The sequence below is a fragment of the Melanostigma gelatinosum genome (genome assembly GCF_949748355.1).
Source record: "Melanostigma gelatinosum genome assembly, chromosome: 9".
In the NCBI taxonomy this organism is placed as follows: domain Eukaryota; kingdom Metazoa; phylum Chordata; class Actinopteri; order Perciformes; family Zoarcidae; genus Melanostigma; species Melanostigma gelatinosum.
Genome location: NC_136642.1, coordinates 16,545,654 through 16,804,234, shown reverse-complemented (window position 1 = coordinate 16,804,234; position 258,581 = coordinate 16,545,654). Strand labels below are relative to the sequence as shown.

The following is a 258,581-nucleotide window of genomic DNA, read 5'->3' as shown; positions in this document are numbered from 1 at the left end:
TTGTTCGCACAGTAATAACAGCGGAGAAAAGAATTGAACATATTCATGTCGTTAGGATTTTTGATCTGATTGCTTGATTTCCACCTTGCATGCACTGCTAATAAAACAAACCCTATTGTACATGTTTACTGTGTAAGAATGATAACAAAACGTAGTATGTTCTAAAAGTGATGCATTGGATCCAAATCACGAGCGGTGATTCAAAAAAGAACAAGTAACTTGATTAACTTGCAAATTAAAAATGTATTGACTGATGTGCTCAACATATGTATTTTATGGCTCTCTAAACAGTTACAAAGCTATAGTGAAAACCAGGTTTGTTTTTGTGTATCCGTGCAGAGGAGTTTGGATCATTAAATTGCCTGTCTCTGTGCTTTAAGTCCGTCTTTTCAATTTCAGTCATGGTAAGAAAATATAATCTAAGTGTCAAAATTTGGGGGTGATTATCTTCACTTTGCACTGCATCACTGAACTTATTTGTGTTACTGGGAGGAAAACAAAAAAGATTTACAGTTTATGAAAACTCAGTCGATACATTATCTTGAACTGATTTCATTTAATTGTTTGAAAAAAAGGGGGGGATGTTCAATCACAGAAGACTGAAGAAGCACATTAAATGATTCTTCATGGGTTGCCTCTGTGGTGAAATACAGTAGCCAATGTCGTAGGTCTTGAGTTAAGCACCTTATTTATCCGCTGACATTTTTGTCCATTGTAAGCTGGCTGCCTATATCAATTTGATTGACACAAATGCAAGTGACACAATTTGAAGTTCTTTTGAAATCATGTCTGCTTTCCGTGTTTGCCTGGAGCTTTGGTTTCAGAAGATTTGGAAGCTTCACTAATTGGAGATTTGGCAAGCAGGAGTCATTAGCTGGAGGCAGTTCAGTCTACGTCATGGAGATGTTACTGCCCTACAGCTTATGCTCTAACATGCTGAAGTATTTGAATACAATATTGTTCATCTGACACAGTGTGTGACTGGTATACATGCTTGTATGATCAGTCGATCCACTTTGGTCCAGACTTAAATATCTCAATAACTATTTCATACTTTATCCATTTTACTTTTCTTCAGCCGGGATAGTCCCATTGAGAATTTGAATCTCTTTTACAAGGGGGTCCTGGCCAATTATAAGATAGATTGCCTTGCAATTCTGCACAGTCATTCATGGTCTCCAGAGGATGAAGCCCACAGACTATGGTGATCGCCACCTTTCCTGTGGTGTGAGCTGCATCTGTGGGCAAAATGACCTTTGCTGCATTGATATAGTAATGAACAGCTGCTGTTGCATCAACACCTCTCAAGCTTAAACGTTGCAGGAACTAAGAATAAAACAAATGTTTTCGATGAACACTCTGAAGATCTCAAGTGAAACACACTAACATTGCGGTGATTTAAGTACATTTGTTGTTGCTTGTCATCTTAGTCCCATTTCCTTCTTCACCCTGGTCATTAGCTGTCTGTGAGCTCAGTTTGGATCAACACACAGCATGCACACACACACCTGTGTCAGACGGGAACGGACAGGTGACACAAGGGACAGAGAGGCAGCCGCTTTAAGAGTGTTGAACAGCATGGGACAGCCGTCGCATAGAGAAGGTTTGATATGTGATATGATTTGAGGCTGTAGCTGAGAGGGAGAGTAGTTAGAAACAGACTCATTGGAGTTATTAAATAAAGGTTTTACTTGTCCCCAAAATTACACGTTTGTCTTCATAATGGATTTGACTTTCATTGTCATTATTGTATACCAACTTATTCAATTCAAACTGACAAGTAAACAATGTGTTTCATTGAAGCTTTATTTGTTACTCAAATTATTTTATACCACGCACTCTTTCCTCCATACAAATAATACTAAAATGGAGCAACACACACTCACAGTCGGTATATTTCATCATGAATACATCTGCAAAACAAACGTACAACAAATATCTCTATAATCAGTATTAAGTCATTGAAATAGCTGCTCATTTTGACAACACAGCCACACATATGTGCCACTCGTCGCTCATTTCCCTGCACTAAAAACATGACAAACATGCAAACTATACAGTGGAGTGAACATTTTAACAACAAAACAAACACGTAAAGGTTACAGCTAGTTGCATATTGGTTAAAAAAGGCTTTTATTTCACAAATAAACCATTGTATGTTATAGCAAAGCCATACTTTGGAAGAGTTTTTAGACCACTCAGCGCACACACCTGTTGAGGCGTTGAGGTGCAGTCAGCCTTTGACAGTGGCCGTCGTGGGGACAAACTTTATGACCGTCAGCATTTAGTTGCTGTTTTTCCAGATCTAAATGATTATAACTGGCTTCTTGTAAAGTACGGTCCCCATAGCAGTCATTACTGACACTTAATTAACTCCGAGAGGTACTAATGCGCAGTTAAACATTCAAATAATCAATATATATATATATATTGCCATCTTTACTACAAAATGACAAAGATATGAATGGTTTGATTGGAAAGAGATTTGTTCTAATTAGCCAGTTAACAATAGTTGAATTTGGAAGTTCTTGTTTCCTTTAACATCTTGAACAATCTGGTATTTATTTCATAATCATGTTAATTCAGTGCATGCGACCCCTCCCCTCATGTCAACACTTGTGTGTGAACTGGGTCCTTCTTGTCAGAGCAAAGCTAAGAATAGAAATCAGAGGGTTGAGTCAAGATGTAAATTGAGCCAAAACAGGCAAATCCAATCCATTTTTCCAGTGGTCGAAAGGTTAAGACTAAATTTCAAAGCCACTAATAAAGATTGTGTGTCCAACTTGATTCACTGTGCTGTTAACATGCTGTACTCAAAGAAATAAATAGCATTTTCTTTAGGCTAATCTTATAATGCAATGAAACGGACAGCCTGGCATTTCAAGGGAAATGTCATTTTTTTTGTCTTCCAAAATAATATTCTTGCATTGCACATTGTTAGCATCGTCAGCACAACTTATTATAACCAACCAATACATGTAGCTAAAAGCTGACATGCTAGCCTACAGCAGGTAGCAACATCAATAACAAGCCACTGTGACACTTTCCCAATGCTCCTAAATCTCTCATAACTTCTTGATAACGGAAAATAACAGAATTTAAAGTGAATGTACCTTCTTTTTTTTTACCATGCTGAGCTCATCTCTAATCATAAGCATCACCTTCATGACTCATCAACTGTGATTGTGCTAAAGTAAAAGCTAGTGAAGGGAAGAAATTGTGAATTGTGTTGAGAACTTGTAATATCAGTGGGGGAAGAAAAAAAGTGCGTTCAGAGTTTCATGAAGTTGCACTGGGAGATGCTGCAGCATGGCAGTCAGTCCACATTGGCTTACCTTCATTGCTTAATTCAGCAGAGTTCAGACAGAGCAAGCCACCAGCAGATGTCTCTGTTCAATCAACTTGCAGCTGCTGATAGGCTCTGGTAAATCTAGAGTCTTCAAACGTGGTCTTTCTCACAAAGAACCACAGAACGGAAACAGCACCGTGCTCCTACTGAGAAGAAACACATTTGATTTTTAAATTTCTATTTGTCGTCATATTTTCCATTCTTTGAGTGTGCAATTTTTGACTCCCCAAAAAAATGTGTTTCCTCTCAGTTTCACCACAGCTTTTTGTTCAGATACTCTACATCATGATACCAGGTAACCAGCGCCGTTCACATGGTAAAGTACGAACACATTAAAAACGATGTCACTGTGAAATTCCCTACTGCTTCAGCACAAAATAGCTCTCTGAGGGAAAGTGAGGACGCTCATTAAATCCGAGGCTTTTGCTTTCAACGGTTCAGCCTTTCCTTTTATATTAAAAATGGTATCCCTTAAAGCCCGGGATTATCCATAGAAACTCTAACGTGTTGACTTGTTCCACAGAATGGTCTGGTCTCCTCACCTGGAGGAGCTGACAGCCTGCCTTAAAACACTTCACGATTCCACTAACAGTGGGAGAAGCACCAACACAGTCCACAGCTTTTCATGACACGGTCCACACTCACACGGGGTCAGTGCCAGAGGTTAGTGGGCCGACACACAAAGTAACACACACACACACACACATACATACGAACCAGGGCTCTCTCTCCTCTTGGTATGCTCTTTTGTTGTGGCCACACAAGAGCAGCCTTTGTAGAGCGTGTCTAAGAGAGAGTATGAGCATATTTGTGTCCCAGTGTCTGTCTGTGTGTGTGTCCTGGTATTCGTGCCCTGTTTATGAGCTGCTCTCCCACTGTGCTGGCTTCGAGCCTACCAATCGGCAGCACGGCGCAGATAGAGGACGAGACACAGAGCGAGCCTCCTTTCTCTCTTCACACTGTCGCATTGTTGTTGGAGCAGGCGGGCTGGTGTTGCGATGGGCCTGGAGGGAGAGAAAGTGGACGAGTGGGGGCAGGTGGAGGCAGGTGGAGGCCGGCGTCCTGGCGGTGGTACCGCAGATGTTCCCTCAGATAATGTTTGTCTTGCCAGTTTGCATGCTGTGCTCATGTTTGTGCTTGTGTAGTCTGAGAATTAGAATCAGGTTCTGATCTTGTTAAACTTCACACGATGGCAGAAAAGCTCTCCCCATGTACGTCCAGTGCCATTATGTATCTGTACTGTCCCAAAAAATAAATAACGTGTTCCCGGTTTTAATTGGCTGAATGCCCTTCAGGGATATTCACTTGTCTTTGAGAGAACCCTCTCGACTGAGAGCCTGGTAAAAGAGCGTGAAGTGTGGATTTTACTCAATCTACTTTGTCATTGTTGTTGGAGTGAACAGGCTGGCACTGTGCTGAGCACGGAGGCGAGGAGGAGGAGGAGGAAAACGTTTTGGTGGTGGCAGAGGGTTCACTGGGTTTGTGTTTCCAATGCAGGGCGATCGCAGCCAGAATGCTGATGATGTGAACGTGGAAGTACATCGACCTAGAACAGAAAAAACGAGAATCAGTTTTGTCATTAATGTACTGTCAGGGGAAATGTTAATCAGTAGGAAATAGTGACATGACAAAATAAAGCAGGCTACAAAAAAGTCATGTTGGAAACTAAAATAAGAACTTCTTTTTTTTTTTTAACATAAAAAAACAAAGGAGTTCTGGCTTTTGGTGAGTTTTGATGGTAATTCTTCCCAATTTTCTGACTTTCAGATTTATCTATCAACAAAAAAATGTACTATTTTACAAAGAAATTATTTTAGTTGCAGCCCAAATGAACATACCCTTCCTCTTTAATCATTTAGACTTGAACTGTGTGTGGAAGAAATTGTAAGCATGACATTTTCGTAGTTTGGTGGATCCTTTGGTGGTGAAACTCGACAGACACATTTGTGGCAATACACCTGTACACTCACATGTTTAAAGCTGTTGGACAAGGACAGAATACAAGTAGTAAGACAAGTGGGTTCAGAGATTACCCAAACACAGGTGCACTGGTACTCATGTCATTTCTCATAACCACATCTCACTATTTCAATCTGCTCACCTGAAGGTGTGTTCAAACTTCACTAAAAAGTAGTGTAACCCACGCAGTTGTACAAATGCGAAAAGCATGAATCGGCCTTAAGAGGAGAAGTAGTATTAGAAAGTACAACATACCTGTAATAAACCAAAGCGGGCTCTACAGCAAGAAGAAGGAAAGGCATAACAGTGTAGCAGATGGCCAGCTGAGTGGCTGCCCAAGTGAAGATGTCGTAACTCAGCTTCAAGCCCCCGAAGCCCAGAAAGTAGTGGCGAACAGACTTCCGTACCTGGTGGAGAGAGACAGATGAACAGAGAGGGGCGTAGAGCTATTGTCACACCAGTGATAGGATCGGTGTATTTAAGCTATGCAGTTAATGTAAGTCAACTAACCCAATTAAGTTACATGACAAGAATGTATTACTACCCAGAGCTTCACGAGCTTCTCTCTTACGTATTGCTCCACCGTCTTAGGACGTCGCAATATCCGATTGAACGGTCAGCCGAAACATTTTCTTTGAGTTGTACACACTGCAGTGCTCATTTGAATTCCCAGCGGAGGTGGAGTACTCACAGCTCGTGCTGCCATAGTGATGGGGATGGCGGTGATGAAGGTGAAATAGTACCCCGGATAAACACCGTGCCACATGGCAGACAGGATAAAGGTCAACGCCAACCTGTGCTGAGGGGCTCGGTCATAACACACCCTAAGGAGATGAGCGGAATCAAACAAATCCAGAAGAGTTCGTGAAATGGAAAGCTGGGTAAATGTTTTCTGACTGCATGCGTGAGTGTTGAAGTTGACATTTGCAGCACTTACGTTTTCAGCCAAATTCCTGTTTGAATATTCCAGTTGTCTATGAATGTCTTGAAGCTGGTCGCGGTCTGAAAAAGATCAATAAATAACAACAACCTCTTAATTTGTAAGTCTATGCCGACTTTGACCAACATGTACGTGCATGGAACTTCACACAGTCGAGAGTTGTTCTGTGTTTTAAAAAAACGATGAAACATTGAGGATACCTCAATCCCTAAGATGTTGAGGTTGCAGGTGAGGTCCCAAGATGGCTTTCCATTTTTATCCAACCCTGAGAAACCATAACCTGCAGCGTTGTTGACTGCATCAGCTGACAACACAGAAGAAATGAAATCACATGACTTCCATGGCATTAACGATGTAGTTCATGTGCTCATCATAAAACACACACACACTGCTCACCTAGTGTCCAGGCGAAGTAGAATTTGGGCCTTACTGCTTGTATAGAGAAGAAGGCGTAGGCGAGCCTTGTGAGGAAGGGGGATTGGCTGACAAAATGGGGGTCCACGTTGTACGTTATCGGCAAAGACCGAGTCACAGTGAAGAAGAACAGCAAACATCCGCTGCACACCAGCAATTTTCGACAGACAGCGTTCTGCCGAGAAAATAGAGAACTGCTGAGCAGCGATGGAAACAGATTACGAATGGACGGGATGACCACTGATTAATTAAGTCACACCAACATCAGAAACAATGAGACAGACGCCCGATGCGACTGGAAAACTCTCAGTGAATACAGGAATGAGAGTAGGAGAAGACTGCGATCGAGATGAGACAGATTTTACTGCAGTCCCAGGTTATGCTGTGTCGTTGAGTAAAATCATAAGAGGAAGCAACCAGCTACGTATTCATGACTTTACCAGAGGTGATGGGTCCGGTGTCTTATCATAGCCGTTCTGACCATTACACGTCCCAAAGTGCTGCCTCAGCCTCTTGCCGATGTGTCGGCCCTCTATGAAGTCGATGTATTCTTTGTAGTTACTGCATGGTCCCACGAAGACACTCAGGAAGTTCAGATTGTAACTCAGGTACTCGATGAGAGAAGGCCTCACACTGCAGAAAGAAGAGCAGGGGGAATAATAGGAAACAAAACAGAGAACCCCTTTATTTTCAGTATGACGGAACAATGATCACTTCCTGTGAAATGCATCCACGTTGGGTGGAGACATGAGAACAGCATGCCATTTATTTGAAGCTCTGTAAACCTGAATTGTTCGTTGGTCGGTGAAATGTAACATAAAAGTAAGCAATGACAAAAAGTGACTTTTTAAAACACAATCCAAATGTTACTGATCCGTTTGTGATATGGTTCCTTTAGTTCACAGATTACAGCAGTTCCGCAGCATTTTAAGGGGCTAGGGTTGAGTACCAATGACTGAAGGACCAGGAAATCATAAATAAGCCTCATTGTTGCCTGAATGAAACGTGTTGACCTCCTGAGCTATTGTCTACATCACTGGTAATGCATGCATCTAACTTTGTATCTAATGATAACAGCACAAGCAGAATTGAAAAGTAAAATCAGAATCAATAAATGTGATGTCTAAACCTACAGGGAGCACAGTGAAGTAAGCAAACACGAGACAACAACTGAATGTAGAGCTGCATAGTTATCCCAGAAGAGCAACACTATGTTTTATAAAATACATTTTAAAATTGTGTTTCATTTTTTTTTACAGATTCCTTCTAAGAGGCCATGCGTAGTACACTGATGACTGTGGTTTTAATCGATTCACATGCATAACATTTTCACATGTTTCATGCAAAACGATGCCTCTTTTCTAAGTTCCCAGCATGCTTTTTACGTGAACAAGCTCTTCACCATGATTGCATCTCCTTGTCATTGTCCTTCGTGGCTAAAGGAAAAGAAACAGTTATTTATTCTTTAAATACGGTGTAAATCCAGACACAACCTATTGTGCATACATACTTTAACAGGGACATCAACCCAACATTGTAAACTATGCGCACCTCAAAGGTCAGATGTAAAAGAAAATCAGCAAAATTCAGTTGGGGGAAAAAAGAAGATTCGCATTATTCACAGGAAACAGCGCTCCGAGTTGAGTCCAAAAAAGTCTATCCCCTGATGTTTCACACTGCAACATAGAATTACCACTGTATAAAACAGATTAAAGACGTGAGTAATTAGCACAGTGAAAACTTACTTAACAGCCAGAGGCTTCTGCTCAGAGGTCAGTTGTTCGGATTTCTTACACATACCTGAAAAACAACGAACGATGTCATCAACAACCTGTCTGGAAACGTTCGTTTTGCCACTTTTGTTTTTACCAAATAATAAAATGAATGATGGATGAATTCCATTTAGCTGCTTCAGTTTCAGGGTCCTGTTACTGTTGTGCATGCAGGTTCACTGTCACACTGTCATCATGGTTCACATTGCAAGTGAATAGAAGTGTTATTGTTGATGCAACACCTGTGCTTGTCCTACATCTCCTCCTCTGCCTTACCGTCATGCAGCTGGAAAGCCAGTGTGGTTATCTTCTGGGTTACTATCATCAGAGGCCTGTGCAGAAAGAGAATGAATGGTAAATATATCCACTAAAGGATAGAGCCAACCTGTTTTAAAACGCTTTAAAAGTCAGAAGCAGCATGTTTGGTCATTTTTTTTAAATGACTGACTTGAAACAAAGCAAATGCCTTCCGAGCGTCTGGCTGAGGCCACAGAATGTATTCGGGTTCGTGAATCGCTGCATTGTTTCCACCAGTGTCAAGTCAGGTCACGTACCAATTCACTCAAATCTCTCAACTTTCACAAGCCAGTAGGCCGACAGCCTGACAGCCATGGTGTCAAGTTCACAGTGATCCAAAGATCTGACGTTGCTTACACAACTAAAATAATGCTGGAAAGAAGATTTCATTAATCTGTAGGTTTTTACACATATGTGCAATGCGATAAACATTCAATAATCAGGAATAATTTGCTTGCACTTTTAAGATTGATTCTTCGGACACTCTCAAGGACTCAAGGACGAATAAGATGTGAACAATAACTCGTGGTCGGGCTACGTTTCCTTTACGTCGCTGAAGTTTTGGTTTCAGGAAGTTAGCCACTTCGGGATACCAAATAGTGCTGGAAGCGATGCGACGGTGGAGGGCATTACGGTTAGTTCCACACTACTCCTGGTTTCATTCACAGATAGAGACCTCTCTGTCCCAAGAATGTGAGTGTGTGTGCGCAAAGGCACACATAAACTACCTCTCTCTCTCACACACACACACACACACACTGGTTGCTGTGTGTAAGTCGGCTGCATTGTGTGGACAGCATGTAAAACCGAGGCAGAGAGGGACCGAGCGGCTGGCAGTGCCAGCTAGTTGGCTGCAGAGAAACATTTTCAGGGTGCCAGCCAGTATGTGCAGCTCTCCACCACTGCAGCCAACTCTGTTTTTCCACATAGACTCTAAAGTTGGTAACATGCAGAAGATTTTTCCTGTTCAATTTCAGTTCTGCTGCCTTGTACAAATTCAGAAAGAAACAGCTTATGGAAATACTCGAAGGCAAATGGGAGAATAGCAACCAGACCTTAGAGACACTGGCATCTTCCAACAGAGGAAGCAGCACAAACACATCATATAATGAAGACAACAGTGGAAAACAGCAAGTTCAATAAATGATGTTGTGCTAACAAATACAGTGAACCCACTGAGTCACAGAACATTTTGAAGTATTAGCTTTGGCACTGGATTATCACACCCAGTCCTGTGTAAGTAGCTACACATATGGACACCATCTGTGATTCACAACCATTCATCTGTCCAATATGAAAGCTTAAAGAAGCTGGAGCTCTTATTCAACATATGAACCCAACCAAGGCTGACTCACAGGCCTGGCTGATCATTGCCAGAGTCAGGCAGAGTTCAAGTGAGGCTGCCGGCAAATTCATCCACACCAGAACCGGGCAGAAAAGTTGCTGAATACAGGAGCCAGCAAATTCAACCGCACACATACAACTATATTACTTCATCTGAACTGTTTCAGTCAAAGGAAAGGGGCCATCTCAGTATCAGTATCAGGACAAAACACATGTATTTGCAGCTCAATGTTGAATTCAATTATTTGTCTGTTTTTTTGTGAAACCTAGGGAGGCCTCTTCATCAAAGCAAGCACATGCCATCATTGTGCAATGGTTGCAGTTAATACACGTGGGCAGAGTTTCAATTTCAAAGGTCATTTTGATGACGCAATCTTTCATTTCTGAAATAATGAGGAATGACAGAGGAGTCCCCGCCCATCTTGTGTCACAGGAAACCTCCTCTCCTGCTCTGCTAAGTTCTCCTTTTAGCACTTCTTTATGATTGTTATAGAGTCCAAATGTAATGTTGAAATGAAAAGAAACCCTTCACATGACGAGAAACACACTAAAGAGTTACCTGCCCACCGCTTTAGAAGCAGCCTTGTTTCTAAAACAACAAAGTCACAGTTGCCAGGAGGCACCTTAACTCCACCTGGCCCAACAATGTCAACTGTGACCGGTCCACACTGCTGCTTTTTAATCAGTGGCGTTTCATTTACACAAGGCTGTGGCACTGGCGAATGCCCCAAGCAGCTACAGCACCGTTCGGAAAACGTTAACTGATAACAGCAGAACTGAAGTGAAGAAAAGAGGCGGGACAACCGAGGGATTAGGTTTTTCCTCACCCAGAGAAGTCCGTGGACAGAACTCCATAGTTGTAGATGAAGGCTCTGCTCACTTGGCACGCTGTCAAGTAGCCCATAGCCGTCACCATGGAATACCTGTGTGTGGAGGAATGAGCAAAACGAAATCAGACAGTTGGGACGTTCTGGGGACATATGCAACACGTGTAAATATTACAAAGCAGGGCTGCCACCTCTTGGTCAACAATCAGTTCATGTGTTGGTTGATCAAGACTTTTCTTTTACTGCTCAGCTATTAGAAGAGATTACGCAATCTGTCGCACATTGGCAGGATTTTGCCAAATACACCCAACTTTCTTTTCATCTAGTTTACAAATCGTTATGCTGATGAAACATTGAGAGTAATTGAAGGGATAGCAATGTTTTCTCTGCATACTCGGATAGAGACAACCATGTGTGGTTGAATTCAGTGAGCTTGGCTTGACTCAACTCATGGATGTTAACTGTATGATTACAGCTTTTCTTCAAAAGTAAGATGACAGGAATTCAATATGTATCGCCAAGTTGTTACTTGTTATTCATTTTCCTTCAATATTTCTTCATCAGAACATTATTTTACTGATCATTTGCTGTGGCTGCAAATCTTGTTAGAAATGGGTCAGAGTGAATCAATTATTTGTTAAAAGTGAAATTGGTGACTTTAAAAAACATTTTTTATATATCACATCTGTATCTGTACTGGTAAATGTTTAACACCAGGACAACACACGCACAACCGAACATCAATAAACATATACGTACACTCACAGAGCTACACAAATGTAATATAAACATGGCTGCAAAGAGAGAAATATGCATTTAAATACACACACACACACACAGTCCGGATGTCTCCAAACAGACTTGTCCAACTGGCATGTCTGGGTGCCTTTCATCTGACGTGTTGTACATTCGTTTCTCTCGACAACAGTGTTTTTATTCAGGTCACATTGTATCAAGAAGATAATAGGGCGGGATGCAATGCCGTGTTGGAATGTGTGGGAGGGAGTAAACTACAGAAGTAAATGTAATGTCAAAAACAATGTCACTACAACATATCAACTAGCACAGTAACCATAGACAAAGCAATCTGCCTACTCCACCAAACACTCCTATGCCGTACATAGTCTCCAGGCTGATCTTGTCTGACAAGTTTTCCTTGAAGACAACAGCAGGTAAATGCAATGGTATCTTAGAAATGAGGTGTAGCCGTTCTGTCATCCGCCTGTCAGCACGAGGACAGTTGGAGGAAGAACATTTCCTTACCAGATTCATGTTTGTCCATAAACCAACTGGCAACCTAACGGTTTGACTTTATTCCACCTATTTGATATGTTTACGTGTCACAAATTCCACCACATTTCATGATGCATTTTATAATCCAACATTTTGTCATGACTTAACTTTATGCAGGATTTTTGTGTGGATTTCCCTTATAAAGTATAAAAACCAACACTAACCTGTGTACATTGTTGATGTCAGCTTTGATGATGATCAAGTAGCTTGCAAGCACCACTGTCAGGATGTGTGCTGAGTACCTGCAGACAAGGACAAACACTATCTGAAAAATGTGCATCATTGCTATTATTTGAATAATACAGCTGTGGTTTTCGAGATACGTTTGCCCTGAAACCTCTTACTCATGATCAAACACAAACATTTCTAACATATTGATAATCAAGGCGTGTTACTGACTCAGTGAAGACAAAATGACAACGTGCAGCATTGTATGAGAGAAATTGAATGAAGTGCTGTGTGAGCTGATCTCTGACAGTACAGTACAGTACAGTACCATCCAAAGCAGAAGATGAGAAAGACGATGCCAAGGAGAGCAGCCACAGCGTGCCGGACCAGGGGATTGGCATGGCTAGGACTGAGGTAGAGACGGAACCAGAAGGCAGCAGCCAGGGCAAACAGCTGGCATGCCAAGAAATTCACCTGTGTGGGAGAGATGGATATGAGGAGTGTTTACACATGCGAAACAAATATTCAACACAATATCTGCTTCTTATCACCTGACAATGGACAGTACTCCTACCTGATCAAGAGGAAAGCCCAAGTATTCACTGACAGGCAGCAGCCACTTGGATCCAGTGGTTTTAACGTCAAACGCAGTTTCCTCCCGTTCGCCCATCCTACGTAGTTTCCTCTCCCGCGACGAGTGTTGACTTTTTTCCTTGTTTTATTGTTAAACTGACTACTTACTTATTTCTGTGACAGCGATACATTGTTTGCCCGAAATACTCGCGACAGCTCCAGGCAGTATACGGAATGACAGAACAGGCATGGCGCTCCCGGCTCGCTCTCCCACTCTGCGCTCCTCAGACTCATGACCAGTCAAGTCAGGCAACGACAGAAAGAAAACACATTGCATTTCCGGTTACTGCTTTCAAAATAAAGGACGAAGGCGCTAAATTAGGTCTTATAGTATTGTACTAACAAGGTAGCCAGTTATGGTGTTGTGTACAGTATGTAAGGAGAAACCTGTTTTGCGGACTTTGTTTTTGCCCACAATATACTCCTTCCACTCCTTCCACCTTCCACCGTGTTTTAGTTTGGCCTGCAATCATTCTCACACAAATTTAGATTTTGGGTACATATACCTCGCTTTCAAAAGTGACGGTGTATCTTGTGCTTGTATGTGAAAAACAAATAAACTGCATTTTGAGTCAAGATAATTGTTAAGGAGAAACTTGCGAGAGTATAGAACGTTTAACTGGGACAGATACAAAAAAACAACAACATAAGAAAGCCATTTCATGTTACTTCCGGTGTTATTTGGGCTGTCTTTCAAACTTTGCGGAAAATCCGATGACAAAGTGGGACCACTGGCTTTCACCCCGGTCCTGATGAGTTTGTTTTTTTTATCAGGGCCCATGGTGACAACAAATGACTCATTAAACAGATCAAAATGCCTCCTGCTTAGTAAATGTGTTGCAGAGTGTGTGAAGAAACGCCATCTGGGAAAGGACTCAATGCTCTTTCCTGAGAGGCCGTGGCATGACTTGCAGGGCTGAGAGACATATGGGAATCGATATTTGTTAATTATTGTGCGGTTCTTTCTCCTTGTCATAATTAAGGCCCAAATGTCAGATTTTGTCTGGAAAGATGAGCATTTTTTTGACACAGTGTGAGTCCAAGGATGGTATTCAAAGTGAGTCACTGGCTAAGAATTCAGCTTAGAATGTTAGACTTTCCTAACATTAAACAATTAATGTGATATTTAATAGATTCCTGTGAGTGTCCACTCTTGTACCACCACTCAGTGGTGAGAACGTGGGGGGTGAGGTCAGGATCAGCTACACAACAACAGCCTGAGAGAGATGAAGTACCTTTTAAAGTCTTTCAGGTTGAAGGTCCATGTTGGAGCTAAAGCATCCTCAAACTGAAGGGATGTCTCTTCAATAATCATAATATCAACAGAAATAATCTTAATCTACAGTATTTACAGGGTATACAGTACATATTGATCATGTGGGTTTCTATGATATGCAATCTGTCAAGTAGCAAATTTACTTAAGTATCAAAGGTAAAATAACTTGTTACGCAGAATTTCTCCTGCCCTTCCAGTTTGTATCACCTATGTTTCATGATTATTATTATTATTTTGAACCTATTATATTGGCCTAATATATGCATTTATGTACACCGCATTGTCATGTTGTGGTTATTATTTTAAGCAATACTGTTGCGAAGTTAAAAACATATTTTTTAAGCTTATCACATATTTTGTATGTACAATATTAACTACAAAACTGTCAAATAAATGTGATGACATAAAAGGTATATTTCCTTCTGAAATTCGGTGGAGGGGAAGTATAAAGTATAATAGAAACACTCAACTACAAATACATCAGAATTGTACTTGAAGAAATTAATTAAATCACTATGTATCGCAGAGGGAGGTAACGATGGGGATTGAACCTCTGGCCCACTGATAAAAGTATTGCAATTTTTAATATATGTTTAGCTTTACGAACTAGTCGTCTGTAATGGCAATGTTGGAGAAAAATACTGTGTTGCTGTTTTTTACATTGAATTCACGTACACAAATTGAACTATACGCGCAATTCTGAACAATAGCATGTTAGTATGGAATTCAGAAGACTCCCAAGACTCCAGACCGCTGAGCTCTGAGCACAAACTTTTTGTTTTCACTCAAATAGAAATTCTTAATCAACCAGGACTGACATATTAAGGATTTCCACTTTACAGTACTTGACTAAATGCACTTAGTTAGGCCTATACATTCCACCATTGAATGTAAACCTTTGTTTGTAAGGAGGATACATTAACATTTAGACCATGGGCCTAAATAGACCAACTGCATGCAACTGATGGGTTTTATATCGTGACATATTATGTCACTTGTAGGATAACTTTAGGAAGCTTTCACATATGTGGAGGTGTGCAAAGACATAATGATCTCAGCAAACTTATTATGATTTTTGTCAAATATTCAGCTTTTGGTGGATGAAGATGCAGATGCTTATGTATTTTCCTTCTGTGGGTCTGCTCTACAGTTTGACCAGGTCACTGCAGGCCTACTCCTGCAATGTAAAACATATATTTGATTTAAACACAATGGCTAAGCTGCCCTTCTGTTGAGTTAATTTCTAGCATTACGCTCACGCACAGCACAGGTAAGCTTTGCGTTGATTCATCAATGCACTTAACAGATATTCAAAATTGGAAGCACTGACCAGACACAAGAACATAAAAAAAGTTCAAATGTTTTCAAAAAACATGCTCTGCCAGAAATGACAGGAAAGTAAGTACACAGGCCATACAGGGTTCAAAAGGAGCTGTGCAAAAAACATGACGCATAAATATTAATAATTCAAATATTTTGCATTTTTTAAGTTGTTCCATTGTCACTCCATTTTCCACTCAACTGGTTTTACCAACTGATCTGCAATCAGAGCAACCTTTTATATAGAAGGAGGTCAGCATTCAATGCCCAAAGATCATTTTGTCACTCTAATAAACAAGAGCTCAGAAAAATCAACCTTATAAAGGGGGCCGAACGTAAATGCAAGGGGTGCAACGTTTCTCTCCAGTAATCAGTCACTCGCGCCGCTTAGCGTCCTGTCAGGGAACGCGCAAGGCGCGTTAGATGACGCGGCCTGTTTACAACTGCCAATGAGCACGTGGCGCACCGAATCGCGACCTGTCATTGGCAAATATGGCTGGAAATAAGGGCGGGGACTCGTCTCCGGAAGACCAATAGCGCCAATTATGTAGATTCTGTTTGAAAATTTCCCGGGAAATCTGAGTTTCGCGGGAGGGCTCTTGAGCGCGTAAACCGTATCCCTTCATTCATCAGGCCGTTTCCTGAAGCCATTTCTAGACGGGGGAAACGAGAGTTGCGCTACTTTTTAATCCGTTGCATCTGCCTAAATGCACTTTCTTCAGGACAAATACTTTACAAAAGTCGATGCATCAGACTGTCATCTTTAGTTCGGTCTGATTATTTTTGTGACTATTGCGGCGGATTAGCAGACATACGGGCTTGAAAGTACAGAGACAAGAAAGGGGTTACCCCGAATACGCAAGATGAGAAGAGGGATCTCCTCGGCTCCGGAGAAAGTGATTTTAGCGGGGGTTGTGGGCTCTCCTCTGGACAATAATATCATTTTAACAACTCTCACGGATCGTTTAAATCCCGGTCAAGCCAACGCTACGTATATCCAAATAATAACCACCCCACCGCCTTGCAACCTTACACAGACATCAAATGTGTGTTTGTCTGAACCTCAGATAAACAACATTTACACAACTCCACAACAAGCTGCAGCAAACGGAGCCGGACACCGACCCACTCTGGGGAGACCGCCGGTAATAATCTACACAGCTCGTTTCAATATGTTTGGCTTGCTACAACTAGCCACAGACCCGACTAAATGTTAGCTTGCTAGGCTAGCCGAGCTTGTTGTTCGGGCAGCTAACGTTAGCTGCTTAGCCAGGGCATTCCCTCAACCTAGCGAGGTGGCTAACTAACTACCGCTAGCTAAGTTACTCAAGTGGGTTGGTTGGGTGGTATGCTGACTGTGAGGAGGCACACGTCGAGTTTAAGTTAGTTTTGCTTTTACAGAAACCTAGACATGTCATCCAATAGCGTGCTATGCTAACTTCATGGTGGTTTTGAGTTCGCTTCACCCTTGCATCCAGATGGAAATATTGGTAAGAGATGAGTAACGTTAGCGGTGGCCTAGTGGCTGCTGCTGGTGCCCTAATTTGGGGGTGGGCTAGGGGGGGGGATCGTGGAGCTGCTTGGCTCTTAGTTACCTAATTTGTTTTAGCTTTCTAACAGACGCGAGTGGCTAAACACGGGACTACGTGGGGGTTATACGTAGCTAAAGCTTCACTTCACTTGTGAAACTACTCGACAGACATTTCCCACAGTCGTTTCTGAAGATGCGAGCCAACTTGGATGAAGCTTGAAAATGTGTTAGCTTTCAAGGCTAGTAACGTTAGCAGTGTTGACTGAGGACAACGTTACTCGTTGGCGGCCTTTATCCTAATTTTGTGTTTTTAATGTCCTCTCTCTGTTAATAAAGTGTAACGTTATGGTGCCTTTTCATGCCAAGTAAAGTGAAACTGGGGTTTGTTGCTGTAGAACTGACTGCACGTTTCCTGTGTTCTCAACATGCACAGACCACACTGAATAGTTTTCAGCAGCACTCAGGGTGTTGGTTTGTTCATGGCTGTTCATCTGTCATGAACTAAACCATTCTGTGTTTCTCAGGCTGTAGCCATGACCAGGCAGGGGGTGAGGGGAGCTGCTTGCTGATATAAAATGGCTGACATTTTGACTGTCAACAGAGGGCATATTATTCTTTCTCAGAATTGGGGCTTGATTAAGCAAGAAAGTATTATCTGTGGGGTTCACTATGCTTGAAATATGTAATTTAGTGAGTGTTTAATTGACTTAACCCGTCTACATGGGACTTAGAGGGAAATGCACCGCACCAGCACCCTGGTACTGGTGTGGTGCTCGGACACTAAAACAGGATGGATTCTCGCCAACACAGACGTTACAACGGTCCCGTGGTTGAGGAGACTATTCACTAACCCCCAATCCCGGTTTAACAGTTATGCCTAAAATGGCAGTTTAGGCTACTGAAAGGAGAAGTGTTCAGTTTTTCACTGAAGAAACAGCAAATGTATTTCAGAGTTGGTTATTAGTCTTAGGCAAATCAACTCTTACTGTTTTCAATGACCTGGGGTGTTGAACACGGAGCCTAAATGCTCTTAAACATGGTGTCCAGCACGGCGGTGTTGATGAGGCTGACATTTAAGGTGCCCACTACTGCTGAAGTTACACCAGCACTACAATATAGTGAACCTACCTCACCTTTGTCAAGCTACACCAGCACGACAATATAATACATTCATTGACAGGTTGGATGTTGGCAACCTGTAACTTTGGAGTGAAGATGAATGTGAACGTGAACATAGGGGGTGGAAACGCTGGATCATATCCAAATAGACCATGTGCTCCAAAAACTGTGCGGGAAGGCCATTCAAATTTGTATTTGAATATTCTGTGAAAGGTCTACAGGAAACCGATTTGATTTATTTGGAACAGTGGGTTGGGATCTCCTATTTGAAGTCCCTGGGTAAATTTATGGGGCTATCTGGTCTGTAGGTATACTAGCATTGTCTTTCTCTGGCATTGCTGTGCAGCAATGTGATCAGACCCAGAGGCGTGGCTCACTCTTCAGCTATGTGGGTTTGTCTTGGCCAATGCTTTCAGAAAAGAAGAAATCACAAACACTGGATTTGCGCAACATCATGAGACCAGCCGTTGAAACACGTAACGCTGGAATTTTGACAATAAAACATCTTGTATTTTGAACTGTTTCATGACTATTTCATGACAGGTTTGACTGCTCCACCTCCGAAATAATAAAATAAAGCAGACTCTGTCAACTAAAATGGAAAAGACAGAAGATGAGTGATGACCTCTTAGATTCAATGACCAAAAGGAATGTTAACACTGTCATTTCTGTATCATTTGCACTGTCTTTATCAATGTCTAAACTTTTTCGTTAAACATTTTAAATGGTTGAGAACTCTGATGCTGGAGACAAAAGATAAAAGTAATGATGCATTTGGCATCACACTTAATCTCTGGTGGCTTCAAAGATGAGATGCCTGCCAAATAACCATCGTATTTTTGTGTGTCCCCCCCCCCCCCCCCCCCCCAGGCAAAAAGGCGGTTGGCGCTCGATGACTCGGACCACCAGTACCAGTCAGAACCAACCAGGACTCCAAGAGGCAGAGGAGCGACCGCGGTGGCCAATGGGGCACGGCTAAAGACCCCCAGAAGTAAGGAGCCCTCTGCCAGCTTCCGCATGTTACCTAGAATTTGACAGCACAATGATACAGCGTCCTTCTGTGTGAGAGGCGGTCCACACCAAGTTTAATACAGGAACAGCCTCTATTCAGCTGCTTCATACGGTTGTGTTCGATACATTGGACACTTGATGCTCATTCTGATGACAGTCTCATCAACGGTTAAACAAAATCACTCAAAAATACAGTCGGATGCCGTCTCATTATTTTCAGTTCAGTCCCTGCATGTGTACTTGCTGGACTTGAATATAATTGAAACTTGAAAAGAAACAAACCGTGTACCTCAGCAGTTGTTTTCACGATATACGGCCACTGCAGCAGTGTGCTATCTTGTTGGTTCCAGCCACAGGATGTGTTGGAGGGTGAGAGAGATGACGCGCTGTCGCCCTCTGATGAGTGGAACCGATGCTATCAACACAGAGCCATTGAAATTGACATACAAGTCCAGCTGGCAAACATCTAACTCTGAGCCTTACATCGACGTTTCCAGCTGGTGATTGATTCAAGTTCAGGTTAACTTCAACTTCGGTAGTTGCATGGCCTGTAGAGCAGCTTGTGATTCCCGCTTCATGAAAATCTCATTGTTTCTGACTGATTGAGTCATTTCCCTCCAGCATTTCCTGACTGACTCAGTTTCCCCATCATTGCATTGCGCTTAAATTAAAGCAATGATGTTGTCCAGTACAAAACCCACCAGTTTCCCAAAATGACAGCACTTCTCTACTGCTGCCTTTTGAAGTCTCGTGAGCGACTCGACTTTTTCAAATCATAACACACAATTTGCTTGGGCTTTGTCCTACTGTTACTAGGATGTTTAATGTTTTACTTTCCCTGCAAATATTCAACGTCAAGTCAAACAATAAAAACACATTTTCATTTCTCGTTTCCTACTACTTTTCCTCTACCGCAGCACCCAAGTCTCCCCCAGAGAAGACTCGGTACGACACCTCCCTCGGCTTGTTGACAAAGAAGTTTGTGGACCTTCTTGCTCAGTCTTCCGATGGTGTCTTGGACCTGAACCTCGCCGCTGAAACCTTACAGGTAATTTCAGACCCAAACAGAAAAAGGCTCATCAGACACTAAGAAAGAGAACGTCGTATGTAAATCTTTTTAGCGATGCTGCTGAAACGATTCTAAGCGCGGATCCTAAAAATGAAAAGGGAGGGATAAGAAAAGGCATTGAAAAAGTTGTGGATGTTTGTGTTCGGGATTGTTTTTTTGCTATGATTGGTAATTTACACAGTTGATGAGACCTGTGTCCTCTACATTCAGGTACAGAAGAGGCGGCTGTACGATATCACCAATGTACTAGAAGGCATTCACCTCATCAAGAAGAAATCAAAGAACAACATTCAGTGGATGTAAGTGCTCACTCTGTCACTTTGTCACTCAAATACTTGGTTTCCATATTTTTAGGGAGTCGTGAACAACAAATCGGCGTTAGAAATCGTAAGGAAGGAGCTGGTATTGTTGGCAGCGAGGGAGCGCTTTGACCTCTCGGTAGTTGGCAGCACCGACTCATGAAAGCAAAAACACTCTGAGTGTTTCATGGCGAGTCCACGAGTCTTATTTTTTACGCCTATGTAGTGCGGCCGGCAGAGGTTTCCGCTCAGCCCTTTTGGGCCGAGCCCCGCAAGGGTTGTGCTCCGACACTCTGGCTCTGGCTCGTCTCAATGCCGTGACTCGGGAAGGACTCAGCCGGACACTTCTCTGTTCTCAGCTTGGATGGACGGCACAGCGCTGCGACATGTGCCTTTCAGTTCAATTTAAGGCATTCATTTTTAAGGTTATTCTACTCTGTTGTTGTTTGTGTTTGTATTTAATGAATAAGAATCATTTTCCTAAAGGTTTGGTGACAGAATTGACGAAAAACACGATCAGGGCTTCTCCTGTTTTTCCCTGTTGATTCGATCTGTGTCTCAAAACAGTGATAGGATGTAAACGATACGTTTTGTGATCCATTGCACCGCTCTGATGTACTGTAACTCTGCTCTTTTAGTTGAGGCCCGGTGTGGACCCTCTTGAATATGATGTGGTTGGCCTAAGTTTAGCTGAAATGAATTCAATCCATATCAGTCACCTAACTTGTAAATAACCACAGACAAACTGCTGCGTTAATCTTGTATCGAATGATGGGAGAAAGCATTGAACTGTCTATTTTAGTTTTGTTCTTTCTTTTTTTTAACAAACATTTTCAGTGCTCTTCATTGCTGTGATACTCAGATTAGACGCTTTTATCGCCGATCAAGCTCTTCTACCAAATATTTAAAACCATGAATAAGATTCATTAATATAGAGGCTTGTGAAGCGCTTGAGCCCGAACTAAATCTGTTTTGATTCTCTCTCTCTCTCTCTCACAGGGGCTGTAGTCTGTTGGAGGTAGAGGGGGCCCTGAACCAGAGACAGAGACTAACAGCAGAAGTTTCTGCACTGGGGGAAGAAGAGCAGAGGCTTGAACAACTCATCCAGAGGTGCAGCTTGGACATGAGACACATGAGCGAGTTGCAAAGCAATCAGAAATATCCTTTTGTTGTTAGCTGACGCGTCATGTGTTAAAACGTCCTGTAACTATGTTCTCATATCTCTTTGCGAGAATTGATGGCGGTGTAAATTGTTTGTGCACATTGTTTATTCCTGTCTCACAGTGGGACATGTGATACCGTTGGGATTTTGGTATTTTAGGAAAAGCTGAATCAGTTAAAAATATAACCGATCTTAAGCCGATGTGCAAGGCTTCATCTTCCAACTCTGTCTTTGGAAAACAACCATTCTGACCGTCTTATCTGTAAGGCATATGTCGCATAAGCAGATGTTTTTTACATTATGGTGCATCAAATGTGAAGTGAAGTTCATCGAGATGAAAACACCAGCATATGTAATGCATCGTACATGACTCACTTACGCAGTTTGGAGGTTTGTGATCATCTAGTGAGCATTTTCCGGCTTGCATGTACATGCGTGTTTAGTATTGGCATGTACTGACAATGTTGTGTTACTTCCTTAACCCTGTCGTCTCCACATATGCCTATGTAACGTACCAAGACATCAAACAGTTCGGAAACCTGAGAGACCAGACTGTTATTGTCGTCAAAGCGCCCACAGACACCAAACTAGAAGTACCAGACCCCGATGAGGTATGTGCACACGTGCAAAACACACAAGCTGGAGCTGCCATGGCTGTCGAGAGGAGACTTCTGCTTCTTGCTCACTTGTCAGCTGACCTATTACTTGCTTTTCACTTAAGGGAACAGTTGGACTTTTGGGGAAATTGACTTCTGACCTTGCAAGAAAAAATATTCGTACGAATGATACTGTTACATTTTTACGGAGTTACTCAGTTTATTTGGTATACATAACATCTGTCCAGTCTAGTACCGTAGGCTTATATATATTGGTAGAGCATCTCCAGGTTGAGGGCATATGGAAAGCAGATTTGTTTGTTTTTAATCTTTCAATTAAGTCTCACCGTCTTTCTAATAAAGTGCAGTCCTGTCTGTGTTTTTATTCTTTTTTTAATTTCTTTTCCCTCTCCAGAGTTTGTCCATCCATCTGACCAGCACTAAGGGTCCTATAGAAGTCCTGCTGTGTCCAGATGAGGAGAATGACCCCAGGAGTCCTGTAAAAGACGGCAGCATGGACATCAATGGGAACTCACCTTTCCTCAAAGTCCTTCAAGGTTTGTCTCGATAGAAGGAGGTGTGCAAAATGAATTGATTGACATTAAGGATAAAGAAACAAGGCTGACCTTTATATGTAACTTGTGGAGTTCTGCTACTTCCACTTTGCTTTCTATGTTCAACACAGGGTGCTTTCAGACATGCAGTGTTGACTCTATATAGACAGGCATATTAACATTTAGCTAAAGTACTGAGACTGAGGCCAATTTGGTACTTAGTTTATGTTGTACTGCATCTTGTCATGGACATCACTTTGGACATGAGAAAAAATGTAACTGCTCCTGGTGCGAGATTAAAAGTCTGGGGATTGTACCACATTGAATTACTGATTGGCTTTGGCAATGCTGTGGCTGTAAAGGTACGAACAAAAATGTCGACAACGTCAGAACACTTCTCCAGGCTGGCAAAGGCTAGCGTAACAAAGCTGGAGTGATTTGAAACCACAATCTTGGCTTAATTACACAGTTTTACCATCATAGTGTGAAATACTATTTTACTGACGACCGTGATCGGGCAATATTCAGTAAAAATATGCCATCAGGAGATCGGCATTCATGCTTTCTATTCGCCGATCCCGGATAATGTTACATTGCGAAGAACAAATCTGTGTTATGGTTGACAGGAGGAGAGCGAATAACGGAAGCAGTACCACAAACGGCTGACTTACCGAGGTTCAATTCAGTTACATAATAATGCTTTCAGCCTCTCTTCAGTGAAAATGAGTATTAGACAAAGATAAATGATGAAGTTCTCGTGATATGTTCACATTTCCACGCTAAATCAACCCAGTTATGTGACGTTTTCACAGCAATATAAAATAGATATTAGAGAATTATGACCTGTTAACACAAGCTCTAAGCAGCTTATAACACATAATTTAAACTACTTATTTCAATCAATAAAATAAAGAATAGTCCGTAGCCTTGTGGACCAGCTGCTGGAACAAAACAAAGCAAAAAAGCGATCCATATTTGCTGTTGTGGATCATCAATGACGATGATTAATTCGTATCTGCGGCTGAAAACAACCGTGATCGGGGCATCTCTAAAAGTTATATTTGCTGCTGATCCGTGACTCCGATCCGTGATACGGTCCGAACCGTGAGTTTTATGATCCGCTGCTAGCCCTCAATCGCTGGTACTCCCCAGTGCAACAAGCACCATACAACTGGTCAACTTGGCTACACTTTTGGCCTACAAGGTCCTGTTACGGTTCCTTGGCTATGCAGAGATAATAAGTTGATTCCCTTTTATTTCACAGGTCCCACTTGCTCGTCCACTTCTGCCATCCCCGCCCTGGCTCCACCTTCTTCTTCCTCGGCCGTCTCCGTCACCACTCTCTCCCCGATCTCGTCCCCTTACACTAGTCTTCTCCAGCAGACGGAAGACCAGATCCCTTCAGCCCTGGGGCCTTTCTTAAACCTTGGGCCTCCTCTTCTGGACCAAGATGACTACCTTTTAGGTTTGGCAGACGACCAGGGAATCAGCGACTTGTTTGACGCCTGTGACTTTGATAAAATGCCCTCTCTTGGCCTGGATGACCTCCTGTGCAGCTAGCATTCGGTAATAGAAATTCACATTAAGTGCACGGGAGAGAGAGAGAGAGAGAGAGAGAGAATGGAGACTCAGTGAGGGTTTTGATGCCTGTGACTGACTGTAGTTAGTGGAAACCAATTCTAAATAGATGGAAAGGAATCGCTGAGGGCTAAATGCCATGTTCTTCAACGGTGTGAGAGATAAATGGCCTTGCAAGATTTCACTCAAAAGACACGACAGGTCAGTGTAGAGACCTATCCATTATACTTTGTCTCAGGCGGTGTAAGGCCTCCAGTGTGGCCGGGCGTTGGGGGGACATCCTAAAGCTTGTTTTGATAAGTATGAATTTGGAGGGGAGGATATCCACTTCTGCGTATGAGGCGAGGTTCACGTCACTGTACGGAGAGAATAACAAAGATAGAACAGCTCGGTGGAAAACGCCCCCCCCCCCCTACACCACCTGGCATCAATACACATTGTGGGTGAGCATAAAAGCCAAGTGTGATTGCACCTGAGATGCACAGATGTGATCACCAGAAACCAGCAGAATGCTCAAGAGTAGGGAAGAGGAAAACTGTTCATTAATCTGGAAGGATCCTGCAAATATTCAACACACAAGAACAGCTACATTCTTAATGTAAACATTAAAGGCAGCGTTGATAATCTTTTTAAAAGCGCTTTTGATATTTTTGTTCAAGTTTTCATTACGTCCTGACTGCAGTCAATGAATCAAAATGCTTTGACAGAAAAGAACAAGATCCGGCATCAGTCGCTGTCACAGGACTGTAACAAGCGCGTCCGATCGTTTAATTCGGCCCTGAATGTAGTGACTGGTGGCCTATAGTCACCACGTTTACACAACAAGCTGCGAGCTTGAAACCTCAGCAACTTGTAGCTAGCTGCTCTGCTTTAGTTGAAAGAGAGTTGGCACACTGGGCTGGGTTTTTCGGTTAGATCGTTTTTTTAAATCTTGCATATTCTTGCTAGTTTCTGAAGATTGCCAACCCTGCCTTTTGATATTTTTAATGATACATTTGATCTTTTGGAATCTCTTTCACATCAAAGCAATATTGGTATTGTAACTGAAACAATCCCGAACCGAATCCATCTCAAATTTTGACCGTGGGAATCGGAATCCAATCAATTTGGGAAACGAGTGGCGATACCCAGCCCTCATAAATATGTTACACAGATCCACATGGTCTTTTTGTTGCTATGTGATGCATTTACTCATCCAGATGTGTTAATGCCAAGTGCTGTGGGGGCTAATGAATGCATTGTTGAACACCAATTATCTGTGATATGAGGCTCATACTGCTGACCGGTTGGTAGGCATTTTGTGTGTTCTTATGTAGGACATTTTAGGAATTTAAATTGAATATAAAATAATAAATGCAGTTTTGATACACAGCAGCAGTTCTTATCCTATGATTCGGTTGTCTCTGTTCCTGCTCAGACACTTGTCAGGTTACCCACTGTGGCGTCGGGGTCTATAATCATAAAGTTACTAAAAGTATTTTGTACATTTAAGCACTATTCAGATGTATTGAGGGCCGCAAGGAAGTTCATATATGTTTTTTGAGTGCACATGACATCATTCCCCAATTTAAAAGGAAACCGTAATGGCAATGCAGATAAAAGGAGACGGGTGTACACCAGTTTTAAATGTATAAAACACTTACAATATGCCTCATGGCTAATAATTAGTTTGATCCCCTTGCACACGACGTATCTCTCTTGTGCTATATCCTCCATATTGAACAGGATTTAGTAAGTAATCAGGGATCTTTATCTGTCCACCTGATCAACCTGTTCTCTACTGGTCGTGTGGGCAACCTCATATTTTGTAATTAAATTTACAGTTTGATGAATACAAAAATGTTCAAAATGCGAACAGATATTGTGATGTGTAACTTTACACGACCCCGTGTGCTAACGGCATAAAAACAAACAAAAGCCATCATACCTGGGCAGTGCGGGGTTAAGCAGCTGATGTACTTGTATAAGCCCGGCACGTTGGCACACATGATATGCAAACTCGGATATCATCTCCAACGCGTACTCTTATTGATACTTTGTGAAATCGGGACCCAAACTTCCACTTTCTTGCTGCTTTTCACCTAACCCTTCATCTTCATCAGCAGAAGCTGCCATAACCAAACTTACCCTAATGCCTCCTCACGTGGACTATGTGCTGTGAAATTATGCTGTGGTTTGAGTGGTAAAATTGGACCTTGAACCACTTATCACTGCACGCTGTCTACTGTGTGTCTACTGAAAGCAGTGTAGGAGAGAGGATCGGCGTGTTTGTCTTTTTAGGTTTAATAAGTGTTGACTTTTTTAATAGATTTTAATACTGTAGAAATAACTGATATCCAGGTCATCTAAGGTACAAGCTGATTTAGGCTTCAGCATGTAATGAAGGGCCCATAACCACGATATTTACAAAAAGAAAATGAGGAAAAGGAAAAAAAAAAGACGAATAGACCCTGTTTTGTAAACTGAGCGAATACAGTGCAACGAGCCACGTTTCATGGTCAGCTTGGTAATACTGTACATACATGCTGTAGGATGTGTTTTTGTTGTGGTATTTGGAACACCATTGCAGTTCACTTCTGATAGCTTCTGTTTGATGACATCCCTGATAATAACGTAATGCAAACATCTTATCGGACACCCTGGCTTTCAATCTCGAGAAACCTGCGGCCGCGGGTAATATTGCTGCTGTTAGTGTAAACCTCCCTTGCCCTGATTGACGTGTGCTTGAGTAATTGTATGTGCAGCATGTGTGAGTAATGTGAAAGATTAGCCTGCCATGTGTAAATTGATGTACAGTTTTCTAAATTTTTCAGTGCACAAGGTACTGTAGGCTACCTCTCACTTAATGTCTATAGTAATTGGGCATAGAGGTGACTGCCATAGTGTGTATGAGTCTGTGAATCCCCCTTTTTCATCGAAATTCCCCTTGTATTATTTAGATGTGATGTTGGCTATTACATCATGCGAGATGTCACTCACACCCTGATTTAAGAGTACGCCTTCGCTCTTAAACCGTTCTCATGCTGTTGCATCCTAACTTTGAATATTCGGGTGCACATTTAATCGGTAGAAAAGCAGAAAACTTGCGATATGTTTTTTTTTTTTTTTTTTTGGTTTTGTTTTCAATCTTTTTTCCCCCCATAAGTTATTTACGTCTTGTTTTCATCTCTTTGACACAAAAATTAGTACACATTCAATGATGAATATATGCACTCAATCTTTCGCAGTTGGCCTCTCTGCGGTCTACTGGCCATTAGGAGACATTGCCATGTCTATATACACCACTGAACCATTATCAGTGACTTGTGTCCTCTGCTGGTGTGTGTGCTGGGGGGGGGGGGGGGTGTTGCTTCTGTGACACCGTGTGTCCGTTTTATTTTTGGAATGATGTGAGGGAGTCTGTGACACTTTTTTTGCTTTTCTGACTATTTTTTTCATGGAGAGTATTTCCTGTTGAAACAACTGCCTAAAATCAAAACCCAATCATGAACACGAACTTCACAGTTTCTAAATCAGCATGTAGCTTAATTAGTGCTGTTGTAAGTGAATGTCAAATTTGACTTAAATGCACAGAAATGCTCTAATTGATAACACAATCTCCCTTTAGGCATATTTATATCCATGTATTTAACATGTATTTTTGGAGAAAATCAAGCTAAACATTTTCCCCATTTGGTCCGCTAACCTCAGTTGTGCTATTTTCTAACACCATTTACAAAGGTAATTATGTTTTCCTCCATCGATTTCAAGCGGCCAGAATCTGGTCCTAATATTTGATCCACCTTTACATGATGGAAACATGATTTTTGGGAAGAATGTACCTTTCCATGGGTATCTAATGGAATGTTAAAGATTGTAATGCACCGCTTAAGCTTGTGTCATTGCCGGTGAGTCTGAAATACATACTATGGGTGACATGATGACAGCTCCTTCATTTCTAATGTGTGATTCATGTGATTAGATCTCACAGAATCGCATCATTAGGCTAAATGTGGTGTAAACTGTAGTGAAGATTGAAACAGCACTGTTGTAGCTGCTATTTTCCTACGGTTATTCTTAAGCTGTTACCAAATACAATATACTGATCGGTAAATATTCTGTAACGGTTATGTGAAACGTTAACTATGTCATAGGAAAGAATTGACTGTAAAAGTATGATATTGCTGCCTGTTTCCACTAATTACAGAAGAAAAACCTGTCATATCACAATGAAATTTGAATGCATGGGTGAAAGTATCGGTGTGCTGTTGAATGTTGAAGGTAAACTTATCTGATGTATGTTATTCAGTTATACGAGTTTCTTTAACATCTGTCAAATGAAGTTGAGTTGCATTTGTTTTTTTTGGGGGGGTAAATGGATTTGCTTTTGTACTCTGGGTGTTTGTAATTGAACATTTGAATAAAGGCAACATGAACATAGAAATGTGTTGATTTTGTCTTCAGGGATGACTGTCTATCTATCTATCGATCGATCGATCGATCTATAGATATATACACATACATACATATACACACACACACACACATATACACACACACACACACACAAACAATCGAGGCATGCGATTAAACTGAGTGACAAATGGTTTATAAATATATAAACCATTTATCACTCAGTTTAATCGCATGCCTCGATTGCATGGGCACAAGTGATGCATTAACTCCAGTCGCGGACAATACGCACGTGACTAGTTTGTCCCTCTTTACACACCGTAGCTACGTACAAGTATGGCGGTCTGAGAGTTCTGGAAACTGTTTTGATGCTGTAAATAATACAATTCTTCAATTTCTAAAACTCTTTCATCGCAATTCGTTCTTCTCTGAACCAATTACCGCATCGCGTCTCAGGTAAGGCCTCTTAAGGTCTCTTAAGAGGCGCTGATGTCCAAAATAAGGGCACGTGGGTAGTGCCTAGATAATGAGGCTAGCCAAGCTAATAGCTAGCCTGCTCATGTAACCCAACAGAATTAAACTATAGCTTGCTAGGCATCTGTCAAATTATACATGTTCACAGTTTCTAATTGATATTGTTCAACATTCATGCGTGCTGTTAGGTTAGAGGTGAAAGTCGTGCGTAATTTAATAAAATACGAACTGCATATGTTGGGTAGGTTACTTTAAAGTTACTAACGTTAGTTATCCAGTTTATATTTGTATGATTCACGGTGTTACCTATAATTTTGTAGCTAGTTAGCTTTCTAGGTAATGCGAACAGCAGTGGGGAAGACGAGGGGAATATTAAGTTAGTAGCTATAAATATAAAGATAACAAAGTTTTCCAGTTAACTTAGTTAGAAAGCAACATTAAGTTCTACGACAAACCTGGTAAGGGAGAAGCTACAGTATCATGTGGTTTTCGGTTATTTTATTTCTAGTATGTCAACGCAAAATACAAGAAAGCACTTAGCTAAACGTTACAGGTTTAACGTCTCAGCAATTTGCAGGCTTGACCTGCTTACTTGTTTTTCCTGTCACTCATGTAGCTTCTGGCATATTTTCAATGAAAGAGGAATTAAATTGAAATATAAAACACATTTTGCACTGTTGAGAATGATAAACCGTAACAATATCAACATCTGTCGAAAATGTATTCGTATATGGAATAGCCTAATCAACTCAGGTGTGTCAGAAGAAACCGGTGCTCTAGTCATCATGAGGATGTCCTATTCAATTATCAACGCAATGAATTATCTACAGTTTAGGTATGTTTTCAAAAATGGAACGCCAAATGAATTCAACCTGTCTTGTATTCTTGTATTCAACCAACATGACATCTCCACTGTAGACAACATTTACTAAAGATGTACAGGAAAGAAGCAGCACACTAACTTTCATGTTTTAATCACCAGTGTGACGTACTCCAGGTGTGTCTGGAGTGATTTCTTCTTTTTTTTTTAATTAAGGACATTGAATATTCCACATAACCTTTTGGATTCGGCAATAGTTTATTAATATCTTTGCATTTCAATTATTTATTATAAAGCTGCAACAATTCATAGAAATGAGTTGTTTTGATAATGAATTTATCATTTTAAAGTAATTTTTTAAGTGATTTAATTTGATCAAATTAGAAAATGTGTTGCTTTTGTTTGTCTTATAGGTAACTAAATATCTTAAACTGTTGGACTGTTGGTCAGACGAAACAAAGCATTTTATGACATTCCCTTGGTATTCAGAAATAGCCCGTCGCAGTTTCCTGATGAATTATTGACCAAACATACAATTGATTAACTGAGAAAATAATCAACAGATTCATCAAAAACAAAATACAGTTGTTTTTTTTACAGTGGCTACTCTGCTGGGATACTACTTATTTTTGGTTTTGTTTTATTACATTTTATTTGATTAGACACTGTATAGACAATGTATAGAATAAAGCTGTGCTGACGATTGCGCTGTCTCATTTTCAGACCATCATGCCGTCCGCCTGTGACTCTCTGATTGACGACATTGAGGACATGGTGTCCTCTAGCGACCCGACTCCTCACGAGAGACAGTCTGCTAGAAAGAGCATCATGCCAAGGTCCAGGAAGAAGAAAGAGCCTCTGAGCCACGAGGAGCTCCACACTGACAGGTATGTCAAATGTTTGCTATAGTAGAGCAGTAATTCAGGATGAGAGTTTATTGTGATATCGCCAGTATTCAGTCTGTTTTAGGCTGATCAATAGATCAACCCCCCGGAGTTCAAATAACTGCAAGTATTAAACCCAACCATTAATGATTCTAACAGTTAAATTTTAGTCCGTGAAGTCAAAGAAGTATAAAAGTAAAATGCAGAATCGGAATTTTTTTTTATAATTGTGCTGTTTGCAGCTTTTTGTAATATCTTTTGATTTCGAGAAGAAGAGCTTTGGTCCCTGTGTTGATGCAGATTATCGTTCCGCATCATCGGGGCTACATGGGTCTGTCGGGGAAAACAAAAATCTGGTGACAGCCAGAAAGTCTTACAGTATTTTATTGCTCCTTGTTTATATTTAACTTTTCTGGTGGCTCACAGACCTCATAAAGAAATACTTGATTGAATTGTGAGCTTTGTTAGTTTAGGTTGCCACTGGTCCTCATACGTCAAGAATAATGATGGACAAGTAAAAACGGGAGAGCCATCTTATGGTAATATTACAAAGGTTGTACGTTTCACTCACTTTTTTATCTGTGAAATACTAAATTATGCTTACGTTCTTTTAAAAAAAAATGTTGTCATGTATTTTTCATGTGTCATGGAAACCCCCCCCCCCCATATCATTTGATATCATAACAATTGTCGCTAAATCGTGTGACACCCAATCGTAATTAGTCTCGCTCTGGCTGTTTGGTCTGCACCAGAGCTGTGTTTCATGCTTTCTCACCTGCCTGAATCAAACAGGTTAGGTGTGAAAGCACCTAAACAGTCTGACCCACGACGCACAACTTAGTCTCCATTAGTTTTACGAAATAACATTAGTTCTAGCTATTCCTTTTAAAAAAACAATTCCACACATCATGTCACAATAACACATTTCATTGTTGTTCATTTTTAGTTTGATCCCTGGCACCCAGAAAATCTGGATGAAAACATGGGGCTGCAGTCACAACAACTCAGACGGAGAGTACATGGCCGGACAGCTAGCTGCCAGCGGATACAAGATGACCGGTGAGAGATGATTCATTTGTGGTTTGTATCGAGTCTATTGACTGATTGTCAGTGAATAACAATACAAATAACAACCGTACTAGAATGCTCCTACTTACATATATTAATAGAATAATATTAAGATAGATTTATTTTAGACCAGTGGAATGAAAGTAAATGAACAGCTGAAATGGTAAAAAATATATTTTTTAATTCCATTCTGTAGAACTGATGTCATGAATATCTTTAAACACAAGGGGGCAGTCTTGCTTTGTAAGTAAGCTGTAGCTTGTGTTATTCGAGTGGGATGCTTTCTGTTGCTCTGAATTGAGTTTCTAAGGCAGTGTGCTGTTCAACAAACTTAACCAAGCAAATATATTTCGGTAAACATAATTAAAGGTATAATATACACCATTTTGCTTAAAAGCAATGTATAGAATCATACAAAAAATCCATCCAGCTCACTAGTGAGGATGGGACTTTTTCAAAAACTTAGCAACCAGGTTACATCGCCATCTTCGTCTCTCTCCTCTCTGTCTGTGTCATGGATGTATAAAGATCTGCAACGCACATGCACACGCGCGCACACACAGGCACGATTTGGAACATGTTTTGAGTCTGCCAATCATATGAACCAGTTCAACTTGTCCCCAACTTAAGAGGAAAGTATGCAAGCGAGGCTCAACTTAGACCCAAGAAGTCCACTGAGAGCCAGCCTTACCTGGTATCATTCCCAGAGCTTAAGGGAGAAGTAGATTGGTGAACTTTGACGGCATATTACGCTTTGAATGGAATATGACTTGTATAGGTGCTTGGAATTTCTTTGTCACTGGTTGGTAAAGTTGGAAAATCTGTGTTATCACTAGGGTTGGGTACCGAAACTCGGTGCCAATATGGAACCGGTTCCTATACGTCCGGTACCTACCGGACCGAAACGTAACGCAGATTTCGGTGCCTCCTTTCGGTGCTTGAGCCGATTGAAATACTTTTCGTCCACAACTCTGATGACTCCGTCCTGGCAGCAGGACTCGGTCCTCCACTCCTCACTCATAGTATTATTACAACGGATACTTAGCGCTGCCGCTCATCAGCACAACAACACAGGCACGCGAAAGCTTCTTCTTCTCCTCCTTTGAGGTGTACTGACGGTTGGCAAACGACAAATTGGCGCATTACCGCCACCAACTGGTAAAATAAAATAAGTCATGAGACGTGTCGTATTTTGCCAGAGAAGGAAAATATGCTCATATTTCTGCAAAATAAATGCTGAAGTTTGAAGCTGTAGTGTGTGTGTGTACAGTGTGTGTGTGTGTGTGTGTGTTTTGTATTTATTTATATTCATTTAAGTATTCTGTAAACTGTTAACAGTTAATATATTGTTCATAGTTAAAAAGTTTGAAGCTGTAGTTTGAAGCCAAGTGTTTTGTATTTATTTATATTTATAGTATACTTTAAACAGTTAATATATTGTTCAATTTGAAGAAAAAAAGTATCTGTTCAGGCACCGTTTCGGCACCGGTATCGTTTTAAAAGTATCGTTTTAGCACCGGTATCGGAAAAAACCCAAACGATATCCAACCCTAGTTATCACTGGTCAAATGTGTCTGCATCACTTTCAAGTGTCATTTATATTTTCTTGTCTTTGGTGCTTTGTGATTTAGGATGCAGAGTCCAAATATATTTGCTAATACCTGCTAACTGGGAATTTACATTCAATCCGACACTGACATTGCTGTGGTTAAGATTTGGTTAGGTTAAGGCAAAAACACGACTTGGTTAAGGATGGTTTGGATTATAATTTCTAATTTATTAAGGTGAGGAGATGCTCTTCATCCTGGTTAGGTCCAGGTGTCGACTGACCAACCAGATAGTGCTGTGGGCATCAGGTGAGACGAGAGTTGTGACCACAGACCGAGACGATTCAATTAATTAATTTAAATTAATTCATAGAAAAAGGAAATTTACTGCGCCAGGTTGTGTTCTTAATTGTACAGTATCCACACAATTGTGTGTGTGTGCGCTAAAAGAGAGTTAATATCAACCCCTCAGGCATTTCTCTCACCATGGGGTCTCCCCAGCTATAGAGGGACATTAATCACACACTTCAAAAATGCAGATCAGTCACTAACACACACACACACACACACACACACACACACATGAGAGACACAATTTACTCATGAACACAGGCCAACAGCCCCCCCCCATCCCCTCATCTGGTAGACCCTTGATCTCTATCTTTTCCACCTTTCTTGTTTTCTCTGGAGAGCATTGGTGGTTACAGTGCATAGCTCATTACCGCAATGTCCCGGGTTTGATTCCAGCTTTGGGACCATCGTTGCATGTCAAACCTCTCCCTCTCCCCCATTGCCAGTTTCTGTCTGTCAAATAAAGGCAAAACAGAGTTTCTATCAGTCGTCTTCTCAGATGTCTTGTAATGTAACTAATAGCATGTTCTACAGATGTCATTAGTGGGGAAAAAGTGAATTGAAATACAAATGCATAAGACGACTTCATTTCCTTACATTTCATCCTTTTCCAACACAGCGGTCAGCCACGCATGTCCATCAAAGCCAGCTGGCAATATACAACTATATTAAAACATCGGGATAGCAGATTAATGATGACCTCATCAGCTTTCCTTTGTCCATATGATTGATCGCGAGATGTTTTGTTTTATTGAGTGATATTTTTTTTTTCTTTTCGTGTGGTGGCAAAACCGTTACCAGCAGAAACACTGTGCCACATCATCATTTTGAAAGTGCAATAACTGGTGTTATTTGATCACTCACTCAGTCCGTCAAAGCCACTTTGCTGCTCTTTTCTTCCTCTTTGGCAATTTTGGCAACGTTTTTCCCCGTGCACTGTGTGGTTCACTATGCTGATAATGGCAGCGTATCGCCACTGTCGCTACAGATGACATAAATCCACCAAGTGCAACGCTTGTTATGAAATAGTGTTTTCAATGAAGACACCTGTAAGAGCTTTGGAGAGAGCTGGGGCTGCTGCCTCGTAATTCTCTGTGCAGAAAAGCATAAATATACTTAGTGGCAGTTGTCTTTCAGGAAGTGATTTTGGTGAAGACTTGTTTGTAGTTAGTTGTTTTGTATTCCCACTTTGATTTCTGTATGAGAAATATCTGTCTCAGAATCTGATTACAGTACAAAGCTGCTCTGGTGGTCTGAAGGTCCTCAGCAGATAAAGACGCATTTCAAGACGAAGACGGTGTAATGTAATACGCTCTAAGGTAATAAGGTTAAAGCATGCTTTTATGGATATTGCATTTTTCTAATCTCTAGATTAGATTTTGTTCTGTGTCCTTCTCTGCTCCTTAAAGTAGGACCATGCAGTGACCACACAGATCCTGATTCCAGAAAGTGTTTAATTACATATCAGTTCTGTGGAAGTACTCTCAAATAGCAGGATTAATATTGTTGCTCATAAAAAATATTGTTTCCTCTCTAGTTTATTCTGTCTGGGCATGTTTGACAGCCGCCATTCTTACTTCTTCAAGATAAGATGCATCACCTGATGTGTGCGCCCATGAGAAAGAAACAAAAGGAAACTGCAGATTTTCAACCCCAAAATAGAAGAACAGGAGACGGGTGCTACAGTCCGTCTATCTTTCTTCACACCGGGTTCTGTTCAGGTCGTGAATGGATCAGTTATAACAACATGACAGCCACTGACAAACCGGTAACGGCTTAGCAAATAGAGCAGTCCTCCGTTATTTACCACTTCAGTTAATATGAATTTATCCCACTATGTAGCTCAGAGATGCCAAAATCCTTTCCAGATGAAGCTTGAGAATACTCTCCCCCTCCTTCAGTCCTGTTCTCGCTCTCTCTCTCTCTCTCTCTCTCTCTCTCTCTCTCTCTCTCTCTCTCTCTCTCTCTCACACTCCCCTCTCAACAAAGTACTTTAAAGGTCAGTGTCTCACTGCTTAAGCTGAAGGATTAGTTTGCTTTCTGTCTCCCTCTTTTTGCTTTTTATCTGTCTCCTCCCCTCACATGCTTTCTTGTCTCTTCCGTCTCTTTCCTCCTGCATCACTTTTTTCCCTTTACATCTCCCCCTTATCTTTCTTTGGGTGTGTGTATCTTCAGTCATTGTTTTTCACTGAAAGGTTGTTGGAAGGAGAAATTGCCTGTCATGGCCAGAATCAGGGGAGATTACACTCAGGAGAGGTGGTGATTGTTTTGAATGGTATAGTCTGGAATGGCATGAAATTGTTGGGAGGGAATTGTGGAGAGTGGACTAGTGTGGAATGACGAGGACTGAATTGGGCTTCTGAAGGATGTCGTGTCTCTAGGATGTGGACAGACTGAAAATTAGGACGTCGAGTTGGTTGAACATGATCCTTTGTCCGTCTGAATTGTATGTCCTTCATGTGAAGATATCCGATGAATATCACACGGATAACTCCGTAGAGTGTTCATATCCGCAGTGCCGATCTGCAGAGTCTAATCAAAGAGTTTGGACAAAGACTGCTTCCACAGCTCTGAAAACATGACATCACCTTCTCACCCTCCCTCTCATCTTTCCTGCCTGTTTTCTCACTTTCACACCCCCTGCCCTCCCCAGTCTCTCTTTCATTTCCCTCTCTAACACTTTATCTCTCTCTCGCTCTCTTAAACTATGACATCACCTGGTAGAAGACATAGTAGCAGTTCTTCTGGTGGCCTTTAGGTGGCAGCCATGGCTCATCGGAAGAGCCTTTTGTTGAACGAATGCACCGCCGCAATATCAGGATGAGGTCATCCTTCTGTGTTCTCGTTCATAGTTTTAAAAGTTGTAACTTTCAGTCCTTGAAGGCTACACATCTTATGTGATCATGAATGTTGGTAATATGTAGCCAGCTCTTTGGTACCACTGTTATTGACCTGAAATCAGTGTAATGCTGTTGGACATCATGGAGACTTTTACATAACAAGCCTTATTGATTGAGGTTGAATGTTAAGTGGCAAGAGGTTAAGAAGATTGGTACCTCTCCTCATTCTTCAGGTGGAGAGCATCTTAGCGCCGACATACAATATATACATATATATACATATATATACATATGTGTGTGTGTATATATGTATGTATATATGTATGTATATATGTATGTATATATATATATATGTATATATATATTTAATATGATATGAGTATTTCTTCTCCTCAATTGTCTTGGTGCTTACCAGTTGAGGTGATTACTACCAGCAGTTAATTTATTCAGTCATAAATTATCTGAAATATTTAATGTTTCGTAATCCTGAACAGTCTGGAGATAATATACTCTCCTTAATATTTTGTCTTGCGTTTCGACTTTTATAACAACCTGTGTCACCTTCCCCTCTCTGCTTCTATTGTCTCCATACGTGTCCGGCTGCCTGTATTTGTTCAGCGTGGCTCGTGGCTGCTGTTCCTCTGTGCAGCTAAAGAGGGCACTGTTTACTCATGACAGCACACTCGTACAAATGGACCACATTTGAGCAGCAGAGCAATGTGCCAAATAGTGACTTCATAGAAAGGCGTGTACACTCTCATATGGGCGCACACACATGCACGTGCACACACACAAACGCTTGCACACCCTTCATGGAAAGTCACACCAGGATATTTTGATTGTTTTTGGCTGCTCCCCTCCCCTCCCAATGTCCTCTCTGCCAGCCAGCCGCACACACAGCACTTCAGTTATGATTTTACATACCGGTTAGGCAAAATTACTCCCCAGCACACAATGTCAGCCAAATGAGGCGTTCTCAGTTCCTGGTTTGGACACAGACGGTTTGAGGATCTGGCTCTCACAGAGAGGATGTGAGCTGTTTTGATGAGCGTTGTTGATGAGCACGTATTTGAGGTGTCGCTGTGGATAGAAAATGCCGGGCGCGTTGCATACGATGTTACTTTACGGTGCCATTTAGACAATGAACTGCTTTGAAATCATGATTGACATGAAATGCATCATTGTCTTTGGATTAGCAGGTGTTATATATGCTTTATCACGAAATACATTTTCAAGGAAGGAAGAAAAACATTCAGCATATTATTTAGATGTACCAGCATTTCACTGGTATGAAGGGCGTGTGACATTTGCAGACAATCAATTTCCTTTTGTTTTTCCAATTTTATATACATTTTTCAGGATAATTATTGACAGTATTCAAAAATGTAGCAGAAACATTGCTGAACTGTTCTGATTCAGCTCGTACTGCATTAGAGTTACGAGCGTGTCTACTGCTCTGTGTGATTGTATTACATCACCGTAGAGTATTCTCACTCGGAGTGTGTGTGTGTACTTCGCATACATGCCGTCTCATTCATAAAACGGAGTGTGTGTGGACCTTCTGATTGGCTGACTGCGTGCTACGCAACATTACACGCCGCAATGTTTCAGCCAATGAAAACTTACAATGTTCTCTCTGACTCCACCTCTCACATACACACACACACGTTAGCACAGACATCCAGCACACACACACACACACACACACAATTGCTCTTCTCACACACAGTAGCAGACGTGGGAATTGATATCGTATGAAGAAAGCGTATGAGAGACGGTTCAGTTTTTGACAGCCGTCATTCTGCAAGAGTATACACATCGCCTGATGCGTTTGAGAGAAACCGTACGCTGGCTCCGTCTTTCCACGATCTTACAACTGTGTGATGCGTGTCAGATAGCCCCACTTTGCTGAGTGAGAGAAGGGAAGGGTGAAAAAGATAAAAGGGCAAAGGGCTGCAATGAAAGACTGGAGGAAGAGTCAGCGGGGAGGTGGATGCTGGGATGAAGGGTAATGATGAGAGATGCAGATGCACTTGAAGCCAAAAGCGATGGTCGAAAGAAGGGAGGCAAACAGGGAGCGCAAACCAGACTCTGCTAAATCTGCAGAAATGAATAGATGGAGGATTAATGTAATGGAGAAAGGTAAAGGGATAGGAGGGGAGTGGTTTGAGGATTGAGACATCAACAGAGGAAAGAAAATGAAAAGAAATTTTCTATAAACTTGAGTTGAATAAATTACATATAATACCCTGAAGTTGAGCGCAGACATTTGACAGGGAGACGGGCTGTTAATATGTAAATATGGATATGTAAATAGTAATGTGCTGACATAAGGGTAAAACTGTTTTGAATATTAAAGTTGTCATTTGGCAAAACAGGTGTCCTTTTGTTTGGGGTTTTGCAATCACAAAACGGAACATCTTGTGTTTTACTATCTCACTTACGATTTTGTCAGAATTGATGCTGCAAATGATTGCAATTGCAGTCCCAAGTACACACACAAGTGTACAGGACTGTGCATTGTTGTATTACGTATGTGTGGTTTTAACAGAGCACTACTGTGATAAAGGACGGCCGTCTCTCATCTCTTTCTGTCACACAGTTGCAAGGCTTTGAATTTGTCTCAGGTCCTACAAATTGGCCCATGAGTCTACGCAGTCAAGTGTAACCATTTAGATTACCAGGAGATTAGAGTGATCCCGAGCCGTGTGTACTTGTGTGTGTGTTGGTGATCCTACAAGGTGACCCACGTGTAGGCAACACCCAGTAACAATTTCGAGGCCATGGGATTAGGGACCTCGGCCATTCGTGCCTTCAGATTCCCTCGAGGGAACTACGGATAGAGAAGAAGGAAAATCGGATAACTTGAAGAGAGGAGGGATCAGTGGTCAATCTCATCCATTGATTGCTCTTAGGAAAGAAATAAAGCATCAGCATCACAAGCCGACCCGATGAGCCGAGCGATTTATTGGTGTCATCCTTTTCATGCATTTTTTCACAGCCACATTACAAATTGAGTCATTGGTAAAAAAACATAAATTGTCTATGATGCCTAACACCAGATGTCCACTGGTGTTCGTAAGGGACTGCAGGAGGCAAACGAGGATTATTCCTCTCTGGGACTCATTTCTCCAAGGACAGGAAGATCTCCCTCATTGCTAGCAGCACTCTCCCATATGTAAGCAAGGAAAGCCAGTCGACCGAAAGAGAGACCACTCCTTACTCCTCTGAGAAAAAGCACAAAAACACAGAACAAATTGATTCCCCAAAGGGTGGCGAAATCTTTAGACTTGTTTCTCAAACTAGAAAGATGCACTACAGGTAGGAGAGGAAGAAGAATGAGCGCACGAATCACTGCTCCAGTGTTCATTCATTTGTTCCTTTCCCTTTCTCTGATGAAGAAAGCGAGAGATAAATGAAGGGAGAAGCTGGATCGTCCCTCAAGAGGAAGGAAGCCTATTCCCTATTCCCAGCTGAAGCCAGCCAAGCTCCTGTTATCCCAGGAAGACCGCCGCACTCCACAGGGATTGGGAATACACTGAAGGGATATAATGGGAATATCATTGAGGGGATGTGAGTAATGGGATAAGGCAAGAGCCGAGGGAAAGGCTTGGGGGTGGAGGGGATTGAGGAAGGGCGGGACTAAGAAACAATGAGGATAGGAGGTAGTCTGGGAAAGGGAGGAGGGGGGGAAGCCAGGTTGTGCTCACATCCAAAGTGTTGAGCCTTAAATCAAAGTAAGGCAATGCAGAGGTGGCCTAATAGCAAAAATCTAATGTCCTACAGCTTGACATTTCAAATCTCAGATCAGCATGTCCACACTGCACAGGAGGTAACGGAGTAATGCTGTCCCACCCCTTCAACATGTTGCATCCGGTGCCATTTAACAAGGCATTTAACCCCCAGCATCGCAAGTTGAGCTCCCAGTTGTGTGCGTCACCTCATCCACGTGTTGTTTTTCTTCGGCGTGTGACATCACGGTGGACAATGTCCACTGGGGCCTCTGTTTACTGTGAAATAAAATATGGTTTCCATCACCCCTTCAACCTTGAGCATTAAAGTTGCCCTGACAGATAAGACACAGCAAACAAAAAAGGGTTAATTGAGTTTCATTCACATCATTTGACACAACTGTCCTAATTTCAAAATGTCAGTGTTTTTATCCAGTCACATGTCTTCATTTGTACAGTTGAGTGATGTCAGGGACTCACTTAGCTTCCCTCTCTTGGAGGACAAACAGCGCAATATTATGTCGGACTCCTTGACAGTAGAGCCAGAAAGACCAAAGCAAGATGATCTATATTCTTTGACATTTGACAACTCATTGTTGCTTCTTCTCTTTTTGCATAATTAGCTTGTCTGTTCCTTCTACAAGCTGAAAGAGACTTTTTGGTCTTTCTCACTTCTAATTTGTCCTTTGTTTTCGCTGTCATCTTGACTCAACAAGGAAAACAAATGTAATTTCCCTCATGAAGAGGAAATGAAAGCTTGAAAGACATTAGCAATTAGCGTGGCACGCCAGGCTGCGGGTGTAGGTGGAGACTGTGTGTGTGGGTGACATATGGATAAAAAGCAAAGAAATGGAGAGTTGGGCACTCAAGGACATGTAGCGAATTACTTTTCAAGGCACAGGTTTTCTGCCTCCCTCAATTTCCGTTGGCCCTTTTTGTGTTGTTTGGGAAGATAACCCCGGCTTTCTGTCTGAGTGTCCAATGTTCAGCCATCAGTGCCATTACTCGCTGACCACCCGCTGAAATGGAAAGCAGGGTTGACCTGTAGCATCGTGTGTGTGTGTGGATGCTCACATGAGGCCACCTGCTGAAATGAAAGCACTGGCTAGCTGTGAGTGAAGGGAGAGAAGTGTGTGTGTTGTATGAATTCATATGTTTCACAAGGACCAGTCAGAAATTTCAACAAAAGAATATGGGAGTACTTCGGTAGGTTATAGAATTCAGGTGTGTGTGTGTGCTAGCGTGCGCTTGCGCGCGGACCCCTGCACATTTGGTATCCATCAGCTTCTGTCCTTTTGTAACAAAATTAATTCTACATGTGTCCCAGCTGATTCATTTATATGTATGAAGGAGAGATCAGACAATGTGCGAGATTTCCATGTGAGAGCACAGATATTAGATGAAGTGGATTTAAAAGGCGCGGATGATTTGAGCAGTGGGCTTAATTTGAATCATCGGACAAAGTAACCTTGATCACCGAGCAGAAAGATGACTTGACTGGAAGCATCGTCAGGACCTTGCTTGACCAGAGAGAAAGTGTGTGTGTGTGTGGTGATGTGTCATCCACAGGTTATAGACCGAATAGCTTTTCTGCTGTCCACTCTGCAAGGCATGGTGTAGACGAGTAATAATTGAGCTTGAAGGTGTGTGTGTGTGTGTGTGTGTGTGTGTGTGTGTGTGTGTGTGTGTGTGTGTGTGTGTGTGTGTGTGTGTGTGTGTGTGTGTGTGTGTGTGTGTGTGTGTGTGTGTGTGTGTGTGTGTGTGCGCGCAGCAACTTTTATTCATTTTCATATTCAATGTCAACGCAGTCAACCACTTCCAATTTGCTCGCATTTTCTGACACGTCCTTATGCGCTTCCTTTCTTTGAGGCTCTCACTCTTATCCTGGGGTTGTATTGGCAGTATAGATCTATACAGGGGGAAGTTAACGGAGTAAATACAGGTAGTGTTGAGCAAGGAAGACGATCGATCGCTATGTATTGATTCAGCAGTAAGTGCTGCCGCAAGTCATTTCCAGGATGTGTGTTTGTGTTGGAAAATGAATGCTTTTGGAAGTGTTTTATCCCTTAAATGTGTTGTTGTACTGGTGAATGGCACTAGGCCAGATTTATTTCAGTCTAAATTAACCAATAAGATCAACCAAAAGGAGAAGTGGTTATTTGTGTCCTTTAAGTTATTTATTCTGTGCTTCTGTTTCTCTAATTTACATCCCATACTAGTGGCTGACGCACGCACGCACGAGTAATCATCAGATCAGATATCAAAAGGCAGTGTCTGTCTGGAAGATTAGAAGAGACATCTGTCCGCCATGTGGAAAGCCTCAGCTTATCAATGAACTCCACACACTTCTATGTATGTGCATATATCTGTGCGTGTTCAGCCTTTTGTGTACAATTTATTTTACAGTTGTGGTTTGAATTCGTCCACCTTCGTCATCCTGAGACTGTGGTTGATAGTTGATCAATAGTTGACCAGGACTGTTATGACAAGCCTATATTTGCCTCTGTCTGTTTTTAGGTCACATACCAGTAAATGTAGGCTATGATTATCCATTCCTATTGATGCATCCACATTTTTCTATACATGATTTATTTTCTCACTGTGACTCTAAAACACTGCATATTTGCAATGATTCATAATCAAAAAACTCAAATAGAAGAGATTTGTCAACTGGTGGGTCACATTTCACATTTCCAAGCACTGCAAAGAGAAATATATAATTGGGCCTGTAGCAGCACCCTCGTAGTAAAAACACAGAATTCAGCACGTTCTGAGTCATTTGACGTAATAAGCTGCACTCATTCACAAATAAACAATACAGACTTCTGTCATAGGCAATGAGAATTCAGCTATTCGGGAACATGTGGTAAAACCTTACAGCCATAAAGTGCGCGGGTATGGGGAGACTTTATTCTGTTGTCACGCACAGCGTGTTACTACCATCTGACCCGCTTTCCTCAGTGACTTTATGACTTAAGCTTTGGTTTTGTCAATTTACTTTGTGATTCATTTTGCCCTTTCCGAGTTGGGCGGAAGAATACGTTAGCTTTTAAGCCAGGGAGTACCGGTGGGATTGTTTCCACATGCGGCTGCTTAAACTCAACCGCCCTCACCAAAACTCTGCTGGTCTTTATCCTCGTTTACAACGTAAACAAGACACGCGTGTTTTACGTCTGTTGCGTTCAGGGACAGCGGTGAAGGAATCACAGAATCACAACGTTGACGATTGAGTTTATTGAGTTTTCTGCATCAAGTCATAATCGTTAGAGAGAGAATCGCGATGCATCTAAGAATCCATTTCCCCCCCTTCCCCGACTGGCTATGTTCAAAACTCCACACATTGCCAGAGTCTCATGGCGTGAAGTGGATTGATACGTTGGTGTCCGACTTCCTGTCTCTGTGTATTGTTGTACGCCAGCAGCAGGAGTGTGTCTGCTTGATTTAGCGTCTCTGACCTGATATCTGATTGAAGACACTTGGGTGTGTGTAGGAGGTGGATTAGCATATAAAAAGACAGTGACGGGACATCAGATAATTCTGATGCCATCTGTTTTCAATGGAATCTGTTAGAAGGAAGAGGGAGTGTGTGTGTTCTTCAGTGTGTGTGTGTGTGTGTGTAACCCCCACACCCCTGCGCTGTCTTTTTCCTCGCCGCTCTTTAGGCCTGTTATTTATGTGTGCTGCAGATCTTCCTTCCTTTTTTGTCCTATTATTTCTAGTTTTTTGTTTCTTATTTTATTTTGGTCCCGGGGAAAAGCGGAGCCATGATTAACTCTGTCTATGAACAAAGACATCAATTATTTAGGATGGAAAACACTATAAATTGTTCCATTTTTGGAATGATTTATTAATTAGGAGGCAAATTCTCTGGGCCTTCATGTCCGCCCCACCTAGCTAATGTATTCATGCCCAGATACATGGAGACATGCAAGCACTTATGTGTGCACAAACACAATGCCATAGGCAGCTTCCTGATATTAAAACACTACCAACAGTTGCATAGGATCCATTGAGATTCCTGTTGTAATTTATCATGAATCGATTTTCATTTCAATGTTCTAATAAAATGCCGGCTTGGAAATGCCGTGATTGAGAATATGCAGTTTTAAAGAAGCTTATTCCACTCAACTGAGAGTGAGAGGAGAGAAAAGGGAAAAGGTATGGATAACAGTATTTTGGTATAACAAACCAGATGTTTGTCTTTTAATGCGTTCTTCAGTTATGTTTATTTACAGGATTTTTCATTTGTTATAGGACCCCTGCACATTTGGTATCCATCTCTGTGTCTGAATATATCCTTTTATTTTCAGGTTTAGCAATCAGAGTTCTCACAATCACATGAGTGGACATTCAAAATGCAGAAGCTCAAAAACAGACCACCCTCATTGGTTGGTGTGTATGTAAATGCATTCAAAGGTCGTAAGATGTACTCACGAATTGTACTAGTTTCCATGTGTGTAAAATGTTTTTACTTTGAGCAGACGGCGTCTCTAATCACCAGTCCGCCTGCCAACAGCCACATTCCTTTCACTGCTCACTGCTAAGCTCATCAGCAGCGAGGTTGTGTGTGAATGTGTGTTTTCATTTTTAATGTGGTGGCATTGCAGGTAGAGAGATCGGGTGATGCGTTCAGGGCAACGCTGGGTTTCAGTTAAGAGCATTATCGTGATTATTTCTAATATGGTGGAACAGCAGGTGGAGACGTAGTGTGTTTGTGTGTGCGATTGTGTGTGTTTGTGTGCCAGGGACGCATGTAATTTGAGGAGACATTGCCAATTGAACAAGGTGGTCCACTAAGCTTATCATGTGTTGGGCATGCACAATATGTTTCCTCCAGATTAATTTGCTACATCTAGCCTTTCCCCTCTGTTTTTCATGAACAAGCTCGATCTGCAAACTTTGTGCGTGTGTTTATCTACCTTTCCTCCTCATTCCAATATGTTTTTTCTACATTTTCTCTTAATACTTTTAGGTATTGTCTCCCTCTCTTGTGTCTCATGGTGAATCTTTGTGATTTCTTTCCACCTGGTTTTTACTTCGGTCCGTCTCAAAGTTGTCAGCTCCTCTTCTTCTTTCTCTTTGGTATCTTCTTCTTCATCCTTGTCTTTTTTGACTCATGGTCAACCTTTCTCTCTTTTTATTTGACTTTCCTCCTCCCCGCCATCAGATGGTGTCTCTCACACTCAGTGTTTGTCTTTCTTCCTCTTCCGTCGTCTCCACACTGATCCTCTAATCAGCAGCCAACAGTGCATCGGGTTTACTTTTGAAATGACATGCCATCCCTCCCGTTCTCCTCGTCGTGCCATCTTGTCTGATCTAATGTCTTGTGCATCTTTTCTCCCGTCTTACTTTCCTCTCTTCTGGCGTCTCTACCTTCTCTTCTGTGTGTGATAGTTGTCTGTGTGATAGTTGTCTGGGGATGGCAACATGAGCTGTCTTCAAACCCGCAACATCATAACGACATGTTATGTGTCGCTGCTGAACCCCCCCCCCCCCCTCCTCCTCAGGTTCAGAAAAATAAAAGCTCTCTGCGTCTGGGCTATTTGCATACCATTTGCATATGAACCCCCAACTGGCTGTTTTTGGAATGCCAAGAGGCTAAATTCAGTATTTATTACCCGGGCCCATAACGAGTCCCCTCTTTTCTGTGGCATTTGCATCTGATTTGCATGTCCTACAGCTTGGATCTGGGAATAAGGGGCCAGATGACCTAAATTGTTTCAATTCCACCTAGAAATAAAAAAAGCAGGGAGAGGACTAATTATTACTATTAATCGAATTAGGACGCTTTACATGTGGAGCGTAAATATGCGGAAGGGTTATTAGCTACAATACCAAGCTGAGGCCACTTGCTCTCACTGCAAACTGCTTTTGCATGGAGACAATAAATGATGTTTGTGTTTGTGGTCGCGTTTCTTTGAGCAGTTGGCTAGATTTCCCTCATTGCATCATCCCTTCCTATCCCAATGGTATTGATCAAAAGGTCTCTTTTTGTTGTGTAGGTTCTCTATTTTCAAGGTAAACAACTGTTCTATATTGAGCTCATACGGAATTGGATAGACTGAATGTGGATAACAGACCTTTTGCACACTACACCGATCTCATCAGCACATGCAGCGCATGTGAGAGTTACATACTCATCATCCTGTCAGACGCAGAGGTTGGTGCTCTCCACTGGGCTTTGTTTCCTCCAGTTGAGAAATAAACTGCCCACAGTGAAGGGGACATGAATGAAGCTTAAACCCCTTTCAGAGAAGCCCTCCTTTACATTGATCCGGCTGCAATTTAACACATCGGTCTCATGCCTGTGTAAGCAGCCCGGTCACATTAACGTAAAAGACACAACGGCAATCGTACTAGGTCGAACCTACCGGTAGTAATGTTTCCGCGTCACTTTCAATGCGGCACTAGTCTGAATGCAGCTTGATTGCTGTAAAGGCTGCAGCGGCACAAAGTCAAACATTCAAAGAGATTAAATGTTATGTCAATCCTTGTCTCTTATGCATACAGTCGGTTAGATAAACCAGGAAATTGATCTTCACATATCAGATCGGTCTACAAAAAAATATTTCTGCCACCAGAGCATAGGAGACTTAAAAAAAGTCCCCTCTTACAATAGTAGTCTGGAAATACACAGAAAGACTGATGCTCAATGCTCATTTGTGCCAATTGTGTGGATGATTAAGTGCATATCCAGAAAAAACGGGATCTATAGGTTTTTGGATAATTTAGATTAAATTGTCTGTTTTTAGAGGGACAAATATATGTGATAGTTTCAGTTGCTGACCAAGGACTGACTTGTACATTTTGCATGGCAAGCATCACATATGATCATGATCATTTGATTGCATACGTTAATATGTGAATATGCTCTGTAATCTTAGGAGAGGCCTTCAAAAACCTTACAGCCCTGAGACCAACTGTCTTTGTCATTCAAGTGTTTGCATGAATCCCTTCACAGTGTAGAGACCTAACTGTGGGCCATGTGTGGGACTAACGAGCTGATTTATGTGTGTTATTATATCTGTGAAACGTGAGAACCTTTTGTAAAGGCTAGTTCAGTGAGTAGCATAGCCAAAAAAAACAACAACCGATAGTGCTGCACTGGCATTGTCTCTTTAATGACTACAGACCACTGCTCTGCTTGGCTACCACCTCCACCTTTATGAAGGTGAAGCTCCATCTGCCATCACTTTCCTTCCATTTGTTATTTTCTTTCCCAGGACAGGTGAGCTTTTACATACAGGTGGCTCTTTACCTTTCTGTTTCACTTTTCTTTGTCTCTCTTCTAGGTGACAGGTGAGGGAAATGTACACACACACACACACACAGGTACACACACACACACACACACACACACACACACACACTCTTCTGGATTCCTCTGTCTTCGACATTCTTTTGTGTACACAGCTAATTGACGCATGCTCTTCCCTTGGCCTGCTCTATTCACCTCATTGAATATAAACTGCCATCTCCTCGGGCAAACAGCAAATATAATCACATTTGTAATGGCAGAGAAATAGTGTGTCAATATTTGCCTGGTCTGTTACTGTTGTGAAATGGGGAACTGACTGTGGTTACCATGGTGTGCATGAGTTTGACAGTTGGCTTTGAGGTACAGAAAGATGCACTCTGTCTCACACGCACGCACACACACACACACACACACACACACACACACACACAGGAACACGCACTCACACACACACACGCACTTTTCCAGGATGAGAAAGAGGTTTCTTTCATTTTATTATTTCCATTATGATAGGTTACAAAAGACCAATTTTCACTCCGCCCCTGTGGTCCAAGAGTTATTTTATTTTTTTAACATGCGAAAATGTCACCGTGAAAACACGTTTTACGTAATTTAGTTTTTTTTTGTTCGAGTACGTTATAAAGCATTTTCTCTTCTTTACAAGTTGACATGTGAAACTACAAAAACAATCCTGCTAATACTTCATGCAGTTGCACAATTAATAAATACAGCAAACACTACGAGCATGTTTTGTCCTTAAACAATGTCTGAAAGCTTGTTAAACACGGGCGGAGACAGTTTTGTTTCTGGCAAAGGAATATCGTGGGAAACACTGCAAGTTTCAAACCAGTTACTTGTGTGTTTGTTTAAGTCTGGAATATTTATTAAAAATTACATTTAGAGAAAGATACGTTATTGTACTGAATTATAAATCAATCTATTAGTAGACAGTTACAATTTATTATGCCGCAGCAAATAAAAATGTCAGTTTTGTCGCCAGTCGGAGACAAATATGACGTGATTGTCATCGTCAAAACTTACACCGTTTCTGAAGAGAAGCATCGGGTACATTTGATTATTTTCTTTGTATTCATCGTCTTCTGATGCCGTGTTTTCATCTGAGCTCCTTACATTGTTCTCGACAGCCATCTTCTGCTTGCTTCCTGCCACAGAATACATATTCTGCTTTTGGTGCAGAGGAGCTAAACTGAATGATGTATTCAAAGTGGGTCTGTGACTGTGGCTGTCACTTTTAGTTTGTCAGTTCTGACTTCCCTCTATCTCCAACCAGGCTAAATACCAACTTCATATGTGGACGGTCAAATCATGTTTAATAATGAGAAGGCAATTACACTGGCCTCCATCCAGAAGGTGAAAGAGTCTGCCGTCTTTCACTGCGAGGTGTGGTAAAAGTGAAATCATCGGTACATTACTCTGTCAGTCAGTAACCTTCGAGGCCCTTCTTTCTTCCAGACACACTGACTTTTGTGCCCTTGACTCTAATCATCCCTCTCTGGCTGTGTGAAATGTCTTTTCATGCCTGCACTGATGATCATAATGGTTTTCTGTCTGAGCTGCAGACTAGTGATTGGCCCCAATTACTGCATGAACCTGAGGCTTCAAATCATCCTATCTATGCAAGGTGAGCAGCGTAATGGCAAAAATCTATTTAGGCCCGCTTTCCATCCCCTGCCTGTATGCACATCGATAAATCACACTTAATGCACATTTAAAATCACAGTGAATCCGCTGCCAGGTGTTTATCATTACTTTCCTCTGTTGAAATGTTTTTCCCCCATATACAACCCGTACATGCCCTACAAAGCCCTCCCAGCGTCTTTAGCTTCAGCGGTTGCTTTGAAACTTGATAGCTCGAAGTGTTTATCCACTCTCACACCTCGCACATTTCCAACCCTTTTAATTACAGAAGTGGCTCTGTGTTCTCTGGTTTGAACACTGTCGACAATTTCTAGTAGATTAGACACTGGTCCAATGGAAAAATGTGCCTTTATGGTGCTCAGTGTGTACATATATGCAATGAGCTGTTTGTATTACCAGTTCAGTAGTTTTACTTCACTACTTTTAGTCTCAGAGAGGGGGCCCTTGCCTGGACCCAGGTGCTCCCACAGTGTGTGTGAGATCAGATGTAAGAGAGACGGATAGACTCCAGCATCTCGCCCTGTAGAAGCAGACCTCTGCCATCCAAATTAGCGGCTGGCTTGTCTCGCAGCATTCATCATTCCTGCTCCAGTTTCAGCTGAGCTCGCCTATTTGTCACCGAGATACCACCACTTACTCTTCTAATATTAGGTCTCTCTGCTTTGCGCACCCTTATTGTTTTGTTCTTTTTCGGTCCGTTCTGCACGTTTATCATTTTCTCCCATGCTCCTCCTTTCCTTTTGTTTCCTCAAACTCAGCCTGTGCCTCAAACTGTGTACCTCCTTTTCTTCATCTCTTCTGTCTTGTGAGTCTTTTGAATCTTTTTTTTGCATCTCAACTACATGTTTGTGTATACACCGTTCACACCGTCATTATATTACTTGTCCACCGCTGTTTGTATAGAAATAATACATTTTAATTCATAGTCGTGTATTAAATTAATAAAAATGTCATTTTAATTGTTTAACATATCATCCAACGTTAAAGATCAAAGTAGGAGCTCTACCGATATAGAGCTTTGTCACAAGTTTATTAACCGGTGGCATCCCTACCCGCTACTGTTCCAACTCCATCTTTCTTAACTTCTTTTTCTTGATCCCCTCCCTCCTTCTCAGCCCTCCATCCATCTCCTTTTTGTCTCTCTCTCTCTGTCGTGCAGACTCTTCCTCAGTAATGGCCTCAGAGTTGTTTAGGACAGGAGTGAAATCCCAACAGAATAGATGTTGTCGAACTGCTGGCGTGAGTGCTATGGTGGAACCCTGCTGTGCCTAACTTGGCATACCCTCCCTGCTTCTTAGTACACACAGCAACGCTCTCTCACACACACACACACACACACACACACATGAGTTGTTTGTACTTGCCGTCTTTGCAGTACAACTAGTTCTCAATCAAATTGGGATTTGATTGAGAAGAGACAGTAGATTATGCACATGCTACAAGAGGCATTGCTGTGAATTTCTGCCACTTAACTAAGCTGATATGTTGGAAAGATGCCGTCAAGGCCCCCAGTGAGTCTGAGAGGACTGCAGTCTGGTATATTTGTGAGCGTGTGTATGGGAGAAAGAAAAGAAAGGAACTGGGAAAACAATGAGAGCTTAGATGATGTCCACACTAATCCGGATGCGTTTGAAAATGCATCCCTTTCTCTCAATTTTGAGCTTAAATCTGTATGAAGTTTTTTCCGCTCCTGAAAACTAAGCTTTTTTTGAAAAGACTGTCCAGAGTTGACGAGTTTAAATACACTGCGATTTAAAGAGTCCCTTTCCTTATTGTCACTTGTAGCTCGTTGTGATCACTCATTTTGTGCGTTGTTACATTTGTAATCACCAAGTATATATTGGTCTTAAAAACAGCTGGATAAAGCTGTACCAAGTGATACACAGAACAACTTTTTGGACAATTTTACTCAGCTGAAAACCTAATCTAAATCATTGACTGGATGGTTTCAACAGCCTGGTTTGGCCTGATTGCAGGCTACTGTGCAATCGTTGTCTTTCCTAATGAGACGTAGGCTGTACTTTTGTAATGCGCTCCTCATTTTTTAATCTAAGACAAGGTTAACATTATAAATGAGTTTGTAGGAATGCAGTGAAAACAGGATCATCTTTGAAAGGAAACATCCTGTGCTCTGCCAACCCATGTGCATGACATCAGGTCTGATGACCCTCTCAACGATACCTGTGTGCCACCAGGATTAATAATAGAACTAAAAATAGAAATAACAGCAGGAGGAGCACCAACAGCACAGAGAGCCGTTACTCAAACGCTCGCTGTAGTAAAATTGGGTCTCTCAGGTCTGTGCTGGTATTGCTCTGTAGTTGCATCAGAAGATTAACTGCCGATGACGACGCTCGTGGTGTTCTATGTTTGGGAAATGTTTTAGCTTTTATACATGTGTGTTCATACGTATGTCTCTGTTTGTGTAACTGGATGAATTTGGTCAAGGGCTGCAACTTTTGATTCATTTATAATCAAGGCAAGTTTATTTGTATAGCACATTTCAACAACAAGGTAATTCAAAGTGCTTTACATGAAACCATTAAAAGCATAAAGGCAAAAGTAAAGGAGATTTAAAACATACATTGAAACAATAAAAACTGTCATTAAAACACAAAATAGCGTGGGACTCCAACCCCGCCTCGGGACTCTAACTCGGCATCTCTGAGGTCTTAATCGATGTCTCCCTGAGACATTACGCTGCACGCAATCAACCATACACTGCCGCAATTCTGCAACGACTTGCACACAAACCACGTCTGGAAAAGATCTCTACCGATCTGCGTTTTATAGTGTACGCTTTGCACGAACTCGTCCCGGAGGAAATGGCGACATATTGTGCAGTTCTTTTATATAGCGTGGGACTCCAACCCCGCCTCGGGACTCTAACCCGGCCTCTCTGAGGTCTTATTTCAGTATAAATTAATCTGCATATTACTTTTTTCAAAGAATCGTGAAATCTATGAAATGTCAAATAGTGAAAAAACATCAATCTGAACTTCTCAGAGCCGAATGTCCCGTCTTGTTTGTTCGACCTGCAGTGCACAATGTTACGATATTCAGTAAACAATCGTTTATGACAAGAAAACATACTTTATCAGTGCAGATCTGTCAATTGATTAATCAACTAATTGTTTCAGCTCCAATCATGTTAATACTATAACTTGTGCAATGTGTGCAGTTCTTTTTCTCACTTTTGACTGACAAGTGCGAGTGTATTGTTTGTACCGGTGTGTGTGTGTGTGTGTGTGTGTGTGTGTGTGTGTGTAGCCAGCCAGCATCCCTCCAATGACAGTTGATTGCATTATCATCCACGGCTGAGTGGTTGCTCACCCTGCTAGATGTACAAACCAACCGCCAAAACCCCAAGGCCCCTCTGTGTCTGTGGGTGTGTGTTTGTGTGTGTGTGTGTGTGTGGGTGTGGATGTCTTAGTGTGTGTATGTGACTGTGGGAGTGCTCACTTGTAAAATGTGATTGGAGGTGAAACTCTTAAGTCCTCAAAGGCCCATTCACAAGTTGCCACGTCAGTGACGCAAACGTACAGATGCACACAGACCTACCCCCACAAGACACACATTGACACAAACACACGGGCGTTCTGACACACACTCTCACACTCCCCGAGGAGGGGGAACCTTTTAGACAGAAATGTTGTCAGCTGGGAATCTGTCTTGTTGTTCCAATCAAACATGCCCAACTTGTCACTCCTCACACACCCACTCTCACTCCCGCGCGTGGGGAATATGACTGTGCGTGAGAGAGGGTATCCGTTATATTGGTGCCACTTCATCGGTGCCCTATGTGACTCATCATAACATACTTCTTAAGGTGTAATATGTTATTCCTGAGCTGCTGTTGCGGCATAGTTACACGTATTGACAAAAAATGGAATGACTTACATTCGTCCAATACTTTGTACTCGGTAGAGCTTGAACGCTCCATAATGGGAGTCGATGCAACCTCCGTTAATGAGAGCGGTTATCTCCGTTAGAAGCAGAACGAGGGAGAGACTCTGTGCTGTTTGCAGTCGGGCCGGTCACTGCCATCACTCTGAGCAGCATCCGTGTGAATGAATTGGAGCAAGTGTCCAATTACGTTAGTTGTTCCAAATGTTTTTAAGCACCTCTTATTTCCAGCACCTCTTGTTTTGGACTTGCAGTTGTGAGATTTACGTCTTTTTTACTCACCAACGTGTGTGTGTGAGAGATGTTTCTGTCTGTTTCATGCAGTGGCGGCACACGTGTAAATATGACCGGCCAAAAATCAGAAATTTGAAGTCGGCGGTCATGGCAGCCAATTGCTTCGTGCAGAGGAGATAACTTTCAAATATTTAGTTTTTTTTTACCATAACCAGCATCCTAACAACATGGCAACATATGTTGACACCAATTTACATGCAGAACAGGTTTTACTATATGACAGTATCTGTTATTGCTACTAAATACAAGCTAATATACTTTAAGTCAGGGTAGGAAATTTACATATTTTTTGGGGGCAATTTTTGCCCCCACTGACTGAAATCCAGGGGCATTATACTTAATGTGAATATAATTCATTTAATCTAATTTCCATTATGCAATATGTATACTTTGTTGGCATATTATTCTGAAAACCGGATGTTTCCTCTGAAGAAACCAGATGTTGTCTCACGTTAATCTTTCCGTTAACTTTCAAAGTCCTTCGCTCGCTCCCGATCTGCGCCGGTTGAATGAGTTTACCGTGAATTTCAGCATATAGGTGCACTACAATTTAAGTGTCTGCCGAGTTGACCGCAGTCTCGCAGTAGGTCTGATTAAGAAGCGCTCCGTTTTTTTATTTGTTTAGAAAGTTCGGGGGCATTTTTTGCCCCTCCGAGTGATATCGGGGGCAAAATTATATTTCTTAGGGGCATTTTTGCCCTTTTCCCTCGTGTATTTCCGACGCTGCTTTAAGTTGACTTTTAGTGAATGTTTTACTATTTACAATGTGCTCGTTCACAGTCGTGTGACGTCAAGATTGCGTTTTCGTGATGTCCGGTTAGATGGATTTGCCTCGAGTTCACAAGTAGGAACGTTGAGTGACTGTCCATTGTACTTTGTCTCGTAGGAGCTCGGATATTTCCGTGTTGTAAACTGTCTTGACTGCAGCATTAATACGACCGTGAGTGGGTCACCAGCCCTCCAGTCCACCTGCCCTCCAAGCCAGTCAGCCTGGCATCCAGCTGTCCAGTCGGCCAACAGGGCCAGACAGGCCTTGTTAGCTCAGTCAAGTGTGTCCATTCACCCCCGAGCCACCCCTTTGCCCCAGCATACGCACCCCGATACACAACCACTGCACGGTATCCCAAGGTCAGCATGTCCTGTGGGTTTTTGTGTGCTAGTAAGATGAGAGATGAGGGCGGGCGGGGGGGGACAGTGGAAGAGGAAGATGATGTGTTTGAGATAGAGGGTGGAATGAATGGAGGGTAGAAGACAGAAATAACAAGGGTGTGTGTGTGTGTGTGTGTGTGTGTGTGTGTGTGTGTGTGTGTGTGTGTGTGTGTGTGTGTGTGGAAAGTGGGTCATGGTGTGGTCTGTGTGTGAAGCACCAGGAGCATCATATTGACCCCTAGGGCTTGCTGTCTGCCTCTTCTCATTCTCAGTCACACACACTGCACACACACACACATACATATACACTCCCAGACATCTCTGCCTTTGCCTTCATACATCATCTACTAGGGCTGGAGGCCAGAGGGAAATCAGAGACTGCATAGATCTGTTTCTTTGGTCTGGAAAATATTCACATCTCAATCACTCAGATACTTTATTTTAAGTAGTCTGGGGAAATGACGGAATGGACTCGTACAGAGTGGGGCCAAACAGTATCGGAAATGTAATCCCAATTTGATTGAGAACTAGTTGTACTGCAAAGACGGCAAGTACAAACAACTATTTCTCTTCAGTCTTTTTTGCCTTGTTCCTCTGTACCGTGAAGGATGCCTGTATAGCTTAACTCTCCCCGCTCGTCTCCACTGGGGACAAATATAACTTACACAGTGTACGTAGCGGGCGAGGGAATGTCAGAGAGAGTTTGGCAACTTGTTAAGTAGGTCTGTCTGAAATGGAAAGTGTGATGCTGCAGCCTCGGTGATAGCAGTGTTATATATGATGTACATATCATCCAGAGAGGGAATTAAAGCAGTCTGTATGAAAGGTTTATGATGCTTGGAAAGCAGAGAGTCTCCAGAGCTCTATTTCCACATAAATAGACAAGATCTGACTGCAGTGAACTTCCCTGAACTGCCTGAAATACCCGAGCAGGATGCTGGATCAGCGAGAGCTCCAAATGCTGCGTACTCTCCTGACGGGGAGAAACAAATCTGTTTGCAGAGTAATCGCCACGGGAGCTCCACAGTGCTAGAAAGCAAGATCGCTCGTTCATTTTAGATTGCAATCACATCAACACGAGTCTTTAATTATTTAGATCACAGTGCCAATTACTGAGAGGAATGTGTCACTGTGAGCCTTTGTAAGTCAACTCACTATTTATAGAACAGGTTTTTGTACACACAACCTCGCAGTGCAGAAGGCACAAGGGACGTATGACGTCCTGTAATTGTCCGTATGATTACTCATCTTTTATTTCATAGCAGATATTGTGGATAGGTTGGACAGTAAAACAATCATAAATTATCCACGCTTTTTAATTTTGATGCCTTTAATGGATCACAAGTAGACACATTTGAATGCTCTAGTAAATTAAACAGGCAAGTTGGGTGCTTGATGAATAAGGGGACAAGTTGATTGCCATAGAATGTAAAAGTTTTTTCAGGAAAAACCCAACTTACTTGTGTTCCACTGCAAAATCCTACAGAGAGATTCTGTCCGTAAGAAGTCGATTAGCTGAGGACAGTAATTGTAAGATGGAGTTAGTCTGGTGTTATTTAGACTCGTGTCTAGTCTGTGTATGATGGAGTGGGGGAAATGAAAAGCAGACAGCGCTGAGGTTAATATTGGTGCTGGACGGTGCAGTAGAAATTGACGAAGGACAGACGGGAGGAAACGAGAATAAGAAAGTTTTGATATGGGTAAAAACAAGGAAGTAGCGACAACTCGAGGTTTGCAAACGACACAAGCTGGAGGTAAGTAGTGAGAGTGAGTGGGCGTCACACATGGTGGTTAAATGAGACAGGAGAGTCGGGGAAATATAGAGTTTGGGTAATATGGGTAAAATGAAAAGAGAAAATATCAAAGAAGTTACGATGGGGGGGAAAGAGGGAGTAAAAGGCTGATGGCTGTTTTAGGCTGTTGTGATAAAATAGCAGGTATGTGCCTGCTGAGTTTAACAACGTGAAAGAATTACACCCGTCTCTTCTTACCTCCCTCCGTGTCTGTGCCTACATTTCTACACTCTGGTGTCTCCAGTAAAATACTGTCATTTGAAACAATTCTGAAAACCATCTTTACTCCCATGATATCTTTGGACATGTATTTCTCTCATTTTTAGAGAAAATGGAATTTTGTCCTTGTTTGACTCCGTGTGTCCACCACCTCTGGCGACTCCGGGCCTAATTTTCTATAGAGAGGCCCCAGCTGGCTAGTGGAGTCTCACCTTTTCTAATGAAACACACAGACTCCTGCTTCCAGGGTTCTACTTCAACTTCACTTGATATGCTTTAGTTTGTGCTGAGTGTGCTGTGTAACCCTGTTGAAAGGCTGCTCTATGTTCCATGTGTGATAATATACACGATGTGCTACAAAAGCAGTGTGCAAACATGCATTTTTACATTCAGCTGCAATTGTGTTGTATCTTTTTTTTATGTGGTTAAAGGTAAAATGCTGCTAATGAGAAAATATCAGTTTTAATCAGCTGCTTTTAGGAAAACGGACTCATTCATAAACTCCTCACGTGAGTATGAAAACATGTTTGTCTATTTACAGTAAATAGTTGAATATACCGTTGACAGTTGGCACATCTGCATGTAGTGGATGGATACATGGGAGTTCAGGGAAATGACCGTATTCCCATTGTGTCTGTTATCTTTGTTTGTGTTTGCCTGCTTTCTGACCCTGCAGCTGAGCCTCCTCTCAGTTCTCTGTGGGGTGCTGCACACAGCTGTGGGTAGGGATGAACCGAGAACCGACACTTTGGTCGATGCCAAAATTCTGAAACCGCCACTGTGCTCATTTTGTCTACAGTACCGCAGGTAGCATAGTTACCTGGAATCAAGGCTCAAACCGTCGTCCCGGGACGACATCACATTTCCCCGACATACTACAAAATGTGAGCAACAAATTAGTGTTGACACCGACAGGAGGAGAGCTGGTGGTAGTAGTAATAGCAGTAGTAATATGAAAATGAAAAAGTTGCAAGACAACAACACAAACAACTCTGACTGGACAACTATTGACAACCGACATTATTTGCCAATAAAACAGAATACATCATTTTTAATTTTGAAACAAATATTTATAGAATTTCAAAGGTGAACACACAAACCTGGCAAGTGCACTAAAACATGTTGGCCAATAAAATCAATATATATTTTTATGATGTTTATGAAACAACTGCTTTATTTTAGATGAGAGCAGGATACCAACGGTAATTCCCTGTCCAGCTGCTTTCCCCCCCCCCCTACTCCTTATCCCCCTCTATTCAATCTCTTTTTCCACTTTCATCACCACCACTACGTCTTTCTCCTGCTTCCTCATTTCACATCTCGTTTAGTCGCTCTGTCTCCGTTCCTCCGTGTACTCCTCTTTGCTCTCATTGTTGGTCATCCTTGAATCCCATTTGGCTACTGCCTATCAGCTGCCTCCACTTCACACTCGCTCTTCTCTTGTTATTCCTCTCTCACCCCGGCCCTCTTCATCGACTCTCTGTCCTGCCTGTTCCTCTTAATCCTTTTTGTTGTCTTTCTTTTTACATCCATAAGCACCCATCTGATCCTCGCTCTCACTCTTTCATTCTTTTGTCCATCTTTCCAGCCGTACTTACTTGATGCGTGCACCTGCTCCCATAACCCTCTCTCCTCATCTCCATAGGGAGTCGTGGGATTGAAATTTGTTATGTATGACCGTGTGTATATTGTTACACAAACACACACACTCTGACCCCAGGTGTTGCCTCTCCAATATCCCACTCTCTCGCATGTGATTTGGTTGCGGGGTGTATGTAGGATGAAACACACACACGCTTCATTTTCCTTTTGCGTACAGTGGGTTCAACTGTTTGAGAGTGGTGGAATTCCTTATATTACTTATTGGAAAATCTCCTGCACACGCAACGAAAAAACAATTTATTTGGAGGTCAGCTGTTGTGGTCAAATGTAATATATGTCTTTTTATTGGATCAAATATAAAACAGGCTTTTCATCTGTGGGTTGCAGACTGAGTGAAATAGTGTCATTATTACGTGTGTGTGTGTGTGTGTGTGTGAGAGAGAGATATTTGTAGGTGTAAAGGTACTAATACAAATAGTGCAAAATTCCAGCTATAATATCTGATGAACTAATGTTGTAAAAATGATCTTTGGTGAATTATTTTGTCCAGTCCGCCAATACTGCCAAGTCATGATAAACGGTGATTGATCTTAAATTAGGGCAGTCGGTAAAAACATAATCTATACTGTTTCTGATTGCCCTGGAAGTAAGTTAATTAAACCTAGGTAGTTACAAATAACGATTGTAGTATTTAGTTTTTTCACTCCTGAATTTTGTTCTATTCTCTCATTTAATTTACTTTTGTGGGTACTTCATGTTACGGCTGTGCATGCATATTGCAAAGTATATAAATAAGCACAACATCTGTCGTGGTATATTAATAACAACTTATGCAGAAATGTTCTCAGCCTTCTCGTCACACTCCTTCCAAAGCTATGAGTTCCAGACTGTTTAATACAGGGCTAATGTAGACTCATTTTGCAAACCACACACACACTTGGACATTTACCCCCTCTCACACATGGATACACACACCCCCACACATACCAGGATGCTTGTCTTACCCCCTGGGCCTTATATCGTCATCAGATAAAAGACTGGTCAACAGTTCTTGTGCACATTCTGTACCAACAACTTCTCACATAACTGCCTGATGGCCATGATTTGCAAAGATAACCAAAATCCTCCGCTGTCATTGGCTGCCCCTCCATACCTATGCAAATGACATGCAAATGTCCCTTTCAAGAGATCTCCCAGTAACAGCATTTCTTGGTGTGGTATTAACTTATGTGCACTTCAATGGTGAGTCATTGGAGGTTACCCCCAGGCTTTATTCCCACACTGATGCAGAGATGAACAGAAAACCACACATGTTGGGAACCATGAATTAATAACCTAACATATTATAACATATTCCCTAAAAGTAAATCTACTCTTTGCTGTCCACATTTTGACAACAGATTTTCAGCTTACAGTTGCACTGTCCACTGCCGTTTTGCTCCAGGTTATTCTTGACTGAATTGCACATGTTTTTAAACATGTAAAACGTATAAATATTTGGCTTTTAGTTCTGCACAATTTAGCATTTTATAGATTCAGTCTCATCTGTTGTCGAGCTCATTATGACTGCTGTGCCAAGTGAGACTTGCTGCTAATGACGGGCGGGACAATGCAATGGATGACAGCAGTTACGGCGCGATACATCTCAAACGAGATGAAGTTCTCTCAACAGAAGCAACTGGCGCTGAGATTGTGTCAGCCATTGTCAGTGCAGTCCATAGACTGTGGCGTTATTCCTCTAACTGATTTTGGTGGAGGAATCGGAGTGTCTCCATGCTGTAATTCGTGGTGGCAACTGTGGAGATGTGTCATTGCGGACCAACCACTGTCAGTGTTTACGTTCCCACTCGGCTTTCACTTCACCTCAGCGTGACGTTCCTGTAATGCATCATTAGACGATGTCAATTAGGTCTGTGACCTATATATATATATATATATATATATATATACACACCTTTAACATTACATTACAGTCACTTAGCAGACGCTTTTATCCAAAGCGACTTACAATACGTGTATTCAAGAGAACTACTAACAACCAGAAGTCATAAGTGCATCTCCTTTTTTAAACAAGCATCTAACTTTCACTCATTAGAAACCGTAAGATCTTCAGAGATTATTATGTGTGGTTCTGAAAAGAGACTGCTTAAACTTACTGATACACGCAGGAACAAAATAACTGAGACCAGAGACCAATTAAGAACTTGTGCTGTTTTCGGATTCCTTATGCTTTCCTGAATCCTTTATTATTATGTGTTGATTGCTTTTTCTTTCTGAAGTCATGCTCGTGTAGTGTGAAAATATGAACTAAAGATCTTCTTTCTCTTTCTACAGACGACCCATCAGACGCAGACCTGTGGGTGCTCAACAGCTGCACTGTGAAAAACCCGGCAGAGGACCACTTCAGAAACTCCATCAGGTACTGACCAACACGCGATGTTCCAACACTTTGTGTCCCATCTTCTGTTTCACGTCGACAGGAGAACATGGCGTATGGTTTTTCATTACAATACACGAGCTGATTGAACCTTTTACAGAATATATTACGGTGGTTTAAATTCATCAGGACTAGTTTGTAAGTATAGGAGATCAAAAAAACAAAAAAATCCAACATGATCTGAAAGTACTTTTTTATTTATGGACAGTGTGCAGGAGTCTTGTTGTTCTATATTGTCGACCATAGTTATTCTCCTCTGCACCCGTCGACCTACAGCTGTGCAAAAGTTTGCTCTTTTGTTTAGTATGAGATGAAATGATTCCGTCAGAATTTAAAGTTCTTGTCTTCTGAAAGCAAATAGCCGGCCAGAATACTTAAGTATTTCATACCCATCGGCAAAAGAATACGAGACAAATAGAGTAATTTCAGTCCTGGAACATCTTCAGTTATTTCCAAATTATATTTGTCTCCACAACACAACCAGTGTAGCCCCCCAAGGAAGTAATTATGATTATTGTTGCTGTTTCATTCAAGTTTTGCGATATAGCACACACTTTTCCCGTGTGTGTGTGTTTTATGTATTCAGCTTGTTACTCCATGTCAGTTTCCACCTACTCACTGTTCCACTGGTCTCTCACTGCACCGGTGAAACACGCACACACAGAGGGAGGCAGAGTGGGAGGGATATTTGCATAAACACAGAGAAATTAAGCTAGAAACTGTTTTGCATTTTGATTACTTTCCATCCATCAGGGGCACACCCACACCTGGTGTGTGTGTGTGCTTTAGAGAGAGAGAGAGAGAGAGAGCTGAATCACTGGGTGACTGTTCGTAGAAATCAGGATTTTTAGGTTTCAGTTCAGAACTCTGGATGTTTACGGGCGGTGCGCAGAAATCAGATGCCATCAAATCAGAGGAACATTTTGATGTGATCATATTGACTGTTATCACGATTATCAGACACAGTTTTAAACTCCAGACATTTGTTTTCCTCTAAAATCATTGGTTCGAGCCATGTCAAATCCAGATAATCCACTTGAGCCTGTCTCGAGGGACCATGAGAGGAACTGCATGTTAAAACACATCTGCACTGACCAACACAACATAAATGGCTTACATAGTTATAATCATGATCGAATTATATGTAAATACTGATTAAGAGCGCCTTTGGCAAGCTTTAAATCTCCTTACTTGTCTCAAGAAATGTATACAATTTTACAATTCTAGTGTCACTTTTCCAGCATATAAAGGCCAAACATTTGCTGTCTCCAGCATCTAAAACGTGCTAGTTTGTTGTTTTTCTTTGTCTTACTAATGGTAAATACATTTACTTTGGGGTTTGTATTTAACAAAAAAAACAATGTAAACATGTTACGTTGGGCTCCAGAAAATTGCGATGGTGTCTTTCTCAATTGTTTTGGGACATTTTATAGACGCACAACTTAATTTGTAAATAAATAATCTCTTAATCCACAGTGAAAGAAGGGAGGCTACACCTGACTGTGGCTGTTTCAATAGCACTGCTGTTTGGCATGTTTGAATAGACAACTTATTGATGAATTGCATTTTACATTTTGGACGTTTGAATCATCATAACTGAGTAGCTTAGAAGGAAATATTAGTTTCCATCACTCCAATCTTCCTGTCTTGCTGCTCCAGCTGTCTCCTCACGCTCACTTTTTCCTTCACCCTTCCTGTCATGCAATTGAAATGCACCAAATAATAACAGACTTCAGAACTCCTTTGTCTTCTTAGTTGATGCCAGCGTTTTTCTTTTTTCTTTACAATTAAACACACACACACACACACACACACACACACACACACACACACACACAGGAGGAATGTGAGTTTTTTTGTTTCCGTTCATCACCTTCTGCTTTCTGCTTGCATGATGGAGACACAAAATAAAGGGGTACAGGATCAAAGCAAATCCAAATGCCCACTTAAAGTTTGTTCTTATTCCCTCATTCTTCTCTTGCTTCTCTCCGTATGATGGACGGACAGAACAAATGAGTGGAGGAGGCAGGCGCACGGACTGCCTCGCGCTCAGTCACACGCTGGCCGTTATGCCAGCACCTCCTGGTACCGCAAAGGCGCGCATACACACACACACGCGCATTATAATTCACACACACACATTTGCATATCTAGCGGTGCTGAAAATGTCTTCAGTGGTTATTTTTGTCTTGGAAATCTTAAATCTAAACGTTAATATTAGATATGCCTTTGGCCCTTTTTGTTTGAAGATGGTAAAGTTTGATGAGCATGTGATCAGGTAGATGTGGAAAAGCTGGTTACAGACTAGAAAAGGTCCAACTAAGAAGAAGAATCAATAGTTGTCGGTGTGTTGTCTCTGCACTTGTTAGAAGCCATAAGCTGCTGGCCGCACACACTTTTCACAGGTAAACATGGCAATATTTCAGATCAGTAGAATTCACTCTCTTCACCGTCGCCTTTTTAAGATCCTGCCGTCTCTGGAAAAAGCAGATCCATACGAACACACTGCTTCTGTGACGATACAAACGGACGGGAAATACTCGCTGACATCATTTTTCTCATTCATTTAAAATGTTTATTAGCATACTCTCTGTTGTAGGCCGCTCAAAAGTGCTGATGCTTGCCATATATGGTATGGTATCAGACAACAGCATGAGGCATTCTACTTGCCCCGGGCAAGCGTTAATGTCGTGCCCTGGTGTGTAAAACAAATATCCCCCATGGCAGTGGCACATGGGGCATTATGTACAACCAACACACACGGTCACAGAAGTAGCACTCGGTGTACTGGTAAATGAGTTGAGGGGTTTACATTGGAAGCACAGGGGCTTTCAGCAGTCTTCTATCACGGTTTTGGAGAGACACAGTGAAAAGACGGTTTATTACTTCTGGAGAACTGGGGCTTAGTTGGCAACCATGCCAAGTGTGTGTGGGATAAGAAGTTGTGTTTTTGTCAGGTGGATGGATGCCCAGGCAGCTTGAGGGAGAGTGTTGTGTGTGTGTGTGTGTGTGTGGTGTATAGGCTTACCCTGAGAGAAGGCTTGCAGATGTGCATATGGGGTGCATGGTCTGCATTTGCGTTGAAAAACCACATAGTATTGATTGGTCGTGAAGCTAAGGTTACTTGCCTATAACTAAGGTTAGTGTGTGTGTGTGCTGTTTTCCTTTACGTACGCAGAACTTAAATTATGTTTGCTTTGGTTTAGGTTAAATCTTTAGTGACTTCGGACATTCGTGCCTTGCTCACGGACACTTAGAACAGGTTCAAGGTTGGTTGTGTTGATGTAATCTGTGATTATTAAGATGATATCAAAGTGCAGTGCATTCATTTGTTTTATGTGCTGATTCCTCTCGGTGGCGCTGTGCTGGTCTCAGAACTGTTGCCCACAGCGTTTTGAAATGAAGCTGGCCTGTTTCATTTAGTTTAGCATGCAGGGTCAGTTGACATGTGTGGGAGATGGGATTCCTTCGAGCTGCTCTTTTAGACCGATAGCATCTCTGCCCTGCTGTTCTCTCCTTCAGCAGATATGCACTCAGTAACAAAAAACTGCTAATAGAGCAGCTTCTGAATGCTAAAAAGGCAATTAGTATGGATATTTGGGCGCGCATGTGCGTGCGTTTGAAATGCCAAAATCTATAGCGTAATTCAATGTCGGAGACCTTTCAAATCAATGAACGCAGAATGCATTAAAGAAACAGTTGCTCAACAGCATGTACCGGTAATTAAACTGCTCTGTGGGTGTATTTGTGTGTGTGTTTTTGATTTCTCCGTTTGGCTGTCTCTAGTAATGTTTATGATCAAGGGAATGTATGCTTAACGAATTAGAACCCAACTCGGGAGTTGTACTTCTGTTTTCAAAATACTCCAATTCCCATGTTATATTTACATTAATTTCAATATAATTGAGATATTCATGAACCAACCATTAGAAAGAAAAATCATTATGTTTTTAATTGAAAGGGGACACAACACACAGAATGAACTCTTGGAAGGATTCCAAAATGAATATGCAGTGCTAGTGTATTCATAACAGATCTGTAGGCTGAGCACTGAATGTATATTACGGCTCTCGGCAGCAGGACAGTCTATTGTTGGCTCAGTGTTGTCTTGGCAGACCATTGATTGGTGACCACATGCTGCCAAAAGTGTTTTGTAAAAGTGAGCTGATTTAGTTGCGTGACACAGAGGGTATAGGCTCACATTCACAATATGAAACTGAAGTAGAAAAGTAAGATGTTGGGTCTTAGTTATGATTGTCATCTCAAATATTCTTTAAATTTACATCCCTTTAAAAGCCTTGAATACGTTTTGAATCAAATAGACAGAAATCTTAAAATGTGGTTCTCCAATGAACAGTTTTCTAATTTAATACCATATATATTCATAATAGAGGTACAGGTGGTGAATATGCATTACAGCCCATGGCTGCATCCGTTTATTAGTAAGATGTCCACTGACGTCGGCCATTGATTTCTGACCACATGTTTACCGGAGGTAAAGGTCATGTTTGGCAAATAAAATCATTAAAGTTTAAATCCAACTGAATCAAAACATACACGTCAGTCCACAGCCCTATTGTTTCAACCCGTGTCCGAAAGCATTAGTATCTCTTTGCAAAACCGAGATAGAGCTGAGGCTGCAAATCTGTCACATGACAAAACCCTCTCTGCTCCATCACTAGCGGATCAGACCTCAGAGAACCACGAGCACAGCTCACCCACACAGACACACACAAATATATATACGAGTCTAGTTCGTTGGGTCAAAAGTCCCACAATGCTTTGTGGTCAAGTGACGCGTTTTCTTTTTTTACAGTGGTTATAATTAATGGAGATGTTTATTCTGGCTTTACAGCATGTCGCTTTAAATTGAACTGACACACCAAAAGTGTCTGACATTAAGGCCAGAAATGTTTCCTTTCCATCAGGACGTGACTGCAAGATACAAACAATTTGAAATCTGCAGTGACCTTTACAGTTGTTTTATGTCTATGTTCCCCCAGTCCGGCACACTCGCAGGCATGGATTGGTAGCTGGCTGGACGCGCGCGCGCACACACACACACACACACACACACACACACACACACACACACACACACACACACACACACACACACACACACACACACACACACACACACACACACACACACACACACACACACACACACACACACACACACACACACACACACACACACACACACACACACACACACACACACACACACACACACACACACACACACACACACACACACACACACACACACACACACACACACACACACACACACACACACACACACACACACACACACACACACACACACACACACACACACACACACACACACACACACACACACACACACACACACACACACACACACACACACACACACACACACACACACACACACACACACACACACACACACACACACACACACACACACACACACACACACACACACACACACACACACACACACACACACACACACACACACAGAGTGCTCGCTGCCTCGGGCTGTTTTTGGTACAATCCAGGGATTGGCATTTAATCTGTCGGTTCTGCAGGGCATTAGCCTACATTTTGGGGTACACGCAGGCACACAAATATTCCGAGAGGGGGACAGGCCGACTGACACTGAGGGGAAATGGACGCACAGACCGAGAGCGTAGCAGGGCTGATGTGTTGGCCTCAGTGACCCCAGAGCTGTGTGAGAACCAAACCAAGGCCGGGGCTGGCCCGTACATCACCTTGCTTTCAACATGTCTTCATCTGCGTAGTGAGACCGCACTCTACTTTCTGTGCTCTACCACTAAATATGGTGTTTTGTCTCCGGTGTGAGGAGATGGTCTGTCTGTTTTATTTTGTCTGCTTTCTGTAGTGTTCTGTTTTCCTTTTGTTCCATTTGATTTGATTCATTTGTTCTAAAACATACCAGCACTTTTACAGCACAAGGGTTCTCACAGCGACAAACTGCATTCCTCTACGTGTCACAGTTCAACAAGCTTCCTTCACTTCTGTGTAGATTAAACAGCATGCACAGAGATAAAGCAGACTTCATGCAGCAGTTTCTACTGTTCTCTGCCTTGTTCTCTTCTTGTGATGGTTAGGTGAAATCTGTTAAGGTGGTATGTGATTATTGAGTGGGAGTGAGCATTCTTTTACATTGTTGTCCCCAATGCATCCTTGTCAGATCTTTGATTGATTTCATGTAAAGACCATCAGATCGTGAGCCTCGTCTGTGCTCTGTGTGTACAGAAGATATTCCAGCAGTGAGTTGCAGCCAATGCTGAATCCTTTTTATTCAACAGCGTTTACAACATCTAGAGCTGTTTGCGCCATTAGCTGATCAAGATGCATATCGATGCCTGACAGGACCCTTTACTCTTACTGCAGCACTGAAAATCCTCCGATCCACCCCATCGCTACCTCCGGCTTTGATCTAACTCACGTTAACATGAACCTGTTAAAATGGTCTTATCCTTTTAAAATGATTGACCTGCTGTTAGACTAGACTTTGGCACGTGTCTCTGCTTAACCTAAGACATTCATCCACAACAACAGTCAGACCCAATTTTGTTAGATATTTTCAGCTTGTTTATCAGAAAAGGTGAGAGGCAGAGCTGCATCAGAAGGTATGAATGTGATGTGATGAGAGGCTGATGATGTTTAAATCCCTTTTCCTGACGGACTTGACTCTTATCGGCTTTAAAGGACCGGCTATTATCATGTCCGCGTATCCACAGCAGCTGAAAAGTATTTCATACGGCTGTAGTAATGGGACGTCAAGTCAGAGGTTGTTCTGCTGTTATCTGGTCACCATTGGGACAGAACGTTAATATGGACATTGTGTTTAACAGTAGTAGTAGTACAGGGGACGCTCCGCTCTGTCTGAGCAACCATTGAAGCTTTTCTTTTACACGAATGAAGGTACAATAATATAAAAATATAATTTAATGAAATGTTGTCTGTCCTTATATTTTGCTACATTTATCATTTATGAAAAAAAGAAATAAAAAAACAGTTTGATGAGCAAGGCCTCCACTGTTTGTGACCATGATGGTGTGTTCACATGTTTCTTCAGCTGGAAACACACAAGTTTAAATCTACAGAGATCCTATGAGTTAAGCTCAACTGCCCGACTCCACGCTATTTTTAAATATGCCTTGAAGAAATGAACACGCGCTCGCATTATTGCCTGTGTGTGTGTGTGTGTGTGTGTGGGGCGCGCTGAATTCCGCTCACAAACAACCTGTCATATCTGCTCTACAAAGAGGGTTTGAATGCACAGTATGGGGCTCTAAGTCGGCAAACATCCTCTCCAAACTGGATATTTCTTATTGTGTGACCCTTACCCTCGCTGATTTTTACATAATTAACATGGAGACTTTTGAAGCTGCTGACAACCTTTTAACAATTTGGTTTTAGGTGATCTAAGCTTTTTGGTTTGAACTTATTTAGGGATTGCTATTTACATTTAATGTTGAATATTGCAGATATTTATGATTTTAATCAAATGCATGTCTTTTCTTTTCTGAAATTTTGCCCATTTTACATTTTGAATTGATAAATGCGCTGTGAGGTGTCCTAAGCTCTCTTCCCAAATCGAGGAAAGTTTAAGCCTGCAGGAAAACAAGCCGGTATTCTTCAGTGTCCTTGTTTTGTCACGTTAGTCTCGGGATGTGTGCACATGAGTGGTCCACTAAATAAATGGCTGCATAATCACAGCCTGTCACATAGCTGCTGTCCTTATAAGATCTTCTCTAACAGCAATCACAAACAGCGGGGCTCTTAAGGCCCCCTACTGGGCTCCCCGATGGTGGATTTAAGCCAAAAGAGGCCAAGTTAATAAAGGATTGAAGATAAGGGGGGACCTTTTACCCGGGTGTGTTGCAAGTGACTGGGTTAATATCGTAGAATCCCACGTTAAATTCTGCATTTTGTGAAGGGATCGAGTTTGGTTTTGGTTTTGTAGGTTTGAGAAAAATTCATATCCACATGAAAGGACTCAGCGATCATACGGGCCGTTTTAACTTCTATAGGAATGTGACTGAGATAAGCGTAAAAAGTAGGAAATGATATACGAGTAGGAAAGTCAGGTCGTCACCGTATGACTTTTACTCAAGTGGCATATCTACTGAGTCATTTTAAGAGAGCGAAAAATGTCTTAAATCACATTCAACAATGAAGTCAATCGGATTAGAATGAAAGCCAAATTGAAGGATCGTATATTTTCTACCATGGTGTCTGATACTGCAGCTTTAGATGAAGGCTTTCCTTCATGAAAGAAGTCTGTATGTGATGTAAAGTATGAAAACGTTTTGTGTGCATTTGTAGTTACGTGTTACATACATTTGAGACTTGACAGGAAACAACCAGAGAAAGAAGATATGGTGCCACAGTGTGTACATCAGCTTACCATGATATGAGCGGATTATCAGTGTTTCACTGTTTCCTCTACTTCTGGTGAATCAGTCTCCGTGTTGTGTGAGCTTTAAAGGAGTGGAGGGGTGCTAAATCCCTCCGTGGGGTGTCTGATGGACTTGTCACGCGATTCTCACACTTCTCAGGAAGCACTGATGTCTTATTAGATGACGATGCCACAGACACTCGAAATGGAACAGCTGGAAAAGGCTTTACATTTCAAAATACAGTAAACGTAGAATACTTATGCTTCCAGACGTCGCCAGTTCTGTGTAACATCTTTCTGTTTGCACAAGACTCGAGAGGCCTTTAACCACCAAATGACTAACACGGCTACTCAGATATTGATAGCACACTGTCATCACAGTCCGCCATACAGAACCTTCAGGCTGTTAATTAGAACAGATGTCAAGAGTACGATCAAAGCTTTTCTCTCTGTTAGTCAAACAGGCCACGTCACAAAGATTTGTGTTTCACCAGCAAGATGACTCAAGTCACAGCAATGCGTTGCACCCATGGGCAGCTGGATCGCACCTATTTCCTACTCGGCATCAGGGACTCACTGTATGCGTGTGGTACGATATGTGACGAGGACGAAGCATTGAAGACGGCGTAAAGGTAAAAGATAAGCAGGGAAGCAGCAGGGCAGGAGTGCCAGATAGAGAGACAGTGTCAGCTGTCAGCTATAATAAGAAAATGGTGAACTATGTTGACGGGAGCGCTCTGCAGGATGCTGACAAGACAGTGTTGTTTCTATTTGGCCTACATGTTGTATGTTTCCTGCGAGAGGGTTGAACATCAGTGAGTGATGGTGGTTGTAAAGCTCATTATGTTTGATAAATCTACAGTGACTCTTTGGAAAGGTCACATTGAGGAGGCCAGAGGTCCCTTGAAAGGTTTTGCAGGTCATGCTCTCATCAGCTCGTGATGAATCACCTGGCTGTGTGTGTATGTGTATATATGTGTATATGTGTATATATGTATATATATATATGTATTCATTTTGATCACAATGCCAGCGAAATGAAGTGATTTCCCTTGATAACCCGCTGCCTGTGTGAGCGTGTCTGTTTTTGCCTTCAGTCATGTGGGAGCTCTCAGCCTTGGTTTTTGTGCGGGTGTTGGGCGCAGGAAGAGAAATTGAACCAGTTGTCAGTAGATTTATTTTCTGATTGTTAAGTTTCGACTGTCTGCGGTAGCCAACCATTGTGTGAGAGTCCTGCTCCAGCTCAGCCCCTTGGTAAACAGAAGAAGTGAAGCAGCACCAGTGCTGTGGTCAGTGGAGGAAGTTCATTTCCTGCTATGGACGGAACATCAGCAACCACACATTTCTAATGGAAAAGTAGAATGAGTAGATACACTTTACATAACATATTGCATACACAATTGAGAACAACAGTCCCCTGGACTGCATTGAGTTTCAGTAATTATTCAAACAGTGTAATTCAATAGATATGTTACAGTTTAAAATCTTAAAATCAGTACATATGATATTCAAACAAGAACAACTCTCTATGACGACACATATAGAAACGGACACATGAAACAATGACTGGTTGACGTCATGATTACAGGTCAGTCTTAATAAGGTCTGGACTGTTGTGGAAATCATTTTAAAATCCTGAATCTGCTTTGAGTTGGCCGGTAGGCCATTGTGTTGTCCCTTTGTACTTGTCCATGCAGTTTGTGCAGAGGAAGTCTTCAAGTGTCTAATTGTATGTAAAAAGGATGTTCTTGATGCCTTGGCAACGCTGTTCTCAAATTTAACATCAACAAGGCACACTCGATTTAATTTACAGCTGAAGAGATGCTGTGAGTTAGCTGATGACACATTACAGTGGAGGGGAGGAAGGAGGAAGAGAGAAAAGAGATACAAATATGGAGGAAATGTAAACGAGTTGAGGGTTATTTTGCTCCCAATTAATGAAAGGAGAGGACCCACCAGAGTCATTTCTATTCCAGTTTAATTGAGTTTAGTTATTTCAAGCAGCTAACATATTCCTCATTTGGGAGTAGTTACTGAGGTAGTGAAGGAGCTCGAGGGTAGAGGGAGATGGATGTTATGTTTCAGGGGCTCTGGCTATCTCCTGCAGGTGATTTTTCTCCCAGCAGGTGATGACAGGCTTTCACAAGGTGACACCATTACCTCTGTTTGTCTATCAGCGTCTCCCTCACTTGTCTTGTATCCACGTCTGCACCCTCACACGCTGTAGTGGCTCTTGTTTCCCAAACTCTCAACTCATTTTCTTCGACCTTTTTCCAAAGAAAAACTGTAAAAAAAACTGTCAGTTTGTAAACACTCAAGGGTGTCATGTTGCTACATAGGCCACAAGTGTAATTTTAAAGCAATGAGTTAAAGGCTTTATACATAATTCACTGTAATGTGGTTCAGAAGAGGACTGTGAATCTCATTAGCAGCTCATTATGACTTGAACAGAGGGAGAGAGAACGATGCGGGTTGGGAGATGGATGAAGTGAGAGACAGAGATCTGAAGTCTTGTTATTTAAATGAGATGTCTGTTTCAAACTTTTTCAATGATCAAGGGACGGCTCTATGACGACGAGTGTCTTAAAGTGTTTGATAGACATCCTATATTATTGTTAATAAATATACATATAAACATAGTGAGGGGGGAAAAAGACCAGAGATACTATCAAATGTATTGCCTGCAGTTGCATCACTCTTTGTCAGGGAACAGGTGAAGATTTGAGTTGCATCTGGAATATTCTTTGAAGAAGTGCATGCTATTAAAATGGAAAATATATAAATATAAAAATCAGTCAATTATTATGTCCGCTCAACAGTGCAAAACTCAAAAGATATATTTAATTGATTTAAAACAGACGCGGTGAATCCTGCCATTTGAGAAGCTGGACCAGGAAAACAAGATTAAACAACTCAATCGATCCTCAAAAAGCTGTCGGCCAACTAAAAATCAAATCAATGAATCCACCGATCGTTTCATCTTCACAATGCTTGCGAGCACTGATTCACCTCACCTTATCGCTCAGTAATTGAATAAATAAATAACATAAACGGATACAATGCCGTGTTAGACAAATGTTTAATGAGCAAATTTGGCATTTAATTAACTTTAATTAATTGCATTGGATTTGGGGTCCTGTGGTTTGACATTACGACTGAATGTAGGAAAATGCCAGTGTGAGATGTAGCTGATCTGACAGATGGCATATGGAAAGTACTTCACTGACCCTCTGTTCACCTGTACACTCTCTCACACACACACGCACACACACACACACCTACCTGCTTATTCACTCATACAATGTGCACGCATGCGTGTGTGAGTGAGCGTGAGAGAGAGTCTGAGGGACTGACCGACTCAGGTAGCAGGTGTCTGTGTGCGTAACTGCCAGCATACCAGCTGCCGTGTTCCTAACGAGTATCTTTAGTTACACACAGAGGGATTTGACACTGAACCAAACCCCGTCGCAGTGAAACCTGATCAGCCTGGAGCCATTCACCAACAGACAAATAGACCGCCACTGTGGACTCAAACTTGAGCAAACGCACAACGAACTCCAACTCATATTCACCAGGTACTCATGCACAGGTTGACCTGCACAGAGTTAGAAGCCGCCAGCGTCTGTTTTTACATGCCTAATCATTTATTCATATTGCTCAAATGTAAGACAGGAAACGGCAGTGTTCCCTGGTAGAGCACCTGTGAGCTTGTGGCATATTCCCCGTTGAGCTGCGGAGGCTTCTTCAGCTGCTGTTGGCTGAACAAGCACTGACCTGGAAATGACTCAGCCACTGAGATACTTAATACTAGCTGCAAGTTATAAAAGATGACATTCTCTCCCTCTGAATAAGTGTGTTCATCCTCCACGCACCTTCAGGGTGACGGCAGACTTATTCGAGAAACTTCACTGCGAGGCATACACACTGATGAGGATGCAAACACTCCTTCAAACTCCTTCAAAAGAGAAACGTGCTTGATGTACATTAAGTCATGCAAGATGACGTGCAATGTCTTGACCTTTGCATGCCTTATGCTCAAACCCTGAGGGGGAATTTTAGCGATGCACACAGTGGAAGAGAAAGCAGAGAAGGAGAAAACAGATGACAGTTGGTCAACTCTGAGAAAGAGAGAAACTTCAACATATGGTTAACATAAAGGGGTAATATTTGATGTCTGCATCATGTGTATTCTGTCTTGTTTTATTTAATATTGCTTGAAATAGGACCAATGTGTTTTTAAATGTTGCTGAAGGGACAGAAAATGTCAAAGTTTTGTCCTCAAAGCATCTTGCACTTCCTCTACGAGAGCTACTTTCTAATTTCACTTGAACAGCAGATGGATGGCGTGCTGCAAACTAGCCAAGAAGCTATTTCACCAAGCAGTATTTGGAGTGACACCAGCCCAAGGCTTACAAGTTGGCTATAGGTACGCATATGAGCAAAGAATGATGGAAGCATGGAAACGTACGCAGCAAGATGCCAACCTCTGTAAGGCATGGGGTGGGTGGGTCGCTGCCTTAATGTACCCGGGGCAGTCCTCAACCTCTGAGGTGCTGTAAACAAACAGACAGCTGGATATGAAAGGAAGGAATATGGCTGTGGGGAACAGGGCCACATGTGGCATATAGGCTGCCTGCATATCCCTGTGGTTTAGCAGTGACGTGTGATTAAACTGTTGTGCGAGTATGTCCGTCTGGGAACCGCGGTGCTCTCTCTCTGCACAATCTATGCACGTGTTGGGAACTTTGGTATGTGGTACAATTTACTTGTACTTTGTTCACTACTTTGCTTCATATTTATTTGAAGCCAACCTAAAGCTTTAGAGCTTCCTTACCAGTTTACCATCTTTTATTCAATCTGACTTCCTCGTCTTTGAGGGCTTCACTGATGCAGCCCCAACAATAGGGATGTGCTCCTTAACATTTGTTTATTTCAGCTTATTTAGCAAGGAAGCTTATTTTTCTAGAAGTATTCAAGACTGAATATTATAACAGAAAGCTGCATTTAGTCGGGAGTTGTGCGCCTGTCTCCTTTAACGTTTTTTTTTACGTTAATCGTTGTGATGGTATAGTCTTTATTCAACGCATTTCTGTCTTGTGATTTAGTACTTTATCGGTTTCTTTTTGTTGTCTTTATTAGAATGCATCAGCGCTTAAGTGCTCACAAGTTCCTCACGTACACACGTAAACACGATGGCGACCTCCTGACAGCAAGAAGAGCTGCTTTGATTGGTTGGATGTTGGCTGAGCAACATGAGTCAAAAGCATACATACAGCGCAGCATCCAGTTTACTAATCTAGTGCCATGCATGGTCTGCTCGCTCGTAGTGCTTCCTGTTCACAAGGTCAAGCTATGTTTTAGTTCAATAACATGTTTTATTGAGAGAGTCGGGTGCTGGTTCTGCAGGTGTAAACATCATGTATTGATCATGGGATGTAGTACACATGGTGTTAAAAAGCATTTCAACAGATTTCAGCCATGGAATCGTCGATACATTTGAATCTGTGTCTAAATGTGACAAACACGCCGGCCTATTTTGATGTACCATATAAGCGTGTCATGATTGTGACTTTAGTACTCGGATGTAATAAAACAAGCCAAATGTGTTTTTGAAAATCACTTCCTCATTCTGAAAAAGCCCTTTTTTTGTCTTCCAACAATCCACCATCCTTCCGCTTCCTACTGGTTTCTAATTGTAATGAGCCGTGCCTTGTACCTTCCTTTTAATTGGTGTCGACTCAGATGAGAAGAGTTTGAGTGGAGGAAAAAAAAAGAAAAAGAAATCCCTTTTTGTCCATTTCATAAATTCATTTTTACCAAGTAAGGGGTCCTGCATAGCAATTTAATCAGACAGTTGGCTTTGTGCACGCTGCATCTTTGGCTTTTAAAGGAATGCTATTTAGAATAAATAAGGCGCTGTGGTTCAATGAGGAGGCCTTTTAGAGGGACTGATGAGCCACTGTGGAGCCACTTCAGGCTGTGTCGGGGAGAAGACATCAGCCGGGGAAATTAAAAGGCTCAATGGATGCTTCGACTTTTTAGCTCTGTAATGAGACTTCCCCAACGCACGGAATGCACTCTTATATCTGCAGTCGCATGCATGCTCACATAGCATCATTAAGTCGCAGTGCACCAACTCATCTAAACGGATGTGTGTAAACATGTGTGACATATATGCAATACGCACGCGTTGAAGTACAGAGGAATGAACACTGCACTGAAATGCACAACATGAATTATTGGTGTCACAGGGCAGTACCAATGTCTCCTGTGAGTGTACGCTACACTGCGCCACAGCTAAAGCGCATCATGGCTCTGTGGGATCAATACACATATACTATATACCCACAGCATATACTTCGTTCTGGTATTTGTAGCCACAGTTTACTCAACAGACACCGTGTCTCGCTTCAGCGGTATCACATTGAGACATATCACGTTGTAGCTGGTAACGGAGTCTTGTCTCGGGGCACACTACCTTTCTTCAGATACATATCCCAGCAATGCTTTTGCTGTCATTCATTTACATAGCTCCATTTAAAAATCCCTGTGCCTCTTGTATGTATTCCAATGTGGAAGTTCACACCAGAAGAAACCGTTAAGAAAGATGTTTCTATAACATCAAAGGCTACTAAAACTATACACAATCTCAAGAGTTACGGTTGTATACGACCTGCAATTCCTACTTTTTAGAATATGATTATTATCTTTGTGTTGGCTGGGAATAAAAAAGCAATGTTGATATGCAAAGACTGTTGATGCATTCCAGGTCACAGAGCATGTGCCGTTCCACTTTTCCAAACCATTGCTGGTAATAATTTATGCCCTTGAAACCAATCATGATTATTTATGCTTGGACTAATTTTGTGTGGATTCATTCAACCAGCAATGTCCTTTCACCTCTGTCATCCCAGGAAGGATGCCCCCCCCCCCCCATCTCCACTTCTGGTTCAAAATCATTGTACACATGCACATAAACACACATACAGTACACATGCACACTCCTCTTCTAACCCCACAGGCAGAAAAGAATGCATGTATGCCCACTCGCATGATCATGCCTTCTCCGACTGGATTCACACAGCGGTGAAGGGCCTCATGGGGAGTGGCTTTGGCTCTGAATGGTAAATGCCTGTGTGCCCTGTGACCTGACCGCTTTAGCTGCCACACTAACACACAACTGCCAACTGTCTGTTCCAGACACTAGCTGTTTTTATCCAGTTTACATTAGAGAGGAACACTCAAATATCCTCATTTAGGTGGTTTGTTTGCAGCACAAACTCTGACAGGACAGATCTCCACTGAAACAAATAGCAGTTTTGTTCAATTTGATGAACCCTAATCTGTACATAACTACTTCCCACTGATATTATTTTCTAATGAGCACACTATTCTATTTTGGGATTTAACTCCTGGTCTCTTTTTAAAAACACTGGCCCTCTGGTAGCAACTTGATCGTGCACATTTAGTTCCTATATTTGTGAGTGTGTTTGGTTCCCCATCCTAACATGTTAACCCAGCAGCTGTCTCTCTATGACAGCCTCGGGCTGAGAGCTTGCTGCCATAGCATTCTCCCATAGCAGCCTTTCCTATAGAAAGTAGGCCTTTGCATTAGAAGTGGGACTCTTCCCAAGATTCAGCTCGGGGGTTTCCCTCTCCGTGGTTCAGTCAAGTGCTCATCTCTCATGCAATTCTCTGCACACGTGTGTGTCTGAATGTTTGTATGGGCCTTTGCCAATGCTCCTGTGTTTTTTATAATCTGCATTTTCTTCATTACGAACCATTGAAGCGGTGAATACGACTCATTTACAGCAATGCAATATTTATCACACATTCAACTAATTTTTACAAGACAGATGTTATCCGTTTCACAGTACGGTGTTTTTTTTAAAAGGCCGTAATCGGAAAGCCTTGCATTTCCTCTGGCCTGCCTTTACTAGGCCCATGTTGACAGTTGGCCCGCATCCTATCTCTGATATACCCAGAGGCCATGTGAGCGAGCCATAAACCAACCATGTTGTAGGTGTATTGATTGGTCAACAGATTGCCTATATCCTGTAAAACACAGCTCTAATGTGAAGGCCTTTATACGCGAGGTTGGTAATAATTGTGGTTGTGTGCATGTTGTGGTAACCCAGATCAATCTGGATCTTCCTGCTGCGAAGTCTCTAAAAACGTAGATTGAAAACCGCGTGTCAAGAGAGGCGAGCAGGCCTTTGCAACTTGTCTTGGGTGCTTAGGCTGTTCAAATCTATATCGTCTTTAACATCACTTACCACAACTCACTTTTACACACCCGCTCTCATGTAATTATCTTGAATTGATTAAATTAGACATCCCGTCTCTTGCATTTTCCATCTCTTTCCTTGCTTTCAGCTGTTATTTCTCTCTCTTTAATTTTATCCCATTCAGTGTCTCTTTATGAGTGTATCAGCTCTTGCTATCCAATGATACACAAAAGCTGTGTGTGTGTGTGTGTGTGTGTGTGTGTGTGGGGTCCCAGGGGATTCTGCAGCTTTACTTCTCAAACCCCTCTCATCCCTCAATCACAATCCTCCTTCACAGCCTCCCGGCTCTCGTCCTCTCCCCTCATTTCCTTTTGAGTCCTGTTGTCATCCTTCCTCTCTCTCTCTCTCCCCTCTTGGTGATGAAGATGTGCTCTTTGGCAGTTTTTTCTTCTTCTTTCCTTTTACTTATCGCCAGTTGTCACTCCCTTGTTTCTTGTTCCTTCCTGACATAATCCGCTCTCCCTCTGTATCTTCATTTAAAAACATTTTGACTGTTCTTTTGTATGTTTCATACAGACCTTTTTTTACACAGCTTTGAAGCTCTCCACTGCACATTTACAATGATGTTTTTAAAATATTAATGTTGAAAAAAATGAATAAGAATGTATACGTTACATTTTAAAGCTGTCCTGTGAGAACCACGTATCAAAAAGACAATGAAAGCCCGGTAAAAAACAAAACAATGTTGAATGATGTGCACTATCCTGTGTATATATTATACTTTTAAAAACATTATATTCCAAGGACATAGAAGTTGACTGCATTTCCATTGGCACCACAGAGAGTTGGAAAAGAAAAGTAATATTGTATATTTACCATGAAAAGCTTCAAGAGTTTTAAGGTTTTACTCTCAGTATTTGTTACTCTAACCACATTATCTCCCCATTACAGCGCCTGAGACAGGAGGTCATACTGAAAGCCAGTTACTGACGTATGTACTGCGTATTCACTTTAATAGACATGAGTTGGCCTCAGTAAGGTGGTTGTCTTCACTCTGTAGCTGTATGGTGCCTGAGATCGGAGATCAGATACCTCACTGTACACCAGTGGCACATTGGAAGGTGGCGGTTTAACCTGGCGGCTAGCATACAGCTGGATTGATGAGACACCTTCCCTGACTCTCCCTCTGCTTCATCTGTCATGTTCTCCTGCCGGTGATCTCCCCAACCATCAGCTTTCCCCTTCTCTCGCTCTTCTTACGCGTTTGTAAAGATGTTCCTTCGACAGTTTCCTGTCAATCACTCTCGTGGATGCGTCCCTCTCCCCCCTCTTTCTCTCAGCTATATCTCCTCGAGGCCGCTGGTATCGTACATTAACGGCTTTCATTTAGTTTAGTTTGTCTGCAGTCAGATCCCATAGGCCCAGAGTTAGCTGCTGTTTTATTTATACTGTTTGTATTTTGACAGTTGTTTCAGTAAACTTTGCCGGTGCACTTGTTCGCAGAGGAGAAGCTGCATTTCTCCACCAGAGTAACAACGTGTGCTCTCTCCACATCCACTCAGTTTGGGCTCGCAGTCAGTGATGGAGATGCAGCTCCTGCTGTTAGAAAACAAAACCCACAGGAACAAAGATATGGAAACATGAATAATTCATGATACAAATAAGTGCATCAAAAGTAAGTCAGTCAAGGTATTGCAATTGATTGTAATAGCCTTTGTGGAATTAAAATGGGGACAAACCTGAGATTGCATTGTTGTAGAAGTTTATGGAAGTGGAAGATATGTGAAGAGGATGAGTAAATACATTTGGTCTCTCTCTCTCTCCCCCACTTTATCACACTCACACTCATTGACACACCAGCTCACATCTTAATTACTGAGGCTTGATGGGTACTTAACCTTACCCCTTGCTGCTTATGCTAATGCGAGGGTCAGGAGTGTGGTGATTGGCTGGCTTGCTGTCAACTCAGGCAGAAACTGTCAGGAGTGCAGATGAGAGCGTGAGGGAGGAGAGAGGAGCAAGGACAGAGGAAATATGGGCTAGGGAGAAGAGAACGTTTGGATGTAAGGATTAAATCTGTTTAAAAACAACAATTAAATGGATAAATAAATATATGTATGGTATATTAACACATTTACATAACAGGATGGGTCATACAGATAGGTCCTTATGTTAAACTGCTCACACAGCCACACACTAAACACAATGTAGATGTGTACGACTCACTTACACAACCTTTCATCATTACTCTACCAGTACGACCCGTGAGCAGCATGTTTGTCAAGGAGCATATGGCTAGCTCTGTGTGTGTGTGTGTGTGTGATGAGCTCATCCTCTCCCCCCTATGTGGTTATCTGTATAAAGCTGAGGCTGTTTAGCAGCAGGGAGAGTCATTGAGAGGACACACACACACAGTTCACAGCGGCTAGCATGTTTTGGATGTTTCTCCACCTGACAAAAATGTGTGCTCGCTTGGATGAAGCTCCAGGTCTTTGTGCCTCACATTGGTTTCAAGACAACATACAAAGACGGATGTTCCAGAAGAAATTCAAATTAAACCTTTTAAATTAAGAAATGGACCCGAGAACACTGACAAAAAATAAACACATTTGTTTATATAAAGTACCAATTACTATGTTAAAAGAATAATGACACTTTTAAGAAAAAGCCGTCCATATTCTATACCATAGACAGCTTTTCTTTGGGGGGGGGGGGGGTGGTGTGAACCCTTTGTGGCAGTTGTGAGAACATCTGCCACAGCGGCCGTGAATGGCGCAATAGGAGACAAAGTAAGGGCCTCTCTTTCACTTCAGGTTTTGTTGAGAGAAAGTTGAAGAGGCCCTTATATAGGTAGGGTTGGGTACCGAAACTCGGTGCCAATATGGAACCGGTTCCTATACGTCCGGTACTTACCGGACCGAAACGTAACGCAGATTTCAGTGCCTCCTTTCGGTGCTTGAGCCGATTGAAATATTTTACACTGCTCTGATGACTCCGTCCTGGCAGCAGGACTCGGTCCTCCGCTCCTCACTCATAGTATTATTACAGTGGGTACTTAGCGCTGTCGCTCATCAGCACAACAACACAGGCACGCGAAAGCTTCTTCTCCTTCTTTGAGGTGTACTGACGGTTGGCGAATTTGGGAACGACGAATTGGCGCATTACCGCCACCAACTGGTAAAATAAAACAAGTCATGAGACGTGTCGTATTTTGCCAGAGAAGGAAAATATGCTCATATTTCTGCAAAATAATTGCTGAAGTTTGAAGCTGTAGTGTGTGTGTGTACAGTGTGTGTGTGTTTTGTATGTATTTACATTGATTTAAGTATACTGTAAACTGTTAACAGTTAATATATTGTTCATCGTTAAAAAGTTTGAAGCTGTAGTTTGAAGCCAAGTGTTTTGTATTTATTTATATTTATAGTATACTTTAAACAGTTAATATATTGTTCAATTTGAAGAAAAAAGTATCTGTTCAGGCACCGTTTAGGCACCGGTATCATTTTAAAAGTATCGTTTTAGCACCGGTATCGGAAAAAACCCAAACGATACCCAACCCTATATATAGGTCATGCAATGTGGCGCATCTTAATGCCTAGAGTTATTCCAACGTTATGTTTACAGCACAGGGCTTCTTCTCCAAGTCAACCTGATCAATTCAGTTGGACATTTAGTCTGGTTAATTTGACTGAATCACTGTGTCCACTCAGCTGTTAAAAACCAGCATGTACAGCACCTCCTCCCTTCCATACATACCACCGAGGTCATGCATGTATGCATGGACTAGTGCATGCTATTGCCATTGCCTCCGCGACCATCGGTACGTGCATGTACTGTGTGTGTGTGTGTGTGTGTGTGTGTGTGTGTGTGTGTGTGTGTGTGTGTGTGTGTGTGTGTGTGTGTGTGTGTGTGTGTGTGTGTGTGTGTGTGTGTGTGTGTGTGTGTGTGTGTGTGTGTGTGTGTGGTCTCGGGGCTATCGAGAGCACTAACACGGTTGACAGCGGGCCATAGAGATTTAGGGCGAGGTGCCAAGGAAATACATGTGCATGCACACACAAACAGGCATCTCGTCCTCTGATCTCGGGGGGCATCTGCTCTGGTCCGGGTCACTGTGCAGTGAGCGCTCGGATCGGCCTCAAAACTGTCACCACGGCAACCGCATCGCATAATTCCGTTCCATCTCGTTCCGTCCACAAACCGTGTGCGACGTGATTGGCCTGCTCCCCCCTGGGGCAGCGAGGCGGCGGCTCAGGCGCTGTCTGCTTCCTCGCTGTGTCAGCTCTGGCTCCGAGTCTGTGGGCGGGGAGCGAGTAGCGCATTAAAGGAACGTTTGGCGCATTTTGGCAAGAGACTGTGTGAATTATGCAGACGGATCCCCACTGTGAGTGTGTGTGTGTGTGTGTGTGTGCAGTGCTGCCTGCGAGTCCTTCACGAGGAACAGTGTAGGGAATATAAGCTACTCCAGGCAGACAATGTTCCCCCCTTTTTTTTTATTTTGTTCCTCTGTCTCACTTGAGCCAGTCCATTTTTCTCCTCTTTCTGTTTTCAAGATGTGTTTCCACACCAGAAGGCAGTGGCGCATATATTATTTTTTTACTTTCTATAATAAAGTAAAAGGTCAGTGGATGAAACCAGTTTAAATGAACACACACCGTAGAAATGTGCATATCTGAAGATCTCTAGGAGTCATTTCTCTGAATGGGCTGTTAAAACAGTTTTGTCTGTGGTGAGGCATCATCCAACATCTTAAGTGATTTGTTGTTACCACCTCAACACTTGTATGCGGACGTAGATTTGAATTGAGTTGTCTACCTTCACTTTTCTTTCTCTCTCCTCACCCTTCTCTGTCTGTCTCTCACGCACACACACACACACACACACACACACACACACACACACACACACACACACACACACACACACACACACACACACACCCTCTACCTCCACCACCATCTCTTTGTTTTGCTGAAGAATACAAACAGTCTGAATTAAAACACAACTGACAGTTTGCATCCAGTTTCGTGGCTCCTCCTCTGTTCTCCTCCCACGATTCCTGCCTCACTTACACCCCCCTCCCTCTCCCTCCCTCCCTCACTTCCCTCCCTCCCTCTCTTGCTCCAGCTGTCAGGAGGCTTCATTATTAAAGATTCATGGCGGAGTCTGGGCAGCTCCCAACACACACTCCCTCTCATTGTGGTTCGCTTCACTATTTTCCTACTTGTCCAGCCCCATTTAATTCAAATCATCTTGAAAAAGGGATTCTTAGTGCTACTTTTCATCTCTGATAATAAGTCAGAGTAATATACCATATCACTAGGGGTGTAACGGTTCACAAAATTCACGGTTGGGTTGGGTACGATACAGTGGAGCCACGTTTCGGTGCAGTAGAAAACTATAAATGCCAGAGAAATGGACTTGATTTTAAAATATATTTATTCATTACAACTAACATCATGAAGTTGTTCTTTGACTTTGAACAATGATGGAACTATACCTGAGTGACCCATCTTCTGGGGTGTCTTCTTAGCAACACATAAGCATAAAAAACAAAAACTGCTCCTTAATGTTATGTAGTATTGTTACTTACATCTTGCAAAAGAGATTTTTAATCTGAATGGGACTACCTGATTAAATAAAGGGTTTAAAAAAATACGTTATTTATTCAAACTTATTCGGTTCGTCATGCGTACCAAACCGTGAGCCTCGTTCCGAACGGTTCAATACGAATACGCGTACCGTTACACCCCTACATATCAGTGATGACTCTCTTGCCAATGGCCTCTTCACGCCGAGCCAAACTGTAACATGAATGTTGTAAATATTACATTATGTATGTGATGAATGCCCTGTTTTGACTTGGTTGTGTTTGTCATCAGAAGTTTTGACCTAAAACAAGTGTCATCCCTTGTATCTGCTGTCTTCTGTCGTGTTTTGCTGATGTTACTAGTGCTACGGCTGTTTGTTCTTAGTTTATTGGAGCATAGCTGTTCCTCCCTCGTCCCATCTCCTTCAACTCGTTGTTGTACGATGTCCATTCAAGAAAAACATGTCACCAATCAGGCGTTCACACTTAGAACACAGCAAAACACTACAAAGTACTTCTAGGGTCTCATGTGATGGATGATCACATCGTATGACGATGAAAGCCACCGCCTACTGTTTAAGAAACATTAAGTTGTGAGAGACATTTATATAAATTCAACAATGTCTCAGGAGATCAGTAATCTCAATTGTACACATAACTGATGATTTTCATCTGAAAACAAAAGTCAGAAAAGAATCCCTGCATACCTTTCTGTTTGATATACAGGACATTCCGAACCACATTTGCATCATGGGAATTACCTTGAGTATGTTTCTCTCACGGACATTTCAGGAGGGAATAGCTCGCATACCAACAGGGAAAAGCAGACATGGCTCTCTCTGTAGTCGGACACTGTCACAGCAGGGAGGTATCATTGTGTCCCGACTACTTGATGTGTAACCAGCTGTCCTCGTGCCTCAAGGCTTGTGAAACTGTAAACGGTACATTCCAGAGTGATGTCTTTTGGCTCATTTCTTCTTAGTACAGATAATAGCAAATCCAGTCAGCCTCTCCCGATTGCTATTGCTTCTTAGGTGTGTTTTATATTTGTTAAAGAATGCTGGCTGTCCTTGAAGACCATTTATTAATTTGTTTTTATGATTTTCAGCCCAACCAAGCCATTATATCTTCATTAATAGCTTAGGAAAATAAGTTTAAAGCACTGTGACTTTTGAGGAGCAAGTTTCATTTCAAAAGCGTCTCGCTTTACTGTTGTTGGATGTTTCAATTGGAATATTTCAGCTTTAGTGAATGATAGTAAAGTTCCCATTTTACAGGTTGCACGGGGAAGCCTGTAATTGTAGCCTTCGAGACATCAGTGTGTTGGTTTTATGCTCAGTCTTTTTTTACAATCTTTTTTTCTCTCCTGTTTAAATCAAAATCATTTTGCTGGAATTGTGAAAACTGTGACCTGCTAACGTTAATCTCCTCCGCTATCTTTTTATTTTTCTTTGTTTCTACAGAAAAGCCCAGGAACAGCAGAAAAAAGTGGTGGTAGCAGGCTGCGTTCCCCAGGCTCAGCCGCGGATGGACTACCTCAAAGGACTCAGCATCATCGGGGTGCGTGTGTGTGCTTTGACTTACGTATATCAAAGTGATAATCACAGCAACCTAGGAATATGTTCATACAGCATATACCATATGTCTGCGTGTCCATTCGTTTTCGTCATTTGTGTCTAATGGACAACCTTTCGACACACACACACACACACACACACACACCCCCCCCAGAGAGAGACATACAGACGGTGTGACCTGTCATTCACCTGGCGGCTAACCTGCTGTGTCGGTTCTATTCTGGCCTCTCTGCCGTTTGGTTCAATAGACCTCCCTGAGAGACACAAGACTTCTGAGATCAACATGGTGGGAAGTAGGAGAGAAGGAAGAATGTATGATGTAAGGAGGGAGAGAAGGATCCGCAGACAAACTTTTGTGTTTTTGTTGGCTGTCAGTCAGAAATATGCAGATATAACACTCACAATCACTCATAACCCTGTGGTGCAGGTACGAATATATTGTATGGCAAACTGTGATATGGAATAGTTATTTAATTGTTTCACCTCATTAATCACAGGAGGGAACTAAAATGAGTCATGGTTACCACCATTTAACAGCAACACGAGTGTTCCTCAGTAAATCATTGTAGTTTGACTGTACTTTTCTATCTGCTGCCACTCTCCAGGATCTTGCAAAATCCTCTGAAGTCTAATACCTGCAACACTTAAACATAAAAAAACAACAGTGTGAAAATATGCCTTTTTAGTTCAGCAATGTAATGCAAACATGTCTGTACCACACAGAAAGTGAACAGCTGGTTAATTGAGATGTATCATACACGCATGCATTCTCTTGATCACTCCATGCTCTGCCTTCTAAATCCCCACAGAAAACCATGATCATAATTTCACATAATGCAGAATTTATATGCTTGCGTAAAAAACCAACTGCTTTGTTTAAAACTGTGATAAATCAAAAAGCTTGAATATCAAATGTTGAGAAAATAATGGGGTGGGGGAGGGGGGGTTCGTTAAATGTCCTTTACTATAAATATTGTAATTCTATTTAAGTAAACATGCCCCCGTGTAACATAATTACATCCAAATCAAGTGGCATGTATGTATAATATAATTACATTCAGATAAACAGGCTTGTATATGTAACAGCCTTCAGGGCGCGGCTGAAACATCTGGGAAGTTTACCACTGTCGGCCCTTTCATTGTCATGAGTAGATTGGATTATGCATTGATACACACACACACACACACACACACACACACACACACACACACACACACTCTGATGGACGCATGCATGAACAGGCACACATGGTAACAAACACAGAAGGAGGTATACGAGTATGCACACACTCTCCTTGTGCATCCTTGGTTGTTACAATCCAGCACACAATGACGGTGACAGTTGGTGGGTTATGCAAAATAGATGCAAATGACCAGCCGTGAATTTGTATATCGTGATTGCACTAACGGCTCGATAAGGGCTGTAGTTAAAAAAAATAAAAGTGCTTTCTGTTGAATTCATTCAGTTCAATTGACCCGTGTGGCATCTTTTATGTGCGTTTCTGCTCCGTGTTCCTGTGTGAGGCTGCTGTGACAGGAGTGAGTGTGTGTGTGTGTGTGTGAGAGAGTGTGAGAGGTACACAGTCAGTCACGCAAGGCTACAGTGTTGAGCGCCTCTGAACTGGACATGTCACATCCTGTATCTGAGACGACCCCCCCCCCCCCACACACACACACACACACGCACACAGATCTGGCTGGGTAATCATAGGATTACAGTGGGTAAGCAATGTTGCAAACATGCGAAGCACGCACATCAGTCCTCTCAGCATGTATGCCTTGGGTGTGGGCTCCATTAGTGAATATTGAGAGGCAAGTTTATGTTATTATTTTAATATTTATGCCCAATTACTCACAAATGATATGCACTTCACATTGATTATTGTAAGGTTTATAATGTCACACAAATTGACAGTGGACATTAGATATCTAGTGGAGCGCACTCACTGGGGCTCAAATGGACGAACGTGCATGCACCCAACCGGCTACGTAAACAAAGCACAGAGGAGCTCTGATTACAGCACACACACTCTGCTCAGGTAGACATGACTCCACTATATCTTGACAGAGCAAATAGTTGTTTCTTGCTATATTAATGCTCTGAATTTCCAATTTTGCACCTTTTTAAATACGGAAGATGTTTTGTAGATGATTTTCCATTTAGTCCTTTTCTCAATAAGCCAGACATGTCTCTCACCCATAGTGTTACTCTACACAGGACAGACAGCTGTTGGAACAGATTTTACGACAGGTGCTCTCTTTGGCAAATGTGTTTGTATATGAATGTTTGGTTTAAAGGGGACGTATATATGTGCACTATACATACAGGACCTAATGGCACCTTTAGACAAACATCCCGCTTGTATGTTACTTTACTTTCACTTCTTACCAAAAAGAACAATCTTGGCATTTTTGACCGATGACTTTCCATGAAAGCATAGATCTTGGGAAAATATGTGTGCTTTTTTTTCAGCACATTTTCCATATTCAAACGGTACTCTACAATTGAAAAGTGAGATCTGAATTAATTGCAAAGATGTGAACAATACCCAACCCTCACTGTGAGTAGGGACACCCGCTGCTGATATGAATGAACCCAGATTACCTTGCCATTACAAGAAAATTGGTTTTATCTCGGTGTGCAACATGCATATAACCGCTGTCTACAAGGCACAGTGTGCATCTGTGCGAGTGTGTTCTAAAGAAGGGTTACTCTGGGTAATGGGCCTGGAGGCATTGAGAGAGTGTGCCAAGGGCTACAGCATAGACCTCTAAGAAGAGAGAAAGTGAGCAAATTAGAGGAACCAAAGGAGAAATAATGGCAGTTAAATGATTCTTTCCTTTCTTGCTTTTGTATCCCTCTCTTCATCCCTCCCTCCTCTTTCACTCTTCTCCTCTTCACCCTCCAGATTATTAGCAGAGGGATTGTAGATTTTTTTAAATCAGTGCAGTTCTCAATAGAAAATAATGCCCCCGAATAGTCTTTTCTTGGATATTCTCTCTGCTTGAATAAGTGTTTTTTCAGTCTCCCTTTGCAGAGCTGCAGGATGTTCTCCATGGGGAGAATAGCTCTCTTGCCTGATCATAACATGGTTCAGGTTTTAGTCATTCTCTCCTCATCTAAGGATGTGCTATTGGTTTATTCCTACCTGTATGCTCCTTTGTCTGCCACCCTCTCTACAATACCTCTTTCTGTGTCTGCCTCTTGGTTCTCATCCATGAAATCCTTCTCCATCTCCGTCTACACTTAGTGGTATTGCAGCTCCGTAGACACGTAGTGGCCTTTAGGAAATCTATACCACTTCATCCTGGCTGGAGAAAACTTGGTGTGATTGTATCCGTTCGTACTTATTTCTCTGTGTGCATGGTGCTTCTTGTCTTGTGCATATTTACATGCCTACCCAAGTGTGGATAAGCTAATGTGTGTTTGTCAATATCAGGCTTTTGTGTTACTGTTTGGACTTGGGTCGCATCAATAAACCACTCCCATGTGTGTCTGTCTGTCTTTCAGGTCCAACAGATTGATCGAGTGGTGGAAGTAGTGGACGAGGCTGTTAAAGGTATTTACACACACACACACACACACACACACACACACACACACACACAGGGACTCATCGTATGAGTGAATAAGCAGAAATGCATTGATCAGCTATTAAATGAATAAATGAGAGCCCTTTCACTGTTGGAATAGGAAGTGTATGAATGATTTTCAGTAAAGTCGTCTCTCCCCTTATTGACAGACCGCAAGGACTAAGAATAATTTATTACTTTCCTGTAAGAGAGCAGGTAATCAAATAGAAATGGCATTCTAACTTTCTGTCTACTTTCTCACAATTCATTTTTTCAAATATTTTAATTATGAGCGGTTGTCAATAATTAATGACAAGCTATAGTGTTATTTGAAGGTACAAAGATCAATACAAATTACTTTTGTGTTAAAATTGGACTCGACATGCTTTTTCCACGGGCTAAATGATTGTGCATTTCATAGAAGGAAATGCATTCAAAACGTATTGACGACATCGCTCCGAAAGACCAGTTTAAACTGACGTTATGTATTTAAAAAAGAAGTCTTCTTGCTGTCCGTGGAGTTTATTAAGTGGTCTTCTCTGACTGAGACGGACTCACATGGCAGTGATTAGGTCATCCATTTAAACTGTTAGTGAACCACCACTCTTAACTGTTTAATGAAGGTCAGGCAGAGTTTACAGTGTACGAGTGTCCAGACAAGCTGTCATACACCCCCAGCTGTTCTCTAATAAAGAACAGATTGAGTTGACTGTGTGTGTGTGTGTGTGTGTGTGTGTGTGCGTGTGTGTGTGTGTGTGTGTGAGAGTGAGTTACTAGTTTGCACTGCAGGCTTCACTCTAATGAAGGACAGCTGAACTGAGGCTTGATTTTACAATGTGTCATCAACCCTAAATCGTCTGGCTGCGCACACACACACACTCTCATTCGCACATGTGCACTGTGACTTTGATTCTCCCCCGTCTTCTCTATGATTTGCTCATTCTTTCCCTTTTCTCCCCTTTCCGTCTTCCTCTCGGTCTCCTCAGGATCTTTTGATCTGTTCCCCGTCCTTTCTTCCTCATCCCTTTGCCTTCTCACAGCCCTGTTCCAGCCCCTCTGCCCTCCTTCCCTTCCTCCTCCCTTCTTCACCTCCTCCATAGAAACTAATTTCCCCAGTATCATTACAGTTCTTTATGACCTCGTATAAACAGAGAGCTGTTATTTCAGCTCGGAGGCCTGGGCATAAACCTGTAAGCTCGGGGATTTGCCTTTCGTAATGGCTACTAAAATACTGACTTCAATGAACCGCTAATAGACGCAGTTCTTTGCTGCACCAAAATTGCTTGCAGGTCTGTTTTCCACCTGACAAGAGTGCTGGTATGCTTTTATGAGCGCGTTTCTGTGGGTGTGAGACTATGCATTGGATTCTGACTAAAACAAACTGTTGCTCCATAGAGATCCTTCACTACTGTGAGACTGCTTTTAATCATATTGCATCGACCGAACATAAACCTCCAGTTACTGCCTGTTGTAAATGGCAGGCCATGTTTTATCCTTAAGTTATCTCTGGTTGTGTTGCTGAGCATGCACACAGTGCTTAACATTTATACAGTCGCACACATTACAACTGCTGGCCAGTCTGGTGGTGCTGGTGGATCAGTGATTTGGTGTGTAATGTTGTTGGTGGTCACAAGCTTGCTTATCCAAATCAATACTTTTTTTTTTTTTTATTCTAGCTGCAGCAGATGTTGATTTTCTTGCTAACAACAAACAAATCATTGGCTTTATCTTGTATACCAAGCCCACTGGCAGATCTATAAAATAACTAATTAATGACACCCATGGATGCACATTTATCCAAAGGCACATAACCAGATTTCACGTCTCCCGGTGATGCTCAACAAACAAAAACCCAAGAACAATTCCTGATTTGAAGAGTAAAATACAGAGAAAGAATGTGTACATTTTTTCAATCAACAAAAAAACTGTATACAGAAGCCCACACAACGACTATAAAAAATGGTTTATTGATGTTTTCAATCTTAAAGCGACGCTGAAGTCTGGTCTTTGCACCATTAATACATATCTGCTGTAGCTCCTTTGTTTATAGGGCCGTTCTGATGTCTTCGTTTCTTTATTGACCTCCTAATATTGATCTTCTCTCACTGAGATTATAGCCTCGGATGATACCATTTCACCTGATATTCTTTTATGTTTCCGAGACGGTTAAGATTTAGTGTGCGTGTGTGTGACATAGAATCAGAGGGCAGAAAAGGTTAGACAGGCTAATGTATCTACTTAGCTACAGATCAGAGGCTACATGGCGTCCATGTAACCTCATGATCCTTATTTCACCGGGACAAACAAACTGTTTGAGTGTATCTCTGCTGAACAAATACAGCAGGAGTATAAACACACAGCTGATTAGAAAGAGACGGCTACACAGGAAGTGAGGAGCAGGTACAAAGAGACAAGTTGATGCGTTCACATGTATTTTTAGTCATCTGTCTGCTAAAAGCTTGTCATTGTCGAGCATCGAAGCCTCATATATGGCTTTTGAAATGTTTGCATGAAGTAATGCATTTTAATCTGAGATATTTGCCATCAAAATTGATTAGACTGACATTTGGCAAGAAAGTGAACTGCGTTTTTAAGGACAGTCATACATATCTAATAATACATATATCTATATATTGAGGGGTTAAATGACAAGCATCATCTTCCAGCTTTGTCCCTTCTTTCCAATGTGCCCCCATCCCCCGATCCTGCCTCCTGCTTTACAATCAAACCAGGGAGCACAACAAGTCCCACCACTTATGAGACATCAGACACAGGTCACCAGGTCAATCTTTTAGCTCCCTAGCTGTCTGATCCAACCATCCGTCTGGCCGTGCTCTACATCTTTCATCTGTAATACATTTTTTTCTATGATCGTCCAACCATCCGTCCATCCATCTATCCTCGCCTTCCCTCCCTCCTGTTCTCCAGCATGTTATAACGGGCCGTTACGAGTGGAGCGAAGGATTTATGTCGGTTTGTATTTATGAAGGAGAGAAAAGAACAAAGACATTGGGAAAAACACAGGAGGGCAGTCAGTATTTAGAAAATAGGTATAGGGTGGTGTGTGTCTTGCCCATCACAGCAGCTGGCCTCTCTAAACACGGTCATTGAGATGACGAGTAGCATAGCATTTTTTAGGTTTTCAAAAGTCAGCTCTTTTATCCTCCGCTCGGCCCTTACATTGGATTTGGCTCTGGACTCACTCCTGGAGCGATTCCATGCTGATGGGAGATTATTTCTTGAGTCTTGGGTGGCAGTCACTTTGACAAGGGGTCCTGTGCAGGTGCTTTGAGCCAGTGAAGCTGCACATCTCCAAAATGTGACTTTCCAAGTCCATTGTTGAACCTCAACATGGAAGCCATTACGGTTGGGCTCTGTGATGGTCTGCCACTTTTTGCTTTGGATAGATTTGTATCATTTTTTTCTGTTCATTTTGTTATTGTTCCCAGTAGGATAGTTTAGGGTCACGTACCCATTTAATGTTGATGTCAATGTTTTCATTTGTTAGGATTGAATGATCAGTGTTATCAAGGTTCAAACACAAGGCAATTGATTTCTAATGCTTTTAAAAAGAGTTTTACCGTAGGCCTTGAAGCTTTATGTTCAAGAATAAATAGTCTTTGTTGACCTTTATATAATTGCCATTCCATTAACTTTCTCCTCTATAGTACATTCGTGGAATGAACTTGTAGAAATGTTTAACAGCAGTTGATGAGCTGGTGGAAAGGCAAAACTTAAGACGTTAAAGGAAGTATTCATCTGTGGACGAATTGATCGATCAGTCAACAGATGGAGTGGCGGCGGTTACGGAAGGAAGAATGTTGGCGCATGCATGCATTTTAAATCCATGTTCGATCGGCAAAGATGGATGGACTGATGCATGGATAGATGGCCAGAAGAAAGCATGGCTGACTGTGCTTTAAGTCCCAGCTGTTTTCCAAGAGGGAAGTTTTCTAATTTCCGTGCTTGTTCTGGGATATTACGACTGGTCACGCCTCACCGATTGGCTCTTTGTCCTCCTCTGGGGCAGATTGTCATTTTTATCTACCAATTGATAGCTATGCTTCCTGCCCTGAGCCCTCCCTCCCAGGAGACCCGTGTAAAGCGGATGAAAACAGGAAGACAATTCCATCCCTCAACGCCTCCGCCTCGCACACCTTCTAGCTGGTAGCCTATTAGACGGTCGGTGAAGACTTATTATCGATTTGCCTCCGCTATGGATTTTCATTTGCTTCTGATACAATGTGCGATATCTTCTGAGAAATGCTACTTTTAGCTTTGTAACTGTGTGCCGTTAGTAAAAGATTTGAGAGAAATATTCTTCTTTATTTTGTAGATTGCCTTGTTCTTTCCTGTCTCGTTTTTTTTCCCACCCCTATTAAGTATCTTGTTACTATCAGTAGCGTTCACCTCGGCAAGAATATCACGTAATTGCCCCGCTTCCCACTTAGTGTTTGTGATACAAGAGGTTTGCCTGTCATGCTATTTCCTGCACAGCCAAACGATGTGTGCGCTGACGAGCGGCTCAGCCCGTTCCTGTGTCCTGGTCACGCTTAACATCGAATAGAACACTCAATAGATGACAGAAGTTAAATGAAGGCTTGTTTTTGCCGATCTAGAGGTGGATAATACTCAATGGAAAGTTGGCTTTTTAATTGGTTTTGTGTTTGTGGGTGGAAGGTTGTATGTAAATGTATTTATGCAAGTGTGTGTGTGTGTGTCCTGTACATTGAGTGCGTTATAGAGAGAGAGGAAGTGATGCAACCCTCCAAACAGTGAATTTGTCTCTTTCCTGTTATATTTGTCTCCTTTTATTTGTATCCACTAACAATGTGAATAATATCTTCTAGCTGTTTGTTCTGTTGAGCAGTTCAATCAGGTTTTTAGCAATTTTATCAGGGCAAATAATACATTTTACTTAAATGTATTCCTTTTTAACAACTGCCTACATCTGTGCAATCACTCACACATACGGTAGTATACTGGTAGTTAATGTCTCTGTCTGAAAAGGAATGTGTATTGACGTGCCGTTTGTTTTTCAGGCCACTCGGTTCGTCTTTTGGGTCAGAAGAAAAATGGAGGCCGGCGGCTCGGGGGAGCTAGACTGGACCTGCCCAAGATCAGGAAAAACCCTCTCATTGAAATCATCTCCATCAACACCGGGTAGGAAACAGTCACACAAGCAGGACTCAACTGAATTCAATTGCACTGCTTACCTACCATTCCAGTTTATGGTGTGTGTGTTTTCTCTCTGTTTGCTCAACCACTTAAACAGAGACCCTCTGTGCTTCTAATTGTATCACTTTCCCATGGCTTTGCAGGTGTGTGTGTGTGTGTGTGTGTGTGTGTGGGTTGTATGTATGTGGATGCACATATAGTGCTATTTGTTCTTCAAATGTAATCGCTTCAATTTGACTCATAAAATAAGTTTAAAAACACACGGATACATACATAGACCTCCTTCCTTTGTCACCCTTTTTCCATCATAGCTGTGATTGTGTTTTTCCTTTGTTGATTTGGCTGTTGTGTCGCTGGCAGTGAGTTTGTTTAACAATGCTTCTGTTGTGTCTGGTTTGGTTATTTCAGCATAAACAGTCATTTTATAGTGTAGAATAGATGGATAGATGGATGTACATATTGTAGATGCACACTATAGAAGGATGGATGGCTCGGTAGATGGACTCGACCGCTTTCATGTGCGTAGATGCACACACACTCAAACCGACACCCACGTTTTTATGGGCTAATTTTATGTTGTTTACAGGTCTGTGTTTCTCTACCAACCCATGTGCTGTATTCTCCGTGGGCTAGTTAAAAGGGTTACGACAGATTATTTCCACTGTGCTGGGCCTCCGCTGATGATGATCCATCAATCATCCTCCTGCACGTCTTCAACATCAACACACTGATGGCCTGAGCGTCACAAAGCGGGGAAGGAAACAACTTGCATGCACCAAACTAGTGTTCTGTGATGCTGGAGATATCTTATGTTCTCACACACACTTCAGCTTTTTAACTAGCTGTCAAGGAAACAAGCTTAAGCTGTTAATAATCACCGTCTCTAGACACAACACGCTCAAATACAGAGACGATGTAATAAGGAGATTAGTTACTGTCAGTGAGCGGGTCTCAACATTCTACTCAAACGTCCTTCTGCACTAATTTGCAGCTGCGTTCTTCCACATGTAAAACAGCGATCCACCAACAAGAAGGCGGTGACTGCTCTCAGGTCCTGACTTATTGTTTATTTTTAAAAATATTTTTTCTTATTTGTTTTTAATCTTTTAACTGGACATCTTTTTGGAGGCCGGGGGATTACACAAATATGATGACTCAGTGAATCGGCTGTACACAAATCTCTTGCAAATAACACCGGTGTTGGTGGAAATCCAAGCTTAATGTGTGCTTTTGTGTGAGTGGGTCAGTCCAGTTTGTGGCCAGTTTGTGTATTAAGGAAAATGGAGAGAATGAGCTCTTTATGTGTTCTGTTTTTAGATGATCTGTTTTAAATATTCTTTTGAGATCGTCGTGACATCATTGGTGGCATTTGTCAGCAGAGGAAACAGAGAGATCTTTGTTTGAGACACGGAGACACACATGCACAACATCAGTTGCAGTTGTTCTCCAAACTGCTTCTGTGCCAGAAGAGAACATTTAAAGCTCTTACTTTGTAGTGTGTGTGTGTGGCCTTTAATGTCTCCAGTTTGTTGCCAGTTTGTCTTTGTGCGTGAACATGTGGGATGCATCCCTGTGTTCCAACCAAGTTGATGTCATGCTGTAGGCTGGAGTGCCTCCACAGGTTATCTGCAGGTCCTTGAAAAATTTTGAATCTCAAATCATTTCAGAACACAGAATATTAACATATCGTAAACACAGTCGACAGATACTTTTTCTTACTATATAATAAGGCCGCATGGTAAATGGAATACAACCTAATGATTGTGAGTGTGTTCAGCATGCTGATGTAACTCAAGTAAAGCCTGACGGAGTGGCTAGCATGGCTGTATTCTCTTTGTGTTGTTTGATTATTACGAAAGCTTTTTTCAAATGAAGTATTACATCAACAGTCGTCACATTGCCCCTCTTGGTCAAATTACTGGTAGACATCTTCCAGGTCTACCAGACACCCCAAAGGGCCTTTTTATACAGAGCAACATCCTAAACGCGTATTGTCTGTAAACGGTGATCATCCTAACAGTCCTATTGTTGAATGAAATCCATTTACTCATTTCAGTGCGTGTCTGACAGATGCACCTATTGTATCATCCCGTTCTCTTTATTAGTGCAAATCCTCACAACAGCCGGGCTGCACCTGGGACTACCTATGAAAATTTAATTTCATCTTCAAATTGATTCACAATATTAGTTTCATTAAGTTGCATATCAATTTTATTTGGACCTATTAGATGACCTTTTTTTCCCCCTCACGCAGTTAATTTGATCGCCATCAGAAAATAAATTCAACATAGTCCAGCTAGTCCTCAAATGCCCTCTGGCTCTGTATTAAGAGGACATTGTCAGGTTTCTCCCGGGCCGATTAGCACACTTCTTTTGATTAGTCTTCACTTGATTCAATAATGAGCAAAGACCCTGATAGTATTACAGACATATTATGGAAGCAAGGGACAGAAACTAAGTGTTTTATGGCACATTTCAGTTTAAAGTGTACTCTGATTCTATTAATTGTGCGCTGCTTTCCTTCCATGCAGTTGTTTTTGAATATATAATCCTATAAATTTGAACCCTATTCCATGAAATTGAATCAATTTGAACGCAATCATTTGTTTCAGTAAGAAAACAAACTTGGTCCATGAAATACAGTTCAATTAAAATTAATTTGTTTTTGATTACCGGTAGTAATGTCACAGCGCCATGAATAGACCTCCAAACAGCATAATACCTCCATCCTCCCAGGGGCCTTGAACATCAGGCTTCTGAAGACAAAGTGACACAAAAGGCACGAAAATCAAATGGACTCAATCAATGGCGACGTTCTCAGGCTGTTATCGACATTCATGTTTGAGTTTTAAACAGCTTTTGATAACGGTTAACCTTTAAACCACCACCATCATGCCCACGACCCACACACATGCAGCGTAGTCATCAGTCTCATCATAATCACTCTCCACACATTACAAAGGTGATCAGACCGAGCCACTATGTGTACCGAATGTCAACGTTTCCATCCGTGTTTTTGAATGAAGCTTGGAACGTCCGTCAATACCAGCACATGCCTCCCCGTGTGTGCAAGAGGGACGGCAACCCGCTGGCCGGTCCTCAAGGATATTGTTGACAATAAACCGGTCTGTGTTGCAGTTTGGATCTGCAACAGTACAAGATAAATCTCTTCCACTGGTAGTGTATGTGCATATTGAAAGGTCGGTAGTAGTTGATGAATGAGAAGACTAAAATACAGAAATACTGTAAATACATACACACACACACAGTTGGTGTTTACCAACGTGGCATTGAATCAGACCGGTTTCCTTTGTACTCCGCCCTACTCGTGCTCCTGATGTTGACACCAGCAGCTGATGTCGGGCTCTTTTAATTGGCTTACGTTCCAGTTGCCAGCATTTAGTTTTGGATTGTTTCTTCCGTGGATTCTTCCACAGCTTCTTTATGCAAACTGATGAGCCTGAGGGCAGAGTTCATTTTTTGATACACTCTCCGACTGGAAAAAGACTTTGCTGTCTTCTAATGCTCTGTTTTGTGTCCCAGTTTTAGCACCCTCGATACTTTGGGGAAGCTGCTGTGTGTATGCGTTTGTGTTTTGCCCTAGGCTACACTAACGGTCCCATCTTGCTCTCTCGCTCTGTGTGTGTGTGTGTGTTGTCAGCGACAGTAAAAGGCCCTTTGTGAACAAGTTAAATCGTGACTCTTCAGCGTCATAAACAAGGAATTTATAGCCACTCAGTCAGAATGGTTCATTAAACTCGTGTGTGTGTGTTTGTTGCTGTGTCTTTGTGTGAACCATTGCCGTTACACTCCAGGCATTAAAAAAAAGAAGCCCTTTGTTCCACAGTAACAGCTCATTTCATTATCTTTATCTTCCCTGTTCTCTATTTAGTTACATTTTTGCCAGTCATAATCTCTGTTATTGTTATTGCGGTGCGCTAAAAGTCAGGTGTTAATGATCCTTCGCTCTAACCCCAAACCAATAACCAACTTCATCGTTTGTATCCTCCAGGCAGGGAGACGGGGCGGCGGAGGGAACGGGCTTCTCGTGGTTTGAGAGCTCTCTCTAACACAAGTGAAGCACTGCTGGCAGCTTCCACTTTCTAATAGATAGTTAGAAGTTGAATTCATGATCTGGAGGCTTGTGCTGCTGTGATTGTGAATATTGCACCATGATGACAGTGGTCATGCTTGATGCAAACATTCCCCAAACAGTTTCCTATCCTGTTGAAGTTATTTATTTTCTCTTTGCCATTTTATGATACTGTGAAAATCTTTGGTTGGTTTCTTTAGCCAACCAGCGCATTGTCCCTCAAATGCTTTCAGTGCTTGAACTAAGGACTAAAAACAGCAAACATTGAAGGATTTAATCAATAATTTGTTACGAGAGATGGAAGTTTGTTACTGTTTGAGTTATTGGCCTCAGCTATCTATGGAGTATAAAAGATAACCTTGCAGCCCATACAGTTTCTTATCCTCCCTTTGTTCAGCTCCCTCTATTCAATTCCCTTTCTTCCCCTTTTTTTCGCCTTCCGACACTAATAGTAACATATTTATCTGTTACCGAAAGCTAATTTGATCTGCCCATTAAGCCACGTTGAATATTGCACGATGCCATTGTTTGGGTTTTGAAAAGATATTTCATACCTTTTTAAACATGAATGTTTTGGATGCTTTACTCCAGCGATATGGTATTAATCTCTCATCATGTTTTTCTTCTATTCGTTTCTGTGGCGGGCTACGTTCAAAAAGGATTTGAACGGGCTACCGTCTCATTGCTCACAGACCCTCATCCCTGCCAAATCCTCGATTTCTAAAATCGCCGTAGAAGAAATACACACATGCACACGCACCATGTAAACAAAGCTGATACCAAGTGAAACGTGCTCGTGTGTTGGCGTGCGTTTTGAATGTGTGTGTGTGTTGGCTGATAGGCCCCCATGTGTAGCTGCTTGTTTCCTGTAATTTGCGTCTGGCTGCCACAACTTCTCCATCCACTCTCCACGCCGGCACAGTGGAAGAATAGGTCTTATCAAGCTCGCTGCTGACCTTTTACGTTGATGTGTTTTAACCATTGTGACCGAGGTGTTGTGTCCAGGCCTTTAGTCAGCTGGGAGAGCCAGTCCTTTTGGGTCACAGGCGTCTAAATGGAGAGGAGAAACAATAAGCCTCACATCAGGCGTGGCCAACGTTAAGACTTATCTGAAGCCACACAGCACAACCGCCATGTGAGAGTAGACTTACAACCTTAAGGAAGTTCATACAAAGGTATTTATTGACTACTGTTACCGACCCGATGTGCCACTCAGTAACGTGTGAGTCAGTCAAACTCAGGACGTTGGGTTTTTGATGCCTTGACGTGGTAAAAAAACTAGACGGCACAGCTTATTGGAGACACACCTTTATAATAAAGATAATCACTTGAGCATCGTAGATTCTGGGGTTCATGTGATGTTCCCTGCAGATAATCTGTCCATATCGCTCCCGCATTTTAAAAGCAAATACACAAGCCACGTTCCACTGCTCTACTTGACTGCCTTTTCATTTGTTTTGATCATTGGTCAATGATCTCATCTTTTCTTTTCTGTGTTGTTTTTCTCCCCGAGGAGAAGTGAGAACGCTTCATGTGAAGCAGCGACCAAAGCGGGAGAAAATGTGCTTCAGAAAAGTAGAGTTACAGAGGAGTGAAGGGTTTCTAATCACGCACATACATGTGTAGGATTGTGGGAATGCATGGATGCACAATGTACACATGCACACAATCCCATTTGATATGGCACTTTAGCACACATACAAAGACACACACCTCCACAAAGGAATACCCATTTTTCTTTTTCTATTTCGTTCCCGACTCACACATGATCATATGCAGGCATGCTCCCACTCACTCACACACACACACACACACACACACACACACACACACACACACACACACACACACACACACACACACACACACACACTCATACACACACACGAACCCATGCCTCTTCTAGCTGTGTACCATGGTGGCCTTTCCTGCTGTTTATCAAACCAGTGTATGGGTAGTTTTCAGCTCCACTGGTCTGAACATATTATTCCATTTCCCTCTTCCCCACTGCTTAACACACAAACACACAAATACATGCCTGACACACACACACACACACACGCGCACATGCTCTCCAACCAATGTTCTTCCTACTCACTCACCAGGAGAGACTTTGCTCCCCACAGTAAATCCAAAAGATTGATGTGTCTCCTTGGACAAAATGAGATTGCATGTCATTACAAGGCATTACACGACAGAACCCCTGAGTAACTGAATTAGGCCCAGTGTGTCACAAGCAAACATAGTTTACACACACACACACACACACACACACACACACACACACGCACACACACTATGATCGTCTTAGACTATTTGCACCAGTTTCTTACATGTTTCATTCCCAGGAGGTAGTAGATAAGGCTTTATTTCTGTGACTCAAACATGAAGGATGTTTTTAGTCTATAGGGGTGTGTGTGCATATGCAGTGCAGTCATATTATTTGGCAGCTTTTTTGTTATGATGTTGCCAGTGCATTGGATTTTATGAGGAAACAGACCCTCTAGACCTCTATGTGAGGTCGCTTACCGTTCCGATGACTCAGATTTAGTGCAAAGGGGCTGTAGCCCTTCTCATAGATACCCCCCCCCCCCATTGTAGGGGTTAAAGTAACTGTTGTAATGTTTAATGACCCACAGATATCGGCGGACATTTGTTATGCTCTGTGGTAATGCTCTGCTGCGCCATACTGAGGCGATCGTCACTATGCTTCAGTCAATCAGGTGACATCATCATTGTGTGCCATTATTTGCCTGTGCGGAGACAGAGAACACAGAACAGTGTGGTCGTGCTACCTTCGGTGGGTCTGCTGCTCACCTTTCAAGCCGAGCCAAAGTGCTCAGCACTGTAAAAACACCTCCATGAAACCCTATCGGAATGTTGGCAGAGGGACTTTCCTACTTTCTGGCACATGTTGGTGAAACCTACGCAACACCTTGCCACTCGGCTGATCATGTGTAGAGGCATGCGTTCGATCAACCCTGTGAAGAAGGTACCAGTGTGTTGGATGAAAGAGATTTTACAGATCTGTGATGCTCCAAAAACACATCATTTAGTAGAACGTATAAGGTCTTATTAAGCATTCAATAACTTATCCAATACTTGCAGATATCCGTTTAGTTGTTGACAACAACAACAAGTGATTTAGTAACTCACAGTGAAGGCAGGCAGGCAACAGGTGAGGTGATTAGCTGGCTAAGCAGTGAATCAGCCTCAGCCTCCAAGTGTAACTTCAGATCCTGCACCACTTAACTATCAGTATGTCTAGTGGTTCACAACAAACAAACATCGCTCCATTATTGTCCAGTTACAATGGGCGGACTGATCGAGTACAAACACTGTCTCGAGGTCTGCCTATAGACAAAACAAGAAGTTGGGAAAACACTCGCAGTAGACATGGGCTTGTGGTTTCACACACACGCTCTCTCACACACACACACATGCACATGCTCTCTCTCTGTAGTCAAAACAACAAGCGAGGCTGCTGTGGTAGTTGCAGAGAACTCTAAGGTCAGCATGTGACCCATTTTACAAAACCCACACAGTCAAACACGCAGACACACACACACGCAGACAAAGCTGTTTCAGTGTGCAGTGCTGGGAACGCGACTAAATAACACAATTCAAGGGGTCACACAGGCGCTGAGCGCTGAGAGGAACAGGCCCCAGCTGCATTAGGACACACACTCGTACACACACACTGGTCTATTCACAGATGAAAAGAAACATGCACACATCCAACACACACAAAAAGGCAAAAACAATATTATGTGTGAACTTTGTGTTTATTTATTTCTCAGTCTGTCCAGAGCTACATATTGGCAGGACAGAAAAAAAGAGTCAATGGCTGTCTCGCTGTTTCTCAACTTAAGCTCTTGACTGTAAAAGACTCCAGACACTCAAGTAAACCACTTTTTTTTTTTTTGTATTCTGAATCAATTTCTTAGCAGTCAGTGAGCCATCTCTGAAAAGCCACTGAACAATAAACATATATATTTAACCCCTAAAAACTGAAAAAACAATTGTCATTTGGTTATTCTCAGTGTTCTACAGTCATTTCAAAAGCAGCCACGCATTGTGTTGTTGCTTTGCGTGTTAAAAAACAAAGCGTGAGTTTTACTTGGGAGGATAAGATAAGTCTGTCGTACTTAGAGGGATCCATCGGGCAATGGCACGGCAAGCTGACATGTTTGCATAGATTCTTGTACACGATGATGGCCCATATTGACACCATTCATATTCTCACCGACAAAAGGAAGGTTTGACCGTATCTACATTTTTGCTCTCGTTTCATTTCTTTGTTCTAAAAGTGATGCAAAGAAGGCCAAGATCAACAACAAGCTATAAGCATTTACATTTCTGTTTCCTCCCCTATTGTGATCACGGTTTAAAATGAGACCCTGTTAAGATATGATGCATATTGTCTTTATCCGAGTCACACAGGATCATGCAAAGTTCCGATGTAACTTGAATGCAGCATCCCTTACTGTATATCAAGGGTAAACAGGGTTTAGCTGCCAGCCTTTCTCTGAATAACTAATCATCCTCTATTCTTTACTCCATTGTGTCAGCATTCTTTGTTCCTTGACTCCACATTATTTTGCAGCCTCCACTTTGACTTTGAGATGACACAAACAGCGAACGTACAGGCCCGAGGCTTTGTTCACTCGTATAATAACAGTTTTAAGATGTTTGCTCATACGTCCGCCCCGCCCCTCTCACAGTCTCAACAATAAGTGCGACGAATAAACTTACTTTACAATTTGCGAGGTGCTCAGACTTCCCCCTCACAGTTTGAGCTTTGTTGTCATAATTACATCTTTAAGCCCGCACAATATGGACCCCCAAGAACACGCACATAACCACGTAAATACTCACATGGCCCAATTTGTTTACGCATAGAGCAGTTTTCTAATTAACGTGTAGAGCCCTAAACGCTTATCATTGAGAAAACCTTTGCTCGCTCAACTCTCCAGCGCTCTGTCTGATGCAGCACAAGGGAGCCGCTCCAAAGAGAACCTAAACGGTGTGTGTGTGTGTGTTTTAAGGGAGGTTTACCAATGTATAGAGGAACCTGAGGGCTTTCCTTTCTTTGTTACCTTTTCAAGGCTGCAACCACACAATAGTCTCTCGCTCTTGTACACGCATGCGCGTACAGACACGCACGCCGTTGTCAGGTTCAACAGTTACCTCTGTGGTTTAATTAACTGGGACGAAACAGAAGGCGGAGAGGACTGAAACAAAGGAGGGAAAGGATGGAGGCTTGATAAGGAGGAGAGGTATGTTTACGTATAGAAGTATTTCTCCTTTATACCACTGGGGGGTTGTTCGTGTTGGTGTTTTCGTCATAAACGGCGCCATTTTCATGAACGTAACATTAATGTGAAATCATTGTGTAGTTTCAAAGTTCCCCTTGTTGCTGGGTGGAATAAAATGAAATTGATCCGAATTGACAAACGGTTCTTTCGCTTCCCTTGTAGTATGAAAGACAAAAAGGTGACTAGAATTAAGGAACTGAAGCTCAGCACAACCTGAATACACAGCACAGAGTGTGTGTGTGTGTGTGTGTGTGTGTCAGAGGGACACCATTCCTCCCCTTCAGTCAGTGTCAGTCTCAGGGTGCTGACTCGTTGTCGCAGTCTGTTTCGGCTGATGGTGAGGCCGAAACTGCAAATACGTTGTTGTGATACTGGACTAATGCTCAGCAGCAGCAGCAGCAGCAGACTCACACAGGCACATGAACACACATGCACATAATTGATGAAAGCGCACACACCCGAGCAGGCCACTGACTGTCTCTTGAGATTAATGTTGGTGTGATCCACTCAGCTGGGCCTGATCACATTAGGATGGATGGACCCCCTGGTGGTGCATGTGTGCGTGTTTGCGTGCACATGCAGAGCCCCATCTGTCTTTGTTTTCTCCACAGCTAGGTCCTCTGACCTAGCTGCCATCTTTAGTGCCCTCAACGCCGATAAGCAATAGCCTGAGAGGGCGAGATGGACGGACAGATGGATAGATAGCTCGATTCTAAGTTAAGTGGAGCTGTTTTTTTTCGGCCGTGGGTGCGATTGTCTCGCTTTTGTTTCGTTTTCTTCCCGGAGCGGCTTCAAGACTTCTTTCATTGAGTAGTGGAAACTATGAGGACACACTGACTGCCTTATTACCCGAACCCTGAGTTCTGAGTTGCTGGCCTGTATGCGCTGATCTCCTCGGGAATCTGTGATATTTCTCCATGAGTCTGTCACGCACAGATGTTTAACACTTGTTATCTACAAACGTCTGCTTTCTGGAGAGACTGATTTCATAGTCTCCCACTAGCTGCCTTACATCACAGCCTTCTGGTTGTTCATCATTAGTGAGGCATTTTAGTCATAGCACTGGAGTGTATAAATTCCACACCAAACCAATTTCAACATTGCTACACTTTCAATAAGGAGAAATTTAAGCTTTTGATCTTGATTCTCAGTCAACATTACTGGTGCTGTGTTAAAAGATGGTGGTGTTGTCTTTACAAGTAGCTGGACTGTGGTCCAACATTGGTCACAGTTTGGTTATTATTTAGTGAAAACACCACTTGACATGCTGTATTGTACTTATGTGATGTTTGTTTTTTTACATAACTGCTGGTGTACACTTGGCAGGCCTTGCTCCATTTCGTCCTCAACTGAGTTATACAAAAAACAACAAATGTTGAAGCTATTTTTGCAAGATACACGAATACACATGGCAAATAAAGGAAACATCATTTTTTTATATACATATATGAGAAAGTGGGTCTTGTTTTATTTTTTAGAATCCCCAAAAACACACATTTAACTAATTTATAGGGTTAACTCGTGTTCATCCAACAGTATTTTCCTGCAACAAACTAGAGCTGTAGCCAGAAATTTAAGCCAACAGTGAAATAGTAAGTGAAAAGAAACCACTGTGGTATCAATAGTGTATATTTTTAACCCAGTATAACAAATTGGAGGTCAGAAATAAAACCCTAATGGAGTAAATACAAAAGGCCCTTCTAACAGTGGCCCCCCTTCTTCTTTTCAGTCGTGATTTACAGACAACTCTTGAATAGAAGCCCCCTTCATCATGAACAAAGACTCCCCTAGAGTTTATACCATGCCGTGCTTCTAGATGTGGTGGGAGGCAGTATTTCTCCTTTTTTCCGTTTAATTGTTTCTCTGTCTTAAATTTTCTGCTTAATAGTCGTACTCCCTCCCTTTCACGGTCAATTTGAATTATGCCTCTCTACTTTCTGTAAAACAAAACAGTTTATTGAGTCTAATCTTTCCATTGCTCGCCTCGGTCGAGCAGACAGCTGTCCACGGTGATTTTGGAGCTAGCTGGAGTCCTTCTAAACAGTTCGGGAGAGAAAGGACAACGTTGACTTCCTGCTTTCTTCTCCAGCGTCTGCTCTATTGGGAAAGAGTGCATGAATAGATTCCATTAAAACATGATCAACATTATGAATCCATCTGTGTACTCACCGTGTTCTCCTCAGTCCCTCCGATTTCCACTGTTCAGTTGATTCAAGTGAACATATTGTTATTGGCTGGATCGGTCAATTTTGAGACATTTTTCATCATAAGCAAATGAATAACACGGTGTTTAGTTTATTGCCAGAAAAGTGAAGTACAAGAAGTAATCATATGAATTATTAATGAAGTTAAATTAGCTTTCCAACTTGTTGATATCAGATGTAGCCACATTTCCACATTGTTTAGTGAAGTTTGAATGCCTTAAGCATGAAACAAATAATACCAGCGTTTTCATATTTTAGGGTTCAGTTCTATACAGTACATATATGTATAGAATACTGCTCTCTGCATCCATCACTTCCTCTCATCGTGTCTCTGTGTGTCTAGGTGTCTGAATGCGTGTACCTACTGTAAGACGAAGCATGCCAGAGGAGACCTAGCCAGCTATCCCATCGAGGAGCTGGTGGAGAGAGCCAGCCAGTCTTTCCAGGGTGAGTACATGATCCGTCTCACACATGCCCACTCACAGTCACAACATGAGTTTGAATTATGGGTATTTGTTAATATGCAGGATCCTCTCGCTGTCTTCTCTCCAAAACGATACTCAAACGACAATTAGGGTCACGGAATGTCCGAATATACCGACTGATGATCTTGATTCATTTGCTGTGGAAGGATAAGTGCTGCTATTAAAGGTGTTGATAAAAGATGACGAGGGTTTTGTTGAGATGATGCCAGATGAACAGCTGCCGTGCCCTGGCATCTGTTCCTGAAGAGTAGACTCCCCTAATCGCACAGCAGGCCATGCCCCAGGCGGGTCGGTCAAGGTCAAGTCTGCACATTATCAGACAAATCTCACTTCCACAGCATTGATTATCCACAGCATATCATCCATCCATGACTTTTTAAAGAAGTTGGTTGAATTTTAAAAGGGATTTATCTGTAAAAGCATGCACTGAAACCATTACATAAATACAAAGTTCACATCCATCTTCCCTGTTTTTCTCTCCACTGGATTGGAAACCAATGTCCAATGCAGCGGTTCGGGTCTTTGTGACTCATTGAATTTGAACATGAGCCTGTTAGAAGAGCTCTTTAAGCATAATCAAATGTACAACTTGTTTATTCAGTGTCGGTAAACAAGTCCTCATCCCTGTACATGTGCTTTATTCATACCCTACTTTTAAAAACACTAGACAGCTGATAAAAAGCAGCCTTTTTAATTGCAGATGCAACAGAAACAAATTAGCATTGTGTGTTGCATCCTGTCTTGTAACATAAAGATTTGGGTAAAATTCAGGTCCAGCCTCCATGACAACCCCAGAGAATATTCATTCAATGAATGAATAAATAAATGTATTCATTTATTTCACCCAACATGTATAATTTGCATGTTCATGTAAAAACTGGTGATGGACTTGACGTTGGTTAACCATAGTTGTAGAACACGGAGCAGGAACTTCAGTTTTGAGATCAGATATAAAGGGTGCGCATGTGTGTGTGTGTGTGCAATCCGTTAAAACGCAGGAAACATGAATGTCAGCGACGGTTAGTTGTTGTTTTCAAAACAGAGAAAGAGGAAGCTGGAGGTTACCGCCTGTCATGATTCACAGACGGTTGGAAGAAGACAGTGACATGCAGATGGGTAATGAGAGAGATGAGGTTTCAGTATCTTTCTATTCCTCTCTACGGTGGATACATTACAAAACATGCGTTTAACTTGTTAAACCTTTAAAGGGACAGTGTGGAACATTTAAGGGGTTTTACTGGCAGATATTGAATGTAATATTCATAACTATGTTTCAATCTGTGTATAATCACCCAAAACTAAATAAAATAGTTACGAGTAAAAGCCAATCATTTATCAATACATCTGTGAACATGTTTACACACGAAGCAGACAGAAGGATTGACTGATGTCTGTGTTCTTCATTCCCTATAAACTTCTCTCACAAATGTTGCTGTTGTAAACATAACTGTTGCTGGTCTAGAAACAATATTTTGCTATATATTGGCCATGCTGTAAATGTTTCTCTCACACACACACACAGGCGTGTAATAAGCAGGTTTCATCCAAGGAATATTTGGCCGTCCATACCCTTCTGATGTATATTTTGTGCGTCACATAATGTATTCCTCTTTTGTTAAACAAATAGAATCATCTACCACGTTTATAAACCAAAGGCTATTTACTCCATCAAATATTTTTGTTAGGTTTGGAATTACATTATGGCTCTCTCACTCTCACTCTATTAGCCACATTTTTCTTATCTCAAACAAATTGAGCCTCACAAATAGGCGCTGCAATTTGATTTACCATTTGATGTCTTTTGAATAAAATAAAAAAAAAAGGCTGCAAGTGTGAATGCTAATTTTGATTGGCCAGTCAGCCAGCGTTGGGGGTATTTGATTGGTTTATCCCAAAGAACTTTGAAAGGATTTATGGGATTTATTCAAATGCGATTTGAGTTAAATAGCTCTCTTTCCATCTGGAAAAAAGAGAGTGAGGGAGTGCACGGCTTTTAAAATAATCTGAATTATTCAAATGTATGAATGTATAATTTTTAACATCAGAGAGGTTTGTTAATGTATGCAGGTAATGGAGGCTGGAGATGTCATAGAAAATGACAAGGCTGTGGGTGTGTATGGGTGGGGAGTGTGGGGTTCACGTGCGTGACAGACATGGGATTGAGTGTGGGTTGGACTGTGTGTGTATCCTTAGGTTTACGTGAAACGGCTGTAAGTAGAGAAATATTTACCATATTCCTCTGGGTGAGCACTTCAACCTCCAGCAGTCTTGTTCTCCTCCCCTCACGTTATAGTCCAAATTTTGGACAAAAATGCTCATCAGAGGAGAGCAGCACATTTCTCAGTGGTCATGTGATGTGTGACCAAGCCTATAATTAAGCATGGGGATGTGTCTGTCTGGGGACGAAATCAACATGGATCCAACCGTATATGCTTCATGAGGTGTTGCTGATGCCCATTGCAGAGCAGCCAATACACTGCAGCACCAGGCTTAACTATAATATTCATATTTCTTTGTCACTAACATTTGTGTTTCACATTGAAAGCATCTTTAAAAAGGCTGCATCCTCTGGAACGTGTCCTGTAAACACGGAGGCCGCCTGATGAATGTGACAGGAGACGAGGGGCCAGTCAGACAGAGCGGGGGGAACTCTATTTTTGTTGTGGTCCTCAAACCCTCATTGTGGCTGTCGCCCTGTCATTTTAAACAGTCAGTTTGGGTGTTTTTGAAATGGCCCAATCTAAAACAGGACGTGACGCATCATAGCTACAGACACACTGCTATCACTCCCACATGACGCACTTCATTAGTGTGCATAATGTGTCTCAGCCATCTCGACACAGCTTGATTTTTGGGCTCCAGCGAGTGTTGGCATCATGACAACACACAAGTGAAACCTCGTATCATCAGTATTGCTTCTTTTTTTTTGTTGATCTGGACAGCTGGTGCTCCGCTCCCTTATTTAAGGAAAACCAATAAACATTTGATGTACTAGATTCTAAGCAAAACCAGTCAGAATGTAATGTGTGTAACAACGAGCATGAGTTTCTTTTTAGCACGTGAAACTGGCACTATAATCGCTTTTTTCTTATTCAGCCTTTTTTTTTATGTAACCATAATTCATTGAAGGCAAATGTACCCACTAATATTCTCAGATACCATCTGCTCTTCCCCTCTCATTCCCACATGACTGATGGCATCAGTGTCAAAAACCGATATTAGCAGAAAGGACACTGCTTAGTTTTCTGGTTCCAGCTCGATGACATGTGACAGGCAGATATGTGGGCTAGCTTGTTGGCTAGCTCCAACATCTGTGACAGGTGTCGGCTCCTGTTTACCTCGGCTGCTGCAGATATGTGACACACGGCCGGATGAGGCTGCCAAGGCTGTCTCCTTTGGGTCAGTGGGTCCTCCAGGTTGTGTGTTTAAGTTGTGTGGCTGAATTTGAATTACACCTTTTTAGATTCGATGAGCAGAAAGGTAAATGAACCCTTTGAGGACAGTCGATTGTCCCGGCAGCAGAGAGAAGGATGTGGGTCATTGAGAGCAGGGCAGAGCAATGTGTCATTTCAAAGATTTACAGTGTCACGTTCAGGAGCTGTTCACAGTACCGGGTGTTATTTTCCTGCAGTTTCTTTTTAAAGTAAAAGAGATAAAGGTAAGAGGATGAAAAGATAGCTCAGCTCTAATTGTCTCTGATTGATTGAGAGAAGAGTGGAAACGGACTCTGGCAGAGAGCTGAAATATTGATAGGAGCACATTGATCATAATTGAGTCACCCCGATCAAAGTGCCATCTATTGGAAGAGCCCTTGTGGAAAAACGCTGAGCATGCAAGCACTAACTTGAATTCACTGTGTGTGTGTGTGTGTGTGTGTGTGTGTGTGTGTGTGTGTGTGTGTGTGTGTGTGTGTGTGTGTGTGTGTGTGTGTGTGTGTGTGTGTGTGTGTGTGTGTGTGTGTGTGTGTGTGTGTGTGTGGAAGCAGTCTAATTTGTTGTCCTCTGGTAAAGCTCTCATGGAGAAGCTACAAATGGATTTACTGAATTTTCTCCTGCCCGAGAAGTTGCTGATATTTTTCACACAGACAGAAGTTTCTCCATGTGTGCTTTTCTGCACAGTTCAGACTCCTGCAACAGTTTTTCATGATCTGGCTCCTGTGTAGCCAATAAACTCAAAACAGATCTTCACACACACACACACACCAGAGTTCAAGCATATGTCACCACTAACGATTAACTATTGCTGTGTAGTTTTATGCGTTGAGCATGATACACAATCTTCAGTATAGCTCTGTGGGTTAAGCTTAACACTAAACGGTTCAAGGATTTTCTCTCCATTTGTACAACCCCAAACTTAAAATGAGTTTGCATGAAGCCTCCAATGCAAGTCGTATCTTTTGTTAAACATCCAAACAAATGGTCTGTACAGAAGACGAGGCTCGTGCTGACAGCAAGCTTCTGTGACACCAGTAGGCCGATCCGACAGAGTCAGGGAAGCTCCTTGGTACTTCTGTATCATTCTTTATGAACATATTAAGAATACTGTGAGACTTTGATGTGGATTAGTCTTTAATACTTTACTATTTCACTTTATCAACATTGAATTAATACGCTTTGACAACAAACCATTATGAATAGAATTGAAGGGGATTTTATTTTTGTGATCATAGCATTTCTTAAATGACTGTTTTATGATTAAACGACACAATCCCAGTGAAAGACCACGCAGTCCTTTTGTTGCTGCAGTAGTCAATTCAGTCGGGGTTTTTCACAGCAGACATTTTGACTTACGCAGGTGTAATTAATAACACTGATCATGACCTCCTTCAGGTCAGGCGTTGCAGTGCCAGGGTGCTGTGTTGTGCATGCTGGCTCAGTGGTAATGGGACTGAGCCATTGTTGATGATATTAGTTCTTTCTGTGCTTTTCTTGAACAGCACAGAAAGAACTACTACGTAGAAGTAGTCGATAGAAATTGTCTGCTTCAAAAAAAGACGTATTGTTATTGAATGTATTTCATGGCCAAAGAGCCAATCGGCTCCCAACACGGTCTGGTGATCTGTCCTGTTGCAACCGTGCACTGTTTATCAACAGATAGCGTGACTGCCAGTATTTGTTGTAGGTTGACACACCGTACTGTACCAGGTCAGTAGTGTAGGTTCTGCTGCCATGGCAGGTTGCAGGGGAGTGATTGAAAACCAGTTGTATGCGGCCATGTTTCTCATTCAAGAGAGACACAATTGAGACGGAGTATCTCCACCTCTCAGTCGGCTTCTTGCTGCCTGTGCCTGCTGTCCCTCTCTCTCCATCTCTGTCCCTCCTTGTCTCTGTGCCAATATTTCATCGCTTGTGTCATTATTGTCACCGGCTTGATACCAAGCAGACTATTTGGTAACTGCCACTCGTTTGGCTTTAAACGCACTCATTCACACACTGTACACAAGCATTTAAAGTGCACGCGCACGGGCACTCTGTTTCCTCAGGCAGTCTCTTCAAGCAAGGTTTTGGGCACAACCCATCTGCCGTCTCACCTCTACCACTACTCATTATGCATGGCCATGATGCCGTTTGTGTGTGTCTTTGTCTTTTGTCACGTGTGTGTATGCGCAAATCCTCAGTTTGAGTCAGCTCACTGGTGGGACGAGAGACGCTGACGCACTAAAGGAAGGAGGCAGCGGTTATTTTCTATCTTTCTTGCGCCCGTTCTTGTCCCATATTTAACATATTTTCTTTGTCTCTTTCTCTTAAATTTCAAATAAACTGCCGTCATCTTTCACTTGCTTTTCTGCCTCAGTCTTCTTGTTTGCCCTCTTTTCATTCTCTTCGTGGGCTGGACAAAAAGGCAACACAGGGTGGTGTGTGCACGTGTACGTGTGTTTGTGCGCGTGTGCGTGTTCTGTGATTTAGTGCCAAGCTGGCAGCAGAGACTGGTGAATAGGGGGCCCCATTTCACACAAAGGGAGCACGGCATACACACGAACACACACTCACAACTCACAGTCAATGCCAGACTGCAGGCCACCAACTGCACACCTGGCATGCTGCTATTATGTCACCAGTGTGTGTGTGTGTGTGTGTGAGGGAGAGAAAGATTGTGTAAGTCCAGCAGACACCATCTGCTCTGTCCTCTGTGAACTTGTGTCCACACCTCTCTCCTCTCTTCACAATATCAAAATCTGTGAAAGCCTTTGATAAACACCATACTTTTCACTGTAGTGTTTCCCCTATATTGCTCTATATGTCTTCGTGGTACTAAATGTGCCCTATTATGTTATACTGCTAGCTGTATAGTATATCTTGAGCTGTATACATCGTTTGTCGAGTGATCAACAGCATTACAACTAACATCTGTAGTCTTGACCATAGTGCCGCTCTTTAAATGCAGCATTTTACAACCCTGTGCTCTTTACTGCTGTAAATGTAACAGCCCGATAATAAATCTACAGCTCTATACACAGTCTTAACAGTTTAGGGGAGCTACATCAAATATATAGTGAATAATTACTCTATAAATTTCTCTGATTGGTTCTAACATTCATGCAACATTAATGTTGTGTGAGGCGTTTTCTCCCTGTACTAAAGACAGTGTTTGAGATACGTTCAGAGCACCGGAGTAAAGTGAAGAGTTAAGCAAAGGCAACAAATGAGAATAGAACAATTGGACGTGAGCAATAGATGATGTATTCCTGAGATTTGGAAGTTGTTTTTTGAGGTACTAAAAGAAAGACGGGTAATCGTCTAGGATCGGTTTCTCTCTCTGTTAAACATCTTCTTTCCCTCTTCTCATTTCTCTTTCCTTTCATTACATATTTTCTTCTTCTTCTGACCCTGTTTTTGGTCTTCTCCCTCGATTAAAGGCCATGTGTAGACTATATTTCCCTGCTGCCTGTGTGGGGGAGGGGAGAGCAGCTTCATCTTCAGTCAATAGGTGGCAGTAGGACACTTAGATTCACACCCGGACCATGTGCTCAGCTCACTGGCCTTTTTATTGTCTGGATGGCTTTACACACAGTCTCTCTCACACACTCACACCAAGAGCAGGCTTGTGCCTGTTAAAATGTTTTACTGCTGGAAGTCCTCTGACTCACATTTGGCTTTTAGTTCCTCCACTCAAGACGCCACTGTGTGTTCCTGTTCCCTAGCACACTACTGCTCTGTTGTTTACATACCAGCTTCCTCCTTCTTAGTGTAAGGCACAAAAGATACGAAATACATGTCATACTTGTTTATTTATGTTTTTGCTGCTCAAAATAGTAGATATTTGGAATGAAACAACAAAGAAACAATTTCCCAATTATTTCTGAGGTCCCCCTTTCAATCATCTAGTGATCTCTTTTTGTGCCAACCCCGTTAAAAACAGAAAATTACACTTTTCAGATTTGTTTTTCACGTTACATCATATTCAGTGAAACAAGAGGGACTGTATGATGTTTGACTCAAGTCAGGGTTACAGAGTGTATCACTTTACTGTATACATTAAGCTGCTGGTATTCTAAGCAATCATTATTTTCTGCATACAGATTATTTTCCTTCCTCTATAATTATTTTCCAACAACTTCCTCTTTTCTGTTTTTATTTCTCCTTGTCCTGTGCCATCCTTTCGTTCTGCTTCTTTGATTGCGTTTAACATTTCAAAGTTTCGTACTCCATACCTTAAAAGACAAGAATACTTGCATCATACGGAGTCCTTGCACTCGGCCGTATTTCCTCTGAGCGACAAGAATATTTCAGTTAAGTGTTTTTTTTCACATTTTGATAACACATGGAACACAAAGGAAGCCTTTGGTCTCTGCCCTGACTGGTTCATAACGAGTAACTCTACTTGTTTCAATAAGCCCCAATGAGTCAGGACACACACACACACACACACACACACACACACACAGCAGTGTAAAAGGGAAAAAAAGAAAAAGTGGCTCAAGTCTTCAAGTTCGTCTGCTTTGAAGTCTAGACTTGGAGCTCGGCAGGCTGGAGGAGGAGAGATTAATTGGGCCGTTTAATCTACACAGTCCCTTGTTTGAACCCTTTCAGCTTTTTTTGGCAGCGTCACAAAACAAATGCCCTTTAGATACCTGCCCGGATTCAAGTTTCTGCCATGGGGCATATTTTGTGTACTGTGGATTTCCGTAAAGACTGATTTGGATCAGAAGGAGGTAGACAATAAAAGTAGGCTATGTGGTGGCGTACAGTACTACAGTGTGTGTTTTCTCATGGCAATAAACGTATCCACAACTGAATGCTCTTGTCTCCTCTTGTCGTCCAATATGTGTCATGAGCACCGTTTCCAGGTTGACAGAGGCCTGCCTATCCAATATTTACCCTCTTTATAGCTCTGCTTTTGGTCTCCACCAACTCCTGAGGGAAATATCTTCCCAGCCACTAACTTCATTAGGTAGCGTACATTACTTTATTGTTGAAAACAGCTGCCTACTGCATCTGTAAACAACGCTGATTAGACCTTGGGCAGACTAAACGTATATCTCCTCTTAGTTCACATTATACCTATTTTACAAGGTTTTAACATGTTTTTCAGAGCCAATTGCCTCAATGAAGAGACATCCTGTCCTTTGAGTCACTGTGAACTGTAAACGAACATGTTTGCAATCTCATGTGTACATTTGTTTCAAAGACAGTTCATCTAAATGTGATACCTCTAATAGTCTGGCATTCTAGCAAGAGGGGAACTCATTCTCTCTGTTTGGTTCTCTAAGGTACCTGCCTCCTATCTTTTAGCACACAGGCATCACATGTACACCCACTTAACACACACATCACCATTAATTGGTTATTCCACCTGTAATCAACCTGAAGCTCACATCAATGTTGTTATCGCCACGACTCATTACCTGTGAAAGAGAGAGGAATCAAGAGAGGGAGACTCCTGAAAGCCTGAGCAGTGAGACTGAAAGAACGAGAAGGAAACAGCAGTTGTACATTGTTAAAATATATTTTAGTTCAAATATGTAGCCTAATCTTCATTTAAAGTCTTAAAGAAATGGTTGTAACCCTATTGAGGATGCTTTCCCCCTTGTTTTTCTAAAGGATAGCCCCTTGAGAAGACAGAGAGACAGAGAGAAACAGGAAGTCAGATATTGAGAATAGTTGGCCGTGCTCAATCTAAAACATTATGCAACTGCCCCACTTTTGCTCTGGTGTTTGTCTGTTTTCCTGCCCGAATGCATTCCATCACTTCACTCCCCCATGATGGTTTTATCGTTCTGTCTTTTCTCCACTCTGTTCTCTCCACCTCTGTCATTACGGCTTCCCCTTCTTTTATCTCCTCTCCTTTTCAATCAATTCCACCTCCCACATATTCTCATCTTTCTATTTTAATTACATTTTCCTAACTTTATCTCTTTCTGTGTATGTCTCTCTAACTTAATCAGATTCTTGTCTTATCAGTCTCCTTTTCGTCTTTGACTAACATTTCTCACATTATTTATCTTCCTTTCTTGCAATCTCAAGGTCTGTGTGTAACTCCTCTGTCCACTCTACCTCTTTTTTCAAATCTTTCTCATTATTTTGCTTTCTGATGTTGAGCCTCTATTACCTACTTTTAGGCTCAGAGACATTCTTTCCCCCATTTCAGACACATACCACCTCATGATATGGAGAATGCTTTTACATGCTGTATGTGTGTGTGTGCCAGTCTCACTTTTCAAGGCTTTAGGCCCTGAAATACACAAACCAATATTTGTACACTAATTCAGTTTTTTAATGTTTGTGTGGTTCATGTATTCTTCACCCTGGCTCCAAGAGTGAAGAATACATATCTTTACAGCCTGGTACACAAAATGGTCTTGGCCTCTAAAGCTAATGTTCCCCTTCATGACAATTGTACAATTTAGTTCATGGTTACTTTGAGTGGCAGGTGGATGCTGTGTCAGGTTGCTTTCCACTAGTTGTCTGCTCTGGTACGTCAACTGGGCCCACCTCAGCTCCACCGCCAGTCCACCATTTGTGTATTTGTGGAAAAATAGCGATCGGATCTCAATTAGTCCTCAATGCGTCTTGGCCGCATTTACACACGTACTGCTGTCCACTTGTGGTCAGCTCCCCCAAGACTCGTGTTAATGCTGAGTCTAAACGGGGCCGGTGTCCTCCACTGATGGAGGCATGAACACAGCGGGGTGCTTCTTTTACTCCACAACAAGAAGACTGGCTTCCTTTTCTATAAAATCGTTTCCAGGATCTTCAGTCAACGTTTAGTTCAGTATCCTCATACAGACGGAAGACTGTTTCCGAATTACTGCTTTGAACTTAAGACACGTCAACAATTCAGCGCACAGTGAATTGGAGTAACAGCCTTCTATTCTATTCCCTCCTGTTCAATCATCCTAATCTATCTTGTATTCAGAACCGACAGGAAAGACAGAAACTACCGTCATCGTGTATATCTAGAAGAAGACGCCCATGTCGTCTGATTATAATTTACAGAGCTGCACGGTGTTTTTGTATGGTTGTCCCCCTGTGGTATATATTTTGATACCATCAGGGGGTCTCTTCACACCCCCTGCAGGAGCCAGTTCGCACATAGTGGACCCCCCCGTGGCCACAGCCACGAGCCCCTGGTGTTGGTTGACATGAAATGGCTACAGGGGGGACAGCTAATGCACACGCACACCCTCACACAAACACACACTAACAGACAGATATTTGCTCAGAGAAAAATATTTAGCAAATGCTGGAAACTACTAAATATGTCCTCTAATAAATGTTCCCTCGAACTGTTTTACCCCAACTCACTCTGTTCTTCAGGTTGTACTTGGCATTGACAGACAACCTTTGTTTTGTCCCTCAACAGTCTAAAAATAATAATTCATCTCATACACAGCTAGATAACAGTGCACGTTGAAATGCACATGTAGTCCCCTTCATGTGTTTGCACGTTTGTAGAGATGATAATAACTGGGAGATGAGATGAGATGTAGTTTGGAGATGATCCGTTTTGAAAGGGCGTGGGAGTTTTCCTCGTGGACACTATTATTTGCATTATTTGAGTCTTGTACCTCCATCCTTAAAAACAATTCAGGAATTTGATGTGCTTTATTTAGCACGTTCTGATCATATTGATTTGGCAGCGTTACAGTATGATGGCAAGTCAACAACGCTATTACCAAGAATAATGGAGGCAGCTGCATTGCCTTTACCTCTCATTATATATTGTGTGCTAAACACAAGTTAAACTTATGAAATTAACTGCTTTATGGGAATATTGTAAGTAGACACTGTTCATCAATGTATGTTCTACAAGATGGGAAGAATGAGCAAAAAGTCTTGTTTGTAAAACTTACATTCTACATCTGATAAACATGATTTCAGCTGGAAGCTACATTTATTCATGCAGCTTCAAGTTGTGTACTTGTTTTCAAACTGTGCACTCGTTTAAAAGTTTGTTTCTGAAGACCTGTGATATTTGAATTGCAATATGATCTGCATCCAATATGCTGTCTAAATAATGAGTCTGTGCTCATTGTGTTTACTTTGTCTGCAATTGAACAAGCAGTAGCTTGTTCATGCACAAAATGCAAATAAAGTAAGTGGGTGGCAAGCTGGCACTGTCAACCATACCAAGCAGGTGTAAGGTTACTACATGTGCTTCTCTACCGCCTGGATTTACTCTGCTTTTGACGTGAAGGAGAAAGAAAACATTTTACCAGTTCTCAGCTGAAGATGAAGAAGTCTCTCTTTCCAATTCTAAAAGTACAAATCTGGGGCGCCTTGGTAAATGCCACACATTGGAATTGGTCTGAACGGGGTGCATAAAGTCAAAGAAGTTGATTTCCACAACACAAGATTCAGCTGAGATAAACATAATTAATTGTTCTCACCTTTGATTTAAGGTGAAATGGTAGGTCCTTTCTTTATTGTGCCATGTTGTGTGGACTATGGCATATGATTCGCAGTGGATAGTAGATGGCATTAATAATAATTTAAAGTTTATGATACTACATTGACAAGATGGACACGATTGACAGGAGAGCAGAGAAATACTCAAACTGAAAAATAACGAGCCTAAACAGAGGAAGTACACTGCTGCAGTCGATGACGGAACAATACAAATGAGAGAAGTAGAGCAGTGAGGAAAGGGTTACAGAAATAAGATCAAATAGTCAATTGAAGTTTAGTAGGAAGGGAAATGAAAGGGGAGAAGAAAAATGAAAGATTTTGAACAAATTTCAACACAAATATAATGCATGAAAAAAAAGTGGGGGGTCTGTTCAATGAAACACACACGCACGCACACTTTTGTTCTAAAGGTTTTGGTCATATAGAATAGACGGACTCGTTAAAAGGGGAAAAGTTTCCATCACAAGGAGGAAAAGAGAACCATGTTGTGCAGCATGACATGTAAACGCACACACACTCTCTCTCTCTTACGTTCACGGATGGTTACATTACAGAACATGTTGAGACATGTCTTCTGCATGCACCGCTCTGTCCTCTTCTCTCTGTTTTCCCCTTGCTCTAGTGCATTTAGCTTCTGTGACGATATTCATCATCTCATCAAATATTGAGACAGCAAGACCTATTGATTCCCAACGCTTCTTTACTGCAACATGTCTTCACCAAAGACAGTCAGTTTTGTAGTTTGTTTGTTGAACTTGATGTACATCTTGAGAAATATTTTGCCATTTTACAAGAATTTGACATTAGTTTTTCGTTGAACCTTAACAGAGTTAATGGAGAAACACAAAACTAAGTTTGCATTTGTAAACAGTAATATGTTTGAAACAGGGCTGCACAGTCAATACAAATTTGATGTAAATGACCATATGGCCTGCTTAAATTTTTCATTTACAGGAGGCTCAGTATTTGTTAAAGGTGACATGTGTCAGAATACCCTTTTGAATCAAATATTGTCCCGCTGAGGACACGTTTACACATTATATTACCGTGTGTGTGTGTGTGCGTGCGTGCACGCTTTTCTCTCCATAGCCTCAGTAAATGTCACTCCCGGTCTTCAGCTGAAGAAGCTGTTGAGTGTTGCCTGACTGGATGGCTGTCGCCACGTCTGTCACTTTGCAGAAAACCCTATGCCTGATTCCCCTCGACCCACATTGCGTGCGTGTGTGTGTGTGTGTGTGTGTGTGTGTTTGTTGCAGAACTCCGCTGTGTTGTCAACCCTCTTGACCAGTAGCTAGACTTTTGCGAGTGCTTTACGTTGCTCTTCAGCTTTTCGTTTCTGCAGCAGTAGCTTTAACTGTCATGAGAGGTTCATCTGAAATACATCTTCTTGTGCATACCTGCACTCACGCAGCCCACAGAGCTTCTTCATTCCTCTGAGAGAGAGAGAGAGGGGGGGGGGGGGGGGGGGGGTCTGTCAGTCACTAAAGCTGATTGTTAATTAGCACACGTTTCTGTACCGCACTGTTAAGTGACGTGGTCATGAAGCACGTTTGTGACAGTATATTCATGTTTAGGTACCTGAGAGTGACATACATTCCACTTATTGTGACTTTGTAGCTGACATAAATCAACCAGTCTCAACAGCTTTCTATAAGCTCTCAGCGATGTCGCTCTTTTTTCTTTCTCTCTGTTAAAGAACTGCACTGTACATCTTGGTCTCTGCTCTCTATTGGTAGAATTCTCATGTAGCACGATTTATGACTGAACAGGTTCCACACATTTAGATGTATGTATATTCATGAGTATGTACTGTACCTCATCAATTATTGACCTGAACTACAAGTATTTTACATTGTAAATTAGACCGTTTTGAATTTCTTGTGTATTTAATTATGCAACATCTTGGATAACCCAAGTGTTTTGCGACAGATCTTTACCAGTGACCTGTGAGCTCGCCTGATGTGGGTTGAACAAATGTGTCCCCAGAGTCAAAGAGTTTGTATGTCAAAGTGTTGCGATGTGCAGAGGGAGAGGGCTAAAAGAGGAAGAGGAAGGTAGTGAGAGGAAGGATGGGCAGCACATGGCCTCTCTGTTCCTTGACTTGTTCACTTGGTAAACAAACCACAGTCATTAGTCGAAAGCTTTATTACACAAAATATCTCAGCTGTTTACATACAAATAGTAATATTTACAGAATAAGATAATGTTTTAGGGCCACTGACCAAATTCATACACACAACGTGCAATTACATTTGCAAATTTAAATACAGTTATGCACACACACAACATACTATAGGGTCACTCACTAACTTAATTAACACACACACACACGCAGGGTGTGTTTGAAGTTCGTCCAGGCCTTCTACAGTAACTAATTCCTTAGACACAAGTGCGTGTGCACAAACACGCACGCACACACACACACACACACACACACACACACACACACACACACACGCACGCTGGCTAAATGAATTAACAAACACAAACAGGATGCCTGCTGGTGGGTCATGAATATATTACCATAAATACTGACCAGACGTATTATTATTTATCAAATTAGTGTCTCCACAAGCGAGTGCATGCACAGACGCACGCACGCATGCACGCTGTAAAGAAATTAGGTCAACATCCATGAATTAGGGAGAGTTAAACCTTATTACGTCTTATTAATAACACAACCATAGGACTGCATGTGCTCCTCTTTGTGATTATACATTTGTGTGTGTGTGTGTGTGTGTGTGTGTGTGTGTGTGTGTGTGTCCACTGCCTTGACTTCTTTGACAGCTGATATTAACCATTACCACCTCAATGACTTTTTAATAGGAACTCATTTCCATATGTAATCTCAATGTTGAGACGAGTGTGTACGTGCGTGCGTGTGTAATGCCCTTAGTGCCCCGCAGTTCTTGGGGTCTCTGAAGCATACAGAAATGACATCTGCCCCTTATAGCGACCCCCCCCCCCCCCTCCCCCCCACACACACACACACACACGCTCTGTGTCTCAACCTCCCCGTCCTCTAATCCATCCACCCAATCAGCCATCCATCTTCCCCTCGGCTCAACTCATGTGCTTTTAATGACGTACAGTACAAGTTCATTATCTTGATCGTCGAACACTCTGTCAAATCTCAAGACGGTGTGGATAATCCCTATTTGATAGACATCCCTTGCTTCATACAATGATATCCTTTGCAGTAACATACTGAAAGATTTTCTTCTTTTTTTTTCTTTTTTTTACATTTCAATAAGTGCTGAAAAGCTTTGATTAATGAGCAGATTGACAGGTGACACTTTTGATAATCAATTAAACCATGAAGTCATTCATCATGTAAAAAGGCCGGACATTTGCAGGTGACACCCTTCCAAATGTGACGATGTGCTCGATAGTCCCTTTCAGCTGAGGGACAGTTGACATTAACAAACCATTTATCAACAGATGGATTTGACCTATTGTGACAACGGCATTTCTTTACTTCACTCTCCTGTTTGATTGCAGCCATTGCTTATTAAGTGACACTAATGAGAGTATTGTTTTAATGAAAGCACATAACAAGGCCTGTTGATTGCTAAAAAAAAAAAGAAAATCTCGAATAAGATTAGTCTCACTCCTGAAAGGATCCCGCTCTGTTAAGAGTTCTTGAGAATCTATCCTACTGATTATCTCCTGTTTGCTATTCAATATCTGCCTGTCCTGTTGAGGATGGCAGGGACCGGAGCATATCCCAGCATGCACTGGGTGAGAGGCAGGCCCTGATGTGGACAGGCTGCCAGACTGTCACAGGGATATCACATTTAGGACATTTAGAGCATACAGAGAAAACCCATGCTCACTGTGCCACAACGTGGTGCTAATCAGTGGGCCACACTGCCTGCCTTTTAAAATGGGTACACACTACTGAACTTTTCATTTCATCTTGGTTTTTTTGCCCATTAAACAGCGACTCACTGAAACATCAGGGTACATACTCTCTGAACTTCTTTCATGTTGTTGGAGTTGAGCCACGGCAGGAAAGGAAAAGATGTTTGAACCCTTTTACCGCCAAATGTTGGCAAAGTTAAATGTTTGCGAAATTTCCAAGTACACGTGGAATGTGTATCTGTACTTCAGCAACACAGGCAACCTTTCTTTATGTTTCCCATGAAAACACATCCAAATATAGACTAATTTAATCTATATTACATAAAGTTACTGCCAAAAACAGTTCCAGTGCATCAGTAATGTGTTACCAGCTTGGGTCTTTCACTCTAACTCCTCTGAGTTTACAGGAAGTACCCGTGGCTTGCAGCATGATGGGCAGTTAAAGATCTCTTTTTGGTCCCTACAGATCCATTTTTTTCTCATATATGCAGCAGTCCATCTGCTTTGGAAGCTTCATAAGGTGCTCCCTCCCTGACAACACACACACACACACTCAGAAAAGATGAAAGAGGGGATACAACTTCTCTCCCAATTATTCCTTACACATTCATATACACGAACCGATATGTACAGTACACACACACAGTACACGGAGGCCCTCTGCCAATTACTTTTGATGTATCCATACTATATGTCTGACCATATATGTTGTGGCATGTGTTTCTTAAGTACCACATACATTGCATGTGCCAGTATATGCACACGCACACAAGCTTTGATGTATCCAGACATCCCATTTCATGCACAGACGTGCACAGAAGGTCATGTTCAAGTAAGTTCAGAAACTACGTGAAAGTAGGTTAAAGCTGATGTGTTGTTGTGTAAGGAGTTGTGTAGGCTGTTCATTAAATCCATGCGTTTGCATGTACATCCACGGGTGTGCATGCGCACAGACGACATGCGTGTGCAATATGTGCACATCAATGTGCATGTATTTAGTGTAAACATGCCTGGGAGAGAATATTTGCATATACAACTGTGTGTGTTGGGTTAATCCGAGAGGATGATGCTACCTGCCAAGACGCCGACGCGACGCATCAACAGTTGTTGCTCTAAATTAAGCTCTGTGTGTGGTGTTTGTTAATGGTGTAAGCGTGCGAGAGTTTGAGTGTCGGGGACCGAAGGAGGACTTGTGTGTATATGTTTATTAATGTGTCACTGCTTGTGTAAAACAAATTTTTTTTTCCATTCATGCCTGTGGATCAAAGCAGCAACACATTTGACTCGGAGCTGTTGAATACAAATCTAGAAAAATGGTAATCTTTGAATAGTTTCTTTATATTGGACAACCTCTCTTTATTCTTTTGTCAGCTGGTGTCAGTCATATGTCGTGCAGGGGTTGATAGTATTCACAATGAAAACAACCAGTGTAAATAAACTGTTCAAGTTAAACTCCATCATCTCAGTAAACCTGTAAATGCTAATTGTTGGAAATGTAGCAACATTTGTTTTGCGCTGCCTAATCACATGGAAACCTGCAGCTGACAGACTTAACAGGAAAGTATCACACATCGGGGGAAAGGAGAAGTGGGAAATTAAAGTGGTTTTCATTTGACAATTTAGAATAAGCACTACCAGATCCATTTAGTGGTCATGTGATATTGACAATGGCAAATGATTAATTTATTTCTTAATAAAATAAGTACAGTTATTCCAGCACAGAAATTCCAGAAATTATTCAAAAGCCGTGCACTATTTTTGTTTCACTCTTTTTCTTCCAACTAACCTTATCTCCGCTTGCTATATATATTCATTTTGATCTCCTTCATTTAATTTCTCAAGTTACTGTCTCGTGGTGGGTGGGAGGTTTGCTGTGGAGGCAGACAGCCAGAGGGGATTGGCTGATGGGGCGGGACAGGGGAGGAACTAATGTGATTGAAGGTCAAACGGGCCTTTGAGTCAGCGACTCTCCCACAGTGTTGTCTGGTTATAAATGGTAATATGTATGAGGTGTGCGTGTCCTCTCCATGGGATGAAGAAATGAATCCGACTTCTTTGCTCCAGCGTTACGTTATTTTTAAATCGTTTTACTTTCAAGTTACCTGGTTTCCTAATTGAATTACACATTTTGTTATTCGACATTACAAGCTGTAAAATAGTCAGAACAATTGTTTCTGGAATTGCTCCTCGAATGGCCCACAAATCTATCAATTGTTTAACTTTAGTGTCCTCTGTCATTGTATAGCTTACGGGTATGCTGAAGAGAGCGTGAAGAAAATGGTTAACAATATTGCAAAACATGCTCCAAACTTAAAAAAGGTTGATGTCCACAACTGGATATATGCTCTTGATGCATACATATATCTTGAAAATTGGGTATAATATATATATAGGGCTGTAGCAATAACATCATTACAGTAAATACAGTACAACATATTTCATGAGGTCTTTCATGTCATTGAGTTGAAGAGCAAATATTCTCAAGGGGATCTAAGCTGTTATTGATGTACATGCACATTGTGATTGGTTGCAGGTAGGGTAACGTTTAATAGATTAATGCACATGAAGATGATCCTATTCTACTGCATTTAGATCCTTATTTTCTATGACACAAAGCAGCACGGTTAAGCATTTGTATACATTAAGCTGCAATGATGCATGAGGGGGCGTGTGTTCATATGAGAGGCAGTAGCTGCATATCTAAACTATCATTCTAAAGTATACGAGCAATTCAACTTTAATTGACCAATATAGAAGTCATTTACAAAACACTTTAAGGACATGCAAGTTAAAATACCAGCAAAATAATATGAATGAATGAATGAATTTTATTTATATAGCGCTTTTCACAGACAGTAGTATCACAAAGTACTTAACAGAGCAGACATTTAAAAGCATAAAAAACACAATGTGACCCACGGGTCAATAAATTATATAGACAGAGAAAATGAAAAAATAAAATAAAAAATAAAATAAAAATGTAAAACATATTTTAAGAGCAGGTCTAGGACATGGGTTTACTTTTACACAAACGCCAGCCTAAACAGATGGGTTTTGAGCTGGCTTTTAAAAGTATCCACAGTATCTGCAAGGCGGAGAGTTGCAGGCAGAGCATTCCAGAGCCTCGGGACCACTGCCTCAAAGGCTCGGTCACCACGGGTCTTAAATCGTGTGCGTGGGACTGACAGAAGACCTAGAGCGTGAAGTGAAGTGAAGTGCTCTGTAAGTGATGGTGAGAATTTTAAAGTGTATCCTAGATGCTACAGGAAGCCAGTGGAGAGATCGGAGTACGGGGGTGATGTGAGACCGTCGATTTGTTCTGGTGAGTAATCTGGCGGCAGCATTTTGGATGACCTGCAGACGGTGAAGAGCAGATACACTGAGTGATGTGAAAAGTGAGTTACAGTAGTCAATGCGTGAAGAGATAAATGTGTGTATGATCATTTCTAATTCAGGTGTTGATACTACAGATCTCAGTTTACTGATATTTCTTAGATGGAAGAAACATGACCTAAACAGCTGCTTAACATGAGGGTCAAACGACATGGATCGATCAAAGAAAATCCCAAGATTGCGCAGGTTGCAATGGGCAGCAGAGGAGAGTGGACTAATGATCTGCCTGATCATGGGGACAAACTCCTCTGGAGCAATAACTAGGACCTCCGTCTTAGAGTCGTTGAGTTGCAGGCAGTTTTCTGCCGTCCAGTCTCTGATGGCATTGACACAGTCCAGGAGCCTAGTTAATGTGAATGACAGATGGAGTTGGATGTCGTCTGCATATAAGTGATAGGACACATTATAGCTTTTTATGATCGGTCCCAAAGGTAACAGATAAAGGGAAAATAACAGAGGCCTCAGAACCGAGCCCTGCGGTACACCACAAGACAGTGGAGAGGTAACAGACACAAAATCACCCACAGAGACATTGAAACTTCTGTCATTGAGGTAAGATGTAAACCAGTCTAACGCTATGCCAGTTATGCCCACCCAATCACGTAGCCTCTTCATCAGGATGTCATGGTCTATAGTGTCAAATGCAGAACTGAGGTCCAGAATAACTAACACAGAGCAGTCACCTGCATCAGCACACATGAGAATGTCATTTGAAACCCTCAGGAGAGCGGTTTCAGTGGAGTGTTGCTTATGAAACCCAGACTGGAACTTGTCATACATGTTGTGCCTCTCCAGTGCAGCAGTAAGTTGTTTGGCCACCACTTTCTCTAAAATTTTGGACAAGAAAGGCAGTTTTGATATGGGCCTGTAGTTCATGGGCAAAGCTGGATCTAAGTTAGGTTTCTTTAATATGGGCTGGATAGTGGCATGTTTGAAATAGGAAGGGACAATTCCTGTAGACAATGAGGTATTGACAATATATGTTACTGCAGGGCCAATAGTTAGCAGAACTTTCTTAAATAGAGGATGGAATTATATCCAGAGGGCAAGATGATTGCTTTGTTTTGTTAATTAAGTCCATCAGGTCTTAAAGGCTGATAGGCTGGAAAGAGTCCAGAACAGCAGGGGATTGCGAGGAGCTACAAGTAGATGAACAGATCCCAGGCTGAATGCCAGACCTAATACCTAAGGAATCTTAGGTATTAGGGTGATAATGAATTTGTTGCAATCGTCAACAGAACAACATGGTAAAGTAGAGACAGACGGTGAAACAATTCCTTTAATTGTGTCAAACAGAATCTTGGGATTTCTCTTTGAAGAAGAGATTAGGTTGGCAAAATAAGCAGTTCTAGCTTCCTTTACTCCAGTATTAAAAGAAACTCTGAGGTCTTTGAGATATAAACGATGCACTTCTAGCCCAGTAGCTTTCCAGAGCCGCTCTGTCCTGCGACACTTCTGTCTCAGGCTGCACACAGCGTCTGTCATCCACGGAGTAGTGTTATAGGCAGCCCTGGTCCTTTCCTTAAGAGGTGCCACTTTATCCAGCAAAGTGGTGCAATGTTCATTAAATGACTGTATCAAGAGTTCAACATCATTGAAATTTGTGTTAATATCACAGCAGAAGTGCATAGAGAAATGATCAGCTGTACTCTGAGTAATAATGCGTGAGTGGAATGTTTGTTTCAGACACAAGGGGTCAGCATTGACAGAAAGATCAAAGAAAATACATTTATGGTCACTGATCAATAGGTCCTCACAACGGGTATTATCAATATCAAGACCCAGAGAAAACACAAGGTCCAAGGTGTGACCACCCCTGTGAGTGGCGCCAGAAACATGTTGCGTGAAATTAAAAGATTCAGTAATATTGAGAAACTCAGTAGCAATACAGTCTGTGGTATCATTGATATGCAGATTAAAATCACCAACCAGAAGCACTTTGTCTAGCTTGATAATAGAGATCAGAAAGTCTGTGAACTCTGATAAAAACTGACCTGCAGGACCTGGAGGTCGGTAAATTAAAAAACAGTAAAACGGCTTTAGCCGGCCCACTTTAGTCAGCTGCAGTTCAAAAGTAACATAGGATTCTGTGCTCCCCAAGTGGCAGGACAACTGATTCTTCCAGACCACGGCGAGACCTCCACCGCGGCCTGTCAGACGCGGTGTCCCAACATAAGAACAGTCCACAGGGCAGAGTTCATTGAAATGGATGCATTCCATATTCCGTTGCCAGGTCTCGGTCAGAAATAAAAAAGCCAAATTATGACTTGTGAACAAGTCATTTAAAATGTGAGCCTTGTTTGTTACAGAGCGTGCATTAATCAGACACATTTTGATGGGGGAAGACACTGTGTCGTCATCAGCACAGGAAGCTTTGGGGGTATATGTAGATAAGCTTGAACTATGTTTGAACTGTTCCTCTCGCTCTCTCTTCTACATGTATGTACTGTAACACGCTAAGCCATGTGTTGACTTGTGTTATGGAAACTAGGGTTTAAATGCAGTTTAATAGGATTATCTAATCTATAATCTGTTAAACTTTATAGCCTGTGGCAGCCAATCAAAATGTATAACATGCCAAAGAGATGAAGACAAATAGGAATACTGAACACTACGTGTAGAATGTGGATAGTAAGTAGGGTTACTTGTAATGTGTAAATTCATGTTCACGATCCACATACAGTGGATATTTCGCCACGCATGCACGGAAACACGTAGCACCACACATCCACTCATCCATAATAATAGTAGTGCATGTTTGGGGTAGAGACTCTTACATGATGGAGCATTGCAAAGTCAGTCCTAAAAAGCTGCATTAAGACATGGTGGAAACATCGAGCACTTTCTGTGAAACTGCAAATGGACGGTACTCAACAGATCCTCCAGTTGTCCCATGCTACATTGATCAGTGATATAACTATCCATTCATTCTTGCGAGGAATAGTTGTAATTTAACAAACGTGCTCTAAAACATTCTGCCAGCTTGACTGTCTTTATGTAAGCGTCTGTACATGGGTGCATTTACAGTATGTTCTACTGAAGGAACCGGAGCCAGAATGTACCAACTAATAGAAACTAGCATGACATGAAACTGTGTGGTCATGGTGTGACACTTGTGAGTCTCATTTATAATTTAAGACCCCTTTTCCATTTCAACAGTGGCTTTTACTAAAGCTCCCAATCACCTGAATCCATTGGTTCTGTTCTGCTTCTTCAAAGCAGCCACTTCAAAGACCATCTCTTTTCCCCTCCCACTCCTCCCATTCTTCTATCCAGAGGCGGAGCAGAGACACGGGGCCATGCGACATTATCTGTGTAAACAGTATAATGACATATAGAAGTCCGCCACTGTATACGCTAGTGTATGACATCAAGCACTGCAGGTCACAGTCAACCGGGAAACGATGTCATACCAGCGATGATGAATGAATGCATGCAAACTAACATTTTTTAACTAAACGACGGATGAACATGTAATTGCATTTTGAAGTCATCAAAAGTAATTTTGTTAATTCCAAATTGGTCAATCTAAACTGGATTAGTGGACACAACCAACGCACACTAAAGCCACCACTTTTCTTTCCTTTTCATTTACTTATTGAGTTTTTTGGGTTCTTTGTTTGCTTTCTACTTTTTTTCTTATTGACTTATGAACGCGAACAAGAAAATGAAGAACACACATGAAAGCGTTCATCGACCTGGATTCATCTTGTAGGCAGGCAAAGAAACCACACTCAGAACTGTGTCTGTTCAGTTCAACCCATGGGCGCACACATAAACAAATATTTGGCAGAGAGTTGGAGTGGTTGTTTGATATGTGTATGGCACTTGTCAGACATGCCCGTGGTGGTGTTCTGTGACAAAGACAAATACAGCCCCCCCACCTCCTTACCTATCTATAGTCCCACCCCTAAAGGCTCATACCACAAGCTACGCAGGTTCCACTCTTTTTTCTTTTTATATTCATCATTAATGTCTTCCTGTCCTGCCCTCTTTCCATCTGCCGTTTGGTACACTTCTCCCCTGTGCTGTGTTCGCACTGCTGTGTCAGGGTTCAGTGAATGTTAATAGCTTTTAGGGAAAGTATCCCCGCTCTCCACCCTTGTTTACAACTGCTCCGACATCAAACTTCATCATAAGGTGACATGGAAAATCGGTTTAGGGGAAGGGTTTGTTATCTGAACACAAGCAGAGTGGAAACTTGCCAGTGTTTTTTCAAGGGAATCAACTTTAAACATTTCACCTAGCAGTCACAACACATTATCAATGTCCGGATGATGTGTTGAAATTCTCCTTAAGTCTCGGTTAGACATCAGAGGTCAGGGACGGGTCCAGAACTGCACCTCTTAACCTCGTACATGTTTTTTGCAGGCCACATTCTCCCTATTTACTGGACAACCTTGAATTAAAAAGAATCCCACATTGAAAATATTAGGTTTTTATAATACGGTGTTTGCTCCACCGTTTGGCTTTCTATGTCGATTAAAAGACCTTCATTCTGGCTATTCTTCCAATTTACAGCACAATAATGAAAGCAATCATCAGATTTAAACATGTCTCTCTGTGTTATACTCCTGTGGCGATGAGGTTATTTTTGTAGTAATCTCGCACCGCTGTGACCTGTCTCTCTACTGTGCACACAGCAGAACCAGAGGAAGCATCTGTGTAGTGTGTATCAGAGCAGATAGAGAAGAGAGGAGCAAGCTGGCGTTTCCTGATGAAAGGGCCACCTTCTCTCTCCTCTCTCTCTCTCTCTGGCCAACAATAACACCATTGGCACACCTCATACAAAAGGGACAGAGAAGCAGGCCAAAGGGGCAAATTACTGGGCAGGTTATTGAGTTTATCTGGAGATCTACGCATGATGGTGGCCTTGAGTAAACACCTGAGACTTTTTCCAAAGCATCACCCGTTCGACACATAATTAACACAGGAATTGCAAGATGCGTTTCATAGCAGACATCACACAAGCTTGCTAGGTTGGCAGCATTATGTGCGTGGAATCACAGGAATGTTGTTTTTGGAAGGAACCGATTTGGTTCCGATGCCAATTTGATGCAGGTCTGGCCTTGTATTCAGAGACCAATTGGCCAATATTATTGCAGGACAGAGATGTGACAGAGAAAGTGATGCTGCTGGTACAGTGGGTGTAGGAATACATTAACTCCTGGGACGCCGATGATGCAAGCAAGGGTTAGACCTTGGCAGCGGTATCGGTATCATTCAGTCCAAACATGCTGACATTAGCTGCCCTGGGAATCGGCTGTCACCACCCTCCTTCAGGCTAAAAATATAAGAAACGTCAGCCATGATGTAAATGTTGCTAAGCAGAGACACACTTTCATGATACATCAATGGCAGCTGATGATAACATGTCTCTGCATAGAGCTTGACCTCCAGTGAAGCTGAAACAGAGCCTACACTGTAAGTCAAAATGCATTGAGTGAGCTAATAAATGATAAAGAACATTGAGTTGACAAGGCCATTCCTTAGTATTGGAGCAAGGTGGACTATGCTGTTGATTAGCTGCATACCGAAGCAAATGAAAATACTATCCTGAATGCGTTCTGGTATAGTGTGTGTTAGTCTCCAGCTCTGATCACGTGTGATTGATGGATGTTTTTAATGGCTCCAGAAATCATCAGTGCATCCTAATGTCAATGATGATGAGCTTTGGAAACTCTTTGACTCTGGACAATTACACTGTGATCATCTTTAATCTATTCGGCCCATGCATGCCTTTAAAACACAGTTGTATTCTCTCTCACACTCACACACACACACTGTCCAATTAGCCAAACACCATCTTTACTCTCTGAATGACCACATGCATCTTTCTGTCCGTCTCTGCACAGCTAACGGTAATGAAGGCCATGTGGTTGTCTCCGTGCATGTATGCGTCTGTCTGTAGTTCAGCTTGTGCCGGTGCGGATGCCTGATGTGACATGTCGTAACACATAGCTTAAGCAGACACTCAACCATTTCCAGACCTACAGCCAAATGAGAGTTTGATCATTAAGCTCGAGCAGCGAGCGTTGCTCTAATTTAGCATGAAGCCGGTGGATCGCCCCCCTCTTGCTGTATGTGACCTTCACACTGCACCTTTGAAGGACCGGTATTTTTAATACTAGTCAGTGACTTGTCATGAGCCGGGTCCTGCCAAAGCCTTTGGGTATTTGGGCCATGACAACAAGAGACTCCTAAAGGTAAGGAAATGATAATTCTTGAGAGAAGCGGCCGTGATGGCGGGGGAGGTAAAAACATGATACAATATCCCATATTGATCGCTCCATCCTCAGGGATGAGACTGGGAATATGTTTAGAGTGTTCTGATAGGAGCTGGAACCTGAAAGAAATCCGGGGTCATTATCAGGAAAAAGAAAAGATTACTTTATAACGTTAGAGGAATAAATAAAAGAGCTGTGTAAATATGGCTTTATACAAGATACAAGTTAAGTTTTATAAGAGCTTAAACTGAAATATAAATGATTACAGTTTGTAGCGGTTTGTGTGGTCCAAAGGAACTGTAACAGCGACAGAGCGGTCACCTCTGACAATGGAGCGGTTTGGAGGCCTTAATGCTGCGATCTACCCGGGAGTGTTGAACCTTCTAAAACGTAGCTCTAGTTTGATCAATTTGTGACAAAGGGAGACTTGCATACTTTAGGAGAGTTGTTATCCTGTTTCGTTGAATTGGTTAAAATCCTCTTGAAACAATACATGGCCTGGTATGACGTTTTAGGATTAGCTGCAGTGGAGAGAGAACTCTGGCTCAGGCAGTCTGTTTGGGATGAGATAAGCATGGTTCACTTTAAGTGTTTTGCATATATGAGTTATATGTAGATAGCTGTGGTAAGAGTCAATAATGCCCCTCTTCCGTATTGTCCTGTGTATAGACCACTCACAATAATAAGACATTTCTGTTCTGCATGCATTATTTTTGAAATGATACGATTGCTTGGTTTAAAGTATGTGTTGAACCTTTATGGAGAGTTAAGTTTGTGTGACTGTGACTATTTCCTACTGCTAACTACCAGTGTGCTGCTTGCTACCAGAAACTAGCATTCATAAGTCTTCATCGTCATCTGTAAGCCGGGGCTGGAGCCCAGCTGAGACCTCTTAGTATATGTGTTGCTTCAAAATCAAAGCTGTAAAATAAAAAGATGTAGTATTTTTGGGGAAAGCATACTGTATGAGGAATCTTCAACTGATTATCGACAGCAACACAATGTCATATTAATTGGCAAATAAGATTTGCAAAACTGCGGTCCATTAATGCGATAATTCTACAGATCTTCAATCTCCAAAGTTTGAATTTTGGAAACCAGAATGCGAATGAGCTGTTCAGCATGTTGAATCCTTGTCTGCTTCCAGAGGGAGTGTGTGAGATCTGGCTGACCAGTGAAGACACAGGAGCTTATGGGAGAGACATCGGGACAGACCTGCCCACGTTGCTGTGGAGGTTGGTGGAGGAGATTCCTGAAGGAGCCATGCTGAGGCTGGGTATGACCAACCCACCCTATATCCTGGAACACCTGGAGGTACGCACAGTGTACACCGTCACCCGGTTCACCCAGAAGCACCGTGCAAGATAATGATACATCACTGATGGAACTCTTAGGCACTCCTGAGTGTTTCCTTTTCATTGTTTAGTCTGTGTCCCTGTAGTCTCTTGTACTATTGTACTATCCCTTTCTGTGAACAGATAATATTGCTTTGCCTAGATTTAATAAAACTAAATGCCTTTCTGTTTTGCTTACCAAGCAGTTTAGCTGCAACGCTCATACTCCATTCATTAGTGAGGTTCATTCTCTTCTCTCCCTAATGAGTCAATTACGGACCATTGTGTCCTCTTTAGCAACCTCATTTTATCAGTAATTATTGTCTTCCCTAATGGAACAATGGACATTGTTATCCCTTCTCTCTCTCTCTCTTTATTTCTGCCCCGCTCTGTGAGAGAGTGGAGTATGTCTGTCTGTCATACATGCATTTTTCTATCATTTAAATGACATTCTTCGTTATTAATTGTTATCTTTATTTTGGGCCGACACATTGCACTGAAAGCAGGACCCTTTATGACCGCATGTTTGTAATGAAACGTATTGTTTGTTGTAACTTAAAATGTTGCTCTTGTCCAAAGTGAGCAGCTTCGTGTAGTGTCGTGATGTACCTCAGGGTTTCAACCGAACCAAACATTCAAATCCAAGCAGCCACATACGAGGTCATTTTGAAGGCAAGGCAAGGCAAGGCAAGTTTATTTGTATAGCACATTTCAACAACAAGGTAATTCAAAGTGCTTCACATAAAACCATTAAAAGCATCAAAACATAAGGCAAAAGAAAAGGAGATTTAAAAACAATTAAAGAAACAGTGTAAGAAATTAAATTCAGTCGTAAAAAGTAAAGGAGATTTAAAACATACATTGAAACAATAATTGATGTCTCCCTGAGACATTACGCTGCACGCAATCAACCATACACTGCCGCAATTCTGCAATTACTCGCACACAAACCACGTCTGGAAAAGATCTCTGCCGATCTGCGTTTTATAGTGTACACCTTGCACGAACTCGGTCCCCGAGGAAATGGCGACATATTGTACACTTTCTAAATTTGAATTGATGTCTCCCTGAGACATTGCGGTGCACGCAATCAACCATACACTGCCGCAATTCTGCAATTACTCGCACACAAACCACGTCTGGAAAAGATCTCTGCCGATCTGCGTTTTATAGTGTACACCTTGCACGAAATGAAGAGAAAGTCAGTTTTTTGTCCGTGAATTTTGTTTGAAAAATGTGATTTGTGCACAGTGAAAAAATAAGTTTTTAACACGCTCTCACATTGGTGTCCAAAGGTGTCACATACTGGTTAAGCTTGGATACTGAAAGAGAGGAATATAAATTGCATGCGACGGGTTAAACTGAAACTTTTATTTTGTAATTATATTTTTTAAGTCTATAGAACTCTATTATTTAGTAGTGAAGTGTATGGAACTGCACTGGGGTTTTGGTAATAACCAGACATTAACCTTTCATAAGAATCACCATCATGTGCGTATTTGTTGCCTCCTACCTCAGCAGCAGCGCTCTGGATTTGTTCATTTAAAGTGGCAACGTGAGAGGATGAATGGAGTGTAATTGAAATCGGGAGATTTTAGGTTAAAGTGATGCAAATAGAATTTAGGGATGTTTCTGGTTTATTTATCAACACATTTTGAACCACACATTACTGCAGTGTTGCACGCCTATTAGCATTCCAGTGTCATCCCCAGGAAAAAGAATGTTTGGAAGGAATAGAGGAGGGGAGGACATACTGTAGTGGGCTGAAATATGAGGATGGTAACCTAGAAAACTACAACGAAACTTAAAAAAAACAAAAAAGAAGCCAGTGAAGTTCCCAACAGATGTACTTCTGGATCGAACAATCAAGGAAGATTGGAGATAATAGATGATTGAAATGAGGGCATAAATGGGGATGAAGGCCCGGGGATAGCGATGAGGGCTGAAAAGGAGCGGGAAAGTGCTGTGGGAAGCAGCAATGGAGGTTGTAATTAACCAGGGGTTAATGGAGGTGGCTAATTGTCCCCCACATGTATAGGTAGGCTTTCTGCTTGGCTACATTACAATTAAAAAACCACCCTCCTAATGATAGAGAATAACAATTAACTGATAATTAGAAATATACTAGGACGGCACACTACAGTGTAACTTGGTCTGTGTATATATATATCTGTGTGTGTGTGTGTGTGTGTGTGTGTGTGTGTGTGTGTGTGTGTGTGTGTGTGTGTGTGTGTGTGTGTGTGTGTGTTAAGAATCATTTCATATGCTACCAGCCCTTTCATTGTTAATGTCCATGCATTGAATTGAATTATATCTCTTTTGCCTTAATTCCTCAGTCAATTAACCTACATAAGGAAAGATAAGAGTGCTCTTCTTTAACTTATCATTGTCATTTGTGGCTCTTGTCCCCCGCTTACCCTTTAATGCTCTTCTCTCTTTCCACTCCCCCCCCCCCCCCGCCAGCCCCTCTCCACAAACACTCTCCCATCTCTCTCTCTAGTCCTCCTCACTGTAACTTTCTATATACTTAGAGAATGATTGTGAACACTTAACAGAGGAACTTGTCAGAGAAAAAAAATGAATCTTTTCAAATTCTTTAAAAGTTTCCGTCTTACTCTTCCTTGAGTCTCAACTCTCATTAGTTTTTTTCCCCTCTGATCATTGCTTTTACTCTCCTTTCTCCTTCCAGTTCTTTCTTTTCTGTAATTTGCCATATTCTTCTAGTCACGGCTTTAATTTGTTCCTCTTCCCCCACCTTTGAGCTCCTCTCACGGTGGTGGCAATCACAGCAATAACAACGGTATGATTAATGCCAAATCTTTGAAGTAGATTCATCCTTCATCTCAAGTGAAGGCCAAATTACATCCTGCCGTCTATTCTTTGGACTAACACCGGCGCTTATGAAATGGCATCACACTGAATGGCTGTGATTGAAGCTCCACTTCCCTCTGGAAGATCACCCTCTCTCTCACACATTCACTCCGATCAACACTTTTGCACTTCCTCTGTCACCCAAGAACACACGGTTTCCTGCTATGTGCAGCCGGTTGTTCTTGACAGCCTCATAGCACCATTTGCTGATTGGAGCAGTGAAAGGCACAATCGCTTCTCACGGGCCACTTGTCTCTGACATTTTAGTTGATTGCATCGTGCCGTCATGTGGACATTTTCACTTGAGTAGCTGCAAGTAAAAATGTCTCTAACAATGTTACCTTTCTGTTTTCCATTTTTTCTCCTTAGACTTCATATTTGTAAGCTCAGCATTTTTTTTTTATCATCCGTCTCTGTCTATCCATCTGTCTGCTCGTCCGTGCGTCAATCCATCTGTCAATAGATAGCTAAGCTGCTGTCAACACTGCATCATGGGTCATCTTACTGCTTAAGGTGTGTGTGTGTGATTGAATCTAGCATGCTAGCAGACTGAGTAAATGAGGTGTGAAAGTAGCCTCCTCATACACAGCAATCAGTCAGGCTGCGATGAATGAAACAGCAGTTGTCCATTAACCATCGTCCACGGAGCTCATTTCAGTTTGACGAGAGGAACTGCAGATCTCTCCACAGTTAGCTCCGTTTGATGCGGAAGTGTTGCAAGCAAAGAGTGATTTGACGTAACATTTCTTTCAGCTATATGTATTCATAATGCTTAAATCCAAAATAGGACTTTAATGACACAGAATGTGCATTTATCCTTGGTTCTCATCAGTTGGTTTTCATCTGACTGCAAAGAAAATTTTAAGCAAACTTAAAGTGTAATTTTACTGAATCACAAAATGATCACTGGACAGCATCTGTAATTCATTTTCACATCTTCTTTGGTTGTTTTTAGCTTTTCATTTCATTTTTTCCCCCCCATTTGGTCATTAAATTCCCAGAGACAGTGAGAGATGTGTGACTGTTCTCAGTTCGATGAAGCCGCACCAGACCTCGGGAAGGTTGATAAACTACCAAATACCCGGAACGAAGCGAAAACTCCATCCTCTGTGCCGGCTGATATTTTTCATAGCCAAGATCCAAGCATTCACACACACACGCGCACACACACACACACACACACACACACACACACACACACAATCTCTCACCTTCACACTCAGATGTGCACACAAGCACAGCTGTACGGGCACACTCTTAGACACACCCTCTCGGACCATTTTCATTTTAATGAAGCCTTGGGGAGCCTCTTCACATTAGAGGCCTAATGTAGCATTCTGTGAGGGACCCAGCACCAAATGGATGCTCGTAGTAAAGCTGTTCTGATGTCCCTCTAGTCTAAATTGCGAGTCCTGACTTACTGCACTACATTACATTACATTACATTATTGGGGTAAATTCTAACTTCTGAAAGATGGAAATGTATATGCTGGCTGCCTATTCAAAAAAAGATCTTTGTTGTAGCTTTTTTTATTTTTTTGATGGGAGAAAAAATGAAGACGGCAATAATGGCAATGGAGTAAACCGAATTATCCGCAATCTGTTAATGCAACCCACAGCTGCAGGAAACATGCTATCTATACATATATATATATAGATATATACATATATATATATATATACACGGTATGTATTTCTCTCTAGCTGACAACAGTCAGATGATACACACAGCACAATACAGTGACATTCAAATGCTACATGTGCACTTAATTCCCCCTTTACTGTGCAATGCATAGATACCATTTGCACTGTGTGCGGGACCCGTTATACCCTACAGGGAAAATCGAGTTTAGCCTGCAGTGTTTGAAGTGTTTAATGCCATTGGGAGCTCAGTTTGTCTATCTGCTGCTGAACACTCTTCTCACTGACTGTGTGGCGCACACAGGGACCTGACTTATTGTCCTGGGAACGGCTTGTAGAATCATTTTCACTCCAGACTCCCCTGGGTGAACCATGCTAATACTCTGTATGTTTGTGTATATGTCTCTGTGTGTGTGTGTGTGTTTGTGTGAATGCAGTTAGGTGCTACTTATTCTGAGTTTGCCTCAAATGTTGGCTTGACTGTAATCCTTTCTGTCTGCGGGTTTGCACCTTTGGGAATCCATCTGTGTTTGTGTGTGTTGTTGTAATGCACTTATATAAGGGTAGGTTAAAGTATGTGCCATAAACCAGTGTTGACAGCGCACCACTTTAGAAGTTATTTCTCTTTAAGCTAATTGGAAGTGATGCACGCCATGAAGCTGCAACTTCAAAACATTTTCAAATGTCAAAACATCACAAATATCAAGTGAAACAATCATTCCCCAACGATCATTACTACTAGACTTCATTTTGTCTTTTTTGCACCACATAGAATAAGTACAGAACTGTTTTAATATTGGCATTTCCAGAGGCACCACAACACATGTATAGGCAGTTATTAGCAACACAAACAGAGAAATCCTCATCCAGACCAATCAGCAGTTTAGAGGGGGTCGGTCACAATTTGTATTTTTATTTTTTTATCCACAGTCCACCTACAACACCTGCTTTTCTGTGAGTCAGTAGTAACTGATGGAAAGGAATGACAGAGCAGAGACAAATGGACCAAATCATCATACGGAATATTGCAGAGCAATTAAGAAGGGAGTGAAAGGGTGCTATTCATCATTGAGGCTGCTTGGAGCCAAACCATCTTCATCTGCTCTCGTTCTCTCTCTCGCTCTTTCCACATATGTTTTTTTCAGCCATATCTGATTCTAGAGGGTAGATATTGGATCCTTTGAGCTAAGCCAGTTAATATGTCCTTTCTGCTTTATGTGTTTATCTGAGCCCATCAGTCAGCGATGAAGAGATTGTCTGTTTGTGTGAATGGGAGAGAGAGGAGCCCGTGAAGGGAAGGAGAAAGTGGCAAAGATAGCGAGAAACAATATTCTACTGCTTTACACTGTCACGGCTGATAAAACATTATTTTTTTTAAAGAGTGCCTACGCTCATTCCTGATTGATTTGTTTAAGCTGGTTGAATCCGACATTAAAGCAGCACTCTAATTTTTGCCACCGGGCATTGCGGAGCGCTATCTTCAACACAGCATCATTTTCACACTTCAGACTCACTAAACTGTCTGTCAGCAGCAGTCAAACGTTGAAAAGGCCTCAACTCCACAGGGATCGGTGACGAGAGGGATTGATATCAGTGTACTGTCTAATCATTGGAGGACGGGGTTCTCTCTGTCAGAGATAAAGACAAAATGGCTTCTGTGAATGAAAAGTCCCCCCCCCTCTTAGATAAATCCCAAGTTGCCATCAGCAGTGCCCTGCAACTCAAACGAGCATGCCATCTGTTGAGACCCCATTCACCCTCGCAACGCACACACATGATTGCACGCTCACAATCTGTGGGCTCCGCTGCAGTCATTGGGGCGTCAACATTGTCAGTGAACCTAATGAGACTGGAACAGCTATAGATAATAAGATAAGATAAAGTAAAGTGTGGACTCTACTTTACTTTATTTTATATTTCACTTTATCTTATATTCCACTTTATATTATATATACTTTATCTTATCGTTTCTGTAGATTTAATTTGTTTCTACCGTACTTTGCATTGTTGATTGTTGTTAAATGTTACGCACCTCCCGGCATGTCAAATTCCTTGTATGTTCAACATACAATGGCAATAAACGATTCTGATTCTGATAACACTGGACAAGGATATATAGAGGGAAGGCAGGGCAAAGTAAACTCAATGAGCTTTGGATCAAAACATAACACTGAGAAAATAGAAAAAGTGAAAATACTTTTTTTTCGTTGAGCAGGTCAGAGAATGCCGAATCAAAAGCCTTGAGTACGGCCTCATTGTAATTTACATATTGTAACATAATTGCACATAATTATCATCAATCAGACCTCGCCGGTAGTATGTATAATAAGGATGGAGTACCGTATTACCACACCAGGTCTTATTTTACCCTCTGTGTACTAGGATAAAATATCACCTATTTTGTTAATGATAAGTGCAGACTTCCATATTTTAAGTGCTCACTTTAGGGCTTATAGCACAATGTTTCAATGGTAAAAAGGTTGGACTTCAATCAATGTTTTAAAAATGCGCATGCAAATAAAAAGGAAAGGGAGCTACAGTATACGGCTAAAACCACACAGACCTGTGGTTTTGTGGACTCTAAAAAGCTTTGCTCAAGAATTGTAAAGTACACTCAATAAATCATATACACTGAGAAAAGTAGAAGAACTTAAAAAAAACACATGTAAAAACACATCCATTTTTCTTTCACTCAATTTCTGTCTCTCTCACACACACATGCAGCAAGCTGATTCCTGTCCCCAATCAAGCTCCATTTTCAAACCAAATTAATTCTTTCTAATTTGGATTTTCTAGTGGCCACCCCCTGTGGTGCACTGCAACTGAGGTGTGTGTGTGTGTGTGTGTGCATGCATTCATATGCTTTCGCGTGTGTATGAAGTAGAGAACATTCTACAATAGATCTTAATTGAGGACGGACTGCAATCAGCATGTTCTTGTAGGAAATCATTCAATCATTTCTTCCTCCCCTCTCCTTTTCTCTTTCTCTTTCTGGTGGTGATTAGCATGGTAATGATAGCATCCTGATTACGTCCATCACAAAGATCTGACATCTGTGGTCTCTCCAGTTCTTACACTGAGGAAATGAAAGAACTGGCAACAACACATGCATAACTTATTCATTAAATAACCTAAATGGTGCACATTTCTGATTAAACTGAAGTTATTGATTTTCATTATCTGTGCATGAAAAACATATAATTTTGCTGTAGTGTTTTATATGTAAACACATGGAAATGGAGGAAATGCAGATTTGTAATATCTCATCATCATGATGAGTGTTTGTTTTTTCACTTCATAACTTCAAAACACGTCTCCTGGAAAACAGTGAACGTCTGATGGAGCAATTTTCCTTAAAGTCAACGAGTCGACCTGCTTTCTGTATTATAGAAACTGCAGCATGCACTGTGACAACAGAGAGGTATCTAGTGTCCAGGAAGGTTTTATTATTATTTTATTAATATAGACCTCACTTTTTTGATCCGAGATGTGGAGCTGCATGCTTCAGTAAAGGCTCTTGACTTGTCAGACATAAAGAACACCTTCTCGTTCAGCCTCCACTCATTCGACTTTGGATCCAGTGGGCACACGATGAATTCTCAGAGGCTTTTCTTTTATCTCTCCAACACAAGAGACACCGCAAATACGAGAGCGAGGCAATGTGTAGAAGCTCAGGAGAGAAACGCGTCCATGAATAGGCAGGAAAGTCAATGGAGCCTTCGTTTTATTCAAACCCAGCCGCCATCACTGAGACTCTTCTTTCTGTTTGCACTGACTAAACATCAGTCACATAAAATACCGACAGAGTTTAATTCTTTTCATTTCTGCCCTTTAGATTTAAAATTCCCGTGGCTAACGGACAGCTCTTCTACAGAATGCTGTTGTTCATCAAACGTGGTGCTTTCTCATGAGCGTTCTGTGCACTTCTATAGGATGCAGGTTGTTCGTAGAAAGTCTGTATTTTAGATTAACAATTAAACTGTCCCTCTCTGTGTCCAAAACCAGTTGAGCGATTGAGGAAAATGGCTTTTACTCGTTCTGTTTTCACTCGTTTTATTTTAATGAGCAACAGTTGTTAAGACTCAGACTTCCATATGTAACATGTAGACAAACCCACACATGTACAGTGTGCACCCCTATTGTCTTTCCTCTCCATGATAAGAATCATCTCTCCTGTGATATAGTTTTTTGTTCCTGTCTCCCCATCTCACTATTTCTCTCTCTCTCTCTCTCTCTCTCTCCCCCCTCTGTGGCTCATTAGGAGATGGCTAAGATATTGAATCACCCGCGCGTCTATGCCTTCCTTCATGTTCCCGTGCAATCGGCCTCAGACAGCGTCCTGATGGACATGAAGAGAGAGTATTGCATCGATGACTTCAAAAAAGTGGTGGACACCCTCAAAGAGAGGTAAGACACGGTGTGGAGTCCTAATGGGCTCACAATGCTGCAGCGTGTCCCGACGACACCGTGTTGTTCTTCTCTCTCTTCTTTCATTCAGCATACCTTGTTGAATAACCTTTAAAAAAGTCAAATTACTAGACCGTGTGTGTGTGTGCATGCATGTGTGTGTGTGTGTGTGTGACTACATCGATAAACTTTAAAATAGCGATGAGTGGGCGCCTGTATGTCCGAGGTGTCATGACATCTCAGAGGTGTTTATTTGGAGTATTTCTCTCTCTTTCATTCTCTCTCTGGCTCACTTTGAGACTCATACGGGTGAGACTACATATGAGGGAATGTTTAATTTGAATTGTGCACGAATCTTTGTCGTTACAACTGTATATCTGTCAATTTGATACAGTGTTCCTGATATTGCCACTGCTGTCAGGTGTATGTCTCATAAAGCAAATGCAAGCTTTATTAATAAACTATGAAAACAAGCTTTCCTTTTAGCTGCACAAAAGTTTCAAGACTGGAGTGATGTGTTTTTTTCTCTTTGGCTGCAGTCTTTCCCTCTTTATGTCACTTCTCATTCATCGGAGCACTACTTTGCAAGGTTACATATTTCAAACATGGACTCAATAGACGCATTGAAAGAGAGCTGACTGCACAACTCTTTGAATATTTCAGCCTTGACTCCTGACACACTTTGTGTTCGAGCTGTGTTCTTCCAAAAAACATACACACGTAGCACGAAGCCTGTGCATTCCTGATATGGATTAAAGAAAAACTGAAACATGAACGTATCATACATGGATCCGACCTGTGACATAGCACAAAAGAGAAGGAACGATGCAAACTTCATCTTTTACTTCATGAAAGATAATCTGACATGGAATTTGAGAATGAATAATTATGGCAGTGCACGTCAGGGCTGGTGAGTGAATATAGAATTGATGCTCCGATGATACGCTATGAAGAGATTCATATTAAAATGAGATTCAATGCCTTGAATTTCTAGGTATTATTGTGTGATTTAGAAGAAAGATCTAGATGTATGCAATGGTGTGTGTGTGTATATATAAACATGTAATTGCGTTTGCCAGATGATCTCTTATTTTTAAGAAAGTAATCCCTTTTTTTTCTCCTGGATATAAATCACACAATTCATGTTTTGAGTAAGTATGGACATGGACTCACTCTCATCAATGTCCAGATAATCATGAGACTTATTCAGCCCAATGGGTACTGGGTAATAATCCAGTGTGCACTTTTCTCTGTTGAATTATGTTGATGTGGTTACTATGTATAAATCTTAGATGTGTGTGTATATATATACATCTGTTTGATGTTGCAGATTAAAGTCAACTTGTTAACACAGTTTGCTGTAAGAAGATGAGATGTACTGCAGCAATCAATAGATTTCATGGAACTGCTTCGTGCAGGTCAACGGTCAAGCCATAGGCTTAAATATCCAATGTAGGTCTGGGTGAACAGGACTTGTATCCAGGTCACTGTGGAGCTGTCTACGGTTAAAGCAATTCAGCAAAAGCCATGCACAATGTAACTGTTAGGTCCAGTTTGTTAATGATAGATACATTAATAACTTGGCGTGAGTATGGAAATGATGAATCATAATGGAAATGTTACATATAGCATGCTTAAGCTTTATAATCCTATTTTCCTCTTTGGATTTTATAAGCAAGGGTTTCTTGTTTCTAACTGACTTTTTACACTCGCTTTTCGCTCTCCATCTGTCATCTTGTCTCTCGTCTGTTTTTCATTTTCAGGTCTCTTTGTGTGTAGTTGTGTGTGGGTGACAGTTCCGTGACTTGAAATTGGAATTGTGCCTGTCTATCTTCCTCTCAGAACTCAAGTATATCTTTCAGCACTGAAGGCTCCTGATTGGGCGCAGTGTGCGGTCATTTCTTCCACCAGAGTTGTAGGCTTCACCATTCCTTTAAATCTTTCCTTTTAAGCTCCTTCTGAAGGGGTCTGCAGTTGAGGAGTGATACCGCTGTGTTTGCTTTAACACTGACTTAGATGTGTGTGTGTGTGTGTGTGTGTGTGTGTGTGTGTGTGTGTGTGTGTGTGTGTGTGTGTGTGTGTGTGTGTGGCATTGCTTTTAGGCTTTTTGCTGTTTAGCCTGGAGTTTCTATCCCTGTCTCCACTTGTTTTTTTTAGTGTTCAATGGAAATTCAAACACAGTGACAATCTTAGATTCTGGCAAATGGTCATGGGAGACACACACACACACACATACAAGCTCGCCACATGCAGGGTAGCGCGTCATGAGATCTTGTTTACATAAACTGTCTGGCTACCCTTTTGTGTATGTGTGTGCGAGGTTACTCAATTTCTGGCTTCTGTTACTTAAACACACACATTCAAACACACACGGGTGATGTCAGTTGTGCGAAATCAATACCAGTGCACATTCAGTGGTCTGACCCATTTGGCTGCAGCCGTAATGGCCGGGTTGCAGTCCAGGGTCTGGGAGAGAGGCCAGGGCATCGGACAAGCCAAAAAACACACCCACTCTGTGTGTGTGTGTGTGTGTGAGAGAGAGTGTGTATGTGTGAAATTCAAAGTAACCGTCTTATTTGTTGAGGGAAGCCTTTTTTAATCCAGGCTATTTCAGAAACATTTAAGAGATGATAGAGACAAAGAGGCAACGAGAGACCCCGGCGAGGCACGTTTCTTTGTTTTTAAATGCCAAAATTAAACCATTTATCAGAGTCAAAAGCTGTAAAAACAGACATTATCGAACCCAAGTTGAAGCCTTAAGTTATGTTATATATTTATTATATTGTAAAATATTATTTAAAAAAAAATTCTACAATATTCTACATGTTCTACATACACATCCCACATGTGTCATTTTAAGTGTCATAACCAGCAAATTCTCTGCTGGCCAAAACTGACAAAGCTGACAAAAACTGAAACTTCGACTGCTTAACACAGAGCAGACGGGAGAGGACAAGATATGTTTGTAAATATGTCAATAGCACGTGGAGCCTCATTTGTTTCCCAGTATTGGCAACACTTGGACACTTGTGTGCACTTGGAAACATGTTGGATCGATACTTTCCATTGTTTTCCATTGTTTTGTCAAAGAAAATGACCTTGCACTTTTTTTCTTTCATATTTTTCACAATTCATAGCATTTAATGCTGCACACAAGACATTTGAGTTGTGTTCCGTAGATGTGCAGGACTTATTATATATTGATATGTACTGCAGTGAAAAACGAGGAAATGGTGAGTAAAATGTGACGGGAGCAAAAAACGTTCAGAGGGTTAAACATCTTTTAAACGTATTTATTGTTGTGTATATTTATGCGTCTCCTTTTGTGTCGTTGATTTTAGATTGAAGGCTGTAACAAGTGAATTAGTATTGTTTGCCACCTCGCCTACAAGTTTGATAACTTTTGAGCAAGGCCTAACCTTTTCAGTGGACTTGACCAGTTGCATGGATGAATGTGGTATTATATGGTGAATAACAGATATTTGTATCCTTTGCCATCGTTCCGCTGATTAATAGCAATATAAATTGATAGACTCACTTACTGGTGATTATTGTCATTGCGTCCAACGATTTGTCTCCTTCGCTGAAACTCTGATCAAACTTTTCCTCTGATCAAACTGTTCCTCTGCTGTTCTCTCCTTCAGCCACAGGCTGCATTGGCCGGTTTCTGACTTTTGATGTTTTTCTTGTTTTCTTTCAAACCTTTAACTTGTAATAGAAGACCCCACACCAGGCTCTCTCTCTGTGTGTGTGTGTGTGTGTGTGTGTGTGTGTGTGTGTGTGTGTGTGTGTGTGTGTGTGTGTGTGTGTGTGTGTGTGTGTGTGTGTGTGTGTGTGTGTGTGTGTGTGTGTGTGTTTAAGTGTTTTTACTGATTCACTCTTCTTGTCAAACTGGTGCACTCATGCAAACCGGAACAACTCAAGGTGAAGTGTGTGTGTGTAAGTGAGAGAGAGAGACAGACTCACAGGTGGCTGTTAATGTAGATTCTCACAGTTGGTCCTTTGTTGAGCCATGTTAAGTTCACCTCTTAGAATGCAACAGACAGGAACCTTGTGTAGGTATGTGTGAGATCAGAGCTTATCTGACACACACACACACACACACACACAGGAGAAGACAAATGTATTTCTCTTCACAAACAGCTTAATGCCACCAACACTGCAGAGGTCATGGAGGTTCAAACGCCTCTGGCCTTCCTTATCAGAGAGAACCAGTACACACACACAGAGACACACATCAGACCTCCCTTCTTGACATCCTTCATGGCTCTTCAACTCCATTATAAACTCAAGGCAAAAGTTATTGAGTCATTTTATAAAGGTAGCTGGTGTTGGTAGCCTTTTCTTTATTTTGTTTTCTGCAGGCAGATACTTGGTGTAATTAAAAAAAGAAATGTTTTTTCCGTGAAGCAGTAAATATTACCGTTACAACAATCAAAGCCACAATTGTTCCATCTGAACAACTGGAAAGGATTACAGCATGAAACCTCGCCATGCTCTTCTGTAGAACAATGCTGCAGCAGTGGAACGTCAACCACATCCACGACACGGTAATTAAGCATTTTCAGTATTTGCAGTTTCCCGGGAGACAATCAAACACTGCACTCTGGGGAGAAAAGAGTTCATTTTTCACACTGATGACCAGACGACAGCTTGTTCCAACAGTTTGATTTGTCCCACGCTTCAGCATGCAGAGAGTTTAAAGGTGAATGGCAAACCAAGGCTTCTCTGACCCTTATTGAAGTACGTGTAGATGCACTGGTGGAACACAATCAATTCTGTGTTGCTGAAGATTGTGGTCATTGTGAAAGACAGACTGGTTTGTTCATACCGTGAATGTGCTGGTGAACAATGCAAACACTGCTGCAACAACACAAACTGCTGTTGGTATGAATTGATGAAGTTTAAATCGGGGCACATGCCGTGTTTGAACACCGTCGACTCTCTACACTGCTCCAGTCTATTCATTCTCTCATGCCGGGTTTATGACATTATTTTAATAATGTGTATAATTTCATTGTTCTCTGCTTTGATATTTATCTTAATTCACACTGCAAGTACTTCTTCTAAAGCCATCCATATCCTTGGAGAAGAATTGCATTAAATATACCCTTCATCAAATATACATAACTCATTCTTCCTAGTTGTTATAACTAATATTGTTTCCTGCCATGCATAATTTGAACAATCAGCATTATAATTATTTCGTTAAAACGGTTCATTTGTCCTCGTCTGCCAACACGGACCATATTTTGTGCACTCCTTTCTCTCTGCTTCCATCAATTAATATCACATAATGAAGTACAGTCTTTATGCAATGATGTATGGCGCAAATCCTGTTATGGTGGAATAAGGCTGTTACAGAGGGAGCCAACGCGGCCAGCGCATTGTTTCGTAGTTTGCCGTAACATCCGGGCCGATGTTCCCTCAACTACTCTCGAGGATTAAGTGTCAACTCGCTGGGGCCAGAGATGAAATGCCGGGAAAAGAATAGCAATGCATCTGCGGGTTGGGGATTGGTGCTGCATATGTGCAGAGGAGCAGAATCTGGCAATGATAACGTTGAACTTCAGGGTTAGTCGGGTTGAGCGGAAGGGGGGAGGGTGTGTAAGCCATCGTGTTAACAGAGAGGGATAGATGAAGGGGGTCTGTGGTCTCCCTCGGGGTGGTGGGGTTGTTTCTCTGGAGGTTATTTGTTACTGACCTCTGAAAGCCCTTTCACTGTCAGGCCATAGAGGGAGGGCAACAATAATGCTGTGAAGCCAAAACTAGAGGGGAAAGCAGCGCTCTATTAGTCACTTTATTTTTGAAGTGTATGACATTGTGAGGGCATGTGCAGCTGTGGAGTGTTTACAGTTCTGGTCCCAAAGGAATGAGGGTTTGGGAAGGTCAGCAGGTGATTCATTTGAGTGATCTCAGCAGCTGACCGGTACAATGACCCTTGACCTCCAACATAACCGGAGTCCAGCACTCCCTCTACAACCTCCAGTTGGTCATCGCTCGGCTGTGTTCAACTCAATTGCTTCATTGTTTCAGCTGTTGAAATATGAACAATATTTCAATATGCTTTCATATGTACTGCTAAAAACCAATGACTCCGACCTTTTGAACATCACTTGACTAATAATTTGACTTGTGTTTCTGTAAGTCAAAACATTTTCATAGATGCACCTGATTCACATCTAAAATATTTTGACAGGTTTTGTGTCGTGTTGTTTCGATCGCTACAAAAAGACGTCAAAGAAAGAGCTGTAAGGTGAATAACGTCTCTTCTCTCGCCCAGAAATCATTGTATTCTAAAGCGACCAGAGAGCCGTGTCTCTGGCTGCTCTCTTGATCTTCAGCACATTATTACAAGTCTATTTGACGAGCTGTAAAGTGAAAAGAACATTTTATCACTTCACATATTTTTTTAAATGCGCAAAACTAATATTCATCTCCAATCTCATAGCAATACAACAAAAGACGATACGCAATATTGTATTCAGAGCAAAAGAAAAGTAGCTTATCTTTAGACACTCTAAAGACTTGTATGAGTGACTAAATGATGTATAATCACATTGCATTAGGTGAAGGTTTTCTTTTTTGGTGTGGGCATGAGAATCGGACACATGCTTCCTTTAGCATAGTTCAGTATCTGATTCACAAAACCTCCGTCAATCGATTGCTTCGGCTTCCTGGTATCAAGGGCCCCTTAAATGGTATCGTGTGTTGCAATGTCCAATGTGTTGGACGAGTGGCGCTGTGACTGTTGATGATCAACTTTCTGTCTGTGTGCGTATCTCCGTCTCTCTTGAGTGTAGCAACTGTTTCTCCAAACGGCTCCAAGACCGTTGTATGTGTTCTGTCTCTGTGTGCGTGTGTGTGTGTGTGAGTCATCTCTATTAGTCACGAGGAGTGACAGGGTTATATCAAACATCCCTGGGTTACGGCAGGACGCATGCATCAGTAGCGTGACTGCGCCGTGTCTGTGTGTGTGCAGATTGGAGCCAGTCTCTCGCTTTGTTGTTGCTCGTTTGTTGTTGAAGACACAGCGTAGTTAGTTTACACTCATGCACTTAAAGGTTTAAGGTATCAGCCAGGGCTAATGTTTCACTGGAATAGTTAGTGGGAGGGGCGGCAGCTGCCTTGAGGCATTGGGGGAAAAAAAACAACAGAAAAAAGACAAGAGAGGGAAAGAATAGAGAGGCGGGAAGAGAGAGAGGCGGGAAGAGAGGCGAGCGAGACAGGTTTACCGTGTAAACCTGCTGCAATGCTGGGACTTCCCAACTTATCACCCCTGCTTTCTCCTCTTCTTTCCCTCCAGATGAGCATTCACAAAGTAAAGTAAATGTAGCAGTGAACTGTTTCTCTGTCTATATATCTAAAACCCTAATTCAGCCACGCATCTAGAATAACAAAAGCCAAGTTTAGTCCTCGCATGCAAAGGGAACGTCTCATACGCGTAAACTCACCAGTCAGCTGCTCCATTGGATTTCCAAGTTCTCAGCTCCACACTTACCTCGTGTGCGTGTGATCCCGCTCGATGGTTGTCTATTTTACAAAGACATCCATTTGGCACCCTTACTACCCGCCGCGTCCTCTGAACAGTGGAACAACTCTGTCCCATCATTCCCTGCCAGGACCTTTTATACAGAACGGCGATGTGGAGTACCGGCGCAACATTCCTGCCTTGAACAGGCTGTGTGAAGAAGGCTTTTAATGAATGGAGAAAATGTGTTATCTCCCATGAGCTCTGGATTTAAGGAATCCAAAGGGCAAACATCAAGTGTGTGATAGTTGAAAAATGTAAGGTTTGTAAAAATAAAACATAAAACATCCGTTTAAAAAGAGATACATGCATTTTGTGGATTGACTGTTGCCGCAGCGCAGGTATTCATACGACATGTTGTCCCACCATGTCGGAAATCACAACTGTTAATTCATTTCCGAACGGGACGTAAAGTGAAAGTCTAGCTGTCACAGAGAGGTGGGAGACGCGATATCATTTTAATCATGGGGAAAACAACACATTTTCAGTGCACGTTTGTACATGTAAAAAGTGACAGAAACAGTTGTGTCTACTTCCTCCCCACCACACAGTTGACCAATCACGGTGAGAAATGGCAAGTAGGTGTCACCCCTTGAAAGCTACGTCCATGTTTTTTTGTGAACATGAGAAAAGTCGCACTGATAAAGCCTTTTGTTGTTGTATAACAATGTTTAAATTGGATGTGTGTTACGTATACATCTCACAAATCAACTGGCCAGGAACAGCAGTGCGAAGCCTTCGCACTGCTGTTCCTCTGTTGTGAATAATAAACATACTGTATATGAACAAGATTTCCCTCCAGATAGTTATGGGAATAGCGCGTATCAGCGTCTGCTTGTTTATGCTGTTCCTTTCCGCTGTCTGTGTGGAAGTGATTTAATCCAGGAAGGAGAGACGGAGGGAGAGAGCCTTCCTGCCTACATACCTGGCTGTATGTGCCAGAAAGTCTAGCGCTGTCGATGGGCTCCGTTTAAACAAAAGGGAAGCACGAGTCATCACCTTCACAGCAAGTTGACACTGAGGTGTGTGTGTGTGTGTGTGTGTGCGCACTTTAGAAAGACAAACGGCTTGTGGATAATGACTCTTGGCAGTTCCAAACACATCTCTGTTTTATTGACACTCTGGATTACCACATTTCCTTTCCACAAGCCACACACACACACACAGGATATGTACAGCTTCAGTATAATTACAGGAGTTAAGCTTTCCTTCATTAAGTAGTGTTCATTTATTATTAAGTCTCCCAGACCACAGGAGCTATCCTTCCTGTCTTTAGAAAGATTAGAACACACACACTCAAATGCAGGACCATTACTGCTCTGACGGTGGAGATATTCTGATACCGGCCAATACCAAGTACTGATCCGATACCAGTGCTTTAAAAACAAACTGTCTGACGTGCATCTTCAAAACAAGTCAGAGCAGCAGTGAAACTCGATGCCTGCCGGTGGCCTCAAAGAGCAGGTGGCAAAACAATCCAACCCATGAACACACCCCGCCAGAATAAATCAGAAAGAACAAGCTGATTCTCCCTTGAACTTTATCCCCATAATACTTTTCTGACCCCGTTCAATTTAAAGTGAAGAACACTGCGGACATTGTTGAAAAGATGGTATTATTCACTCCGGGTTCATTATCAGCTTATCTTTCTCATGACAAATGAGAAGTTGGTCAAACATCACAGAAGTGGTCAGTCAATATTGTCTCTTCCTACCTGACGATAGTTTATCATCGTCGCTGTTATCAATGAAATGCTTCAATGTTGCTTTGCCTCATGAGCTTCAAGGTTATCTGTGCTCCATGTTTGACTTACCACAGCTTCCTCACTGCTTACACTTTTTCTGTTTGTTTAATTTTCTTCCATAAAACAAATCATAGTTGTAGATTAGTGTGGGAAAGCAGGTTGACTTGTTTCCGCACAGGCAAACTCCGCTAGGTACAAACTGAAACTGTGAGTTCAACTCTTCCTTGAGACTCGGACTGTTTGATCTGATATTGTTCAGTTCTTCAGGTTATTCTACTTCTGATTTCAAAACTTCAGCTAAACTTGTTCAATCAAGGTTTTGTTTTATTTTTTTATGGGTCATAAATTATCTGTGTGTGTGTGTGTGTGTGTGTGTGTGTGTGTGTGTGTGTGTGTGTGTGTGTGTGTGTGTGTGTGTGTGTGTGTGTGTGTGTGTGTGTGTGTGTGTGTGTGTGTGTGTGTGTGTGTGTGTGTGTGTGTGTGTGTGCGTGCGTGCGTGTGTGTAACTGGTATCTTATCGACACTGGGTATGTGCCAATTCAGGTACCGGAATAATTATCGGGAAGGAAAAAATCATGTCGGAAAAAACCTTTATCTAAAAGCAACCAGAGATTGGTTATATGTTTGATTAGAAAGCCTGTAGTACGTGTAAGTGTTGGCTGCACACACACACACACACACACACACGTTGGACTGAGAATGCTAACACCCACATCTAAATAGGTATGTCTGCATGGTTGGGAGTACGGTTGTGTGGCGGTACAATGTGAACAACCTCTCACGAGCATGTAACGAGGCAGTAAAGCGTTAACTTTCCGTGTCCCTGTGCACACAGCTCGAGCTACAAGTAAGAACACGGTCATGTTTCAACATCTGACTCAGCTTTCTGTCCCTCCGTCACATAATATTTCTCTTGCTCACTGTTTGACTCATCCTGCCTTCAAAAGCTCAATTTCGACCCCACGGTTTCACTCCCAGTTGATGGACTATAATCTGTTTGTCACTGGCGGCAAGCATTTGTGTTTCCAAATTCCTGTACACTGTTGTCTACAGTGAGGGAAATTTGCCACCAAAATAGTAAGCTTGAAGGTTAAGTAATGTTTAGCAGTGTTAGTGATTAAATCCTGAGGAATGCCCTCTTACCCCATACCACTTCAGTTCATCTACTGTTAGTGTCCCTGGGGTTTTATATGAATGTATATTGATGGTCAGCTCTGTAACCCAAGGCATTAACAGCTATTGCAAACATTTACTGTCCTACCTTAATACACTATTTACAGTTTACTATCATGTACTCATGTACAAAAAATAACGATACATTTTTTGAGCTCCTATTTGTTGCAACAGAGCCTCACGTTGCAGAAGCAAGCTTGCTTCTGGTGTGCTTGCGCATAGGAAACAATGGATACAATGATAATGGTTTTCTTTAAAATTACTATTGTATTGTTTACATACAGTCACTCAGCTTGTTTACTACAATTCTCATTTATGTTTTTTGGTGATTAGTCAATGAATGTAGATTTGTTTACCTTATCTCGTTTATGGTAAAGTGGATACAACATTTAAATTCCCTTTATTGGCCAGATAGTCATCTCAGTGTCGGAGTGATTGTCCTGTCGGATGTATCCAAGCTCATTTTACTGGAGGAATCACAGATCAAAGGGGCACTAATTGATTTCACAGGTTCTTCCTCACTCTAACGAAAAGCTCATATGATGCTGTTCTTGGGCTCTAGTGACTGTCAGCTTCATGATTCATAAAATGGTTAGTTAGTTAAAAATAACTCGTCAGTTAATCACCTGTCTTACGCAAAACTACCAACGTCACCATAAATCTGAAGTCTTTTCCTTACAACAGAGTGTTCACTCTGGTTTTCTATTGCTACTGCTCTGCAGAGAAGTCTCTCTTTAGCCGCACCTGCATCCAACATTGATAAAGACTCATAACTGACCTGCCAGCCAAGCAAATGTACAACACCAAACACTTAACAATGAAACATTTTCAATATTTGTCATTTTTGAGAATTACAGAACAGTAGCTCCTTGTTTTAGCAATTTATGTAACGAGCAACATTTCTATTCTGCCGCAGGTGAGCAGCTTGACAGAGAAAGCACAAAAGAGCCGGCACTCAAAGCGAGCCGAGCAATTATTCGATTGAGGTGAGGCTTCTATGTCCAGCAGTTATCTGGTGCTTTGATGTTATCCATATCTGCGCAGGTCACGCAGCGGGATGGAATGATGAACCGCATACTGTGGGTATGTCGATGAAGGTTGGCTTAAATTGAAATAAAGTGCAACGGTACAGTCCATTTCACGCCTGGCTAGACATTCAAGAGTGTCATGCCTTTGCACTGCAGTCCTTCTTAGGCAGAGATATATGTATATATGTGTGTGTGTGTGTGTGCGCACCCTTATTACTCCTCCCTCAGACTAATGAAATGTGTATGTGTGTGTTCTCATTACCCTTCTCCGAGGCAAATGAAGTGTGCTTGTGTCTGCATGTGTAAGTGTGTGTGTTAAATTGAACTGCAGTTCTGCTCGGCTGTTTCATTAAATGATAAAGTTTACTGATGACTCCAGTGGGATCATTATTTACTTGGCCGTCCATTCATTCCCCCAGCAGCCACCTCGATCTTTACAAATGACCCGCCACAGAGAAAGATGGAGGTTATGTTGCACTTGGTAGTCACTTAATGGACTAACGGCACAGCCAACGTGTTTACACACCCTTTTTGGACTTTTATCCAATATCAGTTGTTCACCTATTGGAAAGATGACGAGACAGACTTTACCTAAATAAGCAAAGTCAAAAAAAAAGGATGATCATAACATGGACACCAGACATTTCTGATGGCTATGTTTCCAAATATTCAATATATATCTATGCTAACTACTGCCACAGTGAAGTTAACATGGCACTACCTGCTTATGCATGTGTTAGGAGTTCAATAAAAAACACATTTCACACTCCACTCTCTAAACCCAGAAGATAAACTGTGAGAAAGCTAGGATTTAAGGAGAGCGTGAGCGAGAGATGCAGGTTTAGAAAGTCTCTCTGACACTTTGACAGCAACTGAAGCCATCACCTGTCTCATCTTGCCATTTAACCAGTCCGTCGCCTCTCTCCTCTCAGGCACACAGCGGTCGGCTTTTGCTCCCTTTGCATCACATTCAGTCGTTGAATCACTTTTGAGAAAAATGCCAGAATGCAACAACCAACTTGCCTCTTATACTCATTGCATTATGAGGTGATTTCTAGACATCTCTTTCCATCATTTGTTCTGCATTGGAAGCTGCAACTGTTGACTCATTGAGAACAGCTGTGTTTCTGAATATTAACCATCATAAAGTGTACACATCGACTTCTACTAATAGCCCTTCCAAAGGTTCTGAGGTCATGGTAAGTGTCATTCAGGCGTCCAAAGTACTTTCACAGCCATTGATGAGAGCCATTGTTTGGCTGTCCAGTTTTAATCTGTGTGAAATCCTCCTGGTATCTGTTCAGTCACCTGCCTCCTCCTCAACCAGCTCTGACAGCCCCTTCCTTCACCCTTGATGGTGGAAGTGGTTGAGGAAAGTGAGTGATAACCAAGCACACCGCTTTCTCGTTCCATCTCTCTCCCTGTAAATTGAGCTGCTACATGACACTGCCATTACCTTCAGCTGCCACGGCTGAATCAGACACTTAAGTGTCTGAGTGATTACTCGCACTCCTCACAAGTGCCCCTGTTCTTCACCCGTCCTTAGGTTCCTTCTGACTCTCCTTCAGGAGGGAGTCATTTCTGCTATAGATATATTGCGTGTGCATTCGATGATTTTATTATTTAGATTGCATAACGATGAAAGGCATAAAAGTATAAAACTCTCACAGCAAAGATGAAATAAGGAGTAAAGAGAGAAACATGTAGATTAGGGTAGAATATCACGCCTTGGAATAAACAAAGACACGTTGAGATTACAAACCAAGAAAGAAGTGACCTGGATAACACAATGCAAGTAACAGCTTTTCATTGAATGTATTTTAGGCACCGGTGATGAAGAGCACGTGCATGTTCTTGAGGTTTTGAACACATCTTCAAAAGAAGTTTAGTCTCAGTAAATTGCTGCAAAAGAAATGATGGATGACCTTTTTCAAACTGCTGTTTTGCATATTGTGTATAAGAGAGAGTGATCTTTTACAGACTGCACAGGGTCAAGTCCATTTCACTAGACTGTTGTACAGATGATTTCTTTTGATAGCCAGCTTCGTTTTTCAAGTGTTTTAAGTGAGACCTGCTCGGCCCCTGACTTATTGGCAGCATTTTGAAGAAACCACTTTGTGCTGCTACATAATTCAGAGGAAATTATTTTGGGTGATTTAAAAAAAAAAAAGAAGCTTTTTGTTCTAACAGTGTAACAAAAACACGGGCTGGCAAAGCAACCGTCTACAGCTCATTGATGGAGTTGCACGGTAACGTTGAGGCAGATCAATGTCTCCTTAAGGTGAGAGTCTTGTTTTGACCCTTTGTGACATCGGGAGTTGATTGTGAATGTTGGTACTGGAGAGGACCGATGGCTCCTATGAGAAAACCCCGCCGCGCATCTCTGCACCAAGCACTGATTATGTCTGACTTGAAGATAATTTTCACACAATATGTTGTGGATCTTCAAACTTGTCCTTGTAGAATTTGTTTTCACTCTCACCCCAGCTGCTGCTCTACAGCCGCCGGATCACTTGTTAATTCGATTTTTATTCACGAATTGAGTTTCCTCGAGACAGCAACCACCCAAAGGTTTAACATTTTACAACAAATCTTCCCACAATGCATCTCTTCCTTTCTCTCTTCTCATCACCACGTCTCTCTTTCCCTTCACCGTCCGACTCCTACGCCACAGCGGCTCCACTGCGCCACACATTAACATTTCAGGGAACACACACACACACACTGCAGCACAGATGGGTTGCATGGTCTCTTTCCGACAGATGAATAGACAAATATTTACCTTCCCAGATTGTCTTTCTTCCACTCTCGATCCTTCCATTCCTCCACCCAACTCCTTCCTCTGTACACCTCCATGCCACATTCATCTTTTTTTCCATTGCGGCCGTTTTTCAGCGTTCGTCTGTCCCAGCGGTCTTGCCTTCATCTTATCGCGGGGGCCGCTCACAGGCATCTGTTTTGCAAACACGCTTGCATACACATGCACATATTTTGAATATATGGTGAAGAGGATGGCTGTGTTTACATGGGAAGTCATGCACATGCATGCACGTATGGCGGGCCTCGGCAAACAAAGAGTTGATAATTGTGCTGAAGACAATGGCGCGTTTTATGAAGCTTAATTCAACCAATTGAGGCCGATGGGGGACTGACTGTGTGCTTATCTTGAGTTTTAATTCAAAGACTTTAGTCTCTTATGAACACATTCTCCCTGTCGCAATGCTAACTCGGACTGGAAGGACATTAAGGCTAATGGAGGCTTCTGTCTTAAGGGATGTGCTTCAATGGGGCAGGAGGAGAAATTACATGAACAAAGCACACACACCTTTCCTGCCCGATTATCTCTATAAATTAGCGAGTTCAGGGTCCGTATTGTCTTTCTATTCTGAAGTAGCAACAGGAAGCGCTAGTCATGAGGCTCGTGACTGACTGCTGGGTCCATCCTCCTCCTCTCGCTCATCATAGAGGTGTATATACATATTCACCGGACATGAGTTTACATTCCATTAAAACACAAGACACTGTTAAACAGAGAACTAATTACACGTAGCTTCTATAAACAGACATTTAAGAAAAGCAATGAAGGTGATTAACATTGGAGGATTTCCTTTATATTCTTCATTTAACTGCTGCCTGTTATAAAATGTCAAGCTACATTTTCTCATGCATTCCTTTTTATCAGCGTTGTAAACATTTTCTTGTTCTTTTTTGACTTTTTGGACTTGATTGAACTTGGCACACTGTGATGCCCGTGTCTTGCTCTTTGTCTTTGTGGAACTGTAATCAGTCTATGCATTGAGCCCTACTCTTGGGATGCTCTCTGCATCTTACATGATGTCACACAACTGTCGTCTGTTGATGAAGAATACTCTCTGATATCTTTCTTCATCAATACTAATTATTGTTCACTATTTCTCCAGGCCTGACACACCAGACACCATCTCATCTGACAGATACTGTCTGTTCATCTTCTTTTCACACAACAAAGAGTCCAGTCTTGCTCTATCAGTGTTTTTTCTTACTTTGCATCTGCATTCTCTGCAGTTCCCTGTTTATTGGTTAGATCATTATTTCTCTTTTTTAAAACGTGTTTATTTTCAGATATGCCCTGGTTTACTGTGACAATGCCCCAAATAGAGTTAGTGTGCTGTATTTATACAGGAATCTGGATATATTGCATCTTAAATTTTGCATATGATGGATGGAAACATAAAACTGATGGATGCTTGTTGAGGAAACAAAGACAAATCTCACTGGCCAATAAAATGTTGAGTACTTTGTGACAAAAGTTCATTCCAAGTTAGACTTGTTTTTCAGTTCTTAGGTTTCAAGAAGAGCCCGGCTTCGGTTTAATTAAAAGCAAGTTGAGCTAACACCTCATCTGTCGTCTTTCTCTTCTTTTCTGTCCCTGTATCTTTGCCTCTCCGTGTTTCTCATACACTCTGTTTCTGAAAGGTGAACATGACAAGATACATTTCTCCTCTCTCCTTTTAACAAGGAGAATATCAGTGTGGTTCTTGTTCATTGGTATCACACATCACACCTCCATCACCCTCAGATCTGGGAGAGACAGAGGTGTCAAAATGACAGTGTGTGTGCGCGCATGTTTTTTCTCTCCCTTTAGCCTCCACCCCAAGAAAATCCCCAAAAGCCAATTCACACCAGTCTCTCTCTCTCTGCCTTTTCTCTCAGTATTCCATCTCCATGTGTTACTTTGCACCCCTGGCCTGAATTGTACTTTTTCCCCCCCAGTAATGGTGTACATTTTCTTAGTACTGCTGCAAGAATGAATAGGACACACTGGCTACTTACAGTATACCTCATCACCACTACTACCACCAAAGGGCCATTGCAAATTGGCTATGCCGGCCCTGGGGAGATGCAGCAGACTGTTATCTATTGAGGCTAGAAAGAAATATGCTTGTTTGTTGACATTGCTAATTTTATGTACTTTCCCTCCTACTGTCGTTATTAAATGGCTTGGGGGAGTCTGTTAATGTTTTAAACTCCTGCGACAAGAACATTTCAATAAATATGGTGAGTTTATTCAAACTTTCCTTTAATCCCTGTGGGAGAAGAATGATTATGTGATTGGATCCCATAGCCTGTGCACATTCCCTCTAATGTGGCTTCTGGACTTAATCCGCACACTTTCTGAATGTTACCTGCTGATGACCATAATGTGGGTATACATCGACACAGTAGGGAAGGAGTCGTATCTTTCCATTCTCAGGCCGTTTAACTTGATTCATTGTGGTAGAAAGCCTACAGGCTGTCCTTTGTTTACCGAACAAAGTAAAGGATTAAAACATGTTGTGTTCGATTCTCACGGGGTTTAGAACCACTGCTTCGGGGGGATTCAAGAAGTCAATTTTAATCACAAATAGAAAAGTATTCATGTAGTCATCGATTGAACCATTCAATGCACAGATTTTAGTCTTCGATTTATTTTGTTTTACTTTTCCATAGAGTAATCTTCAGGCAGATCGTAGAGGTCAAGGATGCCTCTGCCTGCAGGCCGACGGTTAATATTAATGACCGTAAGCCAATTGGATCTCATCAATAGGTCAGAGGTTATCATCGGGATGCAGATGCAGGAAGTTAATGCAATTAAAAATGCAGCATGTGTTCGATTGCTGAGAAAACGTCTTTTCCACTCTTTTCTTAATGTCTTTGTCGAGCTGTCGCTTGTGTGTGTGTGTGTGTGTGTGTGTGTGGGTGTGGGTGTGTGTGTGTGTGTGTGTGTGTGTGGGTGTGTGGGTGTGGGTGTGGGTGGGTGGTTGGGTGTGTGTGTGTGTGTGTTTTAATGTCTTACAGTTCTCATGGATTTTCCATGAGAGATAGATTCTTCATGTTCATACTTTTCACTCCATTGCTGTTTTTGATTTGTGGAAGTAGGAACATATACAGTTAAGGAATTGCAACATCGGAGGTGAGATGCTTGTTTAAGAATTCGAGCAGAGGAGAGAAGTAGTGCCGAGAATAAAGATACAAATTAAAGTTTATATAAAAAAAGCAAGGCCAAATCGCTGGTGAATGATACTTAACTCGGTCACTCTGGTCTTTCTCTTCCATTCGATCCAAAGGTCTTTCAATGGAAATCTGTTCAGTTGTTCTCTTACTAATGACATCATGGCTTCCTGTAGCAGACACTTTGACCTATAACGCACTACATTAAGAGGCTCCAGTGCCTCTCCTGTTGCACTTCATCTAGATATCTCATCGAAAGCAGGTTATCAATGGCTTGGCGGGCTTGTGTTGAGAATATTTTCAAAATATTTCTGCATTGGTTATTATTCCCACTCTAGCAAATTAATACATCCTCAAAAAACAGTCAATTGGAGTGCCAGCTTGTCACAAATAATTTGAATTTAGAATGTGTCCTTCAAAAATGGTCATATTGCTAAATTATCTCTTTATGGTAATTTGCAGCTACTTAAGCAATCAGAGATTATGTTTAATGCTTTTGTGAACAGGCATACTCAGTGAAATTTTATTCCGACAAGTCAAAGCAGCATGCGTTCTCTATGTACGCTGGAGATAAATGGTTTCCTGACAGACATCCATAATTTAGTCTTGGAGCAATTTTGCAAGCCATCCAACTGCTGTCAATTCAAACAATCCATAGAACCAATCAATACATTTATTCCAACACCCCACTGGCTACGATGAAACCAATGTACCAGTGGTTCAATTATCAATAGCTTATGATTGGTAGCAAAGGTTGCTAATCAGGGTATGATTGGCTAAATGAGTCCATGGGGAAAGGCTTTAGCCTTTTTGAGGCAAGTACCAGAACTTAAGCCGAAGTTTTCACCAGTTTTAAAAAATGGTTTTACATGGCTTGATGAAATGCTCTCTCTCTGTTACCTTTTTAGGGTCCCAGGTGTAACCATTGCTACAGATTTAATCTGCGGTTTTCCTGGTGAGACGGAGAAAGACTTCCAGGAGACGGTAGACCTGGTGAACCTCTATCGATTCCCGAGTCTCTTCATCAACCAGTTCTACTCCAGACCCGGAACACCTGCTGCCAAGATGGAGCAAGTACCAGCACATGTGGTGAGTGCAGACAAGGACACGGAAGCAGCTTCACTACTATTCATCTGACAAATAGGATTTGGGCTAAATTTAGCTGACACTTTATAAAAGTGATAGAGATGTGATCGTCATGATGTGGCCACAAAGGTAGCACATGGTGGATGTTTTCCATTTTTTCTATACTATGATTTTTTGATTACTTTCTTCCCCAGTGGCTTTATGTGGTCTGCTTCAGCTCACCAGGTGGAGTCTGAGCCATTAGCAAATGTAACTTTTCAGCGGCGTGGGTTCAATTTTTGACTTTTCATGCGACTTTTCAACATACTTGTACTATGACTTTTTCGACTGTCTAAAAATTTGACTTTTCGACAAACTATAGTAACTTTTTACCATTCTTTTTCAACATTCTATATTTTGACTTTCAATTATTTTTTCCGGCATACCATACTATACTTTTTCATGACTTTTTTCAGCTTACTATACATTTTTACAGTTTTTTCGTCATTCTATATTTAGACTTATTACTTTTTTTGACATTCTATACCATGACTTTTTATCACTCGTCTACATACTATACTTTGATTTGTTTTATAATTAGTTTTTTCACACAACATTTTCCATGGACAGCAGTTTTGTGTTCACACAAAACAATGATAGTCTCATGAAGCCATGATTGTTTGAAAGGTGAGTGTAAAAAGAGACGGGGTAAGAGAGAGAGAAGCACATGTTAAACACATCTCCATCAGCACTTCCAGCGTTTTCTTGACCTTTTGCTCATCTATCACCATGTATTGATGCACAAGACATATTTTGGTCAGCTTAAGTTCCGCTCCTTGTTTATTTAATGCAGCTACAAAAGGCAGAAAGGAACGTTCGGCTCATTCATAGTTGCTTACTTAGATCATTACCTTGATAGACAGCATGCATGCATTCTGATCCTGAAATGTTTTCTTTTACCTTTTTTCTTCAGTTTGAACCACACCATTATGCTGTACAATACACCATATGTTCTATCTCCTCTTGCATTTGCAATCTCTCCTTCTTTACCATGAAAGTACTGACACATCTCTTTCAAGTGGAACGTCTTCATAAGTCATTCTCTTTTTCTCCTGTCTTCATTCTCCGAGGAGAAGCTGAGTGAGTCCGAGGGGGATCAGTCCCTGGACAACTACATCACTGCTTCTCTTCTTCTTACGGTGTTCCTCTCCTTTCTTTCTCCTCCATCTGTTTCATCCGACTTGTGTTGCCAGTCTTTGGATGACAGCACACATCCATCCTTTATTCCAAAAGCAGCTCTTTGATTGTCAGAATGTAGCATGTTGCTTGTTCCTGTTGAAATATATGATTGCCAAATCAGCCTTTTTGTTCATATGGAATCATTTTGATAGCTAGTTTATTTAAGTATGAGTCACTACGAATCATAACAATCTTTCACAATTGTATTTTTGTATTTTTCTTTGCCTAAAATAAGACCACACATCACATTTTGATCCTGCATTTCCACTGGTCATGTTTATGTTTAAATGTAAGTTAATTGTGAGTAGATTTGTGGTTGACAGAGAAAAGTAAAAGGTGAAAGAGAGAGTGTCCGAATAAAATTTGTTCGGCTCCCCGTAACCAGTACACCTGCTCCGGTGGTTAAAGCTGCCCACAACATCACAACATCAGTCAGCATGCACCTGTTCTTGCACACATATATACACACACATACTGCAGACAGATACACACACACACAGCAAGTGGTGGCAGCTCGGCGATGTCTAGGCCATGTAGGGTCAGTCATTAATAAAGTGCACCAGATGGTTTGTCTGGAACACAACTGTGTTGAAAAGCCACAGGAGGGATGGATGGAGAACTAGACTGAGTAGGAAGCAGAGAGAGAGAGGAGAAATGATGTGAGAGAGAAAGTAACAGCGACGGGGAGATGTCCATTGTGTGACCTAAAGGGGAACAAGCTCCCAGACATTGAATTGGCCGCTATGAGTGCTCACCTACTAAATGTAACAGCTGATGTGTGAGGATGTCAGTCTCACCATTTGGCTGTGATGCAGCTGGTGGTCTTACAAATGTAGAACACTCTGCCCTTTAAAAGCAAGCGCAGATATTTAGGCTTTCTTATCAGTGTTGTACGCAGACATGACAGTTTGCCTTTTCCACTATTTGCATCACTATTAATGGAAGGCGAAGCAGATTTTAATTTACAGAGATTGTATGAAACACCTTTTTCAGTTATTTAATGTTCCTCAATTTAGTGTACCTCACAGGGCAGATGGATGCAGAGTGGTTTTGAACTCATGAGCAAGGTGTAGGTCATTGCACCATTGGAACATGTCTAGAGCTGAGCCTTTGGTACGAGGTGCTTAGGCATGTCCATAGGATCAAGTGTTTTGACAACAGTGGACATTCTGTATGATGAGCTGGTTAATGAACTGTCAATACACCCCATTTTTCAGAAGACAAAGAGTCGCACACTGTCACAAGTATTGGATTGTGTAAGCCTGTGTGTGTGTTCAGGGTAATGGGCAGGACTAGAAAATGAGAATTGATGTGGTCGGCTTGAGAAAGGTTCACACATGCCTTGGATATACTCGAAACGAGCTTTGTCATTATTCTGTTGCATTATTGATGTTTTTAATAAACCATTTGTCCAAAGCAATATATCTTTTCCACATATTATACCAGTCAGCTAGTGTTATTACTTAAGCACCTAGTTTGCTGTTGACGTAGCGACGACTAATTAATCCAAAGAAGAAGAACAAAAACTACTCTTAGTACTAATATTTGATCATTGAACTATTTTGATAATGTTAAAATATATTTAATTTTGCTGTTATAAAAGCACAAGGATAGATTTGTCTCAGTGAGTGAAGCAGTGGAACCCCACAGAGCTGGAGCGGGTCCAGCTGCGATGTGGTCCAGGTGTTTGGAGCTATCTGTAGGTGTAACTTATTACCTATTATAATAGATGATATATGAGAGAATGGAGGGGAGAGCAGAGGCAGATGGAAAGAATAGGAGACCACAGGGATGGAGGGAGAGAGGGGAGCATGTTGAGAATAAAGGGATGTGAATGCTATGAGCTTGGATCTCCATGATCATCCCCAGGTGGCTAGAACTTAGCCTTGATAAATGGACTTTGTGAGCAGACCGCGCGCGCGTGTGTGTGTGTGTGTGTGTGTGTGTGTGTGTGTGTGTGTGTGTGTGTGTGTGTGTGTGTGTGTGTGTGTGTGTGTGTGTGTGTGTGTGTGTGTGTGTGTGTGTGTGTGTGTTGGTATGCCTATTGGTATGCAAGGAGTGGTTGAGAATGAGCAGCTGCTGGAGCAAAAGGGAGAAAAAAAGTGATAGAGAAGGATATTAGCTATTCTAGTGGGACAGTGTTTTTAATTTCCCCTGGTTGCAATTGGTTAAGAACTCCATTACCCACAAGGCACCAGTGTGGCAGCTGTCAAAGTGAAACAGCTGGCCAGCCACTAGTAGCTCCATCTCCTACCTTCACGATCATTTATCTAGGCCTGGACACATGCATGTTTCTCCCCTATCTGTCTCCAACACAGACACTCACTCTCTCACATGCGTACCAGGCAGAGAATAGCACTTGACTAACAGCAGTCTTAACAGGTGAGCTTTCATAGTGCAGGTATTGAGATTCATAAGGAGTGTAACCACTGCATGGAACTGATTTAGTGACCTGAATATGTGTCGTAATAACATGATGAAATCACAGTCGTCTCTGCTGATAATGAAGAGCATATTTAGGGTAATTCATCTATGTTGAGTGTGACCAAAGCTCTCACACACACACACACACACACACATATGACCTTATTCCTGTCTATATTTAGCATCACATTGCTGGATCTTGGTTCAAAATCAAATAGTATATCTTTCTCTCTATGTACTAACAATTAACAGTATGCCTTGTGTACAGAACATGCAGCAGATGTGACACAGGTCAACATAGCTGGAACATGTTATGTCTCGTGACCTCTGCGCACACACACATGCACAGCGACACCCTTGTGACCACGCTCCTTGCGATGCCTTTCGGAAATGTTAACATAGACACAGCCACACACAGATTATGCCTAAAGGTAATCTTGGGGTAATATAGCACACACACGCGCCAGGGGTGTAGACTCTATAGCACCAACATCTGTCTGTCATTAGGGAAAGACAAATGGACACATGCTGGTGAGCCAGAAGCTTATACAGTGTAGGCTCAGGCAAGATCACTGTTACCTTACCCCACAACACACACCGGCATACTGACATCCATGAACTTGCTCATGTAGAGACACACACACACTTCTACTGATCAGTGTCAGAGAATCACACGTTAAGCTTTTTCTCTGAAGTACGCAAACATTGAACCAAGAGGAGGCGCTTGCTGTGTGTTCACATGCACACACAAAAAGCACCGTCTTAAACCTTTGAAGCCTTTGAAACACATTTGAGTGTTTGCCGATAACAATCTTGACGCATGCAGCTACAGCATGCTGAAATCACACACACAGACGTCTTTACTGACTATAACTTCAATCACTTGATCAGTGCGTGCACATTTGAGATTATTTTAGGTCTTTTTCGGTCTTTAGTTGCTGCATCATTTTCACAAAATACCTTTTTAAAAAGCTGCCGCTGTGAAGACAATAAATCGTAGCTCAGCCGGTGTAATTGCACTCAAGAGTTACACATCTTCCCTCAGAGCTTCACGGCATTGTGTGGATATTTTACAGGAACTAGTTTCATGTTGAGCAGCAGTGTTTTCATGAGGCGCATATATTTTTGAGTGTTATCGGCAGCAGAGTGTGCGCTCCTGTCTCCACCGCTCCTGCACGTGTTTGGTAGTCTGTGTGTGAATAAGTGTAAACATCCATGTAATGTCACTTCCCGTTAGACGCAGCATCCGTCTCTGTGGGCAACAACAGATGGACAGAATGGTAACAACCATCGTTCATCATCACCGCGATGACAGGTCCACGTTTACACGCACAGTGACTTTGCATTGCCGGGTTGTCTCTCACACAACCCTGATGGCATGCTAGATTAAGTTCTCTGGTTGATGAACCGCATTGCATGCACGCTCACGGACACACACTCACCTGTTTACAGGCGCTTTATTGTGCAGCACGGTAATAAAGCTCTTAGAATTAAAGATGCGATGGAAGAGAAAAGGTAACACTGACTTGCTGAGAGGCGGCGTACCTTCATCAACCACTGACGTTCGATTGGGCGGTTGTTAAGATAGTATTTTTTACCTCATAACAAAGGGGAGGCCGAGCCAGCCATGTGGCCGGCTTCCTTGTGCCGTCGACACACTGCAATAATAACGCTACCAAAACTGGTTTACAATTATAAGGAATTTAATTCCACTGATGTAAGTACATTTACAGTAATACATTGGAGTATGTACTCCCATGACATATTAAAACAATAAAACCCCATTTGCAAAAACCTCGCTCGGCTCCTCCGGTGAAAACACGTCTGTCGTCCGGGAGCCCTGGCACAGAGAGCGAGCGAGGAAAAAAGTCTTTTAAATTAAACCTCCCACATCTGTTCGAAACACCTCCTCCTCCGTTTATCCCGATTCCTATTGGCTATCCTCCAGGAGCGTATTCACTTGTCTGGCTCTGAGTTCATCATCACATTCAATGACTGTCAGTTACGTTTTAAACCCTTCTATAATAATCCTTCAAAATAAAAGTTATACTTCTGCAACTTGGCAGAAGTTTCATGCTTCTGCATGTTTATGTTTATGCTTATGTTTATCTTAATTATGCATTCTCAAAACCCTTATGATTATGACTAACTATGAATTATTAATTATGAATTATTAAACACTTTTATTATATCTACTAACTACAGTTTTTTACTCAAATTTCTTACAATTCCCCCCTAACTCACAGTTCACTGTGAGTTAGCTACTCAAATGTAGTTAGTTTTTCAAATGTCCCTGGAGACCTCCCCCCTACTCAATCCAGGGAGAGGCTTCCTATCTATCTAAACAGAGGCAAACAATTCATGCACACAGATATCATTTCAAGTATTTCTGTTCAGTTCGTTTCAAGATAGAGTGCGTTGAAAGTCACTGCCTTCCATGTCTTGGGGCTGGCAGGATCAGGATACAGCCTGTAGGCTAGAGAACACATACTGAGAAGCCTTGACTGTTCATTTACACTTGACAAAATTGCATTTCTTAATCTTTACACCTTAAAATCCCTTTATAACCCAATTAAACAAAAAAAAATTTAATCTCCAAATACTCATCCAAAACAATCCGTCTATTTTCCAAACTTCCAACATCTCACTGGATGTTTTAGAAGTCCATCTGGGCCTTTATCAGGTCCTTCAGGATCTCCGAGAGGATGGTCAGGAACCGCTCGTGAAGTCCCTCTGGTGGCCTCATCTAGACTGTGGCCATCAGAAGCTCCAATTCGTCCTCATCCTCGTCACATAACTGGTTGCCTGGACTGGTGTCTGGCTCATCGGTAGAGCAGTAAACCCCTGTAGAGGTCCACGGATGCAAGGGAACCCCCATCCACAGACAACTAGGCGGCCTATGACGACAGCACACAGAATAATTACGATTGCCAAAAATGTATGTTTTCACTGGCCAAGCATACTTCCCAACCAGTCGGTGAATGGATTCGTGACACCAGAGTTCTCCGCTAGCTCTTGGCTGAGTGCTGTCAGTCCCTCCTGAGCCCTGGTCACCGATCCATCAGGAGCTGTGTTATTTGGAATGAAAGTACAGCACGCAGACCCAAACATCTGGCACACGCCACTTTTCTCTGCTAAATCATATCTAATGCCATTCTGTTCTGCAAGGTCATTAAACTAGTCTTCGCCAGCTGTGCATGCAGTCCTGATATGGCGTCACTGGTGAAGTTTACTAAACGCTGTTGGTTATAGTAAATGTAGTTGATCCAATCGACATTTTTATTAGTCATCACCCTCTGAGAGAAAACAGATTCTAAATCTGCTGCTATTTGATTTCTGGCTTGAAAGTCATTAGACACCCCCCTTGGCAGTCTTATGACATCTTATGTACACTTGGTCATCAAAGGCTCCCTTCGGGCCACTGGCATCTCTTTTGGATCTTCTGTTAGCATGTGGGCGTGGAGGGATGAGTTCTCCATAAGGTGCATCAGTGACAGGCAGGATATAGAATGACAATATAAGTTGCATCAACGCACATCTACCGGTCCAATCTTTAGGCTGGATTGGATATATGGTTCTTCCTCCACACCACCATCCTAAATCAGCTCTAGGTGCTGTCTGTCTTAACACACTGTTATATAGATAGTCGCTAGCGTTGTGACTGTTGCTACAATTTGCAATAATTTGCAATAATACTACCTACATTGGGCCCCTTAGCTGTATCTGAGACTATACAATCAAATGGACCCTCTGTAACTTTGAACAGAGGTGGGGTATTATATTCTACAGGTGGGTAATGCCAGTGTAGCCTCTGACAAGTGTGATGGAGAGGCAAAGTGTCATCAGTAAACAGAGTTAAAATACAACTAAATTCAGGACTTATGAGTCTGAATCTTGAAGGAACTGGTGTTGCTAGGGGTTGCTCGGTCCTGAACACACAATACAATCTGTACTACTGACTCCTAAAGGATTACATCTACCCACCCCCTTTGTACACATCACAGGCATAATATGATAACAGCTTCCCATACTTATGTGTGGCAGGCCCACACTCGTCAGTTTATGATGCACACGGTTTTGGTCATCCACCCGCAGGCGTGTTCATACTTGGGACTGGAAACTACTTCACAGAAGTCGAACTGGACCGTTGATGTTGTACCTTCTTTGAACATAAGAGTGAGAGTTACATTTTCATAGGTGAGTGTCGTCAGAGAAGCCTCTCTACGTGGTCTAAGATCGGTTTGATTAGCTACTGAGGCTAAATGTCGAATCCTGATGTAGTCATGCATGTGATCTGGTTCCTGTCTGTGGTTAATTTCACATACTAAGAGGGAAGCTACTGAACTCAGGAATAAAATAATTACAGACTTCCATAACCCACTGACCCTAGAGTCTCCTACAGGACGCCCTCGCTTAAACTGTGGGGGAAACGTCATCTTCAGTACTGTCTAACCCCTCTTTTGAGGTGTCTTTGGCTTCAAATTTTCCTGTCTGATGTTCACTCCTGTCTCTGCGAGTGTCACACTCGTTACCTTCGCTGCTGCACAGTGAGTGAGGTGGTGTCAAGTAGCTCCAGTTTTACCTTTCACCTTTACTGCATGTGAGGTTGCCAATACTACCTCCCATGGACCGGTCCACCTTGGTTCACTCCACTTGCGTTTGTGGACTTTTATCCACACCAGACTGCCTGGTGACACGTCAGCCTGCTTCCTTTCGTCAGCTGCTGCTTCTGCGTTTGTCACCTGAGAAAACAACACTCGGCTCATGTTAGTTAGAGCTCCCGTATATTTCTCACTTTCTAGAGTTAGCAAGTCTAGTTGTGGTTTATCATGACGTTATTAAATCTCAAAATTTGTGAGTAGCACCTTTACTGAAAACTATTCTAAATGTGGATCTACAAAAAATGTTTGACACCTTACCATAAATGTTTGACACCTTACCATATCCCCCCTTCACCTCGATATCTCTGCTGTAAGGGATCACATGGCAACCATCTATGTATCTTGGCTATACAGTGAACCTCCTCATGGTCCTGGTGACAGCATGGGCATCTGTTGATGTCTCATGGGAGGAGGTCCAGCTGGACCTGGTCGTAGGTACTGCTGATGTTGTGGTGGTAACGGAGCATGTTGTGGTGCTGCACTGATCTGTCTTCCTCTCCTTTTATGTGGGCAATCTCTCACCCAATGACCCTCTCTCCCACATACGTAGCACTTCCCTCTACCTACAGGTCTTTCATAACCTCCTCTGTAGTTACCTCTCCCTCTGTTAGATGCTCGTGCACGTCCTCTGCCTCTGTAATGTGGTGGAGGTTGGTAGTGCACCACTGTGTGGGCTGGTACTGCTGGATTTGGTTGGTATGAGGTCGGGGGTGCAGCTGGATATTGGGGCTGTTGTGAGGCCTGAGCCTTGGCTACGGCCATCTGTTTCTTGGCCAGATGTTTTCTACTGATTTCTCTGTCGACCTCTGCTACTTGCAGTTTCAGCAGTCGCAGCTGCATTCTCTTTATATCCTCGTCTTCTTTACTTTCTGCTCGTCTTTCCTCTATCTGCTGTTGCAAATCTTTTCTGATGCGTTCTACTTCTGTTACTTCACATTTTAGTCTTCTTACCAGTTCTCCTACTTCCTTACTCTGCTTCTTTAATGTAAACATTATGCAGCCTAGGAGTATTCAAATGTGTGTATTAAATGTGCACGCTTGTCATCACATGAATCAAAGTCAACTCACCCTCTGTGCTGTATGGCGTGTGGCCGCTGACTCCAAAGCTGGGATCCGCTGCTCCACTTCCCAGATCTGGACCCACTCAACCACGCACCTTGACTAAAACAAACACAGAACTGCCAAAAGTTCAGCAGTAAATGTTAGCATACGTCTGTAGTGTAAGAGAGGTCAACGATCTCTCAAATATGTTGCGCCGTCCGTGTCAAAATTGATTCTTAGGAACTATGTAAAATAGTAAGTGTACCAAAATTAGTCAATACTGGATATGTGAAGGAATCTCGAATCCAAAATTGAAGCTAGAATTCCGAAATCAAACTCAACATCTAAATCAGAATCACAATCTCAATCCAGTTCCAAATCAGAATTCGAAAGGTTTAAAATTGGAAGTAAAATGAAATTAAAAAAACAATGAATAATTAATCAATTAAATATTAAATTCAACTTTAAAATCAATAACTGTGTTCAAAGATATTCAATCAGAAATACCAATGCAAGTCAAACTGTTGAACTGCACTTACACTCTGGTCTGCACAATAATGAGTCACAATTAAGTTCAAGAATTGAAGAAACACAACTGAAACCATTAATCTTTGTTAAAATGCTGAACTAAAACCAAAGTCAACGACTAAAGTTATAATGCTTAATTAAAACTAAGGTCAGGATATAAGCTCACAGCTCTTAGACAATGAATCTCTGAAAAATTCAGATTCTAAACACTTCTTTACGGTTATCTGCAGTTACTCCTTCTTCTGTTTAATTGTTTTTAAATCTCCTTTTCTTTTGCCTTATGTTTTGATGCTTTTAATGGTTTTATGTGAAGCACTTTGAAATGTGCTTATACAAATAAACTTGCCTTGCCGTCTGCGCCGAACCGGAAGTTGTTCTGCGCCGAACCGGAAGTTGTCATGAAACCGGCTTTTTTGTAACAGATATGCTAACCGCAATGCTAACGACAAAAAAGGAGCTTCTAATAAAGCGTACGCACACACAAGTATCACCAAAATCCCACACTTTAATTCCACTCATACGCCTTCTGTCTCCTCTCTCAATCCAGCCGTTATTTTATTTTATAAGCACTTATTTTACATACAGAGTACCGCAACGCCGGAGCTACACGTAGCTAGCGTTAGCTCCCCACAGCGCGATCATGCAATATTAATCATTTTAAACGTATTTCCACGCTGCTAAAACACAGACTAGTCACACGTATTATTGGACTTATTTAGTCATCATTTTAAACGTATTTCCACGCTGCTAAAACACAGACTAGTCACACGTATTATTGTTATTATACCTTAAACCTCCGGTTAACGGGCTTTAGCTCTCCAGACCCGAGCTCACTGTTACGTATATGAAACGCGAGTTATTCACTGCCAACGCCACAAACCACTCACCCAGTCTGTCTAGTTTCACCAAAAGCCCTTATTCTACGTCTTCTGAATCACCCACACGATCCACTAATTATATTCACAGCCAAAGCGAGCAAGAGTGTCTTTCCTGGAGCCTGCGGCCTCAGAAGCTAACTCCCGCTAGCCTAGCTCTCTAAGCAGCGTATGCTCAAAGCCCGAAAATTCTTGGGCCACAACAACAAAGGATCGCACCCCTAAGCCGGAATGCCAAGATATTTCAGTCCGCCAAGTCACATACCTGCTTTAAACTAGCTATCTGCAGGCCTAACAATACTTATGTTGGGCCGAAGGAGACTCCCAGCATGAGCAAAGCAGTTCGCCTGTACCACAGCTTGTTTGATTCCAATGTGGTGATTTACTTACACAGCGCTGTATGCCTTTAATTAATTCTTAGGATCCTTGTACTCTTGACTAATCCCTTAAGTTCATCATACTTCAGACAGTAAATCGTACCTACCTCAGTGGAACGTGGCCTGCTCCTGGAACGTACCCACCGGCAACGGAGCGTTAGCCGTTAGCAGCGCTTAGCCAAGCAGAGATTCCCCTACGATTCCTAGAAGCTAACTCACAGATTTCATGAAACGGCTCTGCCTACCGATATTGTGGGCCCGGGATTGTCTGCTTGACTAACGCCGCCGTCAGCACACACAGCGAGGCCGGTAAGACTGTCCCTTCGTGGTTGCCAAATTTGTTAAGATAGTATTTTTTACCTCATAACAAAGGGGAGGCCGAGCCAGCCATGTGGCCGGCTTCCTTGTGCCGTCGACACACTGCAATAATAACGCTACCAAAACTGGTTTACAATTATAAGGAATTTAATTCCACTGATGTAAGTACATTTACAGTAATACATTGGAGTATGTACTCCCATGACATATTAAAACAATAAAACCCCATTTGCAAAAACCTCGCTCGGCTCCTCCGGTGAAAACACGTCTGTCGTCCGGGAGCCCTGGCACAGAGAGCGAGCGAGGAAAAAAGTCTTTTAAATTAAACCTCCCACATCTGTTCGAAACACCTCCTCCTCCGTTTATCCCGATTCCTATTGGCTATCCTCCAGGAGCGTATTCACTTGTCTGGCTCTGAGTTCATCATCACATTCAATGACTGTCAGTTACGTTTTAAACCCTTCTATAATAATCCTTCAAAATAAAAGTTATACTTCTGCAACTTGGCAGAAGTTTCATGCTTCTGCATGTTTATGTTTATGCTTATGTTTATCTTAATTATGCATTCTCAAAACCCTTATGATTATGACTAACTATGAATTATTAATTATGAATTATTAAACACTTTTATTATATCTACTAACTACAGTTTTTTACTCAAATTTCTTACACGGTCTATGTTAAAGCTGGTGATACAGATACAGAGTTCAGGTCTGTATTAGAAGCAGGTTGCAGTTGTATTTTCACATGTTTTCTTTTTGTGTTATTTAATCAAGCAGGATTTTTTTATTGCAATATTGTATGAAAAGCGATCGGTGTATTGACCAATTATGTTTTTTTCTTGTCAGACGAGTATTGGAGAGTCAGGGCATCAATGTAACTGTTTGTTTAGTGTAAACTGTAATCCAGGTGGACGATACAAAATGAAGGCACATGCAGAGAAAGTACACATTTTCTGCAAGTGGCTACCGATTAATTCCACAGGTGCAACTTGTGGTTAGTTTCTGCTCAAGGGCACTCCGGCAACAGCTGTTGTGGGATAATGAGAGCATTTCACTCACTTCCCCTAAGCCATCTTTTTCCATCTAAAATGTCCAACTCCTAACCTCCATGAAAGTGGCAAGATCATTTCAAAAAAGCTACACGGCTGTGGGATCACAGGTAATGAGATGCTCATTCCTGTTTCTGGTGGGACTTTAGGAATAGATCTTTCTTTTTTATCTTCTCTATGATCAGTTTTGTTTTGTCTTTTATTTTTCCTTTTCTCTTTCAGTTGACTGCTTTCCTTCTGCTTCCATGTTGCCGTTCGAATTACCTTGTATTCAGCATGTTTTCACATCTTTGTCTTTTTCTTACAGCTTGTGTTTGTGTGAATCAATGTGGGAGCACATGTTGGTATTTGTGTGTGTGGGTGTGTGTGTGTGTGTGTGTGTGTGTGTGTGTGTGTAGGAGTGTTGTGTGTGTATGTCTGCGTGTGTGTTTGTAGGAGTGTTGTGTGTATGTCTGCATTCTACTGAACTGGATAAAGTCTGCTGGGAGCTCATTGGGGGTTTGAGAAATCCTTACCTGCGGTTACATCTGTCTTACAGCTACACACACACACACACGCTCACACTGTTGAGCATCACCGAATACTGAGTGGTGGTGAGAGTGATGAAGGGATGGAAAGAGGAGAGAGAATGGTGTCGAGGATCAATGATGAGAGAATTGCTCTCACCTAAGGTGCTCCAGGCAGAGAGCGAATGTAGAGGGACAGACTTATAAGGGGGAGGATGGGTGAGGGAGTGGAGACGGAATGATTAGGATGAGTTTCCCCTCGCTGGAGAAAAACACGTGGAGCGAGGGAGAGGTTGAGGCCTGAGGGAAAGGTGGAAAGGCAAAGAAAACGAGAGAAGAGAGGATTTTGAGTTTCTGGAGAGCCTTTTGACAGAGAATCGGGTGAAAACAAGAATGAGAGGATGGCAGACGGACAGGGCCAATGATTAAAGGATTGTGTGGATCACGAGAGCCCTGGGTGGACACAGATTGAGTAAGAGAAGGGTATAAATGGAGAGTGTAAAAGGAAAAGAGGCGAAGGAATACACGGATGGAAGGAATAGAGAATAGGACAAGGAGCGATGATAGGTGCAGTGATAAAAGTATGGGCTGCACTAGAGACACAGTCAAAGTGGTAGTTGGCGGAGGGGAAGGAGTACAATTACCACCTTTAAACACTTCTGCCCTAATACCTTCACTCACCTTGCTTCCTTGGACTTTGTTTACTTTGCTGGCCACATCTCCTCTTTTCCACGGCTCGGTTCCCTTTGTTTGCTTCTTTTTGCACCTTATCCTATCCACTCTACCCGTCTCGGGAAGGACATTACCCTGTCACTCTGTCCATCTACGTCAACTTGACCACACACCCCTAAATATAAATAGATTTGTCTTCCGTCTCCGCATCCATCCCTCTCTGTTCCACATCCTCAAGCTGCATTTGACTGTCACACTTTAATGATGCCTGTGTGTGATAGCGGAACAATTTGTAGGTTGTCTCTTCTACAGATCTGGCCTAAGGACATTGAATCTTTGCGCTTTCCATCCGCTGAAAAGACAGACAGAGGGAGGGAGGAGAAGAGAGCATAGCAATGCATGCATACTCCCTTTAGCTACTGTAGCTAGTATCCTTCCCCCCCTTAGCCAGACATGGCCTAATCAGCAAGCTAATTAGCACTCTTTGTAACTGCATCGGCCTCATGTAACTGATTGCATTAACAACTGCCACACATCAAACAGTCATGTCTCACGCTTGTGCATCTTATTACACATTAAGGACATGCAAGGTTAAGGCCAGACTTTGAGATGGAATGAAATGAGAGCTGGTGGGCAAATCATGCTCCCCCCTCTGTTCCATCCATATTTTACAGATTTAATGAATTACTGTCGGCATTGTGCGCGGCCACAGTTATTTTTTCCACTTCTGTTTAAGTGACCCAATAAGTTAACATGAGTGAAACTGTATTGTGTGTCCACATTCATGACAAAATGTATTTTTTCTATCTGCAAGGCAGCAGATGAGGAAATGGCCAGCGACAATATTTTACCTTAGATTAGAGTGTTGTAAGTCATGAAAAGTTCTGGTATATAAGTACTGATCAGTGTTGCTGACAGGTGATTCATTTGCACAACACATGAATACAATTGACCTATGACATCACCTATGAATGTGCCGTTTTTCCCCATCCAGGTCAATGGGTTTTAGTCTACGATCCACAATTACATCTTGATGAAGTGATAATCAGGCCCGTCTGTTTGTTTTGGTCTTTTTAGCTGTATGTTACATTGTGTGACATGGCTATTGTGTGGCTTTTAAACCTAAAATGTATTGTATTTCTTTTCATTGTTTACAGAAGAAGCAGAGGACTAAAGAGCTGTCCCAACTATTCCACTCTTACAACCCCTACGACCACAAGGTAAGACATCTGTCAGTGTTCCTGGATCGTGTCGCTGCTTTATGTTTTGGTTTTGCCCTTTAAAATGTGCTGCTCTTTGATTTCCTCTGTGCATCTGCGTATTCCTTAACGGGGAGAGCGCTGAGTATTGAGCCTCATTCACCTCTCAGCCAGAAGCCTTCACTTGACATCAAAAGTAGTTATAGGTCGCAATCATCACATTGACTTTATAGCTTTGATGAGTTTGTCTCCTCCTCAAGATGGGCACCGCTTGTCAGCAATCTAGTTGATGACAGCTCAAGTGTTTGTTCCTGATTACATTGTGACCGTGTGTGTGGGAGAGATTGAATTCTGAAGTCAGAGATAAATCTCCTCAACAGTATGTATGTGTATATATTTGTGTGTGTATAGGCCCATCCATTATGAGGTTAACACCTGACGGCAGACTCAACATGCCTCTCTTCAGGCATTCTTATGCTGATGAGGCCCTTGTGACAGCAGTGTGTGTGTGCGTGTGTGCTGAGTTCTTATATAAAGATGTCCTTCTGATGACAAGCCCATGACAACAGCTGTCACCACATTTTTCTGCCGTCATGAAAAAGAGAAATTGTATTTTGACACATTAGACTTTTATGGGTTCTTCTTTATGGCTAAATATATATTCCCACCTCGTGTTTTTTTTTACTGTGATCACAATGTGTAGTGGTGTGAATAGTAGTGATTACTTGCGTATCATGATAAAGTAGAATAGGGTACATGGATGGTGGTGGTGGCTTCCTACTGCAGTGTAAATGGTGTGAACATGTGCCTTGCAATTGTCACGTTCTGCCATTTAGCAAAGTTTTAGCTTGGCCAAGTTTCTTTCCTGTTTTTTTCTTTATTTTTAGATTATACCTCAAGAGGAGTTTGTGCCTTTGGTGCTGTTGTTACATGTTACACCCTAATTAAAAGGATATGAGAGTGACCACGTTTTCACTGTGGCAGGCGGGGGTCTTTGCCTCCCACACACACACACACACACAAACAGTAGGAATAGCACACATGGAACACACATGCACACGAACAGGGAATGTGACTTGAGCAAAGTTAGCAGTGAATATCTTTATCATGTTTGCATCTAAATCAGTTCGTTAGTATTTGTGAACATGCTTTCTCCTCCAGTACGATTCCCAGCAGAATATCTAAATTGACTGTGAGAAAGTGAACTGTACTGAGCTCGCTTTGTTGAGCTTCTCCAACTGAACAATCTGTTCTTTTATACATTTATGTGCTCAGTGCTTCGTGTGTTTTTGTCAACATGCTGATTCATGAACAATTCGATTGTTCATGTCCAACTGAGCCCGAGGAGTAGTCCAGTTTTTAGGTGTAGGCTCGAGTATGTCTCTGAATGTGTTGCACATTACAAACTGCTTCACAAACCCTGAAAAGACAATTGCATATTGCCACCAAAAATAGTAATGTTGTCAAGGTACACAAACAATATCAGTAGTAATTAAATCTGTATATGTATCTCAGTGAAGTGACCGAGGGTTTCATGACTAAAACACGATTGTCTCGCCAGTTGTTAGACCTCTTAATTCCCTCTGAGCCAGTGTGCAGCTTGAGATCCTCAGAGACGAAGCCCCCGTCCATCCCAAAGTTAAGGCTATCGATGGAACATGGCCGCAGTCAGAGCCCCAGACCTTATGACATGCCCTCTTATCAAGAACAATATTTAAAATCTAGTCATAAGAAATGCATACATGTGTTCTTTCAAATGTATTCAACTGTAGTGATATTTCTTAATGTGTATTCAGCACATTGCATTCTCTTGTTTCTGTTGCAAATTAGTTGGATAATAAAATAGCTACCGATTTTAATTTCATTTTCTTTTTTTTTATTAAAAAAAAGATGACTGCTTTGATATGCCACATGACATCATATGTGTTTAAGTCCCTGCAGCGTAACATTTCCACTAACTAACTATAAAGTGTGTCAAAAGCAATACCACCATATCAATGGTGTGTATATATATATATATATATAGTATGGGATCTGATAGCCCTCATACATAAATATTTTTATCATGTTTCTTGTAAATGTGCCGTGCAGCACAACTTACAGCCGTGTTCCTTAAAGGTATTTTTCTTTTTCCATAGATTGTGTAGATGTGCATATAAATCCCCTCGCATTACAAACCCAGATAGCCGTGAGATATGATTGAATGATAATAAATCTGATGTCAAGCATACTTCCACCCAGATAAACCACATTTCTTCCTCTCCTTGTCCCCATGTCCACACACCGTGGAAATGTTGAGGCAGATCAGCTCGTATTAAGCCCATCTAGCCGTTAGATAGAAATAAATGAAGTCCGATAATGTCCCTCATTTTACCTTAAGTTCCCTTGGGTGTCTGGTCTTTCAGCTTACGGTCTATGTAAAGACATTATCTGTTTATTAACGTGTGTGTGTGTGTGTGTGTGTGTGAGGGAGAAAAATAAATAAAGAGAGAGGGAGAAAGTGCATAGATTTAAAGGGAAGGTAGACATTTTTACAGCTATTATTGTGAATATGCATCCTTTAGGTTTGAAAAGGTTGTTAATAAAGACTGAGTAAGGGGGATGGGGGGGGGTAGTTAGGCTTTATTGCCCCTTAGCTCCAGGCTACCAACCAAATGAAACAATGTTTTTAATTGAAGTAATTGTTTTAGTTTTTTTGTCCCATGCTTGTTTCTTAATCTCCCGTGGCCAGCTCTGAATCACAAATGTGAGAAATGGCTCGTTAAAACGCAAATGACAAATGGGCTGTCAATTCAATTACGTATTGTCTTTTCTTCTTTCTTTATTTACATATTGTCGATCTTTCCTTCTTTCTCCGTCTTCCTTTCTTTCACTTCATCCCTCTATATTAAACAGTGTTGTAACTATAAACATGTCTGTTTACATGTAGACAATTGTACCCATCCGTTGTGTGTGTGTGTGTGTGCGCTTAAGGGACAAAAGTGTGTGTCTGTGTGTGTGTGTGTTTGGGATGATTAATGTGAAATATCCTTCAGCCAGATGGTGCTGAACAAGGCCCATCCATCAGCAATGAAAAGACCAGTGGGCAAAAAGCTGGCGGAGCACTTTGCCAATGCCCGTCACTGGACTCTCTCTCTCTCTCTCTCTCTCTCTCTCTCTCTCTCTCTCTCTCTCACTCTCACTCTCACTCTCACTCACTCACTCACTCACTCACACAGACTCTCTAAGGCCTTGACTGTGTAACCCACTGAGCCATGTTGGAGCCATGTGTTTTGGAACACAGGTTGTCTCATGAGTGGTGGTGCCTTGCCTTAAGTTTGGGATGCTTTCGACATGTAAAGGTCTGCAACCCATTTCAGTCCCAAGAAAGAGTGTGAGGCTCAGACTTTCTACCATTCTACTGCATGATTTGTGTTCATACCAGTTTCTCAGTAAGCATAAGAATGTTCTGTATTGATAACCAGTAACGAGATGTCTGAAAATTGTACTTCATGAACAAACTACCAGCTCCGCCTTTGTTCACATGCACTCAGACACATTTATAAATCATCACATTCATGATCACTGCCGTGCTTGTCTGTGTGTAGTTAGTATGAACACACGACACACACCGTACACTCCTTTCCCTTTGCTGCATCACCGCGTCATCTGGTCTAAAGTTTTGCTCCCTCGGGGCTTTGCCCTTCGAGGTTGAGGTTGTGAAACTCCCATCACGCTTTAGTCATTCTCAGCAAACTTAAAGTATGTGAGAGTGTCCATGCATTGAACTGTTTCTGGCAGAGCTAATATAGCCCCTCTCTCCCCGCACTGTCATAGTCTCCTGAGAGCACACAGACGCATACATACACTCTCCATGCTGTGTTCATAGGCCTGAATGACAGGGGCGACAGTTTTCCTTGCGGCAAGGGAGGAGGGACAAGCTGTCAACGTGGCCCGTTCCACCTGCCCAACCATACAAGGGAGGGGGGGAGAGAGAGAGAGAGAGAGAGAGAGAGGTAAGGTGGAAATAGAATGGGAGCTACTGTAAATGAAAGGCTGGTAATGAAAGATGAACAAGAGAAAACACTTAATAACACTCAGTGAACTCCCCCACTTGTTATTCTGAAATCCCAGTTTGCTTCGTGAAAGTTGACATAATTATTTATCTTTGAAGAAAAAAGAAGTTAATTAGTCAATTCTCTCCCCCCCAACAGATCACATATTCTTTTCTGCACGTTGCTAAACTGAACAATTAGTAGTCCGCTTTTTTCTCCCTTTTGGCAATTTTAATTACTTTTATTTAGCAGAATGAGTTTTTTTAAGCTGCTGTTTTGCATTGTTGTGGAAACCTAACCTCCATCTTTGTCGAACTTGACATTTGCTTGCCACACTTTTCTTCTTCTCTTCTGTTAATGAACTGACTATTTAGGGCAAGAGAAGCCGTGAGTGGAAGAAGGAAGAAAATAGGAGGCAGGAATATTGGTTATGGTGATTTACTTTCTTGTCTCTCCGCCCATCTGCCTCTCTCTGTCTCCTCTGTGAAAGCCATTCTTTAGCTCAGCCTGTCTGCGGTTCAGCACGGCTCTTAGAATGTCTGGAAATGTCTTAAATTATGTAAATGCGAGGCGTTAAAGGTGCTGTGAGCTGAGCTCTTTTGTTGCTACCGTACAAAGGTAGTTGATTATCTTGCCATTCTTTTTATTTTTATATGCTAATAACTGCAACTACTGTGCCATTTCTTTGGTCATTATGATGGACAAAGCAGTAGATTGAAATAGTGTAATTGTGTTGGAAGGAGCAAATGGAATTGTGTGTGTGTGTGTGTGTGTGTGTGTGTGTGTGCGTGTGCGCGCGCACGCGCACGCACTGATTATCCACCCACATTGCGATGCTGCTTGGGCTACTGTACAGTAGAGCACTATAGCCATATATACATGTTACACAACAGGGCCTTGCACTACTCATACACATGTTTGGTCCCACAAAAGTACAAACACACGCGTGAGCCTCCATAATGACTGAGTCCATTTGATGCCAAACAAGCATTTGCCTTTGAAATATTCCCCGGTTCTTTACTTTTTCTAATCTATGCAACAACACATTATAGCTGCATTGTATTTGTTCCAGAGACATCCATTGCACACTAAACGGCAACATACAACTCTGCCACGCATGGTGGCCTGCAACATCCTTTTACTGAGCTTGTGTGTTTTACGTTTTTTGTGTTTTTATTTTCAACTCAGACATGTTGAGGGTTGTTACCAGTGGTGAGCTTTTGATCACGACCATCCTTAAAATTGCTCGTCTGCTTAACTATTTCCCGATTCCGTCTGCACACAGTCAGCACAGTTACAGATATCGGCAATATGTGTCGCAGCCGCAACCCAGATAATCTGACTCCTGCTGCTGCTTTGTAGTGTTTGTGGATGGGTAGTGTAGAACCCAACACACATTGATGATGCTTCATGTTAAGGTAGAAATTTTACCTCATAACAAAGAGAAGGCCGGAGCCATGTGGCCGGCTTGTGCCGTCGACACACACGCTGCAATAATAACGCTACCAAAACTGGTGTACAATTATAAGGAATTTAATTCCACTGATGTAAGTACATTTACAGTTACACATTGGAGTATATACTCCTATGACATATTAAAACAATAAAACCCCATTTGCAAAAACCTCACTCGGCTCCTCCGGTGTAAACACGTCTGTCGTCCGGGGGCCATCACAGAACAAGAGCGAGGAAAAAAGACTTTCAAATTAAACCTCCCACATCTGTTCGAAACACCTCCTCCTCCGTTTATCCCGATTCCTATTGGCTAACTTCCAGGAGCGTATTCACTTGTCTGGCTCTGAGTTTATTATCACATTCAATGACTGTCAGTTACGTTTTAAACCCTTCTATAATAATCCTTCAAAATGAAAGTTATACTTCTGCAACTTGGCAGAAGTTTCATGCTTCTGCATGTTTATGTTTATGTTTATCTTAATTATGCATTCTCAAAACCCTTATGATTATGACTAACTATGAATTATTAATTATGAATTATTAAACACTTTTATTATATCTACTAACTACAGTTTTTTACTCAAATTTCTTACAATTCCCCCCTAACTCACAGTTCACTGTGAGTTAGCTACTCAAATGTAGTTAGTTATTCAAATGTAGTTGGTTATTCAAATGTAGTTATTTACTCAATGTCCCTGGAGACCTCCCCCCTACTCAATCCAGGGAGAGGCTTCCTATCTATCTAAACAGAGGCAAACAATTCATGCACACAGATATCATTTCAAGTATTTCTGTTCAGTTCGTTTCAAGATAGAGTGCGTTGAAAATCACTGCCTTCCATGTCTTGGGGCTGGCAGGATCAGGATACAGCCTGTAGGCTAGAGAACACATACTGAGAAGCCTTGACTGTTCTTTTACACGTGACAAAATTGCATTTCTTAATCTTTACACCTTAAAATCCCTTTATAACCCAATTAAACAAAAAATTTAATCTCCAAATACTCATCCAAAACAATCCGTCTATTTCCCAAACTTCCAACATCTCACTGGATGTGTTAGAAGTCCATCTGGGCCTTTAGCAGGTCCTTCAGGATCTCCGAGAGGATGGTCAGGAACCGCTTGTGAAGTTCTGCTATGGCACCGCTGGTGGCCTCATCTAGACTGTGGCCATCAGAAGCTCCAATTCGTCCTCATCCTCGTCACATAACTGGTTGCCTGGACTGGTGTCTGGCTCATCGGTGAAGCAATAAACCCCTGTAGAGGTCCATGGATGCAAGGGAACCCCCATCCACAGACAACTCGGCGGTCTATGACGACAGCACACAGAATAATTACGATTGCCAAAAATGTATGTTTTCACTGGCCAAGTATACTTCCCAACCAGTCGGTGAACGGATTCGTGACACCAGAGTTGTCTGCTAGCTCTTGGCTGAGTGCTGTCAGTCCCTCCAGAGCCCTGGTCACCGATCCATCAGGAGCTGTGTTATTTGGAATGAAAGTACAGCACGCAGACCCAAACATCTGGCACATGCCACTTTTCTCTGCTAAATCATATCTAATGCCATTCTGTTCTGCAAGGTCATTAAACTAGTCTTCGCCAGCTGTGCATGCAGTCCTGATATGGCGTCACTGGTGAAGTTTACTAAACGCTGTTGGTTGTAGTAAATGTAGTTGATCCAATCGACATTTTTATTAATCGTCACCCTCTGAGAGAAAACAGATTCTAAATCTGCTGCTATTTGATTTCTGGCTTGAAAGTCATTAGACACCCCCCTTGGCAGTCTTATGACATCTTATGTACACTTGGTCATCAAAGGCTCCCTTCGGGCCACCGGCATCTCTTTTGGATCTTCTGTTAGCATGTGGGCGTGGAGAGATGAGTTCTTTATGTGTGGCAGGCCCACACTCGTCAGTTATGATGCACAAGGTTTTGGACATCCACCCGTAGGTGTGTTCATACTTGGGACAGGAAACTACTTCACAGAAGTCGAACTGGACCGTTGATGTTGTACCTTCTTTGAACATAAGAGTGAGAGTTACATTTTCATAGGTGAGTGTCGTCAGAGAAGCCTCACTACGTGGTCTGAGATCGGTTTGATTAGCTACTGAGGCTAAATGTCGAATCCTGATATAGTCATGCATGTGATCTGGTTCCTGTCTGTGGTTAATTCCACATACTAAGAGGGAAGCTACTGAACTCAGGAATAAAATAATTACAGACTTCCATAACCTACTGAAGCTAGAGTCTCCCAATGGAAGGCCTCGCTTAAACTGTGGGGAAAACGTCATCTTCAGTACTGTCTAAACCCCTCTTTTGAGGTGTCTTTGGCTTCAAATTTTCCTGTCTGATGTTCACTCCTGTCTCTGCGAGTGTCTCACTCGTTACCTTCGCTGCTGCACAGTGAGTGAGGTGGTGCCAAGTAGCTCCCATTTTACCTTTTCTGCATGTGAGGTTGCCAATACTACCTCCCATGGACCTGTCCACCTTGGTTCACTCCACCTGCGCTCGTGGACTTTTATCCACACCAGACTGCCTGGTGACACGTCAGCCTGCTTCCTTTCGTCAGCTGCTGCTTCTGCGTTTGTCACCTGAGAAAACAACACTCGGCTCATGTTAGTTAGAGCTCCCGTATATTTCTCAATGTCTAGAGTTAGCAAGTCTAGTTGTGGTTTATCATGACGTTATTAAATCTCAAAAATTGTGAGTAGCACCTTTACTGAAAACTATTCTAAATGTGGATCTACAAAAAATGTTTGACACCTTACCCTAAATGTTTGACACCTTACCATATCCCCCCTTCACCTCGATATCTCTGCTGTAAGGGATCACATGGCAACCATCTATGTATCTTGGCTATACACTGAACCTCCCCATGGTCCTGGTGACAGCATGGGCATCTGTTGATGTCTCATGGGAGGAGGTCCAGCTGGACCTGGTCGTAGGTACTGCTGATGTTGTGGTGGGAACGGAGCATGTTGTGGCGCTGCACTGATCGGTCCTCCTGCTCTTTTATGAGGGCAATCTCTCACCCAATGACCTTCTCTCCCACATACGTAGCACACTCCTTTACATACAAGACCCCCATGCCCCCCTTTATCGTTACCTCTCCCTCTGTTGGATGCACCACTTCTGCATCGTGGTGGGGGCTGATTGTACACCACCGTGGGGGCTGGTACTGCTGGATTTTGTTGCTGCTGGGCTTCTGCTGCTATCATCTGTTTCTTGGCCTGAACTTTTATATTTAATTCTCTGTCGACCTCTGCTACTTGCAGTTTCAGCAGTCGCCGCTGCATTCTCTTTATATCCTCGTCTTCTTTACTTTCTGCTCGTCTTTCCTCTATCTGCTGTTGCAAATCTTTTCTGATGCATTCTACTTCTCTTACTTCACATTTTAGTCTTCCCACCAGTTCTCCTACTTCCCTTACTCCACATCTTAGTTTTCTTACCAGTTCTCCTACTTCCTTCCTCTGCTTCTTTAATGTGAACATTATGCAGCCTAGGAGTATTCAAATGTGTGTATTAAATGTGCACGCTTGTCATCACATGAATCAAAGTCAACTCACCCTCTGTGCTGTATGGCGTGTGGCCGTTGACTCCAAAACTGGGATCCACTGCTTCACTTCCCAGATCTGGACCCACTCAACCACGCACCTTGACTAAAACAAACACAGAACTGCCAAAAGTTCAGCAGTAAATGTTAGCATACGTCTGTAGTGTAAGAGAGGTCAACGATCTCTCAAATATGTTTGCGCCGTCCGTGTCAAAATTGATTCTTAGGAACGATGTAAAATAGTAAATGTACCAAAATTAGTCAATACTGGGTATGTGAAGGAATCTCGAATCCAAAATTGAAGCTAGAATTCCGAAATCAAACTCAACATCTAAATCAGAATCACAATCACAATCCAGTTCCAAATCAGAATTCGAAAGGTTTAAAATTGGAAGTAAAATGAAATTAAGAAACAATGAATAATTAATCAATTAAATATTAAATTCAACTTTAAAATCAATAACTGTGTTCAAAGATATTCAATCAGAAATACCAATGCAAGTCAAACTGTTGAACTGCACTTACACTCTGGTCTGCACAATAATGAATCACAATTAAGTTCAAGAATTGAAGAACAACTGAAACCATTAATCTTTGTTAAAATGCTGAATTAAAACCAAAGTCAACGACTAAAGTTATAATGCTTAATTAAAACTAAGGTCAGGATATAAGCTCACAGCTCTTAGACAATGAATCTCTGAAAAATTCAGATTCTAAACACTCCGCCGAACCGGAAGTTACCCTGAAACCGAACCGGAAGTTGTCCTGTGGTTACGGATATGCTAACCGCTATGCTAACGACAAAAACGGAGCTTCTAATAAAGCATACGCACACACAAGTATCACCAAAATCCCACACTTTAATTCCACTCATACGCCTTCTGTCTCCTCTCTCAATCCAGCAGTTATTTTCTTTACAAGCACTTTTATTTTTCATACAGAGTACCGCAACACCGGAGCTACACGTAGCTAGCGTTAGCTCCTCCAGCGCGGCTACAGACCATGCAATGTTAATCATTTTAAACGTATTTCCACGCTGCTAAAACACAGACTAGTCACACGTATTATTGGACTTATTTAGTCATCATTTTAAACGTATTTCCACGCTGCTAAAACACAGACTAGTCACACGTATTATTGGACTTATTGTCCGGTTTTATTATACCTTAAATCCTCCGGTTAACAGGCTAATGGCTCCTCCAGACCTGAGTTCATCGTTACGTCTGATCACGAGTTATACACTGCCAGTGTCACCCACTCTCCTCAGTCTGTCTAGCACCACCAAAAGCCCATTATTCTCCGTCTTCTGAATCACCCACACGACCCTATATTTATCCATTCACGGCCAAACAAGCGAGAGTGTCTCTCCCGGAGCCGCAGCTTCAGAAGCTAACTCCCGCTAGCCTAGCTTTCTAAGCAGCGTATACTTCAAGACCCGAAACTCGTGGGCTAAACCCGCAAAGACTTGCACCCCTGAGCCGGAATGCCACGAAATCTCAGTCCGCCAAGTTACATACCTGCTTTAAACTAGCTATCTGCAGGCCTAACAATACTTATGTTGGGCCGAAGGAGGCTCCCAGCATGAGCAAAGCAGTTCGCCCGTTCCATAGCTTGTTTGGTTCCAATGTGGTGATTTAATTACACAGCGCTGTCTGCCTTTAATTGATTCTTAGGATCCTTATACTCTGGACTAATCCCTTAGTTCATCATGCTTCAGAAAGTAAATCGTAGCTTACCTCAGTGGAACGTGGCCTCCTCCTGGAACGTACCCACCAGCAACGCCGCGCTAGCCGTTAGCACGCTTAGCCAAGCAGACATTCCCCTAAGATCCTAGAAACTAACTCACAGATTTCATGAAACGGCTCTGCCTACCGATATTGTGGGCCCAGGATGTCTGCTTGACCAACGCCGCCTTCAGCACACACAGCGAGGCCGGTAAGCATGTCCCTTCGTGGTTTGCCAAATTTGTTGAGGTAGAAATTTTACCTCATAACAAAGAGAAGGCCGGAGCCATGTGGCCGGCTTGTGCCGTCGACACACACGCTGCAATAATAACGCTACCAAAACTGGTGTACAATTATAAGGAATTTAATTCCACTGATGTAAGTACATTTACAGTTACACATTGGAGTATATACTCCTATGACATATTAAAATAATAAAACCCCATTTGCAAAAACCTCACTCGGCTCCTCCGGTGTAAACACGTCTGTCGTCCGGGGGCCATCACAGAACAAGAGCGAGGAAAAAAGACTTTCAAATTAAACCTCCCACATCTGTTCGAAACACCTCCTCCTCCGTTTATCCCGATTCCTATTGGCTAACTTCCAGGAGCGTATTCACTTGTCTGGCTCTGAGTTTATTATCACATTCAATGACTGTCAGTTACGTTTTAAACCCTTCTATAATAATCCTTCAAAATGAAAGTTATACTTCTGCAACTTGGCAGAAGTTTCATGCTTCTGCATGTTTATGTTTATGTTTATCTTAATTATGCATTCTCAAAACCCTTATGATTATGACTAACTATGAATTATTAATTATGAATTATTAAACACTTTTATTATATCTACTAACTACAGTTTTTTACTCAAATTTCTTACATTCACCACCTTTGTATGTGCCAACACATTGCCACAAATCCTCAGCTGTCTGTCGTGAAAGTGGCTGAAGTGCGGCCCATGGTATGATTTGGTTTGAAATGTCTGTTGATTTTATACACTGTCATCCCTCTCCACATCCATAGAAAGAGTGGAGCCAACAGTTACTGAAAGGTTTAAGGTTTTGTTTTAAGAGCTACTATTTGTGATACAATGCTGAACCTTAACAAAATGAACGCACTTTTCTGGTCAGAGGCAGACACTCCCGTCTGAACCCTAGGCACTTCATTTCATTTATATTATGTGGTGGTTCAGTCTTTAATCTCTAAATTGTGTGTATTGTGGAAATAGCCATTTAACCTAGTCACAGTAATGGAGGTTGCATTAGAGCGCACTCAACCAAAATCTTTCTATCTGCCTTTCATAGTCCCAAGGTTGTACCGCCACAAATGAGAAAGAAAAGGATATTGTTGTTGCTCGTCTAAAAACACTTTTCCTAGTTCACTTAGTAGATCTGACTTGAATAGGGAAATAGAGATGGGCTGGGGGGGAAAAAATGATTTTTAAGAAATCTAAGTGCGTGCTTTGTTGAAATTTTTTTTTTCTCCTTTTATAATAAAATATATGCTCTCTCGCTCCCTCTTCCTCACTCACACTGCTTTCTCAAAGTGACACAGTGTGTGCTGTAATTGCTTGTTGATTGCTTCCATTTGTTGGGCCAAAGGCATCAGCCTGTGTGTTATTCACACACATCAATACAGACAGGTTCACACATACACACACACACACACAGCAGCGGGCCAGAGGAAACCAGCATGCTATGTGACTGACATCTGAATGGAGGGGCAGTGTGTGGGGAGGGACAGAGAAAGGAATGAGGGAGAGGTGTTAGGGCCTGTGTTGCTAAATGGTTTCCTAGTCAGGAGTGTGAATTTGTCCTGATTCAGTCAATAGGCCTCCAATTCAGCCTGGCTCATTTGAAAAGGTGTGTTTTTGTGTGCGTATTACCTTCTATATTCTGAAGCTGCTTGGCTGGCTCACTGGATTCTCTCCCTTGTCTAAAATAAAAATCAACCATACGGTATATAGGGTACACTAACGTATATCATCTTGTGCTAATAGGAGGTCTAGCAACAACTTGTATTGACTGAAGTGTGAAAATAGCTGAAATTACTTCTCATTTATTGGTCAAATGGCTTTATTGATATATCCAACATCAGGCAATGTTCAACTACAATACAATATGTGGGACCAGAAGAGATTCAGATGTTCTTCTATTGTTTTGTCATTTTAGTGTGAAGAGCTTCTCATGAATGACCTGTAAATGCATTCTTTGTATCCAGCTGATGGATAGTTGGAGACTTGTTTGGGTTTTTTCTCACTTCACTGCTTCTTACTTCTACTGAAAGCTGTTGAGTCAGTTATTATCTGTCCTCTGTATTATGTACCTTTCTGTTGGCCCAGTGGAACTAAGACTACTTGCACAACCTTAACACTCATTACTGCTGAAGTGTCCACCATAGTGTTTATTTACAATGGGAGTGCGCAAATTTAACGCTATGCTATGAATGAGTGCTTTACCCAAAGTGCTTTGGGTAAAGCACTTTGCTTGTCACTGTTACTTTTACCCAGCCGTCCAATCCCAGTGGAGGAAGGGGGCGGGGGACAAAGATCCTACCACAAGGACGTGATTATTATGAGTATGTTGTGGTCGTATTTTGTATGTTATGCTTTAGTCTTTCCTGTAAACCAGACGCAACCAAAGCCTCTCAGCTGAATTCGCCTCCAAAAGGCGACCAAGCGCTCCCAGCTGGCCGTTTTTAGAAGAGAGCCTTATTAACAAGGGGTCATCCTTCATAAAGGCCATTCTGTACCAGCACTGCTCGGCATCACCACAGCTAATACGACAGGATGTGTGCTCTGTGCGTCCTTTTGTTTGTGCCTGTGTCTGTGCAAGTACAGCATGCATATTGCATATGTTTGCCGTGATTGTGTGAGTTGTTTCAATGTTTTGCCTTCCATATGGACCTCAGTGTGGGAGCATGCAAATGTTGGAATATATGTGTTTTTACGTATGCATGTATGCAGGCTTATCAACGCGAGTAATTGTTTGTCTGTGCCTGATTGCTGAACATAGCCTGTCATTAGAAATATTACAAGCCTGATTCAAAGAAACCCACAACAATCTATATGGAAATTCAGACGCATAATTTCAGGCTACAGGCTGAAACTTCCTCACTCCTATGCTGTTTAGGGATCTCAGCTTCATCCCTGGAAGAGAGAGACCTGGGTACAGAAAGAGTTATTTAGTGTGTAAATGTCACCTGTGATTTAATACTGGCGATTGGATGCACCTCTCTCCTTTAAATCTCAGTTTATCACATTATCCCACATCCACAGTCCCACAGACAGAGGACTAACACAGCCAGTCTGTGTAGGATGGATCACTGTGACTAACTACACCAGTTGCTTTGGTAGTTACTTTAGCTTCTCATTTAACAAGCTGTGGAATGCTTATCTTCCATTGTAAATTACATGTTAACACCGTTTGAAACATTGTGTTTACTTATTGGTTTTATTTGGAAGTTGCAGAGATTTTATCTTGAGCAATGTATGTTTACACCTTTCCCACTCGTCCAAAGAAAATCTTAGTGTTTTTTGTCTGGTATATCTCAAAAGGCACCATTGTACAAAATGTGTGTAAAGCCTTAGAAGCATGTTCTAAACTGCTTATTTCCATTGTGTTATCCTGTTCTTCCATTTATTACCTACAGATTTATTTGTCAAAAGAAAATTAACAATTCAGTTTTGCTGTTAAATCTTTCTTTGCAAACAATCCCAGTTTCCATTTAAAAAACGGAACCAAAGTTGTGCTTCCTGACCAACCCAGTCTGTTCGTCAAGGATCCATTTTTTATTTTTCCTGAAAAGTGTATTTTTTACAGAGACGCGGTTGCTGCAATGCCACTGAAATTGCATGAGTTGTTAAACCCAACAATGCACACAAAAAAAAACACACACCCAACACTTCCCTAAATAAAGAGGTTTTGTGCCAGAGTTTGGTCGACCCATCGATCTCTTCATCGGGCTAATAAAATCAGTCTGACTTTTCACTCCACATCTGCCTTCTATCTTTAAAGGCAGCAATCACGCACGCACATGAGCCCAGACAGAGCTCCATAGTGACTGTGTGGATACTAGTGCGTTTGCACTTGGGTTGGGTTTTCAAGAACCGGTCCAGAATATGGAACCGGTGGAAAATGCAAAAGAGCACAGAATCTATAATTCATGAAAAGATTCCTGAAAAATGAAGGTTGCACACGTTAACTTGTAACAAACTTATTTTGTCATTTTTATGATTGAAATAATATGCCATGATTTCGGTCACACCAACGATGATGTCCTGATTTACATATGGATAATTGTTCTGTTTGCTTTCTTGAACTGATTTATTTAGCACCACAAGCAAAACAAACACATTTAACCAATTTAAAGGTATATCTGCCATTTATATTTGGTGCGATTTATCAATCTAGATTGTTTTTGGTGTGAGTTGCCGAGTTTTGGAGGTATCGGACGTAGAGATGTCTGCCTTCTCTCGGATATACTGGGACTACACCGCACTTGGCTTGTGGTGCTTAAAGCAGCAAAAAAATCATCTCAATAACTCAACAGCAATATCTCTCATATCCAGATATGAGTCTGTTACTCAAATGTATTATCAACTCGCACCAAAACAATCTTGATTGACAAGTAGCACCTCAGTTAAGATTTATTTTGGGGTGAACTGTCCGTTTAGGTGATCTGAAAAAAATACTGACTTTCTGTAAGTAAACATGAGTTTTACGGTAAAGTTTTATGTGAGCAAGTTATTTGATGTCCTACCTTAAGGGGCCTAATGGTGGTTTCTTGTGTGCATGTAAACACAGTCCAAGACTTGGAGAATAAGTAACTTTACACTCGGGACACAAACACATGTTTTAAAACAAACACACACTACTGCAAAGGCTTTATTCTCATTATAACCGAGTTACAAAAACTGGGGCACAGTAGGGGGTGAAAGTGATATATTAACAGACTGCAGGCGGTGTGTGTGTGTGTGTGTGAGAGAGGAAGAAAGAATTTAGAGTTGAAACGAAAAGCGTGACAGCGAGTGTGTTTATTGTGCTTTTTAGCAGTGTTATGTTCCTTGTATGCGTTTGTGTGACAGGGATTATTCCCAAGTTGTCTTCTCCTAAAATCTTTGAGAAACTTATACGGTATTTATTTTTATCTACAAATAGTATTTCCATTGTTTTCAGCCCTTTGCCGGATGCTTGATGTGACAGCATTGATTCGTACTCTAGAGGCTAATTTGTGGTTCAACACCAGGCGACTGTACTGCAGGTGTGTATGCAGGGCAGAGGCTGCTGCTGTTGCTTTCTGAACATGAAACTAACTGTATTGGTCTGTTTCAAATCTTCAACTACGTTAACCTCTTTACTGGTCTCACAGACTATTTTCTGTTCTGAAATGTTTGGTCTTCAGTAATAATTGACAATTATTTTTGCTTTTTTTTTTTTTATAACTCAAATACATTTGTATGTTCCAGAGGATTTTCCACGAGGATGTTATCATTTTGAAACAGACAAAGTACGGCACAAACAAACAAAAGCATCCCTGCCAGAAATGTTTCAGTGGTCTCTAGATTTACTCCACCAATAACACCACTGCACAACCATAAATCTGCTGTTGACGTCTGATCAATAATCCAGCTTTATGTGTACACAACAACATTTAGGTGCAAACATAAAACCGCAGTCAACCATGCTGGAGCTTAAAATGACAAAACAGCATATCTGTATCTGAAATCAATCCGATAGTTATTGTTTAGTGGAGAGAAAGCGAGTAAGTCATCACTGTACTGGTATGATATTTATGAATGGATTAACTACATATCATTTGTAACTTTTAGCAATGACTGCCTTGTGTGACTTCAGATTTTATCTTTCTTCTCATTTTCAGAGTTGAATGTAGGCTACTGTAACTGTTCACGAGGCATCTGAAAATACCTATTCCTCTGGCCTTTAATTGTTGAGACTTGTTCCCCCTTTAGCTACAGTGTTTTGATTGTAACAGCTTGTTTTCTGCACGAGGATGTCTGCTGTTTTGTCAATGTCACGTTGCTACAGTAGCACTGCTGTAAGAGTTATGTGAGAGGACCAACGTCATTACTCACTTCTCTCTCTCTCTCTCACGCTCACTCTCTCTCACTCTCTCAAAACACCCTGGACAGGTTTGGAAAATAAAGGAGAGAATAACTGAAAGATAAATCCACACATTGAAGGAGAGAAAGTGAGACAAAAGAACCGAAACAATCACCTCAAAAGAATGAGCGGAATATTTATGGACTCAAATTGGAGAAAAGAAAACAAAGACCCTTTTTAAGTGTGACACCTAGTCACATTGGTGGCCATGGTTTTCATTTTTGGTTGTAATCTTTGGGGGAGTCATCGCTCAATGTGTTGCGTATAGATTAGTGTTTTTGTTGGTGTGCTGAAGGCCGGTTAATTGGCTGTTTGAGGCTAATAAATGGCTATAATTAACGGGTGTCATTAGTTGAGGCAGGGATGGATAAACTGTGGCAAACCAGCCATGGGAAAACAATGGAATAGAATGTGGTCAAAGTCACCTGGTACTTTTGTTCATCGGGGGGTTTTGATTAAATGGGTAGCAAGGTAAGTCTTCCTGTTGAGACGGAGGTCCCCACCTGCTTGATTGCTGTAAGACACATCTGATGATAGCACCTATGAATGGACTTAAATATGACTTTAGTATTTGTTGTTATTTATCCGTCTTTTTTAGGCTGACACAAATCTATTATGATACATCATAGAGTATTACTGTCGGTCAAACTGATGAGAATTTCATGCGTATGTTTAAAAATTCTTACACAACCCACCCTTTTGAATTACACGAAGGCCTATAGTTAAGCATAATTGAGGGTTTGGTAGCTTGAGTGACAGGTGGAGCCTAATTCTGAATCCTAACTTGATCATGTTTTATCTAGCCAATGGTTAAAACTATTGCTTTTTGCAAGAACGATTGACTGGGTACATGTTGATGGCCTAAACAGTTAACGCCTTAGTTATATCCTTTTTAATTGGTGCACATTTACATCACAGTGTAGTGTAGAATGGCATCACTGTAGAACTGTATATTCTGTATAACAAGCTTTGACCAAGGTGTCCGCTTGTGTTGAAGATGTATCGACGGCGCGTTGCAATAAAACATGCTGTGGTGAAAAGACACACACAGGATATAGGTAGTGGAAAGCAGATGTGCCTATCAATCTAAGGAGCAGTCAAAGGGTTTCCCCACTGATGTTGAAGTTTGCAGTAAGCCAGTGAGAGCAGATGATGGTCTGATGGTTATTTATTCTTTAGCGTTGTCTCCGCAGCCCTCCTATTTGTTATTTATTCTCTTTTCACCTTCAGAAGTCTCTACATTTTTGGTGATTGGATGAAAAGACTTAATCTGCTGTCTCGATTGATGGAAACCCTAAACCTGTGCTCTCTCATCTCTCCCATCTTTACCAGTCTGCCATTTCTTGCTGTCTCATCTTTTTCTCACTTCGCTCCTCTTTCTTCTTTCTTCCTTTAGCCTTCACTGCTGCTCATCTCTGAGTGTTGAAACATAAGAGAGCCCAGACTTGTTAAGGCGAGTAATGGTTGTTTGAAGTCTTGCCAGTGAAAAAGTGGACTTTAAGCCCATTAAACGGCAGAAAAGCACCAGGGATTTTCTCTTTCTTTTGACTACGGCAGCTTGTTCTTTTAAAAAGGTGAATGGACACAGGTGAGCCTCAAATGTTTGTCTATTTCGTCGTCACAGCTATTTGGTGGGTGCACACCAATAGTGCTATTATAACCAGAGTAAGGTAATGAAGGGTTTTAATACATTTGCCTTCTTTGCTCTCTGATCTGGTGGTTTAACTGTTCTATGCGTATCTGTGCGGCCCGAGTGTATTTGGCTCTGCCTGTGTTCTCTATCACCAAAATTATTCTTTCCTTTAACCCTCAAATTCATATTTTTTCACTACTTAATCGATACTGCAGTCCAAACTGTAATTTGTATTACAGGGCTGGAAATAACTGCTGTCAGATAAGCCATTCTATGACTCTCTGTGGCTTCACCGCTGGTTGTAGTGAGCATTGTTGCATTTAAAAAAAGTAAATAATCTGCATTTTGATTAGTAACTAAACTTCCAAAAACTCCAGTGGTCACTTAATTGGGGAGAAGCATTGGTCGTTTCCTTTCTGTAAGTGAAAGAAGTTCCTGGTCAGTCATTAGGGGACTTTATAAAAAAAAAACCTACGTAGGATTCATGCTAAGTTATTTGCGTACGCCCAAAGCAAGCTGAAATATTAAGTGAAATTAGATTTGAGGTTTGAGTTGGTTTATGTCTTTTACAATTGAAAAGTGCTTATAGTTACGGCTTACTAGTATGCGCACAAATAACACTACTGGTTTGACTGTTTATGATAAAGATATATAAGTATATATCATTTTAAAGTAGTGGTGCAACGGATCATACAACTTGTATCACGGATCAGAGTCACAGATCGGATCAGCACAAAAGAAAAAAGGGAGCAAATATAATTTTTGAGATCCCCGATCATGTTCTTTTACTTTGTTAGTCATCTATCGTGTTATTTTTCTTCATATAAACACACAATTCAAATGATAAGGAAATAAAAGATTGTACTTTTATTGAATAAAATAAATCTTGTCATTGGTAGTTTTAATTATAAGCTGCTTAGAGCTAGTGTAAACAGCTCATCATTTCCTCTCTAATATCTATTTAACTGGATTTATTCAAGTTTCTCACCAACACTACATTTTACAAGATTACATGTAAACACCATGATAGCGTTATTTACCTTCGCCCAATACTCATTTTCACTGAACAGATCCAGTAACTGAACGGAACCTTTCTTCGTTAGCCGTTAGCGGTGCTGCTAACGTTACTAGCTCTCCTCCGGTCAATTTAAACACAGATTGTTTACAATGTAACATTATCAGAGATAAGCATGAATGCCGATGTCCTGATCGCATATTTTACTGAATGTTGGCGGATCGTCAGTAGAACTTTATTTCACACTGTGATGGTTCACGTTAAACTGTGTCATTAATCCGTGAGGGGTGTGTCTCCATACGGATCGACAGCGGCCCGTTACATCACTAGTTGACAGTAACGTGTGATATGAAGTGAAATGTGCGAAAAGCATCATTATATGTGTAATGATGCCTCTCGAATATAATTTCTACGGTCTGGCTTCAATTCACCTCACCATCTGTGTCGCCAATTTCCCGAGTTTCCCAGGACTGGAGTTTCTTCACTCAACATTTTCCTCTCTTTGGTTACTCTCTTTACCTAATCAGCATTATAATTTGCATAAATCAACTGTCGTAAACGTAGCAGACCCATTTTTAATTAAAATGACCTGGACTTTCTCCCCTTCTGTCTTTAAGTCTCTCTTCCATCGACTGCATCTCTATCTGTCACGTATGTCTGTCATAGTGTTCAAATAAGTCCAGCTTTGAAGGGAAGAAGCCGTGCCCTGAGGGCTCGTCAGACAACGTGATGACATGATGCTTCTGTTGAAAGAAAGCAGGGAAGATCAAATGCTAAATGGCCGTGTGTGTGTGTGTGTGCGTGCACGTGCGCGCGTGCGTGTGTTTTCTTTTCTAAATCTTGTTTGAAGTCTTTCCAAGTGGTTTGAATGTTAGGATATTTCCACGAAATGTAGATTCAGTGTGCTTATTTATTAGCATGTTGAATAAACAGAAGGAAACAAAATAGATGAACGAAATAGCACAACATTTGGTAATAGTTTGTTCTAATAGTCAACTCTGTAACGCAGAGCAAAAAATACAGGTCTGTAAAAACATAAATTCCATGCCTTAAATAACTTTGATATTTTCTGAAGTTGAACAGCCTGCTGTGCTCAATCAGGGAACAGGCTGATTTGACAGGGAAGCTCGGTTTTTGTTTGATTAATGTGTTGGTCTTTGATACAGTTCTGCAAATCATCCAACCAGATTCTAAAAAGCTTAGGAGTTGCTCTCTAAATCTGCAGATATACATGCTATGCATATATTTATTCAGGAGAGAACATGACTATGCCCTCCTTTAAACAGCACCCATTGGTAAATGATTACGGTACACAACTGTAAGAAAACGTATTTAGACAGATGAAAAATGTTCACATAGAAGACTGAAGTAGAGTAACACAGTATTTATTAGAACACACATGCAGTGCATTATGTGCATTCATAACATATTAGATAATGTCTTGCTTTAACAGGTTTTCTCGAACCCACAATTCCACGGGGTCATGGTGGCTCCTTGCTGAATCTGTTTATGCCGGTGATTCCCCCGGCATTTGGCCTCAATTCCCATAAATAATTAGCTTTTATTTATACATACACTATCCGTGTAGCTTAAGATGTGTCTTGTGTGTGTTTGTCCTCGCTGTCTCTCTCACAGACCTTTCATTTCCTCAGAGATTGAATGACTCATTCGACAAGAGGGCCCGACTATAGAGAGATGTAAACTAAAAGAGAGAAAGATTAACAGGCCATGCAGTTCATGTCGGAAGCAGATCTGTGTGAACGCCTGTCATAGATGGAGAATGGCAAAAGATAGAAACGAAAGAGAGAAGAGACAACAAATAAAGAGAGGCAGACCACTTTCAGCCATCTCCTCTCATGCAGAAGGGATGTGCTGCCTTGAGCACAATCTTTTCCAGGAACTCCAGCATAAACAAATTCAGTCAAAGTATCCCTACAGCTCTTTGTGTGTGCGTATCTGGAGATGTTTGTGCATCTGTTTGTGTGTGTGTACCTAAATCTGTGTCTGTTCAACCCCTATATGATTTGGGTTGTGTGTGTGAGTCAGTGTGTGTGTGTGTATCCGGTGTCTGTATCGCTGTGCGTGTGGTTGATGTGCCTTTGACACAAGGCCGTGCCTTTCCACGCACATGTGTGTGAGTATTTAGTGCGTTTTTTGACTGCTGTACTCTGAGGCAGTATGTGTACAAGTCACTGCGAGGCCACATTGTAATCACATTGTTTGGAGAGTGTTTTCCCATCAGGACAACACATGTAGTGACAACAACTCCTCAAGCTGACGTTGAGCTACGGCACAACCGGCGCATTTAATTCCCCATCGGCAACTACAGTGAAGACTATAGGATAACTGTGTGTCCTCTGATAAGTGTGTTACCTGCTACACATGCATGATAATTCATTGAAGTATTAAAGGCACTGTTGGCTGCTGACTGTGGGGTAAAGTGTCCGTTGTGTTTGGCTTGTTGATAATGTGAATTAACTTTATTTGTGGAGTTTATAAGTATGCTTTTGAGCTCTTCCTGTTTGTGTACCCAACGTAGCGTATATACAATGTGAATAACCTTAGTTTGCATTGACAACTAGTGCTTAAGGCCTTTGTTGAGGATGTGTGGCTCATTTATTTCATGTATATGAAGACGTAGCCGTGCTTGAAATCCCAGTGCATTGTTGCTGAACTGCTGTTGCACTTTTGTCTTCATACTGTTGCTAAACAATATACACAACTGGCTCCCCTTGTGCCTTAGCTACTATTTCTATTGATATGCCTGGCTGTGCATCAGTATAGCTTACACATGATTGTTTGCCACGTTCCTCCTGTGAAATTGCGTCAAGGTAAGTGTGTGTTTTCTATTGTATTTTTTTGTAAACCCACTGCTTTATTGAAATGAGACAAATGTCTTTGAAAATGTCTTTGTTTGCATTGTTATGTTGTTTTCACTGCTATAACAGTCTACATACCAGAAGGTGGAACATCTCTCAGTGCAAGTAGTTTGTGATGATACAATTGTACTTTTTGTCTCCCTTTGGCCCAGAACTCTGCCTACACTAAAGTTGTACCCGATAGGCCGCATACAGCTGTGCTCCGGGCTCTTACAGAGCACATAGTGTGTTATGGGTTTCCTTGTTCACATCATTTTTATTATTTGGTTTCAGGCTTTAGGAAAAAGTCAAAAGTCATTCAGTGGCTGCACTAGTTTGCCAGAATATGATGTGATAGGATAGCTTATTTCATGAGTAAATAACTCTTTGCAGAGTGGTGCATGGAATGCCTCTGGCCTTTATTGAGGACACACGTTGTTTATGCATCTAATGTACCATATACGAGTGAATAACCTTTACTGGCTAGTATGGATTGAATTGAGAACTGTGTGGAGGACATAGGCTAGCTTATTAATCGAATGTGGTATGGAATCATTTTCATTTGCTTTGACCCGTTCATGGGTAAATGGCTGTTGACATTAGAGCATGACAGTGTGTGCCCATTAGCAGGCAAAACCGCCATAGGCTTTTATTGGGTACATACAGTATGCTTGTTTATGTATCAAGTGCACCACAGGCCAATATGCCAGTTGATATGTGTGTTGTTTTTTTTATCCGGTGCCTATTTACAGACATGCGTCGAGGCAAACATGGATTTGCTTTGACAAACGAGATCGCAGCAGCCTCTCAAGGCATTAAAAGGTCATTGATATTGTTTCAAACTGCACGAGGTGCAGTGAAAGACAATCATGCACACAGGTTTCCATATATATGTCATAGGGACATTTGATTACAAGTCTTTCATGCATTAACTTTCCCTGCATGTCATGTGTCACAGTGTTGTCATGTCCTGTGTCTCTGTGTAATCAGTTGTGTGTTGTACCTCAAAATACGTTTTGCATTCGCTCTGATTCACAGAGAAACAGGCTGAGATGTATTAAGATGCTATTATCGTCGACTGCCGCTGATTGTGACCGCATGCTCAGCTGTGGCTGGCTGAGGCTCAAGTCTGTGTCATTGCAGCTAGAAACTTAGCAGAGTAATCACAATCCAGCTACCGTAGCTGTCTCCATAGCATCTAGATTCAACCACAGATACAGCCGTAGTCCAATCAATAACCACATTCACAGCCACAGCATCAGCTGTCAGCCCTTTGAGAAGAGTAATGAGCCGTACATGCATCGTTTAAATCGTCTCCCTGAACTGGACTGGACCAGAACATCACATTGAATTATGCTCTCTACTTAGTACAGTGTTTTTACTGTTACTTTCAATGTTTGCATCAATAAAGAGTAGCTTTGAATTCATACAGATTGCATGGGTCCTTTACTAAAGTAAGTAAAGACTAAAAACATCTCAAGTATGCAGTGAGGTTGTTCACGCAGGAAAACAATGAGCTTACAACTAATCTACATATAATCATGATGATTACATTAAGTGCATGCATTGCTGTTTGAGACGATATTTAAAAACCGTTATGAAAGACAAAGACACTGAATTTGTTCCCAACTGCATGAAGCTGTTGTGCAAATATTGGCATACTTTTGCAGCACAATGGATAAAATGACAGAAAACACAAATATTTTAGCACACAGTCATTGTTTTACAAACATGTATGTAATGATTGAAATGAATCTACGTTTTATTTTCACTATCCATGCAACTCTAATTGGACCCTCCCCTCAAAGCCAGCCCTGCCCCATTGATGGTTGTGTGTATTTTCACCAGACGGTATGCAGCCTGACTTTTAGCTATGAGCAGAATGGTAGTGGCAAAAATTACTTTGCTTCTTGACATGTCATAGAACAGTAAAAAAAAAAAGCTGCCTCTCGCAGCAACAAAATGCTAGACTTAACATATTTGTGTATGTTTTTGTTTGTAAGTGCATTAAATGTCTTTCTGTGTGGTTATGTTCTGTGTGTGTCTATGGGTTTGTTTTAATGAGTAAGGTAGCTCCAAGTTTCCGTGTACAAATTAGCTGGGCCCTCTGTGACAAAAATAGAGGTGCTTGCGTGTGTTTGTCAGAGGTGATGAATATAGAGGGTCCATCTCTATACGTTATTTTGGATGAACCTTCAAAACCTGCTCAATCCCCAGCCGTGTGGCTTGTCGCACACATGAAAACACACACACACACCGGCCACTCAGCCTTGCCACTCAGCCATATGCCACCCAAGGGCCTGGCATCTGCTGCAACAAAAACACACAGTAACAAGAGACACACGCTGAAGTAATCACTTTTTCTATGCTGCACACAAATACATTTGGATACACGCACACATGTCTCATATAAAAGCACACACTCTGCTGTGTAAAGCACTCGTCCTTTACCTGCCGTTTTAAAAGCTCAAAAGCGCAGACGGTTAAGAGCAGATACACTGAGTGATGTGAAAAGTGAGTTGCAGTAGTCAATGCGTGAAGAGATAAATGTGTGTATGATCATCTATAATTCAGGTGTTGATACTACAGATCTCAGTTTACTGATATTTCTTAGATGGAAGAAACATGACCTGGACAGCTGCTTAACATGAGGGTCAAACGACATGGATCGATCAAAGAAAATCCCAAGATTGCGCAGGTTGCAATGGGCAGCAGAGGAGAGTGGACTAACAATCTGCCTGATCATGGGGACAAACTCCTCTGGAGCAATAACTAGGACCTCCGTCTTAGAGTCGTTGAGTTGCAGGCAGTTTTCTGCCGTCCAGTCTCTGATGGCATTGACACAGTCCAGGAGCCTCGTTAATGTGAAGGCCTCGCTGGGTTTGAATGACGTCATGGTCTACAGTGTCAAACGCAGAACTTAGGTCCAGAGGAACTAACACAGAGCAGTCACCTGCATCAGCACACATGAGAATGTCATTTGAAAACCTCAGGAGAGCGGTTTCAGTAGAGTGTTGCTTACGAAACCCAGACTGGAACTTGTCATACATGTTGTGCCTCTCCAGTGCAGCAGTAAGTTGTTTGGCCACCACTTTTTCTAAAATTTGACAAGAAAGGCAGTTTTGATATGGGCCTGTAGTTCATGGGCAAAGCTGGATCTAAGTTAGGTTTCTTTAATATGGGCTGGATAGTGGCATGTTTGAAATAGGAAGGGACAATTCCTGTAGATAATGAGGTATTGACAATAGATGTTACTGCAGGGCCAATAGTTAGCAGAACTTTCTTAAATAGAGAGGATGGAATTATATCCAGAGGGCAAGATGATGGCTTTGTCATGCAGCAGACAAACACACATGTCTGAACACATGCAGAGTCACATTCAGAGTTGTGAACACACAAACACATCGGCTGGTATAATGCATATTCAAATGATGTTAAAGCCATTTAGATCGGCCCCTTATTTGCATCTGTGCCATTAGCTGACAATGAGAGCTGGCTCGGCCTGCCAACATACCCCCTGCCTCACCTACACACACTACTTGAATTTGCATTTTGTATATCATGTATCTGTGCTGGATATTCACACTCATTCACCGACTGCTTTCCTCACATTTATGTATCTCTGGCATGGTCTTAAATACTGTAGGTTATTGATATTTGCATGCAGTATCGACACATACGGCAGCCGCTTTACCTATTCAAGTCCACACATCTCAATGACCATTAAAACACTAAACTCACAATAACACTTTCAGTACAACCATCAGACACTTATTGCAACACACTAAGCGGCGGTTTGAAGTGGTTTGTTGGAACAGGAAACAACATTTGTGTTTGAGTGTGTCCTGGGTTTTAGCTACATGTGTGATTTACTGGTCTTGAGTGAATGCTGAGGGATTGAGCTTTTTGTCTCTCCGTCTGCTTCTGATGACTGTTGCTTTGAATGACACAGCTGTGCACTAGCAGGCTAGCCTCTTAGAGCTCGGTCTGATTACTACCTGCTCCCTTTGATTAATGTTCATTATGTCTGAGTGTGTGTGTGTGTGTGTGTGTGTGTGTGTGTGTGTGTGCGCTCTCGGAGTCAATTCAAACTGCCCACCACCCTTCCACCACCATAAATCAATCAACACCATTGAAGTGCTAATATCGGCCCCTTTGTGAGCCATTTGCGCATTCAAGCCTCATCTTGCCGGAGCCAATCTGACTTATACTAATGACGAGGAGTTTTGACATCGATAATTAGATTTTTTTTTCTGAGTGGATTTCTGTAGATATTTAAATAATTGTCACGCTCATTTTTTCATCTTTGTATTGAACAACTGAATGGAAAGTATGAATCAAGGATTCAGTGAGATAGTAGCTGGATGCTCGTCTGTCACACCACCGGGTGTTCCAGTATCACTCTGGTGATTGGTCAACAGTGTGTGTTTGAATTGGATGAATTAGACACAAGCCAGAGTGATATATGGTAATACCTTGGTTATTGATGTTTGCTGGAGTTGGACAGAGTAAAGGACATTGTTACTAATATTTCCTCGGATTTGTACTCATCTTCACTTTCTGCCTAATATCTTTTGAATGCCTTATATCTACAGTATATACAGCAGAAATTCAAATAATGCAAACCTCAAATCTTTTCAATCTATGTATGCTAAATATAAGTGAAGCCAGGCCAACTGCTGGATGATATTAGAAAAAATCCCACGTGTCCGGTCTGTGAATGTGCAAATCTGAAGTTGATTAAGTTAGAATCTACCAACCGGCCCTGTGTGTGCACTTCAGCTCTTGTTGGTCCATATAGCCTTTCTCCGTCTTTCTTTCCATGTGGAAAAGACCAATAGGAGACGTCCCGTGTGTCTGTATTCTCTCCAACTGTCCAAACCCATTCTCTGTATCTCTGACACACACATACACCCGTACATAGCCTGCATATCGCCCATACGTTGGCCAGTAAGCACGCATACATCAGTGTGTGGCAACCAAACAGCCATATTACATTGATCTCCCCTCAACCTAGAAAGAAAGGGATATTTTAGCAAATTACATAATCATGACAGTAGATCATTCTTCACATGATTTGATGGGAGACCACCCTCTGAAGACGACCTTTTCATGGTGCCAGTTTCCGATGTGCACATTGTCTGCGCGTCGGTTATTACGTGCATAGCCTTTATGTCACATTGCTCGTCTCTCTGACACATAAATAGATTTGTACATCAGCCTTCACCTGATGCTATACTCACACACTGTCCGTACACACACAAACATATCAGTGTTGGTTTGTCAACTCTTTCAGACCCTGGGGCCAATAAACCGACCTCCTACATTCATCTTTGCTTTTTTTGCTGTTCACTCAGTCTATCACTCACATAAACACATTAGTGACATGCTGTATTTGTTTTGCAACTGCCACAATATGTGTACTATTTCACTTCAAGAGCGTATTCAACCTATGGTGCATTTATGTTGCTGTGAGAGCATGTAAAGGTTTAAGTAAAGTAAACTGCTTCAGCATATATTGTGTTGCCACCTGTATACTTTGAGTATAAAGCTTTTGGGTTACATTTACATTAGCAAGATGAATCCAGTGCATGCACCACTTTCCTGTAAGTGCAGTGCATCAAGGATTGCCTTTGAAGGGAAGGATGGCCAGACCGTATTAAATTCAGTGTAAAATAGCTCTTACGGTACAGTAGGATTAATAATACAATATACACTTTAAAATATGGATCAAAGCTTGTAAATACTTTCAGGTTTATAGTATTTTTTTAGATAATGATGATGCATTGTGAAGGTTGCATCTTGGCTGGCAACCTCAGAATGAAAAGTTATTTTTGGGATGGTTCTATATAAAGATATTTTGAAGATATATATATATTTTTTTGTGGCATTTTTGCCTTCATTTGACAGAAACAGTGTACATGGTGGGAGAGAGACGGGTATGTCATGCAAAGAATTCCAAAGGCTGGAATCAAACCCGGGACGCTGCGGTAACGTAGCGTGCACTGTCACCGCTCTCGGGCATGGCCGTATATTTAAGCGGGACAGACCTTTTGACAGGGGTGCCAAGCGTAAGTGAGAGTAAGGAAATCATGTCTAAACGACAAGCTGTGTAGTCCACATGTGACACATCGTACCTCAACTCAGCTTTGTTTTTATACCAAAGTAATTTACAACAAAGACAGACAAACAGAACAAAAGAAAGGAGACAAACCCAAGAATAAAAGTAAAACAGCGTAAAGAAAGAGAAATGTTAGAGAGGAAGTTGAAGCCGATCTAGCGCGGTAAAGATATGCATATCGTGGGGTTATCTCAGAGGGATCACTGGGGGTGGTTGATACATGAAATCGAATGAATGAGCTTCTGTCCGTCTGTTATATGATACTTGCTGAACTTGTGAATTAAAGTTAGCATACTGTCTATACCAGTAATAGCCCACGGCTTTGTAGCGTTAACTCTTCTACTTTTCTTCCTGTCACTTCTCCCGATAGGAATGTAACATTTCAACAGTGTCCCTTTCCTTGCATCAAGATTTCCTGTCAGCATTTCTCATTCTGCGTCCTCTCTGTACCATATAGTCACAGCAACCACAGAGTGGCTGTGTCCCACGATGGCTCGTCTGCATTCCGACTACTTTTCAAACTGTGTTTCTTATTTTCCCCGGGAGTAAACACAACATATGTACTTATATCTCTCTGTCACTACTTTCACTTCTGAACATAGTTCCTGGTGCTACAATAAATTCTGAACCTGACCTCATTACATTTAGCACAAATAGTTTTCAAGTGCTGGATCCCAAGACAGTAGTGGTTTACCAGGGCTTACTTTCAAAAAAGCGTGAAAAGCGTGTTCAAATTTAGACAATAAGAAATCTCAGTTAGTGTGGAAGAAGGAAACTTTGGAGCAAATTATTAGACCATTAAATCTCTTTAAAGCAACTCACAATTACCTTATCTTCACAATGTTACAAATGATGATCCTGATTGAAAGGGCTTGTGTGTTTCTGATCACTTCATTGCTGTTTTGCGTGTTTGAATGCACATTCCAACCCATTCCTCATGTCTGCCTCCTTCCGTTCCACAGATCTCCCTGTCTCACCTGTGGTTACTGTCTAATAGAGAAAAAGTACAAAAGGAAGAAATCAAATGCATAAAGAAAATCAAATCTTATTTTTCTTCCTTTCTATATGTCCTGGGTTCATCTGTTGTTTTCTTGTCCTTGGGTCCCCGAGTTAGTCTGAGAGAAAAAACCAGCGTAGTACTTGACAGTCCATCCGTGTACCACTTCAGGATGGACCATCAGTGGGACATATAAAGAGCACACTGAGCCATGCACGCGCACACAAATACACCCCGACACACAATCGTGAGGCCATGAGGGGAGAATCAAAATGTGGAATGTCCAAGAGCGAACACTACATCACAGAATACTTCAACCTCCTGTCGGGGTTCTGTACGCACAAGAGAGAGAAGAGATGGCCGTCTGTGGACGATGATAGTTATTAAGGGCATCCTTGGCATCGGTTGACATGGACTGAGCTCATTCGTTTCTTGTGACAAAAGAGTGCTACGGTGATGTGAAAAACAAAAATGCAACAAGTACAAGCAAACCTGTTTAGAAAACCATATACTTGTGCTAAATTCGACATTCAAAGCATTCATTTAGTATTATCTATGTAAAGATATAGTGTGTATATATAATGTCTACCTGACCACAGAAGGAAGTCGCTCTCCCTCTGTGTGTGTTGTTATCTGAGCCTCTCTGTTCTTTTTTGAACATAGACAGGCCGGCCGCACGTGTTTTTAGTGCATGTTAGTGCATGTTAGTGTGCCCCACTGGCTGATTCACGGCCCCCGCTTTGCACTGCGCTCATACGGCCGTACCAGCTGATACCGGCGTTGTCACGGAAGCCTAGCACCCACCCTCCGGTTCCCCCTCAGGTAAACACTCGAGCTCTGTCACCCTTAAGACCCTTTACGCAGTTTACAAGCAAATTCAAAATTGACTGGATACTATGAACCCGATGTAGACTTTAAATGTAGTTTACATGATGCACATTCAGTAGCCAGTTTATTAGGTACACCTCACTGAAAGTAATGTAGTCGACCCTCAATATCAATGGGGTGGACAAAATATCAGAACCACCTCGTTGTTGCATTGGTTGTCTGTCCATCCACTATCCACACTACTGTTTACATGCCACATGTATTCGCTGACTGTCGGCATTGGAGACTGCAAGAGGCAGAGTTCGACACAAACAACTGATCACATCTGTATATTTGCAACTACTTCCTATCTTTACATTTGTTTGAAAGTGTACCACCTTTTACATTTGGAAAGACGGTTGTATTCTGTTACAGCGACAGGCCGATGCTTTTTCACTCTCTTTTCCTCTCGGCAGCGCACACAATTCTCTATCTTATCAGTTTTCCAAACCAAATTTGCAATCGCTTTTATCACCGTTTTATTTGGTTTTGCACGATTTCTAAAAGTCCGAAGAAAAGGAGCAAGGAGGCCAAGATAGTACATGCATCAAAGGTCATGAGGCGGCTTTTAACCCAATCAAGCATAAGGAGTGCATGATCCCCGCCTTATCCCACACAGCCACCAGGACGGCCTTGCAGCTCATGTTTTTTTTCTCCCTTATCAAAACACATGCATGCATTTCTGTCATTCTTACAGGACGACTGGAGGGCTGGCCTTGAACAGCAATCAGACGCATTTGCTAGATATGCCTCTCTATGCATGTATGATTTGTTGTGTCTTCAGGTGTGGCCTCCAGTGATAATCACACTGCTATTGCCAAGGCATTAGTTTCAGCTGCAATTATAGATCAATGTGGATGTATAGATGTGTGCATTACACATGCATTTTCTTACACTTTCTCTTGTCTTACACACAGATACACACATGAATTACACACGTCAAGGCCTCCCCCGGCCCACGGGGGACACAACGGACAATCAGTCTGACAATTACAGCTGAGCTCTGATTGATGCTGCAGTTGCGAACACACACACAATTTCAGACACAGACGCTGTAATGCCAAGGGCTTGATCCCCACACACACACACACACACACTCTGTCAAACAAGCACCTCAGTGGATGAATAAATAAAGGAGTATGGAATGTTTTTACGATTTCTAATCACTCTGGCTGCGTGAGATATGATATCAATTTTAACCAGAGGAAAGAGACACATGATCAATGCTTAACAGTATAGAGCTGTCATCAAAAGAAAAGGTGATGTAGGTCAAAGGGCATTGGTCTGTCCGGAGGCGAGGGCTGCTTTATCTCCTGTAGGCGACATACACGTTTTTTATTGTTTCTTTCTTTTGCGGCCGGGCAGGTGTCTGTAGGATGATTTCTGTGTATCACCAATATGAAGTCATTTTGTCCAGTTCATATTTCTACTCATTGTATTAATCAATGTAAGAGAACTTCAAATATTGACGAGGAGTTAGAACGTGCAACATGATTGTCAGCTGATTGATGTCCAGATATATACGAGCACTTTCTTATTTCTGCTTTCAGGTATACGTTTCGCATCATGTGTATTTGGTGTTAGTGGGATTGTGTTTTTGTGTGTGTGCATGTCATGTTTTTTGTAACGAATATTTCGGAGGCTTTCATTCCGTGTTTTCTGCCATGTCTCTATTTTGATGGGATTCATTCCAGCATCTGAGACACTAAACAGGCTACTGTCGTGTGTGTGTGTGTGTGTGTGTGTGTGTGTGTGTGTGTGTGTGTGTGTGTGTGTGTGTGTGTGTGTGTGTGTGTGTGTGTGTGTGTGTGTGTGTGTGTGTGTGTGTGTGTGTGTGTGTGTGTGTGTGTGTGTGTGTGTGTGTGTCCTTTGACAAACTAGATCTGTCACTGGTGGCAGAACAGACTTTCTCTTCTGTTGGATAGCTGTCTGATTTTGTGTTGCTGTGCCGACATACAGTATGTTTTGAGTTCATAGATTCAGTAATGTCAAGGAGCAGCACTAGTATCATGATCTTTAGTTTGTAAAAATAGAAATGCATGAATCAGCTTTATCATGATTCTTTACTCCTTTTCTCAATTTTTCTCTCTTTTCTCTTTATTCCTTTTGTTAAACTTAGTCAGTTTTTTACAATTAGCTGCAATGTAATGTATCCATCTTTATACAGTGTTAATTTAACATCCATATTGGATTAACAGTAAAGTGATTGTGTGGTGGTAACTTCTGGTTTGGCCTACAAAAATATTTCATTAATATTAATAAGCATCTTGCTGATGAATTGTTATGGTCCAGAGTGGTAGTTAAAACATGACGATACAATCCCTGTAACATCTGTTCACCAAACATTAAAAGCCTTGAAAACTACACTGGCGATAATGTGAATTGTGCTACTTGTGTCGGCCCTCAGTCAGGTCAAGAACGTGACTTTCACAGAATGAAAGTGCTCTGCAGAACACGGTGGACTTGTGCGCACTGTGCTGTGTTAGAGACGAGGTTAAGAGATTTTCTAAAATAAGCGTACGATCACAAAGACAGGGAAGTGCTATAGATTGGGTTTGGAGTTTGTTTGTGTGAACAGACTGACTTTATGTTGCAAATTTCAATGTATATTCACATTTGCAGAAGAAGTATGTACATACATACATTCACGGATACACTTGCCATTTGCCCGGTGGATGGATTTCCAGCTGGTTAAACATAACAAATCATGTTTTAATGTGTTCTCTCTCTCTCACCCACACATTTACATTCTGTTACCACTGATATTTCTAACCCATTGCTTCTCAAAGTGTAGTTTATTTTCCGAAGCTTAAAACCATTCATATCAGTACTTTATTTAGTGCAGCCAGCGAGTCAGAGGACCCGTTTCCTTGGACATATTACAGTAGAATGTAAACCTGATACCTGACAAGTATTGGAAACAAAGATATGAGATGATTGGTCTACGCCGCTTTGCAGAGGCCAAAGATTTGAAAAGTACTCGGACAACTCAAGTATTTAAAGAGTTAATGGAGTACGTTCATCTTTCCTATTTGCTTCGACATTTTCTTTTAACCTTCTTCAAATCCATCCTTTCATCCTTTCTAAATGTCTCATGTTGTTAGTGTAATACTCTGTGTCAAGTTTATGTTCAGGGCTTGTTCCAAACAATTCATTTGTACAACTTTGATCTGTGTTGATTTTACATTCGTCCCCACAAACATTTAACCAAAGCCACCCTTAATCCCCTCAGTCTTTGTGGCAAACAAATGCCTCTTTTACTTTGTTTTTTTGACTTTGAGGGTAAAACAAAATACCCAAACCAACAGGGAAGCTTTTTTCTTCCTCTTTCAAGAAGCTTATTCAAAGAGAACCTGCAAAAGATCAGCGCATCTCTCTTTGGCCCTCTAAAATCACTCCCTGCAACGATTGTTTAGCAGGCAACAAAACAAAATCTCTCTACAAGGGGCTACAGAAGTGTGTGTGTGTGTGTGTGTGTGTGTGTGTGTGTGTGTGTGTGTGTGTGTGTGTGTGTGTGTGTGTGTGTGTGTGTGTGTGTGTGTGTGTGTGTGTGTGTGTGTGTGTGTGTGTGTGTGTGTGCGCGTGCGTGCGTGTGATTTGTGAGCAAGAAAGCATCATATTCCACCATCTGTGTGTGTGTTTGCATGATACGGTCGAGTGAAAGTGTACGTATGGAATGACAGGAGTGATGAGCGTGAACAATGAGTTTAATAAATAGATGAAGACACAAAAATGATTCGGTCCGAGTAAGTAAGAGTAACGCATAAATGTACAATGACTGGGAGGATTGTAGCTCTGGTGTGTATTGGTCAAACACTGGTGAACTGTACTGATGATGACAAGCGGAACATTGTTTGGGGGGGGGGGTTACTACTGTAACAAGTGGAGTTATCTGAGGTCTCTATCCTCACTACAATGATCGACTCGTTGGATAACATTTTATGAATCATTTATTCATGTTTATATACCACTTGAATGAATGTCAACCAGGGGTACCACTGATTGTTGTGTTAAGTTATGTAGTTATGTCACAGAATAATTAAGTGTGTGGTGATTACAGCTATGGAGCAAGATCTGAGGATACCTCTGACCAACGAGAACCAAGTTCATTTCAGAGCAGGCGCCATCATTGTTGCTTTGATTGGTATCGCACTGTACAGCCGCGGACACGTTGAATTATTATCTTCATACATTGTCTATAATATTACTATCTATACAGAATATCGCATCCTTAGGTGAGGATTTAGTGTGAGCTTTAAAGGGAGTGAGCATGTAATACACCACGTTGTTTCAGAAAAGGGTCAGATAGTGTATTGCGTCCTCATTGTAGGTACACGTCTTTGGTACTGGGCGTTAACATGTGGCTGCCATTGTATTAAGATCACAGTCGTGCTGTAAATTCGTTGATATACTACCTTTACTGTCTTTCTTTGTTCAGTATTGTCATATTGATGGGCAGGTGTGTAATCAGCGTATTTGTAGTCTTCATTTGTTGTTTGTTTCCTTTGACACTGACTATTCGCTCCTTATAATTAATCCCATGCAACAGTCTGGCTGTTTAGTAGTCTGGTTAGAAACATAATCCAGTTCCATGCTTAAAAAAGAAGAAAAGGCAGGGATGCAATTTAGTATGGCGTCTGAGTGAATTGCTCCTTTTTGTTTGTGACGCAGATGAGAATGTTGACTACTATTCAAATCCACAGTTCTCTCATTATCCCTGTTGTGATGTGGATTAATGATCAATTAAACTCATGATCCCACAAATCTGTCGTGGATCAGCTGTGTACCACGGGACGTTATTCTCTCTGATGGCGAAGTAAATAACCGTCTCTCTGTGCAAAGACGTACACATACACGGCTTGTTTGGTATTCTGTGACGTTTTTCAATAACTGGAGTAAATACGAATCTAAATGCAGACTCTCACACCCAGATATGCAAGCAAAGACCAGCCGTCACAAGCAGAGACCAACACATCATACACTGCATACAAATGCATACGCATAGCTCGTGGTGTGGTGCACATGAGTGTGTGCAGCTCATGAACTTTTCATTTAGTGCATTCACTATGTTGTCATATGAGAGGTTTATGCTTGGTTGTGTTCATGCATGATCATACTCTTTTTCCACAGTTCAATCAACATATTAGGATAAACCTTAATCCCAGATCATTGCTCCTCGCTGGTTGTTTCGGGGTGGATTAGGTTTAATTCAGTCAGGCAGATCCATACAGATTCACATCGTACACATGTAGCTTTCAGTTCATCCAGATCTCTCTTCTGGTGCAAAGTGTAAAACTGAAAACTAAATAACTTTAAGAGGCTTTGGTGAGGTGACACCCCCCCCCCCCCCCCCTTGTACTGTACCCACATTTTAAAGGAGAGTGGGAATCTTTCAACTTAAAAAAAATGAAACAGAATGATAAAATGTTGAGAGGCGAATCCTTAACAATGTAAATGTTTTTATAAGCCAAACATCCTTTTTTCCTTTAATATATGTACAATGCTGTGAACATTGTCTTTGGCTCATGTGCTTAGGATTTTAGCCTCACGGCAGAGACATCTGCCTTCAATCCAAAGGAGCAAACAAAAGGGCCCAAATCAAATGATCGCCATCCAACAATAATGTTCAAAGGATGTTTTTTTTCCACCCTCTTTTTCTGAAAATTGCTCTGTTTGCAGGAAACAGTGATTTATTTGGTCTCTTTTTAAGTCTGTCAGCATGCCTGTGCAGGTGCTGCCTGTTGGAACAAACACGCACGCGCACACACACACACACAGAGTAAAATCAGTAAAGAAAGAAAGTAAGGCGAGAGGGAATTCTAGTGGAAGGAAGTGAGGTATGAACAACAAAGAAAATGCGGGAAGGAGGGAAGAAAAGAGCACAGAAGATGGGTGTCTGCAAAAATGGAAAGACCCTGAGCAATGTGTCGGAGCCGTGACTTCTAAGGCTCTGACATATTGCTACAGACATGATCAGTCAGCACATTTTTTACAGTACGGGGCTCATCACTGACGGTTAAAATGCAAATACTGCCTATTGAGCCTACAGAACAACTACATGTTGCTGCTATATTAAACCCAGGTGGTTTGTGATGGACTGCTGGCCGGGATAAACTTTCTGTGGCGGTTCCTCACATGACAAGATTATTGCCATGTTTTTATAAGCCAGCATGCAGTGTTTTTAATGTGCTAAATACACCCAAAAGTAATTGTTCATCAATCCAGACACTTCAGCGGACGCATTAGACCATCCACAGAAATATAAAATGAATGTGGACCCTCCATGATTACAGTCAAATATTTGTCAAAAATGAATTGTCAAGATACTCGTCCATGGGGGACAAATGAAAAATAAAAGATATTTACTTTCTCAGTCAATCCGAAGGTGGCTTTATTCATGCCTGCAGTACTTTGTACAAAAAAATATCTTCTCGTCTTTGAGTCGACAACATTCTTCATAGTTTCCCATACTAAATATCTTGATTGGGAGGCCGTGTTGTAGTGTTTGATTTTCTGATTTCCTGAACAGTCTGTTCTCTTTTAATTGTATCCTGCGTAGCCGTTCTTTTTTGTAAGGAACTGAATGTAACAGTAATCACTATCCTCTCAGCAAAAGCGCTGAAAGCGAAGTGTCTCCAGAACCTTGAGATTGTAATTAAATGTTGAACTGCACCAACAGAAAACATGAAAGTGCAAAACTTTGATTGAATTGAGATCTTGATGAATGGAAGCATATTGTGTGACTGAGGCAGCTTGCTGCTGTTGAATTGAAACCGAACGAGATATTCCAGCCTGGATAACAAAAGCAGTGTAGCCTTGCTTGTGAAGGTGCAGGAGATACTCCTATTGTACATCAACTAAGTTCAGCATTTTGTGTTTGTGTACGGTCACATTACATCAACAATGTGTGTCAGCAGATGGAATGAGTAGATCTGTTTCAATGTGCAATGAAAGAAGGTTGTTCTGTCCGCTCAGTTAAAGCAAATAACCCTCATTTCTAACACGTTTCTAGCAGAGTTCTAGAAGAAGAATATTCAGCAAAAATGTGAAGTCCTTGAAGTAAATCAGAAAAAAAACATGTTTTTAAGTGAATATGCATCCTTCCTAACTCACAAGCTCATCACCAGCAAGAAACAGACTAAATCAAACCAAAAGAGATGCAGAGACTGAGAAGAAAGTAGAAAAGATGATTTGCAGGGATATTAATCCTGCTTTCATAGGTTACAGTCAGCATATGACTGAGGACACACACACACAGATGGCCACGTCTATAGATGAAAACACATTTGCACAACTGCTGCATGAAGGGCTGATGTTTCATCAGTCAATAATCGTGTATGTGTTTGATTTTGTGTTCTCTCTCTGTCTCCCACTCTCCGTGTAGGTCGGGGAGAGGCAACATGTGTTGGTGACGGAGGAGTCGTTTGATGCTCAATACTATGTGTCTCACAACAAGTTCTACGAACAGGTAAGATCATTGTTTTGCTTTGTTCATCAAACTTATAATCAAGCTGAGTTGCACTGGCTGGTATGATGTCAAAATCTGCTGAAGAAAGATTCAGCGGGCTGGATGTTTGTTGACACTTTGGCATCCTAAAGATGAATCCTAAAATAGTTCAGTTGGCCCACAGACTCTATCCACCATCGAACACGTACAGTGAAAAGCAGTCAATGAATCTGTATTTGATGAAAATGTTCCCGTATGTGAAGCTAATCCAACCCTCCCTCATTTTCACACTTAGTAAATCAGGTCATAAGCTTTGCTTTGCATGTGACAGAGTACTCACAGCAGGTGTCAGAAGCTTAAGCATGTATTGACTAAAGTAGGTTAGCTTTAACATCTCACACACACACACACACACACACACACACACCCTGCGGTGGTCATGAGTGCATTTGGCTGCTGATAGCGGCAGTACTTTTTGCTTCTTTTTTTTACAGTTTTAAAATTAAGGTCAGCCCTAAAGACATGCACATTCCATCCTACACACACATACAGCTGTTCACATACACACACATCCGCATGGCTTCAAAGGCCCTCGACCTGTGAAAAATTCACTTGAAGACATCTTCAAATAAATCAATTTCCTCCTGCTTTAACCATCATCAGAAACATGTTTGAAGTTATGCTTTTTATTAGCAGGCAGGGCAGGGGATGGTAATAATTTTTCCTCCCCTCCACTTTCCTCTCCTCCTCCTTTGCACCTCCTTCTGCGGGCTATAAACTTAAGTTACAAGTGTCACTGGGTTCATGTGTGTGTTGTGACGTGCCGACTCCTCCATGCATGTGTGCGTATATATGCAGGCATGTGTGTCAGTTGACTTTACTCAAGAGGAAAGCACGTTGATATGTTTGATGTTTTCCCTTTTTTTTTGGGACAAAGTATTTGGCATGTACTCCTAAATCACATTCTGACTTGAAAAAAGAACATGAAAACACGACGTACCAATATGTTCTTGAATCTGTCCCCCCAAGGGATACACCCCCGTATCATGTATGCTGCATGTCTACACTCACAGGACACAGACACATACACACACATACACTACATACACATACACTACATACACATACACTACATACACACGAGGGTGTATACGCACTGCAGAGGTCTGACTCACATCTCAAGTTGTATTTTGATAACGTCCTGTTATTTTTCCTCACTTGTGTATATATATATATTAATATTATTCTCCATATCGTTGTTTTTTTTGCGCTGTAATGCGATCACACTTGAACATTAGAGTTTAATCAACACTGTATATCACTCTGGATAACAGCATCCCAAAGATTTAACAGCAAAGGAAGAATAAAGGGAAAGTAGGAAAGTGGTGTTACAGCAAATAAATAGAGAAGTAATAACATAGAGATATATACAACTGGTGTAAGAATAGATAATAGCTGCGGGTCTAGTTTATATGTAAACAGTGTACACCAACATAATATATACTAAAGTTAAGTTATAATCGTTTTTGTTTGTATTGATATAACAAAATATAAATATAATATGGTATATGATGTGGTAAGACAGTACAATATATTTACATAGTATTGTATGGTTTTAGATACAGTGTAAGATGCAATACAATGGTAGTAATAATAATAATTATAATATAATATACTTTTACATATAATATAGTATAATAAGAGAAAGAGAAGAGCAAAACATTGAAGAGTTCAGTTAGGAGGATTGGGCGGTTAATAGCGAAATATGAGGAAGTCAAGGATCAGGAAATGAAAACAGTAGTGGGAGCAGAGACAAGGGACCGAAGGAGGTGGGGGGGGGGGGGTGTGGGTGTAGTGAAGTGGGGAACACGGTAGAGAGGTGCGAGTGTGAACAAATAGCCTAGTTTCACTTTTACACCATCGGATGGATATCTGTCCTGACGGGTATAATAGGCACCCGACCCACCTGTCTGTGTGTGTGTGTGTGTGTGTGTGGTTCAGTGAGGAAGTCGGGCGGGGGGGTTCCAATGTAATCGGACAAGCTCTTTCATCATTTAATCACCCTGTAATGGGCCTCAAATGACCCTCACCTTCACACACACACACTCACTTACCTTCCTCCCCCACAGCCCTGCTGTTTTACCTCTCTGCTCTCTCTCTGGTTGCTGGCTACCAACAAACACAGAGTGTCGAGCAGCAGGTGTGTTGATTAGGCAGGTGTGGCGCTGGCTGCGTGTCTGCCTGGGCCGATCTCCGATCATATTCCACCATCTGGATGAAGACTGACAGATTAACACTGAGCCAGGCTTACTCCTGCCGTCACAGCAGTAGCACTCCCTCCACCAGTTCACAAGCTAGTCTCTGCCCAGTCAGTATCTTAGCCCTGCAGAGTCGTAGACAGACCACCAGGTGATCTGAGTCAGCAAGCAACCGCCCTGCTGAAGTGAACTTGGGCAAGACAATGAATCCTCAGCAGCTCCATGGTTTCTGTTCTACACCTGATCTTAGGTCTAATGAATGCTCCCATTATTATCGCCATTATTAAATTATTACACGCTGTCTTTATGTGTCTTTACTTCTATAACAGTTTCCAGTGACAGACCATGAAGGCTCAGCCGTGTTCAGAAAGGATAACATCACTTTTCAAGCCTTAGGGTCTCGTATTCACAAATGAAGCCTTTTACTTTCACTTGGGAAATAGAATAAGTTATATGATGCGATCAAAGAAAACCTTTACTTTAGTGCCAACTACTGTTTTAAATCCCCCCCGATAATCACAGCACCAATCGAGTGGGATTGAATCTGAAGGAAGAGTTTGCGGAAAGAAGTAAATCATTCCTCTAACACAGTGATTTTCAACCGGTGTGCCGCGGCACACTAGTGTGCCGCGAGAGATCGTCAGGTGTGCCGTGGGAAATTTTCTAATATCACCTAATTAACCATTGTCGGGTGTCTGTGCTGTAATAAAGTGTCGCAGATAATGTAATACTCTTCTATGGCAGTGGGTGGCAGCAGAGGGATTTAAATACCTGTAAAGACAATAGAGTTAGTGCTGCGCGACACGTGACAGTGACAGTTTGGGATCAAAGCAAGACGAGCAAGTGACAGTGATGAAAAACAAAAAAAGGTGACAGTGATGGAGAAGTTTTTGAGAAGGGAAAATGCAAATGCCGAACAGGGCCCTGGACAAAATTCTGACCCAGATGAAGGCCCAAGTATGAGTGGTCGACAAAAGAAAAAAGACAAGACGGTGAGCTCGAGGCAATACAGCGAAAGCTATCTTTCATTTGGATTTACGTTCACCGGGGATGCAACGGCCCCGAGTCCGCTGTGCTTGGTGTGTGGTGAGAAGCTATCCAATAGCGCCATGGTGCCAAGCAAGCTTAAACGCCATCTCCAAACGAAACACCCTTCCGTTCAAAACAAGTCGATGGACTATTTTGTACGCTTACGTACAAACAATGAGAAACAGGCAACTGTTTTGAGAAAAACCACAAAGGTAAACGAGAGAGCCCTCAAAGCTAGCTACCTTGTTGCTGAACTCGTAGCTAAAACAAAAAAGTCCCACACCGTGGCAGAAACATGAATACTGCCAGCTTGTAAAGCCATTGTGAATGAGATGCTCGGCCCTGACGCGGCCAAAGAGATCGCTAAAGTGCCTCTCTCAGATAACACAATTGCCAGACGTATTGATGACATGTCTGCGGACATAGAAACTGTTGTTTTTGGAAAAGATGCGCATCAGTAAGAAATTTGCCTTGCAACTTGATGAGTCGACGGATATTAGTGGAGATTGTCAGCTCTTGGCCAACGTGCGTTTTGTGGATGGAGAAGCCATTAGAGAGAACTTCCTATTTTGCAAGGCACTGCCAGAAAAATCAACAGGAGATGAAATATTTCCGGTCACGTCGGAATATCTTGACAAAAGCGGGCTTACGTGGGAAAACTGCACAGGTGTCTGCACTGATGGAGCCGCAGCCATGGTCGGGCGCATCAAAGGCTTCGTAAGTAGGGTCAAAGAAAGAAACCCAGCTGTTACTGTTACGCACTGTTTTTTGCACCGTGAGGCCCTCGTTGCAAAGACCTTACCAGCAGATCTAGGTCCTGTGTTGGATGATGTTGTGCGCTTAGTGAACTTTGTGAAGACGCGACCTTTGAAATCTCGCTTATTTGCGTCTCTGTGTGAGGAAATGGGAGCGGAACATAAAGTGTTATTGCTCCACACGGAGGTCCGGTGGCTGTCGCGCGGCAAAAGTGCTGGCCCGTGTGTATGAGCTCCGAGAGGAACTTAAAGTGTTTCTGACAGACGAGAGGCCCGATTTCTCAAAGCTGCTTGCAAGTGATCAGTGGTGTGCAAAGCTGGCATACCTGGCTGATATATTTCATCATCTGAATGAACTGAACACACGGATGCAAGGCCGAAATGAAAACCTGCTTACAAGCACTGACAAAATGAACGGATTCCGTTTAAAGGTGCAGCTCTGGCAACAACATGTGCAGCGTGGCAACCTTGAGATGTTCCCACTCACCGAGAAACTGCAGGATGGCAACACTGCTGCAATGTGCGAGGTGATTGGCAAACATTTGAAAACTCTGGAGGAGAAGTTGTCATTTTATTTCTCTTCAGCCTTCACAGAATGCCTTGACTGGGTTAGGGACCCATACAGCTCAGCATCCGTTGCTGGAAATGACATGACTTTAAAGGAGCAAGAGGAACTCATTGAACTGAAACAAGATCGTGGTTTAAAGCTAAACTTTGCTGATCTTCCTTTGGACAGTTTTTGGTTAGCTGTTGCCAAGGAGTTCCCCATTCTGGCCAACAAAGCTATTTTGACATTGCTCCCGTTTTCAACCACATATCTGTGTGAGCTGAGCTTCTCAAGCTTGACAGCGATAAAAACTAAAAACAGAGAGAGACTGAGAGCTGTTGAGGAAGAGCTTCGTGTGTGTCTTTCTACCATTCCTGCCAGGATATCCATGTTGTGTTCATCGAAACAGGCCCAGGTTTCACACTAAGTGAGTACAAATACATTTAGAAACTATATTATTAACTATATGTATTATATGTACTGTGTTAGTGTCTTTTTGTGTCATTTTGGTTGGTGGTGTGCCCCAGGATTTTGTAAATGTAAAAAGTGTGCCGCGGCTCAAAAAAGGTTGAAAATCACTGCTCTAACAGCTGTGAACGGCATCTATCATTGTAAATCTGTCAACGGTGTGGTTAGGTTGAAAATTGTTTTTGGAAGGAAAAGCATTAGATCTTTATTCTTACCGGCGTCGGTAAGCCATTAAGAACAAATTCCGTTTCACACGAGGCCGTAATTATAACTCTTTGTTTTCTTTTCCTTCCTGCTGAGATTTATAGTTGCCATGGTGAAATAATAAGACAAACCAGCAAAATCCCAATGGTTTATCTCGCAGCTGTTGGCGTAGTTTTTCACCTTGAGGGCTTCTATAAATGGAACTGAGAACACTCAGCCCCGGGTTTGTCTGTAAGCGGGCAGGGACCGGCTAAATAACAATGTGGGAGAGCAGTTTTAGAGCGGCAGTCAATTGAAAATGTAATCGACAGATGTGGTGAAATATGCAGAGGGTTGATTATTTGTTGGAACGGAAGGTGATGTAGGTGGGTCTTTCTAGTTGAATAACAAGTGAATGAGCAAGTTGCTGAATATACGTCACCTCTGGTCACTAAGGTACTGAATGAAATCCCACATTTTGAATCATGATTCATTGTGGTTCTTTTTGACGGTGATACAAATGTGCAGTGGTGTCAGTTATGATGTGTGGCTCTTTGTTTTGCAGGTGCTGGTGCCTAAGAGGGCTGAGTTCAAAGGGAAGATGATTGAGGTGGACATCTACGAGGCAGGAAAACACTTCCTGAAAGGCCGACCGACAGAAGAGAGTAAGCCCTTCACTCCCTCCATTGCCAAACCACTTCAGAAGGGAGAGGTGTCCGGCCTGATGCAGGTAAACGCACACAAATACAGTTCAATGCATGCCTCGAGTCACGTCATTTTCCAATTAAATGCTGCAGTTCAGTACATCAAAGTAAATGTGCACAAACAGATTTATGCATGTAAGCACAGTCATCGCTTCATGGCTGTGCCACAAAATATGAAGTCAACTGTACTTCCGTAGCAAACAGTTTAAAATAGCGTTGACCGGGTGATTGACATAAAACAAAAGGAACAGCACAACATTATGTTTGAAACTGAACCTGACCTGGAGATCAACCTGAAGGGGCTAAATACAAGATTGGAAGCATTTCTATTGCCTCCCAACGGCTCTCAACATGGCAGCGGCTGAGCAGGCAGCTCGCAGCTAACAGCGGTAACATTGCAAACAACGGCGACGGTAATGACGGAGCTAACCGTGTTTTCCTGAGGGGGAACCGGAGGGTGAGTGCTACGCATCTGGACAGATTTATCAGCTGTAACTGGCGAATGAGTAGTGCAGAGCAGCAGCCATGAGACAGCCAATGGAGCACGCTCACATGCACTGGGCCTGGCTGTGTCAACAAAGCCAGGAGAAGCTCAGATTACCACACACACACACACACACACACAGGGAGAGTGACTTCAATCTCTGCTCAGGTAGACATTACTCTGCTCTATCTTTATATGGCAAAGAGTTGTTTGCTGCTATGTCAATGCTCTGATTATAGCATTTAGAACTTTAAATGTCAGGAACAAATAGAACTACCAGTAAAACATGAGCTAAAAGAGTATATGGGAACGAGAAAGGAAAGAGAGTAATGCTGGTACACAGGTTAAAACACCTTTTCAACTCGAGGCCATCTTGCGTTGGGATCACACCAGCCGTGACTCTACATCGTGCCAGGGGAATAAAGTGGCAGGTTCCAAAGTACTGTTTGTGACCAAGACGATCTGACCTCTTGATGCATGTTCCATGGTCAGATACAGAGACGACAGATCACAAGGTGCGATACACTGTGTTGTGAAGTCCATTCAATGCAATTTGATTCAGCTGCAAACTTATAATAATTAATGCAAGATTACATTATTTTACACAAAAGAAAGTAAATAAGTTTTAAGTAACTGGGATGGATTTTTCGTTGGGTTTTGTTAAGTTCGACATCAATCTTAATTTAGTTTCTGAGCGCATATTGTTGTAAATAAAACAGAATATGACTTCTGTGGTGCTCTATCGATGAAGCCATATTGGTATACTAATAAGTTATTTTATCTTAAATGAATTCGTGAAGATTTCAGTGCTATATTTAGCAACTTTAAATCAGTTACCCATGTAGTGTGTGTATGAGCGTGTCTACCAGATGTGTTCTGGTCTTTTTTAGGTAATGAGAGGACCTTTCTGTCAAGCCCTCACACTGTGTTCTTTCCTTATCCAAACTATAAAAGCTGTATTTACAACGGCTTTTCAAATTTTGTTCAGTCAGCAAATGAATTAGGTGTGTGTGTGTGTGTGTGTGTGCGTGCGTGCGTGTGTGTGTGTCCACATTTTTAATCCATTCTCACTGCAGTTTGTGGAAAAGCCCCAGTGTATCAGGCGTGAGATAAGTAATTTAAGATAAGCTGGAGCTGGCTAAACTGTCCTCTGCCTTCTTTTCCACACACACACACACACACACACACACACACACACACACACACACACACACACACACACACACACACACATGTTAATGTATCTGTTTCACTGCATGTTATTTTTCACTCCGACTAGCTGTAGCTTATAGCTCAGGACATGGAGCCACAGAGCAGAATATGATACACTTTCTAATTTCACACTCCATCAGCCTTTACTGAGAGAGAGAGAGAGAGAGAGAGAGAGAGAGAGAGAGAGAGAGATAAAAATGAGATAAAAAGACAAACGGTCTCACAACAAGCCAAGCGGTACGTCACTCAGCACTGAAAAGTTCAGCTGTGGGGACAAGACCTTGTAAAATGAGTTGCCTCATAAAGTCTGCAGCACATCCAATACACACACTTGCATTTGTTTCCCCACTCACACTCCTTTAACATTCTTCGACATCCTTACACAACACGCTCAGGCTGCAATATTATTTGGGTTGATGCAACCACGCATGCACTCTCTCAGACACACACACACACACTCTTCAGACTGTAATGCACAATGTCTGTACTATAAATACCTTTGTCTGATAAATGTCCTGATATCAAGAGGAAAATGGAGGTACGGTCATCATTTCCACCCTTAATGTGCTCCAGAAGAGAATTTAAGTAGATATCTGGACTTACTTTGTTCACTCTTTTTATAATGACAATAGCCGGATAGGACACATAATCACTCTGTCTGTTTAACACCCTGTGGAGATGAGATGCAGTGTGTGTTGAAATACAGTGGTGTATCAGGATTTGCAAAAAATGAATGCTCGTCTCTGCTTTCCACAGCATATTGTCAATTAGCATATTGTTATATTAAGTGATCTCCAGTGATGCTGCTGATGATCTGTAATCCATAGTCCTTGACCAGCATTGTCAGCTCTTAATGACACCAGAGTGCCACTGGAGCACAGAGCTCACAGATAAGTGACCGAATGGCTTGGAAACAAAGCAGTATTTGCAACACCGACACACTTATTGTACAGCCCTCTGGTATGTGTGATGTCCTTGACACCCGTGTGTCCAGCATTTATTATTATAAGTGAACTGGTCTGATTGACAGTATGCATGCACACATGCATTTAGTTATATCTGACACTAGCATACTAATGTACATACACACACACACACACACACACTGGTGGCTGGCCTGTACAGATTGAAGACCATCTATTTCCTACGAGTCTCTGCGTGAATCCACCACACACTGAGCTGAATGTGAGATGAATGAATGATTAGGGAAAGGCAGAGAGATGCTCTGTAATTACAGGCTTTTGGCGGAGAGCGAGAGAAAAACATAGGAATAAAGGACCAGGAGAGAGGGAGAGATTGCGTGATGAGGTGCATGATAGCTGAGTAGCTGATAGGAGGACAGGGTCCGAGCTTTGTTTCGTTTCATCGAAGATGCAGAGGAGCGTCGTAAGAGAGTGAGAACGAGAGAGTGGTAGATAAGTGGGTGATTGGATAGGCAGAGGAACCCACTAAGGTCTGAAATATCCATTTGTCGAAAACGAAAAGTGAGAGATCTATCATTTCTGAGTTGGCGAGAGAGAGAGAGAGAGAGAGAGATGATTGCACACCATCCAGCATCCATGCTGATGTGTGTGGGAATGAAGCAACACTGCCGGATGGATGGATGGATGGATGGATGGATGGATGGATTGATAGAGTGACATGTGAAAGCTTGTGTGGACGGCTGTGGACCGATGGACTTGAAAGAGGACAGATATAGTTGAATGTATGGCTGTGAGACGTGATGGCTTGGATGCACACAGCTGATGGATGAGGAGATGAATGGATGTGTGAATGTATTGCAGGTACAGACATTATGGATGGATGGATGAGTAGTGAGGATGGATTCATGGTGATCTCATGGCACACTGCTCTTTGTCTGTGTGCAGCCCAAGATCATGCCTTTGTCCGGTGCGACATGTTCATTAAAAGGCTTTGGTGTTTTTGCCATTCCATGAAACAAGACCAAGGTTTTAGAGGGAGAGAGAAATTAGCTTTTATTGACATGAATGACATCTCTTCTTCTGTTTCTCTTTCTTACCCGCTCTCTATCTCTCCGGCTGTCAGCCCATCATTCACAGAAACAGCACTTTCAGCAAAAGTGGGAGGATGGTAATGAGTCTTTTAGTGGGACACAATAGCAAAGAAAGCACTCAACAGCATGGCGGAGGAAAGAAAAATAGAAAGTATCTTCACCAGTCCTCATCCTCAGATGAAATTAAATGATAGAAGACGAGGGGGTATGTTGGAGAGGCCAGAAAATGAAACAAGAGTGAAAGAGAGAGCAGGAGACAGAAAAGCAGCTTGAGTGCCACCCAATGATCAGTTCTTTTCACGGCATACTTTCTCAAGGAGACCGAGAGAACAGGAGAAAGAGAAGAAAACGGCTCTGCCCCTTTCACCAGACAGCAAATTGACAGTTGGTATGAAAGAAAAAGGAGTGAGCCGGGCAGGGAATACGAGTAGTGAACAATGCCCCTCCATGACGACAAATTGACAGAAAAACAAAAAAAAAATGGAGGTGAATGGACGAATCTCAGCTCGTGTATACAATTTCATTTTCCCTTTCTCTGGGGCTTGTATTCATGGTCTCCCCAGCCTTCCTTGTGGATTTCTTTCTTTTTCATCATATCTCTGTTTTTCTTTTCTTTCATTGCTTTTTTCTTTGTGTTTGTGTCCCGTGTCATGATTTCATTATTTATCCTCTTTCCTCCCTTCACCTCTTGCTCCTCTGTCCTCGCAATTCTGTTTTTAATCAGTTCATCCATCTCGTGTGTGTGTGTGTATACAGTATTTGACTTGTTTGCCATGAATGGGTAGAAAAATATAAAAACACTGCGTGGAAAGTGTTCAATTTATAATTGTATCTTTGTATATTCTGGTACAGGCTGAGTGGGAGGGATTGCTGGTATTTTGCATCATAGTGCTTCCAGAACATTTACACAGACACACACTACAGGTTCATTGGTAAAATCGAAGATTTTACGCACACACACACACACACATTGATCCTTGTACACACACACACGTACACAACCACGCCGGTGTGCGTGGCAGACTCCTACTAGCCGCAGGCTATACGAGACACTGGCTGTGTTCACACCATCGTCATGTAGACAGAACACACACACGTCTAACACAAACATATACGCACACACAGGCACCAAAATCAAACGAAAATCTGCATTTCACGCCAAACAATTGAACCGCTCTGTCTTGACATGCAACTGTTGTGGGTTGTTGCTTTGATGTTGCGTTATGCACAAATCATGTTGTCATCTCTATTGTCAGGAAAAGAACAAAGCTAATCAGAGATCATGCTGTCTCTTCTAGACCAGATACAGTAAATCCTCTCAAATCCATTGTTGTTTTGTATGATTTAACATGTCAAAAGGTTTTGCTTGGCCTTTGCATGACTTTGTTTACTCTAATGGCAAAGGATTAGTTTTGCCTTCAAAGCAGCAGCTATTTCCAGCATTTGGTTGAGCATGTCACATGGTACTGCATGGCCTGCATGTTGTGTGTACGTGAAGACCCAAAGCCACACTAACAAAGGAATGAATGTTAAGCCATCAAATATTAGTCTATTTTCAGAATTCTTACCTAACACGTCAAATGGCATTACGCAGTAGTCTGTTTTGTTTATTTCAAATGTCAGGGTGTTTTAAATACCCCTTGCTCTGGGTTTGCTTTTAAACCACAGACAGAAGATGTAAATAACAAAGCACTTAACCAAAAGCTGTTGGAAGAAAACAAAACCAGATGTTTAGTTATTTAGCAATCATGTTTTTTTTGGCCTTTTCTTCCGCGTTATTGTAAAAATAGACTTTTTCCTCGTGACCATTCTCCTGAGCGAAGTCCTTCAGCTTTTGAGTCACCCACGGCTTTGTATTTTATTTCAAATTATACCAATCTCTTAAGATAAACACGCTGTCTCAACAGAATTACAGCTGGACTCTTCCTGAAGAACGTCTCAGCAGTTTATTCCTGTTATTGCAATAGTATTTGATTGAAAGAGGAAAATCATATTTTATTTACAATATGGAAAACAGAGTTCTTCCAACACTAATAATGTAAAAAGTGTATCACGCAGCTTGAAGTGGCCTTTTCCAATCAACCTGTCAGTCACCTGAGTTCTCAGCCATTGGGTTACCTGCTAACCACTCACACATGTACCCTAAGGTGTAGTTGCTTTAGGCTCAGGGCTTCAGCATCCTTTCCCTTCAGATAGTTGGGGAAGCAGCTGTGAAGAAGACGATGAGAGAAGATATGCTCTTTGGATTACTCGAGGCATTTCCCTGTGCTAATGTGTGACTGAATAAGGCCCACCTGTACAGGTTCGGTAGAAGTTCTGCTCTCCCTTTATCTCCACATCCAGCCAGCCGTTTAGTGTAAGCTTTTACTTTGCAACAGTGTTCAGTCTTTAATCATGCTAATGGAATTGATAACAATAGTTTACAGGGGTGATTGTCTTTGCTCACTTACATTTTTTTCAGTGTTGGGATACACCTGAGAAATATAATCTTCCCTCTTTAATTCCAAACTCAGGAAAACACCTTGCTACTTAATCACCTGAGACACATTACCTGGAATCACTCCCAGGACACAGATTGTTGGCAAACTGCTTTAAACAGCAAGTTACTGAGAACGTAATGGTGTATTGGATGACGTCAAATTAAATCTGAAATATGACTTTGGTTGTCTTACAACCGCCTCAGGCCTCTTCCCCTCTTTGCCCTCAGGCAAAGATACGACCGAGTAAGTGGCAAGAGTAATTGGTATATTACACTGACCTTTTTCTTGTCCACCGTGTGTGTGTGTGTGTGTGTGTGTGTGTGTGTGTGTGTGTGTGTGTGTGTGTGTGTGTGCGCACACGTTAATTCCATTTTAGGTCTGTTCAGCTTTTTCCCTTGCCTGTCTGAAAGCATCTGCTGTCTGTCATAGTACCATGTCATGTGTTTGAAACATACATTCACACCTAACACCTCGTACACACATGTAGTTAACTGTAGCTGTAAACCTATTTGCGAGGACAAGGCTTGATACGTGTGTGTGTGGAGTATAAAGTATACTTGCTTATGTCTGTTAGTCAGGTGTATAGATAAGCATGATATGCACTGTAATATACAAAATGCGTGCATCAAGTACAAGATCTAAACTGTGTGTGTGTGTGTGTGTGTGTGTGTGTGTGTGTGTGTGTGTGTGTGTGTGTGTGTGTGTGTGTGTGTGTGTGTGTGTGTGTGTGTGTGTGTGTGTGTGTGTGTGTGTGTGTGTGTGTGTGTGTGTGTGAGAGAGAGAGAGAGAGAGAGAGGGGGAGTTACATTTACTCAGTTTGATGCCTATATAAAGCACCTGTCTGTCAGCTGGGTTGTGCTGCTGGTTTGGTGATGCTCTGGTGCGTTTACCAGATGGCAGCAGAGGAAGCGGTGAGTGGAGCAGGGACACTGGTGTCTTAAATGATGTTTAGGGTTTTTCATATGCAGGTATTGTGAAGTGAAGGTGGTTCTTCTGTCCTTATGGTTTTGGGTGTTGTCGACAGTACAGCGATTCGTGTAGGTTGGGGATTTAGTGTCGCTACCAAATCTTTTTAGATGGAGTAGGAAACATCTTTTGAGTGTTGATGATGGTTATCAATCACATTAAAGGTACTACTGTATATGCTGTGATATGCACGTCTTATGTGTGTCTATGTCATCTAATACATGTATATGGGGCACAACCACTGCTGACGCTGTCAGCACTTCGCTATAGCCCTGGAAACATCACAGATCCATATATATATATATATATATATATATATATATATATATATATATATATATATATATATATATATATATATATATATATATATATATATATATATATATATATATATATATATATATATATACTTATGACCATGTGATATTTCAGTTATTCTTTTTTAATAAATCTGCAAATATTTCTACATTTCTGTTTTTTTCTGTCAAGATGGGGTGCTGAGTGTACATTAATGAGAAATAAAATGAACTTTTTTGATTTTAGCAAATGGCTGCTATGAAACAAAGAGTGAAAAATTGAAAGGGGTCTGAATACTTTCCGTACCCACTGTATGTCTCCCTCTCCAGCTGCTTTATGGTAGATAGAACTGGTGATATTGATTTCCATTCCCATGGTCGACAGACACCAGCGGATGCACTGTTGTGTTTATTGCATCTGTTGACTTGGCTGTAATTTTGCACTTTCTGTTGCGTATAGGGAGAAAATAGAGCCAGCACAAGCCGCACCTCTGTAGTGAATTTAATGAATATGATTTGCTGTGATATATATGTATATAGTGATGTGTGCCGATGTAAACTTGTGTTGTGTGTGCATACACATGTGTAGTTTTACCCACATACACCGAGAGTTTCACAGTAGCGCGGATGGAGGAAACATGACACAAGTTCCCCACTGAGCCTCATTACTCTTTTTGAGTTCCAACAAAGACATTTATCTGTTTCAGAAATATTACTTGTAATCACTCTTAATTTCTCTCCCATCCGTCTGTGTTGAAAATGCAGCTGCAGCTCATTGTGATTGTCACTATGGCTTTGTCAAATCACCCGTGACTAAGGAGCCTGTTACAGTATCTGTTTGGGCACGTACACTCTCTCACACACACACACACACACACACACACACACACACACACACCACTTCCATGGTCTCTGTGTCTCGAGCGACGCTGACAGCTGGTGAGGATCATGTGAGAAATGTGACCACTGTGTATTGTGCTTTCTGGCTCTCGTGATGCGTTGGTGTGTGTCACTGTGTGTATCTTTGTGTGAATATGCCAGTGTGTTGGCGGAGGCTGCACCAGACAGATTTTTCTTTAAAAAAAAAAAAGGTGCATGCGTGGAATTGGAGCAAGAGTTTTTAAGACACAGAGAGATGTTTGAGAGTCCCAGACCTCGAGGGAAAAGGGTCTCGCTGTGCTAGCCAGTCTGTCCCCCTAGTGTAGCGTTAGATGCTTTTCAGGAGGATTATTTTTGCTCTACTGCTGTGAGCAGAGACAGAAATTCTCCACCACAGGCCTACACGTACAAACACACTTACTCACAAATGCCAGCTCTTCCTCTCTTTCTCACAGACAAATGCACAAACTCAGCACGCCAGCTAGCAGGTGGTGAACTATCATTGAAAGCCACATCTCTCATCTTTTCCTTTCCGTTTTTCTCTTCTCTCCTCCCCTCTCCCCCACTGTGCTGACACGCACCTACTGCCACTTGGATTTTCACTTATCCTCCCTACTTCTAATAGATTTTAGACTGTGCTATTCAGTCTCTCGCCTGGCGCCCTGTTGTGAGAGGGCACCTGCAGAGAGACTGATAAAGAGATGGATAGGAAGGAAGGCAGCACACTTGGCCTGTCGATGTAGAGAAGTATAATGGTATTTCACCAGCCCTTTGCTCTGAATATATTTCTCTTTTTGTTTCCATAAAATAATAATTTAACTTGCTCCTGTTCTTACTTCTTACTCACGTAAGCAGGACATGGCATTTGCCCTACTCAGTGAATTTCATTGAAGTCTTTACAGGAATTATTTCTCATTCACATATTCCTGTTATGAATGAACCAACTTTTCTCTCTCTTTATTCTTACACTGTCAGTTCATTAATCCTTTAATGAAGAAGCCAACGTTTAAAAGCCGTACAGTGTAACCTCGGGGAAGAGTACTTTTTGATTAAATGTTGTTGTTGCTGATGAGATTGGATCAGTGATTTGAACTCGTGACAGAAGCACCTGTATTCATTCTGATCACATGTTTACAGTTAAGAGGCTCACGAGTAGCACACATGCACCCTTATTGTTTTTCAAGCGTCAAAAGAGCGTATCAGTTTCGCCATTAGAGAGTCCACCGATGATCCTCACAGTAGTGGATACATCAGCCAGACCGCTGTTAGTGATTCTCCCTCCACCTATTGTCTGAAGTTACTGTGAGTGACTTTTAGATGCATCACGTAGGCGTTGCTGGTCACAGTATCCATCCTCCATTGTGTGTGGTAACAGAGGAAAGCATTCAGCCACAGTGGCGAGGAGAAGAGTGGGTGGCGAGGTAGCATTCACAACGATCCGAGAGGACGGGGGGGGGCAGGAGTAATGTGTAGGATAGTGAGGCAGAGTACAGATGCTGTGCAGCTGCTCAGACACACGGCCATGTGCACGCAACAGTGTAGGCGAGCACCAACTCTGTTACATGCATATACAAACGATAGGCCTGTATACAAGCATGTGTTTGTACTTTGACGACATCTGTCGCGCTTTTATGCTGCATTCACGTGCAATCAGGCAGATAGTAGACGGCAGACCGGATATCATTTATTAAGGGAGCGAGAGGAGGATGAAATGAGTTGAGGCTGGCAGGAAATAACGGCATCGGCATCCTAAGTTGAAATGTCATTTTTTGTTTTTCCTTTTGCGAGTTTTTCTGTCTTCTCATAAAAACTTCTTCACTAAATAAGATGGCAAACTGATACACAACATGCACAGCCAGTGATGGGCAATGGTAAACAGAATTCCTCAAGTTGGCTAAGCTTCCTACATGGGGGGGAAAAAAGGATGGAGGATGAAAAAGAAAATGGCCAGACCTGTCATTGGCGATCCATAGAGAGAGAAAATAAAAAACAGACGAGACAGAAGGTCGGTAAACAAGACTTAATGGAGATACTTGAGGGGGGGGGGGAGAGAGCGTTCGGAGTCTATCTGCCTATGGTAAATATCAAAGCCAAACCTCATTCAGCTATCCCTAGTGAACTTGATTAAAGGTTATTCTGGAAGGCCGCCCCACATAAACTACCTTCGTGCTGATATGGAACTTTACCAACTGTCACGCAGGAGGAGACGTACATTGTTTGGTTTTTTTATGTTTGACCATTGCCGACATGCCAAACACACAAACAGCAGTACCACAGTCTCAGCCGAACTTCGCTCTACTTACATTGCAGGCTGACTCTTGTTTTTTCACTTCTCCCGAGCTCACATACATAACTCCATCACAGTGCACCTTCCTCAACATCAGCTTGATTCAATAGACAGCACTCTGTAATAATTGGATCACTAGAGAACTGCATTAGCTGCTTTACACAGAGATAATGGCACGGTAATTGAAATGCACTCATTTGCATAAGCAAATGGCTGGCTTCATGAATGCTTCCAACCACAAACTATCCAAATGAGCAGTGAATTTAAAATTGTGTGAATTATTGTTTCTGTAATTTCCGAATGAAACAGAGTTGTAGAGAGAGAGATAGGGAAGTGGAAGACATGCTAAGGCCCTGTAATTCCCCTTTGCTCGCCTAAATGATGGTGCTACATCCTGATGTCAGGTGGCATCAATATATGTATTTGTGATAATGATCAGCAGCAATGATCCATGACGGATAGTCATGCACCGCCGCACCTAAATGGCTATTTTATGAAGAACCTGAGTAGATTGTGATTTGGTTGACAAATGTGGCAAAATAAACTTCAGATATTTGTTTTTTTTAACAACTGAATTTGGTCCTTCTCTTCCTCTTCCTGCACGGACATTTATCTTTTTCTCCTGCTCAGTTCTTGTCAGCATCGCTCTTTCCTGTCCTGTCACTGTCACATCCCGTCAGTTATGGATGTCTTTTTAATGGTCCAACACATTAGGACCAAACAGAACTCACTGATTACAGACATTTCATTCGCTGGATCACTGGCCACTCTGCTGTCAGGTCTCGCTGTTTGATTTGTGACTGTGGCCAGCTGATTTAATCTAAACACGATCCCTTAATTATGAATTATGGACAGAGCTTGTGCTACGAGCTGCAACGAACTCTGTGTCCAAAAGTGTGTGGGAGAATGGCGGGGCCTTTGTGTGCAATGCTGTGTGTTTGCGCGCGTCGGAGGAACATTCACATTCAGCTCTACTCACCAGCAGGTTCAGATCTTCCACCTCTACAACAGGAAGTAGTACGCGCTGAACATGGTGGCCTTCTTTACAAGAGAATTTGTGCTGTTTTAATTGAAATAGCTCATTTTTAACCACCAAAAGATTTGTATTCATGATCTCTGTAAGTGGACATTATCTGAAATGTAACAGATTCATTTTCTTGATGAGCAGGGAGACCGGACTGAGACCCTCATATAATTAAACATGTTGTTATTACACGTGAATATTACGCGTCGAAAAATGCGACGCAATTTTTCTAAGCTTTCTCACCCAATAAAGGTGCCAACCAATCACATTGTGTGGAATGTACACTACTGTGTGCAACAACACAGAGGCTCCGAACCAAGACTGCAAACGGAATTACTCCTTTCAACACCGACAAAGGCAGCGCATATCAAATCCACTCCTTCTCTTCTTACCTTTCACAATAAAAGCCCAAGACTAAACTCAATAGCATAGCTTACAGTAGCTTAGGCTGTACAACAATTGAGAGGTTGCTGTGAGTCAATATGATGAAAAATACTCAAAACCTTTTATTTTATTTAGAGTTGCAACTGTTTTAAATTTGCATCGCTGCTGGTATGAATAGTTTCAATGTGAAATAGGCGAGTATTTTACATTTTTGTGTTGTTTATTCGTAGCAACCCTGGTGTGAAAAGGCCTTTAGGGGGAAATAAATAAAGGACGCATCAAAATATCTACCTGTCTCTAACTCTGTCTGATTCAATTGTTTTTCTGTTTGTTTGCCTCCACAGCAACCGATTGCCAATGGCATCCAAGATCCTGCTTCATCTATGCCTTCTTCATCCGTTCTGTTGATCGGCTCTCACAGTCTGGACAGGGAAGTGCTGAAGAAGCTGGGAATCGGGCTCACTCTGGCAGCAGCCATCCTGGCCTTCATCATAGAGAAACTGTACTGATGGAGCAACTGCAGACTAGAAGAGGACTGTGCAGAAGGGAGAGGACGTATGTTTGAAGCGGGTGAACACAGCGACATATCGTTAGATCCCTTACGACAGACATACTGCTCATGCTCTTCAATGTTGAATGAACCCGAAGAAGAAGAGAAAGTGAGATTGACGATAACGCGTCGGTAACGCCGACACAGTTAGTTGAGAGGACTTGATATTGGTGTTTTCTGCCATTGAAGGAGGAATAACCCCATGGGCAATGACAGGCCTAGCAGACACTTTTTATACAATTATTGGTTTCAAATAACACCGAGTTACACTCAATTTTAATTGGAATCTATTTCAAGTATCATATTCTGTCTCATATGAGAGGATGATGAATGTGACTTTACAGCATGCCGAGTTGTAGTGTGATTCTCCAGCATCTTTGTTTTTTGTTGTTTTAAAGTGGGCTGAAGTGCTGAGAATGTGGATTTCCAAATATTGTATGTTATAAAGTCGTCCATCCTTGTTTTGATAGATTGAATTGTGCTTACTTTGTCGTATGTCTCATTTTATTCTGTGTAAAGAGCTACATCATAATTTGGTATCCTTCCCTTTAAAGTATTTGAATAAGAGTCACTGACGGTATATTTCCAGATCTTCATCACAAACTTCTTTCATCCTGTTTTTATTCTTTTGTTAAAGTGGTTTTGTTTCATTTTATGTTTTTTGCCTCACACATCAAAGTCAAATGGAATTAGTTGACGTCTTAACTTCTCTGATTAGTTACAATGTAACAGTTGGCCAGGTGGACAATGCTGAGCGCTCTGATTGATGGTCATTACAGATCCACCATCACCGCACGCTCAATGCGATTTATTTCATCTGCATGTGATGATCTGCACCCGGGCCACCTGTCAGGCTTGTTTCATACCTTCTCCCTTACGGTGCCTGTGGTGGTGTCTAGCTGATATCCACGTCAGCCATTTCTGCCGATGACGGCAAATGTATCCAAAACATTGCTGGACATCACTCGAGGTGAAGGTGGACCTTTTTTCTCTTCCTTGTATTTCAGGTGAACTGACCCTGTAAACTTGTGGTGTATACATAGTCTGAGTCATTATTGAGACAGAAGTATATTTTAGTTTGAACTGTTGAATAAAGGGCAAAACGCAATTTGTCACGTGTGAAATTGCGTGTTGATTGATCGACTAATTTAATTATTAAGTTTATTAAACGAGTTTTCATGACATGAAAACCTCTTTATATAAGTCCTTTACAGTGTATATGGGAGAGTGCCATGTCTCTTTACAGCACTGTGTATCGTTGACTTGTTGTCATGCATACAGTCCGTTTGTCTTCCTCTCTCATGGCTTTCTGTTTTGCAGTACAACAGTCCCAACATGTGCTCTGATATTTCCGACAGTTAATAATTCATCCCCCAATTTATGTGTCTCATCGCACTGGCACGTGTCTCCGTCAGTATGTCTGCAACTTTGTCTTTGTACTCATGCCCTGCATATATTTCCAGTCACAAGTGTCGCTTTCGGCTCATTTGTGAGCTTGTTTCTATGTCAGAAGGTGTGCGTGTGTGTGCGTGTCTGTACGTGCTTGTGCTCTGATGTAGTGTCTGTAGTTTCCTCCAATGCTTAATTTAGCAGAAAGCCAGCATGTGTGCATCAGTGTGTGTGTGTGTGTGTGTGTGGTTCAGAAGTGACAGGAGTCATCACTCTCATTCAGAAAGCATGTCACACATTCTGTTGACACATGCATGCACCCTAATAATAATAATAATAATGTATTTTATTTTTTTTAATCTCAGAGTGCCACAGAGCCAGTACATAGTAAAAAGCATAGTTAAAACATAAAAAATAAAACTATAATAAAATAAAACTGACTTTTCTTTCCTGATGCAAATGATGCACGTTAAGCGAAGTTGCACACAGGCAGCAAAGCTTTATATTACCTGATCAAATGAAGCGTGTCTCACACACAGACACAGACACACTAGCTTTGTATGATGTGAGCAAATGATGCGTGTAGCTATGAAGCTTGTTACATCCATCCAGCAGTGCCCTATATTATTCTGCAGCTATCCATACTGTGAGACAGTTCTTTTGATGCTTTGTAAGCACATTTCCTCACTGTGTATGTCTGTTACACTGCATTGTTCTCTAATGAAATATGGATGCAACGACACCCTTTATGTTTTGGGAGATCATCACTTACTATGAAATATCGAAGCGGGAACCAGCGAAAGGAGATCATTATTCACTTCACATCACTCACTTCACTTGTTTCTAATAAAAGCAAGAGTTTCTGAATTCTTGTCTTAGTTGCAGCTGTTGTCAATTTGTTATCGCCACTGTGACGTCCTTTTGATGTGAAGCGGAGCAACTTTGGACACAAGACGAATGCGAGGGAGGTTGAACATGAATGCGGTTGCCCGTGTCATTTCTCATTTCTTTCAGTGATTTAAGTGTTTAAAATGCTGAGTGGTTTGGCTTGCATCACAACACAGGCACTGTTACTCAAGGAAGGGAGCCGATGTAGGCTTAGCGTACAACGTAGTAAAGTATCTCAGAATGAATCATGGTTTTATTTTGAAAGTGATATTGCTATTTGATGTTGACTGATGTCAGCTGTCGATCAATCGAAGGTCTTTTTGAACTATATTGACTGAAGGAAATTTAGATTGTATAAAAATGCATAAACCAGCATTACAAGAGTAATGCTGAAGAAAAGCAGACGAGTCTGACACATTCAAAAAAAAAATAAAGATATATTCTGCCTTTTCAAATGTAGAAGAGCTGCTATATGTCGTTCCCGTACAGTCCAAATTGTTTTCTCTAACAATAATTGTGCCTGTTACAATATCTTTGTGATGTTTATGCTCTGATGATTTATTTGTGAAAACTAGAACTGCCGCCTGGCGGTTGTATGCCTCCGTCAACCAGTCGTGTTACAGTTTACATACATGTTCGTTCTAAATGTCATCGCTTCATCCTCGTATCCAATTAGACGTTTGACAACCACCAAATTCTAATCAGTTCAACCATGAGTGCAAGTGTACGTTGGTGCCATATTTGAAGAACTTCGCTCAAGGAGTTCCTGAGATGTTGAGCTCGCTGACAACCTTGATGACCTGCTCTAAAACCCTGAACCACAGGATGGAACCAAAAGAGACATTAATCAATCTGTCGATGGAAAAATGCACTTATGAGTGATCAACCTTTCTTAAACCCAACGTCAACATGAGCTTCCCCAATATTTGTGATGCTGGCTATTGATGCAATGTAAGAACTTTAGGAAATCTCACTAAAATGTTGAAAAAGCTCTCCGTAGTGTGATCCCTTCACAACTCATCTCAATCCAAATTTAGTTCAGGAAACACAATTAACTTTCCATCAAATTTCACAGGAGATGAGTTCTGTTAAAATAGAGGCTTTGTCAAATATTCACCAACTACACATCCGTCATTGGTCGACCATTGAATTGATGCCAACAACTGGCATGAGTGCAGCTAATGCAGAGAGTCGTCGTGACGTGTTCGAGTCGCTGACGGAGCTTCTCATTAGCCGCCATCTGAGGCTGTGTGACCTTTTCATTTCTGCCGAACGAAGTCTGCGTCCGCCACAGAGCCAACATCGCCGAAACTCCTGCTTGTGTTTTCCCTCTGGATATTTTTACATTGGAGAACACATGAACTAAAAAGGGAGTGTTTGGATTCAAATCTTGAATACCAATTCATACTAAGATTTTGACATGTTGCAATAAAACAAATAACACATAGTCCTCAATGTCCCACTTGGAAAGAAACCACTTTCCTAATTCTCCTTCCATTATTACACAGTTCCCATTTGCCCTCGACTGCACTGAACAGTATAGCAGGAATATTGTGCACATCTGTATTTGTCTGTATGTAGTTTGCATATACCATACTCTACATGGCGTAATGTAGAATTCTTAAGTGAGTATGAATCAGTGCTTTTTGTGCATCAACTTCTCTTCTACTGTGTCATATTACACTTTTCCTTTTCTCGTATGTATATTTTCTGTCCCGTTCTTATCGACACTTCTCATCTGTCGGTAATCCGACAAACCTTTGACAAACAGAGAGCAGGGTATGCTTACCCAACCTTTACACGCTAGCTGACCAAGATCTGTGTGAGATCGGAGCGTTGCAGAATGAAAATAGCTGGGAGCTTGTAATACAGCGTATCCTGGCACACCTTCACCATTACTTTATTAACTCCCTTTTCAGAAGAACATCTGCCATATGTCATGTTTAGCTCAATTCTGAGCACCTTGTAAATATAAGTTTAGGAAATAATCTGAGCTGTTTGTATTTTTGGACTGCAGCAGTACAAATGATGTTTATGTAATGGCACTAGAACCAGCTGTAAATGTAACTGTCGGTGAACTCGGTGCTATAAAGGGCAGTGTACTCGTGCTGTAAATTGAGGAGGCAGCTGGACAGACAGCGATTGCGAAATATCTGCAGTTCAGCGGTAACCTAAAATTTGTGAACAATAAAAGCTTTTAATTCCCTGCAACGAGGCTCAAGAACAATTGGTGGATGCAAATGCAAACCCACATGGGTGTGACCAATTAATTTTTGCAATTTTGGTGACCAACATGCTTTGCTGCTTTCTGTCTCAACCCCCCGTCTCACTCTGCCTTTCCATTTCTATAGGCTGAGGTCTGTTCACTGTGGGCTAAGCACTTCAGTGCCTTCTGGAACCGAGGGGAAAATGACTTGGCAAGCATATCCATTCCTAATCATATGTATGTGTGTGTGTGAGAGTGTGTGTGTGTGTGTGTGTGTGTGTGTGTGTGTGTATACATACATGAGTCTTCATGCCAGCTTCGTCCAAGCGTTTAGTTTGGTGGCCCTTGTGCCTGCATTCAGTGATTGCTGTGTTTTATCTACACGCACACACACACGTGCGCACACACACCCCGTTGTTGCTGCAAAGCAAACTGGGAATTCACAGTCTGCCGTGCGAGGGAAAGATTGGCTCTACTGAGTGTCTTGGTGGCTTGCCAGTTCTATTTTGGTGTGTATGTCTGTGTGGTTTTTTGCCTGTGTGTGTGTGTGTGTGTTTGATGGGCTTATACATCTGTGACTGAGCGGTTAAGGGTGTTTGTGTGTTTGTATTCACCAGTGGGACGAGGGAGCAAAGTCAATATTTTAGTTCGACAGCAGCATTGTTCTTGAAAGCTCTTTAATGATCACGCAGAGACATGGCAGCGCTGCGATATTACTTGGTGTTGAAAGTTGTTATTGGTTTACGATCTGTTTAGCGTTAGGAAAATGCTCGCTTTAAGGTTTCTTGGAACGCCATTAGTGTATCGTTTGCATAAACGAGTGAATTCAATCGTTAACTTCTCAAAATCCCACGTGAGAAGTTCTGTGGAGGATCTGTCAGGGTTCATGAACACCAAATGGAAAGATTTTCATGAAACTCTTGAACTTTGCAAAGTCTCCGTTCAGAGAGTGGTTCATTCAGACGGCAAGAAGAAATGTTGCCGGGCACACAAGTCACATTTAAGAAGTGTCAAAGAGGTAACTGTGAAAGGAAACTTCAGCCATTATTGCAATGAAAGACATTCAGCAGCTTTTTCTTGATAATCCATCGGAGTCGTTCTGTCCCGATACTTTTCATCCAACAGTGGAAATGTGCTTCTAGTTGAACAAGAATCACAAACGAAAGTGTGAAGTCACCTCAACGTCTCGTGGCTCTTTCGCTTGATTCGATTTGAGTACTTCAGATGGCAACCATGACACTTTTAATGACGTTGTCATGGAAATAACTGTGCATTGGATGCGACTCCCAAGGGCTGCTTTGTTGCCATGGTGAAGTGTTCCTGTGGCGTTGTCCACACGTGAAGCAATGCTCATTTACATAACTGCATTGTTAACGTTTAATGGCAACCTTCTCACATGTACAAAAGGAGATTTATTATCAAAGTCTGGGTCAGGCTCTTGTGTTTCCAGAGTGCTCCTACCTGATCATATACTGTACAGGTTCCATGTACAATCTATTGTGAAAACATCACACATGTGGGCAGCTAGAGGTGAGCAAAATCAATCGTCTGCATCTTTGACCAGAGATGAGGCTGCTCCCCAGAGTACTGCACAAGTTCCTTCAGCCTAACCAGCCTATCCATCACAATGAAGGATGTAAATACGACTGATGAGTGATTCTAATCATCAGATCAAACTCTTTCTCTCTCTCTCTCACTAAAGAGCAAGTCATTTAACACACACAGAGACCCTTTTATTTAGCCATGCTAGCTGGATGGCATGGTCACTGTTACTCCACCACTGTCGGCTGAAATGAAATAGCTCAACAGCTGTGGGCTGGATTGCTTACAGGCATCTATTGTCGCCAGAAGATGCTTCCAGCTGACCTTTTTCAGCCATTTCCTGACTTTTTGCATGATTTCTGTGAAATGTCTCGACAACTATTGAATGGATTGCCATAGAAGTAGGTCGATATGTTCATGGTGCCAAGAGGAGGAATCCTAATGGCTTTGGTTATCTCCTAGCGAGGGAACCACCTGTAGGTCATAGTTTTAATCCAGTGACAATCTCAACATCTACTCCACAGACTGGTAGAAAATGTAATATTACAGCTACTGAATGGATTGCCATGAAATATGTGATTTGTACATTTCTTTAACGACACCCTGATCAGCCTCAGCTGTACTTTGTATTTAGTGCTAATTAGTGAATGTCAGCATGCAAACACGCTGAACGACAGTGACTGCAGTAACGCGTTGTCGTGAGCATGTTAGCATGCTGCCGTTTGTCTTCAGTAAACAGTACTGCTACGCTTTAGCCGTCCTCACAGAGCTGCTAGCGTGGTTGTTGGACTCTTAGTCTTGTTAAACCTCATACAACTCACCCGAAAACAATCATAGTAACAGTAATCTATTGAAAACTGCTGCTCCTACTCTGTGCAAGTATATTTCCCCCTCTACTTAAATGTGTATAAAGATTTGACACAACCTACTTGTAATTAAAGGCAGCATTCATTCCCGATGCTGCCTGATGGTCAATTACGCCCCCTCTGATATCGTGACATGACCTTGTCATAAAATCCTTAGAACGTAGGAAGAAATCAATGGAAAGTCATGTTTGGACTTCGGAACGAGGCTGTCGACTGATGTTTGATGGAATTATGAAGACCGACGCTCACACACACACACACACTCAGGGTAAGCAGGTCCTGTAAATGATGGTGGAACTAATCTATTGGCTGCTAATTAGAAATGAGCGATCGGGAAGGAAGAAGAAGAGACGTGAGCGTGAGAGGGGAGGGCATTATTATGAGACAGAGCCATAAAAGAGCACGCAAGAGACACGAGAGCTCAGACCTCTGACTGCTTCCTCCCAAGACTGACAAATGACAACCAGCACTGATTAAAGCCCGTCACACTGTTTGAACCACATCACAGTCAAACATGGATGAAATGTGCTTCTTTGATTTTTAGGCTGAACGATTCAAGTGGTGATAACTTGCATCATGTCTCAAATTTAACTTCAAAAGCATCATGTGAAAACCTTACAAGGAATGCATTGTTTCCTTCTCAAGGCCCACTTCAAATCTAAACAGCACGAACTGTATAAACAGACCTTTGCAAAGGACTGTTCTCCTGAAAGCTCGTGTACATGTTGGTGCTGCAGAGACAAACTAGACCTTGCGAGTTGCGTGCATGCATCGCTAATTAGTGTTGAGAAGTGACTCGACCGCTGACAAACAATGCCTGAAAATAGGCCCCGCCATTATTCTGCGCGTGCATGACTACTTTTTGCTTCAGATTTATTCAAAAACGTATTTTAGTTGTTGGTTGAGGGGAAACTTGAGACATCCATAACACCAACCATGCCTTTCTGGTTTGAAAGTGAACAGGAAAGACCTCTGACAGCCCAGAGTGTGGTGTGTTTGTCCAGTGAGGGGAAAGGTTTCTGTTTATGTCTGAGTGAAAGGAAGAACTGTCAATCACTTATTCCGCAGCCTTCTTAAAATAAGCTCTCAAACTAATTCATCTGAGATGCTGCCAGGCCACAATGAGTGAAATGAAATTATGAGCTGGCTTTGCCAGTGTAAATATGAAACAGCTTTTCAAAGCTCTTTTCCAAGCTATTATAACAGTATTTTCCAGTAGAATAATCATGTATTTTAATCAAGTGTTAGAGCATGTATTGGAGATTTTGCCCCGTCAGACCATTGAAATGAACGGAGCATTTCATGGAAAAAAACTTCACCATGTGATTGAAAAACAAGACTGAATCAATTCTGCACCAATTTGAAAATATTTCAGTGCCAACCTCAAATTTGACAGCAAGCCATATTTCGACATGTATTTAATAATGGTATGTTTGCTTTTGCTGGGATAAACCAATGGCAGTAAACGTGAATACATTCATGATACCTGAGGGATCAGCCCCTCTGTAGCTCATCAACTTCCCAAATGTACAGCTTTGCATCTGTGTGACCGTTCCCCTCTCAGACTCTCCAGTCCTCCCTGATCTCCTCTGCCTCACTAGGTCTCTCCCATGACAGTGACATCATGACCAAAAAGTCACTGACTGTCTGATGCACGGCGGCATCTGTAACTTATTGAGCGAAACGCAGCATGTTGCATGACAGCGCTCCAGCAGCAGGCCATCATTTCTTTCTCTCCCCCTCTTCCTGTGCTTGAACATCATTCATCTTCCTCTTCCTGGTTGTTTTTTCTCCCACTTTGCTACATTTTACATCTTTCTTCCTCTCGCTCATCTGTCTCTATCTCTCTTGCATCACTTTATTCCTCATTTTCTTGTCAGTTTTATTTTTAGGTGTAAACCTGCGTTTTTCCACATTCGTGCACCCAGGTCGTTTTAGTAGAGACATCTGTGCACAGTTATTAAAACACCTGAACAACAACATGAACACCACTATATCTCTTCTCCTTGCCCTCTTTTCACTTCGCAACAAAACAAACTGCACATCACAGCCAACATCTGGCAAGGAGCGGAACGGACAGTCCTGCTGACCAAATCCTTATTTTATGGCCCCAACATTGTCAAAAAAACAACATAAATATACGTTAATGACAACAGATGTGCTGTATAATCTGTAAATATCGGTTAAAAAATCTCTCCGTTAGCCCCACACACAAAGCACGTTTTCAGATTCACACTGCAGGTGATTTTGGGGGAAGACCAATGCTCTTTAAGTCTGGACAAAGAGCTGATATGGAGAGAAAAGGACGTGTTCCCAAATTGAACATGCGTAATGTGGATGCACTCTAAGAAACAGAGGAGCTTACCTGCCCTCATCCGCTGTGAAGAGCCAGCCACACAAATGTGTGCACACAGTCATATACCTAAAGTACTTTTACTGTAAAGACCTGATAAGAGGGAGCTGTTACTTAATAAGCACCTCTTCACCCTTAGTGTGCGTGTGTGTGTGTGCGCGTGTGTGTGTGTGTGTGTGTGTGTGTCTGAGTGGGAGAGTAGAGCTGTCACAGGTTAGAAATGACTTAATATCACAACTAATTACACACACATAAAAGCCTTTCATGCCTGTTTTTGCCTTCTGCTTTGGAAGATTTTTCTCTTTGTTTCCGAGTTGAATGCAGCTTTTGCTGACAGTTACCGTGGCAGCCAGGCGGTCTCTGCCGACACGTTGCAAACAACAATCACACGTACGGAGCTGAGAAGTAAGTCACAGGGCAGCCTCGCAGCGAGAGGAGTCAGAAATAAGAAATGAACAAAAGAAGGAAAATAATAATGGCATTCAAGTGCCCTTAAGACATTCTCATCTCATTTTTGTGTCATGGGGGTTTTCACCCCGTGGTATGTTTTCACCTCTTGTATCACTCGCTCTCTCCTCCTTGTTCATTTCCTCTTTGCTTTCTTCCTCCTTCCCCTGCTCTTTTTTTTTCTCGTCGCTCTCCTGGCCGCCCTTCTTCTTTCTTGACAGCTCCAGTTAATTTAATGTCAGCTCTGCCAGCTCGCCTCATCACTGTGAGACAAACAGATCGGAGCACAGCAGAGTGTGAAGGCGAGGAAGAGGAAGAGGATCGGCACAGGCAGAAAGCAGAAGAGAGAGGTGAGAACGGAATACAAGTAAATTAAAACAAGTAACAAGTAAACAATCAATGAATCAATAAACGGACAACAAAGGTAAAAAGAACTGGCTGGCTGGCAGAACTGGTACTTGAGAGTTTGCACTCAGCTCTCCCACAATCCTTTGCCTTTTACAGAAGAGGCAATTACAATTTCACAGGTTGAAATTAAAATCCCCCGTGGTATGTGTGTGTATGTATTCCTGTGTGTGTGTGTGTGTGTGTGTGTGTGTGTGTGTACTCCATGAGATAGAGCAGGCTGTCAAAGTGATTTCAAGCTGTTTATAGCCTAAGCTCACACAATGGATCCTCGTGCAGCAAAAGGAGGAAAGGAATCTAAATCCCCCCTACATCCTTTAAAAAAGAAAACTAATTCCTTGAATATTAATTGCCTGGCTTGACGATCGGCTTATTTGTTTGTGATGAGGCTGCAAAAGAAAAGTACCCATAATCCCTGTATTTTTCTCTCCCTCTCTCTCATGCTGTCTGTCGGCATTCATCTCTTTTTGCCCCTTTCCTTTGCTCTCTTTAAATCGTCTCCCTCTATCTTCTATCATCCTCTTTCTCGGAGCATGTTAGTCATCTGTAGATTTCTTTTTTTCTGAGGCAAATAGAGGACCGTCTTTGAGATGTTGTAGCAGCGTGTATCTAACTTCTAGTATCTCACTTCTGGTCCTGCTTTATTTACATCCCTCAGGATTTATGGCCCACGTCAGGTTTCATTTGCAAGCCCCAGAGTGCAACTTGATTTATTCCCATTATAATTGTATCTCCACTTTCCAGTTCCTCTCTCAGATTCGTTACAGCACACTGTGTAGGCTACAAGCGCCAGATAATCTCCCTGAGTGTTTGTATGAGCCATCAGCGTTTACAGGGTATCAACCTTTATCCATCCGGGGAAAGTCAACTGAGCACACTTGGTTTTATTACAGCAACACGATGGTTCACATTAACTGCCGAGTGTGGCCCCTTACTTTGAAGTCCACTGAAGTCTGAACGCCTTGCTCAAGGGCACTGAATCTGTGGCTAGGGAAGGAGGGACTAGCACAGAGAGGGGAACGAGACTCAAACTCACATTTGACTCCACAATTTGGTTTATTTGAGACTTCAATTGATTTATAAAGACTTTAGCTGTGGGGACTTAAAGGAGGCGGACGTGTGGATGTGCTTCTGCATCAGCGAAGGCTCAGGCTTGGGGCTGAAACTCCATCATGCTGAGAGTAAGCACGCCCTTTGTGTTTGTGTGTAAATATGCTTCTTGATGTCAATGTGACTTTTTAGTCATTAGCATAGCAATGCCCCATGTTGCATTTCAGAATTTAAATCAGTCAGCATGTCACACATGTCCTACACATCATATTTAAGATAATCTGATTCACTTAGATATTAAACTGGAAGCGCACACAAGTTATAGTTGAGGCTTGAATTAAGACTTGACGCTGATGATGTACTTGATGTGGATTTCTGTATTTATTTCAGAACTTTTTGCTCAAAACCGGAGTTCTGGGTGTGTGAGCGCTGCAAAGTGGAGTTGCATGATCAAGCCGGGTGCATATAGTCTTTGGCAGTTGCATTACCAACAAGATTTTTTTGTCGCACTTCATTTGTGTGAATTGGACACTTGGTTTGCTTTTGCACATCTTAAACAGATTCAATGCCATGAACAGCCCATGGACGTGTTTTCTCACAGACAGTCGCTCGAACGACATGTCCGCCTCCATGTGTGTGGAGCGTGTCTGCGTATGTGTCACAGATCAGACTCATCAGGAACTCAAACTGATTCACTTATCTGTCTTCTGTCTCTGGACATGAAGGCAGTGGTTGTGGTATGCATCTTGGGATAAAAGCTAATTTGTCACTCAAGTTGAAGCATTTCCAACTTCAGCAGACATCTCTACAGGTGTAGGTGAATCTCCATATCTGACTAAACTTTGTATACATTCATGCCACCTCTAAATTTCAATTTACACCTGCATCTGAATGCAATCGAGATGAGCAAAGCCTGCGCGACCCCCAGCGATCGCAGCACACCGCATGCCAAATTAGATTTGTGTCCGACGTGCTCCGACGTCATGCACACGTGGCCAAAGATAACGTCACGACACCGAGGCGGCCGCAGTTGCTCTCCATCGACTGCAAGACCCAGGGCTTGATGGGAAGCGCCTGGCAGTCACCCGCTCAAAGGGCTAATTGGCAGTTTTGGCAACAAACACGTTTTGTAGTTAGCCCAAATTTTCTGTGTAATTGCAATATTTGATGCTAGCTTGTAGGATTTTAACCTCGTGTTGTGCAATGAAAGTTTAATCCGTCAACAAACATATCTTGTGTGGTTGAAAATGATAACGGTAAAGGTTATTTATATCGCACTTACAAAGTGTTTTACATGGCAGACATAAAAAGTATAGAATACAATACCAGATATACACCATTTCCACATGAATATATACATATGTATATGTCATGCTGAAGAAGGCTTGAAACGATAGAGACTATAAATTCCATAAACTCATGTTTGCGACGTTTACTGAGGTGATAAATCAAGTGATAGGGTCACTTTCACATAGACTTCTATATAATTGGACTTTTCAGCAACCAGAGGAGTGGTGAACAGCAGATAGGAGCAGAGCGATTACAGAATGCTTCGAGCAGCGAGTGGAAATTGCTGCCGCTCCTCTCCACTTACTTGTCTCTCTCTGCTTTACATTGACATGGGACTTGAGCACGGTTGACTAGCTCCCACCTCTCCTCATTGACTTTCATCTACATTTTTTTTAAAGCGGTCCTCAGGAAGCAGTTAAAGCCCTCTTCTCCAACCTGTAGGGCTCTTTGGCACAGTGAATGTCACAGCGATGGAATCAGGGATGCCCTGCTGAAGGACATTCTCTCTCCTTTTCGGTCTATTGTGCTGCAATACAGATGGATGATTGTTTTCAAAAGCCACTTTCCAAAAGAGTCCGGTAAATATGTGGCGAGAACCTTTACATTTTGGAAAATTGTTGATGGCGACGCGTGTCAACCTTCCAAATGTTATTCAGAGCAGCTCATACCTCCTGTTGACTGTGAGACTTACTGATGGTTCTGATGTGGTTTAATACGTGAGCAGCACTTTGGGAAATCATGCTCTACTGTCTGATCATTTATTTAGATTTCCACCATCTGCTACACCAGTCTCACCCCATGGGACCTGTAATGTAGTAACAACTACTAAATGCATTGGTCGGCAAATTTGATCAAATTCTGCACTTCTTGGTCCAAATTCTCACAGTTACAATCGTTTTTAGAGCCCACAATCCCTGCAGAAATATAATCTAAACACTCCCAGAAGATGTGGTAGCCTCCAAACCGCATCAAGTACGACAACATCTCCCAATGTTGTGTTAAGTGAGATTGCAGTACTTGTGCTAAATTAGTTTTTGCACAGTGTTCATGTACAAACCCAGCTGAGCGGGGCTGACTTTGCAGAGGACAGGGTTATGGATAACATGCTTTACCCAGCATGGGATGTTGTGGAAAATGGCTCTATAGTTCCCCACCCTCTCTCTCTCTTTTTCTCTCTCTCTCTTTCTCTCTCCCCCTCTTTCTAGCTGAGCAATATCGTTAAATATTAATCTATTAGATGCTGCACGATTAGAAACAGCACATCTTGCTGACCTGTGCTTTCTGCTTTCATGCTCTTCTGCAGTACGTGTCTATGTGTATGCGTGTGCGTATGCTCGGTAGTTTTAAAGGCATTAAAGTGTGAAAGCGGCTCTAAATTGCTCTTAAATTGCTCTGGGGAGGGGTTAGGTGGATGCTCCGCAGGGCTAATGGAGGGAGCATCACTCTTTCATGTAGAACAAGAAACTGCAGTCATAGGTATAGAACAATCTACGTTCTGCATGTATACATATGCACAAACAAAAGACACACACACTGCTTTCCCCATCGTCTCCGCCAGACTGATCATCATCATCCTCCTCCTCCTCCTCCTCCTCCTCCTCCTCCTCCTCCTCCTGCCCACATCTTTTTGATACTCGTAACTTAAATCTTCTTCTACTTCTCATCGGTATGAAAGGAAAGAACTTGATTTGTCCTCCCCTCTCTTTCTCTCACATTGCCCCCACCCCCGCTTTTTTTTATTTTTTTTATCTGTCTCCCGTCCCAGTCAGGTTTAATCCTGTTAGTCACGGTAGATATATGGGGTCCTGCTTACGCTCTTTGACTCTCTTCCAGAGAGACATTCCCCAGAGAGACCCTTTGGATTCAGTTGCACACACACACACACACGGCGCACGTAAGCACACACTGCAGCAGAGACACATGCGTATACATACATTGGATATCCCCACTTTCAACATTGTGTATGTCTGGATCCAAAATAAAAGCTAGGGGTTTGGAGAACCACAGGAGGAACTGGTGGCTCCATTTAAATTACATTATAGAGTAGATTATGCTGTGCATTATGCTGCCTTTAGACCACATATCCATATACTTTGTCTCTTGACTGCGTCTTTGATGCATGAAATGAAACACTCACCCAGTAACAATCAACGTGACCACTATCTCACAGTTGTGAAACCATCTTAAGTACTGTAGCCTATATCCCTTTCCATCTCTATTTCTTTTCAGTCGTTTCCTTTTTTTTAATATTCTCTGATCAGAAACGATTTTCCTGCAACAAACCTGGTACCTGGTAAAGTGGTATCTGCCACTTTAAGACATTGAATCTGTTCTGTGTGATATTTCATCCAAGCACTGAAACAGCAGAAGCGATCCCACAGTAGATTGATGTTTTCATGTCAGCCCACTGAGATGTTAAGATTACTCCCTTATTCCCTGAGATTACTGCACCGTACCAGATCATTAACCCGAGATTTCTCCAGTGTGTTGGTGCTCTGCTATGAGACGTTTCACATATGAGGATGTACAGTCCATGTCTTTGCAGTTTCTGTCCTTTTTCATAATTGAAGAGGAGGAGGTAGATCAACTTTCAACCACCACACATTTTAGGTTGTCAGGTTATTGACACCCAAACTGTTAAAGCATGCCTGTGAAAACGTCCAGCTCTGGAGGTCATGTTTAGTAGACTATGCTGACCTTTGAACCTCAGTCCACTTATTGTAACATTATTGTAACGTTAAAAGTTAAATATACTTCCACAGATTTTCTGTTTCATTCATTATGCCCTTCTTTATCTGTCTTTTTTGTATTTCTTTCTATATTTTAGTCTTTCCTTCCTTCCCACCTATCTGTCGCTCATGTTTTCAGGAGGGGCCCGTTGTCTGCCTCATGGACCAACAGCAGAGGTCTGTCTGTTTGTGTGTGTGTGTGTGTGTGTGTTCACATGGGCCCCATTCTGATTCAGGCCTCGTCTGTGGGCCCCCCTCTCGTTTTAATTAAACAGCAGATGCACTACCCCTTGTCCCGTCTGCCATCCCCTTTTGTATGTGTGTGTGTGTGTGCGCGCGCGTGTGCGCGCGCGTGTGCATTTGTCTTGTTTCGATCCCTCGCCATGTGCCAGTTTAAAGCCATATTGTACCCAGGACTGTTAGTGTCATCCGTATGGAAGATGAATTAGTAGGCAGGAGGGAGAAAGGGAGCCAGTTCTTCAAATACACACACATATTCATATGTAAAAACAGTCACACACAAACACTTGGCCGGGTTGTGCAGCATGCTCTATATGTATCAGGATATAAATGAGAAAATACTTGCATGATGCTGGCCTAGAATACAGATTCATGTTTTTTACTATCACTATAACAGGTTCTTAAAAGACTAAATGCCTGTGTGTGTGTGTGTGTGTGTGTGTGTGTGTGTGTGTGTGTGTGTGTGTGTGTGTGTGTGTGTGTGTGCGCGTGCGTACGTGTTTCAGGGAGAGAGAAAGAGACCAGACTGTAAATAAATATAGCCAGTGTGAGCAGTTGCCGCCTATTGCATCATTTAACAAATTGAGTCCGCTAAAGACAACTCAATGAATGTGTTAGAGACCGGACACAAATGGACAAAAACAGATTTTTACAGGGAGCAAAAAAAAAAGTTGTAAGGAAATGTCCATCTATACATGTATATTACATGTCATGTATTCTCTCTCTGGTGAAAGGAACATTTATGAACAATGGTTGCGTTGACTTCAAGCTCTACTCAGTAAAAATAAGAATAGGAGCAAAGACAGATTATGAAACTATCAGGATAGTTGTTGAAGTGTAATCTTGTAAAATGTGTTTTTTGACGAGAAACTAGAGGAAATACAGTTGTTTAAAGGAGATGTTTTCACAGCCAAATCAAATAGATAGAGAGAGAATTATAGCCTGTTTAGCTTCCTAACACTAGCTCAAAGCAGCGTATAATACACAATTAAAACTACTTATGCCAAGATATGTTTTTATCAAACAACATTTTCTCTTTGTGTGTTTAGTCACAAACAGGATGAATGGTACAGGTAGCTACTGCGGGGTGTGTGTGTGTGTGTGAGGGTGTGTGAGAGCGAATGTGTGTTTATGTGCATTAGTTGAGGGCGAGAGTGAAACCTGGTTGATGTAACAAAATGGTAATGGAATGTTGTTTTGGTACATGTGGTGCCCTTTTCCAAATATGCTGTATTGTGCCCACAATCTCTCTCTCTCTCTGTCTGTCTCACACACACACACACACACACACACACACACACACACACACATGCACACACACACACACACGCACACAATTTTAGGCATAGGGCCCATGTTGCTACCCAGAGATTTGGCGAGTAACTCAACCCAGAATCTATGTGTATACCGGTAAGTGTGTGTTGCCAGAGCATTACAGCATCTCCATTTCCCTCAGCCAACCAAATCACAGAAACGAATGTTGCTCTAGTTGGTTTCTTTTTTTTTTTTTGTACACACTGAGGATATAACGTATAGCAAAGACAATGTAAACAAAATAATTAAACAATCTTGGAAGCTGTGAAAAATATTCCATTACATTCGCTGATACTGGAGAAAGCTTTTTTTGGATATGTGCTCAAATGTGAAGAAAATCAATGCACAACCAAAGTATTACTTAATAAAAAAACCTGTGATCTCTTTCTCTCTCACTCTCTCTCTCTCACACACACACACACACACACACACACACACACACACACACACACACACACACACACACACACACACACACACACACACACACACACATGTACATACTCTTAGCCCTCTCTGCTCCTCTCAGCTCCTTCTCCTATGGATCTTTTGATGCCTCCCATGCTTCGGATCAATAGACCGACTGTCTTCCCTGTTGGATTGCACACGGATCCGTTGTTGAAACAGGGCCAGTGGCAAGTCTGCCAGGAATGCACACACATACACAGAAAGCAGAGGCTGACTAGAGACTACACTGTGATATATTGACAAGATAGGATTCTGCTGGATGAACCCTGACCTACTGAAAACCAATATGACTGCAGATTGACCGGGGGGGAAGTGATCCCATTGGCAGATTCAATTCAAATTTTGATTTATTGACTTTCTTTGGGGTCCGTCTGTGTGTGTGTATGTGTGTATATGTGTGTGTGTGTGTGTTCAGGGAAAATTTAGATCATTAACCCTTTGCTTCTCTCAGATTAAAATGCATATTTAAATTGTCAGAATTGCCAAAAATGAAGATCTTATTTTATCCCTAAAAAACAACTTTACTCCACTTTATGAGCTCTACTATGATGAAGCTTGCTTACAGACCATTTCAACTTCACAACATAAACATTCCAAATGGGCCACTTAGCATTTCCTGTTGCAATGTCTGTTCATGCAGTAGCCTTTCGCTGACATTCATAGTCCTGAAATTGAATCTCTCTTCCACCTGTTCAATGTCGCCTGTCAATATTGTATGTCTGTGTGTACTCTTTCACCGGTTGTTGATAGTGTCCACACAGTAAGAAGAAAATGCAATGTTCAGCCACAAAACTCACAATATGACACGATAACATCTCCATACGGAAGCCACAGGCTGCAGAACCCAATCAATAAAGAAAAATCCAATCACACCTCAATCAATGCCAAAGGCAAATATGTCATAAATAATTGATAAAAAAAATGGATGAAATGATGCAAACAATGTGAAGAAAATGTTCGGTTTTAATCTGTACACTAGTTAAGCGCTGGTTGACCCATGCAGGGTCAGGACGGGTCAAAAAAAGTTACAAAGCAAGTTATTCATGAGCAGTAAATCACTGCATGTCATATCGTCATAGAGTATTGAACAATGTTATCGCACAGCGCTGATTTTCCTCATCGTGGAGGCCTAATCACAATCATCTTTCCTATCCTTCCTCTGCATAGCGAGGCTTCTTGTGAAATCCACTTGGTATGATCTGTTTGCTGTATTTATTAGAGGGCAAGAGACACAACCTGACTCACAGCGTGATACCTTTGATAAATAATTACAATCCTAACAGGATTTAGGAAAGTAGCTGGAAGGAATTTCTATTTTAGATAACCTTCTATCCATCTGCACACACACACACACACATAAAATCATCGGCAAGCCAATTAGAATCATATGATTTCATAAGGAGTGGGTGATGATGTTTATTGTTTAGGCTAAGTGTTAATGATTGTGTCTCATTAAGGGAAAATAGCGTGGGTTAATATATCGGTCCCTGAGTGTGAGTTAATTCTTCATATCCGTGAGCGCATAACCCATATTGTTCATATCTAATATTTCAAGTTTACATATTTAGTGACATCTGTAATGATTTATTCATAGGGCCTGCAGTTCACCACCACACATGACAAAAGAGAAAAAAACAAGAATATTACACTCAAGGGTAAATGACATGCATTTTTATAAAAGATGTTAAATGAATGGAATTCAAATGAAGCCCGATATTATAAAATGCAGAAATAAAAGTGATTCAATCTCTCTTTCCTGTGTAGCGGTTGTATGTAATTGTTGAATAATAAAAATCTAAAATTGCTGTTTTTCTCTATGTGAAAAAAACATCTGTGCTTTGCATGTCTTTCATGCGTTTCAGATGTTGCATAACGAATTGTTTCAACAGCTCTGCAACCATTACAGAATCCTCTGCATTGAGTGGCCTGCCTACAGGCTAACAGACTGCGCAGTCCAAGAAAATTGGATGTAAAATGTGCTTTTGGACCCTCTAACCACATTACTGAGTTGAATCAAAGGCAAGAGATTGCCTCTGATACCCAGAAGACGCATATTTCACAATATTGTTACAAGGCTTAGTATTCAGCCAAGCGAAGAATAGAGCTTTGGATACACTGCCATTTGAAAACTAAAGCGGTTTGGTCTTTGGCAGAGTAAAAGTATTTATTCTTGCCCCACTGGCAGCCAGTACACCTTGGCCATTATTGCTTTCTTTTTATTCTATGATTCACACATTATATTATGTGTCAAAAGAGATCCAATTGAGACACAGTATTGCCTGAACAAGCAACAATGGTAGTCATAAGTGACAAAACCCCTGACAATAAGTCAAACCATTGACAGGCCAAGAGCTGATTTTATGAACATCTGCCCCACATTGTGCTCCTTTTAAGGAAGCAGTTTGAGAGTGAACATGCCAAACATACTTCCATTGTTTATCTGGTATATTGTGCACCAGATGACTCTTAATCGAATGGCACATGCTGGTAAATGGTATATGGACTTGTACTTGATTGCCTTTCTAGTCTTCCAACCACTCAATGCGCTTTAATACTACACGTCATTCACTCATTAACACCCATCAACGCCAAAGGCAATTAAGTCATAAACACCCATTCATACACTGATGTAAGGTTCAACCTGACCATCAGGACTAACTAACCTTTCGTAACGTAACATTCACACACCGTAGGCACAGCCGAGCAATTTGGGGCGTCTTGCCCAAAGACACATCCACAAGAGCTTGGGATCGAACCACTGATCTTCTGATGGAAGGACGATGCTCTACCTCTGAGCCACAGCAGCCCAGCTGACCAGGGAGATGCCATGTTCTGAAGATGGTGTGAAGTTTAGTGTTACTCACTAAAATCTGCATTCAGAACCACACTGGTCACACACAGGCCATTTAAATAAGAAAACATCAAGGGAATGGAAGTGAAAGATAAGCCTCTCCATATTTGAAGATCCACTTGTTTATTTGACATCTCCTGCATGGTAGATTGCACACTACACAGAGTTTGTGTGATTGACTACCAATTGGCAACAACATGGCGGACTTTGTCACGTTTTTTGACTTTTGAGTTCAGGCGCTTATGCTGTTTATATTCTAAATCGTGTATGAATTAAGGCAGGGATTAGATATCATCTCTTATTTCTAATATTTTCCATTTCTTCTTGTCTATGTGACTTTTTCATGTTGCATTACTGTAGCCCTGCTGTAAAGAGGTCTTTGCTCCCTCCTGCATTCAAAGATCTTTATCACGTTAAGACATTTGAAAAAAATGTCATATACCATCTGTAAGCCGCCTCAAATATGGGCCATCTACCTTTACAACCTTTCTGTCGATATATGAAATCTTAATGTGATCTCAAATGGCAGTTGACATTATTTATCTGGAAGCAATCAATAGATGATGTCTAAATGCAGAACTTTGAATTACAAGAGCTACACTTTAGCCTCTTGGAGTATAAAGTCACCATGGTGGGCGTGGGGGAGATTTCATACATAAAATTACTTTTATCTTTTATATCTGCACTTCCACATTTTTTCTCCTCTTGCTCCACATGATCTTTAAAGAAAAATGTTACCTTACTTCTTGATGGGCCACATCTATTTCCATTTCTATTTGCCAAAATCAATGTGTGATTTAGCCTTTTCAAATCGTGAGATTCAACACTCGTGCCCTCACAGAGAGGGAAATGTTTCCTTTCCCTTTTCGTGCACTCTGCTTGTATTCACCAAACACAAATGGTAATAATATCCACAAATACTGTGGACTTCAATACGCCTTTTTTTTTTGCTGGAAAACCAGGACTATTATAGAGTTGCACTTGATCAGAGCAATAATAACCCGAGAGACAGAGCAGAGCAATTAGAAAGGAGGGCCAGGGGAACTGAGCTCAATTTTACCAGGAAGATACAAACATGAGGATTTTGGGACCTACAATCTCACTTAGTTGCAGAACTAATCTATGCTCTCTGACCCCACCAGTGACTGTCAAAACCTCAAAAGGCATTTTGCTTGATTAAAGCAAGGAAACAAGAAAAACACACTTCAAAGTGTTGTGGGTGTCAAATTTGTTGAAGACTTGAAAGGCCTGCATATTAAAATATATTGTGTCCTGCTAATGCCAAGAACACTCTTACATTTACATCGGGGTAGGTGATCCAATTTGATCTCCTGCTTGAAAAAAACCCTCAAAGCAGTTGTTTTGGAAAATGATATTCATGAAAAGCAGTGAAAAACAGAGTTGCACTTGATCAGAGTAATGATGACCCTGCAGGCAGAGCAGAGCAATTAAAGGAGAGTCCAGGGGAGAGATGAGAACTATTAACAGCCACAGAGGACCTTCTCTCCCCCCGCTTCTCTCTCTCTCTCTCTCTCTCTCTCTCTCTCTCTCTCTCTCTCTCTCTCTCTCTCTCTCTCTCTCTTCTCTCTCTCTCTCTCTCTCTCTCTCTCTCTCTCTCTCTCTCTCTCTCTCTCTCTCTCTCTCTCTCTCTCTCTCTCTCTCTCTCTCTCTCTCTCTCTCTCTCTCTCTCTCTCTCTCTCTCTCTCTCTCTCTCTCAGCAGAGGCTCGCGAAGCCATACACTGATGAAAACATTGCTGGAAATACTGAAAAAGCACTAATTACAAAGAGAGGGGGGCTGTGAGGGAGGGAAGGAGAGATCCCCTGTGCTTCAGAGACATTTCCTGTCCCAATTTAATATGTTGCATCAGTTATTTTTGATCTGCTGTTTCTTGCATAAAGTTGTACATTTTTACATCAAGTCGCAATTCGACAGGGTTCGCCCATTGAACCCAGTCCAAGACAAGTAAACTGGAACGAAACGGGAAACTTGACGAAGATGTGACTGTGTAGTAGGATGTTCTCAAAATGCCTCATTGTCCCTGAAATAATGGCCACGGGTGTCTTCTGTAAGCTAATGTCTAATTATTATGAATCATTGGATTTGTTGCGGCTGAGAAAATACTAAGTGATAATTTTATGTGGCACAAACAGATTTTTTTCTGGTTTGTCTGATAATAGAGAGAAGGGGGGATAAGACAACAAACAAGAATCATTCTATAACGGGGAATATTTTTGGTGCCGTTAAAATAAATGATTTCCTTTTTATTCTGATTTGTAGCACCACAAAACTGCTGAGAAGATATACAAACAGGAATATAGAGGAATATACATTTCTTGCTGTCCCAGCTGAGTTTGCACAGGAAGCTGTGAGCAGGACTGCTTACAGGTGAAGAATGAGCGTTCCCTCTAAGAAAAACAAGAGTCCAACCTTGGTTCCACAGGTCAGTGCAGTTAGTTCAGAAAGCTACAGAGAATTCTAAATTGCCTGTGAAAGAAAGGTTAACTCAACAGGGTCAAGCATCAGCAATATTTAAAATGTCACTGATAGGATGAGGGGTCATTCCTAGAGAGTATGTGTGTGTGTGTGAGTGTGTTTGCTCAGGAGCAACCACGGCAGTGGTAGAGAGGAACTATCATGGCCTGGCCTTAAAGTCACGTTTAATTGGTGTATTCCCTCAAGTAAATAAAAAAGGTGACATTTTCTCTTCGTGCCTGGACTGGAATGTTAAAAACCGATGGGCCGAGGTCCCTGAAATGTCAAGGAGGAATAATTTCCACCACATACTCAGCCAGCTTTTGTGCCTTGCCCCTGCACCGCTCAGGGAGACTCCGAAAGGTCAACTGCACATCAGTGTCTAAATCCATGCTATTCATCATCTGGCATGGCTCTGTGGCCGGCTTGAGGCCAGTACGCCATGAATTACCTGCTGCAACATCAAAACGCTCTCATGTAACCATTCAGACATTTCAGGCCTCAAAGCATCTTAACAGAAGCAGCGTACTTGTCCATTGGCTCGCAATGAAATGATTTCAAAGACCATGAAATGTTGGAAGTGTCTGCTTTCCCTCTCTTCTATTGGCCTCTGTCTCTCGGTGCGTTTAATGGCATATTAGATAATGCTAATAAAAGCCAGACTGATCATGTTTGATGCATTCATTGACAAGGATTTGTCAGCACTGTTTTCTCTCTAAAGGGGACTTACCATTCCCCCTAAACCCTTCCTTGTTTTAGGATTTATGACTTACGGTTACGTAGGCTGACGCATGAAGTGGAGGCTTTCTCAACCTTTGATGTCTGTGTTGAGGAGGTTGATAATCTATGTGGATTGCGAAATACTTCTTTTGTATAACGTGTATAAATCAAAACTGAGTAGCCAGTGTACCAATCATGTGATAGACTCATCAACGCAGTTTGGAGTTCATGTTTAAAGCCACAGCACAATATAATGCAGGGTGTCAGATTAAAATGTCAGTGTCGATGGAAGGCAGAGGAAAAAACAAGAGATCAAGGGAAAACAGAGCAGAAGAGAGCGACCATGAAATTCAACACTGGAATTGTGTCACTGTAAGCACCTTGCAGCAGGTTCATTTTTAGTCTTTGGCTGTGCCAAGCACTGTGATATACCACAGAAAACTAGGAGGATTTTAGGAGGCGGACAAAACAAAAACCAAAAAAAAGAAATAACTGATTGGAAAACACATCCAACTCCTGACTGAGTCAAAACTCCATTGATGCTGCTGGGCAATGCAAACAACCCAATTAGAGAAGCCTTTGCGGCAGAGCCTGAATTTTAAAAGCAATAAACAATCAGGCAGATAGACAGCCCCCAAAATTATATACACACACTAGAGGTCTATTATCTCATCTCCCAGTTAACAAGCAAGTGCTTGATGAACAAACAAGAGGCCTAACAAGTTCTGATTGTTTAACGATGGGTTGCATTAGGGGAAGAGTTTTAGGCTGATGATTTATTCCAATCTGAAGGGTACGATCTGGGTGCCATCAGTGGATCACCATTCAATTTGCAGCAATGACACTTCTAACACATGCATTTTGAATTATGTTATTCTGGTCAGAATACTCACGGAAATTATACACCCAAATGCGACCTTAATGTCGCCATGTAGGGATCCACAATTTAACAGGTAGGGTGGGATTTCCTCCTCATACTAGTACACATAGTAGCCCTGGATACACTGTATATGGGAAAGGTTATGGTGTGGTGAAGTACAGATAAAGCAGCAAGTGGAATAGCATACACACCTTCACATCTATACACACTCTGATCATCCTGAAGTGAAAAGACGGCTGTCATTGAGAAGCTTGTAAGTGTGAAGTGTAGCTTCTGAAGCTCCTCCGTGCTCTTTCTTCCCTCTTGTTCTGCAGTTTACCATCAAACAGCCCGGTGACCATAGAGGAGGCCATTGGGATGAAAGAGAGACAGAAAGGGATGCCTTCGGGCATTTCCACCACTCCCATCTACTTCATGGACGTCAGTCATGTTCAGACAGCCAAGACAAATGCTGTATGTGATGGTTTGAAGAGCGCCGCCAACCTGGAGACGACGCAGGGTATCGTTCAGCCATTTCCCAAACAAATTATGACAATTAACTGTACGATTTAAAATAGCAGAAGTCACATTATGAGGTCCTTTTAGTTTGGAGGTCTCAATTAAAGCACCTCTTGAAGAATGGATTTCATACTAAAATATGAATTATGTATGTGTGTCTAAAGGAACAGACCATTTTAAGCTCATTTACTCTGAGTTGTTTCGTAGTATATTGAGCTGACAAGTGGCTGCTTACTCACCAGTTACTTACATAATAAGACAAGTCAAGTGTTCCTTGCCTATTCAAAATGTCCGTCCTTTTCAATCTGCCCATTTGCACACGTAGTTGTCACTAAAATGGCAATCTTAAGCATTTGCTGCTGTGCCATGAATCTAAATTTAATGATTTTTGTTCTTTGTTCTGTTGTTTTCGATCGTACCATTTAATATATGTAGGCCAGTTGGTGTAATCACAACCTCATGTTTTTGTTTTCTGTCAACATGAAAGTAAAAACTATCTTGACGAGATAGAAATAAGTCGGTTTTGTAATGTCGGTGACGATATCGCAGCAAAGCGTTAGAGGAGAGAAAGAAAAAAGCGACATATTGTGGGTTGTAGGAGTTATGCCTTACTGCTCTGGTAGTACAAATTCATCATGTTCGTCACAACTGGAGGATGATGTTTTTAATTGCTACAACCTTCAGTGGCACCGAAGCCTGGCCTTGAGGGACCAGGCAGAATACGTCTGTGTGTGTGTGTGTGTGTGTGTGTGTGTGTATCTGTGCATAAATGTGTTTGAACACACGGTGGCTCTACTGCAATCAGGATAATTGTAGACGAGCTGTTTGTGTGTTGTGTGAGTATCCAGCTTCTTAGTGAAGCAGAGTAAAGGGATGTTAAGATGTTTAATTAATAGCTACAGATAGACCTCATCTCATAAGTCTGTCATAGAAATCTGCCCATAACCTTGTGTTATATAAAACCTATTTCAGTTCAAATGTTGTCTATTTTAAAAAAAGTTACATTTTAGTGAGAGAATCAGAAGGAAATGCAGAGGAAGAAGATGTGCGTACATTGTGCACTTGTGACTTAATAAAAGAGACCTGACAGATGGGGTGTTCACATTCCGTGTTTCTTCTGCCCTCAAATCCACGGTTGTCAGTGTACAGTGGCAGGAGACACACTCAAAAGTGACACGACACACAAGAGTTCCCAAGCGCATATTTTTTCAGGGCGCAGCAGATGTGCCCTCGAGAATAAAACGGTTCGCACCGCACGTGACGTGACGAGCGGCAACCAATCGCAGGAGAGAGATATCTTTTCTTTCTTACATGAATAACAATCTATGGTAAATATATGGAGAATTTAATCATTTTAATGCGGCTAAAATGATTAATGATTCACGGCCTACAGCTTTATGATATAACTTCGTAAAGTTTGACTTGCTTCGCCCTTTCCGTTCAAGCACGTCACAACACACGGCTGAAAGGTCAGACAGACTGACACAGACAAATCAAGTAGTAAAGCTATACTGTGAGGGATTTACGGTGCTGGAAATACACTTATCTTTGTTTTGACTTTGTTTGGTTCAGTCAGTGGGGCTTACTGCTAACTTACCACAACTTCAGCATCGTTGTCATCGCAGTGCACGTGTTTCGGTTGCTTAGTAACAGCAAGCGTGACAGGAGCGCAACCTCCCCGAGCACTTTGGATAAGAGGATGAAAGCGACACGGCTGGCGTTTTCCACGCGTTTTTAGAAACATGTGAACGGCCCCGTAAACACTATTCTTCTCTCCATTACTGCACGGCTTTCCTCTCCACACACATCAGGGCCCCTCACTCATGAAACCCACCTCTCTTTCTCTCTCTCACACACACACACACACACACACACGCACACACACACACACACACGCACACTTGCCCCCTTTACTAATGAACCCAACCTCAAACACATTTGCATCTCTCTAAATTAGCTTGATTATTTCAGGGTAATTAGCATAAGCGTATGGAAATTAAATTGGCTATAGTGGCGCGGTGGCTTCAAGGTGTTTTTCCATGTGATGTGGGGGTAATGGGCTGCATTTGATGATTTCTTACAAGATTTGTGTTCATCCGGTGTTGTGTAAGGCTGAGGTGTTTTTAGATCCCGGAAGGGGGACAAAAAGGTCTCGCAAATCAGATAGAAACTTCACTGAATAACATTCAATATGAATTAAAATGCAAGATAGTCGTAGCAAATTGAGTGATTGGATGGAAAAAGACTCAGGATTGAACGTTTATCTAAGAGTGTTATCTTCGACCAGACATAAAAGACATTCGGGTGCTTCGGTTGAAGCAAAATAAAAGAAGTTGAACTGCCAGCAAACTCTGCGAATATTTTTAGCCGGAAGACCATGAGTTCATAAGAAAAAGTTTGACGATAGACTTACTGAATGAAGTAATGCACTCATTTCTTTTTAACCCTCCTTTTACTTTTGGGGTCAATTTGACCCCATTCAATGTTTAACGTCTTTAAATAAATAATTGACATCATTTTTTTTGCTTCATATTTAATGACTTTTCCTAATTTAACGGGGACAACTGGGTAAACATAAAATTAACATGATGATATGTTTTCAATGTCCTGTACACATTTGGGTTTGGTGTTGGGTGGAGCTGGTGCTACTGTGAGAGCCTGTGAGTGCTATAAAAGCTTGGTGCTTTGGGTGGTCTCTCTTTCTGCTCTCTCTCTCAACTGAAAATGTCTTCTAAAGAAAGATATTCTGTCAGTGAGGTGTTGTCACAGCTCTTTGACCATGAAAGTGACATAGAGGAGGAGAATGTCTCTGAGACAGAGGATGATGTTGAGAAGGACCCTGATTATGAGGCATCCTCCTCTGATGAGAATGAGACACTCATTGTTGACCCTCCTGTTGTCTCTCAACCACCAGCAAACACTCTACCTTCCAAAAATGGAAAGTTATTGTGGTCCGTCTCCCCACTTGAACAACAGGGTAGACTTAGTGCTTCTAATGTCATCAAAATGGTTCCAGGTCCCACCAGATACG

The 258,581-nt window shown here is 41.8% G+C and overlaps 4 protein-coding genes across 5 annotated transcripts in view; 3 read left to right on the top strand and 1 right to left on the bottom strand.

Annotated features, from left to right (window-relative positions):
• The window catches only part of LOC306781991 (transmembrane protein 65-like), a 29,603-nt gene extending 29,230 nt beyond the window's left edge, over positions 1 to 373 (top strand). The window contains exon 8 of the mRNA XM_079275129.1: positions 1 to 373. This exon is cut by the window's left edge and continues 1,871 nt beyond it. The gene's annotated coding sequence lies outside the window, so the exon portion shown is untranslated.
• A 1,417-nt stretch (positions 374 to 1,790) lies between these two features.
• mboat1 (membrane bound O-acyltransferase domain containing 1) lies at positions 1,791 to 13,114 on the bottom strand. Its single transcript, XM_079276185.1, has 13 exons — positions 12,938 to 13,114; positions 12,692 to 12,837; positions 12,360 to 12,437; positions 10,903 to 10,998; positions 8,711 to 8,766; positions 8,408 to 8,462; positions 7,103 to 7,295; positions 6,645 to 6,837; positions 6,449 to 6,552; positions 6,246 to 6,310; positions 6,000 to 6,132; positions 5,564 to 5,715; positions 1,791 to 4,895 (listed from the first exon to the last, which is right to left on the bottom strand). The coding sequence occupies exons 1-13, from the start codon at positions 13,031 to 13,033 to the stop codon at positions 4,718 to 4,720; spliced, it is 1,545 nt and encodes a 514-aa protein (XP_079132311.1). The 5' UTR covers positions 13,034 to 13,114; the 3' UTR covers positions 1,791 to 4,717.
• A 3,144-nt stretch (positions 13,115 to 16,258) lies between these two features.
• On the top strand, positions 16,259 to 27,787 carry LOC306782514 (transcription factor E2F3-like). Its single transcript, XM_079275917.1, has 8 exons — positions 16,259 to 16,737; positions 19,113 to 19,233; positions 20,171 to 20,301; positions 20,533 to 20,621; positions 21,621 to 21,779; positions 22,280 to 22,394; positions 22,795 to 22,936; positions 24,198 to 27,787. The coding sequence occupies exons 1-8, from the start codon at positions 16,456 to 16,458 to the stop codon at positions 24,491 to 24,493; spliced, it is 1,335 nt and encodes a 444-aa protein (XP_079132043.1). The 5' UTR covers positions 16,259 to 16,455; the 3' UTR covers positions 24,494 to 27,787.
• A 1,435-nt stretch (positions 27,788 to 29,222) lies between these two features.
• Positions 29,223 to 232,397, top strand: cdkal1 (CDK5 regulatory subunit associated protein 1-like 1). Of its 2 annotated transcripts, none has more exons than XM_079275747.1 (15): positions 29,223 to 29,359; positions 30,921 to 31,084; positions 32,028 to 32,140; positions 60,833 to 60,917; positions 84,642 to 84,738; positions 88,267 to 88,315; positions 93,371 to 93,491; positions 105,465 to 105,568; positions 132,087 to 132,253; positions 141,047 to 141,192; positions 159,547 to 159,727; positions 174,553 to 174,615; positions 212,355 to 212,438; positions 218,223 to 218,387; positions 230,735 to 232,397. In XM_079275747.1, exons 2-15 carry the CDS (start codon positions 30,927 to 30,929, stop codon positions 230,897 to 230,899), a joined length of 1,698 nt encoding a protein of 565 aa, XP_079131873.1. In that variant the 5' UTR covers positions 29,223 to 29,359; positions 30,921 to 30,926; the 3' UTR covers positions 230,900 to 232,397. The 2 variants fall into 2 exon arrangements, with proteins under 2 accessions (XP_079131873.1, XP_079131874.1); XM_079275748.1 differs by having other exon boundaries at positions 29,239 to 29,276.
• The last annotated feature ends 26,184 nt before the right edge of the window (positions 232,398 to 258,581 follow it).

Bases quoted from the DNA above. Each gene is read 5' to 3' on its own strand.
- mboat1 (XM_079276185.1), bottom strand. From the start codon at position 13,033: ATGGGCGAACGGGAGGAAACTGCGTTTGACGTTAAAACCACTGGATCC. The intron at 6,838-7,102 runs GTAAAGTCATGA...TTTTCTCGGCAG, and splicing joins CACCGGACCCATCACCTCTG to AACGCTGTCTGTCGAAAATT. The intron at 6,133-6,245 runs GTAAGTGCTGCA...TCATCTCCTTAG, and splicing joins ACAGGAATTTGGCTGAAAAC to GGTGTGTTATGACCGAGCCC.
- LOC306782514 (XM_079275917.1), top strand. From the start codon at position 16,456: ATGAGAAGAGGGATCTCCTCGGCTCCGGAGAAAGTGATTTTAGCGGGG. The intron at 20,622-21,620 runs GTAAGTGCTCAC...TCTCTCTCACAG, and splicing joins AAGAACAACATTCAGTGGAT to GGGCTGTAGTCTGTTGGAGG. The intron at 22,395-22,794 runs GTATGTGCACAC...TTCCCTCTCCAG, and splicing joins AAGTACCAGACCCCGATGAG to AGTTTGTCCATCCATCTGAC.
- cdkal1 (XM_079275747.1), top strand. From the start codon at position 30,927: ATGCCGTCCGCCTGTGACTCTCTGATTGACGACATTGAGGACATGGTG. The intron at 60,918-84,641 runs GTACTGACCAAC...TTGTTTCTACAG, and splicing joins CACTTCAGAAACTCCATCAG to AAAAGCCCAGGAACAGCAGA. The intron at 159,728-174,552 runs GTGAGTGCAGAC...CATTGTTTACAG, and splicing joins AGCAAGTACCAGCACATGTG to AAGAAGCAGAGGACTAAAGA.